At 43.9% G+C, this 260,242-nt stretch overlaps 12 protein-coding genes across 16 annotated transcripts in view; 8 read left to right on the top strand and 4 right to left on the bottom strand.

The window, feature by feature from the left end:
• Nucleotides 1-5,810: 5,810 nt before the first annotated feature.
• Nucleotides 5,811-10,788, bottom strand: si:dkey-266f7.9 (uncharacterized protein LOC100006223 homolog). Its single transcript, XM_056298793.1, has 4 exons — nt 10,661-10,788; nt 9,646-9,763; nt 7,390-7,960; nt 5,811-6,742 (listed from the first exon to the last, which is right to left on the bottom strand). The coding sequence occupies exons 2-4, from the start codon at nt 9,687-9,689 to the stop codon at nt 6,476-6,478; spliced, it is 882 nt and encodes a 293-aa protein (XP_056154768.1). The 5' UTR covers nt 9,690-9,763; nt 10,661-10,788; the 3' UTR covers nt 5,811-6,475.
• A 5,891-nt stretch (nt 10,789-16,679) lies between these two features.
• Nucleotides 16,680-19,560, top strand: LOC130128931 (protein rapunzel-like). Its single transcript, XM_056298709.1, has 2 exons — nt 16,680-16,759; nt 18,359-19,560. Exon 2 carries the CDS (start codon nt 18,428-18,430, stop codon nt 19,115-19,117), a length of 690 nt encoding a protein of 229 aa, XP_056154684.1. The 5' UTR covers nt 16,680-16,759; nt 18,359-18,427; the 3' UTR covers nt 19,118-19,560.
• A 2,235-nt stretch (nt 19,561-21,795) lies between these two features.
• krit1 (KRIT1 ankyrin repeat containing) lies at nt 21,796-36,607 on the top strand. The gene is made up of 17 exons (XM_056298453.1): nt 21,796-21,950; nt 22,466-22,632; nt 27,525-27,681; nt 27,907-27,999; nt 28,089-28,218; nt 28,643-28,886; nt 29,342-29,457; nt 29,673-29,816; nt 29,955-30,111; nt 31,249-31,356; nt 31,653-31,809; nt 32,138-32,289; nt 32,876-33,042; nt 33,270-33,357; nt 33,442-33,648; nt 35,444-35,560; nt 35,850-36,607. The coding sequence occupies exons 2-17, from the start codon at nt 22,531-22,533 to the stop codon at nt 35,937-35,939; spliced, it is 2,229 nt and encodes a 742-aa protein (XP_056154428.1). The 5' UTR covers nt 21,796-21,950; nt 22,466-22,530; the 3' UTR covers nt 35,940-36,607.
• A 2,225-nt stretch (nt 36,608-38,832) lies between these two features.
• Nucleotides 38,833-47,359, top strand: LOC130128697 (lanosterol 14-alpha demethylase). The gene is made up of 10 exons (XM_056298384.1): nt 38,833-39,168; nt 40,856-40,954; nt 41,093-41,269; nt 41,436-41,562; nt 42,543-42,717; nt 43,357-43,476; nt 44,029-44,224; nt 45,366-45,461; nt 45,791-45,959; nt 46,441-47,359. The coding sequence occupies exons 1-10, from the start codon at nt 39,001-39,003 to the stop codon at nt 46,617-46,619; spliced, it is 1,506 nt and encodes a 501-aa protein (XP_056154359.1). The 5' UTR covers nt 38,833-39,000; the 3' UTR covers nt 46,620-47,359.
• A 207-nt stretch (nt 47,360-47,566) lies between these two features.
• On the bottom strand, nt 47,567-141,323 carry akap9 (A kinase (PRKA) anchor protein 9). Its single transcript, XM_056298324.1, has 54 exons — nt 141,125-141,323; nt 135,974-136,249; nt 129,352-129,396; nt 128,725-128,784; nt 127,067-127,216; nt 123,592-123,747; nt 123,226-123,423; nt 119,843-122,758; nt 114,883-114,966; nt 113,884-114,025; nt 111,232-111,302; nt 110,777-110,906; nt 110,430-110,527; nt 110,207-110,312; nt 109,111-109,345; nt 106,756-106,807; nt 102,883-103,257; nt 101,284-101,577; nt 96,110-96,252; nt 95,654-95,865; nt 88,011-88,243; nt 83,329-83,491; nt 77,510-77,604; nt 76,806-76,923; nt 73,574-73,806; nt 72,758-72,877; nt 69,169-69,345; nt 68,399-68,503; nt 67,521-67,673; nt 66,732-66,818; nt 65,217-66,251; nt 60,775-60,912; nt 60,625-60,669; nt 60,358-60,498; nt 60,003-60,047; nt 59,104-59,811; nt 58,750-58,810; nt 58,446-58,567; nt 57,689-57,877; nt 57,293-57,460; nt 56,125-56,230; nt 55,535-55,736; nt 54,789-54,939; nt 53,687-54,031; nt 52,979-53,281; nt 52,420-52,628; nt 51,997-52,102; nt 51,406-51,591; nt 50,862-51,065; nt 49,835-50,067; nt 49,566-49,660; nt 49,294-49,435; nt 48,894-49,024; nt 47,567-48,097 (listed from the first exon to the last, which is right to left on the bottom strand). The coding sequence occupies exons 1-54, from the start codon at nt 141,170-141,172 to the stop codon at nt 48,054-48,056; spliced, it is 12,384 nt and encodes a 4,127-aa protein (XP_056154299.1). The 5' UTR covers nt 141,173-141,323; the 3' UTR covers nt 47,567-48,053.
• Nucleotides 141,324-146,030: 4,707 nt separating this feature from the next.
• On the top strand, nt 146,031-147,906 carry LOC130129025 (transcription termination factor 1, mitochondrial). 2 transcript variants are annotated; one of them, XM_056298821.1, is made up of 2 exons: nt 146,031-146,067; nt 146,597-147,906. In XM_056298821.1, exon 2 carries the CDS (start codon nt 146,631-146,633, stop codon nt 147,804-147,806), a length of 1,176 nt encoding a protein of 391 aa, XP_056154796.1. In that variant the 5' UTR covers nt 146,031-146,067; nt 146,597-146,630; the 3' UTR covers nt 147,807-147,906. The 2 variants fall into 2 exon arrangements, with proteins under 2 accessions (XP_056154796.1, XP_056154797.1); XM_056298822.1 differs by having other exon boundaries at nt 146,056-146,114.
• Nucleotides 147,907-149,347: 1,441 nt separating this feature from the next.
• dus3l (dihydrouridine synthase 3-like (S. cerevisiae)) lies at nt 149,348-162,818 on the top strand. The gene is made up of 16 exons (XM_056298475.1): nt 149,348-149,386; nt 150,275-150,392; nt 150,970-151,240; nt 151,343-151,694; nt 153,149-153,228; nt 154,215-154,304; nt 155,647-155,688; nt 156,766-156,918; nt 157,217-157,333; nt 157,473-157,538; nt 158,320-158,430; nt 158,756-158,852; nt 159,707-159,782; nt 160,577-160,765; nt 162,102-162,230; nt 162,355-162,818. Exons 2-16 carry the CDS (start codon nt 150,283-150,285, stop codon nt 162,425-162,427), a joined length of 1,956 nt encoding a protein of 651 aa, XP_056154450.1. The 5' UTR covers nt 149,348-149,386; nt 150,275-150,282; the 3' UTR covers nt 162,428-162,818.
• A 1,683-nt stretch (nt 162,819-164,501) lies between these two features.
• On the top strand, nt 164,502-168,419 carry LOC130128429 (zona pellucida sperm-binding protein 4-like). Its single transcript, XM_056298041.1, has 11 exons — nt 164,502-164,718; nt 165,652-165,882; nt 165,966-166,078; nt 166,347-166,518; nt 166,608-166,730; nt 166,819-166,991; nt 167,081-167,178; nt 167,372-167,511; nt 167,641-167,818; nt 167,937-168,072; nt 168,330-168,419. Exons 1-11 carry the CDS (start codon nt 164,502-164,504, stop codon nt 168,417-168,419), a joined length of 1,671 nt encoding a protein of 556 aa, XP_056154016.1.
• Nucleotides 168,420-172,005: 3,586 nt separating this feature from the next.
• cndp2 (carnosine dipeptidase 2) lies at nt 172,006-188,749 on the top strand. Of its 2 annotated transcripts, none has more exons than XM_056298352.1 (13): nt 172,006-172,120; nt 175,631-175,786; nt 176,008-176,151; nt 176,711-176,873; nt 180,799-180,887; nt 181,699-181,899; nt 182,703-182,787; nt 183,303-183,463; nt 183,648-183,812; nt 185,560-185,701; nt 186,117-186,264; nt 188,335-188,422; nt 188,549-188,749. In XM_056298352.1, the coding sequence occupies exons 2-12, from the start codon at nt 175,727-175,729 to the stop codon at nt 188,399-188,401; spliced, it is 1,425 nt and encodes a 474-aa protein (XP_056154327.1). In that variant the 5' UTR covers nt 172,006-172,120; nt 175,631-175,726; the 3' UTR covers nt 188,402-188,422; nt 188,549-188,749. The 2 variants fall into 2 exon arrangements, with proteins under 2 accessions (XP_056154327.1, XP_056154326.1); XM_056298351.1 differs by having other exon boundaries at nt 172,046-172,120; nt 175,628-175,786.
• A 2,125-nt stretch (nt 188,750-190,874) lies between these two features.
• On the bottom strand, nt 190,875-192,979 carry LOC130128880 (sepiapterin reductase-like). The gene has a single exon (XM_056298647.1). The coding sequence runs from the start codon at nt 192,611-192,613 to the stop codon at nt 191,828-191,830; it is 786 nt and encodes a 261-aa protein (XP_056154622.1). The 5' UTR covers nt 192,614-192,979; the 3' UTR covers nt 190,875-191,827.
• Nucleotides 192,980-203,186: 10,207 nt separating this feature from the next.
• recql4 (RecQ helicase-like 4) lies at nt 203,187-229,874 on the top strand. Its single transcript, XM_056298040.1, has 28 exons — nt 203,187-203,444; nt 204,790-204,823; nt 205,121-205,239; nt 205,660-205,806; nt 206,154-206,326; nt 206,675-207,803; nt 210,937-211,019; nt 212,279-212,378; nt 212,584-212,749; nt 213,540-213,650; nt 215,407-215,574; nt 215,951-216,043; nt 216,368-216,504; nt 217,130-217,213; nt 217,553-217,741; nt 218,281-218,463; nt 218,999-219,200; nt 219,505-219,698; nt 219,991-220,074; nt 220,735-220,872; nt 220,966-221,103; nt 221,661-221,922; nt 224,597-224,726; nt 225,022-225,188; nt 226,446-226,623; nt 228,200-228,353; nt 228,654-228,762; nt 229,631-229,874. The coding sequence occupies exons 1-28, from the start codon at nt 203,361-203,363 to the stop codon at nt 229,750-229,752; spliced, it is 4,878 nt and encodes a 1,625-aa protein (XP_056154015.1). The 5' UTR covers nt 203,187-203,360; the 3' UTR covers nt 229,753-229,874.
• Nucleotides 229,875-246,311: 16,437 nt separating this feature from the next.
• slc39a4 (solute carrier family 39 member 4) overlaps nt 246,312-260,242 on the bottom strand; it is a 17,202-nt gene continuing 3,271 nt past the window's right edge. For all 3 annotated transcript variants that reach the window (XM_056298296.1, XM_056298294.1, XM_056298295.1), the window contains 11 exons: nt 258,600-259,055; nt 255,006-255,222; nt 254,140-254,321; nt 252,916-253,090; nt 252,286-252,458; nt 251,244-251,441; nt 250,702-250,806; nt 250,276-250,327; nt 249,845-249,997; nt 248,396-248,583; nt 246,312-248,102 (listed from right to left, as the gene is read on the bottom strand). In XM_056298296.1, coding sequence (XP_056154271.1) covers nt 247,974-248,102; nt 248,396-248,583; nt 249,845-249,997; nt 250,276-250,327; nt 250,702-250,806; nt 251,244-251,441; nt 252,286-252,458; nt 252,916-253,090; nt 254,140-254,321; nt 255,006-255,222; nt 258,600-259,055 — 2,028 coding nt within the window. In that variant the 3' untranslated portion in view covers nt 246,312-247,973. The remainder of the gene's footprint in view (nt 248,103-248,395; nt 248,584-249,844; nt 249,998-250,275; nt 250,328-250,701; nt 250,807-251,243; nt 251,442-252,285; nt 252,459-252,915; nt 253,091-254,139; nt 254,322-255,005; nt 255,223-258,599; nt 259,056-260,242) is intronic.

Genomic DNA, 260,242 nt, shown 5'->3' with positions numbered 1-260,242 from the left:
CATGCAACTTGACTCGGTGGGACTGGGTCGAAGGTCCTCCATCACTCATTTGACAGAGACGCGGCGTCCGAGATGTGGCAGTATCGCAGGAGGCAACTTTCATTTTTAAGTTGAGTCGAACTTCAACGCGTTCCAGTTTGGCTGCAAGAGCGCCTGAATGCAGATAACCACCGACTCATCCCACCGAGAAAGAGGAGAAATAATCCCCCAAACTAATCACTAATCAATAATCCCCCAGTGATCACCTCAATTTTTAGGTTGCAAAAACAGTCACAAAGTTGAAAGGAAGGTGATTGAACAGTCTCTGTCCACCTTCAGTTAGCTTCCCTAACCATCATATCACACACACACACACACACACACACACACACACACACACACACACACACACACACAATCTTGCACTTCAATCTTTGTGAGGACTCCTCATTGACTACATCCGTTCCCTAGCCCCTTACCCTAACCATAACCCAATCCTATTTCTAACCTTAACCCCGAACCCAAGTGCTAACCCTGAAATAGACCCCTGAAGGCATGAGGAGGGGCCAAAATGTTCTCATGTTGCAAAAAAAACAAAAAAAACCCAACCAAAACGCCCTCATTCTTGTAAAAACCCAAATTTGGCCCTGACCGATGCAAACGAGCAAGAAACACGTCCTCCCTCACCTGACATGAACCAGCAAAAATTGAAGAGGTAGAGAAGGGCAATGGGGGCTTTGGTCCAAATGCCGGAGTTGCCCTCCTGCCTTGAGCAATGGAGGTATGTCACAGACAGAGAGAAGATGGTGGACGCTCCCAACACTATCAGGTAGACGGGGATGTACGGCTGCACAGGGCAGCCGCCGAAATGCATGGCGCCCTGGCGTGTCAGACAACATAGGAATACGTTAACGTCACACGAGGTTGCCGAACCGGACACACAAAAAAGGCCTTCTCCAACTTATCCCCATACCATGAAACGTCAGGATGCATCGGGACAATATTTTGCACAACTGAACAGTAAGACGACTTACCCATCCCGATACCTGCAATCATAGCCATCCATACGACCATGTTAAACACAACTGCAAGGGGGGGGGGGGGAGAGCGGGAGGAGGACAGTGCCGCGTCAATGGGGAGACAAAACAGAGGCGATGGAGCGATACGTGGGCGTTAATTGTGTTGCGATGAAGAGAGCATGACTGACCGATCAGTGAGAACAGTATCACGCCTGGTGGCTGTCGTTCCATCCTCGGCGAGTGACGGGTAGGTTCGCTGCTCTGAAACAAGCGTGGGGAAGGTCACGATGCTCAACGGGTCAGCTGAAAGTGTGACAGGCCTCGGCGCGCCCCACTGGTTTTGACTGCAGACGCTGTCCTGTCTTACCTGTGTGCTTACTCGATGTCTTTTTCCGGAGAGTGGATCCTTTCCTCTAACTAGTGTACAGCGTAGGTGAGACTGTGCATGTGTGTGTGAGTGTGAGAGAGAGAGAGAGAGTGGAGAGAGAGAGAGAGAGAGAGAGAGAGAGAGAGAGAGAGAGAGAGAGAGAGAGAGAGAGAGAGAGAGAGAGAGAGAGAGAGAGAGAGAGAGCGGAAGAGAGAGAGAGAGAGTGGAAGAGCGAGAGAGAGAGCGAGAGAGAGAGAGAGAGAGAGAGAGAGAGAGAGAGAGAGAGAGAGAGAGAGAGAGAGAGAGAGAGAGAGCGAGAGAGAGAGAGAGAGAGAGAGAGAGAGAGAGAGAGAGAGAGCGAGAGAGAGAGAGAGAGAGAGAGAGAGAGAGAGAGAGAGAGAGAGAGAGAGGAGGGAGAGAGAGAGAGAGAGAGAGAGAGAGAGAGAGAGAGAGAGAGAGAGAGAGAGAGAGAGAGAGAGAGAGAGGAGAGAGTGGAAGAGAGAGAGGGAGAGAGAGAGAGAGAGAGGGAGAGAGTGGAAGAGAGAGAGAGAGAGAGAGAGCGAGAGAGAGAGAGAGAGAGAGAGAGAGAGAGAGAGAGAGAGAGGAGAGAGAGAGAGAGAGCGAGAGAGAGAGAAGAGAGAGAGAGAGAAGAGAGAGAGAGAGAGAGGAGAGAGAGAGAGGAGGGAGAGAGAGCGAGCTCACGGTTTGCGTAACTCTGTTATTGTAACATCCTCTGGTTTCAGGCAGGATGTTAAGACACCACTTCGCACCATTTAGAGATACGTCCTTTAAACTGTTTTTTCAAAAACCACGGTGTTTACGGTGCTCCCAAAAGGAGGAAATGAAGAATCGTTGCTTAATTGCTATCTGACACACCATGCCACGGTCTATTCTGTTTATCTGAATTTTGTGATTTGCATGTAATCAGACCCTCTAATGTAGTTTATATATATTGCAAGGTGTGATCTCAACTACCATTTCAAGTTTGGGACATCTGATTGGGATGAGGGGCTTGGATAATGGATGGGTGGGTGGGTTGACACATTATGAATCTCAGTACATTATCATTTGGACTTAGTAGTGTATCATCCTTTGATTCATCATTAAAGAACCTTTTAAAGCTTGATTTTGCAGTAGACTTCAATGGAAATACTGGTTCCCCATTTAGAAGTGACCTACCACGTGTAGAAAATGAGAGTCAGTGCATAATGAAGCGCGCTCAGATCGGAAGAGGGGACCCATCCGATGGAGGTTTGAAATAAGTTGAAGAGAGCAGGAGCAAACTCAGCCACAACGATCCACCGCAATTGGATTTTCGATCAGCATCTCAGGAACAGATTCATGGATTTAATTGACAGGCCCGTTTTTAGCTCGGTGAAGAATGAGTACACCCGGATGATGTACGTAACGACAGCCATACAGACTCTAGTACGAGTTTTGGGGAGCAGCAGATTTTGAAACACAAAAGGAGGCAACAGATTTAAAGTGGTGAAGGAGTTTAACAAGAGACGGAGGGATGGAAGAGAGGAAAGGTTTTTAGTTGAGAAAAAAAAGACAAGCTGTTAAAGCCTTTTTTGCAGGGTGATTCCCAAACAACGAAAGCGCTAAACAAGGAGATAGGACACAGGATCAGAAAAGCACAAACAGACTATAAAGGACAAGGTTGAGGAGAAACTGGGAACTGGCAATGCAAGAGATACCCGGAGGGGATTGAACAAAATGATGGAGATGCAGCAGAAACCAGTCCCTGAGTGTGATGACCCCCCCCCCCGTCTCTCAATCGAAACTAATTTTATTCCAGATTTGATAAACAGGACTTCAGTGATGAGTGTGAAGCTGTCTTCACTGGCATGACCCCCTCGCCCTATGCAGGAAGATTAGTTCATCTCAACCCCCGCAAGGCTCCTGGCCCCAGATGGACTCAAGGGGAAGGTTCTACAGGAATCTGCGGCCCAACTGCGATTTAGTATCTTCACCCAGCTGTTCCAAATGTTCCTCAACACAAGCGTTATCCCCCAAGCCTGGAAGACAGCGACCGTCATGCCTGTACCAAAAACACCTCATGCCAAATTCCTTAATGACTTCAGACCCATCACTCTCACACCTCTACTTAGCAATTGCATGGAGTGTATAATATGTAAATAACTCTAATCTCAAACAGCTGAGTTTATGGACCCTATGCAATTTGCCTACTGGGCTAATCGAGGTGTTGAAGATGCTACTCTCACTGTCTTGGATAAAGTCCACTGTCATCTAGAAAAAGTCAGTACTCATGTCTGTATTCTTTTTATGGACTTTTCTTCTGCTTTTAATACAGTCCAGCCCCACCTCCTCTTAAACTCCTGTGTGACCTGAATGTTAGCAGCAATCTGGTCCTTTGGGTCAAGGAATTCCCGAGAGAACAATCCCAGCATGTCTGTATCAAAAATACCCTTTCTGACTGTCTTGTTCTGAGTACAGGTGTCCCTCAGGGATGTGTACTACATCCCCTGCTATTCTCAATATACACAAATGAAATGTAGTGTAAAAGCAATGACCTCTCCCTTCTTAAGTATACGGATGATATGGCCCTGGTTGCCTGCCAACAGGATGTGAACAGTGTCTCCTACTGCCAGTACATTAACAGCCTTGCCTTCTGGTTTGGTGGCAGCTTCTTAGACCTTGTTGTCACCAAAACCAAGCAGCTGTGTCTATGAGGCAATTGCAGAGCAGGCAGTGCAGGTCCTACCTACAAACCAATCAGTATAAAGGGCCCGGAAGTGGAGCAGGTCACCCACTTCAAATATTTGGGAACAGTATTAGACAATAAACTCACCTTTCAGGACAATGTGGACTACAGCTACAAGAAAGCAAGACAGCGCCTCGCTCTTCTCAGGAAAATAAGGAGCTTTAACACCAGCCAGTAAATGCTGTCCATGGTCTACAAATCCCTAACAGAGAGTATTCTCATATTTAACATTATCTTGTGGTATGGAAACCTCTCAGTAAAGCAAAAAAACAAACCGACACAGGTTATCAACCAGGCCAGCAAGATCATTGGACACAAACAGATCCATCTCCAGGATGTATTTTCTCAATTTACAACAAAAAGGCAATCCAGATCTACAATGACCTCACCTATCCTCTCCACTAAGCATTTCAGTTGCTGCCATCAGGCCGCACACTGAAAGTCCCAATGGCCAGAAAGAAGAACAGTTATAAGAAATCCTTTATTCAATCAGCCATGACCGTCTTCAACAAGGGACTGTTTAAATAGGCCCCTTTGAATAGACCCCCACACACACACTCTTTAACCCATTTCTCCCAAGCCCCCTCATGTTATCCTTTTATCTTACCCCCCCCTTTTTTTTAGGCTGCTCTGCGACCAACACCATCCATTAACTTTTGGCTAATTTAGCTAAATTTGTCCCGCAAAGTGACAACATGGCCAGGCCACCCTGTAACGTGCACGACTTGGAAACAAAAAGCGCTAAGATGAAGTCCGCGGTGGTATAGCGGTCTAAGCGTCGGCTTTGGGTCGATGCAGTTGCCCGCTGGGGACCAGGGGGTTCGCGCCCCGGTCTCGTCAGATCCGACTATGGCCGGACTCGGTGAAGCAGCGATCACTGGCAACACTGTCTTCGGGAGGGGGGCGGAGTCGGCTTGTGTTCGTCACTAGAATGCGTCTCTGGGTGTGTCGGAAAAAGCAGTGATTCGGCCTGGAGTCGCCTTGTCACGGAAGTGGGGCGGCGGTCTCCTTCCAGACTGCCGGCCGGAGAGATGCAGTTGGTGAACGCACGCGGTACGAGGGTGGGTGTTTGAATTAAAATAGGGATCGATTGGCCACTAAATTGGGAGAAAATCAGAAATAATGCAGACGGTTATTTTCTTGCCCGGTGCGGGATTCGATACGCGGTGTACTGCACCACAAGGCGACATCGCTAACCGCTCGGCTAAAGGGTCAGACTCGTTAGCTAGGGGCTAACGTGTCTTATTAGTAGTTTACAGTCGTCACCCTCTCCCGGAAGCGCTCCCTCGCGCTTTGTTCTTCCCGCGCTCCGAAGAGACTTCTGAGGATCTGCACACTTCCGGATCCCACCGCTGCCACCAATGTAACCGGTTAATTTCTTGCCCGGTGCGGGATTCGATACGCGGTGTACTGCACCGCAAGGCGACATCGCTAACCGCTCGGCTAAAGGGTCAGACTCGTTAGCTAGGGGCTAACGTGTCTTATTAGTAGTTTACAATACATTTTTAGAAAAAGCGCTAAAATGAGGGGAGGCCTGTGGGATGGCGGCCACCGCGTTCACCTTCGCCATCTTAAGGGGGAATTGTCTTTCTCTGATGAGGCAGCAGACTGCATTTATTTTGCATTATTTGAGCTTTTCTTGCCTGGTCTTTTCCAAAAGAGCAGTTTTAATGTAAAAAAAAGAAAAAAGAAAAAGATCAAGACACAATTTCCAGCGCAGCTTGTTTTTAATGGGCATGGTTTTAAAAATTGGCTTTTGATTTGATTTTTTGCCTTCATCTGATCAGTCCTAAACCTCTGGCTGAAGGGATGTCTCACACGAAGCATTAATTTCTGCAGTCGTATCCTATAACGGCACATATCTGACGTGTGTTCGTCCTATCCCTGTATCGTTACCACTGCCGCAGAGCTGCAGGATTGTGAGTCCCTAGTATTGGGGGTTTGTACTGCGATCTCACTGTTTGCTACTGTCTTAACATTCATCAAATTTGAAGTGACACCACTGCCAGAATATTGAAGTCAATTTGCTTCTTTTCTGAGTTGAGTTGGTGTTTTGTGACACCATGTGCACTTCCCAAAAGGTGAAAACCTGTTTACACAGGTACTTCCTTGGTCTTCATTTTGTTGCTCTAAGAGCAGAGGTACATATTGATGGTAGTCTTGTTGACTCGTCCACAATTCCCTTAGCATTACTGCAGTACATGTGCATGATTTAGGCTGCGATGAGTGCTAATAATTCAACAAAAGTGAAGGGATGGAACGAAAAGCCCTCTGGTCTGAAAAACAAAAGTATGTTTTCTTGCGAACGTGTGATTATTACTGTGACATATTAATATTACTTCGAATTGGCCTGCCTTGGTCGGAACTACGTTAACGGATCTGTTAGTTGAAGTCAATGATCATTTGAATGATAGCGGCAGCAGGGAAGTCTAGGGTAATGATCCCGAAGCGTTGATTCTGGCCCATCCTGGCGATCAGGTAATCGTAGAGGCGGGCGTTGATGCGCTGAGCGATGGCGTTGGGGTAGGCGAAGATGCCAGCTCCGCTGGCATAGGTGAGGAAAATCTGGGCTTTGTTTCCTGCTGCTGCGGCCTCCAGGTGCTCGTGGACACTTTGCCATTTTTCCTCCACGTGGAGAAGAGTGGGAACCTACGGGGAGCAAGAACCTTTGAATCCAGGGATACTGGGCCATGTGGCAAGGGGAGCCACGCATCTGCAGGTATTCAGTCCAACCCACCATTTCGCCAGCTGATTCTACCAGTTAACGTGGCACACCGTCAACCAGGAAGAAATACTTTATTTTGTCATTGTATTGTTGCAACGAATTGTATTCTTGCAACGAATTTGTCTTCTGCATTTAACCCGTCCTATTGTATAGGAGCCGTGGGCAGCTGCAGCGCCCGGGGACCAACTCCGGTTCTTCCCACTGCCTTGCTCAGGGGCACAGACAGGAGTATTAACCCTAACACGCATGTCGTTTTGATGGTGGGAGGAAACCGGAGCACCCGGAGGAAACCCACGCAGACACGGGGGGAACATGCAAACTCCACACAGAAAGGACCCTGGGACGGCCTGGGGTTCGAACCCGGGACCTTCTTGCTGTGAGGCAGCAGTGATGGCCACCGTGCCGCCCAAGAACGGGGAGGAGTTATTACTGAAATCAGCTGATGTAGTGTAGGGTTGGAAAGAAAATCTGTGTACACGTAGCTTACCGTGACACATGATTGACTATCACGGGAATCTGACATTTTGGGGTTAATAATGAAAATGTAACCAGTGTCGGAAAGCCCTTATACCTTCCAGTCATCGGCTATGTCAAGGGAACCGTAGCGCATCCCCAAGTCCGGTCCGGGGAAGTCTTGCAGAATGATGAGTTTCCCCCTCGCCTCGCCCATGGTGGGCGTCAGCCGGCTTTGCCACAGCAGGCCCCAGTGGGCGTAGCGGTGGATGTAGCTCACTACGGCGCCGTAGATATCGAATGTCTCGCTGAACTCCTCCTTCAGACGCATGAGCACCGTCTCGCTGGGGTGCTCGCTCAGGAAGTTGGCCACTCCCTCCAGCACGTGTCCGAAGTGCGCCCGCTGGTAGGACACGCCGTGGTGGATGGTCAGGTTGCCCTTAACACGTCTCACACGGATGTCTAGGAAGCGCACACCGGCGAGGAGCTGGGAGGCGAGGCTCCAGGACTGGCATTCAGCAAGGGCCCCGCCGTATAGAGCCATGGTGTTGTGGGTGCCGGGCAGAGTGACCTCGGACAGCGGCCAGCTGTCCGGGACGCCCGCCATCCAAGACGGGTTGAGGAACTCGGGGTAAGATGTGTCATCATAGTCAGGTCTTTGAATGGCACCGTCGCTGACAGCAACAACTCTTGACAAATTAAAGAAGAAAAAAGGGATTCATGGTCACGCTCGGCAAAAACAAGGAAAAGTCATGATTAATGAAGATGTCTACGCCTTCTAGTTTTTCTGGTTTCTGGTCCGCTTACATAATGAGCCGAACTGTCCAAAGACACAAAGTAACTGATAGTGCTCGAAGGGGAATTGCAAAAACCAGCAACCGGGTTATTAAGTTTCCCATTCTGGATCCACTTTAATAGCGATAGTACTCATTTTTATTTATGTATCTCCTTTCCTGAGCTCAAGGTCGGGTGTTGAAAGAGATCTGAAAGAGGAAAATGGGGAAATGTCGTGGATGCTCTATAGCCCTGACTGCCGTCCTCCCTTAAAAAGCTTCACGAGACATCCTGTGGCCTCGTCTGACTATATCCATATACGACAGTTTAACATGATAACATTCCCAAATTTTCTGTTTTTTTTTTCTTCTTTACTTTGCATCTCTATCATTCACGTGACCTCGACCCATGCAGCCTTACGGACTTGTCAACTTGAATTTTTTCCTACTGTGAAATCTGTTTATGCAGTGTTCAGTGTAGGCCGAGATGCACTCTCTCTCTTAGCTGCCCTGCAGGAGAACCTCAGCAAAATGCTAATGCGCATAAATATCCATACATATAAACACACACTCTTGGACTTGTTGTTTTATGCTTGTATGCTGTCGACATTGTGTGTTACTTCCTGCCATCGTTTTGTGGTTGAATCAAATGGCTCCACCACAACATACTACCACTACTTTTGGCTGCTTCCATTAGGGGGCGCCAGAGTGGATCATCAGTTTCCACTTCTTCCTGTCCTCTGCATCTTCCTCTGTCACACCAGTCACATGCATGTCCTCCATAAACCTCCTCTTTGGCCTTCCTCTTCTCCTCTTCCCTGGCAGCTCCATATTCAGCATCCTTCTCCCAGTATACCCAGCATCTCTCCTCCACACATGTCCAAACCACCTCAATCTTGCCTCTCTTGCTTTGTCTCCAAACCGTCCAACCTAAGCTGTCCCTCTAATATACTCGTTCCTAATCCTGTCCTTCCTCATCACTCCCAGTGAAAATCTTAACATCTTCATCTCTGCCACCTCCAGCTCCACCTCCTGTCTTTTCATCAGTGCCACTGTCTCCAAACCATATAACATAGCTGGTCTCACAACCATCTTGTAAACCTTCCCTTTAACTCTTGCTGGTACCCTTCTGTCACAAATCACTCCTGACACTCTTCTCCACCCACTCCACCCTGCCTGCACTCTCTTCTTCACCTCTCTTCTGCACTCCCCGTTACTTTGGACAGCTGACCCCAAATATTTAAACTCATCCACCTTCGTCACCTCCACTCCTTGCATCCTCACCATTCTGCTGTCCTCCCTCTCGTTCACACATATGTATTCTTTTGCTCCTACTGACTTTCATTCCTCCTCTCTCCAGTGCATACCTCCACCTCTCCAGGCTCTCCTCCACCTGCACCCTACTCTCGCTACAGATCACAATGTCATCCGCAAACATCATCGTCCACGGAGACTCCTGCCTGATCTCGTCCGTCAACCTGCCCATCGCCACTGCAAACAAGAAAGGGCTCGGAGCCGATCCTTGATGTACTCCCACCTCCACCTTGAACCCGTCTGTCATTCCAACCGCACACCTCGCCGCTCCACCACAAGACACTCACCCTAAAAGGGCCACCACCACAACGAAGGTCTTGCACGTTTCCATTGGGCCTCGTCTGACGCCGGTCGCCGTGTCCGACGTGTCAGCTGACGATGACAGGATCTCCACTCACAACACACCTGGGAGGGTCAGACTGAGGTCAGTGTTCAGCTTCATGCCGGCAAAAGAAAGAAACCGGCCCATAAGTCAGTCACTCAATGAGTCACTCAGTGGAGTGATCGATGGATGACCCATCGGTCACTCCAGTGGTCGACGACCATTGATCGCGCCAGTGGATTGGCCGACTGAACAGCGTTAAGAAACTCGACACGTCTGTTCTGAATCGGATGTTGTTTTCCCAACTCTGACGGCGCGTTTTAACCTCCTTCTTTAGTCATAAACGATATTGACAGGCCAAGACGTAGTTCACCACATGCATTATAGTAACCCTGGTTTGCCTGTTCCTGACCGGATCATGGGGGGGGGGGTGTTTTTCTACTCTTCTTCCTCGGCTCTTACATCTGTGTTTGGCTCCAGGAACACATGAATGTGTTATTCATCTGCTGCAGAGACAAAGATGGAGACTGATAGTGTTGTTTACACTCCCTGCTACCGGTTGGCGGTCGAGAAGTTTAACGTTTTCTACCGTCGCCCCTCGTTGGGAGTCAATCTGGAGAAAGTTGTCCCCTGAACAAGTGCAGGTGTATGAAAATTGCAATCCGCTTAATTTGCTTAGCTGAGGTAAATCTGCATCGGACCAAATATTCGAGACGATAGGTGCATTAAACAAAAATACAGGTCACTCTTCAGTCTGTTTGTCTCCCAAGGCAGGATACACTCGCACAGAGCTGAAAAATAAAAACATTCCCCAATCACAAAAGCATGACGGCTTATAAAAAAAAAGTGAGAACAATATGGGTCTGGGCCCAGGCCGCCGGTGAACTCGGCTCACCCCCTTTGGGGGGGGGGGTTTCAATGGCAGGCTTAACTTTTCTAATCCCCCCCAAAAAAGAAAAAAGAAAAAGTGGAAAACCCACAATCGTGGTGTCCGCTGCTCCCCGTCCCGCTGTGAGAGCGTTGTTGTTCCAGCCTGCCCCGGTTTACCTTGAACCAAATGGTGGGAGTCCGCTGCCTGGCGGCCAGGGGGGCGAGAGAGGGAGAGGAGAAGAGAGAGAGAGAGAGGGCGGAAACGCCGACTGACAGAGGGGGAGAGACGACCGGGGATGTTGATGTAGCACATGCCATGGCACCGGGGTCTACGTCACAGCTTTGGGGAGGGGGCAGAGGCGTGTGTGTGTGTGTGTGTGTGTGTGTGTGTGTTTTCATTTACCTACACTCACAAGGACCAAATGTCCTCATAAGGAAAGTAGAATCACAAACCTTCTACCAGGTGGGGACATTTTTTTGGGGTCCCCCCCATGAGAAAAAGGGTTCTTCCTGAGTGAGGGTTTAGGTTTAAAATGTGTGCCATGTTTAGTTCTAGTGCTGATGTTAAGCATATAGCATTAGGCCCAGGGTTAAGGTTAGTTATTTGGGGGGTGGGGTTTGTTCATCCTGGGTTTAAAGTAAGGGTTATTTTGAAAAATGTGCTTAGGGAAATAGGATTATGACTGACATGCTTTTTTTTGTCCCCACAAGGATATATAAACAAGTGTGTGTGTGTGTGTGCATGCAGGCTCAGCTGGTCTCACCTCCTCTTTCAGAATAAACAGTCCACAGGGCTAGCAGCAAACAAAGTGCCCGTGGTAAAGTGCACGCACAGAGGTGGAAGTACCGAACAGGCAATTTCACTTCTCTAATGAGTGACGGTGGTACTCGTATTAAGTACTTCATTTCAATTTTCAGTGTTGATTCTGGCTTCGGGAAGCTATATGTGGGCCACACAGTGGCCTCAGCCAGTTACTGCTAAGAGCCTACTTTCAGACCCCTCACAATGAAGAATAACAACCGTTCTCGAACCTGTGATAACTTTTTAAAAGATAAACATTTTCATTTTTTGAGGGCCGCGTGAACGCAAACGGGTCAGTGTAGACTGCGCTTTCTTCTACTTGACAAACCAGGACGTTCTTACATCGAGAGTGCCCCTTAAAGGTCAGAAACATTTCTTTAAAATGTGCGTCTCTTTATGTCTAGGGTCAAAATGTTGCCAATTTGGTTGTTGTGATGAAATCTGGCTGATTTTAAACAGAGGTTGGGAATTTGAACCAACCAAACCAGATGGTGGCCTGTCCAGGGCGTCGCCCCACCTGCCGCCCAATGACTGCTGGGATAGGCTACAGCATCCCTGAGACCCTGAGAGCAGGATAAGCGGTTTGGATAATGGATGGACAAACCAAATGACAAGAAAGATCACAAAAGGATCATTCCTGTGCCTGTGTAGAAATGCTTTTAAGGGAATATCTTGTTTATGGCCGTTTATGGCCAGAATGATCACAAATAATACATCAGGTTCATCTGTGCCTTTAGAGATGCACTGGGTGTGTCTACAGCAGGACACTGAGGGTAAGGATGCAGAATTAATTGTCTGTGTTTCTCACACTAAGATGCATTGACTACAACAGAATTCAGAGCATGTACACACACGGGAAGTTCTGCAGGTGATCATTTTCTCATATTTTTCTTATCGCTCAGTGAAGGTCAAACATTGCACGTATATTTGTCTTGTATGCACTATCGTCATGCAAACACAGGAAATGTGCAAAATGTTATACAGAGAGGAATGCCGGCTATCTATACAGTAATGTATGGCAGCCCCCGACTTTTAAAACCACCCTTGTACCCAGACTGACCGATGATGAGCTCGCACTGGAGCTCAGTCTCCCTTTATATTCGCTAACTGTATAAAATACGAATAAGGTGTTGAGCATTGTATGTTTTTAACTAGTAAAATAAATAAAATGGGGGGGGGTGTCATTGATCTTTACATGTGCCGGGATATTTAAAGTGCACGACTGGCACAACTGAACTACACTGCTCATGGAGCCTGTCAAAATGGTCCTAAATGCAGCAGGATCTGATAGAAACTGGAGATGGAGCCGCTGCTGCTGCACGCTGAGGGGAAGCTGAAGCCTCGATCAGGCATTGTAACATAGCGCCCTCTGCTGATAAAAACACCCACTGCTGGCATCGATTTTTTTTTTACGGTTTTATTTTATGACAGTTTATTTGAAGGACCGATGTGTAGGATTTGGGGGGATGTATCGGCAGAAATGGGATGTGATATTAACTACGTTATCATTGGTGTATAATCATCTGAAACTACGAATCGTGGTGTTTCTGTGAGCTTAGAAGTAGCCCTTCATATGGACACAGGGACCGGGTCCTCTTCCACGGAGCACATGTTGCGCGTCTATGTTTCTACCGTAGCCCAGAATGGACAAACCAGGGCCTTTCGCGTTTTACGTGGTGGCGCAGGCGCGAATGCTCCGGTTGGAAGGAGGAAGAAGAGGACTAATCGGTTGCTGGTGCGGGCTAATAATGTGTGTTGTGAGAAGTTTGAGAACCCAAACAAATGGAGGATCAAACTTTAATATCTACACACTGTGGAGTTAGAAAACAACGAGACAGGAGACGTGAGAGTAGACGTAGTCGAGGTAGTTTGCTAGCTCCAACTTTGTATGTCATACGTTCGACAACGACACTGAACTGTGTACCGGAAGCGGAAGTGCATTATCTGACCCCTCGCCTCTTCCCTTAAAGGTACACTGTCCTCTTAGGTGAATGTCTCTAGTTATATAGATGTGGGTCACCACAACACAGGGAAAAGGCAAGGGAGCGTGAATCCTCGTCGTCGAAGAAGCGTCATCGCTTGATAAAAAATGGCTACTCGACGCGACGTCATTTTGAAATAATGGCACCTGAAGGCCACCGTAGGTGCACGATGTCGGGGTAGTCAGTTGGTTGTAATCTGAAATCTCGCCGCTAGATGCCGCCAAAGCTCACACACGGCCTTAAATATGTCAGCGAGATCGTTTACAAGAATTTTTTACAACCGGTTGACTGAGATCTTGGTGCAGAAACAGTTACACGTTAGAACATGATTTTTTTTTTTGTAAAAGAAAAAAGGCGAGGTTTCTTTTTACAGTGGCAGTGCCTGCGTTTAAATAAAAAAAGAGATTTAGACATTTTGAGTTATACAGTTTTGGAAATCGAAAAAAGAAATAATTTAAAACGTTCTAAGGAATTATGTGTTTATAGCAAAATTCTATACAGCTAAATAAGAAAGTTCCATCACTGCAAGGAAAGGAAAGATGGTTATAAACATATGTGCACGTCATAGACATACGGACCTTGCATGGGTAGTCAGACCAATTTCAAAAATCTTACTAAACAACAGTGCAGTAAGTTAAAACTAATGGAAAATGAAAGTTTATAGTTGCGAAAAGCAATGTTAGCGCTATGTTGGATAACTCTCAGCACACACCATCTCATACAAATATCACTACATGGCGATATAAATGTCATACACTATCAGAATCATGTTTATTGGCTGTGTAGGTTTGCACTACATAATTTGACCCCAGTTTTGTGGCTCTCACGGTGTACCTAACATGTGACAACACTACAACACAACATGGTTTGGTCTATTGACAGTGTTAAGTGTTCATTTGAATGACAGCAAACTGTTTTTATATCTGGTTGTTTTTGGGTACAGTGCTCTGTAGCGCCTAGCAGAGGGGAGGAGTGAACTGGAATGGGGTTATGACAAGGGCGTGATGGGTCTGCGGTGATGTTGCCTGCCCGTTTCCTGACTCTGGAGGTGGGCAGTATCGTAACCCATGAGGTTTATCTGAGACGTGATTATTGCTAGTTGAAAACTTTATAAGTCCTGAATGGAGGGCCTGTTGGCACCGATGATTTTTCTGTAGACTTAACTGTCTGTTGCAGTCTGTCCCTGTCCTGTTTGGTGGCTGATCCAAACCAGACAGTGATGGATGTGCAGAGGACAGACTGGATTATTGCAGCGTAGAACTGAATCAGCAGTTCCCGAGGCAGGCTGAACTTCTTGAGCTGGTTGAGAAAGTACATCCTCTGCTGGGCGTTTGTGATGTTTGTAAGGATCTATTCATAGACATGGTTGAGAAAACATTAACACCAGCATCCTAGTTGTCCCAAGGTGCGAAGTGTCAACAAGTCAACATCCACCCCTGCCAGTTTGGTGATTATAATATCTTTTTGGTTTGGAACAGCTAGGAAGGGCCGTGCTCCATTTTGTGTTCACATAAAGCCAAAAGGCCGTAATGTCTCTGCACCTGACCAAATAGATAAGGGCACAGCCCACAGATCATCCAAAGGACGGCGTTATTGTAAGCGGCTCTTGATAATAAATTACTGTTTTTGCAGGTGGAGAACCTGAACTCCACTTGCAGATGAACTCTGTCTAGGACACGTTGGCATGCAAATTCCCTGTGTTGTATGCTAAGCCTACTGACAGCACAGGTTAAAAAGGGAAAAAAATAAATAAATTAAGCCATTCATATACGATTAAATTTTGCCTTAAGAATGCAAACATTGTCAGATTTAGGAATCAATTAAGTTTTTTTTTTAATCTACATATTTTGCAAAAAAAAATGTGGCTAGGTTGTAGGTAGACCTCACAGAAAGGCTGCATCACTATTTCTTTTCTTTTCTGTCTTTTTTCTTCTTCTTTTTTTTTTACATTCAATCTTAGTTTGCTGTTTGCGATCGTTATTGAGTCTCTAGCATGTACTTTGGTAGCACAGTTCCATACATTTTTGTCACGCATGCCAACTTCTAGGACTCATTAGATGCTATCTTAAATCAGCTGCTGTGGGATCACAAATTTACAGGCTTGTTTCTCTTTTTAAACAAAGGTAATCAAGGAAGCGGGACCACGAAGAAGAGCCAGTGCTGTTGGCTAACCCTTGATGTGCAACTGTGGTCCGGTGTTTCCTGCCATGTCAGCCTGTTAATTAAAGCAAATGGTCACCACAGATGACCACCACAGGTCACCAGACTTTTGCTGCGCTTATTAAAGACAGACTCTGAGTTTTTCACCTTTAAGTAGTTCATAATCCTCTCTCAATAGGTCTAACAACTTGGAGGAAGGCTGAACAGATCTTTTCGTTTTCCATTAGTCTTGTCGTTGTCCCCTATATTAAGGTAGAATTTCTTTCTTGGCAGAAAAAGATAGCTGGGGATGTCATCTTAGTGCGTAGCACACATTGGAAGTGCTAGGAAATTTGGTAACCCTACACCCTTAATAAAAGCTTTGGAAAAAATTATATAGATTCCAAGTGATTTGGCAGTTTTATATAAAGATTTTCTTAATAATCGGAATTGATTAAAAAAAATCCAGCAAAACCGAATTGAAGCTGAACTGAAGGCCTCAATTTAAACATTTTATTACATATGTAGGTTTATTAGTTACATGCAGGACAAGGACAAAAAATATTGAAGTCAGTTATGGCACATGGCTGTGGAGACATCGCTTGCAATTTAAACAAAACGGGGGGGGGGGGGTGTATGGCTCATTTTTTTCTGTCTATGATACGGGATGGGTTCCAGCGTCCAGCACTACCCCAATCGACTCTGCGCATAACTGTAGTCCACTGACTTCCGGTTTCTACTGCGGCGGTCACACCAGTTTCCTGTTTGTTGGCGCGCGCTGTCGGCAACGGCACATTTTTCGCGATGCCTGCGGGATTTACCGACGACATGCGTCGACACGCTTTCACCTGCACCTGGCGGCAAACGGGTGGAAAGTTTCAAGTTGTACTTATCAAGTTACGTCCACAATCATAAGGATGAGGGTGATAAGCAGCTAGAAAAGCGCTATATAACACGCAACTTGGTTGATTTATTGACTGATTGATAGATAAGCGGCTTGGAAAACGGATGGGATGGATATCCTGCCCCCCCTCTCGCGCTCTCTCCCTCTGCTTGGATCGCGAGCCTGTGGTTGAAAACTGCAGTGCGGCTACTGCGTGACGTCAAAAGAGCGCGCCTCCTCCCAACCAATCAGCATGGGGCAGGCATGGGCCACTTCCGCGTTTTCATACCCTAATAAGGCAAAAAGGGGCCGTCTACATTCGACTTGCCAGGGTAAATATGGTGGAAACGAAAGTCGGACAGCAGCTTCAGACGGGAGGATAATCAACAAGGTCTCATCTCAGGTGAGGATTTATTCGTTATCTTGGCTCTGTGGCGTGCGAGCTATAAGGTGTTGGAATTCTATGCGATGGGAAAGTTGAGTTTAGCTTAGGTGTGATTTGAAAACAACAAAAAAAACGGATTAATCCGCTCGTGTTTGGGGCGGGGATGACGTAATGAAAACAGGACGTAAAAAAAAAAAGGTCATCTGGATTTACAGTGAAGGTCTGTGACGGGGCGTATACGCAGCTCTGGGTCTTATGAGGGGGCGGTTTGAGCGCGGAGACCCAGAACAGTGGATTTGTTTTGAGTTTGTTCTGTTACTATGGAGACGACACGCCTTCTGTTCTTCCCGGTGGGGGCGATTAGGGTCATAACTCAGTTGGATCAGGCGGAATTTGTGTCTTGTGGTCATAAGAAGTAATAAGCGCTCGCTCTGCCGTGACGTCACTCGCTGAATGCACGTTTGCCCGCCGTGCAGCAGTGGTTAATTAAAATGAGCTATGTGATCCAATTAAGTGAAATAAGTGAAAATCACAACACGTGCTGTATTCGATGGAGGACCTGACGCTTACAAACTGGAAAAACGAGTACAACTTAATTCTCTTGTCTCTTTCTTTCGCATAGTTGTGGTCTGGACAGGCTTTGCTTGACCTGTCTGACTGGTTAGGAACGGTTGGCGTGAATTTGGGTGTATGACGACCCCCTTTGGTGATGGTTTACAGGAGGGTACGTGTGTGTTTCATAGGCTCTGAAAGCTGACCGGTGCCTCTTAAGGCATATCCCCTCAGTATTGAGGTAGTGGGGGGAAGTAATGATAAATAATGAAATCAGATCTTAAGGCTCTGGTCTGTTCTGTGTGGGGGAAATATAGTATGGTCTATGACAGTGTTTCTCAACCCAGTCCTCAAGGACCCCCTATCCTGCATATTTTTTTTGCAACCCTGAATAGATAACTGTTTGTAGTTATTCAACCAATCAGCAATGAATTTTGTCAGACGTTGCACACCTTGCATAATTAAGTGCTGCGAGATGATTGGTTGAGTAAGTACAAGCAGGGCTACCTATGCAGGGTTACAATGAAAATCTGCAGGATAGGGGTTCCTTTAGGACTGGGTTGAGAAACACTGGTCTATGATACCTGCAGCAGCAATCAACGTTTGATATTAAAAGGGGTAATAAACCTTTTTTTTTACACATTTTTTAAGCTGAAAACATGTATCTTATGGGTCTGGGATGGTAGAACCGGTTGCCCTCATGATAAATTAAATAAAAACCAAGATGCAAAGCAGAGCCACTTTGAGGCAGACAGTAACTGCTTTTTCTTACATCTGGGGGAAAATGCACATTACAACCAACCCCCTCCAAATTGCCTCTGTCATATGGGGTCATCAGAGTCACTGTGACCCACGTGATGAAGGCAACACATGGTGGGTGTTCATCAAGTCCGATCAACAAAATATGAGGCAAGTAGGAAGGTGACATGCCGTCATTGGTTAATTAAACTCTCTGGGTCTACTTGTGAGAAGCTGGGGCTTGGTGTTTGACTACACTGCAACCTTCAGCTGTCCTCTTGTTCTATCTAATGTGTATCCCTTTTTTCTACCTTTTTTTTAATCTAGGCCCTTTTCTGTCATTACAATCTCCTGACTCTCTTGACTGGATCTTGGAGTAGGAGGAAAGCCCCAGCCATGGCAGAAGCGGAACAGATAAAGAAGGCTGCTGTCAAGGTATTGGGTTGTGTGGAGAAAGTGGCCAATTTCGCTTCTTCCATTGACCCTCTCTTTGGCATCGTTTCTTCCCTGGTCGGGGTGGCACGCAAAGGCCTGGTTGACGATGAGAGTCACGCTCTGGACAAGGATTTCCGGATGGTGCACAACAAACTGGAGAGCATTTCAGAGAAGAACCTTCAGTGCCTGCGGCAGATCCGCATCGATGAGGTGAACGAGACTTTTGGCAAGTATGAGGAGTACATCAAGCACCAGTACAACGCTTTCAACACAATGTTGGCGCTAGTGAGGAAAGATCAAGACAACACCCAGCGATACATGACCGATTTTAAGCAGATTTATGAGAGGGATAAGAGTGACCTGAGTCTGAAGGTGTACTACAGAGGTGTAATGGGCACTGGCTCTGTGTTCGGACGGCCCCTGCTGAACGTCTACCTGGAGCACTGCAGTGGTAATCGCATGATCATGGAGCACCGTTGTTCCCACCTGGGCCACCTTTTCCAAATTGGTCTCATTGCCCTCATGGCCTACACGGCTGTGACCGAGGATGATGAGGATGAGGTTCGGGAGGAGTGGGCCAAGAAGGTGCAGGACATCCAGAGAAAAATGCAGGAGGTGCTGGATCAGTGCAAAGATGAAAGCCCTCCCTAACCTTTGACTGGAAATGGGGAGTGAAGCAAACACAAGGGGGTCGTCCCCTTTCGATATGATGGGAACACTTCAGAGAAAAGAACCCAACTCTCTCAATCTTTACGTTCAACCGTCAACCAATGATTAAAGCAAAAGCAAAGACACATCATGAGATATATATTAAAGTAATTTTATCAATTGTGTTTGCAATGAAGCTGAATGGCATTTTCTTATTTAATGTTTTCTTTTTGTTATTGGACCTTTTTGTTTGTTTATTTCAATGAGACCACTTTGCTGTATGCCAGGGCTGCCTTATGTTACCTGTCAATAAATGCATATAGCTGTAGTTTGTTTTGTACAATATCCTCAAAAAAAATTGAATTATTAGTATATCACATTTAAATTTTTTCATATAATCAAGCAAACTAAATCAATAAAAAACTTTACTATTTGGTAATAGTTTGTGGTTACAGAGACCCACTTGTTAAATTACTGTACACAAGCAACCGGCTGGAGACCCAGGACACGCAGGAGAGGTTATGCATCCTGACTGGCCTGGGAACGCCATGGGATGATGCCCCATAGGGAGCCTGGAGGAACTGGCAAAGGAAAAGTACATTTGGGGCTCCTGAGAGAAATCAATTGGTATAGGTTTGGATCCAAAATGTGTTTGTATTTTAGAGCTGTAGTCGAACTACAGTACTGGGAATTTCGTTTTGGTTAACCCACTCAGCATCTCTGCTGACATTGTCTGCAACTAAATCAAATCAAATCAATTTTATTTGTATAGCCCAATATCACAAATTACAAATTTGCCTCAGTGGGCTTAGCAGCAACACAACATCCTGTCCTTAGACCCTCTCATCGGATAAGGAACAACTCCCTAATTTAACAGGGAGAAAAAATAGGAAGAAACCTCAGGGAGAGCAACAGAGGGAGGGATCTCTCTCCCAAGACGGACAGCGTGCAGTGGATGTTGTGTTCACGCAATTTACATAATGCAACATTGAAAGAGGATAACATAATTATAATGGACATAAAATGTATGAAGAACACGACGCACAGGATGCCAAGCAGTGTCCACGTGCCAACGGAGCAGTCCAGGACCCAAGCCACGCGACCAGCATCATCATGTAATAAGAAAAACTTAGGTGAGGAGTGGAAGGGCAGGCAGCATCCAAATGGCGGCCACCATCACCACGGAGACCTGGGAGGAGAACCGACACTACACCTGTGGGCGATGAACTGCCCACTCCATTATGAGGGAATAATCAATCAATCAGTCAAGTTGCATTTTAATAAGTCTTGGAAGAAAAAAATGAGCACACCCAAACAAACTAGTGCCCTGGCTTGGTTTGTATACCTAGAACCCAGTCCATGTCGTGGTTTGATATTTTCTTTATTTTTCTTTTCTTTACTTTTTTATAAATTCTGTTCCCTTATGACAGCGATCTAGGACGGTCTGTTTCAAATGCTAGTTGGATCAAGTTCAAATAAGACAATAGCCCATTTTATTCGTTTTGAATTTGATTTTAACCTCGAATTCCAACATTGTGACGAACTCCGACTACTCGTAGCCTTTACCCTTAGCCGCACCGCTTGCACGCCGATTCACCCGGATGTTGTCATTAGGCTATGACAACATCCGGGTGAATCGGCATTAGGCTATGACAACATCCGGGTGAATCGGCGTACAAACGGCGCGTCCCGTCCATTATTATATGTGGTCGGGCGGGGTTTATGGATGAATTCCTAGCCGGTGGGTTGTCCGAGGGGGCTTCTGGCTGAGTCGGCTTCAGTAAGGCCAGTAGTCAAAATAAATAGGTGTGCAGACGCTAATAGACTGAGGGGTCTGCGGTCCCATCTGGGCGTTGCTGTCATGGGCGCACGGGAAATCAGCAGAGATAAACAGCCTACCTCAACTTGAGTTAATCACCTCTAACATTATACTGAAGCTTATACATCACTGGGTTTTAAACTTAGATATTATTGATGCATGGTAGCAAATCGCCAATCCAAGAAGAAATAGATGACATGGAGGACAAAGAAGCGTGCTGAGACAGGAACGCCCCACCACGACTGCAGTCAGGCCATACTGACAATAATACAAGAACTAACACTCAACCATTAAATCCACGTTTCAGATCATTTCCGGTTCTGTAAAGGGTTCGTTCACATTGCCATCACGTTGCTGTTGGTTAAAAGGAAAACTAGGAGATAAGCGAACTCAGCAAGTTAACCTACAGTGTCTATTATATGTAGTACGGACGCCCTAAGGCCCTACGGAAGCCCTAAGCGGCCAGGCGTTCATACGTTTTATTTCCTCCGTTTTCTCGCGATAACGAGTTAATTTCCTCTTGTTTCCTCGAGATCTCGAGTTATTTGTCTCGTTATCTCGGGAAAACAAGCGGAAATAAAACGTTTGAATGCATGGCCGCTTAGGGCTTCCGTAAATGTAGAGTCGGAGTGTGGCACTTTTTTTAGTGTTTAGTTTTTGTGAGAAATAGAATATAGATTTTTTTTGCATAATATTTACGTACTTGTTCACGCACGAGCGCCCGTAATTTGCACCCCAGTCCAGTAGATGGCGGTAACTTAACATAACGTTGGCTGTCACGCGCCTACCAAAAAAAAAAATCAAACGAAGAAGAAGAGTACGCCTCACGCCTACTTCCGTTTGTTTTGCCGTCGTTGGCAACCGGGTGGTGAAAGGGCCCACAGCAACAAACACCCGTATCCCTTTATAAAGTCTGCCAGGGGCCCGACGGCGCACATGTCCGCTATAGCCCCAAGGCACACGGGGACCTCCTAAAACGTTTCATTTCACATCGTTCAGGAAAGCACGTCGTTTTAGGTAAGTTCCAGGAGCATTCGCCACAGCCTGATGTATCCGCTATAGCTTACTTATGACTAATAGGCCAGTCGTAAAAAGTTGTCTGTTTATTGCCGAGACAGTTTGTGGACCACGTAATCGCGCAGCGGCTGCTTGCAGTTAAGTCATTCGTGTTATGGTTTAGAAAAAACAACAACTGTACTTTGGTTTCCGGGGCGTGGCTTTGGTTTGTACTGTTAAGGACTTGCAAGTGGAGTCCTGAGCTCTCTTACAGTACCTGCACATAAGTAACTAAATGGGCACTGTAGAGCTGTGCAGCTTTTATAGTCTCTGATATTATTTCCATGTCAAAGTTGTGATTTCCATGTCTGTAACAGCCTATGTTGAGCAGACCTTGTGAGTTTATGCGTATAAAACAGTTTTCAGGGGCTTCTTTGGCGGGGTGTTGCTACACACAAGTGGATTTTATTAATGTCATTGTAAAGCTGCTCATGCAATCATCCCAGTGTTATGCCTTCCCACGTGCTATGTTTCAGACATGCCACTCCGAAGTATTTGGCCCTTTTGCAGGACGTTTGGTTGGAATTGAGAGGTCAACACGATGGGCAACCAAGACAACCTTGAGGATGTGTTTGTTGCAGTCATTCGGCCAAAAAGTCAAGTCAGTTTGAGCTCCAAGGAGTATCGAGCGAAAGCCTTTGAGGTAAATGTACAGCTTACTCTCTAAGTCCCAAGTTTGACTCCTCTCCTCCAATGCTCTCAAATAATAAATGGAGAAATAGTAATTATGATAATAATAGTAATTGAAATGCTGACAGCAGCAAAATAATCTTAATGATGTTTATCTCATGTCAAAGGTTTTTGGAAAATTAGCACAAAAACTTTCCAGCGGTAAAAGCATGTAAACCAGTCAAATTAATGGAAAGCAAAAATATGACTTCCTGGTATTTGAATTATTGACCTATAACCCTAATTATAATCATCATGGCTAAAATTTACAATTTAGAGATGAAAGAATAATGTTTCACTTTGGAGAATGTTATGTGTGTGTATATATATTGTGTGTGTGTGTATAATATATATATATATAATATATAGATATGTATATGTAACTTTGTTTCACAAAACACTCAACGGTAGGGAAAGTGCTCAACAAATAAGAAGCAAAATAATCCAGTGAGTCAAATAAATTCTTTATGAGACAGTACAAGCCTGTTTCATGCCATAAGCAATCATCAGCTCTGGATTTTATATATATAAAATACACACACACACACACAAACACACACACACACACACACACACACACACACACACACACACACACACACACATACAGATGGGGGGGTACATTAAAGGAAAAACCAACATAATCTGTCTTGGTAAGGTATTCATTCATATCACTGCTGTTCTTCAGCAACTCCATTGGCTCCCTGTTAAATACCGTATTGACTTCAAGATCCTGCTTCTCACCTTTAAGGCCCTTAATAACTTAGCTCTTTCGTGTCTTTCCAAACTCCTTCATATCCACACGCCCCCCACACTCTCAGATCCTCTTCTCTCCAACTCACTACACCATCGGCCCACTTGACTACCATGGGGTCTAGAGCCTTCAGTCATTATGCCCCCGCCTATTGAACTGTCACCCACAAGAAATTCGCGACATTGACACTCTTTCAACCTTCAAATCCCATCTCAAAACGCACCTTTTCAAACTGGCATATTCAGTCTGATACACACTTCATTGGGTTTTGTGCAGATGATGATTTTATGCTTATCTGTTTTGTTAACTTTTTATTGTCTACCCTGCTTTGTTTTGATTTTATGCTGTCTGATACAGTGCTGCTTGTTTTTTACTGTGTTCTGTAAGGTATCCTTGAATGCTCCGAAAGGCACCCACAAATAAAATTTATTATTATTATTATTATTATTATTGGGCCTCCATGAGCCTTCAGAACAGCTTCAGTGCTCCTTGTCATAAATTCTACAAGCCTCTTGGTGTGTTCGAACCAAACGAAGCGAATTTTTCATGCGGCATGATTACATACAAAGTCAATGCAAAGATGCGAATAGAACCGAATTCGTGCCGGGCAATGCGAATAGACGTGAATTTGAGTCCGCGCAAATTTAAATTTTTCAACTTGAGAGAAAAATTTGCATGATACTGTGGTGCAAAAGCCTATCAGTGTTGAGATACTCCTGACGTCACTTAGAATCAGACATGGGGGACAAACTTATTGCCGCCAAGCTGTGTTTCCCTCCAGATGATGTTATGAACACAGACACGACGGCGTTTCCAGCGTATCTGGGACTTCCACTACAGATACAATACAGCAGTAGTGGTTATTTTGGTCATGGTTGATAGCGTAAATAAATGTTGATAAGGTATGTGGTATCTATGGAGGTAAGCCCTTCCTCCTTTCCGTAAGGAATTCTCCCATAGGCTGTTGAGGGCGAATATTCTTGGGTTGCAAAATACTCAAGATACACTCCAGCGGCCATACTCGCGCGAGTAATGGGAGGTGAAAATTCACTTTGCTTTTGCTCTGAACACACCATCTGAACTATACTGGAGGGATGGAGCAGCATTCTTCCAAAAGACATTCCTTCAGTTGGTGTTGGGATGATGGTGGTGGAGAGTGCTGTCTTAACGCATCAGTCCCAAATCTCCCATGGTGTTCAATTGGGTTGAGATCTGGTGACTGCGAAGGCCATAGCACATTATGTACCTCATTTTCATACTCATCAAACCATTCAGTGACCCCTTATGCCCTGTGGATGGGGGCACTGTCATTCTGCATACATATAATCTGCCATGTGTATGCAGGTTTTCACTCCAACCCGACTCCACACCAGGTGATTTCACTGACACATTCTTCCTCTTTGGGTGAAGCGTTGCTAATCAGTGAAATCACCTGGTGTGGAAGTCCGGCTGGAATGAAAACCTGCATACACATGGCTCTCCATGGCACATGGTTAGCTACCCCTGCACTAGTGGAGCCGAGATCCATTTTGTCTAACACACAGATTTGTTTAGAGCAGGGGTCGGGAACCTTTTTGACTGGGAGAGCCATAAAAGCCAAATATTTCTAAATATATTTCATTGAGAGCCATATAGTATTTTTAACGTATAATAAATTAAATATGTCTTACTTTTAATGCGACTTCTGGTGCTGCATGGTTTTGTTGATGGCCTTGTAGTCTGGTTCATACGTGGTGAGGTTGAGCTTCATGCAGGCGTTGAGGCTTCCATCAGTTAAACGTGAGCGTAGGTTGGTCTTAATGTTCCTCATATGCGAGAAAGACTGTTCACATGCATATGTAGAGCCAAACATGGTCAATACGGCAATACTCACACGCTGCATTGTGTGGTATGTCACAGGAAGCTCGTTCCAAGTTTTAAGAATCAGCTGGTCTTCAGGTTGAAGATTTTTAATTTCTGTCCACTTGTGTTCCCTCGCCAGCTCTGCTCGCTGTCGCGCAAGACTTTCCAACTCTCCATTAAGTGACTTGAACTTACTCATCCACATGTCTGATGCATTCAGGTCAGCAACGTCCAGCTCAAAGTCTCCGATAGAGACCCCGGGGATGCATGTCAGGTCGATTTTGTCCACTGCACACTCATGTGGATGAGTGATGAACTTGAAAAGACCAGTGCGCGCACGAAATTCTCCAAAACGTGCTTTGAATGACTGCAGGAGATTGAACGTAAAGCCAGCTAGCTGCTGGAGATCCAGATGTTGAGTGGAGTCACTTGCTAAGCATGCATCTCTAAATTGTTGCAGTCTTTCAAAGTGCAGAAGACGACCTGTTTCAATGTCCCTGAGAAAGACTTCCAGCTTGCTTTCAAATGCAAACACTGCTTGTTGAAGGGATGAGATTGTATTTCCAATACCTTGCATTTTCACATTGAGCTGGTTCAGATGGCCAGTTATGTCCACGAGATAGTGAAACTGCAGGAGCCAGTCAGTGTTGTCTAGCTCAGGATGCTTGACGCCTTTCATTTCAAGAAAAGTCCGGATTTCACTCAGGCAAGCTGCAAAACGGCTGAGCACCTTCCCCCTTGACAACCAACGCACGTTGCTGTGTAAAAGCAGACCGGGATAATGATTCCCAACTTCTTCTAACAGAGCTTTAAACTGGCGATCATTTAAAGCTCGGGCAACAATAAAGTTGACCACTCGAATGACCAGCGACATCACCTCACCAAGCTCCTGGCCACACGTCTGAGCGCAAAGCGCCTCCTGGTGCAGGATGCAATGAAAACTTAGGATGGCTCTCTTTTCATGTTCACGGAGAAGCGCTACAAATCCTTTGTTCTTCCCCAACATACAGGGTGCACCATCAGTACAGACAGAAATAAGTTTATCCATCGGTAGTTTTTTTTCTTTAGCAAACTCCATGAAAGACATGAATAAATCCTCTCCTCTTGTTGTCCCTTTCATTGGCAAAACAGCCAAGCTTTCCTCACGCAGTGTGTCACCTGCAGCATACCTGGCAATGATACTGCACTGAGATAGATGGCTAACGTCTGTTGACTCATCTAACGCGAGAGAAAAGTATGTCCCGGCGTTTATGTCCATAATTTGTGTTTCCTCGACTTGATTTGCCATCATGATGCTACGATCGTGCACAGTTCTTGCTGACAGGGGCATGTCTTTTATTCGTTTGATTATCTTGTCTTTATTTGGGAAGTCATCAAACAGTTCATTGGCCACATCAAGCATGAATGTTTTGGCATACTCGCCATCTGTGAATGACTTTCCATTCCTTACTATTGCCAAAGCCCCCGCAAAGCTAGCGGAATTCCCGTCACCTTGCTTGGTCCACACACGTAGTTGCTGCTGACTCGTCTGCACTCTCCGCTGTAGCTCCTCGCATGCCCTTTTCCTGCTGTCCCCCGCTGGATATTTCGATGCAAATGAAGCATGGTGCGTATCGAAGTGCCGCTTTATATTTGACCGTTTCATCGATGCAATTTTATCATTGCATATTAGACATACCGCAGATCCTGCTCTCTCCACAAATGCAGATTCCTCTGTCCACGCAGCCTGGAATGCACGGTAATCATCATCTTTTTTTCTTTTCGCCATCTTTTCCGTTACAAGGGTTGAAGCGGATAAACTAGTTGGCTATCTGATAAAATTGATTTCTTCACCTTTACAATGACCCGGACATGCTCGCGAGCCATTGTTTCCCGACCCGACCCACGGGTGACCCGTGACCCGTGAAATTTATCTTCAAAACTAATTTCTGTTTACTTTAAAATGACACAGTATTATTAAGAAATATCACAAGTATTTTAAAATCAGTTCCAAACTGATTTTTTTGAAAAAAAAATAATTTTCAACTCAAAATTGTCTGGGAGCCATATGCCGTCACCGGAAGAGCCATATATGGCTCGCGAGCCATAGGTTCCCGACCGCTGGTTTAGAGTATTGCAAGGTGAGCGCGTACAATGAGTTGGTATGCACAGAAGGTGCCATTAGAAACAATTACAGCTCCTATATCGTCTTTCACTTACAGCAGATTAGCACACCATAGCATGACATCTATGTGTTTGCATGTAATGTGCATGTTCTCTTTCCTCTTAAGATCCTGTTGATAGAAGTGCCTTTAGAAGGGAAAGAGAAGAAAAGAAAAAAGGTGCTTCTGGCAACCAAGATCCAAGCCGGGGGAGACAAAGCCAGATCCATTTTGGATTATGTTGATGAAACAACCAAACCCATATCCAATAACCAAGGCTTCATAGGTAAGCATTTTATTTCTGCGCCTTCTACGCTCTTACAGTTTCATCAGCCTTAGAAGTAACAACTTATCCTCATTGTACCCAAGAAACGCATTAATGGATGCAATCTTTTTATTTTTCCCTCCATATTTCCTTTTTGTTTTGCCTAAAGTGATTGTTAGCTGTTCTTTTCAGACCGCATATCTTAAGAACACTGCTCATAAATCGCTGTCTGTCCTCTGGTCCCAGGGAAGCGTGTGGTGCATATGAAGAAGTTTCCCCTGGAAGGAGACAAGGAAGGGCGAGAGGCCTCCCTTTTTGTCGTGCCAGTCAGTGTCAAAGGTCGGCTGAAAATAAAAATCTTTTTGTATTAGGTTGGTTCCTTTGCTGTCACACAATTTAATTTGACAAACAAAACTCTGTCTGGACAGACAACAGCAAGCCAGTCTACAATCCAGGGAGCCCGAGCTTCTACTGCTTCCAGGACATCATGCGCGTGTGCAGTGAAACCAGCGCTCACTTCTCCTCCATCACCTCCAAGATGCTTCTGGCTTTAGACAAGTAAGGGTGTGTCTGAATAAATGTTCACTTTGCTGGGCTTTCATTGTTGCAAAAGAGTTGTGATGCGGCGGATTGTCTTTCAACGAAGCAGAAAAACTTCTGTGAAAATGAGCAGGCCATCTACCTGACAACATTGTTGCCCTGATTGGTTTGACCTAACACTACACAGAAATCTTGTCCATGATTTGAGAATTTAATGTGAATTTCATGCATTTAAAACTACAGGTTAAAATCAATATAAGATCATTTGAATGTATACAGTCAACATTAAATAGAGATTGTTGGATTAAAATCATTTGTGGAACATTAGACCCGGGAATAAGACGAAGATGTGCCTTTTACAATAAATTCTGTTGCTGATCTATGAGATAATGGAGAATTTTTTTGGAGAAACTTGGCTTTGACCTCGCCTCTTTGGCTTTAGATGGCTGGCAGAGCAACACAACGTGCCTCTTGCCATACCGGCTCTGTTCCGACCGGCCCCTGTGGAGCGGGTGAAAACCAATGTCAGCAACCCAGCCTATACAACCGAAGGCAAACTCAGCGAGGAGGGCCTACACATAGGTTATACTGCCTTGGAGATCAAGAGTAAGATGATGTCTCTGGAGAAGGCGGACATGTGTGTCGTCAACCCACTCTATGGCTCTGACCTGCAGTACACCAACCGGGTAAGAGGCCTCAGTATCTCGACTGAAAGGTCAGGTGGTGGGAGAGGAAGGTCTTCGATTTAAGTTGAGCCCTGAGCCTGCACATCCTCTAAAAGCAAGTTCCAAGATCCAATCCCTGTGTTAAGACTTCGTGCCACTACCTTAGGCCTGTGTAAAAGTGCCTATGTGTGAAATGGAGAACTAGGGCTACATTTATTTTAGTTGCCAAGAGCAGGTTTACTTGTATGTATATAGCACCAGTATTACAGGCGGCTCTGATATGAGTATCAAAATAGATGTGAATTGTTATTCACAAAATCATTGGTCTTAGCGCTGACATGACATTGACAACACAAGAATTTCATACTTCTGTCTTTTCTGAACTACTTTTATATATTTATATCGTTTTCTAATCCCAATATTGTCATTTTTTTCATGTACCTCATTAACGTTCACCCTCCTCTCTTTGTTTGCAGGTAGACAAAGTCATAATCAACCCATATTTTGGACTTGGAGCTCCAGATTACTCCAAGATCCAGATCCCCAAAAGGGAGAAGTGGCAGCATGGTCCCAACAGCGTGGCCGAGGACAAGTGAGGGCTCTTCATTTAATTGAAGCCTTATTAAGGAAGTGGGCAAATTAGCGGGCGGGGGGGGTGCCTTCCTCTCTGGACCTTTGTAAATTTTCATTCTCTCTCTCGCTCTGTCTTTCTCTCTCTCGCTGTCTGTCTGTCTCTCTCTCATCTTTCCTGTTAACCTTCACTGTATGCTGTCTGTTTAAAAACTGTCTCACTCACTATCCCACTAGGGAACACCAGTGGGTGGATGACTTTCCGCTCCACCGTAGCGCCTGTGAGGGAGACACAGACCTGCTCTCCAAACGTCTGGACAGTGGGTTTTCGGTCAAACAGCTGGACAGTGACCACTGGGCTCCCATCCATTATGCTTGCTGGTCAGTTCAATGCTCATCTCACTGGTGGAAAAAACATATCTGCAGTCACACAAAGATTTTTATTTTTTCTTTGGCAGTGGTGTTTTATGACTTTGACCCAGCTCGGTCTTCTTTGTGACTGCTTTCTATATGATGTAGGCACGGTAAAGTTGAGGCGACCAAGCTGTTACTGGAGAAAGGTAACTGTAATCCTAACTTGCTAAATGGCCAGCTCAGCTCCCCGCTTCACTTCGCTGCCAGGAGAGGACACGCAGAGATAGTCCAGCTCCTCCTGCAGCACCCTGAGATCGACCGGGTAAGAAATCTGCTGGTGTTTTGGAAAATTTCCCTTCTTCCTCTCCTCTTTTATTTACAAACTAAAACTGAAATGTAGATTAGTTTTTGAAAAAGGGTAATATGAATCTAACCTAGTCCAACCTTGGGGGTCGTCCCGGGTCGTCCTCTGTGTGGAGTTTGCATGTTCTCCCCATGTCTGCGTGGGTTTCCTCCGGGTGCTCTGGTTTCCTCCAATAGTCCAAAGACATGTAGGTCAGGTGAATCAGCTGGACTAAATTGTCTCTAGGTGTGAATGTGTCGGCCCTGTGTGATGGCCTGGCGGCCTGTCCAGGGTGTCCCCCTGCCTGCCGCCCAATGACTGCTGGGATTGGCTCCAGCACCCCACGACCCCAACTGGGATAAGCGGCTTGGATAATGGATGGATGGATGAATCTATTGAGCAGTTTGTTATAGAAAAAAATTGCCATAACCGCAATGATATCCTTAAATGACCTACTTCCCATTAGAAGTGCTTCTCATTTGTAACTTCACTTTCTACTTAAGGAAAAGGTTTTTTTTTAAAGTTGGCATGTACCTTCCTAAGTTATCGAGCTTATTTTAATGTAGAAATTGAGCTAGGTTAGATAAAGATATGGCAAAAATGGCACATTTTTAAAAATTGAGTTTTTCCATTATTAAGTATTTTATATTTTTAAATATTTAGAGCAGAAGTATAGAGAGCTTCCTCTCTTGTTGCTACCTCTTTCTTTGCACATCAGAGAATTAGAAACTGTCCATACTGGGTAGGTCAGTCTACCTCAGGGCTCGGCCATTTATGCACAATGTACACTGTCATCTTTTGCACAAAAAAAAAGAAATCCTCTTGCAATACATTTTAAGTGAGGAGATCCCTTTGTGTCAGAGGCATAAAAACCAGGTCCTGAAAGTAAAAGTACGAACCATGTATTTGCTTCACCCATGTACCAAACCAGCTGATTTCTTCAACTACTTTCCCCCTACCCAGCTGAAGAGTGGTGTTGAGTAGAATTAGCTGGTTAATACATGGGTGGAGCAAATACAAGGTTAGGACTCTTCTTTTCTGGACTTTGTTTTTACGCCTCTACTTTGTGAAAACAGTTGAAAAAAGTAGAGCTAGCCATGTTATGCCTGTTAACAGCACATTGAGGACCAGCAGAAGAAATCACCACTTCAGGTGTGTGAGGAGAACAAGCAGAACGAATGGGAGGAGACGGTGAAGCTACTGCAGCAAGCCAACAGCAAACCTGTGAGTTACGCCTCAGACAACAGTTTCCACTGCCCCTGATGAACACCGCACGAAACAAAAGGAATAGTTTAAATGTGGAGAATACACCTGTCTTGTACCAGCCTGTGTCGGCAGTGGCAGTCACGTCTACCCATATCAGAGTACCACTGCTTCCCTGAAACCCTCTCCTCTTGGCTTTGATTTTGGTCCTCATTCATCGTGACTTTTACAAGTCAAATTAAATGTAGTATGCTGTCCCAGGATTTTTTTTTCAATAATATATGTGATATTTCCGTGTGTGTGCGCTCGTCCCACAGTACGAGAAGGTGCGCATCTACCGCATGGACGGCTCGTATCGCTCGGTGGAGCTTAAGCACGGCAACAACACGACAGTGCAGCAGATCATGGAGGGCATGCGATTGTCTCAAGAGACCCAGCAGTACTTCACCATTTGGATCTGTTCCGAGAACCTCAGTGAGTCACCATGAGCAGAGATATTCTGGTTGCCCTACCAGTTAAGCATGTCCTATGTTGGCTAAAGCCTAACATCTAAATCCTGGGTCTAAAACTCTGCTTAGGGACCTTTGTTGTACGTCTTTCCTTTATTTAAAGCCTTTTCTTCTCTTGTCCAATAAAGATAAAACTGACAAGAAATATGTGTTTCTGGAAAAAGGTCGTGGTGTGGCTGGGGGAAAAAAGTTTTTCTATCCTTAAACAGTTTTCTGATTTACTACCATGGTTAATATAACCTTTTTTTTGTGTGTGTGTATTTGAATAAAACCGGTTTATGTGTGTGCATTAGACCTGCAGTTGAAGCCCTACCACAAGCCGCTGCAGCACCTGCGGATGTGGACGGAGATTGTGACGGACCTCACAGTGCTGGACCCCCAGAGGGAAAACCCGCAGCTGTTCCTCCGCAGGGACGTCCGCCTGCCTCTTGAAATTGAGAAGAAGGTTTGTTGATGTTGTACTAGCGGCTTTGTTCTAATTCGAGTCTTGCATTTTGCTTTTATTGGCAGTTGTTACCTCTCCAGGAAACCACATTCAGAGGTGTTGTAGCCCTTTTGATCGGCAGATGAAAGTGCCTGGACACACCTTGAAAATAAAGATGACAGTGATCTTGATCCAACGCTGTAGTAGGTTTGTGTTAAGAGTCAGGAGTTGGCAGCCAAAAAGTGTGTTGCTGTTCTAGGACTGAATTACGCCACAACTTTTTCCTCAAGTCTTCCCTACTTTGTCTGCTTCTTGGCTGTTTTACTGTCCAAATAAATGAATGGATAATAGTATGATCACATAATATAAAAGAGTGCAATCAACAATTTCAAGTTTCTCTTAAAGAAAGTGCGGGATTATGTTTCTTACCTCTGCAGTTTGGTGTAGAATAGAGGAGAAAACGACATACAGAAATATTTATTTAGGGCTTTCAACTTCGGTGGCGATGCATGTGACTCGCCAGAGATGATCGTTTGACCTGATTGCTTAATGCATGCCAGGCTTTTTCAGAACAAGGCCTCTCATGGTTATGGTCATTTTGTGCCAGGTGGAAGACCCCCTGTCCATCCTGATCCTGTTTGACGAGGCACGCCACTGTCTGCTTAAGGGCTTCTTCCCCTCCCCAGACAACAAGCTGATCACGCTGGCCAGCCTTCTCCTGCAGATCATCTACGGCAACTACGAGAGCAAGAAGCACAAGCAAGGATTCCTCAAGTAAGATGGTTCACTTTCGATTATGTATTTATACTTAAATATGTATATACCGCATTGATCTGTCTCATAAAGGGCATGTATTTATCTATCGCATGGTAAGCTTGATTAATACAGGACGATGTTGGCATGATTAATGTCTGATAAATTTCTGATTTTTATTTTTTTTGAATTGGAATTCCTTGTCGAGGAGAGGTTATCTGGAATTCTTTGTGATCTGTTTTAAACAGTGAGGAAAACCTTAAGTCTATTATGCCAATATCCAAGGTGAAGAGCAAAGCATATCATTGGACAAGCAGGATTCTCCATGAATACAAGGTATGTTCCACCTATTCTCCTTCAAATGAAAACTCATTCTCATCATGTCTCATCATTTGCCTCTGCCTCTTCATCCCCCAACAGGCCCTCAGCACCAGCGAGGGTGTTAGCAAGGAGATGCATCATCTCCAGCGGCTGTTTCTGCAAAACTGCTGGGACATCCCTACCTATGGAGCTGCCTTCTTCACAGGCCAGGTGTACACCAAAGCCAGTGCCAGCAACCACAAAGTCATCCGTGTATTTGTAGGCGTCAACACAAAAGGCTTGCACCTCATGAATATGGAGACCAAGGTATCCCACACCTGTATGAATTGACAAGCTATTTTTAATGCTTTAGGCTTGAGTTATGTCATTTATTACCCAGACCTTGGGATGTCTGGGAATGTTTTGGATATTCTCCTCTTTGGATCCCAATTTCGCATGTTCAGTGACCTGTTTACCTAAGGCCCCAGGTGGTGTACACTTCCACATGCATCCTCTGACACACATGTAGCTAGCTGACAGCTGCTTTTCACCTGCCAGCTGCAGGTTTCTATAGGGGAACATAATGCATGCATAGTCATACTATTTCCCCTAGATCCACCTGCAGCTGTGAAGGCTCCCAGTTGTAGCAGCCACTAATTGCAGTGGTGGGACGCATTACCCCGACCGGCTTTCCTCCCAGGAGCATGGCCAGTTGTGCTCCCCATCAGCATCAGAGTTCAAACCTCTGCATTAGAATGCTAAGTTCACTGTGCCCCATTGTCTGTAAGTGTAATGTCTGAGAGAAGTTCTCAGTGTTAAACTACATCTGCCGGTTCATTTCAGGAGGAGCCATGGCTTGCAATAAATGATAACAATCTGGCAATCAGATAAATTATATAAACACTGATGAACCAAAACATTATAAACACTCACAGGTGAACCGCATAACATTTATCATCTCCAAACAAGGGCACGTATGGAGGTCTGGGTAGAATAGATGGTAAGCGATCAATCAGTTTTCATAGTCAATGTGTTGGATGCAGGAGAAATGGGCAGGAGTAAAGACCTGAGTGACTTTGACAAGGGTCACATTGTTATGGCCAGACGACTGTGTCAGAGCATCTCTGAAATGGCAAGGCTTGTGGGGTGCTCCTGGTCAGTAGTGGTGAGTACCTACTGACTGGTCCGAGGAGGGAAAAACTGCAAACCGGCGACAGGGCGTTGGGCGCCCAAGGCTGATCGATACGCAAGGGCAACGAAGGCTATCCCGTCTGGTCTGAACCGACAGAAGGGTACTGCGGCACAAGTCACAGAAAATTTTACCAACGGTTACGGGAGGAATGTGCCACAACACTCAGTGCATTGCACCCTGCTGTGTATGGGGCTGCGTAGCCACTGTTGAAAGCGCCTAAAATGGACATGCGAGCTTCAGAACTGGGCCTTGGAGCAGTGGAAGAAGGTCGCCTGGTCCGATGAGTCCCGTTTTCTTTTTAGATCACGTGGATGGCCGTGTACGTGTGTGCCGTTTACCCGGGAAAGTGATGGCACCAGGATGCGCTGTGGGAAGACGACAAGCCGGTGGAGGGAGTGTGATGCTGTGGTCAGTGTTCTGCAGGGAAACCCTGGGTCCGGCCATTCGTGTGGATGTCAATTTGACACGTGCCACCTACCTAAACATCGTTACAGACCAGGTACACCCCTTCATGGCAATGGTATTCCCTGACGGCAGTGGCCTCTTTCAGAAGGATAATGCACCCATCCACATGGCACACATTGTTCGGGAATGGTTTGAGGGACATAATGAAGTATTCATGGTGTTGCCTTGGCCTCCAAATTCTCCAGATCTCAATCCAATCCCCGGCGGCTCCGCCTCGCAACTTACAGGACTTAAAGGATCTGGTGTTGATGTCTTTGTGTCAGATACCACAGGACACCTTCAGGAGTCTTTTAGGGGCCACGCCTCGGCTGGTCAGCGCTGTTTTTGGCGGCACACGGAGGATCAGCAGCATATTAGGCAGGTGGTCATAATGTTTTGGCTCATCAGTGTAGGAGAGATAGACGACCTATCCTTCTAATATGCATACTTTGATTACAATACCCTCTTTTATCGTGATATTGCCAGGTCCTTCTCATCAGTTTAGAGTACGGTGCTTTCATGTGGCAGCTTGGACACGCTGACCAGTACTTCCAGATCCACAGTGTGGAAAACAAAATGAACTTCATTGTGCACACTAAACAGGTAAGTACACAGAACCATTCTTATGGTGTTTTATGGCTTTCAGGACAAATGGGGGTAGTTGCAACTATAAATCTTAACCTGTGGATTATCAGATATTAAAAACGTATATAAATCACCCTGGATTAGTTTGGTAAAGGTGTATAATCTGATTATTATTTTGCGGGGATCACGGCTACAGTCTGATTCACTTTATTCAGCATTAACGTTGGAACGTAAGATTATAAAAATGTTGCACCTAGTTTTGCAAAAGATGCTCACAACAAATGTTTTGTTTTATTTTCTTTTTAAGGCCGGCCTTATTGTGAAACTGTTAATGAAACTGAGTGGACAGATGACTCCAAATGATAAAAGCTTGTCAGACAAGTATGCTTATGGCTGAAGAACTGTTGGAGATGGCACCACTGTCCACGATGCGAGTGTGGCTTGCTTTTGTTCATTAGAACTACAGTAAATGTATATGGAGAGGGACACGAGGGCTACGGGTCGAAACTGGTGCCACCAGAAATTTAATTCAAAGCCGTCTTAATTTGTGATGCTCATGCTGAATTATTTTATTCCACAACTGAATTTGAATTTGCTTTGATTAGATTTCAATATTGAATGTAGTGGTTTAAAATAAAAGTCGTTAATATGTTCTGCACTGCCAACTTCCTAATTTGCTAGCTGGTTACCACAGATGAGCTGTAAGAAATAAGAAAATTAAAGTTAAATGCAATGGAGACTAAACTCAAAATTCAAACTATTCAATTCCAAATTATGAAATACAAATTCAAGCTCTGCTATTGAAATTCGTATTTATGTCTCAAACCATCAATTTGAAATATTGCAATATAATTTCTGGGGGTACTAATTACCACCCATTGAGGGCTCTGACCAAAAGCATCATTTTGTATATTATAAAGATATATTATAAAGGTTTCACAGCTTAACATTGTTTTTTTTTTTGCAATGCTTGAAATTGTACATTAAAACCCTGTAACTTTTTCGTTGAATGTAAATATGTTAATTTAATACTCTAGTAGTTCATTTTAATAAAATGAATATTGTGTACATACATTTAAGAAGTTGTTGGAAGTTGTTCTGTCAGTTCAAAACAAAATGACAAAGAACGTCGGCCTTGAAAAACGAGCTTAATGCGCCGCAAACTGCTCAAAACTATTTGGTCTAACTTGTACTTTGAAATAACCATGTGCAACATTTCTCCAAGTCCTGTTTCTATTAGTGACCGTGGCAATGTCCAATTAACTTTAATGATGACGTCACCACGGTAAATGGGCGAAGCAGACTGTAGTTGACTTACCTATGAACAGATGTAACTGTGCCTGCTGATGGTTTGAGTTCAGTGTGGTTTTCCCTAAAGCTTAATCCATAAAAGGCACTCATGAAAAGATGGATTTTGGATCGGGGAATGGGGGACCGCCCCCCCCCCCCCAAAAAACCCCAAAACAAGCATGCCAGTTGCTTGGCATAAAATGAATCTATTTTGTTTCCAACAACACCCTTCAACACATTTACCAGTTTGCAACAAGCCCTTTACTAATCTAGCGTTATCATAGATCAAAACAATGTATGGAAGTTTTTCGTGACCTAATTTGAAATTGAAATGTGACCTGCAGAGAGGACCAACAAAACTGATCCACGATCCAAACGTGCCACTGCCAACAAATCATTAAACCCACGTTTGCAGATGTGCATTAACTGACCCGGCAAAAGTGCGTTGTCGTCAAAATAAGAATGCTTTCCAAATTACAAATGCATGTCTTTATTTCTGCCATTTAAGGACATTTGCAAATCAAAGTTTTGTTGACCGAGCGGTTTTCACTTGTGTATGTGTAAAGTGGGAGGAAGGCAATGAGAACCAGAAAGGAAGATTTCTGCAAAGGGGACTTGATATGTTGTAGCCCGTTTGATGCAGAAAAGCAAAATGTGCTAATAACTTGTATACAAGACAAATAAGTTATACTTAAATTGTAATTATGCCATTGTAATATACACCCAATATTCTGCACTACTCTTCTTACCAATGCAAATACACTTGTGGCAAATCTCTACCACAGCTGGAGCTCTACCACGGACACGTGCTCGTCGAGGGCTCAAAAACACCACGCGTGTACCTGCTAGTTAAGTTAAAGTAATATGCTAATATGGAAGAATGATCTGTCTGATGAACAGCCCACTTGCGATGAACAGTCCACTTGCGATGAACAGTCCACTTGCAATGAACAGCCCACTTGCAATGATCAGTCCACTTGCAATGAACAGCCCACTTGTAATGCACAGTCCACTTGTAATGAACAGTCCACTTGTAATGAACAGTCCACTTGTAATGAACAGTCCACTTGTAATGAACAGTCCACTTGCAATGAACAGCCCACTTGCAATGAACAGCCCACTTGTAATGAACAGTCCACTTGCAATGAACAGTCCACTTGTAATGAACAGTCCACTTGCAATGAACAGTCCACTTGTAATGAACAGCCCACTTGCAACGAACAGTCCACTTGCAATGAACAGCCCACTTGTAATGAACAGCCCACTTGCAATGAACAGCCCACTTGCAATGAACAGTCCACTTGCAATGAACAGTCCACTTGCAATGAACAGTCCACTTGTAATGAACAGTCCACTTGCAATGAACAGTCCACTTGCAATGAACAGCCCACTTGCAATGAACAGCCCACTTGCAATGAACAGCCCACTTGTAATGAACAGTCCACTTGCAATGAACAGTCCACTTGTAATGAACAGCCCACTTGCAATGAACAGCCCACTTGTAATGAACAGTCCACTTGTAATTCAGCATCCTCAGAGACACACGTCTCCACAAAGCAACTAATTCGGGCCCTGCTGGTTTTAAGGAGTGCAAGACCTCTTTTCACCCTGATGGACTCGGTGGAGTGAAAATGCCAGGGACAACGCCAGTGGGTTAAGTCTTCATCGAGCTCTGTAAACAAAACAAAAAGGGGGGCAAATAACAACAATTCAACACTGAATTCAGAGGTTTCGAGGCCCCCCAGTGTCCTACTACCCCCCCTTTTTTCCCTCCCCAATCGTGTCCGGCCAATTACCCTACCACCGCCGCTCTCCTACCACCCATTTGCGCCTGTTATGAACCGGCCAGTGACGTCATATAGCGCGACATCGGTCCAGATAGCGGCGTCCAATAAGGTTGTTGGACGGCGTTGGTTGGCATTTCGACCAGCCAATGAAACGCCGCAGTCGGTCAGGCGTGGGCAGGACCACTAGCGAAGCGCTGGGTGTGGAGATGTCATCTGACGGCACTTGCGGTCCTCCACCATCTCCTCCTCCTCCTCCTCCGCCCGGGCCACGGGTGTCTTCGGCTCTCCCGACTTTAAAACTTTGGGAGACGCGAACACCTCCGAGGGGAATTGGCAGGTTTGAGAAGAAACCCCCCCCCCCACCCGGTTGGAGATTAGAAAATGACGGCGCACTTTTATCAGATGGGCACCAAGTTGCTCGGGGAGACCGTCGGACATGTGAGCGACAGTTTGACGTCAGTGGTCCTGGCAGCATCCGTCGTCACGCTGGCTCTGGGCTACCTGTCCAAGCTGCTCATCAGACAGCTGCCGTCCTCGGACAAACAGAAGGTACGTCAGCGAGCTTCACCTTCACTCACAAGAAATCAATACCAACTCCCATATTTTCACAATGTGTGTGTGTGTGTTAGTTAGCTAGTGTAAACTACTAATAAGACACGTTAGCTAGGCCAGTGTTTCTCAACCGGGGGTCCGCGGACCCCTAGTGGTCCGTGGTGTAATTGCAAGGGGTCCGTGAAAATAAAATATCTTTTAAAAAAAAGATCCTATGACATTTATAGAAATGGGATTATTTTACTCAAATGTGACTGAGACCTTTATCTACCTAAACTATAAAGGGTAACAGGGCTTTTTTTCTCTAATTACATCTGTTTCACAAGTGTAATTTATTGTATTTTAATAAGAGATCTCGCTCCCGTTTGCATTGTTAAAAGTTACTGCATAACAATTCTGTTGTTACATATATCTGAAAGTTACTGAATACATATTCTGTTTTGTTACATATATCTGAAAGTTACTGAATACATATTCTGTTTTGTTAACTATATTGTGGAGTTAGAAAACAACGAGACAGGAGACGTGAGAGTAGACGTAGTCGAGGTAGTTTACTAGCTCCAACTTTGCATGTCATACATTCGACAACGACACTGAACTGTCAACCGGAAGCGGAAGTGCATCCTCTGACCCCTCGCCTCTTCCCCTAAAGGTACACCGTCCTCTTAGGTGAATGTCTCTCGTCATATAGATGTGGGTCACCACAATATCTAAGTTACAACTGAAAGCTCTTATTTTTGCCCCAAAGAGTGAATAAATGCTATAATGCAATTTAAAATGCAGTTTCTACTGTTTCTATCAAATTGCAACCCCCCTCCCCCAAGATCAGGTGGAGGGGTCCTCAGGGTAGATCAAAAATACGCAGGGGGTCCAGGACCCCAAAAAGGTTGAGAACCACTGAGCTAGGTGGTCTGACCCTTTAGCCGAGCGGTTAGTGGCGCAGTACACCCCGTATCGAATCCCGCACCGGGCAAGAAAATAACCGTTTACATTGGTGTAGATAGCGGCACCGAAAACTAAAGCACTTATGATCCTAATTCTTTAAGGAGGTGGTAGGTATTGTCTCAGAGAGTAAGGTGAAAATCCCAGAAAATTATAAATATGCAAAATATGCATTTTTCTTAAAATGGCTAAAAACCACTTTTCTCGGCATTTCAGATGATTCTGAGCATCTTTGATTTTTTCACCTATATATAAGAAAAATTTGTGGGACTCAAATGTTTTGGCATTATGCAAAATATATGCATTTTTGCAAAAATGCACTTATGAGCCTCATTTTTTTTTGGAGGTGGTAGGTATTGTTCCAGAGAGGACCAGAAAAATAGCAGATGAGCATTTGGGGGGAGGGAGTTGGAGTGGGAGGGGGGGGGGTTTAGGGGCAGGGGGAAGGCGGTTAGCTGGCAGGATGAAGAGGAGGGAGATTTAGACGGGTGAATAACCAAACCGCTACATTGTAGCGGGGTTCTTCTAGTATAATTATAATTCTGCTCGCAACCGCTTTAATTTCTCTGCTTCTTTCTAAAGTATCACTTTGAGTTGCATATTATGTATGCAAAGTGTACATTTATTGTTGTAAATTTGTTATTATTGTTATTTTTTTGCTGCAAATGTGTTTTGCTCTTTAATTCGCACGTACCCCATTCTAGTCCTCTGGCCTCATTGTCTAAAACTTTTGTCATTTTAGAAATACCCACCTTACATACCCTCCGGCATTCCATTTCTTGGACATGCAGTTGCATTTGGGAAGAGCCCCATTGAATTCCTGGAGGACGCGTATGAAAAAGTAAGAGTTCAGACTGATTTTCAGGTGCACCCGTAGGCGTCGTGGCCTCCTGCTGCCTCACTGACACAAACTTTAACCCCTCTCTTTTGAAACGCTTTGAAAAGCCTAATCTTGATTACTCTGGTGTCTCTTTCGCAGTATGGCCCCGTATTTAGTTTTACAATGGTGGGCAAAACGTTCACCTACCTGCTGGGCAGTGAAGCTGCCACGTTGATGTTCAACAGCAAGAACGAGGACCTCAACGCCGAGGACGTCTACTCCAAACTGACCACTCCGGTATTTGGCAGAGGCGTTGCATATGATGTACCAAACCACGTGAGTCAGATGAAACCGCTTTATTGAGTAAAACGCAACACCTGAGGAATTAAAATGAGAAAACGGCTCAGTGTGGGGTGTAAACATCCCTGATCCACAAGGAACCAGTTGTAAGCGCAGATGATTCCTGACCTTTTCAACGTGGGTTTTGTGAAATATGCTGCAGGTCTTTCTGGAACAGAAGAAGATTTTGAAGACTGGACTTCACATCGCTCAATTTAAGAAGCATGTCAAGATCATCGAGGACGAGACCAAGGACTATTTTAAAAGATGGGGAGACAGCGGGGAGAGAAGTAAGATCTTTTTACGTCAGGCGTTTCTCACTCACCACACGTACTCTGTTTCACGGTTACGACAGCTGGTGCAAACCAGACCTGGGAGAGTCACATGTAACAATGAAACCCATCACAGTTCTTCAGCTGCTGCGGATAGGAGCCGTTGACTTTACCCTACAGAATACTAAAATCAGCTCGTAGTCAGAACAACCCATTATTTTACATGTAAAAGGACGGTTTTAATCATAGCTTTCACTGTCTAAAAACTTGTTTCTCTTGAAACATGATTTGGAAATACTTGGCACAATAATCTTTTTTTGAAAGAATCTGCGAAGAATTAGTTAAAAGGTTTTTTTGCAGTCACACATGTCATTCCCCAAACTGATATCTTCTCAATCCTCGTTACAAATAGTCACGTGGTCATCATGTCATAAAAACCACTTTAATCATGACACATTGTGTGCATACTAACTAGAAATTATCCGTTTTCACGTATCTCTGAGTGAGAGTCAAACGAAGCCATGCAGATGCACCCCTCAAGAAGGCCAAAGTGCAGGGTGCCTGTTAGTGTGGTGTCCCTGGAGCAGTCTTTGGGGCTCGGTGCCTTGCTCAAGGGCACATAGGCAGTGAGCCAGTGTATGTGATGTAGGTACCATTGCACCATGGTGAGCACAGTATATGTAGATGCAGTTTTCAGTTTTTTTGCACATTATGCGTTTTTCAGCCGGGATTTCAACCTGTGGTTTTCTGGTTGTTGGAGAGGTTCTCCAGGTTTCTGTTTTGAAATCCATGTTGTATAATAGCAACAGCTAACCCAAACAGTTGAACAATTGACCAAGACATGAATAAAACCATCTAGTGGTATATTTGGGAGTGGGGAGTGGGGGGGGGGGGTTACAAATGCTAAAAAAAAAAAAAGAAAAAGGAATTTCTGTGTAAATGGGGAACGACACCCGAATATCTCTCCTTCTAAACTGATCTGTCTCTTCCGGTGTCAGACCTGTTTGAGGCTCTCTCTGAGCTGATCATCCTCACTGCCAGCAGCTGCCTCCATGGGAAGGAGATCCGCAGCATGCTGGATGAAAAGGTGGCTCAGCTCTACACAGACCTGGATGGGGGGTTCAGTCACGCTGCCTGGCTCCTGCCTGGATGGTTGCCCCTACCCAGCTTCAGGTACAGCCCTACTGGAGGCTTACAACGCACAGTACCTTAATATGACCACTGACAAAGCCATGGGAGACATTTTTGAGTTTTGTTCGGTCTCTGCAGAGGATGAAATCACAAGGCGGCAGTGTAGTACAGTTACATGAAAAATCAAGAATGCTGAAATAATAAATAAATAGATGGATAAATAAGTTAAAATAATGCTGAAGTTGCAGATGCTGTAGTTTATGATGTAAAGGGCATAATACATGAAAAGGGCACTGTCGCGTTACGTGAACCAGTGCCATCCATAAATCTTACAGGTGGGAAGCTGTATTATGTAAATGTGGAAAAACCCATTCCAGCAACGTTAGAGAATGTATATTTTGAAAGCAGCTATACATGTAGTGTACACATCTGTTGCTTTTATTATCTATTTATTACCATTGTTAATGCTGTAAGACTATGAAGGTAGCTGCTGGCTGTTGGAAAGTGAGCAGCTCAGCATCCAGATATTGGGTGGCAATTATGGATAATCTAACTGAACATGTTGGATGACCGCAAAGAAAGAAGTGAGAAACGCAGTCGTTTATACCAGAGACTAGTCCTAAACATCACAGGAGTCACATATATATAAGAAAAAAAACCTTTAACTCTTTTCCTGGTCAGGCGGAGGGACAGAGCTCACAGAGAGATCAAGAACATCTTCTTTAAGGTGATTCAGAAGCGCAGGAAGTCGGAGGAGAAAGTGGACGACATCCTGCAGACCCTTATTGATGCAACCTACAAGTAAGCCGACTTCATTTAACCAGTATTTGAAACGCCGCAGCACAAGGGCCTTGATAGCAAAATTGTTGGGTGAGTCGTATGGAATTACTATTGTAGTGTAAATGCATGCTTTTAAAGAGTAAACCTATGCTACTGGATCGTATATCTTTTCTTGGTGGGTTACCTGTTCCTCTCCGTAAAGCCATATCAAATAGTTTGCTCTTGCTTGGTACAGCTAACTTGCTAATGATGCTAAGAAGTCTGTACACTTGTAATCAAGTTATTAACTCGTTATTATTTATTGCTGTTTGGCAACAACATCAGCCAAAAGTCAACACTTGTCACACAATGAGAGGCCAAAAGAAACACAAAACAGATGTTGAGATTTGGTATGTTCACAGTATAAAAACATGCCTCAAGAAAACCTATGAGGCAAATGACAAGTGCGCCTGCTGGTGGCCTTTTTGAAACACACCACTGCAAATGAAATGTATTATAGATCAGTAAAAGACGTTCTACAAGCTTTGGGCTTTTTGAGTGAAGATGTAAGAGAGTCCTTCATTCTCTGTCCAGAGAGGGACGTCCTCTGACTGATGACGAGATTGCGGGGATGCTAATTGGTCTCCTCCTGGCCGGTCAGCACACCTCCTCCACCACTAGTTCCTGGATGGGCTTCTTCCTGGCCAGAGACAAGGCCCTACAGGAGCGCTGCTACGCGGAGCAGAGGGCCGTATGTGGAGAAGACTTGACTTCACTGGACTTTGACCAGGTATTTTACCGTTTTGTCACTTTGAGGAGTTGCATTTATTATGTGTACCTGTCCTGTGTCTAAGTACTATCCCTCACTTATACCGTGGTCATAGAGAATACTTGTTTCTGATTGGCTGAAGGGTTAAAACCGTACATTGCACACGTAGTTCAGCTAAAATCCAATTAGTGTTCTAAATTAATGCGCTGGCCACAGTTTTTAGCAACACGCTGTTTACTATCAAGTGCACTGAGCATTAAAAGTTAGCTTTTCAAGTCCAAAATAAGTGAATGCTTTTATTTTAATCCATTGGTAAGGGACCACGGTGTAAACGGGATAGCCCCTTACTTAGCGCACACCTTCCAGCCATCCAGAAACCAGTATTCTCCATGAACATTATATATCAAATTATAACCAAGAGCCAGTGTTGTAGGACTTGAGCACTGATGACTCGGACTCGAGCATTGACTGCGTTTGGACTCGGAAGTTGGAGATGAGGACTTGGACTTGTTAATTGATAGACTTTTTTTTTGTTAGTTTTTTTGTAATAGGCCCTAATAATTTGGCATTAGATATTGATAGCTGTATTAATACCGTAACATTATTCAATTTCGTCCAAGGGCAGGCACGTGTGTTCCACCTACATGCGGATTCATGTGCATAATAACCTCATGTTCAGTAACAGTTAGTGCTAAGATGCCTAACTCGAACTCGACTCGGACTCAGGTAATGGGGACTTGACTCTTCTTTGGGGACTCAGACTTGGACTCAAGGTTTAGTGACTCGACTACAACACTGCCAAGAGCTATAGAGAGTATAGAGCTTTGTGTCACCTCCGAAAACAGTGATAAACTAAGGAAAAGCCAATTATCATTGCACAATTTCGAAGTGTGCTTTTGCTCGTCATTAAAGAAACATGACACGAGTCGCGGTGAAAGCTGTGGTCTACTGACTCCACCTGACATGGAAATGAAAGGGAGCAACGTGAAGCCAGAACCTCTTTAACCATTTTGACAGCAAAGACATGGCTCGTGCAAAGCGGCTTTCAAAGACTTTAAAACCATCTACAGTTGTACAGTTCTGGATGGTCGTAGTGCTTGCAGAAAGTAGGACAAAACTTTTTTTTAAACGTTTTAACATGTTTACTGGTGTCCTCCTCAAGCTGAAGGATCTCAACTTGTTGGACCGCTGTTTGAAAGAAACCCTGCGGCTTCGCCCCCCCATCATGACCATGATGAGGATGGCCCGCTCCCCTCAGGTATGGCTGTCCAGCTCGGTTTACAGGCTAACTGCATGAGTAGATCAGCATTCCTGGTTTTTAACAGTTGAAGCTACAATCCTGAAGATTTAGAATGTGCAAGGATTGTGTGCTTTTTGATACTTCCTAGTGCCGGTGTATTTTAGACATTAAATGTAAATGGCATTCATTTTTCACTTTCGGGTTTCAACACACGTTTTCCTGACATCAATAAGAAAGTTTTCTCTTTCCTGTACTAGCTGGAGATCTCTGACCACATCCTTCTGCTGGGGAAGGTCAAAGGCAGCTCTCTAACAATGTGCTGTACATATTCCCGTCTTGTCTCTCAGACAGCAGCAGGCTACACCATCCCTGTAGGCCACCAGGTGTGTGTGTCTCCCACTGTCAACCACCGTCTGCAGGACACGTGGGTGGAGAGAACAGTGTTCAACCCCGACCGCTATCTCAGCAACAACCCGGCTGCAGGGGAGAAGTTTGCCTATGTGCCCTTCGGAGCCGGTGAGGAGAATGAATTAATGTCATATATACTTCTGAATCTAAAAGACGAAGCGGTGTTATTACCTTGCATTCAAAGCAGGAGCAGAGAGGGTTAAAATGTGGTCCCTAAGTACACCCAAGAAGATGCATAAGTCTCCATTGAGAACACTGAATAAATGAAAAACTGTCTCACAGCTGAAAAGCTTCTTTTCTCTGGAGTTTTGATGAATGGCTGCTCTCATAGGTATCTGATTCATATGAGAATTTCAAGAGTAATTATTTAGAGCATAATTATTGTTTTCCAAGCATAACCGTTGCTTTCTACAGTAGCCTTAAAATCTCAAATTTGAGATATGTTATCTGTAAACCGGAGTATGACAGTACATGACAGCTTTTCAGCAGGCAGGACCGGCCGTGGTACAGTTTGTCGGCCGACATGCTGCATCCAAATCACTCGACTGCCAAGCATTATTTTTCAATTCATTTTTTTTATTCCTGATAGGTCGTCACCGTTGTATTGGGGAGAACTTTGCTTATGTCCAGATCAAGACCATCTGGTCCACCATGCTGCGCATGTATGAGTTTGACCTTGTGGACAACTATTTCCCGGAAGTCAACTACACCACAATGATACACACCCCGCACCACCCCATCATCAGATACAAGAGGAGAAAGCACTGAAGCAGAGGGCACGTTTCCATCCAGAGGATGAGTTTGAATTTAAATAGACTTTGAAGTGATTAAAAAAAAATTTTTTTTAAAAATGCAAATCTGAAATGTTTTCCTTGGTGTTAGCTATTCAAGGAAGCAAAACCCTTTTTCCGTTCGTTCGACACTTTGGTGTTTCCACTCAGCTTTTCTTTTTAGCAACTAAAAATTTCACAGCTAAGGATGGAAATCGCCACAGGATCCACGACGTCAGATTCGCTGTCTTAACAGCCTGATTGCTGGAAACTAACAGCAAATTCTTAGGACCTGAATTTGAAGAATCGGACTGGTGTTGGGCGTTCAAGCAAGCAAAACCCTTTTTCCATTCCTTCGTTGCTTTGGTGTTCCCACTCAGCTTTTCTTTTCAGCGACTAAACATTTTACGGCTAAGGACGCAAATCACCGAAGGATCCACCGTCTAACGTCCCGATTGTTGGAGACTCGCAGCGAATTCTTAGGACCTGAATTTGAAGAATCGGACGAATGCACTGCACCCCGGCTTAATGTCATTTCTCCAGTCTGTGGCTGACATCCAGTGCCTTTTTGCATCCCTAAATACAAAGTAGGAAACAGCACCATAATGTATAAATACTGTAAATGCATGTATTCACTGAAATTGATATTCAGAATGAATCCTGTACAAAAAAAAAAAAAGGAAAGGGACTGTACAGGGCATGCCGACTGACACTACTACGCCTTGGTTGATGAAATCAACTTTGTTCACCGCCGAGTTGTAAACTTTGCACGAAATGAAAACATTTCCTACCTTTGTGTTCCATGTGAAGTTGTTCTGTCCCTGTATTCCAGAAAGTAAATAAAATTTGTACAAATATTAGATTGTATTTTTTTTTAATAAACTGGTAGAGTCTCCATCTCTTGGGGATAGGGAAGTAGTCCACAATCATTCAAATATTATAGTTCTTTATTTCAGTTTTTGACAAAATACCCAGAAAATTCAAAGCTCCTACCCTTTACAAAAATACGTCCTCTACAAATGTCTTCTGTAGTGTCTGTCTGAGAAACCGACCTAACACAAAACACAGTGTAGTGTATAAGATCCAGTAGCAGCCTCCTTAACAGTAAACCCAAACATTTTCCTACGTAATGTTCCACCCATACAACACATACATTATATAAATTAATCAAAGGTTTTTTAAATTAGCATTTAACAAATATACATGATTGTAATTCATACACAACAAAGAGACAGATAAAATTACAAACAACTGTTCGCAAGTGCCGGCGACAAAAGCCCAATTACAAGATGTCATACGCTTAAAAAAAAAAAGGTTTTGGTCCACATGGAATAAACTGTCCACACCATAATGATAGAAAACCGCGGAGCGCTCAGCACAAGAAAAGGCAACTGAGTTTCTTCAAGCCATTTCCAAAGTAACTTCTTAACGTCTATCTTCTCAAGCCAAAGTGCAACTGAGCATAGGAAGAAGAACCTTTGGAGAGCAAAAAATCAAAACATAAATAAAAGTGTCTCAGCAACTTTGGAACAGTTGAAACTTGCACTTTGGGGAGGACATCCCAGGAACTGGAACATCACTCACAAATAAACAACACGCAGACATACATTTTGGAGGCTAGTCAATCCTATTACTTCACACTATTACTATTCATTCCTCTTTCTACCGCTATTACTTCATAATGTGATGTAAGTGGCAATCTCGAAGCTGACGACTGCCAGATGACTATCTCTAATGCTTCTCTCTGGTTGGTCCACCAGAGAAGTTCCTCTTCATCCTCTCTGATGGACCATCACTGCTCACTAACTAAATAAATGATAAAAGTCTGTTACTATTCTTGTGTTAATATATGCAGTCTTTGTTGGACCAAGCAGAGCTTCTCTCTGGTGACCAACCACAAGTAAAACATCAGTTTCTGTCATGGCTCATATGGCAAGCTTGACATGTTTTTCACGGGAGGTGTCAGAATGCAAATGCTTTCTGAAACAAGAGTTTATGAACTGAGGGTGAGGTGAATCGTTACCGTTTTAGCATAGCCGGTGATGGATGGTAACAAAAAGGACATTTGTTTATATCAAAAAGTTGGAGTTAATTGTTGTATCTATAGAATAGCTATGCCTCGTAAGTGGGTCCTTTGGTATCAAACTGTAATAATGGTCAGCAGATCAGTGTTGCACTGAAGGGGATAAAAATAACTACACACACTCACTCAGTGTCACACAATTTGTGTTGTGAGTGTATGTGTATCTGCATTTGTGCGCCCATGGGTTACCTGATGTCACACTTCCAAGCCTTCTCTGCAGGGCCTCCAATCTGGAAATGTAGTCCGTGAGAGCCCGGTCTGGGTCGTAGTTCTGGAGATGGGAGCAGGTCAGAGAGCTCGCGTCGCCTGTCATGTGGAACCTAAACAACCACCAACTTATAAGTTACACTGAAAAAAGAAACAACTAAAACACATATGATCCTTAATATAGATGAACTTTTATATTGTCTCTATTTCATGAATAATAATACGAATAATTTATGACTTAAGGGGGAATTTTTGGAGTTAATATGGTTTTCTAGCTCAGACATGATCTTTAATTGATGAAACTCACAGCTGATTTCATTATGAATTCTACTCCATTTGACCATGCTGCAGTGTGCGGTATGCCTTTGAAGTAGAGATGTACCTGTGTGGTGTAGAGGAGACTGCAGATCTCGGGGAGTCACGTCCACTACGTCCCCTACTGCTGCACACTCCCCCTCCTCTCTCCCTGTACACCTCCACACTCCCTGGGTGAAGAAGGTAAGGGGAGTCTCTTGCCTCCGTACCTGACAGACATTTATGACTCACTTGATTAGTCATGTTCTGAACATCCGTTTCATGTATGTAAATGTCCTTTGACAAAAAGAGTATGAAATCGTGACACAATCCCCTATGGGTGTTTAGGTCTCCTGGTACCTGTCGTTTGTCCTACTCCATTCTTGTTGACGCTGCCCAAAGTTACTGAGTTCATCCCAGTTGCCTTCTGCCACCGCTTGACCAGGAAACGCATTCTTTCAAGAAAAGAGTAAAAAGAATTACTTTTGATCCCACAGTTATGTCTGCAGACTTTAATATCTCATTTGTAGAAGTTCCACTGAGTAGGGATTTTCTTTATCAGCTGGATTTGAGAAGCAAAACTAAAACACACAGTGCACAACACAACAGTCCGACCCCGCAGTTCCTACCTGGAGAGGGCAATGGAGACTCGGACTGCCGAGCGGAAGCGCATCAGCCCCCGGCGGCGCTGGCTGAGGGAGTCCAGGCTCGAGAGTGACGGCCGACCGCCCATCCTGGAGATGAGTGACAGCGTGGCTTCCTCACACTCCTGGAAACCTCCCAACAGTAACAGCAGGTACTTCTTCTGGTAGATCAGCGCTTTGCGGAAGCTCTCCGACCGCAGGTACTTTCCGTACATCCTCTAGAAGAAGTGAGACAGCGAAAAGAGGAGCGAAAAGGAGAGAGAGAAAGGATGAGCCTATCATGACATCATGACATGCAGTTAAGATTTATCCACACTGCCTATATACCTTTCTCTACATCTACCAGTTACATTATACACAAACGGCTATAACCAGGATGATATATTCAAAATAGGGCTCGGCAAATAATTCAATATTATTTTTTATGGTCTTGGTATTGTCTCAGGATGAAATCTGGATACTGTCATATCATGACACAATTTTGCCGTCTTAAATTTATGATCATCTATTGCCTTAACTGCAAAATGTGGTCTGAAATACTTGAAGGCGTATTATTTGAAAACTAAGGATGGTTTGACATGATACTTTACATTACCACATTACATAATTACATACATTACAGTTTAATATGATGAACCTCAGATGGGTTCTTAAATATAATTATGTATATGTAAGCAGATAACGTGATCACGTAAACTTCGCAATGATGATTGTAATAATATTCTCCATACAAAGCAAGAATTCAAACCATCGGTCTTATTTTGTACCACAGGATTTACAAACTAGGCTTGGGTAGTTTAGTTGTCAGTGTCAATTCTTGGAACAGGTTGACACATACATGTGGATGATAGCCAGATGCCCTTAATGAGACACTTTAACACAAATTTGAACAGGGATCTGACCAGCAACCTCTACAACACAGCTGGCTACTGTCTTCCCCCATGAACTGAACTGAGGAGTCTCTCATACATTGTTAGACTACAATCCCAAATGAAAGCGTTGGTTGCCAGACCTTAAGAGCCGCATTGTCGGCCTCAGGCCCGGACGCTTCTCGCAGGACGTCAGTCCTGATCTCTCCTCTCAGGCGGGCCACCTGAGCCTGGGTCAGATGCAGTGCCTTCTCTAGTCGCAGCCTCTCCCGAGCCCAGGCCTCCCGCTCCTGGGAGAGCAAGAGGCCTGCGGAGTCCATCTTGGTTGCTCCTCTCCTGCTGCCAGACTACAAGGGGGAAAAACACTATTTAGTTGGGGTCAACTGATAAAAACTGCAAAGCTAACAGTGCACTGTGTGTTATTTCTATAGTTTGAAGAGGGCTGATGAATATCGTGCTTAAAAAAAAACCAAAACAACAAACTCAAGGTTAGCAACCCCAGTGAAGAACAGTTATAACAGACATCCCAATACTGACTTGTGGCATGAATAAAACTCCAATTCATTACCTGATATCAAAGCTGTCATGTCCATCTGTCTTGGTATACCTAGAATGTACTCATGCTTTCTGCTCAATCTTAGAGCTGTTGTTACTGACTTTATCTAACTGAACCAAGGATGTACTCACACTGTCCCCTAATCCCAGACCAGCTTGCCGGTAGCGTCGAAGCTCCTCTTCTAGGCGAAGGGTCTGGTTCCTCAGGTCGTTCTTCTCTTCGGTCAAACGGCTGACGAAGCCCGTCAACTCTGCATTCTGCCTCAGCAGACGCTCCGTCAGTGAGTTGCAGGTGCCTCCTGCTGAAAGGGCCACATTCTGCGGGGAGAATGAGTAAAGGGAAGATTGGCAAACAGTTAAAACTAGACCTAGAAAACTAGGAGCTCAATAATGGAAAAAAAGAGCCCTTGAGTGATCTAATCTTGCCAATGAGGTTTAAGCTTTTGAACCTGTTCACACATCAGTTTAACCTTAGATATGTTTAAAAAGCATTTACAGATAGACTTTTATCAGAGGTTTGGTGATTCCTTATTTTGTTTCTCATATCAATATGATCAAACATGAGCTATAACATCCAGAAAAAGTCAAAGAATACGTTACAAAAGTATTTCTTTCGGCATAGAAGGAAGGAAATCAGTCAATCAACCAACCAACCAACCAACCAACTAAGCTAAGCCATTTTTCCATCCATTCATAAAAGATAAATTAAATCTGGATTCTAACCTCTGGGGTAGCCGGTAACCCTGGAGATTGCTGCAGCATTGTGATGACCTCATCAATGTTGGACTGGATCCAGGACAACTCCTCACTGTCCACCTCAGTTGTCAGTCTACATTAATAGAAAAACATAGAGGCATTCAATCCTAACTATCAAGCAAGTCCCACAGGATATATTACATCTGTGGTGTCAGTATCATTTCTATGGAATTAGCTTACTAGACACAAAAGTTTATATACCATTTATGACAGAGTTGGTGAAACCAGCATATATCTGGTTTGATACAAAATGCAAATAAAGTATGCTCTTCAGATTTGTAGGATAATTTCATTCTCATTATTAGCGTAGTGTATAAAGAACTTTTAAAGAGTATAACTTTCAAAGAAAATATCGAGAAAGTGAAATAATAAAATATAATTCCACCATACCTGCTAGTGGCCTTGCTTGCCATTTTGCGGACTTTGGAGGCAATGAGATGTAGCTTGCCCAGAATCTTGTCAATGGTGCGCCAAGGGCCTTGGTGTGGCCCTCCAGTCTGTCCCATCCTAGTGACCTCCTGGAGGAGGGGAGTGCTGCCTTTTTGCTGAAACACCCAGTCTTTGGTGCGGTCAGTGGACTCACTGTGCCCCAGGCTCTGCTGTTTAGATACACACAACAGGGCTCAACTTAAATATTCACAGAAGTGTTTTTATGTGATGCATCCACAGTTCAGTTCAGCTAATTAAGAAACAGTCATTGTATTTGAAGAGGTTTTTGCCCAAGGGAACCACATCCAAGCATAATAATTGCAAAAAAAAAAAAAAAAAAAAAAGTTAATTATTGGCACAGGAAAATCTAACAACCCTGTTTTCTGGGCATCGTGACATTGTTTGTAAGGTTTCTTGGTGATTTTGTACATTGTTGAGATTTCCTCACCAACACAGAGGCAAAAAATAAAACATTGAAAGAGAGAGGACGTGTGTAGAGCACATGATCTTGAGTACTTACACTTTTGCCATCAGCCAGTGGCGGTCCACTGTCAGCAACCTTTTCTGTCCTCATCTCTCTTAGTTGAGCCACTCTCTCCTCCAGTCTCTCCTTCTCCTCCTCTAGGAGCCTCCTCCCCTCCACCTCCCTCTCTACCTGGAGCTGGACTTCCGACATCTGGGCCTCCAGAAAGCTCAGTTGGGCCCGAGCCTCCTGCAGGGCTTCCTGGTCTATTCCTGACCTTTGACCTGCCAAAGTCAGCTCTTCCTCTCGCCTTACTGCCTCCAACTTCTGGGCCTCAACCTCACCTAGAAGTTGCACCACCTACAGCCAAAGGCAAGAAAGACAAAGAAAATCTGGTTTAATAGAGACATTGGCTGTAAAATAAAACTGCAATAATTCTGTATGACAGTGACTCCACTACCAAGTTTATAAGGAGTAGAAATATTATGCAAGAATAAAGAACATGTTTTTTTAAAGTAAAGTAATGTGATTAACAGTAAAAAATTTTTTAGATTTAAGAGTCACATTATAATCAAAGAACTACTCTACGCAAAAAACAAAAACAAACTATTTTCACTTGGGTCTTATAAAAATCAAGAAATAATTTTAATTCCTTTCATGATAAATATTTATTCATTAGACAATAAAAAGAAGCCGTAATTCAAAACAGAACAAGGTCTCCAAGACCACCCACGTGTCTGTGCGTGTGTGTGTGTGTGTTAGCACCTGTGCATGTTTCTCATCCAGCTCCCTCTGCAGCCTTTCCAGTATGCCTCCCTCCTTTTCTAGCTTGCCCTCGTCCTCCTCTGCCCCATCTTTTTGGGAGGGACCTCCTTCGGATGAGATGCCCGTCCGCAGCTCCCTTTCTCTCCCCAGGACACTGCTCATCTCCTGGGCCTTGGCTCGCTCGGTCTCCAGCTGGACCTGGAGCTCCTGGAGGCGACGGTGGAGGCTGATCCGCTCCTGGTCAGCCTGCTGGGTGAGTTGGGTGGAGGTCTGGTGCTCCTGCTCCAAGGCTGAGGTCAGCTGGGCCACACGGCTCTGCTGCTCTGCCAACGTAAGCTGAAGGTCCTTGTGGGAAAATAATGGTAAAAAGTTTGAATGCACATTTTTTTAAAATACAGAGGAGGGTCTCCTAGTAATAGAAACAGGGTAAAAAGAAACAATACAAACATGGCGATGTATTGGTGAAACGTGATAACTGGAAATTAATGTGGTAAAGTTTTTAAAAAAGTGCTGAAACTGTTTATACGGCAATTCAAATCTTTCCCAGTCTAAAAAACAAGACAGACTGTTGCTGGAGTTACATCACTGAGTTTCATCACCAAGCCAAACCAAGACATTAACTTGACCAGGGGTTCCCAAACTTTTTTATGCCGTGATCCACCCGTGAAGATACTTTTTGGCCCAAGACTCACCAAATATTTTGTGTAGTAAAATAAGCAAGAAATTCTCATTACCTGTCAAAATGTGAGATAATTAACAATTCTTTACTTTATTGTCAATCAATGCATTATTTCTCTTTCCAGTCTTCCATCATGGCATACTAACAATTAAATGAATCGGACATGGTATGTCAACATTATACACTGTTTATTGTGGACATCCCAAGACCCTCCTGACCTCCTTCTACAACCCATTTGTGGGCTACAACCCATAGTTTGAAAACCACTGAGCTAGACTATCAGCTTTCCAACTCAGATTATCCTGAGACTTAGAAGCTTCTGACTCAACAAAACTCAATGCCTCTTAACAAGGCCCCGACCTAACATGACTTGATATTTAAAACTGCCTTGGAAAGACCAGTGTAACCAGTAAGAAATCCTACCTCTAGTTCCTCTTGCTTGCTCTCTTGGCTCCTTCCAGTCTTACATTTCTCCTTTTCCATGGCCCACTGCAGATCTCTGCTTCTCTTTCTTTCTGCTGATAGGTGGTCACTCAGTGTGTCCAGCTCAGAAGCCTTCTGGGATACCTCAGCCCTGTCAACCCAGACACAACATTACAAAACAGAAATCTTCTTATATTTATAACAATTATAACAATAACGTCACAAGGTGCATTTCCGTGCTCTGAAAAGTTTGATTAGTGTGAAGCTTTTCAAAAATGTCAAGCTGGACTTTGTATTATTACCTGCTCGTTCACTGATGCAGATACAATTTATCTTTTAAGTGTTCTTAAGCACAGGGAGTGTTCAGTTTGCGTTTGTATATATGCAGTTGTCTGACTATACAAACTTTCACTCAGTATGACTATACAGCTGTGGTGCATGGGTCCTTTTGTGAAACACCAACACACTTGAAAGACATGTCACAGCCTCAAATATCTTATCAGCAGCCTTGCGGCAGTGATTTGTTTTTTAGTTGGTTCTCCAGCATGTTCACAATACCACATTAAGTTTTCTCCATCACTTCTTTTTTTCCACCAACAAAATATTGGATGAGAGTCAGAAAATGAGTTGTACCCAAAATGCACTGAGAGGTATGAACTGGGTTTGGTTCTGAGGTTTTTGCGTGTTCTGATGTTGGCCCAGTTACTGGTGTGTGTGTGTGTGGGGGGGGGGGGGTCAGGTATAACCTGAGTGTGTCCAGTTCTCTGAGGTGTTTGTGCTGGGCCTTCAACGTGGTCTCCAGCTCCAGCTTGGTCTGAGCCAGTTCTCCTTTCAGCTCCTCCACCAGCAGCCTCTGCTCCTCTGCTCCACTGCTAGCATGGACACCAGCAGTCCCTCTCTCCTGCTCAACACTTATCTCACCAACCGATGCTGCGGCAGGCTGGAGACCTGAATGATGACATACAGAATATTCATCATGGCTGCTTCTTCCACTCAAAGTATCAGGTTGTGACCATTAGTTATGGGATCTATGAAAATGTGAGGCTACACCACCTGAAATCATGTCACTCTTTATAACTCTGCAGTGAATACACAGTCACACATGGAAATCGTCCCATTATGTTTACATGGAAATCTTCCCATTATGTTTTGTCATTGTGTTTTGTGACATTTTCTAAGCTTGTGGCAAAACAATGACTTACAAATGGTATTGGAATGATTAACTTACGTACTTGTATTACAATTACTGGGAAAATACGTGAAAAAAAAACAAAACATCACAAACAGCCACAGAATAGAAATGGGGTTTAAAGAGACTTATGAACTCCACACAAACCTCGGTGGAGTTGCTCCAGTTGGCCACGAAGGTGATGAATCTCAGAGAGGAGACTGGACCTATCAGCTGTCTGGAGAGACCCCATGGCTTCTTTGTGCTTGGCATCCTGGATAAGGAGGACAAATATTAAGTCTGTTTGTGTACTGGCTGGCTCAAGTGACAGCCAGAGAACAGGAAGGGGGAGTACAAATTATAATGACAACTGACTGTCCATTAATTCCACAGTCTTTCTGACCTAAGCATGAAAAGGGGAGTTTGTGTCTACCTTAGAGTTGTGATATGTGAGTCGTGATAATTTATACTATCATCAAGTAGTTGCTTCCTCCAGAAACAGTACAAACTAAGTACCAAATAACATTACACACCTTAGTTGAGAAAACTGGATATCAACACAAGACAAAAAAAAAAGGAAAACTGCTGTCGATGTAAATATAAAACCATCAAAACTAGTATCTGAATGCATCAACCTAACTTGAACGATGTCAAATACCTTCATGGCCTCAGTCTAGCTAAATTAAATACTACATTTACAAGATAGGCCAGATTCCCTTCATTGCTTTGAGGATGTATCAAAGAAGAGTGGTCTAAGGAAAAGGAATCACTACCTTCTACCGATCCTCCACTAACAATAACTGACTGGTGGAGTTTGAACAGTGAATAACAAACAAATATTATCACATGAATACAACTAGATGGCAAAGAAAATTCAGACGGCAAAGAAAATTCTCCCCGTGATGGACTGGCAGCCTGTCCAGGGTGTTTCCCCGCCTGCCGCCCAATGACTGCTGGGATAGGCTCCAGCATCCTGCGACCCTAATTGGTATAAGTGGCTTGATAATGGATGGATGGATGGATGGATGGATGAATACAACTTGTAGCAAAGGTACAACTAATCAGGACAACTACATGCTTGTGACAGGATTTTATTTTAACCCAAGATAATGTATTTGTCAGTGGGTAGGTCTTCAAATAAAGTCAATGTCTTTGTATTATTGTAATTACATGCTAGTTATTAGACTTCCTTACTGAACATTTTTGTGCATAGCTGCCTTCAAAATGTTCAAGTGCCATCATTTTATGTAGACAAACGCAAACTCTGGCAGGTAAGCCTATCGTGGTTTAAACTTGGTTGAAGCTACAGGCTTCATCTGTGGCGTTTATGGGTTACCTGTTCAGCCAGCCTGCGCTCCAGCTGGTTCAGGTGGACGATGGTATCGCTGGTGTCTAGTAGGTCCAGCTGGCTGTAGAGGGTGCTCTTCAGCACACCCCTCTCCCTCGCAAACACCTGCTGCACTGCAGCTAGCAGCTCCCTGCGCCAGTCTGCACTGCCCGAGGTCTGTCACACACACACACACACACACACACACACACACACACACACACACACACACACACACACACACACACACACACACACACACACAAATACAAAGGCATGAAGATACATTTTCAGTTTTAATGAGGGATATAATTGTTGTATAGTTATAGAAGTTTTATAGTTCTTAAGTTTATTAAGAAGTTTATTAAGACTTGCAACACTGTTCATAGCGCTTTGAGACTCTACCTGTGTTTCCCTGTGCGTCTGCATCTGGGTAATTAGGCCTTTGAGAGACTCCACGGTCGCAAGCAAGGCCTCTCTCTCCTTGACCCAGCCCTGAGCATAGAGCTGGCTCCCTAGCTCGCCCTCAGCCAGGGGAAGCTCAGATAGGGAGAGCACCTGCATGCCCTCCTGGTGTACCTCACGGAGCAGTGACTGAGTCAAAGGAAGCATATAAAGAGAGATTGCTCACAAAAGGTTACCAGATGATTCTAATACTTTAACTTAAAGATTACACATCAAAACACTTCAGAGACACAGTGGAAATCGACACCTAGTGTAAGATGGATCTTACCATAGTTCTGGGGGGAGAATTGGACTGCTAGAATAGCAAATAATAAATTCCATGCCATACATGCCAGTGAAAGATAAATTTGTTAGATAACATATAACGTGAGGTTCCCAGTCTATTCAGTTTAGTAATGCCAAATCAAAAATAATGCTATCAGTCACACACAGACCTATGAGAATATGTGTAGTGGTATACATAAAGCAAAAAACGATTTATATTCCTACTACCAACAGTTAATGGATTTCAAAACTGATCAGCTCCCTTCACTTTTTTGCCAGTTATATGCAGTTTTTACAATTGAGAAGTAACTGGTTAGCTACTGAGGTGGATGTTAAAGTACAAATGACCAGCCATAGCCAAAATTCAGATACGGAAGTTAGTGGCTAGTAGTCATCCTCTACCCCTGATTTATAAAGTAAGTTGAAGTGGTACCTTGATTCTGTCAGGCAGAGGATCGTCGCCCTCTCTCCTGGCCCCTTCAGGAGTAGTCCTGTACTCTGGCTGCAAGTTTGGCAGGTCATAGCCTGTCCGCTGGCTGTAGTCTGAGCTGCTGTCTGCAGAGGGACAAAAAAAACCCACAAACAATACTCTCACAACAGGAATGTGAAAATGGCAGACAACTTGACTGGAAAAAAAACCCCATTCAAACATGCTCTTAACCAGGTCAATTGGAAGATTTGTCTTTATTCAGCCATGATGCTGCATCATGACATGTGTTTGATGCTTTTTATCTTACCACTAGTGTAGCCATCTTTGAACTGTGCTGGTGTAGGACGGTCTAGTCTTGCTGAGGGGGGCTGACAGCAAAGAAAGGGGACATGTGTCAAAATGTTACCCACAAAAAATCCAGAAGGAGAATTAGTAGAATTATTGCCAACCAAATACATGCAACCAGCATTTTGACACACGGCTGTAGTAAATCAGACAAAAAATGATGCTCAGTAGATTAGGATCTCTCTTAACCTCGAGAAGAATGACAATGGACCACATGTCAAAAAATAATGACATGTCTTTGAAATAAAACTCATCCTTTGACTCCATCCAACCAATATTGTGAAAAATAGTACATAATTGGTGCTATTAGCCTCACCTCAGTGGAACGGAGCTTGTCAATTAGAGTCTTGAGGGCCTTGCACTCCTCCTCCAGTGCCTGCGTGTCCCTGCGCAGGGTCTCACTCTCAGAGATATGCCGCGCCTCCATGTCCAGTATCTCTGCTGCATGGAGCTCCTGCATCTGGACAATCTTCTCTTGGAACTCCCCAATCACCTCCTCCATCTGCTCTTTGGCTTCAGCCGACATAGACGTGCCGCCCAGACTGTGGTCAGATGTCTGGAGGGCTTCAGTCTGGGTCGCAGAGTCCTTCATGGCTACACGCTGCTGCTGAGAGTCGCTACTCAATGGAGGGCTCCAAGGTTTGTCACAGGACTGGCTGGTGGAAGCTGAGTTTTTCCTGGGCAAAGATGGTTTGTCTTTGCCACTGCTTCCCTTACTGGCTGTTTTTTTCTCTCCTTTCCTTTTGGGCTGGGTGGTGGAGGAATAGGAGGACGGAGGCTGAGGAGATGGAGAGGGAGATGGCGAGGCTGCAGCTGTTGCTTGGATGAGGGCTGCTCCTACCTCATGGAGCTCCTCTCTCAGCTTGGCAATGGCGAGGTCACGTGCTTGGAGGTCTTCCTGGAGCTTCTCAGTGCGCTCCCTGTAGCCATGGAGCTCCTCTTTGGTGGCGGACGCTTCATTCTTTACCTCCTGGAGTTCTTGGAGTATCTCTGGCACGCTGGTCCCTTCCTCTTCTGAGGTTATCTGGCAGACAATATGGTACACAGTTGGTGATGAGTAGATAAATGTTATTGCAAAAGACTGGACAAAACATTTAACTTAACCAAAAATATTTTCGGTCTTACCAATATGAATAAAATACAGAGTGGGGACGTTATATTTCATGGCAATAGAAGTAATACCACGAGCATTTTTCGACATTCAAACCTACTTACTCGGAAGAGTTCTCCTTTGAGTTGAGCGATGGTCATTTCCCTCTCCTATAAAGAAAAATACAAGACATAAAATTAAGCTCCATGAGTTTAAATGTAGCGACAAAGCCACCCCTATTACAAAAAGGATCTACAACTTACAAAATTTACGTCTGCAGACAACTTCCATTAAATGAAACTAAAAATATAGACTTTTGCTGTGTCTGTGTGAATTATTGAAGTCAGGATTATTTTCTTTTGCCGCATTATCTGAAGTAATAGTTTTATTTTTTGAGCAGAGTTGTGGGCTCTAAACGTGTTTCACTTAGCAACACAGAAGACGTAATGAGTGTATAACTATGGTCATTGGCCTCTGTACCTGTAACAGTTCCTGCAGCTTATGACAGCTTTCTCTGCAGCTGCTCAGCTCCTCTTTGGTGGCAGCAGCCTCATTCTGGACTTCACTGAGTTCCTGCTGAAGCTCAGACACATTGGCCTCCTTATGTATTTGTTCTGATGCCTGAAGCGAAGAGGTTTAAGTACCAAGTTAAATTTTGCCAGCCCGCATACCTGCTCATAAGGACAAACCAATATATGGAGACTGTAGAATGTGGAGGGAATTGGGTTTTTTTTGTCCATGGCCTACCATTTCAAGTTGCCCTCGGAGTGTGTCGATTGTGAGTCCCTTTTCCTAATTTCAAAGGTACGAAGTCAACAATCCCAAAAAACAAAAAAACAAAAAAAACAAAAGAAATGATTGCAACGTATCAATAAGAAGTTTCGTAACATCACATACCTTGAGTTCCTCTTGGAGTCCACTCAAGCTCTCCTTATAGATGCTGAGCTGCTCTTTGGTGGCCGAGACCTCATTTCTGACCTCCTGAAGTTCCAGCTGAAGCTCTGACACAGATGTCTGATCACCAGCAGGGGAAGACTGATTAAAAGGTCAGAGATTCAAAATTGTCAGGGTTGTACTCAGCAACAAAGAGCAGTTAACAGCAGGACACAATATCAAAATTACTTCAGTGGGTCCCCTAACTGGTTAGACATCGGTCAAGTTATAAAGTATACCCAGCACAAATGACCTGAAAAGTGGTGTGAGACATACATTTGCAAACTATATACAGCCTGTAACACTTTTCTGCATTTGTACAGTATCTCTTCGGAACCCCATACATATGCTATATGGAGAGTATCAACCCCTTCCCTCCAAAAAGTTCAAAGTCTCACAGTACAGATCACATGCAGTTAACTGAAAATCGCATTCATCTCCTAGTCAACCAAACCACTTGGACAAAGTAGTAGGTCAAGAGGGCAAGTGTAAGTGAGACTCAGGTCCAGACCAGTAATGACTTATGGAGTGAATAATACCCTTTTCCCACTGGCCAAAAAAAACCCGCTAATGTCCAATATATAAAAATATATAAAGGCGGATGTTAGCGGGTTTTTTGGCCAGTGGAAAAGGGTATAATTATACAGGGACTCATGCAAATGGGGGTGAGAACAACAGTGTTGTTTCAATCTGTATTGTGTTTTCAGATGCACTACAGTATATGTGTCAATATGTGTACATAATGTCTCTACACCAGATGTCACCAGTGCACGGCATGATCAAGGGTAAAAATAATATATTTCTTCTTCATATCTAACATTCAATGTGCGCATGTTCAATGCGCTTTCAATAATGAGCTGTGGGGCACGATCATGTTGGCCCCATGCTGAGAGCAGCCAATAAAAAAAAAAAAAAAAATAGAATGACTGGCATACGTCAAGACGTTTACAGTATCAGTGCTGCTACGCAGCTACACACAACACCGTTTGACAACATGGGGCAACAGAGGTTAAATGCACTTGCTATGCCATCAATTGAAAATGAATTCATTCATGGATTAGTGGACTTCGACAGAAAACTTATTGAGCATGTTCACATGCACACTAATAAACCAATCATTATCGGATTTATGGAGTTACCAGATTATTCAAGTGGTCATGTAAACAAAATAATACGATATACTTTATCGGATAAAGGCCGTTATCGGATTATGAAAAATCAGAAAAAACACACCTAGCTTTTTGACCAATATTCCATTTTATTCGGCGCATGTATACCGTTAATCTGGTTTATTTTGTTCTTTTACATCTGCGCATGTGTAAAAAAAAAAAAAAAAAAGCAAAAACAAACAAACAAAAAAAAAAACAGAAAAGGATGTTGTCAAAATGCAAACGGATGTAAATTAGCAGTATTGCTACAATCCGGCATGTTTACATGTGTGTCTGCGATACCAATGTTCATAGATATATACCCATGAGCAGCGATTGGGATGGCTCGGAAGGGGGGGGGTAATTGGCCGGGTACAATAAGGGGAGAAAAAGGAGGGAGGAAAAAACACTGCTGACCATTCACCCCCCCCTTCTCCCCAATTGTACCTGTCCAACTCTTCCGAGCCGTCCCGGTCGCTGCTCCACCCTCTCTGCCAATCCAGGGAGGGCTACAGACTACCACATGCCTCCTCCGATACATGTGGAGTCACCAGCTGCTTCTTTTCACCTGACAGTGAGGAGTTTTGCCAGGGGGACATAGCACATGGGAGGATCACGCTATTCCCCCCACCGTTCCCCCCTCCCCCTGAACAGGTACCCCGACTGACCAGAGGATGCGCTAGTGCAGCGACCAGGACACATACCCACATCTGGCTTCCCACCTGCAGACATGGCCAATTGTGTCTGTAGGGATGCCTGACCAAGCTGGAGGTAACACAGGGATTCGACCCGTCGATCCCTGTGTTGGTAGGCAACGGAATAGACCGCTACGCTACCTGGATGCCCCTTGCATGCTGACGATTCTAATACACAACGATTCATGTTTTTTTTTTGCGTTTAAAATGACGTTGCATCATCACTCACAGTCAGCGGTGAGCTGACAGTCGTATTGCTGATGGTTGTATCCCCCGGCTGCCGCTCCCGCAGGACCTGGCAAAGACGCACCTAACACCAGTATTGTCATCATGACTTTATTAGTGGGTCGGAAAGTTTCCTCACTGTGGCACAAGTAAGTATACCACACAGTTTGTCTGATATTCCCACTAGACAAAGTCTCCTCTAGCAACACTGACATTTTAGCAAACTGCTGTACACTTAACTACAAACCAGGTTATTCATTATCAAGTTTTTTAGTTTTAAATCAAGGCAAACTTATCATATCCTCAGTCGGCCAAGTAACTTATTTTAGCTAGCTAAGTACGGCAGTAATAGCAACAGCCAGCGCCACTTTGCCGGGCTTAATTTTGCGACTGTAAATCAATGTGAACCATCCGGTTAATCAGGTTAGGCTGGAGACCAGTATGTGGCATAGGTGGATGGTAAGGTAGAGAGAAAAATAGGTTAGAAACTGACAGGTTTAATAATAATGTAAATTGCTCTGATATTCTGCTTAAACAGTGTTTTGATTTTACAAAATGATAACTAACGCAAGATAGTTTGCAGCACGTTTCCTCCAATCTTTTCATAGCCACCAATCATGGAGAGGTTTGGAAATTTGAAAAGGTGTTGGCAGCCTGTGTATATTTGTAAGATGTAAATTAATTCTAGATTAATGTAACTATTAAAGAGACTGTTCTATTCATATTACTTTGTAGTCTCTTCTTTAGTGGTAACATCATCATTGATACAGATACACAGGAGATTGCATTTACACAAAGATTTGTCATCAGCTGTAGTTTTGCGCACTGCCATCAGTATCTAGAATGACTCTGAATAGCATTTTAGTGTTGAGAGCAGAGGGTTGTCTCACCTTGTTATATTTTATTTACAGTTCGTCGAATGACATCAATCAAGATTTTGTAGTCTATGCACACACACGTGAGCCCATTTCAATGGCTTCAACAGTGTATGAATGTGTGTGAATGGGTGAATGTGAGGCATACACTGTAAAAAAAAAAGTGCTTTGAGTGGTCGGTAGACTGGAAAAGCCCTATATAAAATGCAGTCCATTTAACCCATGCAACCCTGAAACCACAGAACCCCCCCCCCCCCAACAAATCCTAATTTAACCCCTGCTGCTTGATAACTTTGATTCGTAATGCGATGCTGTAAAACAAGGTGGTATTCTAGTTGTGTAAGATCAATGCCGTTACTAATAATGTCACTCATATCCCTTGTCTCCACTTCTGCTAACTCCTGCGCAGCGTTACGTTAATGTGTGCATCTGTGCTTTCATTCATTGATGAGGTGCGTTTGTGTTTGGATTCATTGAGCAGGTAGATTTGTTGGTCGTTTCATTCAAGATTCGGATGCTGCCCATACAGAGTTTATTGTGCCCCACCAGGCTTTCTGTGCCAGAGATGTCAGTGTGTATGTGTTTTTGTGTAATGTTTCAAATAGAGCAGCTGTGACACAAAGTGAATGTCTGAGGAATCTTACAAAGGTGTAGAATAATTGAATCGTATCAAATTGTATCAAAACATACAATGCTCTTCCATCCATCCATTATCCAAACCACTTATCCTGCTCTCAGGGTCACTGCAGCCTATCCCAGCAGTCATTGGGCAGCAGGTGGGGAGACACCCTGGACAGGCTGCCAGGCCATCACAGGGCCCACATCCACCCACCCACACCCACACCCACACACACACACATTCACACCTAGAGACAATTTAGTACAGCCGATTCACCTGACCTACATGTCTTTGGACTATGAGAGGAAACTGGAGCACCTAGAGGAAACCCACAAAGACACGGGGAAAACATGCAAACTCCACACAGAGGACGACCCGGGACAACCTCAAGGGTTGGACCACCTCGGGGCTCGAACCCAGGTCCTTCTTACTGTGAGGCGACCGCGCTAACCACTAAGCCACCGTGGCGGTTTGTTTCTTCTGTAATCCTTGTGATTTTGAGGTCATCTTTGACTGACCTATGAACACTTTTGTCCACCATTTTAACAGTGCATGAGAGGGTTTTTAAAGGCTGCAGTAGAACTGGAGCAAAGCACTACCTCTGGCACCAAAATAGCCCCATTACAAGTCTCTGTATATGAGCATTTTACAAGACGGAAAACTACTAGAGGTAAATTTGAATAGAACAAATAAGTCCTTGATATATATATACCAAATGCATACAAAAGCAAACACCATCCTAAGAAAATTCATATGTAGATTCCCATAAATGTTATATCAAAAGTAGATCTGGGCTGTAAGGTAGAAGGGCAAGATATCTTTAGGATTGACATCTATCTCTTACCTCCACATATGTTGTTCTCTGCTGTGGACCAGACTTGGTCTTCATCTGATTCAGTAAATCCATGAGCACAATCAGCCTCCTCTCATACTCCAACACTTCCTCCTCTGAGCTTGAGAGCAGTTGCTTCTGGAGCTCCTGGTCTTTCTGCATGCCACTGAGACCCACCTCCAGCTCTCGAAGCTTCTCTGTCAGATGGATCACCTTCCCTGTTGGACCTTTTCTGGTTTGAGCCATCCCGCAGAAATCCATTTTGGGAATACCCAAGTCTCCAAAGTCATATACTTGTGCCTCTGTCTGTCTACTGGAGTCCTTGTCCTGCTCTTTGGCTTTATGATCCTCTGATGACTGCAGTTGTTGCTGGAAAGCTTCTAGTTGGACTTTGCCAACGAGTGCTGAAGCCACCTTTTCCCTTAATTTATCCTCTAGACTGAAGACCTTCTGCTGTAGGCTGCCTGCGTCATTTTGGGCTTGCTCAACAAGGATGCGACAGCTGGCTAACTCGGTATCTTTCTCATCGACGAGGTCTTCTAACTCCTGGATGCGACGATCTAATTCTTCTACTTTGCAGGTAGCGCTCTGTTCTAGTGCCTGCACTTGGGCCTGCATGACCACAAGGCCAGCAGTTTTCTCCCTGAGAGCGTCTTCGAGTTCAACATCCGAGCTCTCCAGTTTTTCTGTCTCTGCTAATGCTACAGCATTCTCTTTGAGGCGTCTGTATGTCTCCAGGAGCTTCCCGTGTTCTGCTTTGAGTGAAACAAGCTCTTTGGTGGCCAGGTCTACCTTCTGTTTCATTTCATCATATTCCTCCTTACTTGGCCTACTGTCGTCGCTCTCTGGCTGGTCCTTGCAGTCCTCCTCTTCTTCGGAGGCCTGGTTCCGCTCAGTGTTGACCAGTTCCTGCTGTAGTGTGTCAATGACAGCGTTCAGCTGGTCCAATTCCTCTTCATTTTTCCTCTTCAGGCGCTCCTGTTCACTTCGCAGGCACTCCACCTGGGACTCCAGCTCCCTTATTAGCTCATCCCTTTGATCCATCTCCTAAAGTGAAGAAAGTAGATGTCACCATATCAAACCAACATATGATTTTACTGATCCATGGCCACTCAGTGTTTTGTGAATAACCTCTGTGACCCAGTTGTGCACAGCAGCACTAACCAGAATAAAATCCGAACTCTTCTCATGCATTTTTTTTCAGTAATCATTTAAAAAAATAAAAATTACACCAATTCCTGGACTTAAAGAGTGTAGGGAAACTGTAGGGTCACAGAGAATTAACAATCCCTCTCATACAAGCAAATCAACACCACACAAAACAGCATGGTGCTTTGTGTCTACTTACCAAAACAAGCAACAACAAAAACAAAACACCAACTGAACAAATAAAAAAACAATTAATGGAACCTTATGGAATTCAAAAATGCACAGGGAGCTACAGCACACACAGTGACCACTACCACGATGTAGCTATGTGAATACATAAAGGAACATTGTCCATTTCGTATTCACATACAGCGTTACCTTGTTATCAGTTGCTGTTTCCATGTGCTGAAGTTTAGTGATGTTTTCATTAAGAAGTTCTATTTCCCTGTCCTTTTCTTCCATCACCTTCAAAAGTCAGAGATTATAATACATAGACTATAAACAAAGATGAACTCCAAACAACAAGCTTTGGACAACTTTTTGACCGGTTCGATGTCCAGGCATAAAATGAGACTTGTCAGGAACTGTAAAGGACAACTAAAGATGCAACTATACCTAAATATTTGTTATATTAGCACATGCAGTATAAATGGGCAAAATGTCTCAGAAATTGGCAAACGACCTGTGAACAATATTTTTCAAAATAAAAGGCTACTAAAACAAAAAAACATGACAATTTTGTACCAATTTGCATATTTGAAAATGTCTGAATAAAGATGTCGGTGTATTAGTGGTTTTAATATGGACATAATAATGTATTTATTACAGTAACCTCACCCCATTTTTTATGTCTGCCAGTTCTTTATCTGCATGTGTTAACAAGTCAGACTGTCTGCCTTTCGGATACAAGTTTATAAGTCAACACCAGAAAACAGTTGGACATTTTTATTGGCTAGGAAAAGGACCATAATTTGTCTAATTTGACAGGCTTGCGCTGAAAACACTACTTTTAAAACCTGAAAATACTCTGTGGAAAAAAAGAAGCAAAAAACAAACAATTTCATATTCTAGGGTCAGGATCTGTCAGATCAGTTTTCATAGTCTGTAGAAATTGGACCAAACAGCTCCAAACTGTCCATTGCCTCACTATTGACAGGAACAGTTTACCTGAAGCATGCTGTCCCTGGTTTCCATATACTGCTGCTGGCTGCTGAGCTCCTTCCTCTGGATCTCCAGTTGCATGTGAAGCTGCTGCACCTCCTCGCTCTTGTTCTCAAGCTCCTCCCTGAACTGCTCCAGCTGCTCTTCCAGGTTGCTAATCTGGTGGAATCAGGGAAGGAGAGGATATTAGAGGATAGATTACATAAAAGCTAGGGTCATCAAACTTGTTTTTATTTAACTTACTGACACCTGAGGTGATACTGATAACTGCACTAGTGTTTAGCCGCTCTAAATCACAGGGATCCATTTGAAACGAAATAGACACCAGTGTTGCTGTGTCAGCACCTTCCCACCGCTGAAGTCAAGTCAATTTTATTTGTATAGCCCAATATCACAAATTAAAAATTTGCCTCATGGGGCTTTACAGCAACACAACATCCTGTCCTTAGACCCTCGCATCGGATAAGGAACAACACCCTAAAACTCCCTGAAAACAAACGTGGTTGAGTTTTAACGTTGAGGCATTTGTTTGCAAAGGTCTTTCACAAGTTTGGACACCAATATCTACTCGTCACCCACAATGACTTGACTTCTTCTTCTTCTTCTTCTTCAAACTTGCTGTTACTTGCCTTATTTTTCTGGATTTGGCAACTATAATGAAGGGAAAAAAACCCCACTATGCACCACATAATTTAATACTTTGCATGTAAATGTGCGCAATGTGGTATGTAAATGAAGGTTATTTAATTTTATCATGTTAATGAAAAGTATAAACATTAAGCTGTTTTTCAATATATCAAACGCCATGGTAAAAAGAGCAGTAATTGGGGCTTCATTCAAAAAACAAAAAAAAAATCTTTAATTTCAACTGAGTAACACACTACCTCTTTCTCCTTCCTGTCCAAAGCTTCTCTCTCCGTCTGCAACTGGGCCTCCAGTATGGAGCATGTACCCTCACTGATGGAAGCATGCTGCTTCCTATGTTCAACCTGAGAGATAGAGAGAGACACACACACACACACACACACACACACACACACACACACACACACACACACACACACACACACACACACACACACGAGTTAGTAATGTCTAGTTAAATGCCAAGGAACCTATGCAGCATAAAAGCAACAAGCTTAGGGGAACACATTGTGATTGTTGCAAATCTATTTGAAAATAATTTCAATGATATCTTTTGGAGGTCAATCTTAAAACGCCTACATGCATAATCAACAATGAATAATTATGTATCATGCAGCAAAAAATGCTTGCAATTTATCCTCCAATCAACATAATGGCAAATGGACCATATAATTTGTTGCTGAATTCTTTAACTCCCCCCAAAGCCACCCACAAACCCTGTGGGGCAATCTTGACAGCTGCTAACCTTAGCACAACAGCAAGTGGCTGGGAGGACAAGACCAAACCCACCCACACATTGTTCTCTCTCTCTGTGCATCCAAATCAGCTCCCATTCATCCTTGTGGTGTCATCTCTCCCTCATTCCCACACACAGGCATACACATAACCATGCACACGCACTCTGCAGCTATTGTTCCCTGGCTCCCCCCCCCCCTTCTTCTCTCGCGCTCTCTCTGCTTCTTTCTCTTGCATGCTCTCCATTCACACACTCTTTCCCTCCCTCCCTCACCTTTTCCGGAGACTCAGTGCTGGCCAGCAGGGCCTGCTCCAGCTCGCGAACACGACTCTCCAGTTTGTCAATTTCCTCGTCGCGCTCACCGAGCTCACGCTGCAGCTGCTCTGTGCCGAGCAGCAGCTCACTGCACCAATCCGCCTTCTCCTTCAGCTGGGAGGTCAGCTGGTCCACCTGGTGGTGAGAGAGAACGAGGGAGAGAGAGACAGAGAGACAGAGAGAGAAAGAGAAAGAGACAGAGAGAGAGAGAGAGAGGAGGGACCATTTAGTGATATTCTCATTCTCAGACACCACCCACCAAAGCATAGCCGATAGATGTACAGCTAGCTGGGAGGTCAGCTGATCCACCTGAGAAAGGAGGGAAACTAGTGGTTGAGGGTAAAAGACAGGGGAAAAGTGAAAAGAGTGGAGCAGGTCATTCAGGGTGACAAATGCTACAGTGCAGTACACTAGACAGGAGGGCCGCTGGCAGGTCAGTTGATGAACCTGCAAGATGGACAGGAGCAGGGTGTGAATGATGGAAAGGGAGATTTGGAGGGGAAGGGGTCTCATTTAGTGCAGACAGTCTTGGGAAGGCCACAATTAAATGTTGTTGCTACAGAACTTAACACTGGTATTCATCCCCTCTTGACTTTTTGCCTCTTCTGCACCGCACACTGTCGGCTTACAATGCATTTACGAGACATTTTTTGTCAGAGTCCTTAAGACACCAGAACGACTGGGATTTCACTCCTACCTAAAACGACCACTCATTTTTTTTAAACTATATTCTGTCAAGATAAATACTCATGTCAGTATGTTTGTTAGGAAATAACTGACACCAAAATTAACATTTTAACAACTTTAATGCTATTTTTCAAACAATTTAAAATCGCCGCTGTCTAACGCCTGTAAATACTCCAAAACCGCGGTGGTAGTCATGGTGCGTCTGAAACGGTGTCTGTAACCAGACATGTTGGAAATAATAAAAAAATCAAGTTTAGACTATTACTCTGCACTGGAGAACACTAGTGTTTCTAGGACAGAGCAACGAACGTCGTGAAGGAAATGACACGACTAACACACGTCATAAATAGTGACATGACGCGCACGATGACGTGCAAATTACACGTGGTCATTTTGACTGCTCATGGTCGTTTTAGGTAGATCTTATAACTTTTTTGTGTGAATTGATCTAAAACTAATTTTAATGCAAATATAGGCAATTTTAGGAGCATTCAGGGAGCAGCAGGTATTTTTTTTTCTTTCACAATGTTACTAAACTGAAAATCCAAAACGGTCAAAACGACCGCCTTGGTCCATCTAGTGTTAAGAAGAAAGCTTTGATTCAATCCAAATGTAAAGGAATCATAAAATGTGATGTGATTAAAATAGTAATTCCGATTTGTAACAATAAAATGTAAAAATGTTTTAATAATGGTTTTTATTTTCATTTTATTTTTGAAAGAAAAATGTTGACAGAATAATCTGAAAATTTTTTAAAGGTGGTTACTGAGTAACACATGATGTGAAATGTATGAAAAAAATTCTAGTCTGTATAATATTTTAGCCCCAATAAAGACTGCTACATTTTTTTCATGATACATGAACTTAAAAATCAAACAAATTTCTGAAATATCCTTTTCACTGTGATGGAAATATGCTGTTTGTAAAGACTCAGACAAAAAAATGCATCGGCAGTTGTTTTTTTAAGCAAAAAAATATGCAAAAAGTCACAAAAATGCAAAAGGACGAGGGGAGACAGGATAACTTTTAAAGGATAAGTAAGTTGCTACAAGTACCTTTTTTAGTCAAGAAGGTAGTTAGGGACCAAACTGATGAAAAGTAGGTGGAAAGAGGGGAGGAGGACGGACAGGATGCTAATGGCTAATGGGGAAGGGACGACGACTAAACCGTATTTAATGCTTTCTGAGACAGGAGCTGGCTCTACGTGTAGCTAGAAGCAATACCTTAAAGGTTACTCCATCCACCTGCAATAGCCGTGGGAGAGAGAAGGAAGAGGCATAGAGGAACAGAGGATGGAGGGGTGGAGGTAAAGAGGAAAGGGAGGAAGAGAGAATGCTTAATGATGATAGATTTGGAAGGTTTCTATTTAGTTGATAGAAAAAGCTGTAAAATGGCTGAAGCGGTCTCTGGGATACTAGCTGGTCAGTCTGTAGGAAAAGATGTGATGGATAGAGAAAGCAAACGTCTCTAGCGCTGACGGCAGGGGAAGTTCGTCACAGTACAGTTCAAGACTTGACAGCGGCTATGAGACAAGCAGGAGAGATTTGCCACTATATACAGGGGAGAGTACCGGCTGACAAGAGAGGTGATATTCAACAAAATCAGGCAATGACATAGCTCAGCTTCCTGTCAACCATTCATCTCCAGTTAATTAATTTAGCAAAACAAGAAAAATAATGCACAACAGAAAAATTTGTACTGACCCGAATATAAAAATCAAACCACCCACAAGGTCACTTTTGACAGGAATAAAATACTGAAAAAGACAGACGTTATCCTGATACTATTTAGAGCCATTCACCAAGACCAAGACATGAGCAGAATACTTCATCATTACTGAACGACTTTCATTACTGTAACATACTCCGACACTCTCTTGTGAAAGATCACCAGGTGGGAAAATGTAATCTTTGAAAAAAAGAAAAAAAGAAAAAAAAAGAAATCAAAATATGGACAGACAAAACTTTGATTAGCTACACGTACCTCTGAAATGTCCGTCCATTTATTTACATTATGAAATGTCATGTAAAACACATTTTGCATTTAGCCAGTAAACAAATGACAAAAGTGCATAGCCAATAAAAAGCCATTATTGACTAGTCATATTTGTGACTAAAGCGAATACTTCCCATCACTGGACTGACACAACATGACTGTTCTTAAACCGTTATAAAGCACAAAATATTTACACATGGCCATATTCTTCACAAAATATTCTTTCAATTTTCCATGTCTAATGCACTGTTCTCCTAAAGTCCCACCATTGCATGGGCATAGATTTCCACATGCATTCTCCAATACACATCAATACACCAGACAGCTGCAGGACAGCCTCTCCACAGGAAACTAACTCAGATTTACCACAGATCCACCTGCAACTTTATACTCCCCACTCCTTGTAGGAGCTGCTAACTACAATGGCGAGACATGTTACACCTACTGGCTTCCTAAGAACACTGCCAACTGTGTTCCCTGTGACACGACTGGCGGTGATGTTGTCTTGAACTATGAACCTTAACATTGGGGCGCTCGTGCATCCGTCTCCTGAGCCGCTCACCCACTGCCAAAGCTCTTAGCATATACAAATCTTACTTCTACTGAAAAAATTCATAGAATTGCATCTTGCCTGCTTGTACAAATACAACCCACTACTACCCAATTGACAAACACAAGCCTGAACATCATTATAATTTATGCAACACTTCCTGTTAGACAAGTATGGCATCACGCCCTTGTAAGCCTGGGTAATTCTACCAGCTCTATTGTCTGATGTGCATAACCACAACAATCTATTTTCACAAACTGAGCATCTCTGTTACCGCCTCGTCCCCTGGCAGAGAGCAATGGCGTCTACTGTTACCTCTCGGTTTCTTTGCTCAGAGCCAGCTGTTGGTTTTGGAGGGTTCTTAAGCTGCTGCTCCAGCTTCTGAATTTCCTGCTGGAAGAAGTCCCTCTCATGTTCCCGGTCCACAGCTTGTTCCTAAATATCAAAATAAGAGAAAATATTGAAAAAAGTGACAATGTTTATAAAGAGCTGTGCGAATAAAGTGGGCCACATTTGTTTTTGACGTCAACGGCTACAGACAACTGGCTTTATGCATAACACCTTAAGAAACTGCTCGGTTGATTCATTCTTATGCCACAAAAGTACCTTCTAGTCTTTGTTTTATGTAGCTTTGGCTATTATGTCATTTACTGATGACCCAATTCGCAGTACACTGACAGAGGTATTAAAAATAAAAATCAGCAAAAGGCCAACTGTGGAAAACAAGATGTATACTCAATCAATCAATCAAGTTGCATTTTATATAGTGCTTTTCTAGCTGCAGCAGCCACTCAAAGAGCTTTAGAAGTAATTAATACACACACACACACACACACACACACACCATACACCGATGGCATGGAAGTGTCGCAAATCCTGGTTCTCTGTGATTCAAAGAGGCATGCTGCATCCTGTCACCAGGTCCTGTATCACCAGGTATACTGAAGGATACTTTACTATAAAGGGGGGGGGGGGTTTAGATAGTCTTTGTATGATGCTCCTGTTCATTAATTTCAATAAATATTGGTTTTCAAGATTTCAATGAGAAAAAAAATGGCATTGAATAATCAAATAGTGTTAAAAGATACTGGTGACACAAGGGTCCCGTTTCCAACAGCTTTCTCCACTTACATCCAAGAATCTCCTGTTCTTCTCTAGCTGTTTCTCCAGGGCCTGGACCTGTTGTTGCAGGTCTCCACTCTCTGCTTTGCGTGTCTGCTCCAGTTCAATCACCCTGCTGACCTGCTCCTCCAGCTCGGCCTCCAGGAGTTTCACCTGCTTCAGAAGGTCCATGTTCTCCTTCTCCGCCTGACGCTGAACCTCCACCTTCTCTTTCATCAGCTTCTCTGTCTCCTCAAGGAGGTCTACAGAGCAGGGCCAAAGAAGGATCGACAAAGAGGAGAGGTATCAATGACCGGTTGTGTAAGTGGGGCCCATCTCATTTTAGGCATCAGTAAATTACAACGGATATTCAGTGATGGACTGGATGTTGAGATGAGTCTTTGAGGAGATTGAGGTCAAGGAGTCTTGGAATTAAATTTCACACAAATGACATGTCAAGCTGCTTTTGGGTTGATTCATATATCCATCATGGCATATCTACTAGGATAACATTCAATTTGCCCCCTTTAAAATCTTTTAATAGTAAAGTTGACATGTGCCACACAATAGGGTCACTACCACAAGTCTCCATTTGAGTAAAATGAGGTAACCTCAGACTCTCTCAACACCTCGGTCATCTTCCCAACATAACATTCCCTTTTGCCCATCTGTTACCACTAGTGAACCCACCAACACCCCTCATCCAGGATCAAACTCCAGCTGGATTAGTGCAAAAGTAAAAAAAGGTGCAAATGACAGACCAAAGACGTAGACAGTCCAGATATTGCAATATCCATGCCCCATATGCATTTTACAGGCAAGGGAGAGGGAATTCATTATTAGCCAATCATCTCACTCAAAGCAGCAGCATATCAGCACAATTTACAATATTCATATCAATACAAGGTCATTACACAAGTCTGTATCAATTTGGAGTAAAGATGATTGACAGTAAGGAGATAATGATTAAATGTGAATGTCTGAAGATTATTTCTATTTGATCATGCTAAAAATGAATGCTAACATTGACCCAAAAGACATTACCATGATATACCAGAACCAGGTGAAGTAAATCAAAACAAAAAGCTGAAGCAACAGTTAGTGAATAAGTGAGTTTGTGAGCCAATAGCAAGCAAGCTCCAAGACTTATTTGGTAAGTTGCCGAGCAAGGGTTAGAATAAATTTACAGACGTCCACTCAACCATACTACTGAAGTACAAAGACACGACTGGGCCATGCTCAAAGTGGACACACCTGCTTCAGGTGCTGCAACCACTGCAGCTTCAACTAGGCCTATAGGAGAATAAGAAAGCACAGGAATTTAGCATGCTCTTGTTTTGGTCATCAACAGGATGACTGTTGGAGGATAGAAAAAAGGAAGAACTGAGATGACAGGGCTTTCCTGGCGGTGTCACAGGGTAAGCTTAAAGCCGTGCTGCCATAGGATGGAGAAATTGCTGCTGTGAAAGCAAGTGAAAGGAATTCCTGAAACTACCCCTGTGGAAGATGCTTTGTTTACATTCCCTGGCGCAACACACTTACCATTTGTTGGCACTATTTGAGCTTGGTGATGCAGTTATGATACCTTTTTTATAGTGAAGAGGATATAGTATAAAATATTCTTACAGAGAAAAGTTTGATATTTCATAGCAATTTCATAGCATTCGCTTGTCAATTAATAAGTTTTGTGATACACAAGGGAACTTTTTGGATAATGTAGATGCGAGTCTTCACCTAAGGGATCGTTATATTGGAAAACAGTTTCCACAAACAACCTGATTAATTTCTGAACCCTTGGTCTCATTTTGTTTCAAGTCACTGAAAATGTTGTCCATCTATCCATCCATCCATTTTCCAAACCGCTTATCCTGCCACACACACACACACACACACACACACACACACACACACACACACACACACACACCTAGGGGCAATTTAGTACGGCCAATTCACCTGATCTACATGTCTTTGGACTGTTGGAGGAAACTGGGAGCACTGAGAGGAAACCCACGCAGACACGGGGAAAACATGGAAATTCCACACAGAGGACGACCCGGGATGACCCCCAAGGTTGGACAACCCCAGGGTTCGAACCCAGGCCCTTTTTGCTGTGAGGCGACCGCGCTAGCCACTGCGCCACCATGCCGCCCCCAATTATTCCAAATAATCATTATTTTATTCCTTATTATCCTAATACAAATAAAGAGGATAACAGGAGGGACATTTCTTTTGCCATGAGATTTATCTCAACACTTGGCAACATCTACCATGCATCTTCTCCCAGCACTCAGAACCTGCTTTTCACACAGCGCTATCACAGTGCTCAACTCCAGAGCCAGCAATCTTACAAGGTCTCTGACGGACATGCCGTCTTGTTTTATGTGTTCAGTAAGCATGAAGCTTAATGAATGTTTCACTAAAAACTTAAAAGCAGCACTGAGTAGGAGGAAAATGGTATGATCTAGTTGAGGTGGCCTTGCAAGGGGCTGAACACTGAGTTGTTAATTTTTATGTTTTACTTAAAATTTCCAAGTATTTTCATTTTCAAGCCCTGCTGAACAAATTCTAACTTTCAAACCCTGTTATCATTTTTTATCTTTGCCCCCTCACAATTTGGACTATGCGCTAATTGGGAATGTATTAACAAGTGAATGAGCCACATTCCAGGTCTATGACTTGCTTCACGTTTGGGCTTCACGATTATGGATAAAACGACAATCACGATTATTTCGCTTAATATTGCAATCATGATTATTTGTCATGATTATTCATCCATTTTGGGGAACTGAATTGTTTCACTGAGCATTTTAAATCAACAGAAAACTGCCTACACATTCATAATATATTTTATAAACCGATAAAATAAATAAACATTAAAATTTGCACATCTTCAAATCAAAATAATACTTTCTTTACACCAGAGCAAGCTAAACCCAGTGGGAATAAGCTGCCTGGGTCACAGTTGATAAGTTGTGGAAGCAAATATCGAAATCGCGATTAATAGACAAGTAACTGTGCAGTCCTACTTCATATCTAAAAATAGCATTGATGAAGACTCAGGAATTTACATATCAAACCATATATAGAGACAAAATCAAAAGATTAAAAAGGGTACAAAACAACTTTATAAGGCTGATACTTTCCTTAGTTAATATCATATTTCACACAAACCATAGGGGCCAGAATGATCTGTCAAAACCATGTCTAAGCTTACGACATATGGTGATGAGAACTGATAAGGAAACTATGGGTTACATACGAAGCTCACGGGGCCCTGCGTGCTCCCTCATAGCGTCTTGTTGCCGTGACAACAGCTCTCGCTCCTCCTGCATCTGCAGCCTCTCCTGCTCCAGCTCATGCAGCCGACTACTGGTCACCTGTGTGGGTCAATGTTATTCCGTTATGACCTGAATGAAAATGCTTGGCAGTCATACAGACAGAAGTGAAAAGATGTTTAAGTCTGAGGGGAGGGCAAGAATCTGAGGCTAAATAGGACTGATAACTGGGTAATAGCACTAAAGATGGGCTGCATTTGCGGTGTTATGTGCATTTGTGTTGGTAAACACAGTCTTTTTGCACTATTTTCCAACATTATCAAAGCCCAAAATGAATACTAAAACAAACAATAAAACATATAACAAAGTGCCACCGGTCTGAAATTAATGAACTGAATTCAAACTCATGCTGTTGCGTGAAACTGGACAGCATGAAACAGGACTTACCGTGTGACACAACCCCTGTGAATTCAGCATCCTTGGTTTGAATCCTGTTGTGGATCTTTGGAACATGTCACCACCACCCCCACCACCCCCAACTTGCAAACCCATACTTCCCTTCTCTAATGTCAAAAACAAACCTAAAATGGTGAGTTGAGTGTACCCTCTCCCACACACATCCTATCTACTTCCACCCAGGTACAACGACACAACGTTTTTCTGCGCCCGGGGAGGCTGGTTGTCTCACCTGCAGCTCTTGTTCCAGGCTCAGCTGGAGCTCTTCCTTCTGTCGCACCTGCTCTTCTAGGGCAGCCCGTTCGCCTGTATAGCCGTCAATCAGACCTAAAAGTGGCCAAAGAAGGAGGGTAAAATGCACATTTACATTAGACAGCACAGAACATCCACAGCCTGCACCTTCATAACACTTACATACTTGATATCTCTCATCCAAGACTTGAAAAGGAAATTCCTTGTACTGTCACTTTAAATTTCAATTAGACATGTAACTAAGCATGTGTGTGCGCGCGTACACACACACACACACACCAAACACAGGAGCATTTATAAAGATGCATACACAAACACACACACACAGCGAAGGGCAAGTCTGACCCACTTTGCTCGTCAGGGTGGCCATGACTGAGCAGCAAACACAATGAACTGTTCCATTATTACACATTGTGTCACAGGTCAGTGAGCATTACGCACAACAGTATCCACGTCAGAGACGACAGGGAAGGAGTCCGGATACACTCGGAGAACACATACTGTCGGAAATCCCTGTTCGCTATCAGCTGTACCTACCACTTAAACAATGCTAACAGCCATGAAAAGAGAAGCGTAGCAGTGCTAGCCAAACTGCTAGCACGCAAACGCTTGGGATGTGCGATTGTGCTTTTCAATATGAAAGGTGTTTTCAGAAATCAATATTTTCTACAAAGCGACTGTAAATAGTTTTAAAGAATTTTCAAGATGACGACAGTGAGAGAACACAGTGGTTTGGGAACTCAAGGCAGTATGAACAAGGTAAAAAAATAAAAGTCATCCGTGTTGTCAGGGGATAGTTCCTCAGGATCCTCTGCCATGTGGCGTTTACCTAAGGACGTGACCCTAACAACACACATCTTTCTCCCTGTTCACTTGAATGTCAGCTGCTTAAGCAATGTCCACAGAGTACACAGAGCTTATCTGTAAATCTACTCTGACATTAACTCTACTTGTTAGTTGAGCAGCTTAAGCAGAAGTTATTACACATAACTGTATTACAAGTGAAAATAAACATGCCAAAAAATGACAAACACAGATGGAAAAAAACGACAGGACTGGGTTTGCAAAATGTAATTTACAACAGAGAATGGGAAATGTCAACAAATACTTTGTGTGTGCATGTGTATATCTGTGTGTGTGTGTGTGTGTGTGTGTGTGTGTGTGTGTGTGTGTGTGTGTGCGCGCGTGCGCTCTATGCAGCGGGACCTTACATCACACACAGAGGCCACACACAGAGGTGTTGGAGCGGGCAGGCAGCTGCAGCGTGGAGTCTACCCTAAAACACCATCAACTCAGGCGGCTTGGACATGTTATCCGCATGCCCAGCGAACGACTCCCACGAAAAGTCCTCTGCGGCCAACTACGCCTTGGCCAACGCACTGCTGGTGGGCAGAAGAAGCGGTTCAAAGACCAAATGAAGACCACACTAAAAAGATGTCAGATCAACCCCTCTTCTTTGGAGGAACTTGCTTTCTGCCGCACAACCTGGCGCTCTCACATCTCAGAGCGAGTGAAGTACATGGAAAACCAGCGCACACAACACCGTGTACCAAAGCGTGCGAAGAGGCATGCTCGCAAAGCTACCCCTACCCCCTCCAGCACCACTTTTACATGCCCGGTCTGCAACCGCAACTGTGCATCCAGGATCGGACTATTCAGCCACCAAAGGACCCACAAATAGAAGAAGATGGTCATCATCGGGCACGATGGACAACCAGCAAGCAAGTGTGTGTGTGTGTGTGTGTGTGCGCGTGCGCTCTATGCAGCGGGACCTTACATCACCTTTCCTCCATTGAATAATCTATACTCTCTACTCAATCTAATAACTACTTGCTCCATTTCATGTTAAAATTACAGTTGCCTCTTTCTCACCTTCTTTTACACCTCTATCCAAGCACGCAACCATATATGATACTTCTGTGGTCCAAGTGGGCGTCGGTAAGCAACAGCTGACATTGCTTTTGTTTGGTTCTTTGTCATTTGGTTTATCAAAGAAATAAGGCCTATTTACTACTATTGCATTCACAGTAACAGTCTCTGTACAAGAGCGACTGCTAAATAGCGATGTAAACGTCATTCAGTTAGGTGAAGTTTTTTCTTCGTCTGAATTTTCCCCCTTTTTTCTCCCTAATTGTATCTGGCCAATTACCCCACTCTTCTGAGCCGTCCCAGTCACTGCCCCACCCCCTCTGCCAATCCAGGGAGGGCTGCAGACTACCACATGCCTCCTCCAATACATGTGGAGTCGCCAGTCGCTTCTTTTCACCTGACAGTGAGGAGTTTCACCAGGGGGACGTAGCACGTGGAAGGATCAAGCCATTCCCCCAGTTCTCCCTCCCCCCCGAACAGGTGCCCCAACCGACCAGAGGAGGCGCTAGTGCAGCGACCAGGACACATACCCACATCTGGCTTCTCACCCGCAGACACGGCCAATTGTGTCTGTAGGGACGCCCGACCAAGCTGGAGTTAACATGGGGATTCGAACCGGCGATCCCCGTGTTGGTAGGCAACGGAATAGACCGCTACGCTACCCGGACGCCCTAGGTGAAGGTTTTTGTTTGTCAAACTACACGAATATTACGGAAATAAGCTACCAATTAAATGGTAAAGCAGTTGGGCAGTACATTGTCACACGCATTACAAAGTCCTAAATTGCATTGTTTGTAATGGGTTATGGTATTCTTAAGAAAACATGTTGCACATGACTCAGGTTTCTCAACTTGCCTCACCTGAAAAGCCTGAGTAGTTTGAATGTTGTTTATATACCTGAATTATATCCATCATGGGGGAAAAGTCTATTTTTGCAGGAAAATAATACAATTCAGACAACAGCTAAAACCCTGCTTCTTGTTTCAGCTAAAACATGCACGAGTCCTCTCACTTCTCCAAACTATTAGGTATCGTCCCCCTTTTACACATCTGAGGAGCAAGGTCCACAAAGAAAGGCTGCTGTGCAACTAAATGCGTAGGTCCACAGGAGTTCACCAAATATTAACTTCCATGTTTTAATTAAGTTAGTGGTATTCACTACACTTCAAAGCTTTTGGCTCTACATTTTCCTTCTCAAATGAGGCTTGATGCCAAAGGTGAGCCCTGGGCAACAGTTTATCTTGAAATTTAACTGGTATTTGCATTGTTAAATCCCAAACACAACAATTATCCCTGTCAACAGAAAGTCCTTGGCATATTTAGGTGCAGGTATGGGTAGTGACATGTACTGGGATAATCAAAGGCGATAATCCCACAAGAGATGTGTTTGGCTCGGTCTCATAGAAACAGAGAGGCTGTCTTGATAACAAGCAAATAGATCATCAGTCAATGTTGGAAAAAAAATAATAAAGCTTTCACCAATGACTGATCACTGGCTGAAAAACACATCTCAGTATGTGCATTTCCCAACAAGCAAAACAACAAAAAATCAAACTACATGTAAAACTGATGCTCTACTTGTGGTACCTTTTCTCAACAGGTCTACTGTGAATCTGAATCCACACTGAACTTTTACCCCACAAAAAACAAGCTTGCCTAAGGCCCACACACACAGACACACACACAACAATGAAAACACAGGCCTCACGACCATACATCTCTACATCTAGTTGTTCTTTAACTTCTGGTGTAACACAAGGCTATTTCACATCTCCTCCAGTCTTTTAAACACCTAATGGTTTATGTCAGTCACTGAAGAGGATCCTCTTCCAGGTCAAGTCTGTCTCCTGGGTTAATTCAAAACCAGTTTTAAAAAAGCCGCACCCTGAGCAGTTACCGGCACGGGTAATCCTGACACAAAGATGAGGATTATTCCTGTTTGGCCTCCGTGACCTTAGAACACGAGGATGTAAAAGCATACAACGAAGTCACTCAAAAACAAAAGGGAAGTAATAGCCAAAATAGCATCTGAATAGGAGAGTGATGATTAACATGAAGAGAATTTCACTTTAACTGAAAGGCATTAGGGAGTATTGGTGCCTTAGTACTTGGCATGTTCTCCTCCTGCTTGTGTGTGTTTCCTCCGGGTGCTTCAGGTTCCCACCACAGTCGCAAAACATGCATATATGGTGAATTGGAGCCTCTAAATCTCCCATAGGTGTGAACGGTGTGTGAGGGAATGTGTGTCTGGGCCCTATGATGGACTGGCGACTTGTCCACAGTGTCTCCCTGCTTTCCACCCAGTATCTGCTGGAAGCTTCCCACAACCTAAAAATGGATTAAGCAGGTACAGGAAATGCCTAGATGGATGGATGGATGGATAGATGAAGGGGATGCACTGAGCTACTGAAAATGTATTATGAAACATTCAACAGGAGCACAACACGGATATATATATTCATAAAGTACACACTTCACTACACCTGTTCAAGTTGACCGAGTTGCATAATGTCATCCTCAACCACAGCTAAACTAATATCAGCCATTTACAATAATTTAAAGACCTTTGCATTGATTTCTCACTCCACTGCATAATGCCGTGCAAATTTGGTCACCATGTGAGTAACTTTTATGGCTTCAAATGTTCCAGCACTTCTATCAGGTTACAGGCACAAAGCAAACATCCTACCAGGACACAACAACTCAACAAACAAATCTATATGACATTATTGTTGGTCAACTCACCACTGCTCGATATGTCCAGAATTCAACGTTTTGAAACCAGAAAGAAAGATGGCCCCACCACTGACTGGACAAAAACAAAACCGAGTAGTGTCTCTGGTGTGTGCATACGCATGTGGTCGCACCGGTCAGCCCTCTCAAAGACCAGTTGTCTCTGACAGGGACACAACATCGGACAACTTGGCCCCACAAGTTTTACCATGGCACTTACTTTTGTGCTGACGGGGCAAAAGACCTCGTGATCACAAAGAGCACGAGATAAAGGGTTAAACATGTTCTCTAATTCTCTCTTACAAATGTATTCCTCTCCATAATGATCATCTAACTACGTATGGCACGGCGGCCCTGTGGTTAGCGCTGTCGCCTCACATTAAGAAGGTCCTGGGTTCAAACCCCAGGGTTGTCCAACCTTGGGGGTCACCCCAGGCCGTTCTCTGTGTGGAGTTTGTGTGTTCTCCCTTGGTCTGCGGTGGGTTTTCTCCGGGTGCTCCGGTTTCCCCCACCATCAAAAGAAACATGCATGTTAGGGTTAATACTCCTATCTGTGCCCCTGACCAAGGCATGGCAAGACAAGCTGGAGTTGGTCCCCGGGTGCTGCACGGCAGCTGCCCACTGCTCCTAGCTACACAGTTAGGATGGGTTAAACGCAGAGGAAGAATTGCCCTACGGGGATTAATAAAGTAGTAAAAAAATAAAATAAAATAAGTACAGCTATCCCTCACCCTTCCCTTGTTAGCTGGGCTCACATTCAGACAGACATCCCAACACAATAGGAAAACAGCCTCACAAATACATGTTTTCATGTGTGTTTCATCACAGATGGTCTCGCGCTCCTCCACGCTCCCTTATAAACAGCTGATCCCATCAGTCCGTGAAACACCCCTCCCCCAAACACGCACGCACATACACCCACGTCTTTTATGCTGCAGTGCCTTCTGCTCCCCCTCATCACTCTGAAACGCCAACACTTCAGCATTCAGATCATCAATTAGAAATAATCACATAAGAAATTTTAAAAAAAATTGCAGCACAGGCTAGTGTAATTATATAGACGCAAGATGTGGTGTTTTTGTTTGTTTGAGAGACATTTCTTTCAGAAGCTCTGACACAAATGTCCCAAATATTACCAATACACACAGACAAAAAAAGTATTTTCACTTGCTAAAAAAAAAAGAAAAAAAAACTCACCCTCAGCTCGGTGAAGCTCCAGAGCCAGCTGCTCTCGTGCCCTGGCCTCCTCGGCCAGCCTCTCCTGCAACTCCTCCTGTTTCTGCAGCAGCTCCCCAATCTCCTGGTTATGGCGGAAGGACTCGCGCATCAGCTCCGTCTGGGTCACCCGGGCATGTTCGAGCTGAGTTTGAAGGGAGACGATGAGACAAGCAAACAGAGGTTAGGAAGGGAAACGGCAGTCCCTGCATTAAATTTGTTTTTCCAGTTATTGTGTTTTTATTTATTATGAATTCTCGGGAACTGTGATAATGTGAAGTGTTTGCCTGGAGTCCTTGCTGTCCATGACCAACTACTTCTTTGTTGTATAAAGGGAGACACTTGCAGGCCAAAGTGTTGCATGTGTGAATAACACAGTCTCTTCTCTTACAGCATATTAAAATGAGGGTAAGGAACATCCCAATGTCTTTTTTCACCCGTGTTTGAAAAGCAAGAGAAATATTCACAAATTTAAGAAATCAGGAAGTATGTACCAATTTAGTTCACTTGAATGACTTTCAGCATCTTGACAAACTGATAGAGGAAGCCAAAACCTTGACCTTACAGACTTTTTTGTGTTTAGAATGTGTTCTGACTTTATGTTTCATCCTTTCTTCCTGCTGTGTTTCACCATCTCTTAACAACTTTTCTTCTTTAGCACTTTGTACCAAATGAAAAGTGGCTTCCAATACCAATAAAATCTGCCATTATTAAACTGCATTACCATCCTTTTAACAAATGGAATCAAAATCTAGGTTGCTATACTGATGACACATTTCTATTTCCCCAGGTCAGGTCACAGAGGGACAAGCTTCCTCTGACGAAGCTGCCGCATAATAATTGTGTGCATGCAATAAAGCGCCCCAGAGCAGATACGCACACACAATTATCCCACTGCATAAAGCTACTTTTAGACAAGCTTTACATATCTCCTCTCTGAGCAAAGGTCACATTGCAATACAACGGCAACCAGGAAGCTGTAATATGACTGTCACACTAAATGGATGATTCTTTATTCTTTATGACAGGTTAAATCAAGAGAAGCTGCACATGAATGCTACACAGAAGAATATAATTTTAGTCATGTACACTACATACATGGATAAAAGCAAAACACACAAAATATAAACAGACTTTTTTTGTAAATTTTGCATGTCTAGAATATTCATTATGCAGGTCACAAACCCTGATATCGTTTACATATAATCTACTGCATGTTTGGGCAAAAAAGCAAAACAAAAAAACAAGGTTTTAAAGTGTGTTGCTGAAATATTTTTGTAAATAACAGCATTCATACAGTGTCTTGTCAATTAATCATGACTACCCAGACTCATTTCTACCAACAGACCACTCAGCTTCAGTTGTGAAGTGTTCACTTACTGTATAGGGAGGGGTAGGCAGGGAAATTTTGGAGATGACCTTAAGAAGGTGACCATTTGCCCTGTGGTTGAAGTGCGAGATTTGCGTCTGCACCACCACGGCGTTTTTCTCGTTCAAGGTGGTGGACAAGGGAAAGGGTCGGGGCAGGGGCACGCGGGATTCCACCTCGTAAACATCCTGGTCCTCCCCTTCCACCCACATGCTGCCCGGTGTGCTTGAGTTCCAGTAGGACCTGTATGAATCCATGGCAAAGGGGGGGGGGGGACTTCTCTACATCAAATCCTTACTGTGGAGCTCTTCTTTTGGAAGTGATCAAGCGGGGGCTTTTATCTGCCATGGAGGAGTCTTCTCCTAGCTGAGTTGGTTTGGCCAACAATCCACACAGAAACAGGAGCGAGGTCCACGGAGATAAAAAAAAATTTTTTCAAACAGTCACGAGCGATGTTGTAGCAACAGTTTCTATGTGTCTAGCCCCGCACACAGCTTGGCGAAACAACATTTGGAAACAGTCAAATTCACGTCATCTTGTTCACATGTTACAACAGCTGAGGTAGAACAGGTCCCAGGTAAATACTGAGAGTAAAAACCATCCAGTGAGGGTCACGAGTTGTTTCGGCAGGAAAAGAAAAAGTTGTGCTCTCAGAAGAAACCGTCATCCTTGATAGCTAGGTGACTGGGAGGCTAGGAGGACATTCCTGAGCAAGAACCGCGGGAGGTAAGTACACATAAAGGCAAGCATTTCTTTTCCTCACGTGCTATCTGATGATCTCTGCCCCTCTCTCTCAGCCTGGTTTCTGACCCTCCGTTAGCCGAGCACAGCCCCACCATGCCTCTCTCTCTCTTTCGCTTGCTCTCTGGAGGTTCATTAACAATGGTGAGCTGCTGTAGCAGCCATGACCCGGCAGGGAAGCCTCCCAGTGGCCCCTTTTAATTGCTTTGTCCAAGCAGCAGCCAACCAAGGGTGAAATGACATTGGTCTGATCCAAGTCTCACTCAATCCTTGTTTCTTCCTTCTTTTCGCCGGCTGCCATTCATTCTCTCCAAACCTTGCTTGCTCGTTTCTCGTGCCGCGATACGAGCCTGACTCACTCCAGTCCAAGTGCCGTAACCTTTCAACATCAAGTCCTTACTTTCACAAACTCCTCCCTCTCTCACTTTCCTTACCTCAGGGCAGCCTATCCTGTCATTCTGCTACACTCACATCGGCTCTCCCAACACACATCCTTAAAAAGATTAAATCCCAGAGTCCCAGCTTTTGCCCCCCCCCCCAAAAGCCCGAATTTATCCTTTACTTCCTGTATTAATAGTATGTAGCTGAATAATGCTCAGCAAAGCGGAGAGGGAAGCAGGCGTGGCTTCAGCCCCTGGGGCCCATGGGTCAGGTAGATTTGCAAATAGGACAAATACTCCCTCTCTCTCTCTCAAACACACACAACATGCAGCCACACACCCTTTTCAAGAGAGCTTGTCAAACCGGATTCATATTCCACGTAAGCACAGATGAACTGATCAGGACGTTTTGACAGGTTTCCGCTGGGTCCCTCCTCAATCTGTCTGGATGGCATGTCAAGCTTATTGCACACATTAACAATCTCCATGTCTCACTTAGCCCATAATGGGAGTTCAGTATGCAAAAACCTTCCCTGGGGAAATAATTTACAACCCCGGGCTGTTAACATTCCCAACCAGGGCATTACATCAATCCGTATTCACACTTTCGCTTTACGGGAAAAACTGAGCAATCCACCATTGCTCATTGACAAGACTAATGTACACTGGATCGATGGTAGCAGGAGCACACTTTGATTAACCATTAAAAGAGAATATTTTACTGAACTACTTGTGGCAGTGTAATTGAGTGTAAACATTTGTATGGACAAAATGCATCAGGTGACACGTGATCCCTATCGTAAAAACACCAGGGCGGTTCTTTATTGATGAGAGATCGTCCTGACAACTCGACCACTCTCGTTCAAAGTACATAAACCCATCTCTCAACGGGGCTGATGGTTTAAGAGTTCAACATCCACCCATACACACACACACACACACACACACTGCAGATACTAATGAACATAGGCACAGTCTCACTTTATCATGGCAAGGTAAGGCTACAAGCGGCTATCCTTGGCTTTGTTTTTATTTCATATTTTCAGTGCTGTAACTTAAAAAATAAATGGTCACATGGCAAGGCTTTCAAATGAAAATGGGTAGGTTTGATATGTCACAGCGTAACGATTCTTAGGCGGTCTGCAAAGATTGTGATGTGATTGAATAATTTCCTAGTCCATAAACAAAAATGAATACAAGGAAGAAAATCCACAGTTTCAAGCGCTCACAGGAAGGATGAAGAGGCAGTCAAGTCAGGTGTCAGTGGTGAAATTATTTTGAAAAAAAATTGTTTTTTAAAAAAAAAACCTGAGAAAAATTGTCAGATCAAACTGATTTCATGAATCAGACACAATAATCATGCAACTCAGTGGTTTAGATAGATTGCTGGAGCATTGCTGACGCCTGACCTGAAATTTCTTTTAAGCTATTTTTAGACATCCAAGATAAAATGCATCTCAGCGTGAGTAATGCTTGTATATAAGCCAAAGGGAAGACGCGCGGTGCAGTCAGCTACAGATGCACGTCCAGCAAGCGGCCTGGTTAAAATAGCCCTGGCTCTCTGGGCTCATGGTGGACACAGGAGGCGCACTGTGTGCACACAGAGAGCCTCAGGAGGTGGGGTTGTTCTGCTCAGCTGGCTCTGGATAGGCTGGTTGTACAGACAAAAGCGCCATGCAAATACGGCTCGTATCTATAGGCAACCACTAGGAATGAGACAGCTCCATTGTGTGTGAATTCTAGACGGACCAACATTATTGCCAGCCAAATTCTGCAGTCTCATCCCCATTATGCCTATGTGAACAGACTTTCAAAACTATAGAGGGTTAATAGTGTTGCAAGTGGCAGTTCAAACATTTAAACAAAGCTTACATGTGTGTCACTAGGGCTTTTTGTTGACTAGTGGTTTCTAGGTACAAACACACAGGGGTAGTATCACCATGGGACAGTGAAAAGGGAATATTTAAGCCCTGTGGTTGACAACTCATGCCTCAACTTGCAGGCAGTAAAATTTATTTGGCAATGGAGAATGCCATTCACTGTAATTGGTGTTCCACTTATCCCAATATATCACCTGTGTAGCTACCTCCTGAATTGTGAACAGGCAAATATACTCCGAAAGTGGTGGGAGCACAGACCCCCAAAATCTTGATGGACACCCGCTTGGTTCCTACCTGGTTGGAGGTTTCAGTGATGGTTACCAGCATCCTCTCCAATGCCATCTGGAGGCGGGTGCTAATGCTCATCAGGTATTCCTCGTTCTCCAGTTGAGTCTCCACCCCCAGCAGCACGCTGTCCACCATCTGCTGAGACACCTCCAGACCCTCGTCAGTTTCTGGATCTCGGGACCACATACTGCCGTCGTCTGTGCCCGTCTCACTGCCGTGCCAACTCTCTGAGGAGGGACCTGGGCATTTGCAGAGGAAACAATTGAGAAAATTTTAGTAAAACACCTAAAATGTGAAAACCTGATATGTCATTTAAGAGTCATAACTTGAAAGTAGAAATCACATACACAACTACCTAACTCAAAATTTCAACTTCCATCTAATGTGCCATGTAGAGATGCATGGAGAAACGAGTTATTTCAATATTCCTGTATTGTGAAATCACACAATAATTGTCAAGTCTCCCCATGTCAGCTTGAAACTAGACTCTCATCCAGACAACTGGTAATGTAATTACAAAATGCAGAGCACTGCATGGAAATGAGCTCACTTAATATGCCCCCTGTGATTCTGGGAGAAGAAGTTACAGTCCCATGTTTATAATCTGATACACAATACCAGGCAAGCTACTAGGAAAGTGTAGTGAGCTAAGCTACCAGTTAATCTACATCAAATGAAGCTTCACTACACTGACTCTATCCCCCAGAGAAATATAGCAAGCTACAGCAACATGGCAAAAGTAGTTTACTACATCGAAGTTTTTTTTTTTTACATTGAACCAACTTCACTCCAAGTTAAAGCTATCTCAGTGATCAATGTTTGTGTGTTTGTGTGTGTGTGTGTGTGTGTGTGTGTGTGTGTGTGTGTGTGTGTGTGTGTGTGTGTGTCTTCTCCTAGATCGCCACCTTGTTGCGGTGGAGAAGCTTGCATATACTAATGATCCCAAGAGCTATGCCATCTGGAGCTTGGCTCCTGGTAGGGTCACCCAAAGTGGATAGGTCAAGGGGGAGATTCCAGACAAAGCGCAATCCAACAAAGACCTCATCGACGGAACTGGCAGAAGATGTCTTCAGGTCACAATGCCAGTGAAGGTGGATGAAGACTGCAACAAAGGGTGGTCCCCAATCATCTTGGTTCTACATGCCATTGGACTCGGGCCACCCACTGCCAAGGACTGTGTGGTGGCTGCAGGCGCATCAGTCTCTCCACATAAAAAACTGTCACATGCAGGCAGTCCTCCTGCAAGGATCAACCCATAAACATGCTGGGTCAAAGCCCTGTGGTGATCAGGAAGAGGTCACTGGGGCAGGACAGTGAATTCTGGCAGCCCCTAGCCACAACCTGGCACACAGGCGGTGGGTGTATTATCAGTCGCTAAGCCCGGACTGAGGCAGAGGGGCTTCTCGGCTACTGCACCTGTGACTGAGCAGGCCAATTTAGCATCCACCCTGCTCACCCCGGTTGCGGAGGGGGCTAGAAAAGGTGCTCTAAACATAATCTGCCTCATACCTCCTGTCTGGACCACCGCATCCAGAGGGATCACCACCATGCAGTCAGAACCAGAAACTCGTATATTTTGAAGCCTGGAACATACGAACCCTCATGGACAATCGACCTGAACGGTATACTGCCATCGTCACCCGAGAGCTGAGAAGATTTTGGATTGATATTGCCACACCCTCTGAAACCCAACTGGCAGACCAAGGGCAACTGAAAGAGGACAAGAGTGGTTACACTTTTTTCTGCAAAGGAAAAGCAGCTGATGAGCCGAGGATCCATGGTGTGGGCTTTGCCATCAAAAACAGCCTCATTAGCCACCTTGCTGAGCTTCTTCTGGGCATCAATAAATGGCTGATGACAATACAACTGGCGCTTGTAAATAACCAAAGCATCATTGTCATCAGTGCATACACTCCAACACTTGACTCATAAGATGAAGTAAATGAGACCTTCTATGCCAACCTGGACAATGTTCTCACCAAAGTCCCCAAGGAGACTTGGCTAATCTTGCTTGGAGATTTCAATGTCAGAGTGGGATGAAATTTAAACTTGTGAAGAGACCTAACTGGCAAGGAAGGAGTTGGAAACATCAACTCAAATGGTATCGTGCTGTTAACAACATGCTCAGAACACAGCCTAATCATCACCAACACACTTCCACCAGAAGAACAAATTTAAAACAACCTGGAAGCAACCTCGTTCTAACATTTGGCACCTCATTGACTATATTAATGAGTCAGTTGAGGTGGTTCGGACATCTGATTAGGATGCCTCCTGGGCACCCTCCTTTTTAAGTTTTCCGGGCACGTCCAACTGGGAGGAGACCCCGGGGTAGACCCAGAACTTGCTGGAGGGACTACATGTCCAATCTGGCTTGGAAACGCCTTGGGATCCCCCAGGAGGAGCTGGAGGAATAAAATTTATCCACCCTAAATTTTTAGAATCACTAGTTCTTCACTTGAATAAAGTACTTTAAGCAGATTTTAGATTTAAAAAAAATTTGAATTGATCATTTTGTAGCACAACCCATTAGAACGCATTTTGACCAATATTTTAAGTTCTTTCATGCCTCTGTCCTGACCACGAAACTGGGATTTATTTATTTATTTATTTTTGTGGGAAGTTTGCAGAAACTAATATTTGGCAATGAGCAAAAATATTCCATGTACGCAACAAATGTAATGGACCTTGGTTACAGAAAATTATACTTGGGAACTTTCTGGAGCTGAAATGATTTCTGTAGAGTATTAAGACAGGGTTTGAGAGATGCAAGTCATCCCACTGGCTTTAATTGCATGGACGCTTTTTTAAAAATTAGCCCTAAACCTGTACCAAAATTGAAATTTGTGATCACCGGCTTATGCAGCATTTGGACAATACCCTTGGTGTAATGGAACGGTTTCCTTTATTTCTAGAGCCTCCCTGCCACTACGGGCATAGTTCCATTATCTGAGTCTTTCGCCTTCTAGTGGCATAGATAAGTACCGCAGTTTCAGCTACTTCCTTTTCCTGTGACAACAAGAAAATGGTGTGACAACTCAGCAATATTCATGCTCCATCATTAGCCATTACCTAGTTTCTACCCCTCCGAGTGGCAATATCTGTAAGTAAAGCTATTATCCATCATTGCTAGAATCTTTATTTTGAAGTATTTTTTTACATATTTGCTACAGTTTGTATAATGTTGGTAACATGTATGACAGCACATTTTAATGATGGCATTCAGGCTATACTTTTGATGCTAGCGTAAATACAGTGTTCAGTGCTATACCTGACTAGTTACAAAATACATTTTATTCCTGCAAAGAAAATGTTAGTTTTATACTTACCTTTGTTTCCTGAAAAATAGAGGATTAGTTATCCTAACTGTAATTCTAAATTGAGTAAGCTATTTTGTATTGTATACTGATGTATGCGTTTCAGTATGTTTATTTTCAGTTTCACACTTCCTTGTTATTAAATCCCGTCCATATACAACACTGGTCTGTTCCTTGGAGGATATGATGCAAGAGAGAGTTTATCTGGCTGTAAAACCTAATATAGGACAAGAGTCACATTGGGTGTAGCAGTACAGTGAAAAGATAGCACTCTGTGAGGGACATCAACTAGCTGTCGGACTCAGCCAGAGGTCAGTAACTGACAAAGCCTTTTCAAGTCAAGCACTCATCGACATAATGGAACATTTAGAGGCTCAAGGTCAAGACAGTGAGGAGAATAAGTCCCTCTCCTCTCACTCCTTAAAGTCCTCAAAATCTTCAAGAAAGCTGAGTGTTAGCTCATCAGCAGGCTCTTCAAAAAGATCGTCTGCATCAACTAGAGCCAGTATGGCAGCAACACTAGCACTGGCTGAAGCACAGGCTGCTAAAGCAAGAGCAGCCTACGCTGACCAAGAAATTAACATTAAATTAGAGAAAGCTTGCATAGAAGCTAATGCAAATGTTGAAAAGGTCTGCTTAGATGCAACTCTTGATACACTTCAAGCCAAGAAAGAAGCTGATGCTTTCATGGCCAAAGCAGAGGTAATGCAGTCTGCTGCTGCTCAGTTTATTGCAGAGCAAAGTGAAGAATTAGAGTTCTTGCCCTTCCAAGTAACCCCAGAGCAGAAAGTGAGTGAGTACATAAATAAACACTCAAGCAACGACACTGAGCTCACGCAAAGACAGAGAGACATGTCCACTCAGCATAATGACGTCACCCCTCAGCAAAAACAAGTGAAACCTTCACCAGTGTTCACATCTTACTTCAGACAAGATCCAAATCAGTACCACTCATCACCACCAGGGGGCAGTAAACTGGCGCTGCAAAGAGATACACTTCAACAATGTCTTTCCTACAGCGAGCCACAACCACAGTGGAGGTGTAACCCAAAACCTGCACCTAGTGACAACACCACCAGTGACCTCGCCAGGTTCCTAGCAAAGAGCCAGCTGGTAACTGGAGGACTGACTAAGTTTGATGACAAGCCGGAGAATTATCTCAGCTGGAAGGCTACTTTTCAGAGTACCATTGCAGACCTTGGTCTTACTGCCAGTGAAGAAGTAAACTTGCTCATCAAGTGGCTGGGCCCAGAGTCTTCAGAACATGCTAGAAGGGTCAAAGCAGTCAACATACATCATCCATCTGTTGGTCTAAGTATGATCTGGACAAGACTCGAAGAATGCTATGGCTCAGCAGAGGCAATAGAAAGAGCCTTGTTCTCTAGAATGGGGAACTTCCCAAAGCTCTCCAGCAAAGAACCTCAAAAGCTCCGTGAGCTATCAGACTTGCTCTTAGAACTGTCAGCTGCAAAGCTAGATGGATATTTACCTGGTTTAAGTTACCTCGACACAGCCAGGGGAGTAGGTCCAGTTGTGGAGAAGCTACCCTTTCACCTCCAAGAAAAGTGGACAACAGTTGGGTCAGCATTTAAAGAAGAGCATAGAGTGGCCGTCCCACCTTTCGCTATCTTTTCTGAGTTTGTGCAGAAAGAGGCCAGAGCAAAGAATGACCCAAACTTTACAACAGCTTCTATCTCCTCTGTCAGCTTCAAGAAAGAAAAGCCCCTGGGTAATTACAACAGACAGCCATCAGTTACGATGCACAAGACAGACGTGTCAGCAGAGGTAACCACAAAAGTAGAAAGGGTAGTTGAAGATCTAAACAGACACTGTCCTATACATCACAAGCCGCACCCACTGAAAAGATGTAGAGGTTTCAGGATGATGCTGCTTGAAGACAGAAAGAAGTTAATCAAAGACAACAACATCTGCTACCGTTGCCTTACATCCACCAGTCACCAGGCAAAGGACTGTAATGTCACCATCAGGTGTGTGGAGTGTAAGAGTGAGAGGCACTTGGCAGCTCTTCACCCTGGCCCAGCACCACAGACAACTGAAGAGAGTTTAAGAGAGACAGTCTTTCGCTGCACTGATACCGACAACCAGCTTGCGCCATCTGCCGAAGACATGCTCTTTCTGAAGAAGATGGAAGGAGTCTTCAAAGATGAAACTAACAGCTGGGTCGCCCCATTGCCATTTTGCAGCCCCAGACGTCTACTCCCAGACAACAGACCCTATGCCTACAAGCGGCTTATGTCTCTTTGACGCCAGCTGGACAAGAAGGAAGACATGAGAGAACACCTTGTCGAGTTCATGCAGAAAATGCTCAATAACAATCATGCAGCGCTGGTACCACCTTGTGAGAAAGATAAAGAGAGATGGTATCTTCCCACTTTCGGTGTCTACCACTCACAGAAGCCTGGTAAAATTCGTGTGGTGTTTGACTTGAGTGCACGGTTTAATGGAGTGTCTCTCAACGACGTGCTGCTTTCGGGGCCAGACCTCAACAACACCCTTTTGGGTGTGCTTCTCCGCTTCCGAAAGGAACCTGTTGCTGTCACAGCAGACATAGACCAGATGTTCTACTGTTTTGTTGTTCAGGAAGATCACAGAGATTTTCTTCGCCTTCTCTGGTATCAGGACAATGACCTCAGCAAAGATAGAGTAGTCAGGAAAGTGGAGGTCAAGCTTACCTGTCACAAGACTACTAAGACTTTCTCCAGACCCATCTCAGAGTGTATTCTTCTCTTGTCTCCAGAAGATTAGATTATGTAAATGTTTATTGTGGCATTTTAAATAATGCCAGACGGGGAGTGTAATGGAACGGTTTCCTTTATTTTTAGAGCCTCCCTGCCATTAGGGGCATAGTTCCATTATCTTGAGTCTTTTGCCTTCTAGTGGCATAGATAAGTACCGCAGTTTCAGCTACTTCCTTTTCCTGTGAGAATAAGAGAATGGTGTGACAACTCAGCTATTTTGTATTGTATACTGATGTATGCTTTTCTGTATGTTTATTTTCAGTTTCACACTTCCTTGTTATTAAATCCCGTTCATATACAACACTGGTCTGTTCCTTGGAGGATATGATGCAAGGGAGAGTTAATCTGGCTGTAAAACCTAAAATAGGACAAGAGTCACATTGGGTGTAGCAGTACACTAGGGTTTAGGGATAATGTACTGAGAGTACATTAGCTGCAGATGTGCAAAAGTAATCAGCACAGTAAGAAGGACAATCTTTTTTTTTAAATGTCTTCCCCCTTTTTCACCCCAATTGTATCCGGCCAATTACCCCACTCTTCTGAGTCATCCTGGTTGCTGCTCCACCCCCTCTGCCGATCCAGGGAGGGCTGCAGACTATCACATGCTTCCTCCGATATATGTGGAGTTGCCAGCCACTTCTTTTCACCTGACGGTGAGGAGTTTTGCCAGGGAGATGTAGCGCGTGGGAGGATCACGCTATTCCCCCAGTTCCCCCTCCCCCCGAACAGGCACCCTGACCGACCAGAGGAGGTGCTAGTGCAGGGACCAGGACACATACCCACATCTGGCTTCCCACCCACAGACACGGCCAATTGTGCTTGAAGGGACGTCCAATCAAGCCAGAAGTAACACAGGGATTCGAATCGGTGAGCCCTGTCTTGGTAGGCAATGGAATAGACTGCCACGCTACCTGGATGCCCTGCAGGACAATCTTAAGTTGATTATTTATGACAGGCAATGAGTTTCTCCACAATGAATTAAAGTACTTCTACAATATGAATGGTTGAATCTGTTAACCTGAGGCTTTGTCATTTTTAGTCTCCACAATCCACAATGTAATTAGAAATGAATCAGTCAGACAAGGCCAGTGGGACAGGAGAAACTGGTTGTACGTCCTTGGAATTTAAAAAGCATTATGCTGAATAAAATTGATTTGTATTTGAGGAACCCTGTACTTTTCAGAAAAAAGCACAGAAATTTTCAAAGTCAGATACGGAGGTATTGAACAACATCCAGCAAGTGAGTGTGCGACTGCATGCATTAGAGATCCAGGGCATAGTCATATTTAGCAAATTTTATACCTGCCCATTTTGTGACGTAGCTTTGAAAAAGTGGATGCTGCCGTTATTGCAGCTAAACTAATCCTCAAAAAGATTATAGTTATTTTCAATCTCTTTCCCTGGGAACCACCAGATGCTAATCCAGCAAAAATAACCAACAGCAAATTTGGATACAAATTTCCTCCAGAATACTGGCAATATGATACTTCACTGATCACTGTAATAATATTCACTTTGGAAAGCGTAAGGTCAGCTGTACCATCTGTAGTTATTGAAGCCTGGTGAGACTTGCCTGTAGTATAGGGTCTGAAGGGCTCCGAGCTGACTCTCTGCCAGGTGGCTCGCTGTGTGGTGGCACGGGGTGGCGCAGGGTGCAGCCCTGCACTGGAAGCCTCACGAAGGCTCTCCATATGGAGACCCATAGTCTCTTCTGCTGCCACCGTGGTCTTCAGGACATCAACCAGCACCTGTCTGATTCTTTCATTGGCTTTACGCAGGAGGTTTCTGGGAGGAAACCATAGCATTGGTGATTGGACACTGAGTGAAAGAGTTCAACCATATATCTTTGATGTTACTGATGAGAATGATGAGCAATCAAAAAATGGAGAAGGTCTGAAGAAACTACAATAACTTTTACACATCTGGTGAAGTTTTAAAAATCCATTCCAAGTCCTATTGTACAAGAATTTCCCTTTGTAAAACTCTATGAGCTCATCACAAAACAATACAACGTAATTCTCGTCTCTACCTTTCAGTAGTGATAACGTCAACACTGGTGGAGTCAAGTCCGTCATGCGATGAGATGTTGCTTCCTTCGGCCATTTTATGAGGCCCCTCCTGGTCTTCCGGATGTCCCACTCCTCTGTCCTTCTCTTCTCCCTTATTTATTGCCTGGACGGGCAGGAGAGAGAAAACAGACAGCAGTCCTGTCATTGGAAAGGTTGCACTTTATGGAGGGATTACTCAAAACATTAGACAGCAAAGGGACAGTGGAACTCTGCGTGTGACTATCAGTAAATGGGGATTCAAATAAGGCTGAGGGAGGTGCATGCACTCAGAGACGCTACACTTATTCAAGCACACAAACTACAGACGTAACTACACTCCTCTGGAGAGGAACACTAGCATCTTTGTGCTGCTATGGAAACAGGTGCGCCCAAGTCAGAGCAACTAGTGGAGGAGACAGCGCCCCCTGTTGGTGAGGAATTGGAAATGCTTCTCCAGTGAGCATCAATTCTCTCAGCGACACTGCCACGTATAGAGACTGCAGGCACAGACTGGCACTGGTCTCACTTAAAAGATTCATTTCATTGGATTGGTAAAGCGTCATCAGGTTTTCACTGAGACTCATTTGGCGTCATCCCAGAGAAAAGACAGTATTAACTATGTTCTCAAATGTGTTTGATACATATGAATATGTTAACACTTTTTGGTAAAACTTGGCAATGACTGGGAGTTTCGTTAACAAATATTTGAGTCAGGTTTTTCATCATCAGCAACCAAATGCTAAGTGTTCAAAATTATATCAAAACAAAAAAATATTGACTTTATTAAGACTAAAATTAGCGTGCCCACATGTACACACTGAACAATGACTTAACGGGAAAATATCAAACTTGTTTATTAATGTCAGCAACAAAAAAAAAATCTACTTAAAAAACTGTCTTAGTCTTCAAATTTCAATGAATCACATACTGTACAGTACAGGAGTTAGCACTGCTATGATTCAAACCTCAGCAGTTAAGTCTGTTTTATGGTTTCAGGTTTTTTGGCAAGTTATTAAAAGATTATTAAGAATATCTTGGAGTACAAGAACAATATGAATTCTTAAGTTGAGTGGTTTCCTTTCAATTATTTGACACACTTTTCCAGTATTAGTATATTTCGAAAAACGTATTTCTCCTTTTGGAGAGCATGATAATCACACAAGCGTGTAAAGACATGTTTTTTTGACAACTAGAACGACCAAGATGGTCATTATTACCGTTTCGAATTTTCAAAGTTTAATAACTGGAAGAAAAAAAAAGAAGATACAAACCTGCCGCTCCCCCGAATGCTCCTAAAATTGCATATATTTGCAATGAAACGAGTTTTAGATCAATCGCACAAAAGTTACGACAAGATCTACCTAAAACGACCACGAACGGCCAAAATGACGGTCGGTTTTTAAGCTCTATATTCTGTCAAGATAAATACCCAATTGAGATATTAACGCATTGCATATGTTCGTACGTCTATTAGGAAACGACTGACACCAAAATCAACATTTTAACAACTATAATACTATTTTAAACCCTTTAAACTTCAGTGAGACATGGTCAAACTTAATTAGCGAAATCGAAAAAGTGAAAATATTCGCCGAAAACCGAAACGGAAAACACATGTTGCTAATCTGAGAAACGTAACAGGGCCTATAAAACGTGAAATGTTTTGGGTTTTCAAAGTTTAATAACTTTGGGGGGGGGATACAGACCTGCCGCTCCCCGAATGCCCCTAAAACTGCACATATTTGCATTAAAACGATTTATAAACTGCACAAAAAAGTTACGATAAGATCTACCTAAAATGACGATGAGCGGTCAAAATGACCGCGCGTAATTTGCGCGTCATGTCACGTGTTGTCGCGTCATTTCTCGCAACGGTCAGGTTTTTTTTATGGGCGGAGGCTAGTTCCCATCGATGCAGAGAACGGAAATGGAGTAGAGAACGGTCAACTGAGCATGCGCGAAATGCCTCTCTACCACGCCTCCACACGCCCCGCGTAGCATCCAGGCGCTAGGATTCTAGGAAGACCCACCCCTACTCTGCGTCTGATTAGCCGACTTTAACCCTAACCCCGCCCTAACCCCTAACCTACCCAAACAACGGAGGCAACGAGTACTTGCGCATGCTCAGTTGACCGTTCTCTGCATCGACGGGAACTAGCCTCTACCTTTTTTTTATGCTACGTGCTAACTTGAAATCGGAGGTCGGAATTTCCCAGTTGAAATTCCGATGTCCGACCTCCAAGACTTCCAGGTGCACGACGCCAAACGTAAATAAAAAACATAGCTGACCGTGGCAAAGTAGTGTAATTTTTTTTGTTTGTTGTTGTTTTTTGTTTTTTTTTACAAACTAATGTTTTTGTAGCAGGTGTATAGACAATTGATCGCGCATTCCTTCACTGACCCAGTGACAGAAATTTACGTAACTCGTTAACTGTGTTCCCGTCTAGATACTTAGGTAGATAATCTGCCAAAGCCAGTTAACGGTTTCAGTCATTTTTTTGTTGGCGTTTTTAACGTTTTTCCGAATAACTTTTGTGTAGAGAATATAGCTTTCAGAGACTTTACCGTAACCAGCTACCTAATAAAATTTGCGACATATTTGATATCAATTTACATGCATAACAGATTTTACTATATGACAGTATGTATTATTTGAATTAAATGCAGGCAAATATACTTTAATATGCCTTTTAGTTGACGGTTTACCGTTATACTGTTCGCCTCCATGGGTGCGGCCATTTTGTGTGACATCAGACAACCGCTTCCTCGCGAGGTCGGGGTAAGGTGGGTTTGGGTCAATGCTCAAGATGGCGACGTGATGGCCAAGATGGCCACGTTTTCGAGAGCCGTTCACCTTAAACTTTATAAAACAACTGGATGACAGCTATTACGCCTTATATTTAACAACACACCATAGAGCGGCGTTGTGTGTTTTGTACTGATGTGTCACTGATATCTTTCGGTTTATATACTTTTCCAGTAAAACAGGGATTAAGCTAATAGCACTGTTAGCTACAACAGCATGGAGTCCGCACTGGAGAATCCGGTCGTGAACTTGCACGACTACTGCATGACAGACGATGCGGAACCCCCCCCCCCCCCCTTGCCTATTAATACCACCCAGAACCCCGGCAGCGAATAAAAGCAAGTTGCCACGCACTTTAGACGTTGACAGGGCGGACATTGTGCAGAACACATCGTTGTTTAACACCAGAATTGATGCTCTGGAAAAGAACGTAGAGATGCTGTTTGGGACTGTTTAAATAGTTATTTTCAGTTCTTTTTTTTACACTAAACGTTTTATAGGCCCTGTTACGTTTGTTAGATTAGCGATAGTGTTTTCCGTTTTGTTTTTCAGGTAATCCTTTAACTTTTTCAATTTTGCTATTCGAGTTCGACCATGTCTCAGAAGTTTAAATTGTTTAAAAATAGTATTATAGTTAAAATGTTAATTTCGGTGTCAGTCGTTTCCTAACAGGCACACGAACAATGCATTAATATCTCAATTGGGTATTTATCTTGACAGAGTTTAAAAACCGGCCATCATTTTGACCACCCATGGTCATTTTAGGTAGGAGAGAAATGCTCAATACGGCAAACTAATAGGTTAGTGGATTATCTTTATAAGGGTATGTTAGAACAACTTCCATCAAATGTGGGACATTAAACCTGACAGCCACTGCCATCATGCGGGTAATGCCTAATCATGCAATAAATGGTGAGTGAAAAGCAAGGCTAACCCTGGGATTGGGCCTTCAAGACATGAGCAGTACTTTGGTCATGAATGCTACTGATGAGTAAAAATGTAAGGCTACACATCTCGAAAGAAGTAATGTAACTAAAAGTACAGTAGTAGACAGCAAATATCATTTCAGATTTTGAAGCTTGCATACTTGTCACTTTCATATGCAGTTGTGTGAAAAACATTTCTTGGTAAATTTCTGCCATCAACATCTGGGAACAGAAAACAGTTTCTAACAAAATTTTGTTGCAACTGTATACTCGCTGTTTAAAACTGTCTGAAACCATGACAGGAAGTTAAGGCTCAAGGAACTGCACAAAAATGGAAAGCAGTCTTGAGATATAGTGCCCCTCTTAAATAGCAAGTTTTGTGTGTGTGTGTGTATGCATATATGTATGTATGTATGTATGTATGTATGTATGTGTGTGTGTGTGTGTGCGTGTGTGTGTGTGTGTGTGTATATATATATATACACACACACACACACACACACACACACACACACACACACACACACACACACACACACACACACACACACACACATATATTATAAATTGGGTCAGATCCTTTAGTTGACTGGTTACTGTAGTCGCCTGTGGTGCGGGAGACCCAGGTTCGCGTCCCGGGTGCGGTGGTTCCCGACCACCCCCCGAATTCGCTACACTGGTATCAGAAGTGGGATGGTGAGATCATGAGGCCATCGGAAGCATGTGCGCCCAGAGGTGTGAGGGAGCTGGTATGCTGAAGCGCGGGGACGCACTTCCCGAAGGAGGGGGTAGTGTAACGATCACAGATGTGTAGACTCGCTAGGCCTTGGCTAAAGGGTCAGACCCTTTACTTGACTTTTCAGCGCAGTCGCCCATGGTGCAGGTGACCTGGGTTCACGTCTCGGCTGCAGCGGATTCCCAACTGCCCCCTGAATTCACTACATTAATATTGTAATAGCTTAATCTTAATATTTTTGTAATATTGTACTTTTTTTGTATCTGTAATGTTATTGTATTGTATTATTGTAATATCTTAATATTCTGCTCCTCATTTGTTGAGCAATCTTACCAACACCATTGATGGTTTTCAGAGGAAAAAAACGCTATATATATGTATGTGTGTGTGTGTGTGTGTGTGTGTGTGTGTGTGTGTGTGTGTGTGTGTGTATAAGTGAGAAAGAAAACCACTTCAGTTATTGTTTAGCAAGCGTGTTGTGTAGAGTATATTCATGGTACATTTTGCCCATAGATAAACCACTGTTAACTGCACAAATGTATGATCACTGCATGAGGAGAATAAATCCAATGCATGTATCACCTGCATTGCAATGAAAACAATCTGCAAAACTGTGTATGAAACCATGGACGTATATTACTCAGGAATGAATTTCCATCACAGAGGTCAGTCGGCAGCAGCACTCACCTGCTCAGGTCCCAGTTCGGCTTTCCTTAGCTGCTCCTTTAACCTTTGCACCTCAGCAGTCATCTCCTTCAGTTGCCTCTCCAGGCACTTCCTCTCCACCTCCTCCAGTGAGGAGACATCACCCGGAAAGACCCTCGGGCTCGGCTCTTCATTTTCCCTCTCCGTCTCCTCTTCCTCCTCCCCTTCTTCCTCCTCAGGCTGGGTCTGCATGGCTGAAGTTGTCTGGCAGGAGTGCTTGCTGATTCGGGCCAGCTCAGTCTGCTGGGCAAAGTCCACTGACATCTGAACTATGACCTGTCAGAAAGTTTGCAGCAAAAAAAACAACAAAAAAAACAACAACAAAAAAACAAAAACTGCTTAAGGTTTTTTGTGCGTAACATGTACTAACATAAAAGTGGTGAAATACTTGGCGATTTTTTAGGAAGTGCAAAGGAGACGGGAAATGCTAAAAGCAACAGCCAACATAGAGGGTCACTGGTTTATAAAAAAAAAAAATAATGAATGAAAAAGTAAAAGGCTGAATCTTTCACATGTTTCTTGGCAACAAAATGTCCTTGTTTGGTTAAAAGCATCAAATTCTACTCCTTGGGCCATCGGAGAGGCCATAAAATGTGTCGCTGCCTTAAAAAGTGGGTCAGTCCAAAATCCTGGCCATCCACTTCTCAGTAAAACATGATTTCAGTTTTACGAACAGTGAATATAACTTATTAGTGATATTAAGACCAATAATTTATTTTGTTAATAACAATATTTGTTACTCGATGAGATAACAGCTTAAAAGGAAAAGTCATTCCAGTTGCTAAAACATTTTTTTTAGATTTTTTTTTTCTTTTGGCATTTTCCGCCTTTACTCGATAGCAATAGTCGAGAGAGAGAGGATGACATGCAGCAAAGGGCCCGGGCTGGATTCGAACCCAGGCTGCTGTGGTAATGACTCAACCTTATGTGGTACGCACTCTACCAGGTGAGCCAGCGGGGCACCCTGCCCAGCTGCTAAATAAAGCTACCAGGTCTATTTTATAGTAAGGTTTTAAGTTTTTCAGAAAAATGTACAAATAATACAGTAGGTAACTGCAATGCCTTCGATAGTTGAAAAAAAAGGATATATTCAATATTTCTTACAGTTAAAATTTTTTATAACTTTACATGTTTGATAAAAATACTGGGATGTGAATGCCTATAAATTGTTATGGAAACCATCTCAGGGAATATAATTCAGTGGTGTAAAAGAAATGCATCTATTTTGATCCAGAAAATCTGAAAACATACCAAACATTTTACAACCTGGAACAATAATATTAAAATCAAATCCTTAAAAAAAAAATGACCAGAACTAAATAAAGATGGATTCCCCTTCAACACGTTGTATCTTCTATTTGTACTCCAAAATTTGCAGATTGATCAAAGGTCATATTAATGACACCCGATTTAATGATCACTTGCTTCCAATACATTTCATTGATTCTACTTGGAGAAGCAATTCAGGATTGTATGAAATTAAAATACACATAGTCTGGGAATTAGCTATATAAAAAAAACAAATCTTTACCGAACAATCATTCTATGCATTACCTATTGTATAAAACACAGCAACCTTACCTTAGCAACCTCCTGCTCCATTCTCTCCCAGTACAATTTTTCCTCCTGCACGGCTGATCCACCTCCTCTGGGGTGCTGGATGGAGCATCCGGCCCTTCTGATGCCTTCCAGATCAGACTCAGCTTCCGCCACCCCTGCGTTTTCCTCCCTACCGTCTGCACGCGCCTTCCCTTCGCTCCTCTCCTGCTCCCGCTCCTCTCTCAGCCTCCTCAGCTCGCTGCTGTGCTGCTCCTTGAGTGCAGCCACTTCCTGGAAGTACTTGTGGTAGAGCGCTCTCTTCAGTGTCTGCAGCTGCGCCGTCAGGCCCGTAGACCTGGAGGAGCAGCGTGGCTCCACATCCGCCTCGACCTCCGACGCCTCCTCCTCACCTGGCTGCTGCTTTGAAGAAGAATGCAAGAGAGGGTGAGAGAGTGAGGGACAAAGAGGAGAGAACAAAGAGAGGAAAGTGTGGATGAGTTAGGGATTAACAGAGAGAAAGATGAGGAAAAATGACAGGAGGGAATGCAAGGAGGAGAAAAGTGGACCAGTTGGACAAAATGAAACGAGAATGGAGCAAACGAATAGATAGAAGGCAAAATGAAGACAGCAGCAGTTTGTTGACTCCAAAGACTTCGTTACCAGTACGTAAGTACACAACTCTATTCTTTCCACCCCCACAGGGGACGATTAAAGGATAAATAGATGTCTTGCATCATACTTGAGCCAGTAACACACTACCAGTCTGTCTGACTGGGGAACTCGTCTCGTCTTTCCCTGCATCGTTCACACTCCTCAGCACTAGTCACCTTGCACCTTTAACATACTTATCCTCAAAATTTCCCCTCTACACATATCTACCGTGTCCTCCTGTGGTCCATTATCACCTGCCTTTCTCACCCTTCCCGTCCTCCTGCTGACCCGTGGATTTCCTTCCTTCCTTCGTTCCTTTGAGCGAGGATGTTAGAGCCATAGATGCTGACCAGTATGGAGGTCGGAGAAGGAGGGAATGCAGAGACTGAAGAGAGGACGGAGGCTGGAGTGGTGGGTGAGACAGAATTCTCCTTTAATGGAGCCAGTGAATTTAAAGCGAGTACGTCTGGTTCGCATGTATCGCAGTACATGGAAAATTGCATAACCCCCCCCCCCTTTAACATGGTCCATCAGATAAACCACCATTTAAAACTGTGGCCTCTGGAGCAAGGCAACAGATCTAGGGCAGGACTTGACCTAAGGGCTGCAAGTCTCTTAGCCACCACCCCAACCCCCTGACACTTGCACGGGCGCGCACACACACACACGCAAACACACATACATGCACACACACACCTACCGCCATGGTAATGCCCCAGAATGGTAATAAAGAAAGTGGCTTCAGAAAATATTCCTCCCCATGGACTGTCCTCATTTTTCCTGTTACTACCTACAAGTTTTAATGCACTGAAAGATTTTAATTCTCCCTTCACTAACTCAATAAATTAAATATATTCGTGAATCAAAAAATATCTTTATATAGGGCATCCGGGTAGCATAGCGGTCTATTCCATTGCCAACCAACAAGGGGATCGCCGGTTCGAATCCCCGCGTTGCCTCCGGCTTGGTCGGGCGTCCCTACAGACACAATTGGCCGTATCTGCAGGTGGGGAGCCAGATGTGGGTATGTGTCCTGGTCGCTGCATTAGCGCCTCCTCTGGTCGGTCAGGGCGCCTGTTCAGGGGGGAGGGAGAACTGGGGGGGGGGGTTAATAGCGTGATCCTCCCACGCGCTACGCCCCCCTGGCGAAACTCCTCTGTCAGGTGAAAAGAAGCGGCTGGTGACTCCACATGTATTGGAGGAGGCATGTGGTAGTCTGCAGCCCTCCCTGGATCAGCAGAGGAGGTGAAGCAGTGATGGCGACAGCTTGGAAAATAGGGTAATTGCCCAAGTACAATTGGGGAGAAAAAGGGGGGAAATCCAAAAAAAAAAAATCTTTCAATATCTTTTATCGCAGAGCATTTTTCATCAAAAAATTTACAACTTGCATCTCTCATGAACAAAACACAGATCTCTCGCTGACTAAAACAGGTTCTCCTCAAGTATTTGCCTGCTTTTGGATCCATGACGACGAGCTCTCCAGTCCCTCCTGTTGAAAAGCAACCCCACCATGCTATGTTGTTATCCGGGTGTTGGGCTGTGCTACGAAGCACTTCGCTTTCAGGCTCAAGACTCAACTTTAGTTTTGTAAGATCACGAGATATTTTTACAGAAGGTCTGATTATGTCACATAGCTTCTAGCAAGGCATGTTGGCCTTTCTCCTTCTTGCCACTCTCCCAAAGAGCCTGAAACTGTGAAGGGCTGTAGAGATTGTGGGTCTCTGTAGTTTCTCCGATTTCAGCCTATGAGCGGTGTAACTCTGTAAACACTGTTAGTCTGTGGTCTCTTGGTCCCTTCTTGGGAAATTACCCTTTTTTTTTGTCCGGTTGCCTAGTTTCGTAGAAATGTCTGAGCTCAGTATTTTCCGGGTTGTGCCATATTTTTGCCCATTTTGTTACAATGGACTGTAGGATGCTCTTAGGGAGCCTGAAAGCTTTGCCAGTCTTATCATGACCCCCCTAACAGCTTCATCTCAAAGTTAAATTGGCAGTCAGGCGTCCCTAGAGACACAATTGGCCGTGTCTGCGGGTGGGAAGCTAGATGTGGGTATGTGTCCTGGTCGCTGCACTAACGCTTCCTCTGGTCGGTTGGGGCGCCTGTTTGGGGGGGAGGGGGAACTGGGGGGTATAGCGTGATCCTCCCACGCGCTACGTCCCCCTGGTGAAACTCCTCACTGTCAGGTGAAAAGAAGTGGCTGGCGACTCCACATGTATCGGAGGAGGCATGTGGTAGTCTGCAGCCCGCCCCGGATCGGCAGAGGGGGTGGAGCAGCGACTGGGACGGCCCGGAAGAGTGGGGTAATTGGCCAACTAACTACAATTGGGGAGAAAAAGGGGGAAAAAAATCCACAAAAAAAAAAAGTTCAACTAGCAGTCGTCTTTACAACAGCACCAATCTGATCTGCTGTTTCAGTTGTGCAATCGTACACAGGTGGATTCAGAGTCAACATAGGTGGACCTTGTTAGCATATTTAGTGTGATCTCCGGGAAAACTGAACACACGTGGACCGATTTCATTTGTTAATACACAGAGGTGAATATTTATCAGTTTAGTAATGTTCAGGCCTTGTTTGTTTGTTTGTTTATTTATTTATTTACCCCCCCCTTTTCTCCCCAATTGTATCTGGCATATTACCCCACTCTTCCGGGCCGTCCCGGTCGCTGCTCCACCCCCTCTGCTGATCCGGGGAGGGTTGCAGACTACCACATGACTCCTCCAAAACATGTGGAGTCGCCAGCTGCTTCTTTTCACCTGACGGTGAGGAGTTTCGCCAGGGGTATGTAGCACGTGGGAGGATCAAGCTATTCCCCCCACTTCCCCCTTACCCCCCAAACAGGCGCCTCGACCGACCAGAGCAGGAGCTAGTGCAGCGACCCGGACACATACCCACATCCGGCTTCCCACCCGCAAACATGGCCAATTGTGTCTGTAAGGACGCCCGATCAAGCCAGAGGTAACACCGGGATTCAAACCTGCATCCCCGTGTTGGTAGCAGGCCTTATTTTTTTAGACAATGCTGAAGACATCTAAATACAAAATTTTATTCTGACATTATAGAAGATTACTTTTATAGGAGCAAAAGAAAAAAATTTAAATATATTCTAATTTGACTTTGGAACAAAGTACACAGTTTGCAAAACAAGAAATACTCAATGGCGGATGAATACTTTCTCGAGCCACTATACATATGCTGCAGGAGGAGGCGAGTGCTGGTGTGATGTGAATGATTACGAGAAAGAGAGGAGAGCAAGGAGCAGCCAAACCTTTAGCTCCTCGGTGTGCTCTTCCATGATCTCGTAGCTGGCCGGGGCAACGCTGGACAGACAAAAGCACAAATCAGAAAACACAGAGATGCACATCATGGAGAACACTAACAGAGATGAAGAAACAAACAAAGACATTGGCCGTAAAAATTCAGAATTCGATTACTGCCACCAGCATATAAGTTGGGGACCACAGGAACAACGCTAGGAGTCTGAAGTTGAGGAGTAGGCGTCTGTTTCTGGTAACTGTTGTTCCAAAAAAACTACATTTACTTCTTGCTGTGATATAAAAGTTCTCTGTTCCAAAGATTCAAAGAAAGATGATTCAGTATTGGATCTATTTGGCACTAACAACTGTGGCAGTGATTGGACTTGTATTTCAAATAAAACAGTAGAGGGCAGTAAGAGTCTTAGTATATTTATAACGTCCATGTACAATTGGTTGGAATTAAAAAAGAAGTATCACAGATGTTAGTAAGCCTCATTTTGCTTCAGATACTGATAAAATATCTAATAAGAATATTCTATATTAATGGAAATTTCCAATTTTGTATAACACTGATATCCTATGAAAGGATTTAAAACGTGACATAACAGTAGACGATTTCAAACCTGCAAACATCTGAAACTCATTCAAGGGATGAGTAAAAGCTACGGTAGTTCCACCTTTTCAACGTCACTTAGATTGTAATACACATTTAGTCCAGTGATATACATGTGATCCTGTTTATCCTCTACCCTATTCAACAGTACAGTGTCCCAGTGACTCACTAAAACTTCATGCAGGCCATCTGGAATGGCTGATTTTTATAGGCTAGTGGGCAAGTAACAAGAGTCGAATAACGCTTTTATCCACCTCGTGAATATTTCATTAGGAAGGTCTCTGTTGGCGACGAAGCCAGTATCCGCTAGCCCGCTTCCACAAGCTATACAAAGGTTTTTCGCACCGCCTCCATCTTGCAAAATGGTCAGTTTTGACATGTTGCAAGTGATCATCTCAAGCACTTTACCATGTACGGTGATTATATCTGCTGTGCTGGACTGGCGCCTAATTCTTGGAGAGGGTTTTATAGTCAGCTTCATTTCAATACAAGCACTAATAAAAAAGGAATTTAAGCAATTCGTGGAAATAGTCGAAATGGTGGTCTTGAGAGAGGAAGAGGAATAAGAAATGCTTTAATTATCATTTAATTCATTGCTAATGTAGTAAAGTGACAGCTTGCACGACACTTCTCAAATTTCTCTGCCTGGTGCTATCAGGTTGACAGTGGAGTGATAACCGCTGTTCACCACCTCCTGTTCCTCCCACAAGATATACCAGCAGATGAGACCCACATCGGCTCAGAAGGACTTCTATCAGTCACATTAAACCCCACAAGGAGAGAGTCACATCCCTTTGCTCTCTGACTGTGGCAGTTGAACACAGCGTTTTTGCTGAAATCTCCTGTCCGGACTTATTTATAAGAATTTATTAATTTCTTGGTTTTGAGAGGCCCGGTAAAACAGTAACCTGGACTCAGCCATGATGTGTGGCTCTGATAAAAAGGAAAATATGAGTGGAGAGCCATGCTTGAGGTGCATCACACTGGTGTTGATGCTAAGCAAAATGCTGAACAGTGGCAATGCTGACGTGACCGCGGTGAAACAAACGTTATCGTCTCACCCGCTGTAATGATTTTGCCTTTTCTGAAATTTATAGAAGGCTGATGGGTGTGTACACAAATTTCTTTGAGAATCGGGCATCATTGCAGGGCCTCATACTGGAAAAGGGATGTTTATTAAAATGCCATGCCTAGGAGTACAGGTTAAGTATGAAGTCTTTCACAATTACAAAAAGAAAAGATTTCTAGCTTTACAGAGCAAAAATGTCTTATAGACATGTTTTTTGTGTTCTATTTTGCTTTACTATCATATTGGAGGCCTTTCAACCATAAGCTGATCTATACATTAATTTTAATCCCAGGCTTTTATCAACCTATTCCTATTAGTATCACAGTCTTTGTTGTTAATTTCTTATTTTGGTTAATCCTAAGGCAGTTCCTACATTTCTTTTGGCCTAGTACCTTGGGAAAACATATTCTAATAGTATTTATCATGCCACTTTGGAAGTAGAACAAAGAATATTTTGGTAAGAGGTCTTAATCGGTGCCTGTTCAACATCATGGAATCAAGGTTTATGCTCATGTTTGCATGCATCAATTGTAAAATAGATTTTAATGTGATGAGATTTCATTTAAAGACATCTGACTACATGACATATACGTGTTGAATGTATTTTGAACAAAAAAAAAAGTGTTGCTCAGAAGATGAAATAAACCATAGATTTGTTATGGTGCATTCTTTCAAGATCATCACCTGAACTGGGTTTGGGTGCTTGTGACCTCCTGGAGACGCTGTTCCAGTATAATGAGCTCTGTGGTGTAGCGTTCCTCGGTCTCAGCAGCCTGCTGCTGGTAGTAGGTTCTGAGATGTTCCATTTCCTGTTTGTGTCTTTCCTCAAGTCGGATCTGCTTCTCCTGGACCTCCGCCCTCAGTCTCTCCAGGTCCTCAGAGTAGGAGGTGAACGCTGTGCCAGCCTGCTCCTCGGGGTCTGGTCAAACACAGGTGATATGTCAAACACTATGTGCTAGTGGAGCATACTAACCTTAGATATTAGATTAAATCATAATGGCTACTACATAAGGGATTAGACATTGCATTAGACTATATTAGATGAAACTCTGATAAACTCCGTTAGGAAATGAGTTAATTCCAGCTGTGAAGATGAGGACTTAGAAAGAATAAAGCAAGCAGGGAGTATGAAAGGTAGCAAATAATTGCAACTTAGAAATATAGCGACAATGAGCCCACAAATCAGTAATTAAATAAAAAGTATGGAATCTTGCTGGAGTGTTATGCAGGGAGTGTAACATTTGTGCTGATGGCTCTCAACTTTATTAGATATACAGAGCCAACGTGGTCATGTGCACTGCACGCCTGGCGGCTTGGGAAATAATGCAAGAACAGTGGCTGAATAGTGGGTGGGTATTAGCATAAAGGGCTGCCACTTAAATTGGGAAACAGCAACCACGGGACTTAATTAAAGAAGGCACATGTTACACAGAGAGCTCTATTTTATTATCTGTTTTTTCTCCATCTATAGGTGTAAGGCTGCACAGTCTAACATACACAAGCATGAGCTCAATGTGTGCATGTGATTTATGGATAGCATCAGTTAGATTTCATGACCAAAACAAATTCTGTGGAATAGTCAAAAGCCCTGCAACAAGTGTTCTTAGAAAAACCGTTTCAGAATATTAAACACAGCCAACCAACAAAGACATTTAATTAATACCCCCTATTTTCCAAGACACTATTCGTATGTTGACAAAATAAATGGGCATTTACTTTTTGACTTGGTTATTTTTAGCTTATCTAAGTTATGGGAATGAATCTTCAATTCCAGATTTACCTTTGCAGATGAAGGGACTTGAGCCAGCAGCCTGTCTACGAAGGCTGGCGATCTCCTTCTCACTGCTGTCCTTCAGTTCATCATATGCCTTCTGCAGTTCCATCATCTGGAAGACCAGTCGTTAAGTTACCACGAGTTTCTGTGACCAATTCAACTTTGGCCAAGAGCATCCCTTCTTGTTCCTCAATGAGAAACATTTGTTCTGCATCGAGTCGAGCCTCACCTTGTTTCCGTCAGCTTTCAGCACCGTCTGGAGCTGTGTCAATCGCCCAAGTTCCTGCTCAATCCTCTCTTTCACCAGCTGAAGGTCTCGGTAAAGCTCTGGAGTTGGAGAAACAAAGGTTTTGCCTTGATATTTGCATATGAGGCATCAGTAAATTCTGATAGTGAATAGTCTTGATATTTAAGTAGGTGTATTTTGTACTGTAGGTGCAAAGCCGTTTTTTTTTTTATGGTTCTTTCACAAGGCCTGCTTTCCACTGCCTGAGATACTGATTGTATATTTGAACACAAGTACAATTTTTCTTGTAAATACATATTGCAAACTTTCATCCAGCATGTTGCAGTCACCTCTGGCCTCCAGTAAGACAGACGGTGAATCCCTGGATTCTTCTTTTTCAACTGGAGGGGTTGACCAGCCCTCCGCATCAGTTTGATGGATAAACCCCAAGAACTCATCACCAAAAATATTTGCAAAAGACTGGGGGACGAGTAGAAACACAGTTACTAACTTAAGTATGTTTTGCAGGTCTTGATCGTTGGATTAAGAACGGAGAACATTTTTGATATCAGGATTAGAAATCAATTTAGGAATAATAACAATAGGATAATAATAATAAACTTTATAAAGCACATTTTCACTTCATTGTTACAAAATGACTTACGAAAAATAAAAGTTGAAAGACAACGAAAGCACAAATGAAAGTTAATTTTGTGGTAATTTCAACAAGGCAAATTAATATTATCCAGTTTAATTTAATCAGCTTAAGAAATAACAACTCTAACAATCTGGTTGTAATATTTACCAGAATTAGCTGATTGCATTCTTCTGACAATGCTTGTATCACATTCTGGTATTTGAAAGTTTTGGCGTCATCTGGAGAAAAAAAATAAAAAAACAGGAAAAGACTGCACGGTTTATCACCATCCTTCACAGTTTAGTTATTTGATCAAAAAAGCATAAATGGAACGATTGGCATGGTAGCCAACCAGAAACGTCTCTTTCTGTTGAGAACAGAAACCATTTTGATTGATGGATCAAATGCAACTGGTTTTTACCCTCCGCCTTGCAACAAACACACCAATATACACCGATCAGCCAAAACATTAAAACCAATGACAGGTAAGTGAATAATGATTATCTCATTACAACACCTGTCAAGGGGTGGGACATATTAGGCAGCAAGTGAACAGTCAGTTCTTGAAGTTGATGTGTTGGAAGCGTGAAAAATGGACAAGTGTAAGGATCTGAGTGACTTTGACAAGGGTCAAATTGTGATGGCTAGATGACTGGGTCACAGCATCTCCAAAACAGCAAGTCTTGTGAGGTGTTCCCGGTATGCAGTGGTCAGTACCTACCAAAAGTGGTCCAAAGAAGGACAACTGGTAAACCAGCGACAGGGTCATGTGTGCCCAAGGTGCGTGGCTAGCACCGTCTGGTCCGATCCCACAGAAGAGCTACTGTAGCTGAAATTGCTAAAAAATTAATGCTGGCTATGACAGATGGGTGTCAGAACACACAGTGCATTGCAGCTTGTTGCTGTGTAGGGGCTGTGTAGTTGCAGACCGGTCAGAGTGCCCATGATGACCCCTGTCGAACTTCAAAAGCTCCAACAATGGGCACGTAAGCCTCAGAACCGGACCATGGAGCAACGGAAGAAGGTGGCCTGGTCTGGTGAAACAAGTTTTCTTTTACATCATGTGGACGGCTGGGTGCGTGTGCGTTATTTACCTGGGGAAGAGATGGCACCAGGATGCACTGCAGGAAGAAGGCAAGCCGGCGGAGGCAGTTTGATGCTCTGGTCAATGTTCTGCTGGGAAACCTTGGGTCCTGGCATTTATGTGAATGTTACTTTGACACATGCCACCTACCTAAACATCATTGCAGACCAGGTACACCCCTTCATGGCAACGGTACTCCCTGATGGCAGTGGCCTCTTTCATCAGAATATTGCACCCTGCCACACTGCAAAAACTGTTTAGGAATGATCTCAGTCCAATCGAGCATCTGTGGGATGTGCTGGAAAAACCGGTCCAATCCATGGAGGCCCCACCTTGCAACTTACAGGAATTAAAGGATCTGCTGCTGATGTCTTGGTGCCAGATACCAAAGCTGTTTTGGTGGCACGAAGGGGACCTATACAATATTAGGAAGGTGGTTTTAATGTTTTGGCTAATCATATACACCGATCAGCCAAAACATTAAACCCACCTGCCTAATATGCTGTTGGTCCTACGTGTGCCGCCAAAACAGTGCCGACCCGCCGAGACATGGACTCTACAAGACCCCTGAAGGTGTGCTGTGGGATCTGGCACCAAAACATTAGCAGCAGATCCTTCAAGTCCTGTAAATTGTGAGGTGGCGCCGCCATGGAACGGACTTGTCGGTCCAGCACATCACACTGATGCTCAACAGACTGAGGTTTGGAGGCCAGGGCCACACTATTAACACTTCATGTTCCTCAGACCATTCCCAAACAATATGTGCCGTGTGGCAGGGCACATTATCCTGCTGAAAGAGGCCACCAGCATCAGGGAATATCATTGCCATGAAAGGGTTTACCTGGTCTGCAACGATGTTTAGGTAGGTGGCATGTATCAAATTGACATCAACGAGTGGCCGGACCCAAGGTTCCCCAGCAGAACATTGCCCTGAGCATCACACTGCCTCCACCGGCTTGTCGACTTCCCACAGTGCATCCTGGTGCCATCACTTCCCCAGGTAAATGGTGCCCACGTACTTGGCCATCCACGTGATCTAAAAGAAAATGGGAGTCATCGGACCAGGTGACCTTCTTCCACTGCTCCAAAGTCCAGTTCTGACATTCGCATGCTCATTGTAGGCGCTTTCAACAGTGGAGAGGGATCGTTATGTGCACCCTAACTGGTCTGTGGCTACACAACCCTATACACAGCAGGGTGCGATGTACTGTGTGTCGTGACACATTCCTCCTGTAACAATGTCATTAAAATTTTCTGTGACTTGTGCCACCCACAGTAGACCTTCTGTCGGTTCAGACCAGACAGGATAGCCTTCGTTGCCCTCGTGCATCAATCAGTCTTGGGCGCCCAACACCCTGTCGCCGGTTTGTGCCTCGTTGGACCACTGTCGGTAGGCGCTCACCACTGCTGACCAGGAGCGACCCACATCCCTTGCCGTTTCAGAGATGCTCGGACCCAGTTGTCAGGCCATTACAATTTGGCCCTAGTCAAAGTCGCTCAGGTCTTTACTCCTGCCCATTTCTCCAGCATCCAACACGTTGACTACGTGAACTGATTGTTCATTTAACATCTAATCTACCCAGACCTTGTCATGTGCCCTTGTTTGAAGATGATCAACATTATTCAGTTTACCCGTGAGTGGTCATAGTGTTTTGGCTCATCGGTGTATACACAGATCCAAATACACACCAGCCGTCAAACACTCTGCCCCCAGCCTCAGCTCCGCTATTATTTACCTCGATCCTGCTTCTCTTTCATGTGCTCCAGCTCCAGGGAGCATGTGTGGGTATCAGTCTGCTCTTGGAGTAGCTCGAGCTGGGCAGCGTGGATCTGAGACAGGCTGATGCGTTGGGCCGCCAGCTGGAGCCGGCACTCCCCCTAAACCACGGCACGAAAATATGAATGACCAGCGTGAACTGCAATGATACATGCCTTTTCTGCCTTTTAATTTTTTTAAAGATAAACTTTCTGACTGCAGAATATGAATAATATGAATATGAATATGAATAATAATAGTAGTAGCTAAAAGAGGTGCTAAATTAATGAATCCTAAAATGCACAAGAAAAATAAGACTCCTGATAACATATGTAGAATGAGCCTGGCACAAATAATATGGCATCATTATTCAACCAAAGCTATTTTTTCAGGCACAGCGATGGCAGAGGCCACCTGTCTTAGCATAACACAAGGGACCTGTTATCATCAGCGCTATAACAGAGGACACAAGGGCCAGCAAGTCTTTGTTCACTCTTTTCTCACATTGTGCATTAGCGGTAATTTGTTATGGCTCCACATTTACAAAATTGTGATTTCGCTGCCTCTGATGTCAGACATAATTTCATGCACAAATCAGTATAATTTGGGCTGTGTTAACATAATTTATCGCGTATAAAACAGTTTGTCTGCTCCCACTTGGACACAGCACTGCAAAGTCCCCTCAAGCCAGTAACCAATTTGATGCCGCTTAAAAAAATCCCGGTTAGGGACAGCCATTTCCCGACTAAAGGGAAGCAAGTGTATTTCTTTTTTGTTCTTACACATCATTGTATTAGGAAAATTACAATTCTGCAAACACCAGGCCTGTTAAGGAGACCGTTATTCCAATTTATGATACAAGGATGACTGTATTCACGTTATCTACGGTTAAAAAAATTCTGTGTGACTTTTTGCATTGTGGTGTATCAAAGACCTGTGTCTCAAAACAGGGCAGGGTGTGTGCTTGAGTGACATTTACATGCTCAGCGGTCTCCCCATGAGCCGCTGCTTCCAGCTGCACTTCAAGCTCCACGTGCCGCTCCGCCCCATGTCCCCTCTTCACCTAGGAATCAAAAAGGAGGGGGGAAAAAAGAGCTGCAGGTATAAGTGAATCAAACATGGTGTTAGTTCAGTGGTAGACATTTAAGACGACGATGATGACGATGATGGCGTTAAAGACATGAGGCACGATCAGTGGAACACTTCCTGAGAGGGACTAGACAGCGGCAGCATAAGAAATGTGAAATATATTATCATCTATAATTGGCCTGATTTCCATTTCTATTATTCTGCACCATACACACTTTTTAAGAGCCATTTATCCAGTCCAGTGTCTGGCTGTATGGACTCTGTAAGGGGTGAGTCAGCATATCAATTGGATTATATGCAGCAACTCATTAAAAAACAAAAGACAGGAAGGAAACTTGCCATATGCTCTCAATACTGCAGACTCCACAATCGTGAAGACTTAAATTGAACCTTTAACGTGTATTTTTGGAATGAAAAAATGTTGACATCCAGTGTCAAAGCATTGATAGCCATTTTTTTTTCTTTTTGACCCCCCCCCCCCCCCCCAATTGTACCTGGCCAATCACCCCGCTCTTCGAGCCGTCCCGGTCGCTGCCCCACCCCTTCTGCCGATCCAGGGAGGGCTGCAGAGTACCGCATGCCTCCCCCGACACGTGGCGCTGCCAGCCGCTTCTTTTCACCGGACAGTGAGGAGTTTCACCAGGAGGGCGTGGCACGTGGGAGGATCACGCTGCCCCCCCCCCCTCTGAACAGGCTCCCCGACCGACCAGAGGAGGCGCTAGTGCAGCGACCAGGACACATAGCCACATCCAGCTTCCCACCCGCAGACACGGCCAATTGTGTCTGTAGGGAAGCCAGACCAAGCCGGAGGTAACACGGGGATTCGAACGGGCGATCCATGTGTTGGTAGGCAACAGAGTAGATCGCTATGCTACCCGGACGCCCAACTTTTCTTCTTCTTTTTTTTTTCTTAATACTTTTTTGGCATTCAAGAGATATTTTTGGACACAACACCCCAACCATTAAAACTGGCATGTGTGGAATTTGTAGCGCTCCAACCCAGGAGGTGCAGAAACAGTTTGTAACTGATGTGAAATGGCATCGTTGTATCGAGGCTCAGCACTGAAACGAACAGGTGGTAGATACGCAGAAATATGGCAAGACAGTTGTTTCAAAATTAAATAAATGCAGAAAAACAATAAATACATGCAGAAAGACATGTTTTACACATGCTCATCATGTCATACAGACAGGTAGAGTAAATCACAAATCTCTTTTCCCCAGACACAAACACCTACCAATTTGTATCCTAAGAAAGGAATTCCTGAAATGTAGCCTATTTCTAAATTCGATTCGTATCAGTTTACCTACTATATCTTTATATTGTATTTAAAGTTTTGTATCTGCCTTTGTGAATAACAAATCCCGTGCGGATTGGCTCACATTTGTTGGATTTTTGAGACAAATCGAGCAGTTAGCTCAAGTCCTCCAATTCAAAAATGCATTTTATTTCCCCCATGGGATATTCACTTCACATCAGTTTGCTTTGCATAGTCAATTGCCACCCTGTTCACCTGAGGATGGTGGGGAATACAAACAAGGCTGACAGTGTGTAAGGAGACGTCGCATACCGGAAGTAAAGTAGCAAACATTTACAGAGAAAGGAACTAGTGTACGGTAGTTGCAAAGGATACCAGACATTGAACATTTTGCCGATATCTGACAACTTTCATGATCCTTTTGGCCAATGGTGATACAGATACTAATATTATTAGTATATCAATTATTCACTGCAGAACCACCATGTTTCCACCATCGGAGGTACCCCATTATTATACTGTAACTGTGATGGTTGGTGTAGATGCCAGCGTCTAAAAAACACTCCTTTATCAGGATCTGTCCTGATTTATTAGTCAACACTACACTGTTTCCAAGTGGCTGTATTCGGTGAAGGAGATGAACAAAAATTAAATGGAGAAAACATGCAACATTTATTCTGGCTTAGCATTTCAAATGTCTTTGCTCCTGCATTTGTTCTACTACAGGTCGATACTTGAAAGCCTCCCAGTAAAATGTTGACTATCACACTGTTGCCGCAACTGTAAACAATATTTGTCCATATCGAAAAGGGGGAAAATATGCTCCCTTCGATGGCCTGGCGGCCTGTCCAGGTGTCTACCCGCCTGCCGCCCAATGACTGCTGGGATAGGCTCCAGCATCCCCGTTACCTTGAGAGCAGGATAAGCAGTTTGGATAATGGATGGATGGACAGTAAGTTAGATATTAACTGTGTCCATTCACGATAGGCTATTAATTGTCACATTGAAACAAAAATATCCCACACTATAGACATTTCTCTGCAGGCTGAAGCGCCACCTGTCTTTCCACCAATGCCTGTCGTTGACGAAAATTAATGCATTATCATTTCGATGCAACGATACCCGGCATAACTTTGATATCCGTAGCAATACCAACAACACATTTCTAAGCAATTACTGGCCAATACTGACAGATTAACCGATATATTGTGTGGTTGCATAACTGAGTTTTTTCCCCAAACAGCAAGTAGTCTGTAAAACGACAGTGCCTTGTCAAAAGTAAGACAGCTTTAAAGCTGTTTTTATCCATCTGAAACATGGTAACGACTATTACAGTAGAACAATGCAGCAATACAGTTGTAACACAATGTAGGAGGCAGAGAGAAATGGACTTGTTGCAAATGATTTTCTAGGACGACAAACAAGGTGCAGCAATAATTGTCGCTTGTGTGCCATCAGCTCACCAGTAAATAGTCTGCAACCTTGTAAAAATAGGATCCTTGGACCAAAACTAACACAGGCAATCTAATGTGTTACAAACTTCTTCAAAATACATTGTAACACTGTTACTATGTTAATACTCGTAGCTTGTCCAACAGATGCATCGCCATCATCTTTTTTTCATGCTGGTGTTGTTTCCTACATGTACGTGTTTGCCGCTGCACCAGTTGGTGCGACCTGACCAAAAAATTTCAGCAACAGTACACGGAGACTGGAGAATCTCCAACCATGGTAAAGATGCCGGTTAGTATTATGTAATCTGAATGTATGGTTTAGATGGGTAAAAATAATGATTAATTATGGAAAGAAAGTCGAGGATTTTGGCTTTAAAAGTCTAGTATAATTTGTTGTCCAGTCCGGGAATAAGCCAGTCCCTTTACTATCTCGGTCGGCTCAACCAATTCAGTCTCCCCACTTCACCTAATGACATAGAGGACGGACATGCCACGGACCGGTGTTTATCATCATAAGTTATAGTGTAAAATTATTATTATCCAAGTGAATGAAGAAAAGTCACAACTCTTATATGAATAGACGCCTTGTATTAACCACAAAATAAACAATAAAAAAAACAAGATGGATAATTAAATTCATCTGTGTACCTCTGAATGAACAGCTGACATCAGAAACAGCTACAAAACTAATTCATATGAGTCAGTATTGTTCATTTCGTGTTATTCATTTTATTAGGCAGATCAAATCTTGGCCAGTCCCGGCATCAGAGGTTTTCCAAGATATTTAGACTACCAGCGTTGTCTGCTTTAAATAAGGAAATATACTTTTATACTTGCAGAGTGAGCAATGCTTGTCTGTTTCTTTGAAAACGTAAGCCACACATACGTAATGTCTGCTTACACCGTCAGCCTTGCTTGCGTTCCCTCCTCCCCTCAGGTGAACAGGGTGGCAATTGATGACGCAAAGCAAATTGTGATGCGAGTTGTCTGAAGTGAATATCGCATGAGAAAACGCGCTTGTGCATCGGAGGACTCGAGCACACTGCTTAGTTAGTATCAGATATTCAGAATATGAACAAACCCACACATGATTTGTTATTCACAAACGCAGATCTGAAACATTCAATACAAAGACATGCTATTATTTTCTTCAGATAAAAAGTGATCTTCATTTGTGCCTAGAAAAAGAAAATTGTGGTTTGCCACAATTGTTCATAAAATTTGATGAACAAGTGTAAATCATCTTCTCGGTATTTAACTATTGTTTATCTGCATTTGTTTCATTTTGAAACACATCTGATTCCAGACAGGAGTGACTGGGGTAAAATGATTTCTCACCTCAAACCCCTTACTCCCTGCAGGATGGAAAGAAACTACAATGTACACATTTCTACAAGACGGCAGTGCTTCACAACTATTAACAGACTGAAAGATGTCGTTTTAGCCCTTAAAAAAAAAAAAAGGTACATCATACATCATATCAGTTGTGAGGTTTAGCGGCATCTGCTGAAAGCTTTTCATAAATATTGCAGAATGGCTGAAAACAGTGGCCCTTTTAATGATGGAAATGAGATGTATATTGATAAGAATGTTCACGTTTAACAAGCACACACAGGCTGTGCATGCAGTCTGTCCCTGACAACCATGTTCCCACTCGATTTCCTCTTCACTTCAATAAGTGGTTTGCTCAAACAAAAAACCATAGGGATATCTTATGACCTAAGAGTCCGTCTGTGTTATTCAGTGTTACCTTTGAGAGCAAGCCTCTAGACAGGCAATTTGCAATCAAGACGGTCAGTCGCAAGAGAGAAAGAGAGACATTTCGGCACAAAACATTTCGAACATCGAAATCATATTTACGGCCGTGGTAACACCTTACTTAGGCTATGAATTCCTCCCACAAATGATCAGTGTTAAGATCAATTGTTGATAAGATAACACTGATACTAAACAATGATAGTATTGACTGTGATCGTGATAAATTTGAAGCAAGCACAATTGTATTTACTTCTCACATACAATAACAGTTGAAAAGCCTTTCAAACATGTTATTTCATCAGATTTATGAAAAACGGGAAGAAAAGGCAGTGGGGGCTGCCTCGGCTGAGAGTACTGCAGTAGATGCGTGAGTGCCTACCCGTTTGTTGATGTGGTCTCTGTCTCTCTGGTATCCATCAGTCGAATCCTCCTTACTGGCCCTCTGCTGCGAATGCAAAGTAACCTGGCTCTCCATCGAAACCTGCTCCCCGTGCTCTGCAGCACTCGCAGCCCTCTCTTCCTCCACTGATGGCTCCTCTTCCTCTTGCCTTTGTCTCTCTTCTCTTTTGTCTGGCAGAACAGTGTTTGATTTGCGCTCTTGCTTCGATCTCTGCCGTCTTTTGCGCCTGCTTGACCCTGAGGCTGTGGACTTCTGCGGGGAGGATCGTCCTTCAACAGGTCCCTCCCCTGAAAACTGGACTGCTGCTGGAGATGGAGTCTGCAAAAGCCTCTGGACTTCCAGGGCATGCCGAATGCTGTCTCGCTCTGCCTCAGTTGTTTGTAAAAGGGACTGGAGAGTCTCTACCTCCCCTTGTAAAGAAAGAATCTGGATGTGATGATCCTCAATTGAACAAACTGAGGCTACTGGCTGAGCAGTCGTCTCCCCTTGCTGAAGCTTAGCTTTGCTTTCAGCATTGTGCAATCTTGCCTGCTCTCTTATAATCTCTCGCTCCCCTTCCAGTTCTTTCTCCAGGCTATTATTTTGGGCCATGACTGCCTTATTTTCTTGTCTAACCGACATCAGCTCTCCTTCTAGTTGGCCCAATCTTTCCTTGGTAAAAATCAGTTGCTCTGTAACTTCAGAGAGCTGCACAGACAGGCTTTCATTCTCACTCATCGCAACACTGAGCTTCTCCATCAATTCAGTAGTATCTTTCTCTATAAAACCACTGCTGTCTTTGTATTCATCTTCTAGTTTAATAACTTTACGACCATCCTGAAGCTCCTGAATCTGTAACTGGAGGCTGGCAATTTTTGCCTCTAACTCAAGTGTCTCCTTCAGTGTCTTCGCTTCCAACTGTGTCTTTGCTTCAGTGAGGCACGTGTATTCCTCCTTAAGCTCCTGATAGTTCACATCAAAGTTTTTTTCAGCAAATGAGAAAGTAGTCTGCTGCTTTTCAAGTTCCTCCCTCAGCTGAACCATTTGTTGCTGTATTTGGTTGTTCTCCTCCATGAGGGATTCCATATCCTTATGTTTTGCCTCCAACTCTCTTTTCAAAGTGTTGTTTGATTCTATTAACACCTCCTGTTTGGTTACCTGCTCCATCAGTTTGTTCTTCCAAGACTCTTCTTTATCTTTTGACTGGTTTTCTAGTTTCTCTGTCTTCATCAGCAGTGCCTGAAATTCCTTCTCCATCCTAGCACGTTCAGCTCCTCCCTTTCTCAGTTCCTCAACCTCTACTTGAAGTTCTTGAAGTTGCTGGACCAGCTCATCTGCCTTGGAGCTGTGCAAAGATAGCTTCAGGTCCTCCTTCAGTGAAAGTATTTGGTGTAACAGTTCATCACGTTCTGTAACAAACCCCGCTTTCTCTCTCCCTAATAACTGCAACTGGTCTTCATAACAAATACGCAACTCTTCCAAAGCTCGGTCATGTTTGACAGAGGCTTCGTTTAGGAGATTTTCTGTATTGAGGTAGCTCTCCCTCTGTAGGTCTTCCCTGAGATGGGTGAGCTCCTCCTCATGGCTAAATAGAAGCTGTGTCCTCAGTCTCTCCAGCTCCGCTTCCTGTGACTCAGCCATGCGATCAAGAACAGCATCCTTTTCCCGCTCAAGCATCTCCAACTTGATCTTGTAGTTGGTTGTCTCAGACTCATGCTTTGTCTCTGCCTCTTGTGCAGCTTCCTCAGCAGTGGCCAGCTGAGACCTAAGGTTATCGACAGTATCCTGGAGGCGGTGCAATTCACCTTGTTGGCTTTCTTGAGAAACAAGTCTCTGAGAGGCCTTCTCCACTTTATCTTTAGCAGAATGGAGATCTTTGAGAAGATCTTCAACCTGAGCCTGCAGGTTGAGCTTCTCCTGAGCTACCTGACTCAGTTCATTAATGGCTTTATCTTGCATTGCCTGGGACTCTTGGAGCCTCTCTTGAAGCTCCATAACTGTAGCATTGAGGTCGTTTACCAGGCTAGTGGTAACACTAAGACTCTGAGGTGCCTCCTGGCTTCTTACTAGCTGAAGTTCAGCACGATGTTGCTCCAGCAACTGTTCTACTTGTGCTGCATGTTGAAAATTAAGCTCCTGCTTCATCTGCACAATTTGCTGACCATACATCTCATCTAACTCTGCCCTAAGAACCTCAAGCTTCTGGAGAGATTCCCTCTCTATCCTTTGGAGTGTGTCCATCTCAGACATGCTACCCTGGTGACAACGTTTCTGCAGGTCTTCTACTGTGCCCATTAGTTGCATGATCTCATTAGATGACATTCGCTCCTTCTGTCTGGAGGTCATAAGTTCACTCTTGCAGCTTTCCAACTCAATTTGCCCTTTCTCCAAGTCCAATCTACAACTAATCAACTCACCCTTACAGCTCTCTAAATCACCCTTGGTGCTTTCCATCTCATCCAGGCATCTTTCAAGCTCCAGCTCCTTAGAGGTCATTCGCTGGTGGAGGTCATTAAGATGTTTCTTAGAGGACTCCAGCTCATCTTCCAGCTGGGTAAGACAGCAATCACGTTCTGAAATTACCCTCTCCTGCTCTGCGATGATTAAGTCCTTCTCATCCAACTTCTGACCAACAATTTCTTGTGTGGTCCTTCCCACCTGAGAAAGCTCCTCCCTAAGCAGGGTCAGCGAGTGCTCATGTTCTGTAATTATTGCAATCTGTTCAGAAATCAGCAGATCTTTCTCCTGCAAGGTTTGTGCAACTGAATCCTGGACTTCTCTGCCCACAAGTGAAAGTTTTGCTGTTACGACTTTTAGGGACTGCTCTTGTTCCAACATAACTCTTTCCTGTTGGGCTATCAGCCGGTCTTTTTCATTAAACCTTTGTGCAAATGATTCTTCTGATTTTCTTCCTGCCTAATAAGAAAAGTATGCATTAGTAATACACACTGTCATGTTGACATAAAAATAATATATTGCCACTTAAATTGTAGAGGTCACTATTATAATTTATAATGCAGATCAATACAGTGCTAGCATCATTTCAAATGCAAGTTGAATTGTTTGAAAATTTTAATTTAATCAAGTGCCATTTTCTTGATAACTATGGAGTGATCTACCCTTTTACTTTATCCAAAGATATCTACACTTGTTTTAAATATGGTTTCATTTGTTTTAGTCTTTTTTTTCCTGGAAAAAAAGTAGAAATACTACATGCAATTGAGAGAACTGCTCATGGTTAAAACTATTTGTGTAACATTAAATGTGATGTTTATTTATTTATTTATTTGTTTGTTTGTTTGCCTTGAAGAAGACTGATGCCTCAAGGACGAAGCTGGCAGAAGCTAACACACATGTGCATACACCCTAGGCAGTCAGCTCACCATCTCCATCTCATTAAATTTGTGCTGGAGCTGGCTGATCTGCAGCAGCTGCTCATTGCTCCTCTCCTGGTACCCTTTGACCTGGGAGCTCAGATCCTCCAACTGCTGCTGGCACTGGACGAGCTGCTGCCTGGCCTGCAGAAGATCAGCTGCAGTGCTGCTGTGGCTGGTGTTCCTCAAAGTCTCACCTGCTTGCAGCTGTCATTGGGAGTAGAAACAGCAGATAGCCGCGTTCCAAAAGAATAACAAAATGAACATGCCCTGCCTACAATTATCCAAGTTCCTCATCGCAGACTAACAGCTGCTTTTGTATTAGCAAAATAACATATAGACAGTGAGACTGGAGAAATAAATAAAAGTCCATACCTGCTGGAACTGAATATGTAGTTTCTGACTTTGTTCTGTCATCTCCAGAAATTCTCTCATGATCTCGTCCTTCTCTTTGCGAGCCTGCTGTAGATTAGCAGTGAGCTGGGTGATGATGCCATCTCGCTGCTTCAAAGCAGCCTCAAAGTCCTGGAGCTGCAAGAATAGAACAAAATTAAAACAGCTGAAACAAAGGTAACAAAAATGTATTAATATTGACATGGCACAATGAATTTCCTCAAGGAGGAATAGCTCAAAGACAATAAAGCAATAGGAGGCCTTTTTTGGTGAGCGTGAAGCCAGGATTGTAAAGCACAAAGGTGCTGATGTTAAAGCAATGACTAGACCCTCAAATTATGTTGAAAACAGTTTTGTCTGTTCTCTTTTTATTTAAATTGCAAACATATCTTTAGCTTGAGCTCAAATGAGCACCCATGTGGCACGGCTGAGTGCTGTACTCAGATTCAAGATCATTAAAGAAATATAGTTAAACGATGTGAACGTTTTAATTTCAAGTCAATTCGCAGGATGACATATGATTGGAAATAGATGACGTTCTTAGAACACAGACAAAACTACATCCACTGACTATTCATTCACTCATTCATTCATTCATTCATCTTCAGCCGCTTCTCTGGGGTAGGGTCGCGGTGGCAGCAAGCTAAGTAGGGCACGCCACTAATTAATGTTTACAAATTGCTAGATTAATTTATAGGTATAATAAAGAATTTGCTATGTGTAGCATGCTTGAAACTACATCAAAGGCGTTATTGTAAATTGCTTAAGGAAGAAAAATTGAGTATAAATAAAGACCTAAATTCCAAGCTAAAGTATAAAATTATAGGCCCTGCTATAGTTTACATGCTGAGGCTGAAATCGGATTATGCTAGTTCAAAAGCATTGTATAAGAGTGGGGGCAATGTGATCATCAGATTAGCCTCTAAGGCTAAATGACAACCCTGTGCAGCAGTGAACGAAAACTTTAAATCAGAATCAGAATCATGTGTATTGGCCATGTAGGTTTGCACATACATGGAATTTGACTCAGGTTTCGTGGCTCTCTCAGTTTACTTAACATAGAATAACAACACTACAACACAACAATCTTCAGATATATACACACAACAATTGACTTATACAGACAAAATAAGAGTCGATAAAGTGCAATCGTACAGAGATTATATCAGAGATGTTGAAATAGATGTTAGCAGGTTACTTAAATACATGCCTGAGGTACATGCACATGACAGAGTGTACCAGTATACATACAATGTACAGTACAGTATATTTAAGTTTTTTAAATTTAGGTTTCCTTTATTAATCCCCTTGGGGAAATTCAGTTACTGTAAATTAACCCATCCTGGTTGTGATCTGTGTAGCTAGGAGCAGTGGGCTGCCGCCTTCATGCTGCGCCCGGGGACCAACTCCAGTTCTTTTCCCATTGCTTTGGTCAGGGGCACAGACAGGAGTATTAACCCTAACATGCATGTTTCTTTTGATGAAGGGGGAAACCGGAGCACCCGGAGAAAACCCACCACAGACATACGGGAGAACATGCAAAATCCACACAGAGGATGACCTGGGATGACCCCCAAGGTTGGACAACCCCAGGGTTTGAACCCAGGACCTTCTTGCTGTGAGGCGACAGCACCAACCACTGAGCCACCGTGTCACCAATATACAATCTATATAGAAAATGGTTGGATTTATTTGACAGCGTTCAGCGTTCAACTGAATGACAGTCCACGGAAAGAAACTGTTTCTATATCTGGCTGTTTTGGGGTACAGTGGTCTGTAGCGCATACCAGAGGGGAGGAGTTGGAACAGGTTATGATTAGGGTGTGATGGGTCTGCAGTGATGTTGCCTGCCCGTTTTCTGGTTCTGGAGGTGTATAAGTCCTTAATGGAGGGCAAGTTGGCACCATTGATTTTCTCTACAGACTTAACTGTCCGTTGTAGTCTGTCCCTGTCCTGTTTGGTGGTCGATCCAAACCAGAGAGTGATGGATGTGCAGAGGACAGACTGGATTACTGCAGTGTAGAACTGAATCAGCAGTTCCTGAGGCAGGTTGAATTTCTTCAGCTGGCAGAGAAAGTACATCCTCGGCTGAGCCTTTTTGATGATTGTGTCTATGTTGGACACCCACCTTGGGTCCTGGAAGATTGTGGAACCCAGAAATCTGTAGGTTTTCACCACAGACACAATGCTGTTGAGTATGGTGAAGTGGGGGGCAGTGTTGGGGGACTCCTGAAGTCCACTGTCATCTCCACTGTTGTGTTTTTTTAAAATATTTTTTTTGCATTTTCTACCTTTATTGGATAGTGATAGTAGAGCGAGAGCGAGAGCGAGAGAGAGAGAGAGAGAGAGAGAGACAGGAAAGGCAGGGGAGAGAGAGGGGATGACATACTGCAGTGGGCCTGGGCCAGATTCAAACCCAGGCCGCTGCAGTAAGGACTCAGCCTTATGTGGTATGCACTCTACCATGTGAGCCACTGGGACACCCCATCTCCACTGTTTTGAGCGTGTTCAGCTCCAGGTTATTAAGGCTACACCAGAGGGCCAGCTGACCAACCTCCCATCTATATGCAGACTCGTCACCATCCTGGACAAGGCCAATGATGGTTGTGTCATCCACAAACTTCAGGAGTTTAACAGACGGGTCAACTGAGGTGCAGTCATTTGTGCAGAGGGAGAAGAGCAGAGGGGAGAGCACACATCTCTGGGGGGGCGCCAGTGCGCATTGTCCAGGTACTGGATATGACTTTCCCCAGCCTCACCAGTTGCCTCCTGTCTATCAGGAAGTTTTTAGTCCACTGGCAAATGGGGGCCGGTACAGTAAGCCGGGTGAGTTTGGAGTGGAGGATATCTCAGACGATGGTGTTGAACGCTGCGCTTAAGTCCACAAACAGGACCCTTGCGTACGTCACTTGGGAATCGAAGTGCTGGAAGATGTAGTGCAATCCCATGTTGACTGTATCCTCCACTGACTTGTGGGTCGAGCAGGGGGACAGTGATTTCCTTCAGGTTGGCCAGCACCGGGTCTCTTGGAGGATTTCATGACCACGGACGTTAGGGCAATGGGCCTGAAGTCATTTAATCCTATGATACGGGGTTTCTTGGGGACCAGGATGATAGTGGAGCTCTTGAAGCAGGACAGAACTTGACTACGCTCCAGTGATCTGTTGAAGATCAGTGTGAAAATGGGGGCCAGCTGGTCAGCACAGACTTTCAGACAGGAGGGTGACACGCCATCCGGGCCCGGTGCCTTCCTGGTCTTCTGTCTCTGGAAGAGCTGGCGCACATCCTCAACACAGATCAAGAGCGCGGGTGGGGGTTCGGTGGGGAGGGGAGAGTGGCTGGCAGGGAGTGCAGTTGGTTTGTGTGTTGTGGCCGCAGAAGGTGATGGGTGTGAAAGTTTGCTTTTCGAACCTGCAGTAAAACCTAGCATTAAATTTAGCATTCATAAAACAGTTACCTGTTGTACTCCTTCTGTGCCAAAGGCAGACCTTAATTCCTCAAGCTCGCGGCTTAATTCCTCCACGGCTAGGGTCTTGGCAGCCAGTGCATCCTCTATATCCTGCATCCTGCCTTCCTTTGCCACCTGCTGCAGGACCTCAGCGTCCTCCTGGGTGGAGAGAATAGGAGCTAGCAGAGCATTTAACATGAAGAAACACTTTTAACAAGAGCAGGGTTTTAAGAGTGAGTTTAGCACTGAGCCAGGATCCAAAGAAGAACACAGCAGTTAGTTGCAGGAGGCAGATTAGTTAAGACTGAGCAGCAAACATGATATTAGTTTTGTACCATTTGCTAATGTGAATACTGTGTTATGTTGTGAAGAACCTAATGAAAAGGCTGTCATAGGGAAGGATAGAAAAGCACCAGTTGTAGCAGCCAAGAAACAAAAGTCATTCGATGACGTTTGGATGGTTTGCCAGGAGGGATTTGACAAGGCTTAGGAAACTGAAGCAACATGTACTCAGCCAATCATTCATATTATACCTTTTATATTTCTAATGTCAAAAGCAGAGTGCTTACTAAATTGAATGTTTTTGACACAAATGGCCATTTACACAGAGTTCGCCTTGACATCCGAATAAAAATCCCTTGAAATGTATGCTTGAATTTTGCAGTAAACTTAAAACTGAAAGATTCCCTTATATTAATGCAAGCTCTTCCTCTGGGTGCTCCGGTTTCCTCCCACAGTCCAAAGACATGTAGGTCAGGTGAATTGGCCATACTAAACTGCCCCTAGGTAAGAAGGTATGTGTGTGTGTGTGTATGTCGGCACTGTGTGATGGCCTGTCTCCCCGCCTGTCGCCCAATGACTGCTGGGATAGGCTCCAGCATCCCCGCGACCCTGACAGCAGGGTAAGCGGTTCGGATAAGGGATGGATGGATGGATGGATTAATGCAAGCTCAAAACACGACCATAAATCATCTTACAGTTAGTGTCTGTTAGGCGTTAAAATTGTCAAGAAGATTCAATTCCTGATTTTTAATAAGCAAAAAGAAAAAATCTAATTTCAAAAATGAGTTAAATTTCCAAAAATAAAATAAACTGTTACTGGTATTAATATTTGTCCAGCCCTAACAGATACACTGAATAATTGGCAGCTTGCTTTATACACTAGTTTCCTTCCCTTGCACCTCGCTGTATGTTTATCTATCCAGACTGTATCTTGAGGGTATCTCCTCCCCCGGTTCTGACAATACCTGACCGATGCCCAAGTAGCTCATTCTGTAACGCCTCTCCTCCCCTCTTCTCCTGCCACTTTAAGTCTCCCCTCTTATTTTCTCCTGCCCTCCCTTTCCCGCTCGCTCCCCCTCCAGCTAAAATGTAAGCCCTGTTCTTACTCACTGTACCATTTGTGCTGTAAAAATGGCCATTTGAAAGATAACCAGGCATCTTTGCCGCTTCTCCACAGTACTCCAGCTTTGAAATTAGACCCATATGTTGGCACAAACTGAATCCCGATGAGGTAACGCCACTCATAAAAGACTTGGTTAGTGGGTTACAGGAAACCTCATTGATTCACCACAGAATGAAGAAAACAAATTCGGAGTTAAGTGCAGCAGAAAGGGGATTTGCTAGCAGAGTTGTAAGTGAAGAATTGCTTCACCAATTTACTATACCCAGACAAAATCCTTGGAGGACTTCATTAGGTTCCCAGTCATCTCATGGCACCCGTTTACCTGGTAATTCACAGTTCTGTCCATTAAAGGTTAAGATTTGTGTACAATGGAAACTACCTCCTGATTTAAGAGGTAATAGTTAGCTGGCTTGCTATTAGAAAGTATTTCTGCTTACTGACATGTTCCTCCCAAGAAATTTCAAAATGTTGATTTTACTACGACCAAAGTACGGGCAAAGTTTTCTCTTGAAATATTATCACACCAGTAAGCATAAATATGTGAAAGTAATAAATCGAGTTTTTGACAGCACTGTTCACTGTTGTGTCCTCCCTAAATGTTTCTTTGTGCTGCTGAATTTTCATTTTACCTCCATTTTTAATCAACTCCAGTGTACGGAGCTTCTGTACCCTTGTTATTAATCAAAATTAATCACATACAGCTAGCTAGCTGTGTTGTGTCCGGTTAAACTGCATCAAACAAGATACAGGACACTACCCAGCCAAACCCACTGGAATCTCTTCCCCAAGAAGATGATAATCGATGTTTAAGGAAGTATTGTAATGTTTCTGTTGGGCGAAAACAATTGCAGAAATTCTTTGACACGTTATCAGAGAAAACCCATCTCACCTCAGAGGAATAGTCTTCAGCCGTGGTGGACACCTCACTCTCCGGCTGCAAAAGAAGAAAGCAAAAAAGGATGTCATCAACATTATATGGGCAAACATTAATCATAATGGTGGTGGCTCAGTTCCTAGGCTGTACCGGTGGTATCTGGAGACTTCTTAGTGTCCTCCTCATCATATTCTTCATATATCTTATAATTCCATTAAAATTCTGTTATCCTCTTTCAATGCTGTATTCTGTAAATTGTGTTTTATTCTGTACACACAACATCCATTGCACGTCTGTCTGTCTTGGGAGGGATATCCCTCCTCTGTTGTTTCCCTTGAGGTTTCTTCCTATTTTTTCTCCCTGTTAAAGGTTTTTTTTTTTTAGAGTTGTTCCTTATCCGATGCGAGGGTCTAAGGACAGGAAAACCTGAGACAAATTTGTAATTTGTGATCTCCATCCATCCATTGGCCGAACCGCTTATCCTGCTCTCAGGGTCACGGGGATGCTGGAGCCTATCCCAGCAGTCATTTGGCAGCAGGCGGGGAGACACCTTGGACAGACTGCCAGGTCATCACAGGGCCAACCTAATTGACTTGACTTGACTAAAGGTGAAAGTGAAGAGGCAGTGCTTAACTCCTCTTGTAGGAGGTTCCAGTGTGTAGTCTTCATAGCAAAGGCATGGTCACCCATAGAGAAAGCACAGACAACAAGGAGGTGCTACTCTGAAGGACTGTAAAAACAACATAATGTTGGTCAATGGTTACAACTGAACTAAACCTAATCTAAGGCAAACATGGGGATGTGTAGAAGCTAATATGTGACTGGGAAAGGACATGTTCCAACTTGTCTTTTGAAAAGGGTAGTTCTCAGTCCTCTTTTCATAACTTAACACAACATGCAATGATATAAGGATCAATCATCCATCCATCCTTTATCCAAGAAACTTATCCGAATTTGGGTCACGGGATGCTGGAGCCTATCCCAGCAGTCATTGGGCAGCAGGTGGGGAGACACCCTGGACAGGCCACCAGTCAATCACAGGGCCAACACATTCACACCTAGGGACAATTTAGTATGACCGATCCATCTGACCTACATGTCTTTGGACTGTGGGAGGAAACTGGAGCCCCCAGAAGAAACCCATGCAGCCACAGGGAGAACATGCAAACTCCATACAGAGGACGACCTGGGATGACCTCCAAGGTTGGACAACCCCGGGGCTCGAACCCAGGACCATCTTGCTGTGAGGCGACCATGCTAACCACTGCGCCATCGTGTCGCCACATGTAATCTAAGTGCTGATAAAAGAGCCAACTAGCATGAAAATACATTTTTTCATTTCATAGGACCTTTAGGACTGGATCACAAGAACCTTTGTCTGCCTCACATTAAACAACTGCCTGGTCCCTTAAAACTGGTGCATGCAGATTTCTGTATGATTTTTTTTTTTATGATCTTGAAAATTTGCCTGTTCGATCATTCAATAGTAAGGTTCAATCATTTCAATGTAATTCTATGTCTGCCCTATTAACCAGTAACGTGCAGTGAGGCCCATGGCTGGGTAGGCACAAGACGGCAAGCAAGAGGGTGGGAGGGAGTCAAAATACATCCGTTCAAAAAAAGCGAGGCAGGTTAGCGATGTGCCTCATCGTTGATACTGAGACACTGCAAGAACAGACTACACACGTGCAAAACTCCGAAACTGTTTGCTTTCATTCCACAAGCCAGAGAGAGGCACAAGCAGACTCTGCCTCAGCAGCCTGCATTCACAAATGCTAGCTTTAGGGGCAAGCCATCCTGAATAGGGCATGCCTTTTATTGATAAAACAACAAGTTTTACATGATTTATTTAACTATTTTTTGCAACAATCTTAACAAATTAAAGTTAAAAAATAATAAATAAATAATAAATGTTTTTGTAACTATCATATTTCTTTTTTTTTCTTTTTCCTTATTAGCCTGAGTGAGGCAGTGCCTACCCTGCCTCCCCTGACTGCACATCACTGCTATTAACCTATATCAGATGCAGACATCCCTGCATGGCAACCCTCTAGGGGCACCTACTTTTTCCAGACACCACCTTTCTTAATCCGGGGATAACGACTGCAATCAATTCTATTTTAGGGCTAATTTCAGGAAAAAAATTTAAATCCCCATCCAGCCATGATGGAAGACAAATAACAGGTTTTAACGCAGGAATGTACACCATGCTCAAAAAGCAGTACTGATAAGAGTCTGCAGGCTTCAGACCAAATAGGCATTTTCCCCCCCCAGACGGACGACAAAGTAAAACGCAAGAGGATCCTCCAAAAATGAACAAAATGTCAACTTTCACACCCTAACCTCTGTGGTAGTAGACAGGTGTGAATTTGATTGGCACCTGTGTTGAGGTTCACATGTGACAAGTGTGTCAGTGAACCACAGCACAACAGATTTGTGTTCCCTGTCAAAAGCGCAACCCGCAAGTTGTTTTTTTGCTTTTTGTTTTTTTGTTTGCTAATGCCAGTAAAGGACTTGAGAGAGCAAAACTTTGAAGATGCTGCGTTTCCACAGCAACCCCTGTTCTGCTCGAGGTTTGCTGCATCACTATAGAAAAGCTCTCTAAGGAGAATTGCAGCCCTTCTAAGTCCTCGGTAAGGAAAAGACATTGTTGTGAGGAAAATGGTGTATCAAAAAAGGTTGTTTTTTTTATCCTTTTGAAGATCAAGTGATTGAATATTTTATGATCATAATGATAATGATAAATTACCAGCTATCTGTTTCAATCTCTTGAAAGTCCCATGTCTCACTGTTTAGTGATGGATAACAGTTATAGTCTAGACAGCAACGGTCAGCTAAATTACACTCAGAGGTTATTGTTTTGGGGTTTTTTTTTAAATAGTGAAAGAGGGAAAGTGGGCTTCCTCTTGAGGATTAAAACCAATCACATATGAAAAAAAAAAACCATGTATTCATCCATCTTCAAGTCTGCTGACAAGTGTTCCAAGGCCACAGCAATCGCTCACACACACAGACGGATGCAGCTCAACCCCTTAAAAGTCAATTGTCTGTTTCCATGGCAACCAGTAATTTTGTAGGCACGCATCATGTTAAAATGTACAGTGGGGGCAGCGGAAAGGGGTTTATGCGGCAGGAATAAGAGCAAACTATTGAGTGGGCTGGTACCTGGAATAATGTGTAAAACAAGCTTAAGTCTTTGTTACAGCTTTTCGAAGTGCAGCTTTTTGTAATGATGGTCACTTACACGTTTCTCCATGGACTTTTACGATGGGGAAGCTTTCCCCTCAAATTTCATCTGAATCTCCTAGGAGCCATTTGTTACTGTTTCCTCTAAACAAACACAAAAACAGCAACAGAGTAACTACCATCTAAATTATTCAGTCGATTGGTGTGATTTACAGTCAGCTCCAACTGCCCGAGCTGGCAAGAAGATAATGATATTTAGGATAGCTAGCATTTGAGGTACCTGATATTTAATTTTAACTAAAAAAAAAAAAAAAAGAAAAGAAAAGGGAATTCAACGCAGCTGGACGTTTTGATTGCATGCATAAAAATGACTTAGAACAGGCTATAATTCAGTTCAATCGGCTGCAAAAATGTCCCTGCCCTGTACAAACTCATGCATGCAAAAAGAGGTAGGAAAGCATGGCCGACCTCTAACGACACTAATCACAATTTGAGTCTTTTTTTTTCACGATATATTTTGAAGGAAGGAAGGAAGGAAAGTCAGCGGGAGCAAGACGGAATACCTATACCTGAATGAGAGGGAGGACGGTGGAATGGTGAGGATGCAAGGAGTAGAGGTGACAAAGGCATACGAGTTTAAATACTTGGGGTCAACTGTCCAAAGTAACGGGGAGTGGAGTAGAGAGGTGAAGAAGAGAGTGCAGGCAGGGTGGAGTGGGTGGAGAAGAGTGTCAGGAGTGATTTGCGACAGAAGGGTACCAGCAAGAGTTAAAGGGAAGCTTTACAAGATGGTAGTGAGACCAGCTATGTTATATGGTTTGGAGACAGTGGCACTGACGAAAAGACAGGAGGTGGCGGAGATGAAGATGCTAAGATTTTCACTGGGAGTGATGAGGAAGGACAGGATTAGGAACAAGTATATTAGAGGGACAGCTCAGGTTGGACAGTTTAGAGACAAAGCAAGAGAGACAAGACTGAGATGGCTTGGACATGTGTGGAGGAGAGATGCTGGGTATACTGGGAGAAGGATGCTGCATATGGAGCTGCCAGGGAAAAGGAAAAGAGGAAGGCCAAAGAGGAGGTTTATGGATGTGGTGAGGGAGGACATGCAGGTGGCTGATGTGACAGGGGAAGATGCAGAGGACAGGAAGAGATGGAAACGGATGATCCGCTGTGGCGACCCTTAACGGGAGCAGCCGAAAGTAGTAGTAGATATTTTGAAGGAAGGTAGCAGTAGTCAGCAAAAAGGGATAAACAACACATTTGGGATCTGCATCAGTGAGGACCACAGAACACAAACCTCACAAAGGGCAGGCTAACAATGAAAAATGTCATGTGAAAATTGAACAGGCATTCTGGCTGTGGTTAAACTTAACTGATGCCAGCTCCCACCCCCCCACCCTCTCCCCCAAGGAAAACAAGTGGTCCAGTGTACTTTTTTGTGCCCGCCAGAACCAGAAAAAAATAATCAGAATACTTTATTCATCCCCAAGGGGAAATTGGGTCCTATTACAGACACACAATCTAGTAAAGAAAAATTAACAAGATACAAGATAACAAGAAATTAGAAATAAATAGAAATAACAAATAGAAATAAGTAGAAATAGAAGATAAAATAAGAACTAGAAATAACAGTAAAATATGCAAACATATGTGCCCCATGCTCCAGCATATAACACCCTATCTACGTATACTGTATTACTGCAGCATGAAACAAACAGCACAAACAAACACCCGACAAGGTGAACTAAGTCGAAGGCCGAGTCTAATGACTATTGACTCAGGCTGTCTGACTCTCTGAGGGAGGAGTTGTAAAGTTTGATGGCCCCAGTAGTGCATTTTGGCAGAACGAATCTCTAATAAAAATTGGCCTCTACATCTACACATTAATCAACTGTCCCTGAAATGTCTCACACTTGGTGTGTCTTTTCACGTTTTGATTCGCTCCGCTTCAGTTGCGCTGAAATGTTTGTAAATGGGCGGCACGGTGGCGCAGTGGTTAGCACGGTCGCCCCACAAGCAAGAAGGTCCTGGTTTCGAGCCCTGGGGTAGTCCCACCTTGGGGGTCGTCCCGGGTCGTCCTCTGTGTGGAGTTTGCATGTTCTCCCCGTGTCTGCGTGGGTTTCCTCCGGGGGCTCCGGTTTCCTCCCACAGTCCATAGACATGTAGGTCAGGTGAATCGGCCATACTAAATTGACCCGAGGTATGAATGTGTGTGTGTGTGTTGGCCCTGTGTGATGGCCTGGCGGCCTGTCCTGGGTGTCTCCCCGCCTGCCGCCGTATGACAGCTGGGATAGGCTCCAGCATCCCCGCGACCCTGACAGCAGGATAAGCGGTTCGGATAATGGATGGATGGATGGATGGATGGATGTCTATTAATGACTCACTGATAAACGGCCATTAATCATGATAAGGCTCTTGTCTGTGTTGTCTTAGTGCAATTCTCTAATCCAGGTGTTGCTTCCAAGATGAACGACAGAGTGCGTTTTACACGAGGTGTTTTCTAGAATTATTTTTCTTTCATATCTAACCAGGACGTAAACTCAAGATGAGAAAATCTTTTTTTTCATGGTCGACCTTCCCGGAGAATGGACAAACAAACGTTTTAGACAAAAAACAAAAATATTGCCTTGACAGGCTAAGATAGAAAAGAACACACAAAGCACAAGTGTTCATACAACTGCAAGGGTAGGATGCAGTGAAGAAAGGTGTAAAAACGGCACTGCAGCTCTGGCTAGGTGAAGTAGACAGAGGACCTTATCTTAAATAAACTTTTAACTGTCGGCCACTAATGTGAGTGGTCTGACTTGCACTTTGGTACCTTGTTGCTGTTGTACTCAAATTTACATTCGATATTGACAATTCAATGGGATTTTCCACAGACTCCAGTTTGAGATCAAGCTTGTCAGGCAAGGGTAAAAGAATAAACAAGTACGGCATACGTACTCCTCACACTAATAAGACCGTCCATTTGTATGACCTATTGCTTTTGAGTTTGTTCCAACTTATTAGTAAATGTTTCAGTTTGTAATCTCACCGTTTAACTGGATTTTGTTATCTAAAATGCTTAAAAGTGTTAATGTAACATTTTCAAATCTGCTAAAAAAACGAGTAGGAGAATCAATGACAGACTAGAAAACACTTAAATGTAAAGATTAATTGGCAAAAGTGTACATTTTAATTAAAAGAAAGAAATCAAAAATTCTCTTAAGTTTCCGTCTTTAAGAGCGCATCAAAACGTGATACCTCTAAAATGACAGAAAAATTGATAAAATCTTTCCAGTTTCTGTCCGGTGATTGACCCCCCTAACTAGAAGTCTATCAAGTCTACCAAACAATAAAAGGACTGGATTAAAGCATAACTCAGTAAACCATTACTTGGAAGTACTACATTAGCTGCAGAAAAAAAAAAAAAAAAAAAAACAAACAAATAAATAAAGTCCCCTCTCACCTCTATGGTGTAGGTCTGGTCATGCTTGACGGTCTCTCCACTCCGTAGAGTTCTGGCGAAGGTGAATTCTGTGGTAGGCGGGTGTCGATCTTCTTCTTCCTCTACACCACCCCTTCCTCCTGCTGTAACCTCATCTCCCACCGTGGACTCATCTTGCCCCACCTCCTGGTTTCCATGTGGATCTCCCTCCAAATCCTCCGCGTGCCTCTTTTTCTTCTTCTTCTTCTGTTTCTTCTGGGAGTCGGCGTGCGCTTTCCTCTGCCGATACTCAGCCAGCTGTACGGGAGGGGGAAAGCGAGAAGGGACAGGAGGGTTAAAACACGGCTCGTACCTTAGCTACTTAAAAGGTGAACCACAAAACAAGTAGTTTGTCCTACAGCCGTCTTTTAAAAACAAGCTAGGCTTACTCCCATTAGCCGTTTTAGTGCCGGCTTTGTTTAAACAGGCTGTACTTCCCAGTCTTTACTGAAATAACCAAACAATTCAACTGATAATCCATTCTAAAAAAAAAAACAAAAACAAAAAGGGCATAGCATAGAGTTAAAAAAAAGTTACAAAAAATGTTTATACCCACTGTAAAACTACATATTTTGGTGAGACTCAAGCGAAACATCGCGTGCCACCGTAGGATATCTGCCTTGCTTCGAGCGACTCCTAACCGCCCTGTGTCCGTATGACCCAACACATGTGCATCTTGCTGTGCTAAATGCTAATCTTGTAAACAGCTTCCAGATAAAGGGATTACATTTACAAACTATGTGAACTTTCAACTAAAAAAAAAAAATCTTTTGGGGATTTTACTCTTTCAAGCAATAGCTACTTCGTTCTGCCCTGTGATTAAAAAAAAAAAAAAAAAGAAAGAAAAAATTAACTAACGGCTGTCTTCTTACAAAAAGTAGGGTAGTTAACTGTAAAAATACACGGCTTGAGAACAGAAAGCATTTTCACGGCGTGTGTGATACAACTTGTCTCCGGTCCAAAGCACGGTGATATGCTCGAGGTTCTTGTGCAAATTGGGAGTTTTAGATTTGGGATTAGCGGATTTAAATCTTCCTTAATCTCCTCCATTCTGATGGCGTTCCGTCTCCCCCCCCCCACACTTTCATTCACTGGTTCTCTTTTAAAACGTGGATAGAGAGCGTCCTGAAAATTCAAACTTCGCCTGCCAGAACTAAAGATTCACTTGTGAAGATGACTAAATCAATCATTGAATCATTTGCTCCGCAGAGGATAAGTCCTTTTCAGTGTATTGAATGAAGGTCTTAATCATTTCAACATAGTGCTGGGCGATATGAAAAATATCACCACCACAATAATTACGGGGATTATTTTTTTTACCATATTAATATATATCACTATCTGCTTATAGATGCAAAAATACCACATTTAAGGATTCAACCGAGGTTCATCCCATTGTACTGTTCAGTCATATCTATATAATACTCCCTCATATATTTCCGAACCTCATTTTGTGAGAAATTTTAGGGAACGGATTCTCTTTATCATTGATTAAGACAACTAAATTGTGTATCGTGATATGAAAATATCCAAATCTGAACCCGATACAATACCTTGAAAGACAATAATATTGAATTATCGCCAAGCCCTACTTTCAATCGACAATTTGGCCCCAACAAACAACATGGCGTGTTCATTTTTTGAGGTAAAGCCTCACTAGCTGTACCAGTACATTTTTAGCACTGGTCTAACATTTCCCCATTGCACACTAATGCTCTGTTAGAAACACACACACACACGCACGCAACAAGGGTGTGGGACATTTAATTGTCATCAAGGGAACGACGACACAAACTGCACAGAGTGGATAGGGATAATGCTGATATCCAGTATGTAGTAGTGGTGAGTGAGCAGGGCAGATACTACCACGGGCTACAAGCAGGTATCCCGCGGACTGCCGTAGATAGTCCGTTTCCAGGGAGACTACGCTAATGCCCGCTTACCTGTCTGAAAGGTGTCTGTCTGCCTAATTAGACAGAATGCACATTAACAACCAAGTTACACAAAGACTCTGGCCAAGAAGCATCTGCCAATAATTCTAAGCTTCTTGTTTCTGAACCGTTTGGAGCACCGTAGTAAAGCTCGCCACATCCATTTAGATGGTCGCAGGTGATTTGTGAACCACATGAAAGCAGATGAAACAGACTTGGAAACACCTTCTGAGACCAACCAGTACTGTCTTACACTCACTTCGTTCTACGTGGCAAGCCACAGTTTTGTCGCACCTTAAGAAGTAGGCTAGTAAGGTTGGTTTTTTTTTTTTTTTACCACAGCTTGCTTAAAGACTACAGTAGGTAAGGTTATACAAATGTAGGCTACCATTTCAATATGAATTACTCGTAACTAAATCAATATGACAACCTTATTTACTGCATCAACCAGATGGAATAATAACCAATTTTGAAATGAGTTTAATTTTGGAGACCAGAATCTTCGGTAGAGCTATTCCTCCAATGGATGATGTGCATTTGCCCTACTTGGCAAAGAAGAGCCATGCATTGCTGAACATATGGGGGACTGGAGACTATGTAGGTGTATCACCATCTGCTGTCTCAATGACGGAACTAGACAGGCAATGTTTGCAAACATTTCTGGACAGCACGTTGCTCATCACATCATCATCATAATTCTATAACACTTACAAACAAGCGGGTGTATTTTTTGTTAACAAATCAAAGATATTAGGTACACTACTTGGCCATAGTAAAAGGAAAGGGCAACACTAAAGACTTATCTCATGCCTCCCAGCACATCAGAGACACCCCAAGGTTACGCACTAATATCTTAACAATGTAGGTCTATCTCACAAGCCCATTGAAATTGCATAAATGCCAAGCACCCACCAGAGAACATGCAGATAACCGAAACAAGACAGAGCCCTGCTCAAAGAAATTTGCAGTAGGCCTCGTGGTGCAACTAAATTGCTCTATAAATTGTTGGTATTAGTTTAAAAAAATCCTTCTATGTCTTGTAGTCAGGCAGCAAGACTTGTAGCCTGCGTAGAGAACCTGCACTGTAAGGCAGCAGGCACTTTACTGCAAAACAGCAAGAACAAAGGCACAATATGCTAAAGCACTATTTTTTTTTTTTGTCTGTAAGCATTTCTAGCAAAATAACAGGTTCATACTTTACTACATTTTGTAAAATGGGGCAAAAGCTCTGTCGGAGGACTCACTCAGTCACAGAGAGAAAACTGTCTGACACAATGCCACTTCAGTGGCATTATGCGAGTGCCACTAAACCCGAAGAACCAGGAGAAGAGCATCACCATGATTAGAGTTCAGCAGGGACACTGAGCTGTAATCCCTGATTTCCTTATTCTGGTCTTTTTTTTTCTTCAAGATAATCCTTTGTATAACACAACTAATTCCAGTTATCTCTATGTCAACGGCCTTATGCTTTTGAAGGCTAGAGAGCGTTCAGCCCTATATTTTGAGGTAGTTGCAGTTGAGAAAGTATGAAAGGCAATTACGGACAGGAAAGAGGCCACTTGGCTATGGCCATTGAAAACTAGACAACTGTAAAACAATTCTAGTCGATTCATCAATTTGCCAATAATGACAATGTTCAATATCAGAATTCAGGATAGCGAGGATTGTATCTTAAAAGTAAGTCTCTCGAATTCATTGCATATGTAATGTTGGTCATAGTCTGTCCCAAACATAGGACAGTGCAGGACCATGATTATCACTGACTCCTGGAGGATTATGCAAAGGCCTTTGCCAAGTAGATCAAGTCGTGATTTGCTGTTCCCAAACTGTCTACTGCTGTCCATCACTGACACTGAGCTTCAGGCTATTTAAGAAGCCTTGGGAACGAACCCTAGGTGCAATTTCCTGTACATGTGCTAATAATGATCAGCTATAACTGCACAGTTCAGCAAATAAAGTCAATACACTGACCTAACCCCTCCCAGCTGCAAAACTATTGGGGCCCATCAGACTATAACATAGTCTAATGTGGTGTTATTGTTTACAACAACAATAAGCCATCTTTTAGCCCACTGTATTCAAAGGGCTGTTGTCGTGAAGATGCTGAAAAATCTTGGTGTACGGGATTAGTTTTTATGGGATACTCCAATGTTTCCACAAGCTCTTCAGCTCATCACCCAGAGGTAGAGGCTTGTTAAAGACAATATGTCAAGAGAAAAACCTCAAGGCCGGACCCAAGTCAACTCCTGCATTTCCACTTCACTACAGAATATCCCTCTGCAGAGAAACTTAATGGCCTACAACAACAGGGACAATGTCACTGATCACATTGCCAAAATTGTATCTCCGCTGCAAATGGGAGATTGTCACAGTGCCAAATGTAGTGTAAAGCAAAACACAGCCTTGGGTTTTCCTACCACACTGAGAGGCCTTTCATCGACACAGATGCCAACCATGGTTATGCCCTTGGGCCGCCCCCCTGCGTAACTCCAGATGGCAAATCACCAGATCCAAGACGACTCCTCCAGCTAAACACACCAGCACTCTTAGGATTAGAACTGAAAATCAATCAATCTTATCAATTTTATTGCTTTCCAGTTTTTTTTTCACACAGATAAACTGGATTTGTTGTCTCTGTGCATGCTCGGTTGGGTTTGTTGTTGTTGTTGTTGTTGATTGCGCTGTCGCTACACTGTATCGTGCGGATTCGTTGTCCCCTGCGACGCTTATGCGGGTGGTTATGCGGGTGGTCTCGGTGGGTGGGTGAGGAAGGGTGGTGGTGGTGGGACTGTTTGCCTGCATTGGTTTAGGGGGCACGTCCTCCAAATCTTGTCACGCATGATCGACAGCCATGGGAAAGACGAGACAGCGTGGACGGCGGGTGGGTTTGCTTGCGCACCCCCCCCCCCTCCAATAGGCAAACTTGGGAGAGGGGCAAAAAGGGCAACAGTTGAGGGAAGGACGGCGCAGGGCGCATGTTTTCCAAGAATGACAGCTGAGTGGGTGGGGGGGGCGGATGGTAGGGGGGGGGTCCGAACAGCTGACACACCAAACCATGACACAATAAGTTGATGACACGCTAAAAACCCAACACAGAGGGAAGCAACGCACAGAAACTAAAGCAGAGGATATTGTTGTCCGACTTTTTCCAATACACACACACACAACACACACAAACACAACCCAAAAACGTGTAGCGTACCTTTGCTTTGCCGGCCTCGAGTTTCTTCTGCCTCTCCTCGTCTTCCATCGCCGCCGTCTCTGTGGCTCAAACGAAACGGAAATGGCTTCATGCGAAGAGTCACCGGGCGACCCTAAAGGCTAACGACAAAGCAGCCGAAGCGACTGGACACCGGCCTCGGGCGGGGTCCCCGAAACTGGGCGCCGGCGTCACGGTGCTAAAAGCGGGCTCCTTGGTGTAGTCTAAACTTGGCCGCCATGTTTTCCACGTCAGGATGAGACGGTCGTGGTGACGTCACCGAGGCGCTCTGTCAACCACGCGCTAGACGCGTCAGTCTCATTGCTGGTTGTGTTTAGACTGGTTGTGTTTAGACTGGTTATGTTTATACTGGTTATGTTTATACTGGTTGTGTTTATACTGGTTATGTTTAGACTGGTTATGTTTATACTGGTTATGTTTAGACTGGTTATGTGTATACTGGTTATGTGTATACTGGTTATGTTTATACTGGTTGTGTTTATACTGGTTATGTTTAGACTGGTTATGTTTATACTGGTTATGTTTAGACTGGTTATGTTTAGACTGGTTATGTTTAGACTGGTTGTGTTTATACTGGTTATGTTTATACTGGTTATGTTTAGACTGGTTATGTTTATACTGGTTATGTTTATACTGGTTATGTTTATACTGGTTGTGTTTATACTGGTTGTGTTTATACTGGTTATGTTTATACTGGTTATGTTTATACTGGTTTACCTATCGTTGGTTGCCCGCTAAACCTTTAAATAGGTTACACTAACTAAAAGAACGTAACATTTTCTAACACTTTGGTCGTTACAAAACGCAACTTAGCCCGTCTTATTTTTTAAACTTAAACCTATTATTATATTCAGTTTTATATATTTTGTCTATTTTTTTAAATTTTATTAATTTTTATCTATTTTTAAGTGGCTTGTTTATTTTTTTCTCTTCTCAAGTCAAGTATATCTCTCATACAGACTGTAAATGGATGTGACGTTTCTGCAAGTGCCTGTTCTGTACTGTTATGCTGTTGTTGTTTTTTTTTACAAAAAAAAGATTGGGATTTTAACACAACATTCAAGTAAAATTTACTGTATGCTAAAAAGGAAAAAAAAGTCTGAAGAATAGATAAAAAGTAACACTGTCTAACTGGATTATGTTTGACCCATCAGGACACTGGGTGTATGTATGCTTAGGCACTCTTGCAGATGCCAAACATATGCATGATAATGTTGATTTGACCCCCCCCTCCCCACCAAATGAATAAATGAAGAAATATATGAATATGGTCCAGTTTGTTTTAAATCAACTCTAAATCTTCTCTTTCTGAAAGCATCACCCCTTTCCTCGAGTCAGCACTAGTTTTCCTCGATGGCTTTTACATCAGGATTCATAAATATATATATAACTTGGTAAAAACTGAATGGGGAAGGAGTCCATGAAAAAGCTATTACTTTCACATTACCAACTAATAACGTTTTTTTGTTTTTTTTTATCTTAGATATTCACCATGTCTCTCCTGTATTTTCAAATTAGCTGAAAATTAGCTAATGGTTGCCACTGCACATTACTGTGTTGCTGTCTCAGTGCTCTACAGTTAAATGACTCGGACTGCAGTCTCCCATCTTCGGAATTGAGACTTGCTTCATTAAACTTATTTCCTGAAGTGATAATGGTCATCCTCCCCAGAAGCAGCCATGTGTTAAGCCTTGTCTTCTTCACTGATGAGACAGCAGGCAGGCCAGTGGCCCAAATATCAGTTTCCAGAAAATAGGTGAGAGCCCGAGATGAAGGTAAAGAGGAGGACTCACAGATACAACGCTTAATTGATCTTACAAATATTTCATTGACTACTGTGACAAAACACAATTACAAGGCCTCTCCAATCCGATTCTTATGTCACTTGCGATGCTATCATGTGTTTCATTATAAAATGAGAGACTCTCACACATATGAATGTGTCTATTGTCCAAGGCTGAAACTGATAATTGCAAACGTACCAGCAGCAGCAGCAGTAGTAGTGGTAGTAGCAGGAGATGAGGGTCTGTGTCGCCGGGTGACAGGAGCCGTACAACTTATTGTCTGGCAGATCTTGAATTCCACCCATCTTCTTTTAGACATCCTTACCAATGTGATTTCACTTTTGAACGTCTACTGTCTGCGCTGCAGCCTCTGGAACCACTGACCGTCTGAAAGTTTAGGCGCCTCAATTATGGATACGACGACTGGAGTACTGTGTCGGATCTACAGTTACCCGAGTAACTTCTCCACCTGGACCACATAATCCACTGCCATGTTGCCGCGGTGACATAGACACGATAATTAACATTCCACTAGGCTGTGAGGATTTAGACTGAGGACCTGAAGAGGACACTGGAAGAGGGAAAATATTAGAGAGGTCAAAGAGAAAGGCCTTTGACCATTGATTTAGTCATAGAGGATGAACTCAGCCATGTCAAATGACGAGGCTGTACTGAGACTATACAGTTTGTTCAAACTTGAAAATCATCTGCTTTCATGTTGCAGACAAGGTGTAGATGCAGCGTGGTGGAGTGGAAATGCAGGGGGGGGAAATCAGCTGTGTTTGCTGCAAAAAGCAGGCATAGGAAAAGGCAGATCTGGTAGAAGATGCATGTTAAGATCAGTTGGCAATCTATTTGTGGAGACAATGGAAGTCCTTGTTTGTTTCAGGTGTAATAGGATGGTGCTAAAGCAGAGCAGCATAATGCTTCTTCCTTGTCTCTAGATCCACATGCAGGAATACTTTTGTTAGCATGGGGTCCAGTCCAGTTCGGTGAAAGCCTTCTCTCTCGCATCACGCCCTGTTTCCCTCCTCATCTTTCCTAGGGAATGAGAAATGATGAAAAGAGAATGAGAGCAAACGAGGTATGATTATTCGCTCACCATAGGCTGAGTGGGATTGGGCACATTATTAAAAACATCTGCTTGGTCGAACCAAATGATTGGCACAAAAAAAAAAAGACGAAGCATATTCTGTCCAGTGTAAATATCGGAGAGAGCTGTTTTGCCTAAGCAACATTATCAGTTCAATTTCACAACTGCTTAGTGAAAATCTATTTGAATGATGAAGAGATCACTACACCATACTAAAATATTCATTAGGCGGGGAACTCATCAGTTAAGGGAATGGGTTAATAGCTTTTTTTTCCTTTTTCTTTTTTTTTTTGGTGCAGCGCTTGCAAGCCCTGCTATATGCTGAAATGGGCAGCTCACAGGCATGAAAGAGAGTCAGCTGGCAAATGAAATCCATAGAGGTCTACCATGAATAAAGTATAAGGGTCTTTCATCGCTTACTATCCAAGAAAAGACTACAATGTGCATTGATAATGCAACGTGGAGAGGAATGTGATATGGTGTGAGTCCACTTGCAAAGTTACCTGTGTTGTAGTATAATTGTAGATGGACTAAATAGACCCCATCAAATCTAAAAGAGACTGATTGGTACTATTGGTATTGGCAGTGGTAGGGGTCATAGTGCTCACTGGCATTTCCAGAAAAAAAAGCAAGATTGTTAGGAGGAGGAACAATGGATTTTCCATTTTACACCTTAACAGACATAGCTCAAAATTGCTATTTCGGTGTGTCATGGAATCCTCCCAGAGTAAGTGCACGTCTGGCGAGCTCATGACTGAATCTTTTGACACCTTTGGTTTATATCTGCTCAAGTGCATCCCATGTAAGCATACCTCCATCTACTGGAGTGAAGGGCACCCATGTAGTTACCTTAAACCCCGGAGCAGCAGATTTAAACAGAAGTTTAGCGTCAACTATTCTGCAGAACTGTTTGGAGCACACAAATGTTACTGGTAAGGGTTTTGGATGGGACATTAACAAGAAAGCGGAACAGTGCAGATTCCATATTAGACAACACGGTTCAGCAGTTATTATTAGCAGCATTTTCCACATGGACATTTCCACAACCCAAAGTAAATCTTCAAATATTAGAAAAGAGGAGAGAATGGACAGAGAGAAATATTAACACTAGGTACTCGGTTCAAGAAGATCTGAAGAAGAGCTGCTGTAATTATCTAAATATTTTTTACAGATGGATCAAAACACCCAAATAATGAGCATGGGGTGGGTATTTACATTCCACAGTTCGATAAGGCAATTGTTAAGAGAATTTCAAACAGGTTATCAGTATACACAGCCAAACTGACAGCAATAATCCATTAAAGTAGTGTTATGTTCATATTCTGCTGCTGCAATACAAAGTATAAAATCAGGACAAACAGTTCGAGTGGATCTATTAATTGAGGTTTATACGATCTTATTATATCTACAGCAACTAGGAATATATGTTCATTTCTCTTGGATACAGCACATGTTGGTGTAGAGGGAAATTATGTTGCAGATAAGCTTGCTAAAAGTGCATTAAACAAAAATGATATTTTGGAATGTGTTTCGGGGGATCAGAAGCAAAATAATTTATTCATCACGGAATAATGAAGTCGTGGCAGGAAATCTGAAATAATGACACTAAGGATAGAGATTATTACAAAATTCAAAAATCTGTCAAGAGTGGGAAGTAATAGAGGCAAATGTAGGAAAGAAGATGATATATTCCGTAGGTTGAGAATAGGACAACTGGACTCAGTGCTAATTCATAATCAATGAAAAAGGCCGTGTTGGATAAATGTGAAACATAACTGCAAGGGAGTGGCGCGTCAAAGGTCTGTTAGAGACAGGGGACAAACAATCACAGGTAAAAAGTGCTTTATTTAAATACTTGAACGAAATAGGTTTACCATCCAGAATATGATTTCTTTACGGAGTCGTGACGCTACATCCTCCAGTACAGTAGGTGGCGGCATGCGTCTTTAACGTTGGTTTGTAGTCCGCCAGTAAAACCAACGAAGAAGTAATGAGTCTCACTGCGCAGACTCTGACATTGCAGGCGTCTGAGAAACGAAACCCAGGAGGTGAGCGTTGTGGATTTTATTGAGTTATAAAGAGGATGTTAATATTCGTAAGTGTTTCGGCTTTCTAGATGAAATGTTACCTGGCGGAGCCGTAATGGCGATGCACACGGTCGCTTTTGTACCGTGTCCTCGGCCGGAAACGCTCAGACTTTCCTCAACATGATGAACTTTTAATGCCTGGTATCTTTATTTTAGCAGTAGACTCTATGTAACCCGCTGACCAAAAAAAAGTTTAGCAACGATACAGAGCTTATATAACGCATTGTCGAAAGCTGGCCGTCATTTGAGGAATGCTGGTGTCAAGTATCCCTTCGCTAAACGCGAGTAATTGATTACAAAAAAATGGCGTATGGTCTGAATGTGACGAGGGGCAGAAAAGTCGAGACATTGTTTCGAGACTCGTTAAATCCAGTAGTGTTCTGTGCCTTATCGTTTCCAAAACGTGATGGCGACTTCTGATTCTGCCTTAGTTGTGATTGCTCTTGCTTACTTTTGCTAATTATTTTCGTTTTCTGTCTTCTCAACTTAGGCATTGACAGCAGCTGCAATTGCGGTTCAAGAAAATGGCCGCGGTTCCTGTTGTCAGAACTCTTTTCAGTCTCCGCCAGTCACTGCCGTTGAAATGCAGCCCGTGCCTCCGTCTGGTACAAGTGACCTGTTACTGCCGTCCAAGGGGTATTAGTCTCAGGGGTTTTTGCACTGTTACCCCAAAAATCAACGAGCCCAACAAGTCTGTGCCGGGCACAGAGAATAAATCTCTGCTCGAGAGCCTTTGTCTCATGGGGGTGGATGTAAAGATGGCACGCCAGCGCCAACCCGGGGTGCTGCGAAAAACCCTCACAAATGAGCGAGGCGTTGGACAGTTTCTGCAGAGCAAAGGCGCCAGCCCAAAAGTGATTGCCAGCATCATATCTCGCTTTCCCCGCTCCATCACCCGCTCGGTCAACCACTTGGAACAGCGCTGGGAGCTGTGGAGAAACATTTTCGAGAGTGACGAGGAGATTGTGAGCATCCTGGACCGCTCACCTGAGTCTTTCTTTCGCTCCAGTGACAATGAAAACTTGGAACAAAACATCTTTTTCCTGATCTCAATAGGAATTGACAAAAAGAGCATCCACCGGCTGGTGACTAGAGCGCCACGGACCTTCTCTAATAGTGTAGAGCTTAATAAACAGATGGTGTGGTTTCTGCAGGATGTCTGTGCAAAACTTGGTGGAGAGAATCCGGAGCAGTTCGCCAAAACCATCGTAACAAAAAATGTCTACATTTTAATTCGAAGCATCAAGAGAGTCCAGAAAAACATTGACTTCTTGAAATATTTACTCAAGCTGAGTGATTCTGAACTCTCATCTTTTCTTCAAGGCCCAGGGGCAGATATCCTGGACCTTTCCAATGAGTATCTCAAAAACAACTTCAAAAACCTTGAACAGAAGATGGCTCTCTTTGGTTGTTGTAAAGCCGACATAAGAAAACTCATAGTCACCTATCCTATCGTGCTGTATATCGGGTCAGTGACACTGAATGCCAAATTGGATTGCCTGCTAAATGGAGGAATAACAATAAAGCAAATAGTGGAAAAACCTAAGATTCTGGATTACAGCACACGGAATATTACAGGGCGTCTACAAGAGTTGGAGAGGGTGGGATATGACTTTAAAAAGAATGGCATCAATATCTTGAACACTAGTCAAAAGCGGTTTGATGCAAATATGGGAAAACTTGTCTCTGTAGTTCACTGAATGGATGCTATAATGTTGAACAGTATGTAGGATGTCACAGTTCTTTCAGCCCAGTTCAAGGATAACTGAGTTGATGAATAGAAATGTTTAAAATAAAATGACCACGATTACTTATAAATACTTTGCCTTTTTTTGTTTGTTTTTTGTGTTATGATGATGAAAAAAAGGGATTTTACAGGTTTTGCAGTTATTCATAAAGGAAACTCCACCATTCGACACTTAAATCTATTTTACTGGCACTGTTGTAAGATTAACAAAGATCAATACAAAAGCAATGCCACTATAGTTAGTATTAGGATAAAAACTAGTAATACTACACATTTTTTTGGTTCATAACTCAAAATTCAAAAAGAGCCTTAAGACTCAAGATGCTCTGTCATCTCTCACTAGGTGTTCTTGTTATACATGTGTGATATGTGATTTATTACATAATAGGATTGTGTAGTTTTTTTTAGATTTGTTTAGTAAATGTTGTCATCTCATCATCAGCCACTTCTCCGGGGTCGGGTCGCGGTGGCAGCAAACTAAGTAAGGCAAGGCAAGTTTATTTGTATAGCACCTTATTATCGCAGAGGTCATTCAAAGTGCTTTACAGGCAAAAGATAAGGGAAAAAAGGGCATTATAAAAGGATAAGATAAATAAAAGTACAGACAAATTTGATAAAAGTACAGACAAGTTTAAAACTACTACTTTCGGCTGCTCCTGTTAAGGGTCACCACAGCGGATCGTCCGTTTCCATTTCTTCCTGTCTTCTACATCCTACTCTGTCACACCACCCACCTGCATGTCCTCTCTCATTACGTCCATAAACCTCCTCTTTGACTTTCATCTTCCCTGGCAGCTCCATATTCAGCATCCTCCCAATATACCCAGCATCTCTCCTCCACACATGTCCAAACCATCTCAATCTTGCCTCTCTTGCTTTGTCTCCAAACCGTCCACCTTGAGCTGTCCCTCTACTATAATCATTCCTAATCCTGTCCTTCTTCGTCACTCCCAACGAAAATCTTAGCATCTTCATCTCTGCCACCTCCAGCTCCACCTCCTGTCTTTTCATCAGTGCCACTGTCTCCACTCCATATAACAGCTGGTCTCACAACCATATTGTAAACCTTCCCTTTGACGCTTCCCTTTAACTCTTGCACAAGTTTAAAACTGAGTTTGTAAAATAAATAAAAGTAGGATATTCCAGACGTCCCTCTCCCCCAACAACACCCTCCAGCTCCTCCTGGGGAATCCCTACGCGTTCCCAGGCCAGACTGGGCATGTAGTTCGCCCAGGGAGTTCTGTGACTACCCCGGGGTCTCCTCCCAGTTGGACATACATACATTATAATCTAAGTATTGTAATATATTGTAGCGAATTCGGGGGACAACGCAACCACAGGAACTGCCGCGGCCGGGAAGCGAACCCGTATCGCCCGCACCGCAGGAGACATCGCTTTAGTCTAGCGGTTAGCGATGCCTCCTGCGGTGCGGTGCGGAACCAATGTTCAGTACACGTTGCCCCACGGACCCTTCTTTGCAGCGCAAACGTGCGGTCTCACGCCGCGGAGCTGAGGCTTGTGGCGCTTTTCCAGGTACGCTGCACGGGAGGGTTATAAACGGTGTTAGCCACGTTTAAACTCTTGACATGTCAGTTAAGACGTTAGCTATAAACGCCAGCAAGCCGATAGTGAGCCCTCGAACTTTAGCCGTTAGCATGTTGCGTGCACGCCAGAGGAGTGTGTGTGTGTGTGGGGGTTATATATCGTGTCAGCGAAACGTGCTAATTTAGCTTCGTTAGAACAGGCGGACACACGAATCAGGTTAAGGAGGAAGGGTGCTGCTAAATAAGACTCACCCCTCATCCACCTTGGTCATAACGTGTCGTCATCGAGTTGAGCCCTGACTGGAAACACAACTCTCGTGGGTTTGTTTTTTTGTGTGCAAGAGTTCATTGGGCGTATTAAAACACCCCCAGAATATTCAGAACAATCTGTCGAAAACGAAAGCTTGACTTCTCTCCATGTTGTGACTTAAGAGGCCTGTTTACAAAGCTGTAAAATAAAACTGCCCCGCCTCAGTGCTTGGCCAGAGGGTGCGTTGGATCTGCTGGGCTTCGTTCGAGTTTGTCTCGTTCACTTTTTAAGGGATTTTCCAGTTACTTCTACTACTGGCACTTTGGGTGGGCTTGACTGGAGTGTCAACGAACAGGCGCCGTGATGTTGATATGAGAGAAACTTTTCTTAAAGCTGCTGTGACGCATGCCTGACTATTGATCCTTGACAGCATGCTGTCAGTTTAATTTGTATGTGTGTGTATATATATATATATATATATATATATATATATATATATATATATACATATATACACACATATATATATATATAATATATATATATATACCTATCCATGTGCGGTTCAGGAGAATTTTGTGATACTCTCGTTAAACAATAACTGTCAAATGTATCGCACCATTTCAGCGAAAGGAATGGAGAAAGCACGTGAAGATGATCAAGGTGCGATGGAGAAAGCGCCAGAAAGACCTGTAGATGGTGGGAAGGATGGTGTTGCAAAGGGTACAGCTCCCATTAAAAATGAGTGAGTAGCTGCACGGCCTGTCATGACAACATTTTACAAAATGCGTTATGTTATGCCTGAAGCTGGTTGATGATGCTGCAATTTGTAAATGTTGCGAGTTAACACTCTTTAAGTTGACCTACAGATTAAAGAAAACATCTAGGCAATGCTAGAAGTTATCCGCTCAAATGTCCAACAGAATAGTGCAGCAAGCCCATCAATGACATTTTTCAATTGTTTCTCAATTCCCAGTCATCAAGCTCAGACACTATAAACCAACCATAACTGTTGTCTACTGTAGCTAATTTGCGCTGGTAGTTGTGCAGTCCAACATTTTGAATCGTGTCATTGAGATGTAAGCAATGAAAATGGTCTTCATTATAGGTAGGCTACATTGTTGTGTTTATACAGAGACACCACTGTTTAAAATTAAACGTATTAATACTAAGGGTGACACACTATCTGCCTTTTTTCTGTTGCTGTATCATTCTACTTAATTGTCAATGCACTCTTTGTCTGGATCTTTTATTAAGTGTTATAAGAGGCAGCTGTGCAATCAAAGCTTGCAACCTGACAATATTTTTTGATGTGCTTACAGATTCCAAACAACCAAAGAAAAATTCCATGAGTTTCTAGACTCTAGATGGCAGGGCCCTAAAGGAGTAGATGTTGGTGCTAATGAGATTCCTAAGGAGACAACAGATGCATCTTTGGAGGAGCCTGAAGCGAAAAAGCTCAAACTTGACACCGAGGATAATTGCAAAGTGGAAAAGCCAGATGGCAAACGAGCACGGGGACAAAATAAGTCAAGGCCTCATAAAAAACCCACCAGCTATGAAGTCAAACGGTTGTGTTTCTCTGTCATCGGGGTATGAAGCCCTTACTAACCTTTCAGCACTGAGAGATTTTCAAACTTTTTTGTCTATTGCTTGTGTTTCTTATGTATCACTGTCAAAATTCTTTTCATTCAGGAGAACAGGACATGCATTAACGGAGACAAATGCAGATATCTTCATGATGCCGCTGAGTACATGGCCTCCAAGCCCGCCGATGTTGGCAAAAATTGCTATCTCTATGACACGTTTGGGAAGTGCCGCTTTGGACTGACCTGCCGCTTTGCCAAGGCACACACCTCTCCTGACTTAAAGAATATAGTGAATGAAGATCTCATTAAGGCTTATGAGGGCAGGACTTTGGTCAAGAACAACTTGGGTAAAGACCTTCAGAATTGTCTGAGGAAACACAAGGTCTCCTTTAAGAAGTCTGCTGAGTACCTAAAAACGATTGGCAAAGACAAGGATCCAGGAAAACAACATGGAAATGGTAGGATAAGCCCACCCTCCAGACAGATTGAGGTTTTTTTTGGGGGGGGGGGGTAACCAAAAATTAAGACAGTAAATTTGAGATGCTTTGTTGGTGACACAGTATCCGAAAAGGAACAGTAATCTTGAAAACACTGACAAAACTAGAGTCCAGCCCCTCTCCAGGAATGTGGTACTAGAGCCCATGCTATGTGTGGAGGTGAGTCCAACTGTATTTAGTTGGTACTGCTCCATCTCCCGCACCAGCTCAGGCTCCTTCCCTGCCAGAGAGGTGACATTCCACATCCCGAGGACCAGTCTGTGATGCCGAAAGTCAGCACACCCCAGTACCTGCCTTTGCCTGCCGCCCGGCCTGCATTACACCCTACCCCAATGCTTATCCCCGTGGGTTGTGGGTCCAGGGGGTGAGTTCAAGTATCTTGAGGTATTGTTCACAAGGGAGGGTAGGATGGAGCGGGAGATTGGCAGGCGGATTGGTGCAGCATCGGCAGCAATGCAGACGTTGTACCAGACCGTTGTGGTGAAGAGGGAGCTGAGCTGGAAGGCAAAGCTCTCAATTTACCAGTCAGTCTTCCTTCCAACCCTCATCTATGGTCATGAGTTTTGGGTAGTGACCGAAAGGGTGAGATCGCGGATACAAGTGGCTGAAATGAATTTCCTCTGTAGCGTGTCTGGGCTCAGCCTAAGAGATAGGATGAGGAGCTCGGACATCTGGAGGGAGCTCGGAGTAGAGCCGCTGCTCCTTCGTGTTGAAAGGAGCCAGTTGAGGTGGTTCAGGCATCTGATTAGGATGCCTCCTGGGCGCCTTCCTTTGGAAGTTTACCGGGCACGTCCAACTGGGAGAAGACCCCGGGTTAGACCCAGATCTCACTGGGAGGACTATATGTGTAATCTGGCCTGGGAATGCCTTGGGAGGAGCTGGAGGGCGTTGCTGGGGAGAGGGACTTCTGGAGTGCCCTATTTAGCTTGCTACTACCGCAACCTGACCCTGGAGAAGTGGCTGATTATGAGATGAGATGCGATGAGATGACAAAACTAGGCTTGCAACAGTTCTATGAGATGAGACATTTATCTTGTGGTTAAGGCAACAATAATTTACACAAGCGTATTTTTGGTGACGATAATGAATTTGAAACACACCTATATTGTAAAGTTTTAACATTTTAACCACCTGAAAACCATTTTGCTCAAGAACAATGATGTGTCGTGTTCATCTGAGTCAGTAATTTGGAGCTCAACAGTAAAAGGCTGCAGCTTGAGATTGAAGTATGCTTTTTTGCTTGAGTTCCAGATTCCAGTTTTCTTTTGCTTTTACTTATGAATTCTTTCTATTCAGTCTATTACGAATGCAAAGACCAAACTATTTAACCAAATATGTCATTGCCCAGAATTCGATATTTCAGTTCTAAACTACATGGTTACAGCTCTGACAGTTCATTACTTTGTTACTCTAAGGAGATGCCTGCACAGCTGAAATCTCTGTTCAGAGCTCTGAGGGAGAGGGTCTACATTCATCCACTGCCACAGAAACACAGGTACAACATGCTGCTTCCAGTAAAGCCAAGTCTAGCACCGATGTGTTCTCTTTTTCAATTGGTAAACAGATGATGTTGTCAGACATTACTTTACAAATATTTAAGATTCAACTGGTAAGTTTTAATGTGCATCATCTGCCAAGTAGCACTTATATTGATGAATCATTTGCTTGTTTGGCATTTTTAACCCCTTTTGTCATCTACCACCAATGTACACCATCCAAATAGCCAATGGTGAGCAGGCAAAGTCAATTCTAATAGTTCATATTTAATCAATGTGCTGCTTGGTGCCACAACTGCCCCCTATACTGAAAGGCCGAAAACCACTCCCTCCACTGTCTGCAGTTGACACAAAATGCCACTGCTCGGCTCATTACCGGGACAAGGAGGCATGACCAAATCACTGCTGTGCTTGCCTCACTACACTGGCTGCCTGTTATATTTTGTATTAATTATAATTTTTTATTGCTTGCTTTTAAAGCAAGAGAGGCAAGATTTAGATGGCTTAGACATGCGTGGAGGAGAGATGCTGGGTATATTGGGAGAAGGATGCTGAATATGGAGCTGCCAGTGAAGAGGAAAAGAGGAAGGCCAAAGAGGAGGTTTATGGATGTGGTGAGGGAAGACATGCAGGTGGCTGGTGTGACAGGAAAATTCAGAAGACAGGAAGAGATGGAAACGGATGATCCACTGTGGCGACCCCTAACGGGAGCAGCCGAAAGTAGTAGTAGTAGTAGTAGTAGTAGTAGTAGTGTGTGCTAATTTGGACTTGTTGACCTTCCATTGTCATTCTGATTTTCTACAGTCCTCTACGGGCACGAGTGTAATCATTCAGCCAGAGGAGGTTATTTGATTTTTGTTTCCTAGTTTTAAGCAGTGCAGTTTGGTCGAGGATGGATAGAGAAGATTGCTACCTGCTGATTACGGTGTAGGGTATGTGTGATTAGGTGCTATGCTATATTTATTTGCTTTTTGAAAATTTGTAGGCCAGTCCAGAGGGCCAACTGCCAGTGAAGACTGTGGGACCTTTGACTGATGCTGATGTCATCAAGTTGCGCCCATGTGAAAAGAAGCAGGTACATTTTCCCAGCAGCCTTTCAGTTTCCACCAACATCCTAGCTAGGTTTCTAATGGGGGTGGGACGATACTGGGTCAAATTCCGAATCATTCGATACGGTCTTCACAGTTCGATACGCTCCCCATTTGGCAAGATTGTGTGTTATTAACACTAGAATGACCGGGACGTCATGCCTGCCTAAAACGACCATGGGTGGTCAAAATGACCGCCGGTTTTTAAACTCTATATTCTGTCAAGGTAAATACCCAATTGAGATATTACTGCATCACATATGTTAGTATATCTGTTAAGAAACGACTGACACCAAAATTAACATTTTAACAACCTTAATACTATTTTTCAAACAGCTTAAAATGGCCGCTGTCCAACACCCGTAAATACTGCAACGCCTCGGTGGTAGTCATGCTGCGTCTGAAACGGCGGCTGTACCCAGACATGTTGGAAATAATACCTGAAAAACAAATTGGAAAACACATATCGCTAATCTAAGAAACGGAACAAGGCCTATAAAACATGAAATGTAAAGAAAGAACTGCACGTTGCGTAGGAAATAACGCAAACAACACACGTCATAAATAGTGACATGATGCGCACGATGACACGCAAATTACGCGCGGTCATTTTGACCGCTCGTGGTCGTTTTAGGTAGATCTTATCATAACATTTTTTTTTGTGCAGTTGATCTAAAACTCATTTTAATGCAAATATATGCAATTTTAGGAGCATTCAGGGAGCGGCAGGTCTGTATCTTTTTTTTCACAAAGTTATTAAACTATGAAAATCCAAAACGGTCAAAATGACCACCTTGGTCGTTTGAGTAGTTTTTAAAGTTTTAAAGTAAAGCAGTTGTGTTACAAAACAAGAAAAGATGGCACAAAATGTTGTAAGAACTTTTGCACTTGCATTACGTTTGAATACGTGTCTTGATAATGCCAAAATGTTGGACCTAATTCTTAAAATAAATGAAAAATAGCGAATTGCAATGGTGTTTTGTCTCTTGCTTACCATTGCATCCACTGTATTGTATGGAATCCAAATCGTGAGACGTATCGAACCGTGAGACTTGTGAATCGTCCCACCCCTGGTTTCTAATAGGTATAAGTAAATGGTAATTGAAGTAGGTGGACTAGTTATCTATGCATTGGTAGACAAATGTACAAATAGATATTGGTCAGTCAGTGAAAATGTCCCTTTATAAGATATTAAAAGACTGGTAGCTACATAATGCTAATTTGTGGCAGGCGCTAACGTAGTGAAGAGCGAATTGTTTGGCTGAAACAAAAGTATTTCTATAGTATTGGCATTGGTATTTGGCAGATTTATTTCTCTCTTTTTACAAGGTGGATTTTCAAGACAAGCTCTACCTTGCCCCTCTTACGACGGTAAGTACTGGCAAACTGAAATCGGCATCAAATATAGACCGATCAGCCAAAACATTAAAACCACCTGAGGCCATTGTCATCAGGGAATACTGTTGTCATGAAGGGGTGTGCTGTTTGGATAGGTGGTACATGTCAAAGTAACATACACATGAATGCCAAGACCAAAGGTTTCCCAGCAGAACATTGCCCAGAGCATCACACTTCCTCTGCTGGCTTGCCTTCTGCCCATAGTGCATCCTGGTGCCATCTCTTCCCCAGGTAAACGACACACACGCACCCGACTATCCACATGATGTAAAAGAAAACATGATTTATCAGACCAGGCCACCTTCTTCCATTGCTCTGTGGTCCGGTTCTGAGGCTCACGTGCCCATTGTAGGTGCTTTCGGCGGTGGACAGGGGTCATCATGGGCACGCTGACCGGTCTGCGGCTACGCAGCCCCATACACAGCAAGCTGCAATGCAGTGTGTGTACTGACACCTGTCTATCATAGCCAGCATAAACTTCTCAGCAATCTGAGCTACAGTAGCTCTTCTGTGGGATTGGACCAGACGGGCTAGCCTTCGCTCCCCATGAACATCAGTGAGCCTTTGGCACCCATGACCCTGTCACCGGTTTACCGGTTGTCCTTCCTTGGGCCACTTTTGGTAGGTACTGACCACTGCATACAGGGAACACCCCACAAGACCTGCCGTTTTGGAGAAGCTCTGACCCAGTCGTCTGGCCATCACAATCTGGCCCTTGTCAAAGTTGCTTAGATCCTTACGTTTGCTTCCAACGCATCAACTTCAAGAACTGACTGTTTACTTATTGCCTAATATATCCCACCCCTTGACAGTGCCATTGTAACGAGATAATCAATGTTATTCACTTACCTGTCAGTGGTTTTAATGTTTTGGCTGATCAGTGTAAATATCAACTATAACTAAGTGATTAAAGACATTAAGACAGTTGATATCGTTGAAGGAAAACAATGAGAATATCCTCTTTGTCAATTTTCAAAGCATCAGTCACAGTTTCTGTTAATTGTTTGCTGGCAACTCGGTTCATGAAACGATTCCCATGTTGTCCCTCAGTGTGGAAATCTGCCTTTCCGCCGCATATGCAAGCGATTCGGTGCAGACATTACTTGTGGCGAGATGGCCATGTGCACCAACCTACTGCAGGGGCAGCAGTCGGAGTGGGCCCTTCTAAAGAGGCATGAAAGTGAAGACCTCTTTGGCGTCCAGGTATTGAAATAATGTGGATTTTTCTGATGGTGAACATTACCACGGTTGTTAAATAATTAGCAAATGGGCTATGTTCATCATCATGTTTGACAAACGCAGCACCAGCTCCTGTCGGTATAGAAAATTATGCATAAATTAAGGATCAGGAGCACTGATCTTGTCAACATGTACTTTAGTGGGAAAAGTGGATGTTGCGAGAAGTCAAAGATATATATATATATATATATATATGTATATATATATATATGTATATATATATATATGTATAAGCTGTAAATAGTCTGAATGGTGTCTGTAGGTGGAAGGCTGCTTCCCTGACTCGATGACGAGGTGTGCGGAGCTTATCAACAGTAACATTGACGTAGACTTTGTAGACATCAACTCTGGATGCCCTATCGACCTTGTTTACAAGAAGGTAAAACTTCTAAATTTGGCTTTTAGTGGTTACTGAAATTATTGCAGAAGACATATATATTAAGTTGGTTACTTGACTGGTTTGGTAAATCTGTTTATGGTTTTCCTGACATATTGTTTTTTTAACCTCCTTCTTACAGGGTGGAGGTTGTGGGTTGATGACGCGCAGCAAAAAGTTTGAAGAGATTATCAGGGGAATGAACTACGTAAGTCTTTCTTTTATTAATGAAGTTAAATAGTATATATTTTTAAGAAATCAATTAAAGAAATGTAAACCTTCCCATGATTCCTGGGAGACCAGCCGTATTCACATCAATTTTGATCTTGGTAGTTGAAAATTATCAAGTCTGATAATTCAAAACAGTCGTTTGGAAAGTTTCGAACACACTTAACATCCAAAGCATTTGGGCTCTGGGTAGCGTGGCGCTCTATTCCGTTGCCTACCAACATGGGGATCGATGGTTTGAATCCCCATGTTACCTCAGGCTTGGCCTGGCGTCTCTACAGACATAATTGGCCGTGCCTGCAGGTGGGAAGCCGGATGTGGGTATGTGTCCTGGTCACTGCACTAGCATCTCCTCTGGTCGGTCGGGGCGCCTATTCAGGGGGGAGGGGGAACTGGGGGGAATAGCGCGATCCTCCCATGCGCTTCGTCCCCCTGGCAAAACTCCTCACTTTCAGGTGAAAAGAAGTGGCTGGTGACTCCACGTGTATCGGAGGAAGCATGTGGTAGTCTGCAGCCCTCCCTGGATCGGCAGACGGGGTGGAGCAGCGACTGGGACGGCTCGGGAAGAGTGGGGTAGGTAATTTGCCGGATACAATTGGGGAGAAAAAGGGGGGGGGGTCCAAAAACAAAACAAAAAACCATCCAAAGCATTTGTCCATTTGAAATTCACTAGTTTTTTTCTGTTTTAAGTTTCTCTCTTACGGTAAACTGATTAGACCAAATTCAGCGCTGAATGAGAATATGAGTTTTTCCACCATCAGGTCCTCGATGTCCCATTGACGGTGAAGATTCGCACCGGTGTTCAGGAAAAGTGCAACGTCGCACACAAACTCATCCCGGAGATGAAGAAATGGGGCGTGTCCATGATCACGGTGAGTGTCACCGCAGTAGCGTCACAGACAGCTCACGTCACAGATGGAAAGGATGTACAGAGTATGGAAAGTTGTTGTATGGTGGAAACCCCTCCCTTATTGTCATTGGTATTCTTTTTTTTGTCTTATTTTTCAGTTCTTCCTATTTCTTTATATTTATATCAATTGTTCATCTTTGCATTTTATTTGTCTGTTAACTGCTGCTTTTATTTCTTATTAATTGAGGCACTTTGGGTAACAGTGTATGGGAAGTGCTATACAAATAAAGTAAATTAGTAGTGTTGTTGTTGTTGTTGTTGTTATGACAGTACTGTTTTCCCATCAGTTACATGGGCGATCCAGGGAGCAGCGCTACACAAAGTTAGCTGACTGGGACTACATCAACACCTGTTCCCAGCTGGCGAGCCCTATCCCACTTTTCGGTATGTGGTTTAGTATTATTTCCATAAAGGGTGTGGAAAAGAAAAAAGGATTCCCAAGGGGGGATACGAGACCCCAGAAGAGTGACTATGTCTATACAATACCGTACAGATAGAAGGCAGTATGTTTTTGGTGGTGATGTGCTTTGTGAGGCAGCAAGTAAGCTAGTGGTTTCAGTATTTATCGGTCCATGGTCAGTGTTCTCACTTTCATCTTCTTTTTTTACCTTCAATTTCTCGATGCTTATATAAATCATAATCCATCGTCGAACCATTTCCTGTTTCTCCAGTCCACTGCTGTCTAATTTATACTAGCAACAGACGGATATGCAGTTAAACCGTGTGACATACACTGTAATAATAATAATAATAATAATAATAATAATAACAATAACAATTTCATTTATATAGCATCTTTCTGAAACAATGTTACAAAGTGCTTCACAAAAAAAAAACAACATAAAACCAGACAAGGCTGAATAAGAGTAAGATCAAATAAGAGTAAGAATAAAAACAGTAAAAATAAAAACAAATATCAAATATTTGTAAAACCGTGGGTGGTCTGTAGTGTAGATGGCATGTAGATGTAGCCTAGACTGGTATTGGTGGGATCATTTTTGATGGTAGATGAGCGGGAAGGGGGCTAGATGAGCTGTACCAGCCGTCCGACGGCATGATGGGTGTTTTCCCACTGAAACATCTGATGAAAAGTGTCTACTTGATGACACCATTGATAAACCTACTTTTAGCTCCCTACTTGTCTTTGGCAAATCCTCATTCCCACTTAGGTGCTCACAATAGAACGTAATTTAACCAAGCATCTTGGTAAATGACATCACCGTTACCTTTTGTCCCAGGTAATGGAGACATTTTGTCCTATGTGGATGCCGTGAAGGCAAGAGAGACTGGAGTTTCCGGTGTAATGATTGCAAGGTTAGTATATTATTTCGTATCTATTCTTAGATGCATTGTTGATTTGGTGTAACTTTGGCATATTATCAATCTTGACTTCGTAGCACAACGTTTCAAATTTGTGTAAACGATTGATGCACAACAAAACACAAGACTGGAATGTTCGAATCCTCATGTTACCTCCGGCTTGGTCGGGCGTCCCTACAGACACAATTGGCCGTGTCTGCGGGTGGGAAGCCGGATGTGGGTATGTGCCCCGGTCGCTGCACTATCGCCTCCTCTGGTTGGTCGGGGCACCTGTTCGGGAAGGAGGGGGAACTGCGGGGGAATAGCGTGATCCTCCCACTCGCTACGTCCCCCTGGTGAAACTCCTCACTGTCAGGTGAAAAGAAGCGGCTGGCGACTCCACATGTATTGGAGGAGGCATGTGGTATTCTGCAGCCCTCCCCGGATCAGCAGAGGGGTGGAGCAGCGACCTGGACGGCTCAGAAGAGTGGGGTAATTGGCAAAGTACAATTGGGGAGAAAAAAAGGGGGGGGATAACATAAGACTGAAGTCAAATACGAAAAAGTTTTGAGTTCTTTATGCAGTATCGAGGAAAATTGAAAATGAATCAAGTGGTACAGTACAATTTATCATGAGTCTTAATGAAACTAGTTGTGAAAATGCCTATCATGCTGACAGCAAGTAGAGATCACATGTTAACAAAACCATTATATTACATTGCGTTGTGGCGATGTTATACTGTCTGAAATATTGATGGAAACTTGAATTCCTAAATCTGAATTGTCCTGTGGTTACAATGCTTCACCCAGGGGAGCTCTCATCAAGCCATGGATCTTCACTGAAATCAAGGAGAGGCGGGACTGGGACATCTCGTCCAGTGAGCGACTTGACGTCCTGAGAGACTTCGCTAACTATGGCATGGAGCACTGGGGCTCAGACACCCAGGGCCTGGAGAAGACCCGCACCTTTCTGTTAGAGTGGCTGTCCTTCATGTGCAGGTGGGAAATCGGCAACAAGAAGTTTAAATAAAAATGACTCCCTTTACCTTCCAGTTTGGCATGTCCACCACCCTGTTCTTTTAAGGTCCCTCCATTTTACAAATCTTAAAGTGGTTCAGGAGGGTGTACACCTCAATGTGCATTCTTCAATTCACATGGAATCCCCAATGGCTTCTTCTCCAGCCTGTGGAGGGCCATGCTATTTCCCAAGACCTTACCACAGTTGTATGGGCACCTTACCACCTGTAGGAGTTGCTGTTCACAATAGTGGGACACTTTACCCCTACCAGTTCCTCACGCCTGCAACACCTGGCCAGAAGGTGGCAAAGATGGGATTTGAACTATAAACTTCAGCTTTGGGACTGCTGCCCTCGCTTGTTTTTTTAAAAAGGTTTTGCAAGGGTGTCCGGGTATTGTAGCGGTCTATTCTGTTGCCTACCAACACGGAGATCTCCGGTTTGAATCCCCGTGTTACCTCCGGCTTGGTCGGGCGCCCCTACAGACATAATTGGCCGTGTGTGCACCCGTGTCCTGGTCGCCCACCTGTGTCCTGGTTGCTGGACTAGCACCTCCTCTAGTCGATCGGGGCGCCTGTTCAGGAGGGAGGGAGAACTGGGGGAATAGCATGATGCTGTAACGTGGTACGTTTCCCTGGCGAAACTTCTCGCTGTCAGGTGAAAAGAAGTGGCTGGCAACTCCACATGTATCGGAGGAAGCATGTGGTAGTCTGCAGCCCTACCCGGATTGGCGGAGGGAGTGGAGCAGCGACCAGGACGGCTCGGGAAGAGTGATGTAATTGGCCAAGTACAATTGGGGAGAAAATGTGGGGGGGCATCAAAAATTATTATTTATTTTGGCCTTTACTTTACTTATTTTAATTTGACACCGTCACCTCATAGTATGTGGTGACGGTGTCAAATTGTTTTTTTAAGAATAGCAGCGAGTCCCTTGTGTGCTAGTACCCTAGTCATTTTGACAGATAATGTTCTTTTTGACAGCGGGACCCTGTGCTGGCTGTCCACTCTTTTATCAGCCATGGCAAGGGGTACATTCGTGATCCAGTTGAAATAAGCTGGGAAAATCCATTCCTAAACAATGAATGTAGATGATTTTTTTTACATTTTTTTTATGAATTGTCTGAAAATGTTTCTTAAATTCTAACATAATATTCAGATCAGAAGTGTGCACTTGTGATCTTGGGGAGAGAAAAAAAGAGAGAAATTGGGTCTGGCTCACAAGGTTATTGCGACCAATGAATTGGAGTAATTTGTCTGACTCAGTATCACTTTATATGTCTCTATCTTTCTCACTTTCACTCACACACAAATACACCCAGGTACATACCAGTGGGACTGCTGGAACGACTGCCTCCGAGGATTAATGAGCGACCGCCATACTACATGGGCAGGAACTATCTGGAGTCACTGATGGCCAGTCCACATGTTGGAGACTGGGTCAGGATTAGGTGAGATGCAGCTGATTTAAGACAGGAACCAAAATCCAAGTTTTAATAGGAAAACTGTTTCAGTTCCTTTCAACGTGCGGTTTTTTCATGCGTTTGTGATCGCTTAATTTTTTTCTTTTTCTAGTGAGATGCTCCTCGGACCAGTACCCACAAATTTCAACTTTGTGCCCAAACATAAAGCCAACTCCTACAAGTAACAGTCATTTTGGTCTCTACAAAGCTATTTAAAGTCTTTATAAAGAATAACTTTTATTTCATTTTTTTAGGTTTGTCTGTTTAAAAACAATAAGGAAAATGGAAACCTGTGGTATTTTAAAGAGAGACTAAGAGCGGTGAATTGTCTTGTTTCTTTGAACTGTAGTTAATAGTACACATGGAAGAATATGTACTTTGGAAAGATCGAATAAAGTCTTCTGCCATTTTGTTGTTCATGGTTAAAGTGTGTGTGTGTATGTGTGTGTATATGTGTACACATGTATAGTTGTAAGATTTTAAATAATGTTTTCCACTCAAATTCAGTATAATCCTGCCTCTTTTGTAACAAATGATAGAGAATTGGGGTCAGAGCAAATGAGCCCCCAACCTCCGACACACACATTCAGTATGAGAGCATACTTCTTATCTTGATGATCTTGTTGCGGATGTTAGGTGGACATTTTGTAGAAAGAAACCCCAGAGAAGACTTTAAACAACTTTCGGGGTTATGCTGGGTTATTAGGTTATGAAATAATCCTGGTATCGTACAAACTGGTGTTTGTCGGACATCTATTGTAACACGATTCGCCGTGTGGGTCTCAGTGCACCTAGCACTGTGCAAAGCCATTTCAACCTGAAGGAAAGGTCAGGAAAGTGGAACTTATTTGCATGTATGAGAAAAATAATTGGGCTTTCAAACTTTTTTTTTTAATGCTGTTTTAGTCAAAACAGCACTAACAGCATTGATGATTTATTTTAAACTCTTCAAAAACAGTAAATTTCTTAGATTGAATAATAATGGTAAATTATTAATAGGCGCCAGCATCCCTGCGACCCTGAGTAGGATAAACGGTTTGGATAATGGATGGATGGATGGATGAAAGAGGACTTTTTCTTCTTAAAGTTTTTCAGATCAGGTCTCAGACAACACCTACACTCAGTACCCTTGTAAAGATCCTGTAAAATTGATTCTGAAACCATATTCACACCCATTCAACAGATGACCACCTGCAGCCTAACATCATAGCCTATGTGAAATGATAGGATGAGCTTGGATTCGGTGTCCTGTCAAGTCCCGTGTATGTAATTCTAAAGCAAGCTGCTGCATCTGTGAAATCTGTTGTATTGTAAAATAACCCAGCTTTCATGTCATTTAATCCATTAAACATAAAGTACCTGAGGATGTTGAGTCATTAGAGGGCCGAGCAAGCCTGTCTGCCGCATAGACCTGCGCTGCAGAATTTTGTATCCCCAAAATGATATGTAGTCGCTCGTGACGTCACGGGAACGCGCGTGCCTTGACGTTTCAAGCGTAAGGGAAGGAAAAATAAAACGAAGATAACCTTATTTATTCATTTTCCACTGTTTTATATTATAAAGTGGCATACTGGGTGTTTTTCTGGTGGCAATTTAAGCCTCGACTTGAAAATAAACTTTATGTTTGGGGATACAAAATTTGGCACCACAGTGTCCCCAACGCTTAGATGACAACTAAAGGGTTGAGGGTCGGGTTGGATGTGGGTAGCCATTGGGCCTCCGTCACCAGTCGTTCGAACGTACAAATCTGTTCTTACTACGACTGCTACTACTACGACTTCCGGCTGCTGCCGTTAGGGGTCGCCACAGCGGATCATCCGTTTCCGTCGCTCAAGATTGTCCGACAGCGGCAGCAAAAACCTGATGATTATTTTTTTGTAATTCCGTTCTGCACTGGTCTCTGAGACAGACCTCGGGACTACAAAAAAAGAAAAACTCCCATGTGTGTGTAAACAAATTTATACGTACTATAACGGGTTATTTTCTTGCCCGGTGCGGGATTCGATACGAAGTGTATCGCGCCACAAGGCGGCATCACTAACCGCTCGGCTAAAGGGTTAGACCTGCTGGCTAGGTGCTGACGTCACTTTATAAACGTGCGTCGTTGCATGGTTCATTAGACGTACAGATACACAACCTATAAACGATCAGATAGTCGTATGTGTGACGCCCCTTGGTTGGCGTTCTCGCGAGAATTCGCTGATTGCCAATTAGCGGACAGCCGGTGTCAATTGAGCCGCACTAGCGTAAATAGCGCCTATGGAGGTGGGGTCGCCACACCGTGGTCCGTCTTTGGAGAGCGTTACGCGGATCCACATGGCTTGGCGTCGGATCGTGCTGCCTTTGGCTTTGACATGGACGTTGGCGGTGTCATTTCAAGACTGGGAGCCCGTGTCAGAAGTCCGGGGTGGGTCTGGAGAGTGGCGTGTGCTGAACGACACCCAGCTCTCCGGTTATTTCGAGGCACTAGAATGGGGTGAGTTCAACAAGCTCCCCCCCCCCCCAATATGACCTGTGTCTCGAGGCATTGCTGTTGAAGTATGCTTGCAAAGCGCCACGCTCCCTGCTGCACGTGTGCGTGACACTCGGGATTGTATTGCTTTACTTTTTGCATGCGCCAGAAACTTGGTGAGTTAGTTTCTTGCGAGTTGGTCAAAAGTTCTCTTATCCATATCAGTATGAGGACGATTTGATTCCACGTGCAGAAAGTGCTGTTTTGTTTTTAGGTCAAATTGATGTAATGGAAAAATAAAATGATATACAGGTTCTGCGGTGACCTTGGTACCGACCCAATGACCGCCTTTTTAAAGACGAGTGCCCTGTCTCACAGAGCAAGGGTGGCTAGTGTAATGTTCTGTTATGACTGCCACCTACTGGCCCGGTGGGCACATCGTTACAGCTGGTACGCGACCTCCCCATGGCAAAAGGAGGACTAGCTTGCACCTGCGGATAAACTGATCCCTTTTGTCTGGTGGCAGCAGAAAACCACATTCCATCCTGATGCTAAGCAAGTTGTTTGTCTTACCCTATAAAAATAAATAAATCATGTAACTAATGCTCTGGGCTCACTCTTGCCACGTTGAGACTTGAGTCCACTTAAGTGCTTTTTTCTGTGACTTAAACTTGGAGACAAGACTGACTCTTTTCACGAAGTTTGCCACCACGGTATTTATCATATACAACTTGATATTCAACTCGACTGACTTGTTCAGATATGATCGTTCGGTGGCTAAGATCAGCTGTAACTTTGCGTTAAAAGCCAGTGTAGCCGGTTATTTTGTTGCCCGGTGCGGGATTCGATACGAGGTGTACTGCACCACAAGGCGACATCACTAACCGCTCGACTAAAGGGTCAGGCCCAGTGGGTCTTGATTAGTAGTTTAAACCAGTACTATCCCCTTCCCTCCAGAGAGCAGCGGTGATTACAGCGACGGTGACGCAGTTGCCCAAATCGAAGATGCCCGAACCGACTCTGGTCCTGTTGCCAAGCGTGGATTCGAGGTGGACTACATGGCTAACCCTCCGGGGGGACAGGATACGGTGGCCCAGCGGACCACTAGCGGCCTAGAGTTTTTGTGTAGCGAGACTGACTTCAAAATTACCCTGCCAGTGGGTCCATTAAGTGAAGTCAAAGTCTTGGGTGAGTTTTTCATTTTTATAGAAATGTATCTCGGGTGATGGAGGACGCTGACCTATTACTAAGCCTCTTCCTCCCCTTCGCAGGCTCAAAGACGATCCTGCCTGTCCTGGATGCTCCCGACTCCTGTGGTTATGATGTGGACGAGATCTACAACACCTTGACTGTGCCCTTTTCTGGGTGCCATGTCAACCAGCAGGTGGGACATAGAAAGTGTAAACTACTAATAAGACACGTTAGTCCCTTGTTAGCGGGTCTGACCCTTTAGTCGAGCGGTTAGTGATGTCGCCTTGTGGTGCAGTACACCCGGTATCGAATCCCGCACCGGGCAAGAAAATAACCGGTTTACCAACTAGGTGTATACCAGACCCTCTCCAGCGCTAGAACCTTTATTTCAAACGGAGACTCGACAGCTTTCGTCACTGATTGCTTGCTTAATGGAAAGTGCTGAATACTTCGTTTCTTAGCCGGACAAATACATCCTGCATCTGCTGCACGTGAGTGAGTTCGGAGAAGCGGACGTGTCTACGCTTTCCTGCGACGCCGGTCTGAAGCAGCGCGCCAGCCTGGCGTCGCCCTCCAGGCCACAGGTGCGATCTCCCAAGTGCAACAACCCAACTCCCGCACCCAAGGCACAAAGTGAGTTCAGACTTGCGGCGATGGAAGCCAATTTCTGCGATGTATTGCTTTCTGGAATTGCGGTGACGTCACTTCCCTCCATGTTCTAGACTGCCATTTCCCTCATGAGCAACGCGTGCCCTGTGGAGTCGGTGGGATATCTTCATCCGAGTGTGAAAAGAAGGGTTGCTGTGTAGATCCAGCTACACATGTCTGTTACTACCCAATGGATGGTACCCCTCGTTACTTCTAACTTGTTTTAAATTGTACAAATGCACCGGTGGGTGTTTTGGCTTCATAGCCTATGGTTTTGCATTTCAGAGTGTACTGCGGATGAGCACTTTGTGTTTGTCATTGGCAAAGACTCTGCGACTATACCTGTGGACCCCACCAAACTTGTAATACCTGCAAAGCCAAGCTGCACTCCGGTCATTGCGAACTACCGGTTTGCGGTCTTCAAGTTCTCCGTTACAGATTGTGGAACTCGTTCACATGTAAGTTAAAGTAGTCCTGATGTTGGCACTCTTAACACGTTGACTTAAAAAGGAAAGAAAAAAGCCAGATTAACCTCTCTCCATGACAGGTAATTGGCAACACAAAAATCTACCTGGCTGAGGTGCATACAATTATCCACACCCTTAGCCTCAAGTTTGGCATCATCACTAGAAGTGATCCACTCAGGTGGGTTTTTTTTGGTTTGTTTCCTGATGGTCATTACTGTCTCCTCATAAACAACCCTTAGACAAAGGGAAATGGCTAATTATACACCTTCATTGACTTAACGTTCTGTCCCATTTATCTTTTGAGTAAAGACGTTTAGTAACCTGCCAATTTAATTCCGCACAATGACAAAACATCTGTTCACTGTCTGCAGGTTCATGATTGAATGTCGCTACTCCAAAAGTGGCCAATCTGTGGCAAGCGTAGGCTACATGGTCAAGGGCCCTAGTTTTACCCTCCCTCCAAAGATCATCTCTGATGGGCTGTTTGGAGTTGAACTGAGGATCGCTGAAGGTTGGCCCTCCAAAGTGCAGAAATGAATGTGCCTGACTAGCTAAACAAGTGCTCTATAATCGACCCCTCTTGGGGGGGGGGGGGGGGCCTACAAATACTATTCTAAACATCCAATTATATTTTCAACAGATGGAACGTACACCAAATACTTTGCCTCCAACCACCAGCCGTTGCATCTGCTCCTTGGCAAACCAGTGTACATTGAGCTGAATTTGAAAACTCCAAAACCCTATGCAGTAATTCTCGTCAATTACTGTCTGGCGTATCCTCGGTCTGCAAAGAACGCACTTGTTCTAGTTTATGACGGGTAAGTGACTTCAGTGTCCTTGCGCACAATGTGGCATAGGATGGTGGCTGCTTGTCCTCTTTGCATGCACTCGTAGCCCTGCCCTTAGTTTTTACACTTGGCCTTCGTGTCTCCACAGGTGTGCCAACCCCAATGACCCTCATGTGTCAATCATTAAAGTGAACAACCTGCCACAGAATCGCCATCAGAGGCGTTTTGTGGTCACAGCCTTCCAGTTGATGGATCAGCACACGCACAACTACCTAAATGAAGAGGCGAGTATTCAAGGGCATATCAGTGGAGCCGAATGACAAGGTTTTTAGCGTACCATAGTCTCCTTGGGTGGGTTAAGGTAAATCGACCTGTTGCGTGGAGTTAAGATTTTGGAATGTTTTAAAGGACTCGTGTGCACTAAACCTGTCGACTGTGCTGTTTAACTATATCCCCAGTAGTTTGTTGGCCTGGGTGGCTCAATTGGGAGGACTTGTAAGAGATATATATTTTTTTTAATAAATTCTCTCTGCCTGCACAGATCTACTTCATGTGCTCCACAGAGGTCTGTAGGCCAGCAGAAAAGCTGTGCCGGGAGAGTTGCTTCGATGGGACGGTGGGTAGAACATAGATTTGATCCTGTAAAATGTCCTTACTTTGTCTGTTTCTAACTTTCTTTTTTCTTCTTAGATTCCATAAGGACTTGTGGTTCAAGCTCACTTTTGGATTTTGTATGATTAAAAGACTTTTTAAAATGACCTGTCTGTTGTTTTGCAATATCTACACATTGGTTCTCAAGAGCCTCTGGGTTGAATGACCCATCTAAGTATCAGAACTGCATGTGGTGTGACAATTTTTGTAGATATGGGTGACATTGCTGCATGTCAGTCAAACAGATCAATTACTGCAAGTGCTCAAATGGCATACAAACTCAACAAGCCTTAGAGTTGGCCTTTTGGACACGCACTTAAATTCAAGTGACATGCTCTGACATGAGCAAAACTTTACTTGGCATAGATGACATTTTAAAGAGTTTATAAAATTGGAGTTAAGCCTTTATTTCCAACAATTTGGCTGCATTCCCTTAACTGTATGAACTAAAACCTTGTGGCATGGAAGAACTGTTTGAGACCAACCTCTCTTCCCTGAAGGAGGAACAAGGAATACCAGAACTCCTAGTATGGGATATCACAGTGTGGCCAGACTGAAGATGCCTGTATGGCAGATCTGTGGTGCTCTGTGAGGCCCTGCCTGCACATGTCACTCCCACCTAAAATTACCATGGGCGGTCAAAATGACCTCCCTTGGTTTTTTCAACTCTATATTGTAGCGAATTCGGGGTGCAGTCTGGGAGACCGTCGCCACAGCCGGGACGCGAACCCGAGTGTCCCGCTCCGCAAGCGACAACGTTAACCAGTCGACTAAAGGGTCCGACTCATCTACTGATCCATGCACGTTACAATATTCTGTCAAGATAAATACCCAATTGAGATATTAATGCATTACATGTGTTAGTATGTCTGTTAAACGAATGACGCCAAAATTAAAAAATTTAACTTTAAGTGTTTAGTCATTAGGTTTGTCTTTAAGGTTAATCAGTTTAGATATACAATGTATGGGTTTAACTGTGTAGAATGTATGATTACAAATCAAATGCAGCTGTCTTTTTTCTCTTAGATATGTTGTAAACTATTTTTTATTCTAGATATGTTGCAACTGGAAATATTGGTGTCTCAAGGCAGGATAAGTGTAGTATAATCCTGTGTCACTAAATGGCGATAAAACACCTATGGAAAATAATGGTATCAAGAAGTACAGTCTAGTACATGTTAATACCACTAAAGGGCACAAATGAAAATATAATGGGGTATAAATTTAGGGTGAATCGGTTTATAATTAAGGAGATACTGGAGTATAAATTTGGGGTGATTCTGTTCTCTAAAATCAAAAAGGTGTGGTCAAAGGTTTTGTGTGGTCCCACACAACAGGTGGGACCAAGTCGTGGCATAAAGGTGTGTGTATCAGGAGGTAAGGCAGTTGCTCTATGAACCAACTCCGTATTGTAGCGAATCAGGGGGGCAGTCCGGGAACCGCCACAGCCGGGACGCGAACCCGTGGCTCCCACACCGCAAGCGACAAAGTTAACCAGTCGACTAAACGGTCCGACCCGTTGGTCAAGGACCAACGTGTCTACTTATCCATGCACGTTACAATATACTCCACGTGGTCAGCCCAGTTAGCACCGGGGGGACTTCGACCAAAAGCTCCTTATCGTCTGACTCAGACGAAACCGCGTCTCTCGACTCGGGGAGGAGGGGGCGTGAAATTAAAAAAGGAGGCTATTTTAGTTATAGCAGGCCATTTCCCACTTTAACGTTTCTTTTAGAGTCCAGAGCCAACCCACACAAAGCTGCGGGTCCGGACAGAATCCCAGGCCGAGCCATCAGAGACTGTGCTGAGCAGCTGGCAGATGTCCTTGCTGACATCTTCAACATCTCGCTGTCCCAGGCAGTCGTCCCCACGTGTTTCAAGTCTACCACCATCATACCAATGCCAAAGAAGTCCCCTGTGTCCTGCCACAATGATTACCGCCCCATTGCACTGACTCCCATCATCATGAAGTGCTTTGAGAGGCTGATCATGAAGCACATCAACTCTGACCGCTCCACAAAAGATGCCATAACCTCTGCTCTTCATTCAACCCTGTCCCACCTGGAGAGAAAGAACAGCCATGTGAGGATGCTGTTCATTGACTTCAGCTCAGCTTTTAACACAATTATACCACAACAACTGATCAAAAAGCTAAGCCAGCTGGGCCTTAACACGGCCCTCTGCAACTGGTTGCTGAACTTCCTCACGGGGAGGCCACAGCCAATGCAAATTGGCAAAATCTCCACGGGGCTGTGTGCTCAGTCCGCTCTTGTTCACCCTGCTGACTCATGACTGCACAGCATCATCAACCTCCAACCCCATTAAAGTTTGCTGATGATATCACAGTGGTAGGTCTCATCAGCAACAACGATGAATCATCATACAGAGTGGAGGTGGATCAGCTGGTGACTAGGTGCAAAAATAACCTCTTCCGAAACATAGGAAAAACTAAGGAGGTCATAATTGACTTTAGAAAGACCAGCGCCCACCATATCCCTCTGACCATCAATGGTATGGACGTGGAGAGAGTCAGCAGTGTTAAGTTCCTGGGAGTTCACATTACAGAGGACCTCTCCTGGTCCTCACATGTCACTGCGCTCTCCAAGAAGGCCCAGCAGCGTCTTCACTTCTTGCGGCGTCTGAAGAAGGCGAGTCTCTCCCCCACCCATCCTCATCAGATTCTACAGAGGCACCATAGAGAGCATTCTGACCAGCTGTATCACTGTCTGGCATGGGAACTGCAAGGCCCCCCACCGCAAATCACTACAGCGGATAGGGAAGACAGCTGGAAAGGTCATAGGAACTGATCTCCCATCCATCCAGGCCATCTATGATGCACGGTGTACCCGGAAGGCTCTCAGCATCGGGAAGGATCCCACCCACCCGTCCCACATCCACTTCACCCTCCTACCCTCTGGCAGGAGGTACCGGAGCATCTGTGCTGCTGCCTCCATCAGACTATGCAGTCGTTTCCCTCCTCCGGCTGTGAGGTTCCTCAACAGCCTGAACACTTAAACCTTCCACAAAACGACCTTTTGACCGTCTTTTGCGCTGTCCGTGTCAGGTGTGCTTGTGATGCTTAGGTCTTTTTGCTTTTAATGCCCTTTTTGCTTTTAATGCACTTTTTGTTTTTAATATTTATTGCGTGTTATTTGTTTTAATGCGACACAGCGGTCCGTGGGAAACCTACTTTCGTTCCCTTGTATGTGTGAGACATGCATATGAGGCAATGACAATAAAAGCAGTCTAAGTCTAAGTCGTTTAGATCTTTTCTTCTTCCATTTTCCACCGCTATTTTTCTAAATTTGAGTTTTTCCATTTTCTCATTCATGTGTTCGGTTTCACTTTCCATTTTAAAATGTCATTTCTATAACATTCTTCGTTTTTCTATTCCCCCCCTCTCCCTCCATATTTCTTCCACACTTCCAAGCCGTCTGCAGTCATACGTTTTGGATGAACGATACTGACTTTGATTTATTTTATTTTAAAACGTCGTCTGAAACAAAAAACGCTTCGACAAATCTGTTTGGCTCGTCGAGCTGTCAGTCAAAGGAAAAGCCGGAAGCGCTGACAGGAAGAGGGACGGACATGTGAAAATCAACTGTGTGGAAGAAATACGACGTGAGATTTCGAAACAAGTTCGGAAAACCGAAACCGCATTACTTTTGTTTCACTTTACAGGTAAGGCAACGTCGCAAGATTCCATTATTTGCTGCAGAGATTATGTTAGTGTTTTCACATCCCCGATGGCTTGTATTTACTGGGTAGTTGGCCAACCGTGCGAAATGTTGCTGAAACATAAGCCGATGAGCCAAAACATTATGACCACCCGCAGTTGAACCGAATAACGTTGATCGTCTTCAGGCAGGGGCGCGTGTCGAGGTCTGATTCGATTTGACGGTACTTCGCGTACCGTCAAATCGAATAGTCAACGTGTTGGATGCAGCAGAAATGGGCAGTAGCAAAGACTTGAGAGAATGAGTAGGGCCATATTGCTATGGCCAGGCCACTGGTTCAGAGCATCTCTGAAACGGCAAGGCTTGTAGGGGGGAGGGGCTCCCGGTTCGATCCGGTCCGGTCCCGGTCCGGTCCCGGTCCCGGGGCTCCCGGTGCTCCCGGTCAGCAGTGGTAAGTACCTACCGACACTGGTCCGAGGAGGGACAAAACACAAACCGGCCACAGGGTGTTGGATGCCCAGGGCTCATCGATGCGCGCAGAGAGGGCAACAGAGGCTATCCCGTCCGGTCCGAACCGACAAAGGGTCTAGTGTTTGGGGAAGAATGCGTGGCAACACGCAATGCATCACACCCGTAGTTGCAGGCAGATCAAGAGGGCCCAATGACCTCTTCCCCCTGCGGTGAAGTTAGTTTTCTTTTGGATATTCAACCAGCCAGTCTATTAAATGCTCTAACCATTGGCTTTATAAAAGATGCTGAGTTATACTCTTCACCCACAACAAAGCTTGGTTTTGGGGATATACACCGGTCAGCCAAAACACAACCACTGACAGGTAAGGGAATAACATCGATTATCTCATTACAATGGCGCCTGACAAGGGGTGGGATATATTGGGGCAGCAAGCGAACAGGGCAGGAAAAATGAGCAAGCGTAAGGATCTGAGCGACTTTGACAAGGGCCAAATTGTGATGGCTAGTCGACTCATTCATGCGTGTGGGGAGCAAAGGCTGGTCGATCCCACAGAGGTACTGTCGCTTAAATTGCTGAAAAAGTTCATGCTGGCTATGATAGAGAGGAGTCAAGACACAGGTCATCACAGCTCGCTGCGTAGCTGCAGACCGGTCAGCGTGCCCATGATGACCCCTGTCCAGCACCAAAAGCATCTACAATGGGCATGTGAGCCCCAGAACTGAACCGTGGAGCAACGGAAGAAGGTGGCCTGGTCTGATAAATCAAGTTTTCTTTTATATCATATGGATGGCTGAGTGCATGTGCGTCGTTTGCCTGGGGAAGAGATGGCACCAGGATGGACTAGGGAAGAAGGCAAGCCAGCAGAGGCAGTGTGATGCTCTGGTCAACGTTCTGCTGGGAAACCCTGAGTCCTGACGATCATGTAGATGTTACCTCGACACATGCCACCTACCTTAACATCAGTGCAGACCAGGTACACCCCGTCATGGCAATGGTATTCCTTATATAACGCGCCCTGCCACACTGCACACATTGTTCGGGAATGGTTTGAGGACCACGATGTCGAAGGTGTTGCCTGGTCTCCAAATTCTCCGGATCGCAGTCCGATTGAGCATCTGTGGGATCTACTGGAGCAACAAGTCCAATCCACAGTGGCTCCACCTTGGAACTTACAGGACTTGAAGGATCTGCTGCTAATGTTTTGGTGCCAGATACCACAAAGACACCTTCAGGGGTCTTGTAGAGTCCATGCCTCATCGGGTCAGTGCTCTTTTGGCGGCACACGAAGGACCAACAGCATATTAGGCAGGTGGTCATGATGTTTTCGCTCATCAGTGTACAATGCATATGAGCTAGGCGCAGTGTTACTCTTTACGCGGCTCTGTTTGGGGCCTCATATAGATCCACTGATAACAATAAGAACACAGCTATAACTTACTTCTATAGGTTCCGTTTGTGTCCTGTTTTAGCACATTGAAATTAATTATCCAGCAGATGGCAGCATACTGGAGATACGTCAGAGAACGTAGGCTACGTAACATCGTGGGATCATGGGTAGACGTATAGCCTATGTGTGTAGCTTTGTATTTGTGAAACATTTTTTTCATGTTGAGAATGCTTATGTATAATTGCATATGTACATGCATACATAAGACGGGTTCCACTCCCAGCCATACAAACTCACAAACAAGTATCATATATTTTAATAATGTAATTATTAATTGAGAATAATAAAAAACAGATGTAAGGATGGAAAGCATGGTACTATTTTTATTTTTTAAACATACACAAAGATGGTAAATATCTTGAGAGTGATGATTAAACAAAACACCCGAGTTATATCTGCAATCTCTTTGGCTCTTTGAGGAATTGTCTTACTCATAAATGGCTCTCCTAAGAAAATTAGTGAGTACCACTGCTAGGGCATGTGCCATTATTAAAAATATTTCAGTGAATGATAAACATGTCAACAATAAATAACATTGAATGTCAGTGCACTCAATAGAGGCTGATTGCTTTTTCTGAAAAGCACAAATGTGGGCAGATCTTGAATCTGTTATTTATGGTAAATGATGGGGGAAATTGTTTGTGACAGTTTTACTGTCAATAGATTCTATGCATCAGTTAGTCAGAAGCCACATTGAAATTAAATTCAAACCTTAAACAACACACAACAGGTCCTGCTTGTCTGAGCTGTCATTTTGACGTTTACAATTACTGACTTGCTTTGGCTACATCATTCAAGAAAGACCTAAAAAAATTAATTTTCCTTGCCAACCTAAATTCATAGATGGTCTCTAAGAATGACTGTTATGACGACTGCATTGACATAAAGATGGGATTGTCCAGCTGATTTGTATTTTGAATCCCCTGCTGTTACTCATTTTTTCATCGATGATCTATTCGTTGCTCACTTGCACTCTTGGTTGCAATATGCCCGTGATAATGATTTGTGGCCATGTCCAGCTAATTTGTTACTTGAGTCTCATATTGTTTGTGTCGCTGTTAGTAATCTAGCTGTGTGCAAGACTAATTGCACTTGAAATGTACTCTTGGCTATGTAGAGTAGTATTTATTTTCTAGCTGTGCATAGATTGACACACAAGTACTGACCTATCATCTAAATGCTAACTTTCTTAAGTCGCTTTGGATAAAATTTGGGTGCTAAATTGGAAAATACACATTTTCTACATAAACGTCACCCGTCATAAGACATATTTACATTCATGAAAAGTGTGAAAAATCCCACAGGTTGTGATAGTACACCAAAAGGGAAGTTTTTTTTTTTTTAAATTAAAAGCCATCTTGCTGAACAGACACTTCGAAATGCCTTTTGTCATTAAATGACACCTCATCTAATGCCCCGCTGGTGCACATTTTCTTCACATGCCTCTTCAGAAAACTTACCTTCTGCCGGCTTTTGAGCTGTAAGACAACAAAAAGCACCACATCAGACTTAATTTTAGATATGAAACTAGCCTTGCCTATCACTCAGACCACTGGCATGTGTTGCAGAGGAACTTAAGATTGTGTTGTCAGCAGGTTTTGGAGGAGGGAGTGGTTTTTGTCCTGACATAAAAGACCGGAGACACAGGCACACTCTGCTTGTGAACTGCACGGCTGCAGCTGCTGATAAAGATGGCTCACCTCCCAGCACTTTTCAAGTATGTGGATCAACACCAGGAAGCTTACATTGAGGTAAGATCATTCTAATATATCAGTAATTATGTTTTATTTATGCGGTATTTCAGCTTGTTACGTAATTCGCCTGACGTCATTGGGCTCATAGATAAAGGGGGGTTTGAAGTGATGTAACGTAATTGATTTCAGGGAATGGGAACGTTGGAATTCCAAAATTCAGGTTAGTTGTGAAAAGGTTTGAATATCAATCCGAATCTGTTCTGTCGTGTCTTTCCCAGCGTCTGGCCCAATGGGTGGAGGTCCAGAGTGTGTCAGCTTGGCCTGAGAAGCGCGGGGAGATCAAGAAGATGATGGAGATGGCAGCCAAGGACATCGAGAGGCTGGGGGGCACAGTGGAGATGGTGGACATCGGCAAACAGAAGGTCAGTCCTGTCACTGTGGCATTATCACGCGGTTGCTCACTTTTGTAGCACGTGTGTGCTAATTATTGTAATAATGTAGATGCTCATTTTGGTTTTAGAGTGTGTAAAAATGACAGTTAAAATTTGTTTGTTAATCTACTAACATTGTTCCTGCCTGCTAGTTCTGTTGTGCATAGACACCCCCCCCCCATCTCTCCTTCTTGTTCACATTGTCGACATGCCCTTTGCAATGGCGATTTCATTGCTCCCGAACCAATAGCCATTGTGCACAGATTAGCACAACAGGTCTTGTTTGCAAACTTTTAACCTTTCCAACTCTGGCTAAGCCTTCTGTCCTCCTTATTGATAAATGCACTTTCACAGTGTAGTCATGTGCTTTTATAGCACCATAACACACAATGCATTTTTTTTTTGGTCTTATAATCTGGCCTTTATGGAACCAGTAGTGCATAAGCCTGTTTTGAAGTGCTGTAACTTTGATTTAAAAATCACGCCAAATATGACTTAAAATGATAATAAATACCAAACTGAAGTTATTGCTGTTATCTTGGCCATTCAGCTGCCCTCTGGAGAGGAAATCCCCCTGCCCCCCATTGTCCTAGGTCATTTGGGGTCGGACCCAGGCAAGAAGACCGTGTGCATCTATGGTCACCTTGATGTGCAGCCAGCTAACTTGGAAGATGGCTGGGACACAGAGCCCTTCACACTGGTGGAGAAAGATGGTGAGAGGAACATCTCGTTTCATTCCCTTTAGTGCTGTTCTGGGAAATCCGTCTTGTTTCTGAGAAAGGTACCCTTGGGTTATGCACATACCGTAAAAACAGGCTAGGTGAGATTGAGCTGAGGTGTTCTGGGGGTGTAGTCGTTCATATTTACAAAGAACATTATTGCTCATGTAATGTGACAGTAACGGCCTCCGCGATTGAACTATATTTGGCCTTGATTAGAATATCTTAGACGCCGCTGCAACAATGGTTTCATGTCAGGTATGCTTTTGGTTTCTTTTTGATTCTCCATTTTCAGTTCCTGCTCAGGAAAATCTTACCAGAGTTTGTGTTTTGTCTTGAATGGCTGCAGGCTGTTATGAATCTGTCAGGATCACAATGTCTTTTCTAAGGCAGGCTGACCTCCCACCCCAAAATCTCAGTGAAATGCAGGCTCGCTGAAAAGACCTGACCCCATGTTTGCCGGCTTTAAACGAAACACTGTGAAAGAAAAGTTACGTTTCACCAAGCACCTATAAGATTACAGAATCACGCGAATGTGCTGGTGTTTAATGGTGTCCGTTTAACGGCAACGTAGTGGTTGAATAAACCCAGTTTTAAGTCCGGGAACTGAATTTTGAGATGTCAGAAGGAAACAAATACTTATCCTGCTACTTAAACAGTTACTTCAGAGGTGTCCAGGTAGCGTAGCGGTCTGTTGCGTTGCCTACCAACACGGGGATTGGCGGTTCGAATCCCCGTGTTACCTCTGGCTTGGTCGGGCGTCCCTACAGACCCAATTGGCCGTGTCTGCGGGTGGGAAGCCGGATGTGGGTATGTGTCCTGGTCGCTGCAGCAGTGCCTCCTCTGGTCGGTCGGGGCGCCTTTTCAGGGGGGGAGGGGGAACTGGGGGGAATAGCGTGATCCCCCACGTGCTACGTCCCCCTGGCGAAACTCCTCACTGTCAGGTGAAAAGAAGCGGCTGGCGACTCCACGTGTATCGGAGGAGGCATGTGGTAGTCTGGAGCCCTCCCCGGATCAGCAGAGGGGGTGGAGCAGCGACCGGGACGGCTCAGAAGAGTGGGGTAATTGGCCAAATACAATTGGGGAGAAAAAAAAAGGGGGGGGGTATTTCATTTCCTCCATACTGTTAAACAAGCATGAACACCACAAACACGACTAAAATCTGAAAGTTGTAAATTAGCCGAGTATTGCCCAATGAATACTTTCTATTCATCATCGCCCGTGCGTGGTACGTTGCTTAAATGCCCTTTGAGCATTTAAGCAGCGTACTCCAGATCGTATCTTGAATTGTGACATATTTCCAAAGTCCACTCTAGTTACCTCGTGTCTGTCTGTGGGACACGGGCTGTGTTGTTCATCCTTTTGTAACTGTGCTGTTTACAAGTCTAGTGAAACCCTTAATCTCTCACGAAATCCACAAAGTCTCACAGCATGTCCCAACTTTTCAGAGAACCAAGAAAAAGGCCCAAGTCATACTTTTTAGGTAATGTATTGCATACCGATGGGATTCAGGCTTTCCGCTGGTCTCGCTGTACTTTGCACCGGCGGGCCCTAATGACTCTGCAGATCCTTGTCACTTCGTCACTACCAATGCCTCGCAGCAGTCCCCAAGTCAGCGCTTTTCCCTTTTCACCTGCTCGTCAAACAATGTCGCCCTGAACTGTCGGTCACAAAAAAACAAAAGCCTTAACTTCCTTTTTCGGCTGCGCCAAAGCTCCAACACTGGAAACATGTTTGCGTTCGAATGAGCACTTTAACTGTGTTTAATGTTTGTGCTTTCATACTAATCCGTCGTTTCTTCAGCATGCGCCGGGTTCTCGTGGGGTCGTTGCGCTGTCGTTAGCTTAGCTGCAGTTCAGGGTTCGAGAGAGGAACCGTGTCGGCCTCACCCACAAAGATCTCCTCCAGTACTGTCGCCGTTGATGCCAGTGGGGGCAATGCGTTCTGTCAAGCAGTCAATGTCGATTTTTTTTCTATGCTCTCAAGTCTGTATATGGCGCACCCTTTCTTTTACCAATAAAGAATGTTTGTTGGTTAAGGTGGACATGTCTTGTTTGCACAGAAAAAAAAAGATTTATCAGATGTCCATCACCCTTTAGCATTGTCTTTGGCTTCAAAATTATGAAAGCAGTTATGAAATATTTGAAATACATGTCGTTACAAAATATCGCATTTGGTTGACAGCGATTTATTTATTTATTTTTGAGGGATCCCCCCCCCCCCTTCTTTTTTTTTTCTCCCCAATTGTATCCGGCCAATTACCCCATTCTTCTGAGCCGTCCCGGTCGCTGCTCCACCCCCTCTTCGGATCCGGGGAGGGCTGCTGACTACCACATGCCTCCTCCGATACACGTGGAGTCGCCAGCCGCTTCTTTTCACCTGACAGTGAGGAGTCTCCCCACGGGGACGTAGCACGTGGGAGGATCACACTATTCCCCCGCAGTTCCCCCTCCTTCCCGAACAGGTGCCCCGACCGACCAGAGGAGGCGCTAGTGCAGCGAGCAGGATACATACCCACATCCGGCTACCCACCCACAGACATGGCCAGTTGTGTCTGTAGGGACGCCCGACCAAGCTGGAGGTAACACAGGGATTCAAACCGGCAATCCCCGTGTTAGACCGCTACGCTACCCGGGCGCCCTGGCAGTGATGTTAAAGTAGATCACATAACACCATACATGGTGAAAGACATGTTTTGAAGTACTGAAATGATCTGAGCAGACGACATCTCCCCTTAAACCCCAGTTAAACCCCAGAAAACGTGACCTAGTGACTGTTATGGGATTTCTCAGAGAAAGAGCAATTGGGTTCAGACTAAAACCTGAGGTGTGCATTAAACCACAGGTTAAGAGGACACAGCAGTCGGGTTTAAGAAACCACAAACCAACAACACAGGGCTCATCCCATGAAGTGACGGAGGGCTGCGCAGGAAACTGGTATTTTGCTGGCACCACGAGGAAGTTTGCTGGCCGATGGAGAGACATGCAAAGCAGCTCTTCAATGCACCAAATAATCTTCCCATGTAACAGTGTGTTTTCTTCCTGTGGCTGCTGTTAATATGTGTATTCCAACTTGTTTGTGTTAACTGTCTTGTTAAAGGCTTGTGAACATTTAGGCCTACTGCCTAAAGCCTAAATGAACGATTTATTATGGCAAAAATTAGAAAAAGCGTTATGTTTGTCTGGCTGATGACTGTACTGTAATTTGATTACATATGTAGGCTACATTACTTTACTGCAGGCATTATTTCACAGTTATGCTTAATATTGATACCTGGCAGAGTCACAAAGGCCTTCATAGCCTGAGAGCCACATCCCGCAGCTGCCAATTTTACGGCCCTGTGGCATCACAAAGAAAGGAGCCCCAAATTTTGTGTGAATTGGATGAGCCTAGTCAATAAGCTTTATTTGCTTCCACTGTATTGATAAAGCTGGCTTTTGCAGCAGAATGTCCCCTTAATTTTCAAAGTGTTCATTATGGCGTCTATGTATTCTGCTAGTCCCAGAGACTGTTCACTGCCTCGGCCTGATTTGATACCCCACTACATATCGCCATTTATATACATGTGCTTGGGCCCCTTGATTGGTGCTTGCAGCTATATATACTTTTTTTTTTCTGCATGAGTTAACAGTTCCATGTTTTATCTGGTGACTGTCAGCTGACAGACCGTAGCATATCCTGCTATATGAGCATCTCATCCATTTCTGCTGGTTCGGTTCCTGCTCGTGTCTCGGTGGCGAGGGAAGTTGGTTTAGTCCAGAGTTTGAATGACTAAGCATGGGAAAATCCACTTCCACTTGACCCCATTAAGAGCGTCTGGCGCTTTCTTACTACTTCCTTCACGTTCCCCGTTTGAGTTATTATTAATAAAGCAATCTCATGAATAAAAAAAGACGTGATTCTTTCTCTTTGTTTGCAGGCAAGCTCTATGGAAGAGGTTCAACAGACGATAAGGGTCCTGTGTTGGCGTGGTTTAACTGCATTGAAGCCTACCAGAAGATCGAGCAGGTAGGATCAGAACCAGCCACCGCGCAATGCATCCGTTTTCTAAACCCAAGACTTGATTAAGTTTTAAGGGCCTTGAAAAAGTCTCTCACAATTTGCCCCCACCAGTACTTCAGGTGCTTCTAATTGCCACGGTGGGGTTGTATAGTGTTTTGACAATGGAGGCATCATAGTGGTTTGGTGATTGCTTTCTGGCCACATTAGTGTTGTCCGTTATCGGCGTTCAAAGGTCTCAGGGGATTAGAGGCTGGCCTTTATCTCCTAGAGTTTAATGAATGACCCACATCTAGCATTTAATGACTGAGCCGGCTTGTCTCGGCTACCTCTTGATTTGAACCTTTTTTTTGTTGCCATAAAATGGACCGTTATTAGAGGTGAAATAACTTGTGGGGAGAAATTCGGATGCAGAGTTATAACCGCTCCAGAGGGAATGACAATGGTTGGGTGGTATTGTGAGTTGAGAGGATGCCTTTGAACTAGTTTGAGTCCTTGTGACCATCAGCATCTGCCTTGCTGGAGAGCGCCATAGCAAGATGCCAAATGTGTTTGCATTTGGGAATCCAGTGTGTTGACAGGAGAAGACTGACAGAAGGTATTAATGCAGTTCGGGGTTACAAATAGGAGATGCTTTGGTCACAGATGCAGGCCAGCATCCTTCCTTCATCATTTGACTCAGCCTCAGTTTGTTCACCTACCTTTACTTCTCCGTATAGGCTGGTGTTGGGCTTGTGACGCCTCAGTGAAATATTTTAGCCTGTTTTCGCACTCATCTAAAAGTGTTGTTTTTCTCTCCCCCCCCCCCCTTGTTTCCCAGGAGCTTCCCATCAACATCAAGTTTTGCTTCGAGGGCATGGAGGAATCTGGGTCTGAAGGCCTGGATGAGCTGGTCTTTTCTCGTAAAGACACTTTCTTAAAAGATGTCGACTATGTCTGCATCTCAGACAACTACTGGCTGGGCAAGACCAAGCCCTGCATCACTTACGGTTTGAGAGGGATCTGCTACTTCTTCATTGAGGTAGAGTCCAGTTGTACTGCTGTGTCCGTTTGACCGGAGCTGTTTTTGAGTTAGAATTTACTTTATTAGAGTTGTGTGGGTGTAATTTATAGGAGTTACAAGTGAGTGATGCATATCTGTTTAGCGCCACTGAAGGGACGATCAGCAATATTTTTTCAATAATCACTAATGTCCAAATCCTTCTGTTTGTTTTTGTAACGTGTTAATGAAGCCCACTTTAACTAACCAGAGCAAGCCTTTCTGTCTCTGCGTCGTGTTTTGGTCTACTCCAGCTGTTTGTCAAATTATCTTTTAAGATAGCATTGTTTGGGCATCCAGGTAGCGTGGCGGTCTATTCTGTTGCCTACCAACACGAGGATCGCCGGTTCGAATCCCTGTGTTACCTCCGGCTTGGTCTGGCATCCCTACAGACACAATTGGCCATGTCTGTGGGCGGGAAGCCGGATGTAGGTGTGTGTCCTGGTCGCTGCACCAGCGCCTCCTCTGGTCAGTCGGGGTGCCTGTTCGAGGGGACGGGGGAACTGTGGGGGGAATAGCATGATCCTCCCATGGGCTACGTCCCCCTGGCGAAACACCTCACTGTCAGGTGAAAAGAAGCGGCTGGCGACTCCACATGTATCGGAGGAGGCATGTGGCAGTCTGCAGCCCTTCCCGGATGGGCAGAGGGGGGTGGAACAGCGACTGGGACAGCTTGGAAAATAGGGTAATTGGCCAAATACCACTGGGGAGAAAAAAAAGGGTGGGGAGGGGGGAGCCAAAAAAAAAAAAGGGTTCAATGACTGAATTTGTTCTCTAAATCCTAGCTGGAGTGCGGCAACAAGGATCTCCACTCTGGGGTGTTTGGCGGATCTGTTCACGAAGCCATGACTGACCTTATCGCACTAATGGGCAAGTGAAGCCGCTAACTTTCATTAAGCCACTAACAGTCACATGAAGCGCTGCTGAATGCCGCGTCAGAGGTTAAAGAGCAATGTCAAACCTCCAGTATCGGTGTGTATTGCCCCTTTCTCATCTTTGAAAATTGCTCAGAAACGGGACACTTTTGGGGTCTGTGCTACGAGGAAGTATGAGAAAAGCGGTGCAGTTGTTTGGGATCAGACTCACTGGTTATTCATGATCGCAGGCCTATGGTATTGTTCAACCAGTAGGGGGTGTAGTGTTGCGAGATTTATTTCAGGCAATGCATATATCTTCACAAATATTTTGATGTTTCATTCATGACTGACGTCTTTCGTTGAAATGTACCTATATATTTCAGTTTCTGAAATGTATAAAAAAATGTATTCAAATGTGTATTCAAATTATTCAACACTGGTGACAAATGTCATATTCCTTGAATTGTGGCAAATAACAGCTAGGGTGGGTTGGGGTAATTCAACCATATGTGATCTGTTGCTACACAGGCTCTCTGGTGGACAAGAGGGGGAAGATCTTGGTGCCAGGGATGAACGATGATGTGGCCCCCCTGACGGAGGAGGAGAAGCAGCTCTACGACAAGATCGAATTTGACTTGGAGGAGTACTGCAAGGATGTTGGGGTTGGAAGGCTGTTGCATGACTCTAAGGCAAGAAGTCTGGAGTGTTTTGTTTTGTTTTTTGTGTTGAAAGTAGAATTTCTCCCTGACCAATGCGGTGTCGAAACATGACGGCGCTGTCTTTTGGTTATTGGGGTTGCTGTGAGAAAGAAATGTCATTGACATCTTTTTACCAAAGTGGGACTGACATTGTCGTTCTCCGTTTCGTCTGCAGGAGCAAATCCTAATGCACCGCTGGAGGTTCCCGTCCCTTTCTCTCCACGGTATCGAGGGGGCTTTCTCTGACGGCGGGGCCAAGACTGTCATCCCCCGAAAAGTCATTGGCAAGTTCTCCATCCGGGTTGTCCCCGACATGGACCCCAAAGTTGTGGAAAAGCAGGTACTCTTTATGTAAATTTGCTGCAAATTCTCTTATGGTAGTACGCTTGTGAATAAAACGGGCTGAGGTTGGGCAATACTTTGTTCGCGTATCAGCTAACTTTTATAACTGATTACATTTTTATTTTCGAATCTTAAATTGTTTTAACTTTCACGTGCCTGCATCTAACTGACTATCCGTGAATATGACGTTTTGGTTTGACATCGTCTTCTCTAAAACCAGCTCCCTACCAAAAGGGATGTAAATCTCAGTATGATGACCACTTTGTTGACATCAGGGTATTGTGGGGCAGTCCTGATTCGGCCTCATCTGTCCGTTTCCTCTGTCCTTGACTTCCTCTCAGGCTTCACATATGTTTCAACTTTGAAGACTTATGGGTCACTAGATTTTCATTATAATGGCAACACCCTTTGGATCCCCCCCCCCTTTTCACCCCAATTGTATCCGGCCAATTACCCCGCTATTCCGAGCCGTCCCTGTCGCTGCTCCACCACCTCTGCCGATCCGGGGAGGGCTGCAGACTACCACGTTTCCTCTGATACATGTGGTGTCACCAGCCGAATCTTTTCACTTGACCATGAGGAGTTTCACCAGGGGGACGTGGCATGTAGGAGGATCACACTATTCCCCCCGGTTCCCCCTCCCCCCAGAACAGGCGCCCTGACCGACCAGAGGAGGCGCGACCAGGACACATACCCACATCCGGCTCCCCACCTGCAGACATGGCCACTTGTATCTGTGGGGACGCCCGACCAAGCCGGAGGTAACATGGGGATTCGAACTGGCGAGCCCCGTGTTGGTAGTCAACGGAATAGACTGCCACACCACCCGGGCGCCCCATAATGGCAACACTCTTGTGTGGAAAAAGTTGAACTTGTCCTTTCGAGACTTCCAGTGAGCCTTGATTTGCTGATGTTTCCATGCAGGATTCCTCTTCAAAAAATGAAAAGAAGGCTAGTGACCCTAGAACCTCACGGATTCCTGTGTAGCGGAGATGGGCAGTTGGCCACAAAAGCTAGAGGATTCTTAATGAAACATTGTGCTGTTGAGTCTATTCCTTAAACTGACTGAGTAACATTTTGCCAAGTTAACAGCCTGCAAGTTATCGATCTTATCAGTTATTCATTAAAGCGGACTTTGTTTGCAACTTTCTTCCTCTAAAGCACCAAAACAACCTTGCACGTGCAAGGAGTCTATTCTTAATCCTCTGCAGCAGTGGCTCTGAACCGATTTAGCCTCAGGGACCCACTTTTGTCTGTGGTCATTAAGTCTTGACCCAAAAATAATTGAACTTGCAAATCATTCTTGTTTATTTTACAAAATGATTAGTGAAGCATTCAGCAACACTGTCATGCACTGATCAAAACAGGAAAAAAAACAAAAAGGCCATCTTCCCAACACAAACAGGCCTATTGCAGTGCAACAAGAACTGGACAAAACGTGGAACAAACTAAAAAGTGCAACGTGGGCCTTTTCACTATAGTGCCGTCACTGTTGAAAACATGAAACCAAAGTGCATGAAATGGAAAAAAAAAATCCACTGAAACACAAAACATTGTTTTCTGACACGAGTAACATTTACAAGTTGTTTTTTTGTTTTTGTTTTTTGTTTTTTTGTGGATTTTTCCCCTTTTCTCCCCAGTTGTATCCGGCCAATTACCCCACTCTTCTGAGCCGTCGCGGTTGCTGCTCCACCCCCCTCTACTGATCCGGGGATTCTAATATTATTCTTTGTTTTTCTATCCAGGTCATCAGTCATCTGCAGAAGAAGTTCTCCGAACTGGAAAGCCCAAACAAACTAAAGGTGTACATGGGCCACGGGGCCAAGGCCTGGGTCTCCGACTTCAACCACCCCCACTATTTGGCCGGTCGCAAGGCCATGAAGACGGGTAATGAGTCCAAGAGCTAGAGAATAACAGTAGAGAAGCAGGAAATTATCAGAGAATAAGAATTTGGAGTATGTGACGTTTAATGAAAACTCAAAGATGGAGGCACCGTCTTCCCCTTGGAACAGCCCTAACCTTTAACCCCATGACTTGTCTGCTTTTATCTGTACCTGCTTTTTCATTTGTTGTTCTTGATTATTTTCCCTTTTGCCGTTTTTTTTTTTTTTATCATTTCATGTTTCACTGAGATTTTCTGTTCATGAAAAGTGTGATGGAAATAAAACACCCTTTTTCTTTCTCTTATTACTAAGAAAGTGGGGGTGTATTAGGCTATCCAAAAAGAAATTCAACTTCAGTCCATAATTCCGTTTGGGATTTTTTTCCCTTATATTAACTGTGTCTTCTCTCTGGCACATAGTGTTTGGTGTCGAGCCCGACCTGACGCGTGAGGGCGGTAGCATTCCAGTCACCCTGACTTTCCAGGAAGCCACAGGACGTAACGTCATGCTGCTTCCAGTTGGCTCCTCCGACGACGGCGCCCACTCCCAGAATGAGAAACTCAACAGGTAGCTCACAGTAACACTATTATAATTCACTGTAATGTATTCAGTGTAGTACCTTGCCCATACCAGCTCATTGTTCAGCTATAAATGCATAGAAAGATCCATTATGTGAGCAGGCAAAAGCCATCTCCTTTTCTAGTAAGGTTGTGAACAGCACTCTTATTCCTTTGATTAGAATAGACTACTAATATATATTTTACATTAAGCATAGAGGCCTTCAATTAGATGGTGTTTCCCTACTTACCAGTCACTACCCTTGCTTCATACTGTAGCTAGCTACCCTTATGCCTGATTTATGGTTCTGCTTCAAATTGACCATGAGGTGCTGTGGTAGGTGCCTATGACATAACTTTTTACATGAACTACTACGTAGATGCAGCCCGTAAACTGTTGTAGCACTGCCACAAAACTAGATGGCAGTGTCTTGCACGCTACGAAATGTTATGCACAAAAAATTAGGTACTGAACTAATCATGTTTATATTGGTTGCATCCGAAATCACATACTTATTACTGCATACTACATATGTGCATATCTTCCAGCATACTATTAGTATGTAAGGAAAAAGTACAGGGCTGTTCAGACGTACTACATCATCATAGAGCACACCGCTTCCTTTCAGCTCTTTGCGGGTTAATGATGACAGGCTGCACTCAAACTTCTGCTGGTGTGGTGACCCGTAGCTCTCGTAAATCTTATATATATATATATATATATATATATATATATATATATATAAAGCAAGAGTGTATGTTTGTATGTTCGCGTAAAACTCCAGAAATACTCATTGTAGAACAAAAACAAAGGTATCTTTAGAATCACCACTTTCCAAGGATTGCACAGTTCAAAAAATATTTCAAAAACCAAGTAAAAAATTTGATTTATTTGCGAGAGGCATTCCAACGATGCTTTGTGGAGACTTCCGGCAAATCCTTCCAGTGGTCAAGGGAGGCACTACGCCTAACACTGTCAATGCTAGCCTGAAGGCATGCAACGTGGTTTACCCTGAGGCGCTTGAGCACTGAGCGATTAATACACACATTGGCAAAGAAGCTTGATGAATGGATTAAAAATGATGACAACTGATAATTTTCGTTTATTCGACATTAGTTTATTCGACATTCGTTTATCACATGCATCATATCCTAAATTATCCTATATTTCATCATCGATTATATCGTAAAGATCAGATTGTGTTGGTTATTTTGGTGAGAACATTTTCCCCAGGCAATGCCGGGTACCTCTGCTAGTGTAAAAATAAACAAGGTTTTTCCACCACTTTCTGCTTTGGATAGTGAAAAGTAATACTTTAAATTTAAAACTGTTGCAGCGTTCTGTCGGTTAGGTTGTGTAACGCCTTTCTCCATTGTTGGACATTGCCATGAGGTATCGGAATGCACTGTGGGATATTCTTGCCAGCATAGTGTCTAATGTTGGCATACTCTGAAATTTCTCTGACATCCAGGTATTATTTGATGCGTACTATGGTTTCGGACACACTAAAAACACTCTCATGCTATTTTGGAATACTAAATAGTGTGCTAATACGTTATTTTGGACACAGCCATTCTTGTACATTCACTGGTAACAATGGCAGTGGAGAGAGGGTTTGCTAGATGAGCAAAGAGTTAATTTTGTTGGCAATATTGAGAAAATTACATTGGAAGAGAAAACGGTCTGTTGACCAATGGACATGTTAAGGTAGGAGGATGGAAACGCATCATTTGTTCACCAAATGCAAGAGACTGATGAACTGCCAAGTGCTGGCACTGGGAACATGCGGGTAAGCGGCCCAAGCAAACCCCGTCGCAGCTCTTGTGGTTTCTGCGTAGCCAGCATAGTCTCAACGCACAATTACATTTTTAAATAGGTGACCGTGGGCTATGACAAAGCCCTCCGTGTCGCTACAGAGACACGCTGTAGTCTACGGCGGAGCCCCACCATCATCTCGATGCAAAACTATAAATCAGGCTTTAAATACAGCTGCCCCTGTAACTTCACTACACATTTGGCTATAAGACATGAACATCAGCCTTTTCCAGCCCTGTTTTTTTTACTTCTTTCCATTTTCAGAACCAACTACATCCAGGGCATCAAGATGCTGGGCGCTTACTTCCATGAGGTTTCCCAGCTGGACTGAGCGGACCAGTCACACATCAGAGTAAATGGAAAAACATGTCTCTTTCATCAGCTCTACAGACAAAGCAACTTACCATAGCTAACTGACCTCTTACATGTACTGTTGCCTATTAATAAACCTGGGTTTTTTACTTCTTTCTATTTTCAGAACCAACTACATCCAGGGCGTCAAGATGCTGGGCGCTTACTTCCATGAGGTTTCCCAGCTGAGTGGACCAGTCACACATCAGAGTAAATGGAAAAATATCTCTTTCATCAGCTCTACAGACAAAGCAACTTACCATAGCTAACTGACCTCTTACATGTACTGTTGCCTATTAATAAACCTTCAGATTTGCTTTTTCCTTTAGTTGATGTGTTTTTCTGATCTTATTATACCAAGAAGTACTACGGTAAAAACCCATCTGGTGAAATCGCTGTCATGCAAGCCATAATATCACAGTTTTTCTCACTAGTTTGATGAGTGCTTCCTCTGACAGGAGCATATATGTATGGCTGAGCAAAAGCTCGTAGTATTCCTGGGTGTATTGATTGGGGATGATGATGTGGACACGCCATCTTCATATGTATATTTGGTGAAGTGCAAGAAGTAAGCGAGTCTGCTCACTGTTCAGCCAGGAGCAACCTCTTTTTACTTTTTGCTGTTCGCTCGTCTGATCATCGTCTGATCATACCAGGCCTGATGTTATATCTGAATGGTCAAGTCCAACAAACGGGTTTGTCACAGAGTGTTTCAAAGAGTAACACAAATTCATTCATTCATCCATTATCCAAACCGCTTAGCCTTACTCAGGGATGCTGGAGCCTATCCCAGCAGTCGTTGGGCGGCAGGTGGGGAGATGCCCTGGGCAAGCCGCCAGTCCATCACAGGGCCCACACACACACATACACATTCACACCTAGGGACAATTTAGTACAGCTGATTCACCTGACCTACATGTCTTTGGACTGTGGGAGGAAACCCACGCAGACATGGGGAGAACCTGCAAACTCCACACAGAGGACAACCCCCAAGGTTGGACTACCCCGGGACTCGAACCCAGGACCTTCTTACTGTGAGGCAGCCGTGCTAACCGCTGCACCACCGTGCTGCAGGACACAAATTACACTGTACAAATAAAAAGTAAACGTGTATACGTAATGGGAAAGGGCGAGCGCATGACGCAACACCATCACTAAGTCCACAGTTAAAAAGGATAAACGAGGTTTAGAAGATAGCTGGTCCTTTTTAAAAGGGTAAAAAGTTGCGAGGATAGGAGTTCAGGTGGATCTGAGGCTTTATTAAATACACAGGTCTTATTTCTTGAACTTAAAACGCTCTACTCTCCTGACATGGGCAGCACATTTGTTCCACATTATGGGTTTCTTTTTTTTTTTTACAAGAGCGTTCTGCCACCGGCATATTTCTTTCAGGTATGAGGAGTACAAAATCCTGCATCCTGTGAGGGATCAACTAGGTGAACTCGACAAGGTAGCTGTTTTTTTCTTTTTTCCCAGTACTTTTATTTTACACCACCTGGTAAATTTAAGAAAAGTGCTGTACAAATGGCCAACAATGGGATTACATCAAGGATCGTCTCTGAGCCCTTCCTTGTTTGCAGTGGTGACGGACAGGTTGAGGTCAGGCAGGAGTCTCCGTGGACTATGACGTTCGCGGGTGACATTGTGATCTGTGGTGAGAGTAGGGAGCAGGTTGAGGAGAGCATGGAGAGGGGGAGGTATGCACTGGGGAGAAGAGGAATGAAAGTCAGCAGGAGCAAGATGGAATATATATGCGTGAATGAGAGGGAGGACAGCTGAACGGTGAGGATGCAAGGAGTGGAGGTGACGAAGGTGGATGAGTTGGGGGTCAACTGTCAAAGTAACGGGGAGTATGGAAGAGAGGTGAAGAAGAGAGCGCGGGCAGGGTGGAGAAGAGTGTCAGGAGTGGTTTGGGACAGAAGGGTACCAGCAAGCGTTAAAGGGAAGCTTTACAAGATGGTTGTGAGTCCAGCTATGTTGTATGGTTTGGAGACGGCACTGACAAAAAGGAGGTGGAGCTGGAGGTGGCAGGGTTGAGGATGCTAAGATTTTCATTAGGAGTGATGAAGAAGGACAGGATTAGGAACGAGTATATTAGAGGGACAGCTCAGGTTGGACGCTTTGGAGACGAGGCAAGAGAGACAAGACTGAGATGGCTTGGACATGTGTGGAGGAGAGATGCTGGGTATATTGGGAGAAGGATGCTGAATATGGAGCTGCCAGGGAAGAGGAGAAGAGGAAGGCCAAAGAGGAGGTTTATGGGTGTGGTGAGGGAGGACATGCAGGTGGCTGGTGTGACAGAGGATGATGCAGAAGACAGGAAGAGATGGAAACGGATGATCTGCTGTGGCGCCCCCTAACGGGAGCAGCCGAGAGTAGTGGTAGTAGTAGTAGATACAGTATTCAATTCAACTTTGTCACTGCTCAAATTATTGTTTTTCCCCCTCATGCAGTCTGGTTGGATAATTTTATTTTATTTTAATTTAATTTTACAAAACTGGTTTGGTAACCCACTTGAAGTAAATGATTAAAAACAAAACATCTATGGCAGTAACTCACACATGAGAACTTTACATAGGACAACCAAACTGGTTTGGTAACCCACTTGAAGTAAATGATTAAAAACAAAACATCTATTGCAGTAAAACACACATGAGAACTTTACATAGGGCAACCAAACTGGTTTGGTAACCCACTTGAAGTAAATGATTAAAAACAAAACAACCTTTTGCAGTAACTTACACATGAAAACTAAAGCCACAAGCCTCCCTCGCTGTGGGAATGTCTGGAAAATAAAATGTAAAACTTGGTGGTGGTGGGGGGGGGGGAATCAAAATACTAATGAAAATAGTAATTGGACACATCTAGGTGATTAAGCGCAGCATGAAACTACAGTATAGGCACTGTGACATTGCAGAACTCGGTACAATCAAGTTAAAACACACTGCAGAATACTCCAGAGTCATACCGCATTAGCTCCACACAAGCGTTTGGTACATTTAGTGTAAGATTGTCACTGGGCGGACAACCAAGATGGGCTGTATTGCCTTACATTTCAATCTGTCAACCTTGACGACAAATATCAAGTTATCTAATGCCACTTGAGAAAGAAAAGCTCAGGTTTTACCCACAAAGTGAAGGTGGACATCACTGACATGACAGTGACAGTAGCCCACAGACGACGTGGGGCTATTGTCACTTTCCCTTCCAGTCTATTTGAATCCGAGAGTTGATCAGCATCCTTGTAGAGATAAGCTTCTGTGTGCAACAGCTGAATTAAGTTTCACTCTATGTAGAATGAGTCCAAATGAAAGCTTAGACTTGGGGGAGAAAAAATCTACATAGACAAGCAAGTGCTGCTGTGTCTCTTGGCTAGAGGGGGGGGGGGGCACCACCCCGGCTTCCTCTACAGGTCATAAAAGTCAACGTGGTCTCCAGAACGGTACTCGTCTTTGAGAAGAACCGTCAGCAGTTTGGCACAAGAGGCGTCGCAGGTCAGCAGCTGGCCCTGGGCGAACATGGCCGAGAAGGAGTCCCTGACGCCCGGGTCAGCGGTGCTGGACCTGGCCTCCGCCTGCATGGCCGTGTCCAGAGGCCCCGGGGAGTAGTTGAGCACCCGAATGTCCGGCTCCTCTTCTGCCAGGACCTTGAACATCATCTCCCGGGCGGCCTTGCCAGTGCAGTACAGCACCCAGGAGGGGAAGGGCTGCAGGGCGCACAGAGAGGTGACGTTGACCACGGTGCGTTTCAGGCCGGGACGCGGCGGGACCGCCCGCAGCACACCGGTGGTGACGCACAGCGCCGAGCTGACGTTGAAGGACAGGTAGGAGTCCACCTCGGACATGCTGACCACGTCCCGGGTGTAGCGGGACACGTCGCCGAGGGAGCCGGCGTTGTTGACCAACATGAGGTGGTCGACGTCCTGGGTCGACGCCTCCGCGGCCGCTCCGACCACCCTCGCCACGCCTTCTTTCGTCGCCAGGTCCGCCGCCACGCAGCGCACGGCTGGGCCGGTGCCAGAAGCGGTCAGCTCGGTCTGCAGCGCCCGGAGGTCGGGCCCGGAGCGGGCTGCCAGCACGAGCACCGACCCCGGCTTGAGCCACCGGGCGACGTGCCTCGCGAGCGTGCGGCCGAAGCCGCGCGAAGCCCCGGTGATGACGCAGAGCGCGCTGCCCAGATCCCCGGTCTGCATTTCCACGATTCACGTTCCGCCTCCCCCCCCCTTTTTTTCTTTTTTTTTTTAATTACCTGTCGCGCGAATTAAACATGCCACGCGCAACTTCGCGACCATGAGGAGGGTCACATGGCGCGCGCCATTAAAAGCCCACATCCCCACCTCCATCTGCTACTTCCCTGCCTCCCGGGTGCTCCTCCCTCCTCCAAACCTGGTCCCCCTCCCTCCTTCCGTCCTCCAAACCTGGTCCGCCCACATGCACGTGTCCACATGGGTCGGTCATATGATATATATCGGAAGAAGAAGAAGAAGAAGAAGACGTCATATGTGCATATGTGTCTTTCTTTGCTTCTTAGAAAAAATAAGATTGATAAATCAAATAAAAAAATCTGCTCATTTAAAATGTGTTAAATTGTCCCTCTCAAGCCCACCTAGCCATGACGTTCAGTTTGTTATGTAATATGTAAAATGTAAAAAAAACAAACAACTCTTGTTGAGATATGACACCAGTGTATTTGTATGACTATGTGTTACTGTGTACTATCATTTTGTTTACGACTTTGTCCACAAGTGGGCGGTGTTGCGCTTGCATGCGCGGATTGATTACGTCACTGAGACGCCGTTCATTTTCTTCTTCTCCCAAAACGACCGAAAAAACGGAGCCTGCATTTTTCCCTCCAGCAGAAGTTCGGTAGTCAGTACGATTCTTTATAACGGTTTAATAATCCACTTCATCTGCGCAGAGATAGACATAAAGTATTGTTGTGGGAAATGCCTGGGGATGTACTTGGAATGTTGCACTGGGCTCGTGCAGCTAGAGGACCAATCACAGGTTAGCTCGCGCTGTCACAGACGCAACTATATTAGACACCGCGGGAGAGACAAAGCGCCAGAACTGTTTAGTAACCATATCGTAGACTGTCACCTTAGCGTGGGATAGAGCAGGGAAACCTAGCGTATCCTGGGCTAGACAGTAGATACGGTGGCTAGCAGTGGTAGTGTTAGCAGCAGACTGCCTCGGTACCTGTAGCTAGCTGACTACCCCCGAGAGCTTCCCCAGAGAGACTGAGAGAGACATTCACCCGGTCACACCGGAGCCAGAGTGCAGAGAGAGAGAGAGACACGCACCCCGGAGAGCAGCCATCCATCTCCCGCCCCGCCTAGAGCTCAGCCGCCCTGTTCCATCACCAGCCCTGGTCCCGAGGTGAGCTTGCTAACCCATTAGCACACGGCTAACTAGCTAACTAGCAGGCTAGCCCTAGCATTGGCGCAGCTATCTAGCTAACGGTGGTGAAGCCCGGTTTGTCGCACCTAAAAGTCCCCGCCTCCATCCATAGTTATCCGGGCTATAGAAAAACCGCGACAGTATTAGTCTAGTCTTCTAACAGGTTATGGGCCCAGATAACGTTGGATTATTTAGTAGCTTGATAAAAGAAGTACACAAAGTGTGATAACCTCGGATGGCGGGATGCGCGCAGGTTAGCACGGAGTAGCAAGTTAGCAAGTGTGAAGCTAGTTAGCATCGAGAGAGGCTATCGGGAAGCTAACGGAACGCTAAGCTAAGCTAACGCTACCTAGGGAGATGGAGCGAAAGAAGAGCAGGTGGCCCACATTCAACGGACAGGCCGATGAGTATGAACTGTGGGAAGAGCGAATGCTCTGTTGCATGCATGGTTGGGGCTGAAAACCACCATTCTTACCGAGCCCGTGGGACCTTTGACAGTGGAAGAGCAGGCCCTAGACGAGGAGCGGAACGCGGACGCCTACTGCGCATTGGCGCCTTTATTGGACAACACAAGCTTGGGACTGATCTTCAGAGAAACGAAGAACAACGGTAGAGAGAGTCTACGGTTGTTGCGGGAACATTACATTGGTAAGGGCAGACCCCGGATTGTCACTCTGTATGTAACATTGACTGGGCTAAAGAAAGCTGATAATGAGACGATTACCGAATACATTATCCGAGCTGAACAAATCATTACGGCTCTCAAAGGGGCGGGAGAAGCACCGAGTGAGGGACTAATGATGGCCATGGTGATGAGGGGGTTACCCGAGAGATATAAGCCATTCACTCTAATGGTGACACATGGCGACAGTGAGTTGACATTGGGAGAATTTAGGGCCAAATTGAGAAACTTTGAGGCGGCTGAAGATGTAGCTAATGCTACAGCATCGGACGAGACGTCCGAGAGGGTGATGAAGGCCCACGCAGCGCCTAAGAAAAAGCCAGTGAAACGCTGTGAGGGAGATGATGAACAAACGGTGTGCTGGCGATGCGGGGTCAAAGGCCATCGGAAATCGGACTGTTCACGCAGCGTGTGGTGCAGCTTCTGCCGGGTCAAGGGTCACACGGACAAAGTGTGCAAGAAGAAGGACCGCGCTGATGGAGCCAGGTGTGCACGCGAGCAAGGTGGCGGCAGCGGTGGTGGTCACGGAGCAGGTCGAGGTCAGGGACCGGGGAATGCTGTGGAAGAAGAGAACTACATCTTCAGAGTGCAGGCTGGAGAGACCAGCTCAGCAGGACCAGGACGACGGCAACTGTTCAAACCAGGATTGATTGTGGACTGTGGGGCTTCTTCCCACATAGTCAATGATAAGAAGAAGTTCAAGAGCTTTGACAGCTCGTTCGAGCCAGAGAAACACTGCATGGAGCTGGCGGACGGTAAGCGCACCTTTGGTGTGGTGCAGGGCAGGGGAGATGCTACGGTATGTTTGCTCGACAGTGAGGGGCGACGGTGTAGAGTGACACTGCGGAACGCACTATATATTCCATCGTACCCCCAAGAGCTCTTCTCTGTGAAGTCTGCGACAGCACACAGAGCCAGTGTGTTCTTCGAAGAGGGCAGAGATGCCCTGATGTCACCGGATGGTACCAGGTTTGACATTTTTGTACAGGGGAAAATGTACTATTTGCAAACTGAATGGTTGTTGAAAAGTGCCATGTGAGCCATGATATAGAAACTTGGCATGAGATAATGGGCCACTGCAACTATGACGATATCATAAAGCTACAGGATATCACTGATGGTATGCATATAAAGGGTAAAGTGTGTAAACCTGACAAAGAGTGTGCAGTATGCATAGAAGGGAAGTTTACCCAAAACAGGAACAGGAAATCTACAGACAAAGCCAAGACACCACTGGAGTTGGTAAACACTGATTTAGCCGGTCCTGTGGCAAACGAGTCCATTAATGGTTTCAGGTACATGCAATCATTTACAGATGTGTGCACAGGGGCTGTGTGTGTTTATTTCTTAAAAACAAAGAGTGACACAGTGCAAGCGACCGAGAAATTTCTGGCAGATCTAGCTCCCTATGGGACAGTGAAATGCATAAGGTCGGATAATGGAACTGAGTTTACAGGCAAGGAGTTTCAAACCCTGTTGAGACGGAACAAAATAAGACAGGAGACGTCTTGCCCATACTCTCCCCATCAAAATGGCGTTGCAGAGAGAGAAGGACGCACACTATTCGAGATGGCAAGGTGTATGCTAATAGATAGTGGTCTACCAAAGAGCCTCTGGCATTATGCTGTACAGGAGGCAGCCCACACCAGAAACAGATGCTTCAACAAGCACACAGGCACTACGCCATACACGGCAATGACAGGAAAAAAGTGCAACATGGCTAGAATGCAAAAGTTCGGGACACAATGCTATGCTTACCAGCAGGACAAGGGAAAGTTAGATTCTAGATGTGAGAGGGGGCGTTTTGTAGGACACGACAAGAACAGCCCGGCCTACCTAGTCTACTACCCTGACCAAGAGAAAGTACAGAAACACAGACTAGTTAAGTTTGTTCACAAGGCAACTAGTGAAAATGAGACTCAGACACCAGGTCTGCACCCAGAAGACTGGGTAAGAGAGAGAAAGTCTGTTGAGACAGCTGCAACTCAGCCTAGAGTACAGAAAAATGTACAGACTGACGGTACACAGTCAGCACCCGAGGATGATGACGAGGAGCACCCAAGGGTGACGTCACAAGCCTCAGCCAGTGGGAGGTACCCCCAAAGGGAACGCAACCCTCCGAGATACCTGATTGACTATAGTCAGGGTGACAGTGATGACAGCTCACTCACTACTATAGATTATGCATACAGGGCAGTGTGCGGTGTCCCTCTGATCTTTAAAGAGGCCATAGAATCGCCAGAATCAGAAAAGTGGTCCAGGGCAATGGACGAGGAAATGGAGTCTCTAAGAGACAACAAAACATTCACCCTTACGAAATTGCCAGAGGGCAAGAAAACAGTGGGAGGAAGGTGGGTGTATGCGATAAAGATAGATACAGATGGACACGACAAGTACAAGGCTAGATTTGTAGCAAAGGGATATAGCCAGAGAGCTGGGGTGGATTATGGGGAGACATTTTCGCCGACAGCCAACCTAACAAGTGTTCGAGTGCTTCTACAGAAGGCGGCTCAATATGACTTGATTTTACACCAGATGGATGTAATGACGAAGCCCGCATCCAAGGTAAAACTGAAGACATTTGCTAAGGCAATGTTTGGTGCGTGAAATGTGAGTGGTATGGGTTATACCAAGTTTTTTTTTGTTCTATGAATATGAAAAGATATACAGTAAGCTCATGATTCATAAGTGGGAGTGTTGAGATATGACACCAGTGTATTTGTATGACTATGTGTTACTGTGTACTATTATTTTGTTTACGACTTTGTCCACAAGTGGGCGGTGTTGCGCTTGCATGCGCGGATTGATTACGTCACTGAGACGCCGTTCCTTTTCTTCTTCTCCCAAAACGACCGAAAAAACGGAGTCTGCATTTTTCCCTCCAGCAGAAGTTCGGTAGTCAGTACGATTCTTTATAACGGTTTAATAATCCACTTCATCTGCGCAGAGATAGACATAAAGTATTAGTCTAGTCTTCTAACAACTCTATATAACTCTCCTTAAAATGTAAGTACGACCATTGTCCCATGAATACTTTAAGTAGCTTATAGGAAGAGTTCCATCAAGAGATAATCTCAAGTGCAAACTGAAATATTAACAAGGCAAACATCTCTTTCCTTTAAACTGTTTAACAAATACACGTGTGTGTGTGTGTGTGTGTGTGTGTGTGTGTGTGCACTAGTTCTGCAGGCCTAGTCTTAACAGGCAAAACTCGTGTCGTCGTCGTCGATAATCAACACATGCAAATATTGTTTTCCGTGACTCTCTGACATAGATCACCACTGTTGCTGTGAAACCGTTTTGTACTCATGCGCGGCCGCCTCACAGCAAGAAGGTTCCCCGGTTCGAGCCCTGGGGTAGTCCAACGTTGGGGGTCGTCCCGGGTCGTCCTCAGTGTGGAGTTTGCATGTTCTCCCCGTGTCTGCGTGGGTTTCCTCCAGGGCCCACGGTCCAAAGACATGTAGGTCAGGTGAATCGGCCTTACTAAATTGCCCCTAAGTGTGTGTTCGCGTGTGATGGCCTGGCGGCCTATCCAGGGTGTCTCCCCGCCTGCCGCCCAGTGACTGCTGGGATCGGCTCCAGCACCCCCGTGACCCTGAGAGAGCAGGATAAGCGGTTTGGATAATGGATGGATGGGTGAAGTATTCATAAAGGTAGAGATTGCTGCTTTCAAAGCAACGGCGCTTTATCCACAAGCTCCACTGTAACGCCGTGTGAGAGTATAACGTATCGCAGTTTATTATAGCACGTAAATGATATTTTTGCAACACCAACACTGAGCCTCGTTCACGACTTGGTGTCTAGATGTCTAGAGCCTTTCTACATGAGACAAGCTTGAGGAATAAAAAATAAATAAATCGATGAACGACTCTGCGAAGTGAACCACGAATAACCCCGTTGTTGCTGTGCGGTAGTTTTCACGGCAACATCGGCCTCATTTGTGAAATGATCTTGTGCAAACATTTGCTATGGGTGAGCTAGATTGCTCTTTTCACTTAGCCAAAGGGAGGCAAGCCTAACGAGGAGCTGCCGAGCCCGGCTTTCAAATTGTATGCACATGTTGATTGACAGACAGAAGGTACGCCTCTCCACTTCTCCGCCTCTCTGATTGGTTAGCTGGGCGAGGCCCGCTGTGAAACATTAGAGTGGTGGAAATATAGCTGCTGGAGGTTTCAAGTCCCATGTCAAAAACCCTAAACATTACCATTTCATCCATCCATCCATTATCCAAACCGCTTATCCTGCTCTCAAGGTCGTGGGGATGCTGGAGCCTATCCCAGCAGTCATTGGGCGGCAGGTGGAGAGACACCCTGGACAGGCCGCCAGTCCCCCCCCCCCCACTACACACCTAGGGGCGATTCAGTACGGCCGATTCACCTGACCCACATGTCTTTGGACTGTGGGAGGAAACCCACGCAGACACGGGGAGAACATGCAAACTCCACACACAGGACGACCCGGGATGACCCACCAAGGTTGGACTACCCCGGGGCTCGAACCCAGGACCTTCTTACCATTTAATACCATATCAAATGTGTCCACAATGCTAGCCGCTCGGGTGCTTGCGTCCCTCCCCCAGCCTGAAATGGCTTGAATCCTCTATCATTAACTTTCTAAAAAACATCTGAGGCTACCTTAAGATATGAAGGGAGTGATGCCACTGAGTCAGCCTCTCTTGAGATTGCCATAAGGAGCATTTTGAAACATTAATGGACCCTCTGCTGTAAATACAACCCGAGCTGAAAGTGATGTATTTCATAGCTCATAGACAACGAGGGCTTCCAGCATCATATTGCATGAGGGCGGGTCATACCCAGGTGCCAACATAAATCTGAAGGAAATCTTTAACATGTGGGGGTATCTGAATTGTGTTTTTATGGGGAATTTAATCATTTTGTATTTCTAAATGGCCAATTTTGCCCTTTCGAACCCCTTTATAAGCTATTAAAAGATATAAGGGAAATCATTTATACTGACAAAGCCGAATCAAATTTACATATTTATTAACTTGGTGAACTGCATGTATATCACACATCACATCACAATTACAAAGACCAATCTCCTGACTTCTTGAACTTTGCCAGGTTGCACAAGTCCTGCTTTGAGTCATTCTTGGACATCAGCCTCCTGCTGGTCTCCTGAGCCCTGATCCCTCCATCCCTCTTTTCCTGTGAGACGTGCTTAGCAGAAGCCTCAGTCACCATTTTAACAACCCTCTCAATGCTTTGTTGTGTGGCAAGGCCAGCTGAGCACCTCCATGGGGGTGTTGATGAAGTTCTTCACCCCCAAGATGCTCAGGGCGCAGGTAAGACGTGGCTCTGACCGGGCCTGCGTGATTACGGCCAAAATGATAATCACGGTTATTTTGATCAATATTGAGATCATGATTATTTATAATGATTATTCATTAATTTGGGGGGCAAAAATATTTTCATTGAGCTTTCACGTTTAAATAAACAGAGCACTGCTTTGATTTCCATGTTGTGCTACATTCCTGCTTATTAACAAGTCTTTGCATCAAAATAAGACAAGGTTCTTATTCACCTGAATTCAGTGCATCTCTTAGGAGCAAAATATAAATAAAATTGTACCCAAAAGATAGGCTAACTAAAAATAAATATGCTGTCACATAATGCAACCAAATGAAAACAATTCAGGCTTATGCAGAAAAGGCAATAATATAGTGTTTACAGGTTTTTGGCAAGAAAGACCAGCCTGGTAACATTTTCTGGCTTGAGAGACGAGCCAAGGCAGGTCACGACATTTCCCCTGGTGCTAAAGACTCTCTCTGAGGGGGAACTTGTGGCCGGAATGTACAATTACTTTTTTTTGTGTGCCAGTTTTGAGAGTCGAGGGTAGTCTCTGGTGTTCCCTCCACCAGTCCAGCGGGTCCTCCTCACTGTCAAGGTTGCCTAATTGTAGGTAAGACCGTAGCTCAGAGGCTATAGCTTGTTGTTCCTGGTGGGGTCTTGGTGTGGTTCCCTCAGTGGTCTTGAAGAAGCTCCCAAAGGGCTTCTTTTTCTTTGAAGTGGGTGCATCCTCAGCAGTCGCAACACGGGTATCAGTTGGGCCCATCTCCTTGAAAAGAGTATGGTAGATAAAATATGGATACCAAATTCAATCTAATGAAACATATTTTAACATCCATATCCAGAAGGTGGATAACAGCACATTACAGCACTTGATTTCATAGCACATTTTAATCCACTTCATTTCATTCATTTATAATAAATTCTGTATCTGTATGTAATCACAGTAATTACTACTGCCATGCCTGTAGGCGCGGTCCTCGCCAGCTCAGAAGTCAGTCTGGCTTGGATTAGAGCAAAATTGTCCTCGCTGATGTATCTCAGCTTGAACCTTGGATCAAGAGTAGAGACCGTGTCAAGCAGTTCTTGTGTCAGAGGATCCTTGTATTTTTCATCCAGGCAGCTCAGGCTTTTGGTCTTGATGGTGCATATTAGATCTGGATCATCATCCTTATAGAGGAGCTGAAAAGGTATTTATTTATTTTATCCAAAGGAGCTGAATCAAGTGCAACTGGACTTGGTATGTATCCGTGAAGACGTTTCGCCTCTCATCCAAGAGGCTTCCTCAATTCGTGCCTTTCTGACTAGACCAAGCTAGTTGCACTTGATTCAACTCCTTTGGATAACCATGACCTGGATGAATGAGAACGTTCACAGACATATTTATTTATTTATTTATTTATACTGGTGGCATTGATTTTTTTGTTAAAATGTAATTTTTCCGTTGACAAAATCCCAATTAAGTTAGCTAACTTCAATAGACAAGTTCTTTTAACTTGGGCATTGGTATATAAACACAATTTCAGTCCTCACAGGTACTTTATCTGGAATTTACTACTACTGCTACTGCTACTACTACTACTACAACTACTACTGCTACTACTTTCGGCTGCTCCCGTTAGGGGTCACCACAGTGGATCATCCGTTTCCACCTCTTCCTGTTCTCTGCATATAACTATATCTGGAATAATAAGGACATTTCATACAAAAATAAATCCCTGTTTTATCGCTCATTGCTTGACAATGGAATTCTACAAGTTGGTCAATTGTTAAATAGAAATGGTGAGTTACTGTTACATTCAGAATTTCTTCAAAAATTTAAGATGCCAATCACACCTAGAGAATACGCTATTATTTTCGATGCAGTTGCCATGGGTTCTGTTCAGCTTTTAAAGAGTTGTAACCTCACAGAAATGAACATTATTAGCTTTAAGCAGATCTTTGTTGGAGATACTGATATTGGAAATGAAACATGCAGTAACAGACACATCAGAAACGCCTTGGACTGTGTTTCTCCTCCTGAAGCAAGATTCTTTTAGTCTTCTATCGTGAGGGATTTATTCTAAACAATTATTGTATTAATAACAGTGAAAGACGTATCCTTCAAGTTCTTACATCGAATTAACCCTGCTAACGAAGTCTTGGAACGATTTAAGCTAAGTATGGAATATTTATTATGGACCAGACCAAACTCCGCCTTATTTCTAATTGATAGTATAGCCAGTTCTGGGGGTAGCCCGGGAACTGCCACAGCCGGGACGCGAACCTGTATCTCTCGCACCGCAAGCGCAACGTTAACCAGTCGACTAAAGGGTCCGACCAGTTAGTCAAGGACCAACGTGTCTACTTTTCCATGCACGTTACAATATTAACCTATTACAATTCTCTGGTCAAGCTGGAAAAAATAGAAAAGCAACAACGACCCGAACAATATTTGAAAAATATAAAATCATCGACTAATGCTACTTAACTATTAATCTGTGGCACCTTAATTTATTTTTTCCCTCCTCCTACGTATTATTTTGCTTCTACTGACTGTAAAGAGCTTCTTGCGCAATCCGTTTTTATTTCTATATAACTGATTTCCCTGGCAATTTGTTTCCTCTTTTTATTCTTTTTGTTTTTTTTAAACTTGTGTATACTGTTCTCTGAGTTCGATGTTATCAATAAAGTTTTGAGGAGAAAAAAAACAGATCGCCACCCTGTCCCGATTTAAACCCGCACCAACCTCAAAACGACAGCAGTTTATACATGGCCACAACTTTCTCGGGTTGCGGATTTTGGAATATTCTTTACAGAGTCAAACACATTAATAGAGAAACCGATTCTGTCACGCTGGTTTCTCCTATTTTCAAATAAACTTTATTGATGTCAACGGAAAGCACACAAAGACAAAACGTAACCGGTTATTTTTTCGCCCGGTGCGGGATTCGATACGGGTGTACTGCATCGCCAGTATCGAATCCCGCACCGGGCAAGAAAATAACCGGTTACAACAATATATGACACCAGGGGACTCAAAAATAAACCGCCCATTTCAAATATATCAACAATTTTGGTCACTTTATTGTGTTTAGAAGAGGAAATTGCTGAAATACACTGTAGGGTTTCTAGCATAAAAAAACAGCGAATAACGGTTTGCCGCAGGCCGAGTTTGCCGTATTTTTTTAGACGGCCAAATAGCGGGATGGTGACGGCGGACCTGGCAACCTTTGGCTGTCTTTTTTTTTTTTTTTGCAGCCCGCGAAAATCGTAAACAATACAGACATGGCGGAAGTCACGTTGGGCATTGCTAGCTACGCTACATCTTATACCGAACTGACGTTATAAAACGAGTCTAAGTTATTCTTACTTCATAATTTAGAAACCGTCAGATATGCGCGTCTGCTTAGTGACGCGAGCTCCGGTTCCGACTCGCCGTAACGCCGAGCGTCTCTACAAGAGCCCGAATAGAAGCGGTGCGCAGAGGGACGCTGCTGGTCGGTTCTAACACGGATGGATGACGTTACTGTTCAGTAGGTAAACTGGTTAACTGGCAGACCTGCAGATATGGATCGATACAATGAGGTGAAGACTCAGCTGAAAAACTGGGAGCAGTCGTTCGTCCAGCAGAACCAAAGGAAGCCCAACAAGGTAAACGAATAACAGGAGTCCGGCTGATGACAACTGCCATTAGTCGTTGTCTTAAAATGAATAAGCCACGACTTGGAACAACAGACACAAGGCTCCGACTTTATTGCTGTTCTGCTTTGTCTTCGTTTTATATGCCCCCCCCTCAACCGGGGGTCCGCGGACCCCTAGTGGTCAGTGGTGTAATTGCAAGGGGTCCGTGAAAATAAAATATCTTTAAAAAAAAGATCCTGTGACATTTATAGAAATAGGATTATTTTACTCAAATGTGACTGAGACCTTTATCTACCTGAGCTATAAAGGGTAACGGGACTTTTTTCTCTAATTATATCTGTTTCACAAGTGTAATTTATTGTATTTTAATAAGAGATCTCGCGCCCGTTTGCATTGTTAAAACTTACCGCATAAAAATTCTGTTGTTACATATATCTGAAAGTTACTGAATACATATTCTGTTTTGTTACATATATCTGAAAGTTACTGAATACATATTCTGTTGTTACATATATCTGAAAGTTACTGAATACATATTCTGTTGTTACATATATCTGAAAGTTACTGAATACATATTCTGTTTTGTTACACATATCTGAAAGTTACTGAATACATATTCTGTTTTGTTACACATATCTGAAAGTTACTGAATACATATTCTGTTTTGTTACATATATCTGAAAGTTACTGCACAAGAATTCTGTTTTGTTAACTATATCTAAGTTACAACTGAAAGCTCTTATTTTTGCCCCAAAGAGTGAATAAATGCTATAATGCAATTTAAAATGCAGTTTCTACTGTTTCTATCAAATTGCAACCCCCCCTCCCCCAAGATCAGGTGGAGGGGTCCTCAGGGTAGATCAAAAATACGCAGAGGGTCCAGGACCCCAAAAAGGTTGAGAACCACTGGCATAGACGACTAAGTGTCCATTATTGGGCGGTGCATTTTGCCTGCTTATGGGGATTTAAAATATCGCGACTGACGACAACCACAAACTGCAGTTTGAACCCATCATAAAACTGTATTGGGGAAAAAAAAGGATACAATAGTCTGCATTCGGTGTACAATGGGAAAGGACATTTGTAAAGTAAACTTTAATAGAATGGACTGTAACATGTTTCATGTATTTAATATAGTTATTTTAAAGATGGCCAGGAAAATGCACACGTGGGCCCCCCCATGCACATTATAAAATTTTTGCTAGATTTATGTTACTGTTATTCTCCATGCACTTTTTTTGCTTCCCTGTTTATTTTTTTATAGATAAGTACACCTGCAAGTGACAGCTTGGTCATAGTTTATTCCTTTCGTTAAATAAAATTTTGATATAATTTCCCCCCCCCGCTGTTACAGGAGGACATTGACAAAGCCCCAGAAGACACTAAGAGTAAGTGTAATTCATATATATATATATATATATATAATTTTCTGAGTATAGTTATGTCCCCTTTAGACTGTAAAACAAATACATAGATGAACATGGGTGAACACATATAATTGTGAGGTATAGTTAACCAACAAACAGCTCTTGTGAAACATATGACGTTTATTGCTGTATGGATCTGAAGTAATAGGGATTTCTTTCTGTCTGTTATTTCTATAGCCAGGACTTCTCATTCTTATATAATCATTTTATGGAGAAATTATTAACTTTTTTTGTGTGCATTGTGGGGTTGTGTTGCAGACCTGTATAAGGAATACCGCAGTTTAAAGCAAGCCAAAGAGGGCAGTGTCAGTGCCAATGGAGCCAAAGGACATGTTGAAAAGCACAGATCTACAGAAGAGACCAGTATAACCCAGAAGGTAGTGTGGAATGTATTTTGTGTATTTACATGTTTTATGATATTAAATTGCTAAAAAAAAACATGACAATTTGACAATCCTGACAAACTGTTCAAAATATGTGTGCCAATTCCAAGAAGAACAGAGTATAGTGCTGTGAACATGGTGTTGATAGTTAACATGATGAATTTAATTTAACTTACTTTGTATTCAGTGTCACCTGCTAATGTCTTATAACGAGCCGAATAAACATGTAATTGGTCTCAGCCCATAATTCTGCACTATAATTCTGATCTCATTGCATGCTGCTCTGACCGACTCTTTCTCTCCCCTTTTCTCACTCTGTTTTACGGTCTCATTCACTATTTCTCTCCATATCCTCCAACCTCCCATCCATCCATCCACCCAATTGTCCTTCCACCTACCTATCTACGCATATAGGACTCAGGTTGTTGGGGTACCCATCTTAACCGTAGCAAGCTCCCGGTGCCCTCTCCTGGTCTGACTTCCCAGGACAGGGAAGGTCTCAAGGCCTCTGCCCAGTACTATGGCATGAAGCTGAAAAACAACTTGGCCACTCTCAGTAAGGTAAGGAAGAGAGAAAAGACATTTAAGAGGGGGTAGCAGAGTGGCGTAAAGGTTGGCCAGGCTCCTCCATTACCAAGAGGCTCCATGTTCAATTCCTGCAACTGCTGCATGTCCCATGGAAATGTCCTTTAGCAAGAGACCCAGGGATGTCAAGTTTATGTCGGTGCTCACTCATTGTGAATTGCTCTGGACTGTAAGAGAGTTAATTTAAAAGCAAAGTTGTATTTTGTACCTTGCAAACCACCAGATCACACTCAAGAAGGTAGTAGGGGGAAAGACAGAGAATGGCTACAGCTACAATGAGCACAGGGTTTTCATCTTTATTCTAATTACGTTTGTTTTTTCAGGAGAGACCTATCTCATTGAAGAAATCTCTGACTCCCGGTTGCACGCCCCTGAAGTCCTGGAAGGAAAAACAGAATGGACAGACAAACGAAACTGCTGCTGACACAAACGCACAACCATGCACACCCACACTCACTGTGTCCAGCCTGGCTCTTTGCAGTCCTTTCACTCCAAGGTAAATCGATAAATAACAATGGATAAATAAATGGAAAAATGCCCATACCTTTTATGCTTTATAATGAAGTTGTAACTTAATACAATTTACCTAACAAGTGTTATGGAGTAGCATTGTTAAGAAAATATGGCTGCCAGTGGCAGTATTTCAAGGCAAGATGTGACTGTGGCCCTGAAAACACACAATCAATGCATATTTCCTTGACAATACCATCAACAGTTCTAGTGCAGCCATTTTAATTATTTCCTGCTAAAAGAGTATTGAATGAAATTTATTTAATCAGGAATATCCAGCTTGTCCATTCAATATTTTCATAACCAGGTACTGTAACTGTATATTCTTCCACAGAAGGGCCAGCACCTGCCCGGGTTCCCAGGCCACACAGTTTGTCTGTCCAGCGGAGCCTGAAGAGCCGTTTGAACCATTTCAACCCACCCTCATGTCTTGTGATGAACCTTGCAGTGCTGCTAAAAACAAAAATGATATTAAGAGTGATAATGATGGTAGTGTGAGAATCAGCAGTCACCATGCATCTAATTTAGCTTTGTCCCCAGCTACACCCTTAGTCCTGGTCCCAACAGTATCTCCTCCAGGAAGCGAAGGAACTTCAAGAGGAGGTATAGGAACTTCAGCAAAATTAAATGAAAGTGTGGGAGGCTCAGGAGATACAGTAGGAGATTGTGAAGCTTTAGACGCTCTGAAGGGAGATGCTGGTAGTGTGCCTGGTGTTGGTGTCCGAGCTTTGGCTGGTTTCGGAGGTGGAAAAGGAGGTGTTGTTGTCACAGGAAGGTCCCCATTGGTCAGCAGGCTGAGTTTGGTGGACCGAGGCTGGCTGGAGAGATGTCAGGTGTTTGGGGAGGTGGAAGAAGGAGAGAAACCTGGAGCAGGCAACCAAGTGATAAAACTGCACACAGGAGGAGGTGGAGAAAGAGGAGGAGACAAGGGAGCAGAGGGAGAAGAACTGGAAGGCATAATGGGAGCTAACGGAAAGGGGAAAGTAGGGAAGAAAGAAGTAGGAACAGCTGAAGGAGAAAGAGGAGAAGTAGGCATGGGAAGAGGGGGAGGGTTAAAGACCTTCTCTAGTGATAGAGCAGTGAGTGACATGACACGGAAACCTGCTGCCCACTTAACTAGAAAAAGCAGAAGAGGAGGTGAAGAGATGGAGGTAGAGAAGGGAAGAGTGGAGGATGTGGAAACGAGATTGTGTAACGTACCAGAAGAAGAGGAAAGTGCGGTTTGGCTGGAAACAAAAACACCAAAGAGGAGAGGTAAGAAGAGACAAAGAGAGGGAGAGGACAATGAGGGAGGGACAACCGAAAAAGAGGGAGGGGCGAGGAAGAGGCAGAAGAAGGGCGGAAAGAAGGTGGCAGGCTCTGATGAAAACACTACAGCCCAAGGAGTGGGGAAGAAGAGGAGGAGAGCAAAGACAGATGAGGGAACGAAAGAAGAGGTGAAACAAACCAAGGAGCCAGAGAAGGTGAGGAAGGAAATCTGTCTGTCTGTCTGCCTGCCTGCCTGCCTGCCTGCCTGCCTGTCTGTCTGTCTGTCTGTCTGTCGCTGGCTGGTGTTAGCTGCTAATTCTTGTTTTTCCACTTCAAGATTACTTTAATTGTCCCTAGGGGAATTTGTCCTGGACATAAAGGCTGCCACATAAAATACAATATTGTGCAGTAACAGACATAAGGCGCATTCAAATACGTGCAACACAGCCCCTCATTTCACATCCTCCTTATGTTCTAAGTTTCGGAGATTCACTGATTGAGGGATGAAAGAGTTTTTATACCTGTTCAGGTATCTTTTTCTGTATTTAATTGGAACCCTGTAGCGTCTACCTCAGGGGAGCAGTTTCTATTCTGAATACAGGACGTGAGGCGTAACCTACAAAAAGACTCACTGGTCTGTCACCTTAATGTAGCAAATTCGGGGGGCAGCCCGGGAACCACTGCAGCCGGGACATGAACCTGGGTCTCCTGCACCACGGGTGACTGCGCTAACCATTCAACTAAAGGGTCCAACCTGGCTGTGGTGGTTCCCGGCTGCCCCCCGAATTCGCTACATTGGTGTCAGAAGTGGGATTCGTGAGACCATCGGAAGCACGTGTGCACAGAGGCGTGAGGGAGCTGATATGCTGAAGTCAAGTCAAGTGGCACTTCCCAAAGGAGGGGGGTAATGTAACAATCGCAGAAGAATAGACTTGCTAGCCCTTGGCTAACAGGGCGGACCCTTTGATTGACTGGTAAATGTAGTTGCCCATGGTGCAGGAGAGACGGGTTTGCATCCCGGCTGTGGCAGTTCCCGGCTGCCCCCCTGAATTCGCCAGCTCCCCTGAATACTCCCTTGGAGGCGTGGAGGGAGCTGATATGCTGAAGTCAAGTCACGTTTCCCGAAGGAGGGGGGTAGTGTAATGATCAAGGATGAATAGACTCATTAGCCTTTGGCTAACGGGTCGGACCCTTTAGTCGACTGGATAACGTAGTCGCCCGTGGTGCAGGAGACATGGGTTCGCGTCCCAGCTGAGCTGAAGAGTGTTGTGATCAGAATTGGACGGCAGTGGTTTGGCTCTAGCTGTATATGTGTTTTGGATATTGCCATAATACTGTTCAAACCCAGGTAAAGACATTTCAAGTTTGCAATTGTTGAAATCCCCCAAAATGAGCATGGGCGCTTCTGGTGTATGTTGCACCTGTCTATGTATACAGTCCGCCACTTGGGCCGCAGCTCTCTGCTTTTCCACTTGGGGGCACATAAACAGCACAAATCACAATGTTCTCAAACTCCATTGGAAAGGAAGAACGATGTGAGACTCAAGCATAATAGCTCAGTGTCCGGCTTACAGATAGTCTCTCGTGTAGTGTATTGCCTACACCACATGTCATTAATATAAACACGTAGTCTTTGTCTTACCCGACTCAGAACTCCTATCAGAACGTGCCAGGCAAAAGCCATCTGAATCAATGAGTGAGGTAAAAATGTCCTGATGCAGCCAAGTTTCTGTAAAAACTGATACATGACTCACAGTACTCATAGCAGGTCCTGGTGTAAAGTTTGAGCTTGTCCATCTTATTCCTCTGGGAGCGCGCATTACACAGGATCATCGATGGCAAGGGTGGCCTATTCCCTCTTCTGCGTAGCTTCTGTCTTTTACTCCCTGTTGTTTTGACCCTCTGGTGTTGTCTCTAAGGCCTTTCCCCATTCTCAGACTGGTTGTCTCACCATCGGTACCTCCGTGGTCTTTATAGTTCCTTGGGCAGGTAGGCAAAGAGCTGTATTCTTGCCCTGCTGGAGGTTTGCAGTGGCAAGAACGTTTCCCTGTCCTGGTTGTTTCCGTGGAATGTAGTTTGACCACGGCTTACTGTGAAAAGCAGCAAAAGCAGTCCCGTGCAGAGAAATCTCAAAAAGCTCGCCATTTCACAGTGTCACATAACATTAACACAAAAACAGAAACCAATATTAATCACTCAGTCATGATTAAAACACAAATTATGTAGCAGCACAATTGTCCGGGTTGCCTACGGAGCAGCACCACCGGAAGTTGCCAACAACTTGACTTTTTTGAGTGTTGGTAGGAACACGTGTGTTGTGTTTGAGGCACGTCATGTGCTCTTGACATCTTGTGTTTGAAATCCAGCATACAGCGAGTGACAGTATTTGTTACTCACACCATATTCCTCCCATCTCACCTCTAGCTCCTCCCACTGTGCTACTTAGAATTTTTTTTTCCTTCCCCTTTTTTCTCCCTAATTGTATCTGGCCAATTAGCCTACTATTTTGAGCCGTCCTGGTCGCTGCTCCACCCCCTCTGCCAATCTGGGGAGGGCTGCAGACTACCACACATGCCTCCTCCAATACATGTGGAGTCGCTAGCCGCTTCTTTTCACCTGACAGTGAGGAGTTTCACCAGGGGGACGTAGCATGTGGGAGGATAATGCTATTCCCCCCAGTTCCCCCTCCCCACCAAACAGGCGCCCCGACCGACTAGAGGAGGCGCTAATGCAGCGACCAGGACGCATACCCACATCTGGCTTCCCTCTCACAGACACGGCTAATTGTTTCTGTAGGGACGCCTGACCAAGCCGGAGGTAACATGGGGATTCGAACCAGTGATCCCTGTGCTGGTAGCCAGTGGAACAGACCACTACGCTACCTGGACGCCCTTAGAATTTATTTTATTTATATATTTTGTTTATAGTCAGTTTTCATATACCAGAAATTTGACGTGGTCTAGCAAAACAGAGATGTCTTAACCATTTAAGTGTTGTTTTTTTTTTAATAAATTTATTTCTGATTTCTCCCAATTTAGTGGCCAATCGATCCCTATTTTAATTCAAACACCCACCCTCGTACTGCATGCGTTCGCCAACTGCATCTCTCCGGCCGGCAGTCTCGAAGGAGATGCCTCCCCACTTTCGTGACAAGGCGACTCCAGGCCGAACCACTGTTTTTTCCGACACAGAGACGCATTCACGTGATGAACACAAGCCGACTCCGCCCCCCTCCCGAAGACAGCGTTGCCAATGATTGCTGCTTCATGGAGTCTGGCCATTGTCGGAATAAGTGTTGTTTTTTATGATTTGGATTAGTGGAAATAATAACTGTCCTTCTTTGTCAAGGTTCCCCAGGAGAACCTGTTTGGAGAATTGGATGAGGACATGAAAGTTAACAAAGCTCAATACACAGCGTCTGCCAGAGGGAGGTAAGACCAACATCCTCGATCCAAAGCCGTTATCTCTCAGGACAATTGGGACAACTTGAACAACTTGGAGATGTTTGAATGAAAAAAAAGATCATTAATACTCCTGGGCTGTCATGAGACTTCATGGTAGGCATCTTTAGACATTAGCTGGCTAAATTGAATCGGATTTTGTAGTAACTTCAAGAAACTTGAGTAAAAATGTGTTTCCTATAATTGATATGTTGTTTCCTAGCTTTTATATGGCGGGTGTCCTTTACATCGGACCAGATCCTCTGTCAGAATGAGTAGGAGTCTGTAAAGCAGATGCTAAAGTTCTGACATCAAGGTTTAAAACATCCCAACAAGTGTGACATCATGGAAAGGTTTTCACTTGGGTCCTCTTCTTATTACTTAAATGATGTGGAAGAGTTGTGCATAGATTTGTGTAGTACTGATGGGGCTTGTAATACATTGATGCAAGAATGACTAATCAAGCTGACTTCAGCTCCAAAAACATCCTGATGCCTGGTGAGGGCCACAGGCATCCTGTGATTAGTGGCACAGTAGCACAGTGCCATTTGTTCAAGATTAGAATTGACTTCCTCCACAAACACCACAGAGGATGCCATTGGATCAGGTTAACACACAAGTTTTCTTTCTTTTGTTTGGGGGGGCGGTATTTTTTCCCTCCTTTTCTCCCCAATTGTACCCGACCAATTACCCCATTCTTCTGAGCCGTCCTGGTCGTTGCTCCACCCCCTCTGCCGATCCGAGGGCTGCAGACTACCACATGCCTCCTCCGATACATGTGGAGTCGCCAGCCGCTTCTTTTCACCTGACAGTGAGGAGTTTCACCAGGGGGACGTAGCGCGTGGGAGGATCACGGTATTCCCCCCAGTCCCCACTCCCCTAAGAGGTGCCCCGACTGACCAGAGGAGGCGCTAGTGCAGCGACCAGGACATATACTCACATCCGGCTTCCCACCCACAGACACGGCCAATTGTGTCTGTAGGGACGCCAGCGATCCCCATGTTGGTAGGCAACGGAATAGGCTGCCATGCTACCCGGACACCCACATACATGTTTTCTAACTAAGCCTACATTTTAACAGCAATTCTCCATAGCATAGCTAACACTCAGTGTTAAAAGTACTCAGATTGGCATTTATTACTATAATACTACTAAGTATTCATACGTGTACTTAGGCAAAAAACAATAGCATTCATACGCCTCTTGTAGCATTATGATGTATTTGTGTAATTATTGTTTCATTTGGACAGATACACCAAAAACTCAGATGGAAACTTTGTTAAGATTAACCTAAAGAAGAAATCTCATGTCAAAGGATATGCCCTGAGGGGAGCTGGTCTTCGCAAACAAGTAAGCTGGTTTTGTGTATGTGTCATAGCCTCTATTGTAGTCTGGGGTTTCGGATATAAAGTAAGCCTTTGTACTCTCAAATACAAGTACAAGTATAATTATGAATTTCTGTGTGATAGATAGACCACATACACATAAATTATATCATGTATGTCTGCGATTGAATGTACTCAAACGTGCTGATAAAAGCTTGTGTGTGTTTCAGATGTACATGCAGAAGTTTCAGCTAAAAGGAGAGCGTTTTGGTGGTGGAGGTGGGCTGTTTGGTAGAGGGAGGAGGGGTGGGTTCAGAGGGGGGTTCAACCGCCTTGGAGACACCTGTTACAAATGTGGGGGAACAGGCCACTGGGCCATTGACTGCAAGGGACGAGGTGAGAGTGAGGGAGACACATATACACATATACACCCCCATCCATGCACACTCAAAATCTGTAGAAAGAGGCAACTAGATGGATTCTTATTTGTTTTTGTGTTTGCCCCAAGATACCTGTTGCATAAAATCTAATGTAGAAATAAACTGACATCAACGATGCAGAGGGTGGAGGACAAAGAAAAGATCCTGAGTGTTAAATTTCTGACCCCATGTATCTGTTTGGTGCATTAGACATAGACTTGTCAGCAGCCCCAAAATTCCTTGGAAAGAGCGATGCAGTTTTTCCAAAATATGGGGAAAAGAAACCATGGCACAAATAGTTATTATCTTCTAAAGATGCACCTTTCTGTATTACACCCAAAGGTCAAATTTGAATTTTTGCTATTGACATTCATGGGTTCGAGCCTTGGGGTAGTCCAACCTTGGTGGGTCATCCCGGGTCATCCTCTGTGTGGAGTTTGCATGTTCTCCCCGTGTCTGCGTGGATTTCCCCCGGGGGCTCTAGTTTCCTCCCACAGTCCAAAGACATGTAGGTCAGGTGGATTGGCCGTAAAAAAATTGTCCCTAGGTATGAATGGGTGTGTGTGTGTGTGTGTGTGTGTGTGTGTGTGTGTGTGTGTGTGTGTGTGTGAGAGATGGCCTGGCAGCCTGTCCAGCGTGTCTCCCCACCTACCGCCCAATGACTGCTGCGATCGGCTCCAGCATCCCCACGACCCTGAGAGCAGGATAAGCAGTTCAGATAATGGATGGATGGACATTCATCTATACCTCCCACCTCTGTATTGTAGCCCCGCCCCCTCCAGTGACTGAGGACCAACCAGCTGTCGATGAACTGTTTGAACTGCCAACCTTGGAAGAGGTCGCGAGGGCAACAGGGACCCTGCAACCCCAACCTCTGGGTATGTCTACTCAGTTTACTGCCTGCTATATGAAGTTTACTGCCTGACTGCATCATTTCAGACTGTACTGGTTTCTGAATTTATTACCAACATAGACATATTTCATTACAATAATAAAACTGAAATTTAGTTTTTCTTCCTATTTGCTGCCTGCTTCTTAAGATGAATAGTCCCTTGCTGCCCACTTGCCTTTAAAGTCAAGATGAAATGAAAATTGCCTTTTAACCCTTGTATATCACATCCCCGGTCATATTGTGCACCTATTTAATATTTGTTATGGTCCACATCTGAGCTCATAGCAAATAAGGTAAACACGCGAGGGATTAACTAAAACAAAGGAATTTATGTAACAGTAGTTAGTTTTGTTTGACTAAGATGACAAAGAGGCAATTTTACCAGATAAAGCTGGCAGGTAGAGCTACTGCCAAACAAAATGCTGCAAGAGGAGAGGTAGCCTCTCAATTGCCAGGATGGGCAGGTGTTTTATAGCCTATTGGAGACAGTGGCCAGCTGCCTCCACTCCCCTGTTTACCTCCAGCTCCCCCCACACCAGGAACCTGCAACACGCAAAGACAAACGGCAACAAACACACAAGCCTGGCAGAGGCCCTGGGGCCATCACACAATATATGCCACAAAAAACAAAAAATCCTTTGTATTTTTATATAAAATTCAATCGTGTTTTCTTCATTTAAAACAATATGATGCATGCTTACATAGGCTTGAACCAACCAGTTTCAACCAATAATATCATGACATCCACCCATCAATCAATCTTCAACTTTTAGCGGCACAGAGATAAGATTCATTAGTTAGCTAGTTAGCAACACACCCACTTTCAACATTCAGATCATATTCCTGTCGTTATGTCCCGCTTGTCTATCCTGTTTCACTCAGAAATACGCCACCATATGGAAATCAGATACTCTCGCAATGCCGTTTCAGCTGGACTTCAACTTCAAATCTTAAATATATCTTCTTTTTTGGGGGGGGGGTCCTCCCTTTTTCTCCCAAATTGTACTTGGCCAATTACCCCACTCTTCTGAGCCATCCCGGTTGCTGCTCCACCCCCTCTGCTGATCCAGGGAGGGCTGCAGACTACCACATGCCTCCTCCATTACATGTGGAGTTGCCAGCTGCTTCTTTTCACCTGACAGTGAAGAGTTTCGCCAGGGGGATGTAGCACGTGGGAGGATCACGCTATTTCCCCCCCAAAACAAGCGCCTCGACAATCAGAGGAGGTGCTAGTACAGCGACCCGGCTTCCCACCCGCAGACACGGCCAATTGTGTTTGTAGGGACACCCGACCAAGCCGGAGGTAACACGGGGATGCGAACCGGCGATCCCCGTGTTGGTAGGCAATGGAATAGACCACTACGATACCCGGATGCCCAAATCTTAAATATATCTTAACTATCAACTACAAACCAAGTCTGTGAGCTTACAGCCTACTCCCAGTCAAAGTTTACAGCTTGCTTCTGCTAAACCAAATTTTGTATGTTTCACCTACTTTCAAAGCATGCAGTAAATGTACTTGATTTAGTTAGTTTATTTGTTTTGTGAATTAACTTCCTGTTTGTTGACCTCATACTCTGGCTAATGCGTTCTGGGTGTGTGCTCTCAAAGCATATTCTCTCTATATTATCCTGTTTGCACTGTGTGTCTATTCCTGTATGTGTGTAGACGCATCCAAAACACATCTGTATGTGTCTAGGTTTGTCATTCTATATCCATTTTCGTTTGATTGTGTGACTCAGTGGCTTCTCCCAGTGGCAAAGAGGAACAACAGCACCGGGAAGAGAAAGGGGAGGATAAACACGGAGGTGAGATGTTGTTGAATGTGATTCGTCCAGACTATGAACGGCCTGAACCTCCCCCTCCCATGGAGCCATTATATAGTCTCAGAGAAGATGGGAAAGTCCAAGGTAAACACACTTAAATGCCTACACAAAATATGTTTGTGCAGAAAATATGTTTGTGTTTGTGCGTCTACATACAGACACATGCTCCTGTGGCAATAAATACAGAGATTTAACTATCTGCATCTTGTATTATGCAATCCCCATATTGTTTTATATGGTCATGTAAATGGGTCCAGCACCAAGCCGATTTGGTTCAGTACAATGATTTTTGAGTTTTACTTACAGCCATCGTCATGCACACTGTTTCATCAGTAGGGCTGTTGCATAGGTTAGGAAGCTACAGGGTAAATTGTGATAATACATACATACAATAAAACACAAACTCATCTAATTTTGGTCTTGTTCCTGTTTCTGTGTGTGTGTGTGTGGGTGTGTCTAGCAATGCCTGCTGAAGTGTTTGCGGCTCTGAGAGACTTTGGCTACCAATCATTCCGACCAGGGCAGGAGGAAGCCATTATGAGGATACTGTCAGGTTTGTCCAGACATACAAACACAGACAAAAACAGTATCTACTTTCTCTCAATGTTTTTCCCCACACTGAACCGTTTCAAGTTGTGGGGGCAGAATCTCCTCTACTTCTTGATACGTCATAGTGGGTCTTCCCATACAGCCTTAGATGTTCTCATCCCCAGTATGGTCTCTGGATGTATTTGCAATAAAATAGCAATAACTAGAGATATCATTGGTGAAATCTGAAAGACCAAAAACCTTGTGACCACAGGAGTCATTGATTTAAAGTGCCCTTGAGCAAAGCGTCCTTGCTTTTCTCTCTCTCTCTCTCTCTCTCTCTCACTAGGCCTCTCTACTCTTGTTGTGTTGTCAACTGGGATGGGCAAATCACTGTGCTACCAGCTGCCAGCCTATCTTTATGCCCAGCGATCAAAATCCATCACTCTGGTCATCTCACCGCTGGTCTCATTAATGGATGATCAGGTATACACAAACACACCTACACTGTTTTTTATTTGCCTCAATTGGATAGCAATAGTGAAGTGGCAGACAGGAAAAAAAGGGTAGAGATGATAGAGGGGAGAGATGGGTATGGCATGCAACAAAGGTCCCTGGCTGGAATCGAACCAGGGACATTGCGGCTATGTGGCATGCGCCGTAACCACTTGGCCACCGGGGCGCTACGTGCACACTATTGTTGAGGAAAAAGTGTAGCCTCTGTCTGTTTAAATGTGGTTCATAAGGAGAGATGTTTATTGCATATGTACTATGAGCCAGCATAACAGAGAGCACAAGTCTATCAGAACAGGCTGAATGCGAGTAAAAGTAGTAGAAGATGCAAATAAATCAGTATGACGGCCATGTTTAGAGACCCTCTGTGGGTCGAGGTCGGCCTGGAAAAAGATTATTAAATCACATGATGGTCTGTCATGGCCATGGCCAGACATAAGAGAAAAGTCAAATTTGTTTTGCTGTTGTACCTTGGTGCTTTGGGATGCAGTTAACCAAGTCTGGTGTGTGTGTGTGTGTGTGTGTGTGTGTGTGTGTGTGTGTGTGTGTGTGTGTGTGTGTGTGTGTTGCGTGTGAACTCGTGTATCTGTTTGCGTAGTTGTCCGGCCTGCCAGCTAAGCTGAAGGCCGCCTGTATCCACTCCAACATGACCATGAAGCAGAGAGAAGCTGCGATAGAAAAGGTGGTGTACACACAGCAGTGATATCAAAACCCATGCTTGAATCATAAACAAGAGTTTAAAGACTGATGAATAAATGAAGAGTAAATGCTACCATTTCCCTATGAGAGCGCCAACACTTCTGATCCCCATACCAACATTTAGGGAATTAGAAACTGTCTAAAATCTCTAGTACAAATTCAAAACTTCCCCCGAAAACTTGTCCTTCCCATACGCTGTCCCTCTTATTGTAAACACTGCTAACTTTGTTGTTGTCAAAGTTGTTTTTGCATGGGCTATTGCATAATTCAGGAATAGTTCTTGTTAGTTGAAGTCTGCCCCTATTTCATCACTATTTTCCAGGTGAAGTCAGGGGAGGTGTGTGTGTTGCTCCTGTCTCCTGAGGCCTTGGTGGGTGGAGGTGGTTCCGGTTCAGGCTGTCTGCCCCCGGCTGAGCAGCTTCCTCCTGTGGCCTTCGCCTGTATAGATGAAGCTCACTGTGTTTCGGAATGGTCGCACAACTTCAGGCCCTGCTACCTGAGACTCTGCAAGGTGTGTGTACATGTGTGTTAGCTCTTAAAGGGAGACTTGTGCTTTAAAAACGAGTATCTTGTTAGGGGGGGTGCCATTTTTCTTCATCTAGTTCCATGTGTCACTTTAAATGGCGTTGTTTGTGCTCTTGCAACTTGTTTTCCTTTCTCCTGGTGTGAAATTGGTGTCGCTTGTGTTCCAGACTAGATGATGGGCCAATTTAAACATGTCTTTTTAATTTATTCAACAATATTCAACAAGCTATATAGTGGGAGGGTCATTCTGTTCTCTGATGCGAAATAGACTATTTGTGAACTCATACCTCGAGGGTCGGATTGAACCATTTTTTGCTAAAGATATCTTACCCATTTAAGTCCAAACGACAAGTTATGAGGACTTCTTTGGCATCAGCTGATTCTAGGGCCACTGTTGTCAATCGGCAGCCAATCATGTTCATGAATTGCAATATGCCCAGCTACAACATACTGGTGCTTGAGTCTGCTGTTGGATTGCTCAAACTGGTCACCAGACACTCGTGACGAACACAAACGTTTTTGCAGGTACTAAGGGAGCGCCTTGGCGTGCGCTGCCTGCTGGGCCTCACAGCCACAGCCACCCTGTCCACCGCTCTGGACATAGCTCGCCATCTGGACATCAGGGATCAAGACGGCATCTCCGTGAGATCTGCTGCGGTGCCTCCCAACCTGCAGCTGTCTGTGTCCATGGACAGGGAAAAGGATCAGGTAGGATCCCTCAGTGGCTGTTTGGACTGGCGTAACGCAGGAAATATCTGTTGGATGTGTTGGAATACTGTGCCTGTGCACTGTTCCACGATGTGGGGTCTGAGGGTGCCTTTAGAATTAAGGGAAAATTATGAAATAATTGCCCGGCTCAAACACGTTTGAGCTGGGGTTTTAGATATTGAGTTTGTACTTTCAGTCGGTAGAGGTCTCCTACCAGCGTGGTCTGCCACATCTGCTCATTTAGCCACCACAATTGTGTTGCTTCTTGAAACTCACCAACACTCACCAAGCCTTATTCTTCTGCATTTACGCTATCATTTTTGCAGGGTTTGCCCTTCCTGACTGTTTATTAGCAAGTACAAAAACATTTATGATTTGGATATTTGTGGTTTAGCAGTTGTCTTAAATACACCAGTGATAGAAAATGTCAAAAGGGACATTTGTTTGCATGTATCAGGATTGTAGCTCGAACTCTCTTCTAACGTTATTTTCCACATTCTGTTTCTCTATTTACCCTTCCATCGTTTCCTCCCAGGCTTTAGTGTCCCTTTTGAAAGGTGACCGTTTCGGTTGTCTCGACTCCATCATTGTCTACTGCACCAGGAGAGAGGAGACGGCTCGCGTGGCAGCACTGCTGAGGACCTGCCTGCAGGGAGTGGTACTTCGAGAAAACAGCCACAGCAACACCAGTGGCAAGACACAAAGCAACCCGGTGGGACAGAAAAAGAAAGAAATGGGTAAGGGGAGTTTTTTTTCTAACTTAACTGTGAAATATGTTTTTTTGTGTAGATTTTAGCTGGCATTTTTTTCTTTCTCTAAACACTTGGAAAGAGACAGGAGACATGGGATTGAGAGATGCATAGATGGGCATGGTTAGGCTGCTAGGAAATGCAAAGAAACAGTTCCTGTTGTGAGCCCATATGGAGGGCAGCACCTTATATGGGAATGTTAATTTATTACAGCTGCTCAAAAACTTTTTACTTCATTTTGCATTTGTACATGTTCCCACTATTGTTCCACTATTCCCCTCTATTTTTCCAGCCAGAAAGAAGATCCGTAAACCCTTGAAATGGCAGGCTGAGTCCTACCATGCTGGCCTGTCTGCGTCGGAGCGCCGTCGTGTCCAGAACAATTTCATGTGTGGGGAGCTGAGGGTGGTGGTGGCTACGGTGGCCTTTGGCATGGGTCTGGACAAATCAGACGTCCGCGGTATCGTTCACTACAACATGCCCAAGGTGGGTTGTTCCTTGTGCCATTAAAGGTGCAATGTGTTATTTCTGTCTGAGAGCTAATCGCTCTTCTTATTCAGCAATGCGAATAACAACAAAATATCAAAATAGGCTCTTGAAATTTACACAGTCAACTAGAATTTAGTTGTACCTTTAACACGAAAACTGTTGAAACCCAAGCACTGCTGTTAGTTTCAATAAGGTACAATTTAAAGTTAACTGGTTGCCCTGTAACACAGTCTTTATCTGTTCATCTTCTCTGCATGGTTAAAGTGGCAGTTAGTAATTGTTATTTCAGAGCTTTGAGAGCTATGTTCAGGAGATTGGGAGGGCGGGCAGAGATGGAGATCCGGCTCACTGTCATCTCTTCCTGGACCCCGAGGTGAGTCGTTATTTTTGGATCCATGTGGGATTTTATACTGAGCACCAGGCTAACGTTGGCCTAAAACAGTGGGTGGATTAGTTGAAATTAAGAATGTGCGACAAACAGTCTGACCCATTGATTTGATGAAGATTTATTTTGCTCAGCTAGCTCACCTCAAAATATTCAAATATGTTGCTAAACTAAATGGGGTATTTAAGATTAATGAGTTAAGACAGGCTTTAAAAGTACCATGAAATAACTTGGGGGCATAGTTTGTATATGATAATCAAATTTAGAACCGAACTTCAAGATTTTTGTTATATTTCTATTTCATATTGCCTCAATATGGTACAATTTCAAACTTGAATGTTGTAGATATGCATTAATTTCAAAAATTGTTCATTTTGCGCCAATGTATTAACTTTAGGTGAGATGAAATTTCATTGGCCGAGAGCCCAATCTGATCCAGGTTCTAATAAAGGAGGGGCTAGCTGATTAGTCCTTTTTCAGATAAATACAGTGGACTATTACCTTTCTTTCCATATTTTTGTTTGTGTTCTTATCACATCTCACTGCTTTTTCTTTGTTTACACCAAAAACGTGGATCGTAGATTAATTCATTGTGTGTGTGTGTGCGTGTGTGTGCGTGTGTGTGCATGCGCGCATGTATGTGTGCAGGGAGGGGACCTCCATGAGTTGCGTCGTCATATCTATTCAGATACTGTGGACTACTACACAGTGAAGAGACTGGTCCAGAAAGTCTTCCCTCCATGTAAATGTCGACAGATACACCAGAAACAGCAAGACCTAGCAAAGGTATATGTATATGTATATGTCTGTCTTTCTGTCTCTCTCCTCCCCTAAAACAAGTCCAACAGAAATGTTCTGAAAGTGATAATTCTGTGACAGTATGCAGAGGACATCGGGGATGCTGAGCTGCTGGAGATGATGGACAGCTGTGATCAGAACACTCCTACCCAGCAGGATATGGTGAAGTCCATAAGCCCTGGTCAACACAGAGATGTACCATCACCTCCACCTGCAGTGGTAATTGAAGACATGATAATATTCAACAACATCCTTTCACATTAGCATAGAAGCTTTCACTCTCACAGTAATGTATTAAAGAGTGTATTTCACCTTGTGTAGAAAGCACATTAGTCTGCAGGTGAGGGAACTCAGACATGTCATGCGAACTTTTTAATGACAAGAATGTTAATTTAGGTTAAATTTACATAATTTACTGTAGATTCAGACTTTACCAGTGATGTTGGTTCCATTGGTGTGTGTCAATAAACATATAATCAATCAGTCTTTATTCTCCAGGTCAAGGTCATACTTATTCAGTGGGTACAATAATAAAAGCTATGTGAGGAATGAACAGTAAGGCAGTTGGTAATATGGCATGCCATAAAATTTTGAATGACTTGTACCTTGATACCATACCTTCGTACACATGGCCCTCCATGGCACATGGTTGCGCATCACTGATCTAGATCAGTCACCTGCAGACATGTATCCCACAATCTGTTTTCATTTTGTTACCAAGGTACCCGAATAATGAGTAAGACTACACTGTGGAAAACTTTTGATTCTGTTCAAAGTTGCCATCACCTCCCCAGGCCGAGGACGGGCCACTACAACAGAAAGGAGATGAGAGGGAGGAGGGAGAGAAAGAGGAGGATGAAACGGAGAGGGCAACGAAACACCAGGACGTGGAAGCAGCAGAAGCCAATGATTCGCTGAGGGATCAGAAAGTGGAGCTGATGGAGAGCAATGATTGGCCGAGAGAGAGGGTGTGTCACACTCATGAGAGGGCTATCCCCATCCAAGAAACTGTTGAAGCTCTGGACATCACAGAAGAGGGTGTGTAAAAACATACACAGGGACATGTACACAAACAATGTAATGAACAAATCAATCATTATTAAGGAAGGTTGCTGTAAAGGGCAATATGTTGATGATTGATGGATGTAAGGATACACAAAATATTGCAAATAGATGGACAGATACACACTCCTACATACATGATATATCTATATATTATATATATATAAATCTCTCTTGCTTTCTCTCTCTCTCTCTCTCTCTCTCTCTCTCTCTCTCTCTCTCTCTCTCTCTATATATATATATATTTATATATATAAAATAAGGGGACTGTTAATGGGGTTTTTGAAACCAAACTTGACTTGGTAAGCATGACCTTGCTGAAGTGTTGTGTCTGTTAGGTGGTGAAACAATTCCACCTGTGCACAGATCAGGAGATAGAAACATCAGAGTTTTTTAAGTCATGTTTTTAATGGCTGGCATTTCATATGAAAGAAAAAGATAGACATAGTTTCTCATGCATAAATTCGGTGAGTACAGACCCACCTGCTTGTCCACAGTGTTGTGATAGTTTCATCCCTCTACTGTTTATTGACACTAGGATGTAAGTGCAAGTGGCGAACAATAACGTCGTTGTTCAGTCTTTGAGGGAAAATTTGTCCTCCGTCAAGGGAGGAAAACAGCTATCATAACTCCATTCTCAAAGATGGTCAATGGCAGTGACTGGAGGTACTGTACTCTGACAGTATACACTTGGTGGGGCAGTCAAAGGGTTTAGCTTGCTTAAAAATAAAACAGTTTGACATGTCAGTTGAACATATACACTGATGAGACAAAACATTATGACCACTCACAGGTGAACTGAATAATATTGATCATCTCCAAACAAGGGCACATGTCAAGGTCTGGGTAGATTAAATGGTAAGCAGTGAACGATCAGGCCGCTCTGGTGGCCGAGCGGAATAAACCGCCATTCTTTCAATCCGCTCGTCATGTGGCTGGGAGGTTCATATCCCAGACTCGCAGTAACCGGTCCCGGCCAGAGCGCTCACGGGCTAAGGCATTCATTAGGCCACCCTTACTCGAGGGATAGTGGGTGTAGATCGGTGTAGTGTTCGGGGACTCGTCGTTCTCCAGCGACCCCTCTGGCCCACCCCGGCGCCTGAAGCCAAGCAACTGAAAGCATTCTCCCTACACCTTCGCGGCCTGAAGGTGATGCAATCCATGCGAGGCTTCAGTGTGTAAAATAGCGAGAGCAGCCGACACGAGTTTGAAGGAAACTGGTGTTACGCCTATCTCCTTCCTGTGGAAACATGAGCCAGGGGAGTTATTCGACAAGAGTTCCGGCCATATGCCATTGGGTTAATCGGTATGGGATAAGGGGAAAAACTAGAAATAAATTTAAAAAAAAGAAAGAAAAAGAAGTGAATAATCAGTTCTCATAGTCAACATGTTGGATACAAGAGAAATGGACAGGACAAGGGCCAAATTGTTATGGCCAGACGACTGGGTCAGAGCATCTCTGAAACGGCAAGACTTGTAGGGTGCTCCCGGTAAGCAGTTTTGTGGTACCTACCGACAGTAGTCCGAGGAGGGACAAACAAAAACTGGCAAGAGGATGTTGGGCGCCCAAGCCTCATCGATGCATGACGACCATCAAGGTTATAATGTCTGGTCCGAACCGACAGGAGGTCTACTGTGGCACAAGTCACAGAATTTTTTTTTTAACCCCCCCCCCCCTTTCCCCTCAATTGTACCCGGCCAATTACACCATTCTTCCGAGCTGTCCCAGTCGCTGATCCAGCCCATCTGCCGATCCGGGGAGCGCTGCACACTACTACATGCCTCCTCTGATACATGTGGAGTCGCCAGCCGCTTCTTTTCACCTGACAGTAAGGACTTTTTGCCAGGGGGGACATAGTGTGTGGGAGAATCATGCTATTTCCCCCAGTTCCCCCTCCCCCCAAACCGGCGTCCTGACTGACAAGAGAAGGCACTAATGCAGTGACCAGGACCAGGACCCAACCCGCAGATGCCAATTGTGTCTGTAGGGACGCCCGACAAAGCCAGAGATAACACGATTCGAACCGGCGATCCTGGTGTTAGTAGGCAATGGAATAGACCTGGACGCCCTGTCACAGAAAATTTTAATCATGGTTACGGGAGGAATGTGTCATATCACACAGTGCATTGCACCCAGCTGCGCATGGGGCTGCTTAGCTGCACACTGGTCAGAGTACCCATGACCCTTGTCCACCATTGAAAGTACCTACAATGGGCACACAAGCATTGGAACTGGACCTTGGAGCAGTGGAAGAAGGCTTTTCCATTAGGTCCAGTTAAGTTTTGTCTATTAGAGGCACAGATGTCAAGTTTGGCCTGCATCATTGAAGAGAAAGGTGTTGTGTTTCATGGCTGCAACACATATAGGACAAACAACATAATTATATACAAGTAGATTAAAGAGTTTGGACTCTACAATGTCCAAAGATCCTGATGAAGCAGAACAGCCGGAAAGTGGTATAATGGTCAGAGGAAATTAACCCATTCAAGAGATTGTGTGTGCTGAATATCACAGAGGAAATGGCCGGGGGAAAATTAAGTTCCAGAAAACAATGTCAGTCAACAGTTAATATACTTAGGGATGCAGCATTTCAAGTGTTTGTCTTTCTGTCCTTGTGCGTGTATGTGTGTGTGTGTTTTTGTGTCTCAGGTGTGGAAACCCTGCTGTGTTACTTGGAGCTTCACCTACAGCGGTTTGTAGAGCTTCTCCACCCCACTCTGTCTGTGTGCAAAATCAGCTGCTATGATGGACCAAGACAGCTCCGGAAAATCACCAAAATGTAGGAAATGCCTGTCTGCCTGTCTTTTAGATAAGCCACAGTAGATATAGTTATAATATTCTGAAACTGTTTTGTGTACTCTGTACCCTGAATTTCTTATTTTTAGGGTTGTGCGCATCTTTGTATGTGTGTATGTTAGCAAAACAGCTACACAATATATACATAGTAGGTTTTGGAAGATGAAAATGAAATGAAAAAAAAATGTAGTTCACAAATATTCGAAATTGAAAATCTTCTTTTGCAATTGTACCTAAAAAGAGTCTGCTCATCTGACTTATTATCCTGTTGACGACAGCTGCCCTCCGGTTGCTGTCGTGCTTGCCAGAAAGCGGATGGCAGGTGAGCGCATTGAGACGTGCAGCTCTGTGGAGTTTGACGTCGTGGAGGTAGCAGACACTATGGGATGGCAGCTTCCTCTTGTGAAGAGAGGACTCAGACAACTGCAGTGGAGCACCGAGAGAGGTGCGTTGTATGTACTATGTAAGAGGGTGTGTGTGGTTTGAAACCGTGTAATTCAACACATTATCAGTGGCACCAATGTTATCATTTTTTTTCAGTCATGTCGTGTTGAAAGTAACACAAGTCATGTGCGATCCCAAAATACACTCATATATATAGCATTGTTTATGGGCATGATGGGTTGTGGAGTCATGGTATGGTATATAGTATAGTGTATGGGCAAAATAGTATATAGGCAATATGGTATACTGTACCTTATTATACATGCCCTGTGATGGCCTGGCGGCCTGTCCAGGGTGTCTCCCCGCCTGCCGCCTTATGACTGCTGGGATAGACTCTAGCATCCCGTGACCCTGAGAGCAGCATAAGTGGTTTGGTTGTTATTCGTCCGTCGCAGCAACGAGGACCATCTAGTCATCCTGTGATGGATGACTGATGACTTGCACGATGATTAAAGTGAGGAAGAGTTGCGCATCATCAACCCTACTCTCTCGTCCGAGGCCACCTACTACCAGTGGCAAGACTAGCGAGACGACTGGCAATGGAGATGGATGCAGATTTTTCCTCAGGGTTTCTTCCCGAAGCCTTTCCCGTAGACAAGTATACCCATAAGGCAGCGGAGGTTTTAAATCAATTGTCCTTCTCCTAGATGAACTGCCTGACAAGGCTAATAAGCTTCATCTACCCGGGTTTGAAATCAGAGTTGTCCTTCTCCCTAGATTGGCTGCCAACCAAGGCTAACGAGTCCAATCGACCCACCCGGTTATATCACCGGGAACCCGGTTGCCCCCGCAGCAGACTTTGTAACAACAGGAGGTACCACGAGAAGGTGCTGCTGCGGACACATTTGCGTAGGAGCGGCCATATGCTAAGGTCCTGATGGACCCGTGGCGATCATTAGACCAGGAAGTGAGAGGCCATCGCACCGCTTCGCATTCCTTTTGACAAGTAGGACATCTGGCCCAATACTAGCCACCTCCAAGCGGTTTGGATAATGGATGGATGGATATTGGCTGGATATTTTCCCTGATGTTATTGATCAAGACCTAGTTTAACTGGTGTTGATAGTAGGTTCCATTTTCCCTTCATCCTATTTCTGTTAGGGAATGACCCGCCTTTACATGTGCTACTATCAGTATTTTTTTATATATCTCACCAAAAAGTTTGAATTCCCCAAATCATGTCATATGCATATCTGTTTGTGTGTGTGTGTGTGTGTGTGTGTGTGTGCGTGCGTGTCCGTGTGCATGTGTATTTCAGCTGGTGACCGTAGTGGTGTCATCGTTGAATTTTCCTCCCCCTCCTTCTACTTTCGTTCCTACGGCGACCTAAACGATGAGGAGATGGACAGAGTGTGTCAGTTTCTCCATAAACGAGTACAGGAACAAGAAGGAACACAACTCTACCAGCTGAACGCCTGCTTTAAGTCCTTCAAGAGGTACACATGTACACAAATGACAATTTCTGCCAAGATTTCCCCTCAATATTAACTTAAAGCCATTCCCGCATTTTTTTTTCCTTTCTAAATTTTGAGCCATAAGATGACAAGCAGAATGTTTACCATCATCTCCTTGTGTAATGTTTGAAAAGGGCTTTTGATGGGCAGTTTGGGGTCAGATAGTGTATTCAAACATTCTGTTTATTCTTTGTGTCATACTTCAGTGCATGATTGATGAGGTTTGCTTGGGGCTGGGCAATATATTGATATAATTTTGATGTAGTAATACGAGGGAAGATATCTTCTGGGATTTTGGTTATGATAATATGATTAAATGATTAATATGATTAAATGTCATTCTTAAAGGCTGCGTTAGAGTAAAGGGATTTTCTGGACATATTAGTCTGTTTTAGCTGAGTGAAATGAACAACGAATGTCTCTACCTGCTTGGTCATCATAGCTGCATTACATGTGTGTATATGGGCGGCACGGTGGCGCAGTGGTTAGCGCGGTCGCCTCACAGCAAGAAGGTCCTGGGTTCGAGCCCCGGGGTAGTCTAAACATGGGGGTCGTCCTGGGTCGTCCTCTGTGCGGAGTTTGCATGTTCTCCCTGTGTCTGCGTGGGTTTCCTCCGGGTGCTCCGGTTTCCTCCCACAGTCCAAAGACATGTAGGTCAAGTGAATTGGCTGTACTAAATTGTCCCTAAGTATGACTGTGTGTGTGTGTGTGTGTGTGTGTGTGTATGTGTGTGTGTGTGTGTGTGTGTGTGTGTGTGTGTGTGTGTGTGTGTGTGTGTGTGTGTGTGTGTGTGTGTGTCAGCCCTGTGATGGACTGGCGGCCTATCCAGGTGTCTCCCCGCCTGCTGCCCAATGACTGCTGGATAGGCTCCAGCATCCCCGTGACCCTGAGCAGGATAAGCAGCTTAGATAATGGATGGATGGATGGATGTGTGTATATTTCTTCTGAAAGCACTAAAGGTCATCGCCAAAATATCGTCACATTGTCAATATTGAGGTATCAAGTAAAAAATATTGTGATATTTGATTATGTCAATATTGCCCAGCCCTAGGATTTCTATGACACAGTGACTGACTGACTGACAGTACATACAAGTCCATTTGAACAACTTTTCTGTTATTGAAAACTTACCAAATAGTACCTTAGTCATCTTTCTGCAGCTAAGTCCATCCATTTGGAACTCTGATGAGAATCAAACAAACTATTTACAACATTATCTGACTCCATTCCACAGCCATTCCGGCTTTGCCCCTGCAGACACGGCCAGTTGTGTCTGTAGGGATGCCCGACCAAGCCGGATGTAATACGGGGATTCAAACTGGCGATCCCCGTGTTGGTAGGCAATGGAATAGACCACTGTGCTACCTGGACGCCCCAGATAGTTAATATTTGAGCAATAATATATAGAATATAGTTAATAGTTAAGTGACATTGTGTTTTAACGAATCAATCATATAAGTTCTGGTTCCACTGTCTTTAAGGTGGTATCGCAATCTCTGTGTGTGGATGTTCACGTATATGCGTGTGTGTGTGTGCGTGCGTGCGTGTTGTATTCCAGTGTTGCGTTCCGCAGTGTGTCATCCTGTGTGGATGATTTGGATGAGAGTCGTAGTCTCCAGTTGAAAACCCTGTTGGCTCAGTACTTTGACAAGAGACGAGACCGAGACCACACACACACACAGGAGGATGAGGAGGACCTCAACAAATATAAGGTAACACACACACACACACACACACACACACACACACACACAAACACAGTATTATAGACAATAGATGCTATCAGACAAGCAAATTCAGTGACTAGTTTGTTTGCAACTCATTTCTGGGTGCCAAAACTGGTTCTTGTGGATGATAACGTTGACCACAATCTGACATTTTCCCTAAAGAACAGTTGATGTTTTTTTTTTTTAACTTTTCATTTTGACACAAAAAGGTATGTCATTGTTAAAAAAAAAGCCCCTAGATTTTTCGAGATAACTGTGTATGTCTGTGTGTGGCTCTCTTTGCAGCTTCTAGACTGGGAGGATCAGATAAGAGCAGACATGAGAAGCTTTCTGGCCATCCGAAGTGATGAGAAGTTCTCTGGAAGAGCTATTGCCAGAATCTTCCATGGCATAGGTGAGGAAACCGACCCTGACATGCAGTCAAACAGTGAACAATCAAACATCACTAATATCACTTTTGCTCTGTCCTTTTACCTTTGTGGGACATATGTCCTATTTGCAAGCTATGAAACCTGATTTTTTTCCCCCAGAGTCAGGCTCTGAATAATTCTAACAAGACATGGCGGCCACAGTGCACTCTTCGACTGCCATTTTGATTTTCACATTAACAGAAGTTATAAAAAAAAGATCATTTTAGCAACTACCGTTAAGATAATAATCAACAGCTCATACATCTACAGGACATTTACTTTCTTTTTCAGATTGTGGAGTCACAAAATGTTTTATATTTGAAAGAATCCTCAGGAGAAACATTTGATCCATTACTAAAGTGTATTCTAATGCACCCGGTAGCTGTTTAGGAACTTGCAGCATAAGAGTTTTTCAGCTCTCGTAAGGTCAGCATGTGTTTTATGGCATAATAAAAGTGATTTTCATCTGATCTCCGCAAGGTTAATTTGACCTCATGACATTTTACACCACTTGATTACATATTCTGGCAGATGTCACGCTAAACCACCCCACTGGAGACATTACAGTCTTTTAAACGAGAGTTTCGACCACATGACAGAAACTACACTGACTTGTGGAAATATTCAGTGGTGGGAGGGAAACGTGCTTTATTCGCTTGTAATCTATCTGTACAACTAGACATCAGCCCCTTTGTAGAGATATGACTCTCCCTCTAGGGGGTGTTGTAACACCAGCTCAGTAATCCAAGCTCGTAGGTCTTCTCTTCTCGTCTACTGCTACTGATTGAAAGATGTTTCATTAAAGGGCTTTTAAAAAAAGACAAAAGTAAAAGACATGTCTTTTTCCTTCAGGCAGTCCTTGTTACCCTGCCCAAACCTATGGCAGGGACAGACGCTATTGGAGGAAATACATCCACTTTGACTTCAATCAGCTCATCCGAATGGCCACCCAGGAAATCATTAATTTTAAGTGACCAGTCTCAGTATGCACATGCACACCCAAGCAGGTATGCAGATGTTAAATCACACTGCACACAAGGGGAACATGCAGGTATTTACTTACTTAATTATTCACATATCCACTTATCTACACACACACACACACACACACACACACACACACACACACACACACACACACAAGCCAACTAATCCATGTTTTGGACTACAGGAACAACATCCCTTACTTTCTCACAAAACCATGTTCTGACCATCACAGTGAACAAGTGTATTTATAAGTAGCTTTTTGGACTATTTCCTCATTTTATATATATATATATATATATATATATATATATATATATATATATATATATATATATATATATATATATATGTGATCAGGTTTTACTTTGATATGGATTGTTATTAATGAAAATAAAGTCTTGATATATTTTCTGATGGGATTGTTTCAATGGAATTTGTCCAGAGTATTTTAGACTCTGGCACTGGGACAGTGCTGTTATGTAAGTGAGTTTTAGTTTTGGTGCATGAGATTCAGAAAGACTGTGATACCAATGGCAAAGGCATTCCATCTATGACCTTATCAGTTGCTGTTTGGCAAAGAAACAGTTCATCTGTGCTTTTCCGTGAATACCTTTTTGGTGTGCCAAAGGCCAATACAAGGAAGTGTTTTTTCTGGCTACTCACGCTCTGTTACTTAACTGTATGGTGGTTCGGGAAGGAATAAGGGTTGCTGGGGAAGTCTGTGGAAAGGGAGTGACATTTTGGAATTTTGGAATGACAGAGAGATAAGTGGATCCAGTTTGGCAACATTGAACGCCAATTCCAATGCCCATGTCTGACTCCTGATTATCTGACTTGTGAACTTGTTGGATGACCACTGCCAAAGCTCAATGAAGGAGCACAGAGAATAGAGATACGGTGACTTTACCATGTTGTTGTCCATTCATATCCTGAATGATGAATAAGAAGTGAACTACAGTCCATCAACCAATACTTCCAAGGTGCCCTTGAGCAAGACACTTTTCTCACAAATACAAGAGCACAAGATGCATGTTGTGCCGGATACAGTACAGGGACGGGACAAATAAAGTGCCAAATTTAGACATTTAGAGCCTAAATGTAATGTATAGATGGTGTAAGGACTGCCTTTCAGATATGCTTTTGTGTGAAGGTGCTATATATGATATTCAGCACCAGCATCTCAGATCAAACAACCCCCCCCAATTCCTTTGCGTTCTTGGCTATTATTTTGTTAGGTTCGATTTGGTTGGAATATTAATTTTTACAGTATATAGTTATTTTATTAACATTAGTAATATATTCAGCTTGGTAAGGAGCTATTTCTTCGGTCTGCCAAGTGGCCTAAATCCATGTAACATAATTATTAGCCTGCTAGCTATCCTGCTAATGCTAACTACCTCACATGCACTAACATGCACGGGCGATGCACTATTGTAGTACTAAGGGAGTAATGGGCAATGCGCCATTACTCCACTATCTCTATGCATAGCAAATAGTTGTTTGCTGCTGTATGTTCAAAATCTCGTATACAGCACCTTTTAATATTGGATTTTCTCAATATGTTATTCTGTATTTGGCTTTGCTAGCACCCTTGCATTGCCAACAAATGCTTTCTGAACTTCCCCGAGCACTGCAACATGATTTTGAAATATCTTGACAGTGATTACTGCCATGGCTGCTCCCGGTTCCGGCCACTCCAGCCCTGGTTTCCATCTCATGTCTTGTACTGCTCTGAAGACACCATCCTAGTCCCGGGTCCTGTCCAAGTTTTTGTGTATTTAAGTTCAACTGTTTAGTTCGTTGGTTGTCAGAGCGTTCCGTATCTGTACCATGTCACCACCATGTTATCATGTCTCTACCATGTATTCTCATCATTTGCGTTCCTGATACCCTCATGTTTCCTACCAGTAAACCTTTTGTTTTACCTGTTATCGTGTCCGCATTTGGATACTCAATTCCTGCTCCTACCGTGATAGAACACTCTGACCATTACTGGACCAAGCAGACGCCATCCCTCCTGTTCCTGACTTCCCCCTGCAGCCAAGGGCTGCCTCTGAGTTTTTCCTGCAGCCGATGCTGCCGTCCCTGACATCTGATGTCTATCATGAGTCCTACTGTACGTCTGCTCTGTGGTCCATCACGGCCGTTCCTGAATCCCGTGCAGCTGAGACCACCGTTCCTGATTCCCCTGCAGCTGAGGGCTGACTCTGTCTTCCTGCGGCCAAATCTTCTGTTCTGATTTCCCTGTGGTGAAGCTGCTTCTGATTTCCCTGTGGTGAAGCTGCTGTTACCTGTTTGGGTCATCTCTGTGCCCCAAAGCCAGTGTCATGGCCGCTTTGGAGTTTGTGTAGCCGAAGCCGCCGTTCCTGATTCCCCTGCAGCTAGCTGAGGGTCACCTCTGTGTTTTCCCTCGGCCAAGGCTGCCATTCTTGTTCTGATCCCCCCCCCCCCCACTGTGAAGCTATGCTCCAGAACCCCACGTGACTGGCTAGGACACCAGGTTGTGTCTGTGGGAGGGGGATACTGTCCTGGCCAGTTCCAGCCACTCAAGTCCTGTTCAAGTTTCTCTTGCCATGCCTCGCTCAAGTTTTCTCTTGTCATTTCTAGCCCTGCTCACAACTATTTACCTCGCCTAGTCTTGAGTCTTGATCCATGCCACAGTTGCCGCTTTGAACTCCCCCCCGTGACCGGCTAGGATGCCAAGTGGCATCTGTGGAGGGGGCTGCTGTCATGGCTGCTCCTGATTCTGGCCACTCCAGCCCTGGTTTCCATGTCTCATGTCTTGTCCTGCTCTTACAACACCATCTCAGTCCAGAGTCCTTTCCAGTTTTCCTCCGTTATCCATTTGCCCCAAAGCTGTGCAATAAGTTTGGCTGTTCAGTTTGTTCTCAATTCCTTCTCACATTGTGACTGATTACTAGCTAACTTTAATGTTAACCAACACAGGGAACCTTTGGCCAGCCTATAAACCCAACTCTTTAGGGCTCACAATGACCCATAAATAAACGTAAATCTTTGACCCATAAATAAATGTAAAAGAAGGGGTCAATTGAGGGCAATTTGCGTTCAAATCACTCCCTGCATTTGATCTGTAAACTATGAATCACATATTTTAGTTGACAGATTTTAGGTTTTCAGCTGATAATCTTATTGAATGCAACTTCTAAGTGCGATTATAGAACGAACCTAATTTGCCAGCATGATTAAAAAAAAAGTGTGCAATAGCAAAAGTCACTGTCAGGACTAGAGATGTAGGTCATTGCACTACTAGGAGGCCAGGGGGGAGGAATTAAGCAATGGTAGCGTGATGTCACAAGAAAGCAGAGTTAAGGGGCCAGACATTAGGGGATGCATCTATCATCTGCATAAGGGAAGCCGAACATAAAAATAAGATGGATTTTCTCACTTTGAGATGGTCATGAAAAGTTCAGCTCTGTGTCGCATAGATGAGAAATAATCCTTTGTGAATGTCTGTTCTTTTACTGATGCGATGACTCACACTTTAAACACAACTTGGCCACACATTACACTGCCGTCGTCCCGACTCTTCTACGAGGAAGTCAAAATGGATTAAAATAAACCCACTTTTTTAATGTTTGTTTCAGGTGACTCAACAGTATATCTTTTGATAAAGTTGAAAATATTGATGGGGCTTTGGCTCTGTTCCTGTCATCCTCCCCTCTGTTCTCCCTCCCCTTCTCTCCTTTGTCCTTGAAATGTTTGATATTGACTGATTCTTTCATGTGGTTCCAGAATTTCTCTCTCTCTCTCCTTCGCTTTCATACTTCAGTCAGTCTCTCTCTCTCTCTCTCTCTCTCTCTCTCTCTCTCTCTCTCTCTCTCTCTCTCTCTCTCTCTCTCTCTCTCTCTCTCTCTCACCTGTACACACACATTGGTAAAATAAAATAAATAGCAGATTTTCTTACATTGCAAAATTCTCCCATCCTGTCCTGCCTTATCCAGCAACCTGTGGCATCCTGTGTCAACATCAAAATCCTAGTGCTGAATTACTAAAACTACGACAAGTCAAGTCAATTTTATTTACATAGCCCAATATCACAAATTACAAATTTTGCTCAAGGGGTTTTACAGCAACACAGCATCCTGTCCTTAGACCCTCGCATCACATAAGGAACAGCTCCCTAAAAAAATCCCCTTTAACAGGGAGAAAACAAATAGGAAGAAACCTCAGGGAGAACAAAAGAGGAGGTACCTCTCCCAAGACAGACAACGTGCAATAGATGTTGTGTTTACACAATTTACACAATATAACATTGAAAGAGGATAACAGAATTATGATGGAATTATAAAATATATGAAGAATATAATGAGCAGGATGCCAAGCAGTGTCCAGATGCCACCAGAACAACCCAGGACCCAAGCCATGCAACCAGCATCACCATGTAAAAAAGAAAAGATTAGTCAAACATCTTAGTGAGAGAAGGATATAACATTGAAACATGATAGCAAAATTATATGGACCACAGAGCCCTGGGAGAAGGACCAACTGCAAGTGCACACAAGGGAGACTCACCTGACACCATTAACACACAGAAAAAGAGAAAGGAGCATACATCATTCAGAGAGAGAGAAAAGACATGTGAGAGATGATAACAGTTTGCAACAGTCAATAATCTATATGCTATAATCTCGTCGGCAGAACAGTGCTTGGTAAATTTATTGAAACAGAAACCGACCCGCCATGCAGTACAGGTTGTGAAGCACTCGACTTAAAGGCAACTAATTGTAGGCTAAGAAAAAGATGGGTTTTAAGTTTGGATTTAAAGGACTCAACAGACTCCGATTGTCTGACGGCAGCAGGCAGGTTATTCCACAAGAATGGGGTCCAATAGGAAAAGGCCTTGCCACCAGCTGACTTCTTTTTAACTTTGGGTACACACTGGAGCCCTGTATTTTGAGAGCGAAGAGCTCGAGATGGAATGTACGGTTTAAGGGGCTCAGACAGGTGAGATGGGGTAAGCCCATTTAGGATTTTGTAAGTCAACCAAGCTCCTTGAATGCTGATCTAGCATGGATAGGAAGCCAATGAACTGAGGCAAGAATCGGTATAATATGGTCAAATTTCCTAGATTTAGTTGGTATTTTAGCTGCAGCATTCTGAACCATCTTAAGACTTTTAGTACTAGCATGTAGCAGACCTGAAAACAGAACATTACAGTAATCAAGTCTGGATGAAACAAATGCATGTATTAGAGTCTCTGCATCAGTCATGGACAGAAAAGACCAAATTCTAGGTATGTTACAGAAGTGAAAAAAGGCAGTCTTAATGTACTTATCAAAAGAAAGGCTGGGATCAAACACAACACCAAGATTTTTGGCTGCCACACTTTGTCGATTGTTATTGTTACTTGATCAAATTGGTGTGTGTCTTGTGTCTAGCAGGGCCAATGACCAGCATTTTGGTTCCATTCGAATTTAAAAGCAGGAAGTTTAGTGACATCCAATTTTTCACAGCAGCCAAGCAGGCCTTCACTAATTAGTCATTTGAGTATGATCATCAGCCCTTATAGACACATACAGCTGAGTATCATCAGCATAGCAATGGAAATTTATTCCATAACTGTGTATAATTTGGCCAAGAGGTGAAATATAAAGAGAGAAAAGTAGGGGGCCAAGAACTGAGCCCTGAGGTACACCATAATTAACGTCAGAGAATTTTGATATAATATTACTATAGCAGACACAATGTGTTCTTCCAGATAAGTAGGACTTAAGCCAAGAGAGAACTAAGCCAGAGACACAAAAATTACAATTTAATCTGTCTAATGGTATAAAGTGATCAGTGGTGTCAAAGGCTGCACTGAGGTCCAGTACTAGAAGCTCAGAGGTGGAATCAAGAGTTCATAGCTAGTAAAAGATCGTTTACCACTCTGGTCATAGCCGTTTCAGTGGAGTGACAGGCCCTGAAAGCCGATTGCAAAGGTTCATATAGATGGTTTTCTTCTATATGGGTCGAAAGTTGTTGATACACAACTCTCTTTAGTTCTTTAGAAAAGTATGAAAGAGTAGAGACTGGTCGATAGTTATTAAGAGACCCTGGATTCACGGTGTGGTTTTTTTTAAAGTAGCGGTTTAACCATAGCTGTCTTAAAACTGCTGGGAACAATGCCAGTAGTAAGTGGATAAATGTCAATGATATGTACAGAATTGTCGACAGTTCTGTGCATCTGTGGATGTCGTTGACATTTATCCATGGTAAATCTTGCAGGCATCTTGAAAAATATGCCATTGTCAATAGCACATGTCAACAAACAGGAAACTGGTATGATCGCTGCAATAGAAACCGGAAGTCAGTGGACTACAGTTATACACAGAGCAGATTGGCTGGGTACAATTGGGGAGAAAGGGGGGGGGATACAACATTCTGTAACTTAAATCAATTTGATGCTATTAACTTTGATAAATACTATGAATTAATGTAATGAATATTTTTGTTAGCCCTTAAAAAGGTTGGTATACTATAGTCTGCCGAATAAAAAGGTGGGTAAACCGCCTTTAGGTGCATTTATCCTCCACTACACCACTGTTTATAGATATTTAGATATCTTACTATGTTTTATAACGTCTGCTAAATGTTACAGAAAGTCGTAACCAAGTCGATCCAACATATTAAATTAAACTTTGGTGAAGTGGTTATTATGCACGTATGCTGAATTGGATTTAAACATCTGAAGGAATCCAGAACAGAGATGAGGTAAACTTGTCTTTTCATCTTCAAAGGGGGAATTGCAGTGTGCAGCAGCAGCAAAGGCGACCTGAAATCCATTTGTATTAAGTAGTTTTGTGCCCCCAAATCAAACAACCCTCAGGTAAACTTTCAAGTGGGTTGATGATTTACAAAAAAATCGATGAGGGAGAATACAGACATTGCTGGAGAAAAGGGACAAGGTGACATCATCTTTTTTTCCAGCACACATCCTGCTTGGGAGTAGGACAGAAGGCTATTGATACTAGAGGAGAGCAATTGTTAGATGAGAAATATTTTCTATGTGGAAAAAATTAAGTTAAAGGGAACATTCACCGATTTTCGACCCTATCTCTGTCTATCTGCAACAGGGATAGCACATGAAAAACACTTGCAGTTGTTCCTGATCACTTCTGCGTCTCTAGAGCAGTGAAATTTGAGTTTTTTCTGGCCACCCAGTGGTGTATCGTGATAGCTGGAAAAATGAAATATAGCCTAGCAGGGTTTCTAATGCTTTAATATACTCTAAACATGCTGTTCAATAATCACATCCTCATTCTCTCGGCTAAGCTACGTTTCTGATGGTGGAAATGACTCCCACAACAGTAGCACAGAAGATTTTATGGACGACAAAGAAGCTAGTATGCAGCAATGCATTCTGATACATTTAGGCACTATGGGAAAGACACTGAGCAGGAAAACACCAGTTTCTCCTTGAATGCAGTACACAGGGAGGACTTCATTGCTTCAATCCGCTTCATTACTCTTCAGCACAGATTTCACATATACGAAAACACTAGTGAAATTTCCCTTTAAAGAGTAAGCCTTTGCCTTTCATCATGTGTGCTAATAAAAGGCTAGAAATGAGGAAACAGGTGCAACAAGTTGTATGGTTGTATGCTTCTGTCTGCAGGGGTGTAATAGAGTGTTTGTTTTTATATATATATATATATATATATATATATATATATATATATATATATATATATATGTCCATCCATTATCTGAACCACTTATCCTGCTCCCAGAGTCACGGGGATGCTGGAGCCTATTCCAGAAGTCACTGGGTGGCAGGCGGGGAGACACGCTGGACAGGTCACCAGGCCATCACAGGGCTATATATATGTATATATATATATATGTGTGTGTGTGTGTGTGTGTGTGTGTAGATATATATATATAAAATCCAGTGAGTATGAGCGTGTATAAGCCTGTTTCATGCCATAGGCAATCATCAGCTGTCAAGCTGTTTGACAGCTGATGATTGCTTATGGCATGAAACAGGTTTGTACACGCTCATAAAGAATTTACTTGACTCACTGGATTATTTTGCTCCTTATTTGTTGAGCACTTTCCCTACCGTTGAGTGTTTCTTTTAACAAAGTTATATATATATATATATATATGTATATATATATATACACTACCGTTCAAAAGTTTGGGATCACCCAAACAATTTCGTGTTTTCCATGAAAAGTCACACTTATTCACCACCATATGTTGTGAAATGAATAGAAAATAGAGTCAAGACATTGACAAGGTTAGAAATAATGATTTGTATTTGAAATAATATTTTTTTTACATCAAACTTTGCTTTCGTCAAAGAATCCTCCATTTGCAGCAATTACAGCATTGCAGACCTTTGGCATTCTAGCTGTTAATTTGTTGAGGTAATCTGGAGAAATTGCACCCCACGCTTCCAGAAGCAGCTCCCACAAGTTGGATTGGTTGGATGGGAACTTCTTTGAGCAGATTGAGTTTCTGGAGCATCACATTTGTGGGGTCAATTAAACGCTCAAAATGGCCAGAAAAAGAGAACTTTCATCTGAAACTCGACAGTCTATTCTTGTTCTTAGAAATGAAGGCTATTCCATGCGAGAAATCGCTAAGAAATTGAAGATTTCCTACACCGGTGTGTACTACTCCCTTCAGAGGACAGCACAAACAGGCTCTAACAGGTACTATTTAATGAAGATGCCAGTTGGGGACCTGTGAGGCGTCTGTTTCTCAAACTAGAGACTCTAATGTACTTATCTTCTTGCTCAGTTGTGCAACGCAGCCTCCCACTTCTTTTTCTACTCTGTTTAGAGCCTGTTTGTGCTGTCCTCTGAAGGGAGTAGTACACACCGGTGTAGGAAATCTTCAATTTCTTAGCAATTTCTCGCATGGAATAGCCTTCATTTCTAAGAACAAGAATAGACTGTCGAGTTTCAGATGAAAGTTCTCTTTTTCTGGCCATTTTGAGCGTTTAATTGACCCCACAAATGTGATGCTCCAGAAACTCAATCTGCTCAAAGAAGTGCCCATCCAACCAATCCAACTTGTGGGAGCTGCTTCTGGAAGCGTGGGGTGCAATTTCTCCAGATTACCTCAACAAATTAACAGCTAGAATGCCAAAGGTCTGCAATGCTGTAATTGCTGCAAATGGAGGATTCTTTGACGAAAGCAAAGTTTGATGTAAAAAATCTTATTTCAAATACAAATCATTATTTCTAACCTTGTCAATGTCTTGACTCTATTTTCTATTCATTTCACAACATATGGTGGTGAATAAGTGTGACTTTTCATGGAAAACACAAAATTGTTTGGGTGATCCCAAACTTTTGAACGGTAGTGTATATATATATGAGCAAAAGAATCCAGTGAATCAAGTAAATTCTTTGAGACAGTACAAGCCTGTTTCATGCCCTAAGCAATCATCAGCTGTCAATAAAACTACTCAAGAAAAGGACATCTTTTTTTTAAAGAATTTACTTGACTAACTGGATTATATATATATATATATATATATATATATATATATATATATATATATATATATATATACATATATATATATATATATGTGTGTGTGTGTGTGTGTGTGTGTGTGTGTGTGTGTGTGTGTGTGTGTGTGTGTGTGTGTGTATAATGGTTTTTTTTTCCGGAACCCGTCAATGGTGTTGATAAAAGTGCTCAACAAATGAGGAGCGGAATATTATGATAGATGTAGGAAAAAAACTTTAATACATAGTGGTACAAGCCTGTTTCGTGCGTCACACACTCATCAGTCACGCACTCATGGCAGCTCGTTACTGGAGTGCTTGGCATTATACAAAGCCAACAGGACACTAATAGCCTTCATCAAGAACTCAATGTGGTAGTGAAAAATAACACTAGAAGCCAACTCAGACAATCACACAGGTAACCATCAAATATGGCATCTGCCAAGGTGATGTACTATCCCCGCTGCTGTTCTGCATAGGCCTGAACCCCCTCAGTCAGATCATCACAAAGAGTAGATATGGATACAGGTTCAGAAGTGGAGTTACCATCAGCCATCTCCTATACATGGATGACATCAAGCTGTATGCCGGGAATGAGCAAGACACTGACTTGCTGATCCACCTCACCAGGATCTACAGTGATAATGTCGGGATATCATTTGGACCGGACAAGTGTGGTCGAATGGTGGCAAAAAGAGTAAAGGTGGTGAGCACTAAAGGAGTTGAATTATCAGATGGCAGGATAACAGACATACAAGACAGTTACAAGTACCTGGGTATTCCACAGGCAAATAGAAACCACAAGGAGGTGAGCTACAGCCAAATACCTCCAGAGAGTGAGGCAGGTCCTGAGGAGCCGGCTCAATGGGAAGAATAAGAGCCAAGCCATCAACATATATGCCCTACCAGTCATCAGATACCCAGCTGGAATAATACGCTATCCAAAGGAGGAGATAAAGGCCACAGATATCCGGGCACAGAAATGCCTCACAAGCAAGCAGATGGCAAAAAGATCGGGGCCTAGGGTTAGTGAATGTCAGGGCCACTATCCAGGATCAAACAAGGAACATCCATGAGTACATCAGAAGGAGGCCCCCCCAGGATGAACTGCTGAGTGAGTATCTCAGGCAGCAGAAGACAGAGAGTGCAGAGGAAGAAGAAGAGGAGGTATCATGGAAGATCAAATACCTCCATGGGATGTACCATCGACAGATAGAAGACGTAGCTAATATTGAGAAATCCTACCAGTGGCTAGAAAAGGCTGGACTGAAGGACAGCACAGAGGTTCTGATCATAGCAACACAAGAACAGGCACTCAAGACCAGATCAGTAAGGGCAGGGGTCTACCACACCAGACAAGACCCAAGATGCAGGCTGTGCAAAGACACCCTTGAGACAGTCCAGCACTTAGTAGTGGGGTGTAAAATGCTAGCCGGGAAAGCGTACACTGAAAGACATAATCAAATGGCTGGAATAGTGTGCATACAGACTGGAAGCCCCTAAGTCCAAATGGGGGACAGCCAAAGGTGGTTGAGAATGGCAGAGCTAAGATTCTGTGGGACTTCAAGTTCCAGACTGGCAAGCAGGTGCTGGCCAACCAACCAGACACTGTGGTGGTTGACAAGGAACAGAGGACAGCAGTAGTGATGGATGTAGCAATCCTGAGCGACAGCAGCATCAGGAAGAAAGAGCATGAGAATCTGGAGAAATACCAAGGGCTGAAGGAAGAACTAGTTTGGATGTGGAAAGTGAAAGCCACAGTAGTCCCAGTGGCAATAGAAGCATTAGGGACTGTGCCCCCCAAACTGGGAGAGTGACTCCAGCAGATTCCAGGAGCAACATCTGAGGTCTCTGTCCAGACGAGTGCAGTCCTAGGAACAGCTAAGATAATGCGCAGAACCCCAACCCTGTCTAATTGGCAATGAGTCATTTAGATAGTTAATATTTTGTAAATACTTAATGTGTTTTTTTTTCCCGGTGTCATAACTGTCTGGGTAGTTTCACAACTACATTATGAATGAGAATGGATATAAATCTAATGGAGACCGACCGTCACATTACAGCAATGCCATATCAAACTCTGTCAGGTATGAATTGAATTTTGGCTGCACCTGAGCCCTTTTTCCCGTCTGTGCGCCGGTTAATCACCCGCCCTGCCCAAATGTTCAAAACTCATCCAACCTGTCACCAAGTATGCTTACTACTGATCATATGTTCACACACTAGGTGTCATAACTTGGTATTAACTCCCAGATTGCTGCTCAGCTCCCACTCCCTATCGTCTCCTGCTCATGACTGTCACTCGCTCCAGCATCGAGTTCACCAAAATGCTGACAAAGTCAAAACTCAACTGCTTAAACTTTCAGGTGGCCTCTTACTTACAGGTGTTAAAGGATAAGAGGCTTCTGCCAACCACTTAGGAGAGGTTTTTTTTTTTTTTTGGTCCACGGTGACGAATAATAACATCAGCCTTTACATTCGGCCATAAAGGGTGAGCGGTTTTGATTTACGGCTCCTTGCTTTCCTTTGATATCCACACATTTTCCGTTCTCTCGTTTCCTTGTTCTTCTGTCACTATGCCACATGACCGCCTGACAAAGTCCTCGGTGCGTGCAAAGAGTTTATGAAGTTGTAAAACTCACTTCCTGGGTATCTACAATTGCAGTGTAGACATCCAACAGTAACTGCACACGTCTTCCTGTCCTCTCTTCTTTGTGTGTGTCAGACTAACCAGGATCACACATGCTGCCTCCAAGACCATCTGCTCCCCTACACCCAACCTCTCGGAGCCTTGCACTCACAGTAGTGAATGACACCGAGCACCCCCTCAATTCATAGTTCACCCCCTCAATTCATATTTCATACTGCTGTCGCCAGGCGGCAGAACTCTGAAATGGAGAAGAGCTCGCTTTGGCAGAGGTTTTGTCCCTCCTGCCATAGCAACACTGAACAACCTGCCTCGCTGACCTTGCACAGAACCAGATTTATCTGTGGGTGTGAGGGACTGTTGTGTGTTTATGTATCTGTATGTATAGCTGTACGTTGCGGTGTGGTTATCAGCATGTTTCTGTGCATGCACTGGATGTGAAAACAAATGTCCTACGGGACAATAAAGACTATATCTATCTTTCTCTCTACTTGCCATCTGCTCTTTCTCTTTTTCTGCCCCCCCCCTCCAAGCCTCAGCAGTCTTTGTTGATTAGAAACTCAAAATCGCATAAGAGACACGGTGAGACATCCCTAGTATGATCAACAAAGAAAAAAAAAGGAGGGGGTCACTTCCTGCAGTTGAACGTTTACATAGGTTTTTTTTTTCATGGTTCAGTGAATTACAGGAATCCAGGAACCAAGAAAAAAAAAACCATTCGAAATCAAGCGAACGTTGACGTAAGAGGGGACGAAGTCCCCTGTCGGCTGAATGTGTCAGTACTTTGTCATCCCTAAATGCTGGGGTCTCTATCTCTTATTTACAGCACATACAGTGCACCCGGAAAGTATTCACACCCCTTCACTTTCCTCACATTTTGTTATGTTACAGCCTTATTCCAAAATGCTTTAAATTCCTTTTTTCCCCCTCATCAATCTACACACAATACCCCATAATGACACAGCGAAAAAGGTTTTGTAGAAATTTTTGCAAATTTATTAAAAATAAAAAACTGAAATATTGCATGTACATAAGTATTCACACCCTTTACTCAGTACTTGGTTGAGGCACCCTTGGCAGCGATTACAGCCTCAAGTCTTCTTGGGTATGAAGCTACAAGCTTGGCACACCTATATTCAGGGTATTTCTCCCATTCTTCTCTGCAGATCCTCTCGAGCTCTGTAAGGTTAGATGGGGAGCATCGCTGCACAGCTATTTTCAGGTCTTTCCAGAGATGTTCAATGGGGTTCAAGTCTGGGCTCTGGCTGGGCCACTCAAGGACATTCACAGACTTGTCCCGAAGCCACTCCTTCGTTGTCTTGGCTGTGTGCTTAGGGTCGTTGTTGTGTTGAAAGGTAAACCTTCGCCCCAGTCTGAGGTCCTGAGCGCTCTGGAGCAGGTTTTCATCAAGGATCTCTCTGTACTTTGCCCCATTCATCTTTCCCTCGATCCTGACTAGTCTCCCTGTTCCTGCCGCTGAAGAACATCCCCACAGCATGATGCTGCCACCACCATGCTTCACTGTAGGGATGGTATTAGCAAGGTGATGAGAGGTGCCTGGTTTCCTCCAGACGTGACGTTTGGCATTCAGGCCAAAGAGTTCAATCTTGGTTTCATCAGACCAGAGAATTTTTTTTCTCATGGTCTGAGAGTCCTTTAGGTGCTTTCTGGCAAACTCCAAGCGGGCTGTCATGTGCCTTTTACTGAGCAGAGGCTTCCGTCTGGCCACTCTACCATAAAGGCCTGATTGGTGGAGTACTGCAGAGATGGTTCTCCTTCTGGAAGGTTCTCCCATCTCCACAGAGGAACGGTGGAGCTCTGTCAGAGTGACCATCGGGTTCTTGGTCACTTCCCTGACCAAGGCCCTTCTCCCCCGATTGCTCAGTTTGGCTGGGCAGCCAGCTCTAGGAAGAGTCCGGGTGGATCCAAACTTGCTCCTCGGGACCTTCAAAGCTGTAGAAATTTTTTTGTACCCTTCCCCAGATCTGTGCCTCGATACAATCCTGTTTCGGAGGTCCACAGACAATTCCTTTGACTTCATGGCTTGGTTTCTGCTCTGACACGCACTGTCAACAGTGGGAGCTTATATAGACAGGTGTGTGCCTTTCCAAATCATGTCCAATCCATTGAATTTGCTACAGGTGGACTCCAATCAAGATGTAGAAACATCTCAAGGATGATCAGTGGAAACAGGATGAACCTGAGCTCAATTTTGAGTGTCATAGCAAAGGGTGTGAATACTTATGTGCATGCAATATTTCAGTTTTTTACTTTTAATAATTTTGCAAAAATTTCTACAAAACCTTTTTCACTTTTTCATTGTGGGGTATTGTGTGTAGATTGATGGGGGAAAAAAGGAATTTAATCCATTTTGGAATAAGGCTGTAACATAACAAAATGTGGGGAAAGTGAAGGGGTGTGGATACTTTCCGGATGCACTGTATCTAGAGGATCGCTTCATCACAGGCCGCCCGAGTGTTATCATCTAGGAGGCCAGTCTGGTGGGACGTTGAAATGGAAGTTCTTGGATGGTCATGATTTTGGTAGTGTGTGTGAGTGTGTGTGCGTGCGTGCACATGTCAATGTTCCTTTTTCTTTGTGTGTGTTTGCATGTTTTCCTACCCCCCGTGTCTGCGCCTGGTTGAATGTGAATGGGCGTGTGCGTGCGTGCGTGCGTGCGCGGGTGTGACCGAGCGTTTGGTCGGTGAGTTGTCGGTGGACTCTGATCCGAGTGAAAACTCTTAAGATAATTAATGCAGCAGATAAGATCAGACAGATAAACGAGAGCCCCGCTTTCACCTCCGGCACCCTGGGTTACATTTTACAGATGCAATTAAAATTATTGTTTTTTTTTGTTGTTTTTTTAACAGATACAATATTCTTAGGGCTGTCAAGACAAGGGGAACGCACAATGAATAGGAATTTTGTTCTCTAGAGACAACCATCTTGACCATCTGAAGACCGAAACTGTGTGAGAAGGTCTCTGCACTTGTTATCATCCATCACGAGCTTTAAGATTTTATCTCCACAGGAAAAAAAAAATCATAAATATCCCGGTGTAAAGGCACTCAAGAAGCAGTGAAGACAGATAACGACCCACCTCGGGATGCACAACTCAGTGACTGCAGACACACAGTCGGCCAGGTGTGATTCAGTGTGTGAATGCGGTTTTCCAGGTTTTCCGGTTAAAGAAATGCGCGCATTCAAAAACAGATGGAGAGAAGAAAAAAAACAAAACTTGTGGCGATACACATTTGAGGGTAGAGTCACCAGGGGCTGCTGCTCCTTTAAGGCGGACATTCAGAGTGCTGACGTAGGCGCTTCCTAAGAGTTTCCGGGGTGGCGCCATGTTTGCAGCAGCCTAGCTAGGCGGTTAGCCGGTTGCCAGGGGAGATGGCGCGGTATGGGTGTCGCTTTGTGTGGCGAGTAAACGGGATCGACTCGACTCGATCTCTCCGTCTCCTTATTCCCGCACTCCCACAAACTGCTCAAAAGTGTGAAATTATTTCGTAGTTTTTTTCCTTTATTTGTCTGACAAAGATAATACAACAGGAACACGTTCAAACATCTTATTTAGAACATTTCCCCCACATTTTATCTCACCATAATCAACACGAGTGTGATTTCTTGCAATAGATTGGAGAAACACAAACACTTGAGTCATTTCTTTTGCCCGACATTGTTTCGAAGTCACTCTCGCGACACGTCTCGCGAGACTCCCCCTTAAATCACCCCTCACCGCGCATGCGTTATCAGGGACAAATTCGGGTTTTGAATTTTAATGTTGATTTTCATCCCCAGGCACTGGTGGGAAAAGGGATCCGGACTAGCACGACTGTCAGCCGAAGAAGAAACACAGCCTGCCAAACAGCCGCCGCTCACTAAAACAGTAACTTGATTCAGTGGCTCTCAAACCGGTCCTCTGGCACCACAAAGGTAATTCATTACACCGGGTCATTTATTACACCGACCCGTTGTCCCGGTTATTCCAGCCTCCAGGCAGGAAGTTTTCAGACCTGAACCACTGGGTGAAACTGGATCGGCGTCGCGCCAGCCATCCTCGTCCCATGGCTCCCATTTCCCAGCAGTGCGTGGCGTCCTGTGCCATGGCCTCTCGATTTTGATCAAATTCCGTTCAAATGTGGTATACACTGCAACCTAATCGAAGTAAACACGGCAATGATTTTGCCCCTTGTTTCATCCCTACGACTCAGAGATGCTGGTCGTGAGGAAACATGTTCGGCGTTCACAACTGTCCCTCAGCCCCACCTCACACCAAGGGGCAACTGTGGGCAATTATCAGCGTATAACCCATATTCATCCAGCCAACTGGTTTCAGGTAAAAGACGAACATTTTAGCAAGCAATTTTTTTTTGTGGATTTCCCCCTCCCCCCCCCTTTTTTTCTCCCCCCCCTTTTTTCTCCCCCCCCTTTGTACTTGGCTAATTACCCTATTTTCCCGAGCCGTCCCGGTCGCTGCTCCGCCCCCTCTGCCGAGCCGGAGAGGGCTGCAGCATAGGCGTTTCTAGCCCATTTTTGGGGGTGCTGTAGCGCCCCTAAATTGAACCCCAGCACCCCTAAAATTGAAGAGATTTTTTTTATTGTCCATGTTTAATAAGCTGAAGAAATGTCAAAATATGGTTTAAACGTAATATTTTAACAACAAAAATACAGCACCCCCCATGCTTCGAAAATGGTTTGATCCACCCCCCTAAATTGATCTTGCCTGGCCGGCCAGCACTCTGGATGCTCAGCACCCCTAAAGCTCTGATCCTAGAATCGCCCCTGGGCTGCAGACATGCCCCCTCCCATACATGGGGAGTTGCCGGCCGCTTCTTTTCACCTGACAGTCAGGAGTTTCACCAGGTGGACGTAGCGAGTGGGAGGATCACGCTATTTTCGCCCCAACCGACCAGAGGAGGCGCTAGTGCAGCGACCAGGACACAAACCCACATCCGGCTTCCCATCCGCAGACAAGGCCAATTGTGTCTGTAGGGACGGCCGACCAAGCCGGAGGTAACACAGGGATTCGAACCGGTGATCCCCGTGTTGGTAGGCAACAGAATAGACCGCCACGCTACCCGGACGCCCCTTAGCAAGCAATTTTGTGGTAACTTTTTTTTTGCCGTAATGTGACTTTCCCCATAAAGTGCATTGTGATCAACAACAACGAAGTGTGAAAGGATGAGGTTTCTCATCAGGTGGCCCAGACGTCAGAATTTCCTGATGTCAGCGTGACGGTAAACGCACCAGTGGATATCTACACGTGGGAAAGAAACGCCATCTCATTATTCCTCTTAGGGCCTCAAAGGTGTTTAGTAAATTAACTTTTATGGGAAACGTGTACACGTGCTACCGTGGATTGTGGACAGGCAACGTGAGGCTCTACAGTTTTAATGTCAACAATACACGAGCAGCATTGTGATTTACAGGTGGGCAGTATTGTTTACACCAGGGGACGGGAATTGGGAGAAGAAAAAAAAAACCCAGCTTGTGGACAACGTAGAAAACTACAGTGTGCGTAGTTATAAACCCTTGCTGTTGGTCGTAATTGCTAGTGAGATTTCCTGTTTCACTCAGATACGAGGAGTTATGCCGTCACCTTTGGATCCGGGCTGGATTGCAGATGGTTTTCACGACTTCGTTGATTTTGCGCAACAAATACACACGTCATGTGCAGAATACGAATTGAAACAAACGGTAAAGGTTGGGGCGCATGTATGCATCTACATTTACGTTATCTGTCGACATGCAGGTTGCACGTCTATGCATTGCTGTGTGTGTGTGTGTGTGTGTGTGTGTGTGTGTGCCTTTATAACCTTATACAGCCTATACAACGTCAGCAGTGAAATGGCCCGTACGTTCAGCAGACCGGTGTGTCCTAGTGCGTTTTGCCTGTACATGTGTGTGAATGTGGCCAAAGATGCATTCAGTCTTTGCGAGCCTGTACAGTCGTCCTACGGCGTGCACGCTGGTAGGGCGACTGATCCACGGGGCAGACCGACATATGTGACCGTGCGCCTGTTCCATCGCGTGCTCTGCGTGTCTCTCTGTCCATCTGTCCATCTGTCCGTCTGTCTGTCTCTTGTGTCTAGATGCCGATCTGATCTTCGTAAAGTGACAGTGTCAAGAGAATAGCCCATCCAGCCAGCAGACCAACGTTCTGCAGGAGAAACATCAGCCAGGGCCTATTGCTTTTGATGTGGATCATGGTAGGCAGCTGGAGAGAGAGAGAGGGATGATGGGGGATAGAAAAGACATAGGGAAAGGGAAGCGGAGAGGAACGTATGAAAGAATCCGATATTATCTAAAGCAGTTTTTCCACACTCAAACTTCCGCAAAGCTAGCTTTTCATGAAATGAAATTATTTTACCTAAATGTCTCTTGTTCTTTGATTTGTTCTAAGAAAACACGAACAAAGCTTCCGCAACACGCTCTCACCACCCCTTCTCTCTCTGTCACCCCCCCAACACACACACACACACACACTCACACACACACACACAAACTCACCATATCAGCCAACCCCACATAAAGAAAGAGTCCTGCAGTGATGGCGGCTATCCATTGCTTAGTCGCGAGGTCAGTGGCCACGGACAAAGCAATATACAGGCCGATGAAGGAGGTCATGGCACTGCTGACGTTTAACAGCAGGGCTTTGCGGACAGACACACCGCTGTGGAGCAATACGGCAAAGTCACCTGCAGACACACCGAGAGAAGAAGTGAGGTTATATTGTGGAGTGACTGATATACAGTATTTGTGAGTTCATTTAGACCTATTGGAGTTCAAATTTTTATGTCATAGACCCATCTTTTTTTTTTCTTTTGCATTTTCTGCCTTTTTTATTGTATAGTGATAGTTGAGAGAGACAGGAAAGGCGGGAGAGAGAGAGAGAGAGGGGATGACGTGCAGCAAAGAGCCGGAGCTGGATTTGAACCCAGGCTGTTGAGGTAAGGACTCAGCCTTATGTGGTATGCACTCTACCAGGTGAGCCACTGGGGGGGGGGTGCCCCCATAAACCCACCTTTAAATGGTACTGTAGGTGTACTGCTCTCTCTGAATGTCTTAGAAAGCTTCAGAAACCAAATAGTACAGAGGTGAGCAAGTGATAGGGCTGTGCCAGATATTCCCTCGATCCAGGGTCTCTTAATAACTATTGACCAGTCTCTAATCTTCCATTCTTTTCTAAAGAACTAGAGAGAGTTGAGGATCAACAACTTTCGACCCATATAGAAGAAAACCATCTATATGGACCTTTTCAATTGGCTTTCAGGCCCTGTCACTCCACTGAAACTGCTCTGACCAGAGTGGTGAATGATCTTTTACTAGCTATGGACTCTGATTCCGCTTCTGTGCTTCTACTACTGGACCTCAGTGCAGCCTTTGACACCACTGATCACTTTATACTATTAGACAGATTAAATTGTAATTTTGGTGTCTCTGGCTTAGCTCTCTCTTGGCTTAAGTCCTACTTATCTGGAAGAACACATTGTGTCTGCTATAGTAATATTATATCAAAATTCTCTTGACGTTAAATATGGTGTGCCTCAGGGCTCAGTTCTTGGCCCTCTACTTTTCTCTCTTTATATTTCACCTCTTGACCAAATTATACGCAGTTATGGAATAAATTTCCATTGCTATGCTGATGATACTCAGCTGTATGTGCCTATAAGGGCTGAGGATCATACTCAAATGACTAACTTGGAGGCCTGCTTGGCTACTGTGAAAAACTGGATGTCACTTAACATTCTGCTTTTAAATTTGGATAAAACCGAGATGCTGGTCACTGGCCCTGCTAGACACAGACACCAATTTGATCAAGTAACGATAACAGCAAATTTGTAATTTGTGATATTGGGCTATACAAATAAAATTGACTTGATTTGACTTGTGTGTGTGTGTGTGTGTGTGTGTGTGTGTGTGTGTGTGTGCAAGTTTCCCGCTGTCTCTATTGCTCACCTAGTTCATGTGGTAGTTCATGGCAGAGTACAGCAAGCGATGTGGCCAAGCCAGACTTCCACGACAAGGAAAAAGCTGCACCAATTGCCAAACCATCAGCAAAGTTATGGATCCCATCGCCTATAGTTATCATATAGGGCAGCAGGCGCTGTTCTGCGTGGGCATAAAGGTGGATCAAAAGACAAAGAAAGGCGAACAACTTTAGCTATAGTAGTATAGGGGTAACAGACAATTTGAGAGACTGACGGTGATGATGGGGGGGCATAATTACTGTAACTAGAAAATGCATTTCCTGCAGAAAATGTGTGTGAATGCTGATAGCTGAAGGAAATTGCTGAAGAATTGCTGAAAATTGCTGCAAAAACAGCTGAATTTTGTGTGTGTGTGTGTGTATGAGTGTGTATGTCTGTGTTATAAGTAGTTTCTCTCACCTCTGGTGCGCTCCTTTAACAGTGGAAATGATTTCTTATTTTCACACTCAACCTGAAATACATACATTTCATAGCACTTAATTTCATTCAACATGTATACACAGTGATTATGGAGAAATTTCAGAGATTTTTTTTTACATCGCTATGAAGCTGGAGAGATACTATACTCTTATCATGCTTCCTTACATACATAAATATTCAGGTGAGACAGATCTGAAGTCCTCAACAGGAAACAACAGCTTGCCCACTATACAATCTTCTTCCATAGTAAATTTATTTTCTACATTGAATTTCATTTGCTGCGCTTTTGAGGCAGGGGCCTAGTTATTTTATACATAGCTTGAGGTTGGAAAAGGTTTGCTGACACATGAAAAATACAGCTTTATTATGATAGGTGTGTGTGTGTGTGGGGGGGGGGGGTCTCACCAGGTCCACTTGTGAAATTGACTGCTGTTTGTCTTTTTGCCTTCTCTCTTGTTGGTACATCTCGAGAACATTCCCATGGTCACAGTGGTGTGGCTCTGATTCTTCCTGGAGAGCGATAGATAGATAGAAAGACAGATAGAGAGAGAGAAAGATAGAGATAGATGGAGAAAGAGAAAGAGTGAGTCACATGAACCTCCAAAAAACCCAGCAGCAGCAGCAGCAGCTATGCATTGACCAAATCTTGTCTCCCTAACATTAAATAACTTGTCTAGAGGATATCTGATTTGCTATCACAAGCAACTAAGGTTGGATTTCTTCACATTGAGTCACAATTGCAGTTTTCTACATGTTGTTATAAAGTTCAATGATAAAGATACCACTGAAAGGGTGGATGGAAGTAAGGGTGGAAAGAATTCTGGAAATGGAAATATTGGAATATTATACATAGGGGAAATGTGCGTGTGTGTGTGTGTGTGTGTGTGTGTGTGTGTGTGTGTGTGTGTGTATGTGTGTGTGCGTTTTCGTATGTTGTTTCTGCCTACCCCGTGATGATGTGGATGGTGGTGGTGAACCTTTTTACATGTGACCAGAGCGAAGATCGATTCCATCAGGTAGAAGTAGTAGATGCCGGCCAACACCACCATCATCTTGTATATGTAGTCCTGGTTCTCTTCCTCGTGGTCATGGTCATGGTGTCCGTGCCTGCTGCTGCTGTCTGAGTGCACGTGTAAACCGAGGAACTAGACGCACAAACCAAAAGACACAGTGCAGGGGCATAAGGATTAGAATGTCCCGCAGGATCTTGCCCAACAGTTGGAAATGTAGTAGAAGTCCAACTTGTGAGCGCACACACTGTACATTGTCTTACACCACCCATCCAGATAGCTGTGGACTACAGCTGACAGGCTGCCATTACTACCAAACGTTAGGTTACTTCCGTAACCCCGGTTCTCCGAGTAGCATGAGTGAGAAGTCTCACTATGGGATACGCCCCCTGGTGTATTCACAGAAGCACTCGTACCATTACGCCAGCCCTGATTGGCTGGCAGCCATGATGTCTGCGTCGGGGCCCTGCGCCTTATACATGACTGACGCGGCGTCACTCGTCATTCAAAACAAACTTTTTGTGCTAAGTATATATATTCTGCTCGTCATTAGTTGAGCACTTATAACAACACCATTGACGGTTTCGGAAAAAGACGCTATATAAATTTGATACGGTCTGTGGATCTGTGATACATCCTAGCAACATTTACATGTATACATCCATACACTCACATACACATGTATGACTACATACTACAAACGTGCATACATTACATTCAGTGGGACATGAGGGATATCGGTCCTCGGACATGGAGAAAGACTCTCGGTGGGCTGTCTTGTTTAGAGCTGCTACGGCACAGTCCCTTGTGTGTATTTCCCAATTAGTCTCACCTCTACATCGCTTATCATCGTCTCTGAACCCCGCTCTTCCCTCTGTCATACACGCTATAGTGGTGCAGTGCATGCTGCCCCGTTGCTCCACCCTATGAGATGCATGGTCTCTGATGGCTTGTTTAACTCTGTTAATGAAGCTCTCACCATAGGCAGCAGGTGCAGCAGAGCATCGCCGGTGAGTGTACCCACAGCCAGGCTGACACAAAACTGGATAGACAGCTGGAACACGTTGGAACAGGAAGTACACAGCAACACCACAATACCAAACATGGACATCAGGCATATCACAGTGTTGGCTATCGTCGCATAGATGTATCCTAAGAGTGAGGGAAAAAGGAAAGGAAGTTGGGGTGGGGGGGTTAGTAAGCAGCATTATTTGCTGAAGAACAAATGCTTTTTCTTATTTATATTCTCTCATTTAGTAGACACCTTTATCCAAAGACGCTAACAAGAGAGTCAGCAATTATTACACTATCGATGTGTCATCCTACATGTCATGTGATGTCATATGTGATGTCATATGTCATGTTAGTGTAAGTGTGTAACAGGTAGATCACCATTTCTATGAGTCATAATCTCTATCAGCATGTGAAAATTAGATTTTTTTTTTAAATTTTGTCATCTTTTCATTCAGATTTTGTTCACAAATTCAAAATCTGCATGAAACTAGCTGGAAGAAAATGGGGCTACATAGTAACACAAACACACACACACACACACACACACACACACACACACACACACACAGACACACACACACACACACACACTTACTTTCTACTTCCGTAAGGTCGTCTGGTTTCAGCGGCTGATCGGCCTCTGTGCAGGCCCCACTCAGGATCTGCTGGAGCAGTGCTGGGCTGAGCCGGGCCGCGTCAGACCGATCCATGACAGACTTGTTTCTGACCATACCGTGGATCAGGGCCAGCTCTTCCGCTGAGAAACAGTGCTGGAAGTGTTAGAAGGTAAGACAAATGAGTCAGTATATTATGGGCTGCTTCGCTAGGACTGGTTTCAGAGGTCCTGTAGGCAGTGTGTTCACATAACATTACATTGCAGATTTTTTTTTCCCCAAATTGTTTTTCTAAAGGTAAAGGAAACCATGAAAGTTTCCCTCTTAAAAAGTTTCAAATGCAACTGAAAAAAGATGATATTGTGCACCTGCTTTAGTATTTTGTGTGAACACAGTATGTATTATTTGTACAATAAGTATAATTTGCACTCTGCTGGTAGGAAATGGAAGCAAGTGCATTGCATTATGAATGTCCATCCATCCATTATCCAAGCCACTTATCCCCATCGGGGTCAAGGGGATGCTGGAGCCTATCCCAGCATTCATAGGGCGGCAGGCGGGGAGACGCCCTGGACAGGTTGCCAGGGTATCACAGGGCCAAAACACACACACACACACACACACACACACACACAGACACACACACACAAACACAGTCACACCTAGAGACAATTTAGCACGGCTTATTCACCTGACCTACATGTCTTTGGACTGTGGGAGGAAACCGGAGCACCCGGAGGAAACCCACGCAGACACGGGGAGAACATGCAAACTCCACACAGAGGACGACCTGGGACGACCCCCAAGGTTGGACTACCCCGGGGTTTGAACCCAGGAGCTTCCTGCTGCGAGGATTATGAATGCATTATGCACTATGAATGTGTCATATATAACTTTATTAAAAGAAACACTCAACGGTAGGGAAAGTGCTCAACAAATAAGGAGCAAAATAATCCAGTGAGTCAAGTAAATTCTTTATGAGACAGTACAAGCCTGTTTCATGCCATAAGCAATCATATATATATATATATATATATATATATATATATATATATAAAATAAGGTTTTTATAAGGGAGTGGATGGTCAAGAGCAGCACCATTTGACTCTTCAAGACAAATATTAGAAATGTACAGTTGGCTCCCTGTGTGTGTGTGTGTGTGTGTGTGTGTGTGTGTGTGTGTGTGTGTGTTTGTGTGTGTCTACCTTGTCCCAGGTTTTGTTTCTTCCCTGTCCCTCTTGGTGTTCATGTCTGCTCCTCTTCCTCAGCTTTCGACCACTGTGGTCATGGACAACATGGTCATCCTTGTGTCCGTGGTGGTGTCCATCATCCTCATGCCCGTGTCCGTCCCTTCCCAGATTCAGGCTCCTCATAAGAACCTCCAGGTCTACAGAGGACAAATTAAAAACGAACACTCAGCAAAAGTATTGCCACTACAATATTTAACGATAATGTGACGTGATGTCAAAAAATTGGTTCCCCGTCAGAATATGTGTTATGAACAGCTCAACTCACAGGCCAGCCTCCTCACACTTTATAGATGGCTATGTTTCATATGCTATTGGTTTGGAGACAAAGCAAGAGAGGCAAGATTGAGATGGTTTGGACATGTGTGGAGGAGAGATGCTGGGTATATTGGGAGAAGGATGCTGCTGCCAGGGAAGAGGAAAAGAGGAAGGCCAAAGAGGAGGTTTATGGATGTGGTGAGGGAGGACATGCAGGTGGCTGGTGTGACAGAGGAGGATGCAGAGGACAGGAAGAGATGGAAACAGGTAATTCGCAGTGGTGACCCCTAACGGGAGCAGCCGGAAGTAGTAGTAGTAGTAGATGCTTCATATGCTATTGAGCAAAGAAGTAGTAAAAGGGACCAGTAAAAAAAAGGGGTGATTAATGTGTTTTGTCTGTTCCCTCTCTCTCTCTCTCTCTCGCTCTCTCTCTCTCTCTCTCTCTCTCTCTATCCATCCCCCTCTTTGTGCATCTGTTTTTAATGCATGCATCCCTGTGTGTGCACGCGCACGTGTGTTTGTGTGTGTGTGTGTGTGTGTGTGTGTGATGCTTGTTGGACATTTACCACTGACAGTGAAATTCTCTGATCCGATACGCTGGATGATGTAGTCCAGAAAGAAGCTGTCTTTGGGCAGCGCGCGGCTGACCAGGCAGTGACCTCGCAGGGTGTGATACAGGACACGCCCAAAAACCACACCCACTTCCGCTTTCTGGTCCGTTCCGGCCTCGGAAGACGATGATGCGTTGACCTCCCTCATGATGTCACTGGCTGATAGACAGCTCTGGTAGCCACAGGGGAAGAAAACAGAAGCGAGTGAGAGGAAAGCGAAATATGAGTAGAACAAGGTAAAAGAAGTTTTTGTTTTGTTGTACTTATTTTCCTCATCCCATAGAACGGGTGGATTGGAATAACACTGTCGGGTGCCGTTTCATGTCGACAACGCCTCTTTGAACCTATTGTTTTGGCGTGTGGGTGAACGCCGTTGGGCTAGTCGCAGCAAAGGTGACTGCAGTCCAAATGCCGGCTCCAAAGTCACCCAATGTCCATGTTTTGTCAATGCCATTGGTAACAGTGTCATCTTGACCTTTTTCGCTGTGCATATCGACGTTGCCTCCAGATAAGCAACAAAGTAGGACACAAGGGGTATGACTCGATTGAGAGGCTCTATCTTTACTATCTGAACCTTAGTATATAACCCTTCCTCACATGTTGGAGTTGCTATCAATGATACAGTGGAAATAATAACTGACAGGGTGTTCCTTGTTGAGATTATGGGTACAACGGTGATGTGGCGGGGTATGAGGCACAGCGAAGTGGGTCTCCCTACTGCTGGCATCATACAAGTGATAAGTGAGATAGGAGAATGAATCTGTGTGATGAGTTAAGTATATGTTATCACAGTAAATAACACCCTCTAGGGTTTCATGGCTTCTAATGCAACTGTTATTATGGCCTGCACATTAAGTGTGGATAAAAACGCTCTTTAATAATAATAGCAATAATTAACAATAATAATAATACAATTTATTTATATAGCCCTGTTCTTAATATTGTTACAAAGTGCTTTACAAAAGAAATAAAACCGGACAAGGCAAAAATGAGAATAAGCCCAAAGGACATGAGCACAGAGGAGGTAAAGACAATAAAAGAATAAGACAAAATAAAAACATATATCAAACATTTCCAAAAGCTTTCACAAATAAAAGTTTTAGGGGGGGGGTTTAAATAAGCTTGAGACTTAGCGTTTCTGAGTTCAGTACACGGAGTTCCATAGTGTGGGGGCTTAACGGCAAAAGCCCGATCACCCTTTGAAACTGTGACCTGGGAATAACCAGCAGGGCTCCATCTGCAGATCTTAATGGTCAAGAGAGCGTATACAGGTCGATAAATCAGAAATGTATTCAGCAGAAAGGCCGTTGAAGACCTTAAAAGTGAGCAATAACATTTAAAAATCAATTCGAAATCTAACAGGAAACCAGTGTAGGGAGGCAAGCACAGGGGTGATGTGAGCATGCCTCTTTGTCGAGCAGTGCCATTTTGTACCAACTGGAGATGTTGAAGGGAGCCCCGGCTGATATCTGAGTAAAATGCATTGCAATCAAACTGAGAATAGATCAAAGCATGTACAACTTTTTGTAGATCAGCAATTGATAAAAATGACCTAATTTTAGAGATTATCTTGAGCTGGAAGAAACATGACAGAACAACATGTTTGATTCGATTCTGAAAACAGAGGTTAGCATCGAATATTACCCCTAGATTCCTAACAGCCTGCTTAATACTATTTGACAGACCACCAACATTAGCACCAAAAGAGCTGATTGAATTGGGGACCTCAAACGTAAAATTATTAAATAGAAAAATATATATATTGGGCCATTCAGGATTTAATATCAGAGAAGCAAGTTGTGAGATTTGCTAGGCTGCTAGGATCTGTGGGTTTAAGTGGCATGTATAACTCAGTGGTGTCGGCATGGTAAAACACATCATGATTTTGAATAACCCTGCCAAGAGGCAGCATGTATATAGAAAACAGAAGGGGGCCAAGAACTGCGCCTTGAGGGACACCACATTTCAACTGAGCCATCAAGGAAGTAGAGTTACCCAGAATGATAGAAAAAGTTCTGTTGGAGATTTATGAATATAAAAAACTAAGCCAAGCCCTTGCTGCCTATCCAAGTCTCCATGAGGCAGAATTAACATGGGGAATGGAAAGACTGCAAAGGTCAGGCTGGATTTGGGACCTGATATGCTCCACCTTATTTACAAAATGAGCGAGAAATTTTTCAAACAGCTCAAAATCAGGTTCAGAAAAATAAGTAGAGGGGCCATTAATAACAGAATCAATTACTGTAAAGAAAGATTGTGGTTATTTCTAGATATCAACTCAGAGAAGCAAGCTGATCTCACATCCTTAACCGCTTTCTGATAAAATAACATTTGGTTTTTAAGAGTGTTACATTCTAGTTTGGACTTGGTGCCCTTCCATTGTCGTCCAGATTTCCTAGAGTCTTTTAAGGGCTCGAGTGTGATTCTCTAGCCAGGGGATTTTGTTTGATTTTTGTTTTCTAGTTTTAAACAGTGCAATTTGGTCGAGGATGGATAGGCACTGATTATTGAATGAATTTAACAGTGCACCTGAATTGAGAGGGGATATAATGGAACTGGAGGATGATGAATTAAAAGCATCACAGAATGTAACTGCAGAACCAGCATTGAGAATGCGAGAGAGTGTTGTGGGGTAGAAACTAGGAATTGAGAGCTGTAGTAGAACTTTAAAAACAACAGCCTTATGGCCAGTTACAAGCATATCCACCAGATTAAGACACTCGAGAGAGAAACCAGATGAGAGTACAAGGTCAATGATGTGACCTTTAGAATGTGTGACCCCTTTAACAGATTGAATTAGGTTAAAAGAGTCTATAAGATCTAAAAAATGTGAGGTGAAGGAATGGGAAGTAAAACATACATACACACTTTAAAGTGGTATACACAGCACAGCACAAATCATAAAAACAGTAGGTAAGAAAAGCCTGAAAAACTGCCATCGATCAGTCTTTCGGGTTAATGTAGTTAATGTAGATTTAACTATTTTGCTTAAGGACACACTGACAGGTATGACATACTTCTCATACTATCTTCTTGTTAAGAGGCGATATTAATATCCACCAGGTCATCTTGCCAGCCAAACACTATCCATCACTTGTACCAGAATTACCAAAGTGACAAGAGTTTGTCCACGGTATGTTAACTTAATGGTCCCCATCCACCATGAAAATCCATTACCTGACCATACTGCTCACCCCGTCCTTGAGATAATGATTAAAATACCAGTCAAGACAATATTGTTCATTTGCTATTCATTATCCAAACAAAAGATATAGCAGAGCCTGATTCTACACAACTACTACTACTACTACTTTCGGCTGCTCCCGTTAGGGGTCGCCACAGTAGATCATCCCTTTCCACAGAGCCTGATTTTACAATCAAATAATCTGTCATAAGGAAGCCAAACAAAAGATATTACTGGACCTGATCCTGGAAATGGGCCTCGGAACAAAACTGCACCTGAGAAAACAAACAACTCCACAGCCAAAAACTACAAAACAAGCAAACAAACAACTCTGAGATAAACCCTGCGGTGGTTTTTATGCTTACCTCATGGTCTAAGGGTTTATAGTGGTTTTCAAGCTCTTGGAGCAGAGCCTGCAATCCATGTAGGTCTATGTGCTCATGATGATGGCCCTCTTCATGGGCGTGTGTGTGACCATCTGTGTATTCGTGAGGGTGTCCGTGATCGTGATCGGGACTATGGTCGCGGTTATGGAGCCGTCCATTTGTGTCTGCGTGGTCATGGTCTGACCCGCCCTTCTCCTGGTGGTCTTCGTGGTCCTCATGATGTGTAACTCTGTGTAGGAAGTGTTCGACCTCCTCTCTCCACCTCCCCTCTGTTACGGCGGTACAGGCCAGGGCCGGGGAGCTCAGATAAAAGACACAGCCGGTTGCCAAGTTGGTAAATTGGGACAGAGTGACGATTACATCCCCCTCTCTTCCTCTCTCTTCATGGCCGGAGTGGTTCCCAATCAGTTGGTGGACGTTCTCTGCTAGATTGCACTTCACACAGGGACAGACGACAAAACAAGTCCATACATACATAGAGGGAAACACACAAACACACACACACACCAACACTCTTAGTCATGTCTTTGGGAAAAGATGTCTGAATCAGTGTATTCATTGGTCAGTCACTCTTCTATTCACTGATGTCTATCAGCTTGATGAATATTCTGTTTAAACACAGGGAACAACAGACCTTGTTAACATGAATAAATGTAACAGCAAAGCACACACACACACACACACACACACACACACACACACAACAGAAACAACAACCTTGCAGCAATTTAAAAAGTTGAATGACTTTAAAGAGTTCGATGTGTGGTCCCATTTTCAGGGATTTCGTGGGTAACAGTACCAAATAACTACACATATCTTAGGAGAGACTGTGATATCTCAAAGATCATTCATTATATACATATATATAAAATCCGGTGAGTCAAGTACATTCTTTATGAGACAGTACAAGCCTATTTCATACCATAAGCAATCATCAGCTGTCAGTAAAGCTGTCAATAAAGCTACAGTCAATGAAGCTACTGTCAATAAAGCTGTCAATAAAGCTACTATTCAAGTAAATTCTTTATGAGACAGTACAAGCCTGTTTCATACAGCAAGCAATCGTCAGCTGTCAATAAAGCTACTTTATTGACAGCTGCTGATTGCTTATGGCATCAAACAGGTTTGTACTGTCTCATAAAGAATTTACCTGAGTCACTGAATTATTTTGCTCTTTATTTGTTGAGCACTTTCCCTACCATTGAGTGTTTCTTTTAACAACGTTTTATATATATGTATGTCTAGTTATCTCCGAAATTGCAGATTTTATTGTAGACTTGCTGCAGTCCAACTGTAAAACACACCAGTCCAGTCCACAGTATTGCTGTGGAGTTGTTGTATAACAGTTTTAATGGTTAAAAACAGCAAATGCGGCAGTTGTTAAGACATAAAAAGAGACAATTTCATGTAGGATTAACTCTTAAAAGCTGGTTCACAGAACCTGGCATGATAAAAGCCACAGTGATAGCTCATCGCTGGACTGTTATCCTTAGGCCTTAAAATGATGTCGTTAACTAAGGATGTTGACTTGTGTTGCTGGTGGCATATGGACGCATAGCATGTTGCACTTGTCTGACTGCACTTTTTTGATGACATTTTCTCTTTTTCTTTGACGGTACACT

This window comes from Lampris incognitus, chromosome 18 (genome assembly GCF_029633865.1).
Source record: "Lampris incognitus isolate fLamInc1 chromosome 18, fLamInc1.hap2, whole genome shotgun sequence".
Taxonomy (NCBI): Eukaryota; Metazoa; Chordata; class Actinopteri; order Lampriformes; family Lampridae; genus Lampris; species Lampris incognitus.
This window is presented reverse-complemented; position numbering and strand designations above follow the sequence as displayed.

Excerpts from the sequence above, each read along its gene's own strand:
- dus3l (XM_056298475.1), top strand. The coding sequence starts at position 150,283 with ATGGAGAAAGCACGTGAAGATGATCAAGGTGCGATGGAGAAAGCGCCA. Across the intron at positions 158,431-158,755 it reads GGGGCGTGTCCATGATCACG|TTACATGGGCGATCCAGGGA; the intron begins GTGAGTGTCACC and ends TTTTCCCATCAG. Across the intron at positions 158,853-159,706 it reads GAGCCCTATCCCACTTTTCG|GTAATGGAGACATTTTGTCC; the intron begins GTATGTGGTTTA and ends CTTTTGTCCCAG.
- LOC130128931 (XM_056298709.1), top strand. The coding sequence starts at position 18,428 with ATGGCAGAAGCGGAACAGATAAAGAAGGCTGCTGTCAAGGTATTGGGT.
- LOC130128880 (XM_056298647.1), bottom strand. The coding sequence starts at position 192,613 with ATGCAGACCGGGGATCTGGGCAGCGCGCTCTGCGTCATCACCGGGGCT.
- cndp2 (XM_056298352.1), top strand. The coding sequence starts at position 175,727 with ATGGCTCACCTCCCAGCACTTTTCAAGTATGTGGATCAACACCAGGAA. Across the intron at positions 176,152-176,710 it reads TGGACATCGGCAAACAGAAG|CTGCCCTCTGGAGAGGAAAT; the intron begins GTCAGTCCTGTC and ends TTGGCCATTCAG. Across the intron at positions 181,900-182,702 it reads TCTGCTACTTCTTCATTGAG|CTGGAGTGCGGCAACAAGGA; the intron begins GTAGAGTCCAGT and ends TCTAAATCCTAG.
- si:dkey-266f7.9 (XM_056298793.1), bottom strand. The coding sequence starts at position 9,689 with ATGGAAACGTGCAAGACCTTCGTTGTGGTGGTGGCCCTTTTAGG. Across the intron at positions 7,961-9,645 it reads GTGGTGGTGGCCCTTTTAGG|AGTTGTTGCTGTCAGCGACG; the intron begins GTGAGTGTCTTG and ends TAATTTGTCAAG. Across the intron at positions 6,743-7,389 it reads ACATAGCCGATGACTGGAAG|GTTCCCACTCTTCTCCACGT; the intron begins GTATAAGGGCTT and ends TGCTCCCCGTAG.
- akap9 (XM_056298324.1), bottom strand. The coding sequence starts at position 141,172 with ATGGAAGACGAGGAGAGGCAGAAGAAACTCGAGGCCGGCAAAGCAAAG. Across the intron at positions 58,811-59,103 it reads ACAAGCTCCGTTCCACTGAG|CCCCCCTCAGCAAGACTAGA; the intron begins GTGAGGCTAATA and ends CTTTGCTGTCAG. Across the intron at positions 54,032-54,788 it reads GCAAGCAAGAGGAACTAGAG|GACCTTCAGCTTACGTTGGC; the intron begins GTAGGATTTCTT and ends TTTTCCCACAAG.
- LOC130128429 (XM_056298041.1), top strand. The coding sequence starts at position 164,502 with ATGGAGGTGGGGTCGCCACACCGTGGTCCGTCTTTGGAGAGCGTTACG. Across the intron at positions 167,179-167,371 it reads ACTAGAAGTGATCCACTCAG|GTTCATGATTGAATGTCGCT; the intron begins GTGGGTTTTTTT and ends CACTGTCTGCAG. Across the intron at positions 167,819-167,936 it reads CTTGTTCTAGTTTATGACGG|GTGTGCCAACCCCAATGACC; the intron begins GTAAGTGACTTC and ends GTGTCTCCACAG.
- LOC130129025 (XM_056298821.1), top strand. The coding sequence starts at position 146,631 with ATGGCCGCGGTTCCTGTTGTCAGAACTCTTTTCAGTCTCCGCCAGTCA.
- krit1 (XM_056298453.1), top strand. The coding sequence starts at position 22,531 with ATGGGCAACCAAGACAACCTTGAGGATGTGTTTGTTGCAGTCATTCGG. Across the intron at positions 28,887-29,341 it reads ACCTGCAGTACACCAACCGG|GTAGACAAAGTCATAATCAA; the intron begins GTAAGAGGCCTC and ends CTTTGTTTGCAG. Across the intron at positions 33,649-35,443 it reads TCATGAATATGGAGACCAAG|GTCCTTCTCATCAGTTTAGA; the intron begins GTATCCCACACC and ends TGATATTGCCAG.
- LOC130128697 (XM_056298384.1), top strand. The coding sequence starts at position 39,001 with ATGACGGCGCACTTTTATCAGATGGGCACCAAGTTGCTCGGGGAGACC. Across the intron at positions 44,225-45,365 it reads CTTCACTGGACTTTGACCAG|CTGAAGGATCTCAACTTGTT; the intron begins GTATTTTACCGT and ends GTCCTCCTCAAG. Across the intron at positions 45,960-46,440 it reads CTATGTGCCCTTCGGAGCCG|GTCGTCACCGTTGTATTGGG; the intron begins GTGAGGAGAATG and ends TATTCCTGATAG.
- recql4 (XM_056298040.1), top strand. The coding sequence starts at position 203,361 with ATGGATCGATACAATGAGGTGAAGACTCAGCTGAAAAACTGGGAGCAG. Across the intron at positions 211,020-212,278 it reads ACAGCGTCTGCCAGAGGGAG|ATACACCAAAAACTCAGATG; the intron begins GTAAGACCAACA and ends TCATTTGGACAG. Across the intron at positions 226,624-228,199 it reads TGCTTTAAGTCCTTCAAGAG|TGTTGCGTTCCGCAGTGTGT; the intron begins GTACACATGTAC and ends GTTGTATTCCAG.